General features: G+C 43.5%; 9 protein-coding genes, 3 long non-coding RNA genes and 1 pseudogene across 29 annotated transcripts; 5 read left to right on the top strand and 8 right to left on the bottom strand.

The window, feature by feature from the left end:
- Nucleotides 1-7,608: 7,608 nt before the first annotated feature.
- Nucleotides 7,609-24,735, bottom strand: PDCD6 (programmed cell death 6). 3 transcript variants are annotated; one of them, XM_084783058.1, is made up of 6 exons: nucleotides 24,536-24,735; nucleotides 23,826-23,887; nucleotides 19,166-19,210; nucleotides 15,770-15,922; nucleotides 11,591-11,700; nucleotides 7,609-8,155 (listed from the first exon to the last, which is right to left on the bottom strand). In XM_084783058.1, exons 1-6 carry the CDS (start codon nucleotides 24,634-24,636, stop codon nucleotides 8,057-8,059), a joined length of 570 nt encoding a protein of 189 aa, XP_084639184.1. In that variant the 5' UTR covers nucleotides 24,637-24,735; the 3' UTR covers nucleotides 7,609-8,056. The 3 variants fall into 3 exon arrangements, with proteins under 3 accessions (XP_084639184.1, XP_084639183.1, XP_084639185.1); XM_084783057.1 differs by having other exon boundaries at nucleotides 15,764-15,922; nucleotides 24,536-24,733; XM_084783059.1 differs by lacking the exons at nucleotides 23,826-23,887; nucleotides 24,536-24,735 and adding an exon at nucleotides 23,756-23,816 and having other exon boundaries at nucleotides 15,764-15,922.
- A 98-nt stretch (nucleotides 24,736-24,833) lies between these two features.
- On the top strand, nucleotides 24,834-29,539 carry LOC311598149. Its single transcript, XR_014779494.1, has 2 exons — nucleotides 24,834-27,648; nucleotides 27,741-29,539. It is a non-coding gene; the product is annotated as an uncharacterized lncRNA (long non-coding RNA).
- SDHA (succinate dehydrogenase complex flavoprotein subunit A) lies at nucleotides 29,074-54,296 on the bottom strand. The gene is made up of 15 exons (XM_084783024.1): nucleotides 54,166-54,296; nucleotides 47,434-47,520; nucleotides 45,881-46,042; nucleotides 43,112-43,255; nucleotides 42,431-42,595; nucleotides 40,467-40,615; nucleotides 38,511-38,635; nucleotides 36,831-36,999; nucleotides 35,872-36,067; nucleotides 35,060-35,231; nucleotides 33,732-33,850; nucleotides 32,644-32,755; nucleotides 32,326-32,456; nucleotides 30,646-30,759; nucleotides 29,074-30,005 (listed from the first exon to the last, which is right to left on the bottom strand). Exons 1-15 carry the CDS (start codon nucleotides 54,226-54,228, stop codon nucleotides 29,919-29,921), a joined length of 1,995 nt encoding a protein of 664 aa, XP_084639150.1. The 5' UTR covers nucleotides 54,229-54,296; the 3' UTR covers nucleotides 29,074-29,918.
- A 14-nt stretch (nucleotides 54,297-54,310) lies between these two features.
- On the top strand, nucleotides 54,311-63,479 carry CCDC127 (coiled-coil domain containing 127). The gene is made up of 3 exons (XM_084783055.1): nucleotides 54,311-54,430; nucleotides 59,300-59,430; nucleotides 62,410-63,479. Exons 2-3 carry the CDS (start codon nucleotides 59,310-59,312, stop codon nucleotides 63,069-63,071), a joined length of 783 nt encoding a protein of 260 aa, XP_084639181.1. The 5' UTR covers nucleotides 54,311-54,430; nucleotides 59,300-59,309; the 3' UTR covers nucleotides 63,072-63,479.
- A 347-nt stretch (nucleotides 63,480-63,826) lies between these two features.
- LRRC14B (leucine rich repeat containing 14B) lies at nucleotides 63,827-71,578 on the bottom strand. Its single transcript, XM_084783036.1, has 2 exons — nucleotides 68,260-71,578; nucleotides 63,827-66,927 (listed from the first exon to the last, which is right to left on the bottom strand). Exons 1-2 carry the CDS (start codon nucleotides 69,144-69,146, stop codon nucleotides 66,282-66,284), a joined length of 1,533 nt encoding a protein of 510 aa, XP_084639162.1. The 5' UTR covers nucleotides 69,147-71,578; the 3' UTR covers nucleotides 63,827-66,281.
- A 905-nt stretch (nucleotides 71,579-72,483) lies between these two features.
- LOC311598136 (uncharacterized protein) lies at nucleotides 72,484-206,281 on the bottom strand. Of its 5 annotated transcripts, none has more exons than XM_084783039.1 (5): nucleotides 91,675-91,826; nucleotides 88,088-88,350; nucleotides 82,001-82,127; nucleotides 80,310-80,405; nucleotides 72,484-77,441 (listed from the first exon to the last, which is right to left on the bottom strand). In XM_084783039.1, exons 2-5 carry the CDS (start codon nucleotides 88,100-88,102, stop codon nucleotides 76,261-76,263), a joined length of 1,419 nt encoding a protein of 472 aa, XP_084639165.1. In that variant the 5' UTR covers nucleotides 88,103-88,350; nucleotides 91,675-91,826; the 3' UTR covers nucleotides 72,484-76,260. The 5 variants fall into 5 exon arrangements, 4 of the variants coding, with proteins under 4 accessions (XP_084639165.1, XP_084639166.1, XP_084639164.1 ...); XM_084783040.1 differs by having other exon boundaries at nucleotides 88,088-88,307; nucleotides 91,675-91,822; XM_084783038.1 differs by lacking the exons at nucleotides 88,088-88,350; nucleotides 91,675-91,826 and adding an exon at nucleotides 206,176-206,281 and having other exon boundaries at nucleotides 82,001-82,368.
- Nucleotides 99,194-100,520, bottom strand: LOC311598146 (recombining binding protein suppressor of hairless-like; annotated as a pseudogene). Its single transcript has one exon. The product of its transcript is annotated as a recombining binding protein suppressor of hairless-like (transcript).
- LOC311598134 (uncharacterized protein) lies at nucleotides 101,318-135,361 on the bottom strand. 3 transcript variants are annotated; one of them, XM_084783034.1, is made up of 5 exons: nucleotides 120,909-120,954; nucleotides 120,527-120,770; nucleotides 106,448-106,574; nucleotides 106,188-106,248; nucleotides 101,318-104,129 (listed from the first exon to the last, which is right to left on the bottom strand). In XM_084783034.1, exons 2-5 carry the CDS (start codon nucleotides 120,698-120,700, stop codon nucleotides 102,848-102,850), a joined length of 1,644 nt encoding a protein of 547 aa, XP_084639160.1. In that variant the 5' UTR covers nucleotides 120,701-120,770; nucleotides 120,909-120,954; the 3' UTR covers nucleotides 101,318-102,847. The 3 variants fall into 3 exon arrangements, with proteins under 3 accessions (XP_084639160.1, XP_084639161.1, XP_084639159.1); XM_084783035.1 differs by lacking the exons at nucleotides 120,527-120,770; nucleotides 120,909-120,954 and adding an exon at nucleotides 135,207-135,361; XM_084783033.1 differs by lacking the exon at nucleotides 120,909-120,954 and having other exon boundaries at nucleotides 120,527-120,891.
- On the top strand, nucleotides 120,717-126,020 carry LOC311598150. 2 transcript variants are annotated; one of them, XR_014779495.1, is made up of 3 exons: nucleotides 120,717-120,781; nucleotides 121,593-121,831; nucleotides 124,623-126,020. It is a non-coding gene; the product is annotated as an uncharacterized lncRNA (long non-coding RNA). The 2 variants fall into 2 exon arrangements; XR_014779496.1 differs by having other exon boundaries at nucleotides 123,761-126,020.
- LOC311598137 (zinc finger protein 431-like) lies at nucleotides 123,988-155,370 on the bottom strand. Of its 4 annotated transcripts, XM_084783044.1 has the most exons (6): nucleotides 154,804-155,370; nucleotides 150,980-151,106; nucleotides 131,549-131,609; nucleotides 129,647-129,684; nucleotides 126,009-126,100; nucleotides 123,988-124,146 (listed from the first exon to the last, which is right to left on the bottom strand). In XM_084783044.1, the coding sequence occupies exons 1-6, from the start codon at nucleotides 154,804-154,806 to the stop codon at nucleotides 124,135-124,137; spliced, it is 333 nt and encodes a 110-aa protein (XP_084639170.1). In that variant the 5' UTR covers nucleotides 154,807-155,370; the 3' UTR covers nucleotides 123,988-124,134. The 4 variants fall into 4 exon arrangements, with proteins under 4 accessions (XP_084639170.1, XP_084639168.1, XP_084639169.1 ...); XM_084783042.1 differs by lacking the exons at nucleotides 123,988-124,146; nucleotides 126,009-126,100 and having other exon boundaries at nucleotides 128,216-129,684; nucleotides 154,804-155,353; XM_084783043.1 differs by lacking the exons at nucleotides 123,988-124,146; nucleotides 126,009-126,100; nucleotides 150,980-151,106; nucleotides 154,804-155,370 and adding exons at nucleotides 131,809-131,935; nucleotides 138,575-138,739 and having other exon boundaries at nucleotides 128,216-129,684.
- On the top strand, nucleotides 167,150-178,042 carry LOC311598138 (uncharacterized protein). 4 transcript variants are annotated; one of them, XR_014779490.1, is made up of 4 exons: nucleotides 167,150-167,291; nucleotides 173,848-173,974; nucleotides 174,149-174,209; nucleotides 174,882-175,702. XR_014779490.1 is itself a non-coding variant. In XM_084783046.1 (4 exons), the coding sequence occupies exons 1-4, from the start codon at nucleotides 167,289-167,291 to the stop codon at nucleotides 177,065-177,067; spliced, it is 1,266 nt and encodes a 421-aa protein (XP_084639172.1). In that variant the 5' UTR covers nucleotides 167,150-167,288; the 3' UTR covers nucleotides 177,068-178,042. The 4 variants fall into 4 exon arrangements, 3 of the variants coding, with proteins under 3 accessions (XP_084639172.1, XP_084639171.1, XP_084639173.1); XM_084783046.1 differs by lacking the exon at nucleotides 174,882-175,702 and adding an exon at nucleotides 175,993-178,042; XM_084783045.1 differs by lacking the exon at nucleotides 174,882-175,702 and adding an exon at nucleotides 175,993-178,042 and having other exon boundaries at nucleotides 167,150-167,333.
- On the top strand, nucleotides 181,979-186,695 carry LOC311598151. The gene is made up of 3 exons (XR_014779497.1): nucleotides 181,979-182,241; nucleotides 184,884-185,033; nucleotides 186,593-186,695. It is a non-coding gene; the product is annotated as an uncharacterized lncRNA (long non-coding RNA).
- Nucleotides 199,084-206,179, bottom strand: CDK20 (cyclin dependent kinase 20). 2 transcript variants are annotated; one of them, XM_084783053.1, is made up of 8 exons: nucleotides 206,023-206,179; nucleotides 205,692-205,805; nucleotides 202,591-202,779; nucleotides 202,283-202,404; nucleotides 202,068-202,130; nucleotides 201,440-201,563; nucleotides 200,995-201,150; nucleotides 199,084-200,231 (listed from the first exon to the last, which is right to left on the bottom strand). In XM_084783053.1, the coding sequence occupies exons 1-8, from the start codon at nucleotides 206,095-206,097 to the stop codon at nucleotides 200,034-200,036; spliced, it is 1,041 nt and encodes a 346-aa protein (XP_084639179.1). In that variant the 5' UTR covers nucleotides 206,098-206,179; the 3' UTR covers nucleotides 199,084-200,033. The 2 variants fall into 2 exon arrangements, with proteins under 2 accessions (XP_084639179.1, XP_084639180.1); XM_084783054.1 differs by having other exon boundaries at nucleotides 200,041-200,231; nucleotides 201,018-201,150.
- Nucleotides 206,282-233,053: the final 26,772 nt, after the last annotated feature.

Here is a 233,053-nt window from a genome sequence, read left to right as displayed (position 1 = left end):
TAGAAAACCTTTGTTTGCTAAAACTGAGGTTATTGTAAACTTTTTAAGTTTTATCTCACAATGTGTGGCTCTTGTGTACCTTTATTGACAGGCATGCAGTGCTTTTGGGAATCTGGAGAAAACAGTAGTTTCAGGTCTAATGATGTGGTGGCAGATAAAAGGGGTTCTGTGCACAGCCTGGTGATGGGGGCACTGGCGCTTATGGGTACCCTAAGAATTCGGATCTTGCTGTCCCTTTCGGAACCTTTGGTACTTTCTAGAAAGAGCTTACACACCTCCTTCATGGGAAAACAGCCTCTACATCTCAAGACAAATACAAGTCCCACCACCCTTCCCTTGTCCCTTCAGAACCAGCAGGAAGGGGACACCTGCACTATTGATCCTGGAATGGCAGGGCCATGGAGGATTGCTCTGCCCAGGCACAGCAGGATACCAGCCCTTGACACTTTCAGAGGTCATAAATCTCAGCTGTTCCTCATATTGTTCTCACAGTCTCAAGTCTCTGTAGAGATGACCCTTCCAAAGGAAGCACCACCTTTAAAGCCCAAGGACCAGAAGACAGAGGCCCAAATCTTGGTCTATTTCACACTGAGATGGCTCTGACTTCCTCAGCAGTGTTTCCTGGACACAGGGACTAGTCTGCACTTGGCTGTCCAGGGTCCCTGCATCCTTACAGATATGACCACCTGCCCCTTACTACGATGGATAAAAATTCAAATGAAACCCCCCACCACCTTCGCTATTGATCCAGCATCTTCTTCCCGCCTGGCAGAAGAGACACTATTGGGGGCCTTCTACTCCAGCACTCTGCCCTGCCCTCTCTCCGGCTAAGGCTGCCAATTGGAGTCAGAGATGCCACGCCACTGAGCTATCTCCACTCAAAATTTTACCTATTGTATTCTGGTCCCTTTCATGGACTATTTGCTGGCCTGTGACTCTGCATGTTGGAGGTAGAGTACTGCTGAGAGCCTGGGTACCATAGTCACACCTAGGAATTCTGTTCTGGATGTGGCAGTTCCCTGAGAGTTGCTGCCACTGGAAGGTATCCAAGGCCAGCTCCAGCTCCTAGACCTGACAGAGGCATCTGGAAGTGAGGAAGGGCAAACTGCTTTCTTTATAGCGGAGCTTCACTGGCAGTGACTTCAACAGCCCCCCTAGCCTCTCCCGCTTAACACGCTTCTGAACTGGGCAGACAAGAGTGTGTGGCCTTGCTGGAGAAGGTGTGTCACTTGGGGTGGCCTTTGAGGTTTCAAAAACTCACACCGTTACCAATTCTCTTTCTCTCTCTCTGCCTACACCTTCTGCAAGCTGTAAGCCCTCAGCCACTGCTCCAGTGCTATGCCTTGTCTGCCTGTTGCCATGCTTTCTGCTGTGATGGCCATGGGCTCATTTTCCAAGAACTGTAAGGAAGGCCACGATTAATGTTTTCATTTGTAAGTCATCTTGATTATGGCCATCTCTTCACAGCAACAGAAAAGTAATAAGATACTTTTGAGACCAGTTCAAAACCCTGCATGGGTGTGAGCTACTCTTTTCACAACGGGCACCTGGTGTCAAGCTTCTCCATAATGACTGTCATGACTATCTTCTGCTTTTTTTTTTTTTTTTTTGTCCTGAAGGACAGCAAAGGATCCGAGTATTGCATGAAAAGCCTCTGGGAAGCTCGCATCACAAACTGCATCCACCTAGATGCTCACTGTGGAGGCCTGCATGGCTTCCTGCTCCCTGGACACACTTCTTGCCCTTGCAGATCTCTGGGATTCTGGAGCTGTAGTCAGGGAGGTATAGAAAAAAAGGTTTCCCAGAGAAGGTTGCAGAAAGTATCTGAGGGACAAAGCAGTACAAGAGGTTCCACTGGCTAGGACACTGAGTAAATAAAGTGTAGCTAAACTCCTAAGGCCTTGGCTGTGGCAGCATGGCAGTGCGTACAGCCTAACCTCCATGCGCAGATCCACCTCCTCCCTGAGCCCTTTTCATTTCTCTACCACACACCCAGCTCAGTGGGCACTATCTCCATGACAAGCACAGAAAACAGACTTGTTTTCAATTTCCTATACCTGAGTCCAAGAGGAGCAGAAACTACTAGAAAGCTTGAGGTATGAGATACCCACAGGGACTCAGCAGAGCCCCTCAGTCCATCTTCTGAAAAGGGTCAGGTGAATCATAAACACACCCTGTCCCAACAACTCTGCTCTAAGAGCCCCCAAACCAGATCTGGGGGTGGAGGTGGGCTCTAGCCATGACTGATTGCTCCTCCTTCACAAACGGTTTCTGTGTCCACTGTTCTCAGTGTAAAGGCTTCCCCAGCAGAGGCCTTATTGGACTTACGCTTTACCCCAGGAACAGAACCTTGTGCACTTCAGCCAAAAGCTGAAGACAGAGGGGAAGCCGGAGGCTGAAGGGGCATGTTGAAAGTGCAGAGAAGAGTGCCGGGTTTTCTGTGATTTGTTCCCTTTCGCAGAGGCTGCAGACCGAGCCGTGACTCATTTGCTTATTTTTATGAGTCAGTCTTTATCCTCCCACATCTCAGAGCTCTGCAAGTGCTTCTCAGTGAAGCGCCATGGTTCAGCATCAGATTCCGTCCTAGCCCCACCCAAGACACCCAAGAGCGTTGGAGGGAAAATGCTCACCCCGGTCCCTGGCTACCCAACCTCTCCCGCAGCGGGATTGTCTGAATCACAGTGTGTAGTGATGCTTTGGTGTCTTTAAAAACTCAAGTTATGCTATGTAAACATGTTTTTGTTCGAATCCCAGGTGTGGGCTACGGGGCTGATTCAGACTGTCCACAACAGCAGACATTTGGCCTCGTGTGGGCTCAGAGGGGCTCTTTGCCAGCTGCAGATAGTTTAATTCTGAGGACTCTGGAGAGGGAATAAATATCAGAGCCAGGAGAGAGTGGGGGGGCGGGGTCCAAGAAAGAAGGCTTCTGCTGCCCCTCCTGACGCTCCTGGTTGCTGCTGATGCAGACTGATGAGAAGATGGGGGTATACTGACTACAAAGCTTGGACTTGCCCTAAGGTACCCAATAACCCTCACCAGCAGGAAGCAATCCAACAGAGCTATGCCCCTTCCCCCCACTAAGCTTCTTTATCTCCTACCTGGTATTGGGGTGTTGGAAGGGTTTGGGGTGGAAGAGAGAGAAAGGTATATAAGAAAAAGCAATAAGTTAAAACATTCTTTTAAAGTCTCCTATGATAGAGTTTTCTTTTTTGTTTTTTGTTTGTTTGTTTGTTTTGTTTTGTTTTAAAACCATTTTTCTCCCTTGGTGCATACTCTCCAGAAGTTACCTAGGTAAAGAAGTAACAGAAAAGTTTCTAGAAAGCTCTATGGTTCACTTGACAACATTCTAGTAAAGACAGGGCCATGGTGGAAAATTTCCTTGCATATGCCTTAGACTAGCTCTGATGTCAATGCTGGGAAGATACAGCTGTTCCAGGTCTTGGTCTCCTGTGACCTCTGTTGCCCTTGGAAGCCTTGGGAGTTTCTTCTAGCCTGGAGATCAAAGTGCCCTAGTGCGACTGTTGTCTATAAGCTGTGATGGGCACTCTGCGGGGCCCTCTAAATCAGTCTCTCATTGAGTTCTGAAAAAAAAAATCTCTTTTTCTCAACCCATCCCCCAAAGATGTTCTGCATCTAATTCCTGAGCTCCTTCCTACTGTTACTCTAGAAGCTGATACTGTTTCAAGGATAACCATTTTTGCTCATCTCCCTGAGATAACAATAATAAACCAAATGGGCTTCAAGGTGTCTTCTTGGTTCCCAAATTACCTCTTTTACAAGTATATGTTAAACTTTGCCAACTTGGAACAGGGTGGAGTGTCATCAATGTTTGCACTGTAGTTAAAGGTGTTGAGGCCAAGCAATATGGAGTAGTATCAATTCCCCCACAAGGAGGTCCTCAGAATCCATCCTACTAAGGTGAGTCAAGACTGCAGTGGAAACCGGAGAGGCCAAAAAATGTGCAGCATTCACTAGGGCAGTTGTAGGTAAAGTGTGTGCTACAGGCTACAGATGTAGACACACGGGGCTGTCAAAAGCTGCCAGAATACAAATAATGCCCAACAGAGCTCCGGGCGCTCAACATGGAACTGCAGGACTTGGCATTTGCACTGCTGCGTTTCAGTCTGGATGTTCCTTCCAGCTGTTAGGGACACAGATAGCGGCAGCTCCGTGAGGCTTCTGATAGAGAATCAGACACATCCCTCACGTTCTCTTGCACTTCCCCAAGCAAATCCATAGGCACAAGCAGCATTCAAACTGGGAAGAAGCAGCTTAGTAATTCGGCACTGGGCCCTCAACCTGCACAGTCCAGGCTATGGGAAGGTGAGAAGATTCTAACAGGAAGCCTTACCTCCTAGCTCCCTTTAGGGCGTCAAGCCTATGTTGTTTGGGGTGTCTGAAGATGTGGAACAACCAAAGGGAACCAGGGCAGAAGCATCCTGGGTACTGAGCCCACAACAGGTAGAGCAATCTCATACTTATTAGCATGGAGGCTCCACCCTTCTTTGGGGGAAGTACCCCTCCCCATATTCCCCTATCCTGAACCTACTTGTTTCCCACTGCACCTGCACACAGGCATAGGGGCAGGTGAGTCACTACCTGGCTGACTCTAGGGGCGCTCTTGTTTGTGTGTTACATACAGATGCATACATAAGTGTATGTGTGGGGTGCGCGCCTATGTGTGTGCATGTGGAGGCCAGATGTTGACAAAGGTTCCTCCTCTACTTCACCCCACCTTGTATTTTTCTCTTAATGAACCTCATTGGTTGGCTTGACTGGATGGTCCACGAGCCTCGAGGATCTTTCTGGTTTTTCCTCTCAGCACTGGGAGTCCTGCACCTCCACATACAGACAGCCTTTTACGTGAGCGTTGGCCCTCAGGCTTGCGTGGCAGGCACTTCACTCACCGAGCCATCTCAACATCAAGGTAAAGCTTCATCAGAGTCTTCTCAAGAAAACGGGGACAGCATCGATAGAGGGCGAACAAGCTATCCCTGTCAGAAAAAGGGGGAAGATCTTTTAGTAAATTTCTGGGAGGGGAAAGGGACAAGTAACCTCACAAATGTCGTGGGTATAGCATTTTATAAGAAATTTCTTCTTGTAAGACATGGACCAGGGGACAGTTTGTTCTTGGAGACGTGATAGTGTATCTGACCTTTTCAATAAAGGGGAGGGAAAGACACATTTCCTACTATTAGCAAACATGGTTATAGGTTAAGGCCCAAGATCTGCTTCTTGTCATCACAGTGGCCACTGTCACCTGGAGGGATAGATAACCTCAAGCATTTCTTCATGTAGGATCCTCTCAAGTTTGAGTCTGGATGACTGCTTCAGGGTCACTGCCAGTTTCTTACCACACCGAGTTGTGAAGTGTTTAATCATATGTATCCTGTTCACATGACGAGTCAGCATGGGTGGAGGGTGGGTGTCCTGGCCTCTCTCTTCTATGGCTGCCTCCTCCTTAGCAGGGCTTTGTCCATACGACGGCCTGCTCCTCACTCATACTTTCCTAATCAGCTAGCTGTTCACTGCATCCTAACAACCAGTTCTGAGTGAACAAGAAGAAGGGGATAGCAAAGGACACAAACCTTCAGGAAACTTCCTCCAGACACCCACCCTCCCCCTTAGCCAACCCCTGGGCCTTCCGAAGCTTCTGCAGATGCCCCCACCCACCCCCAAGAAGATGAACAGCGCCTGTCTGTGATGTGACTGCACTGCCCCCATGTGGCCAGACTGAGCACAGCAGGCTTCCTCTGCTAAAGGACAGGAGTCTGGGCTGAGCAGTTAGCTGTAGTAGAGGCACAGAGAGCACTGCTTCTCTTAAGATGGGCACCTACCTGCCCTGCCAATGACTCTCCTACACCCCATGACTCAACTCCTTCCCTGGCCTTTGAGTGAATACCAAAGTCCCCACTCCACAAACAGCCCCCAGCCCACGCTGTCTCGCCCAGTTGGAACCCTTACTCCAGGCTACTTTGAATTTCTGAAAGCAGCCCAGCCAAATCACATCCAGCTCAGGTGGAGAATCCAACTCTATGCCTTCCTAATGACAGCACTGGGCCCTAGGCAGGTATTCCACTGAGGGTCATGACAACAGTCACCCAGAAATGTGGCGCAGGTACCTCATTCTTGGGTGTGGCACACTCCCAGGTGTGTGGTACAAACTCATCCACGTACAACCAAGGCACTTCATGCTCATGTGAGGTGCGGATCCTTGGGCGTGTAGTAAAGATGGTCAGATGTGGGATGTAGAGACTGTGGAGTGCAGTGCAGGTGTGCGGTACAAGTTACCTAGGCACGTGAAACAGATACTTGAGTATGCTGTGTGAATTCTCAGGCAGTGCAAGGACTCAGATGTGTGCAGCAGATGCTCAGGTTGTGAATGGGTGGCTCCTCAGACCTACAGTACAGGTTCGCAGTTAGAGGGATCAGATACTCAGAGGCGCAGAGCAGCTTCTTAGGTGTGTGGTGTGGTACTCAGGACTATGGAGCCACTTCTAAGGTGTTTTGTTGGTGCAGGTACTCTCAAGTGTAATACAGGTTCTCAAGAATGCAGCACAGACACTAAGGTACGCCATCAAAATGCTCGGGTGTGCAATACATGTCCTCAGATATGTGGTAGCCACATCTGGTGCAAGAGCACAGAAGGGACAAACATTGGGGTCCTGCTGGAGGAGCATGGTTGGAGACAGAGCTGGGAGGGAGCAGAAGTGACTGGTGGCTGTAAATGGACGTTGAGCCTTTTACCCAGATGGAGGCATCACATAGACCACTGAACTTCACTGTCCTGGTTGGGCTCACTGAAATAGGGTCATCTGCTAGGGTGGGTCAACATCTGACAGATAGCTGACGTGGATGGCTCTTCAGAGACATACATAGTGGGAACACAAGGTCAATGCCCAAGAGGCAACACAACTCTGCCACCACAGAATATAGCCCCTTCCCCGTGGTCCCATAACCCAGATAGCACGGGAAACAAGAGGACCTTAACGGAGCTGTGTCTCACGCCCGACCCCCAGGCAATCATCTTCACAGGCCTGGCCAGAGCTGGCCAGGGGGGAGCGTGCAAAGGTTCCTATTCCCAGTGCTGTAACACAGTTCACACTCTAGTCAGCTGTACCTCATCTTCCTAGACCTTCTGTCCTGCGTGTCTGACGGACATAATTTTAGGGAGGAGAGTGTACGTGAAACAGTGACTTTAGGGACATGGGGCCAGACACAGTCCAAGAATGGAGTCATATGAGAATTCTGAGTGCTTGTGAAAAGAAAAGGCAAAAGAGCTTTGTGACCTCAGTTTCTTCAAAACAGAATTGCTCTTGGAATGTGTTTTGCGCTCCTCCCAGGTGTGGCAGATAGGGGTGTGTTTACTTCAGCTGTTGTTATTCATGTACCTCTATGGACAACATGTTTTTGCCACATGTGGACTGTCTTTGTGATTGAGCACCTTACCCATGTGATTCTTCTTAACCCTCGAGTATAAACTGCCTGGTGCTTCAAGTTGGCTATTGCATGAGACTTTAGTCCTCCCCACTTTTAGGCCTCACTCTCCCAGATTCACAATGCAACTAGAGCAGTAACAAAAAAAAAAGCCAGAAGTAGGTAACCCAGTCTGTTTCATTACTTTATTGCTTATGTTACATATTCCAATGAATGCATAAACTTTTTTTAAAAAAGTAAGGCACATTAAAAGCCTTGTGTGCAAGTTCCATATTGTTTTAAAATCCTATTGGCTAATAAAAGCATTGCAACTACAGAATTAGAGACATCTAGAAAAGAACATGGTAGTCTGAGAACAGAGTCCCTAATCATTATTAGGTTTCACCTCATGGCACAATTAGACAGCAAACCCAAGGCTTGTATTATAACAGTGTAGCTAGACTGCCATACAAAATCACTGACCAGCTTATTCACATATGTACAGCCAGGTCCCCTAGTATTAATTATACAGCCTACAGGAAGAACAGCATCTAACTGCACCTGTGCCCTGTTTTATCACAGGTTAGGGATTTGGCATTTCAGTCTTTTTGCATGCTGTGCTTGCTGTTCACAGGCGTGGTTATACGATGCTGAAGACCATGGAGAGATACTGTTCATAAGACACCTGAATCCAGCCATCCTGGTCTGTGTCGTAGCGTCTGAATATGTCTGTCAACCTCTGGGAGAAACACAGATATTAAGAATTTACTGGACAGAACAGGTACAGAAAAGACATCTGGGGACCCAGTCTAAGAAACACGTGCAGTCCCCTCATCTCCTAGAAGGGCCCTGCAATGGCATTCACACAGCAAAGCATAGGTTGGGTAGACTTCAGCACCTCTAGTCAGCACCTTTATGAGCAACAAAAGGCCTCTCTGGGTAACTAAGGGTGTGTATGGCAGACCCAGCCAACTATATCCCACACAGGGCCTTCTTCACATTTCATAACAGCTAATGGGCCTGGTCTTCAGGGCAGAGACACTACAGTTTGAACCCTGACTATATGCCAAAAGGGACATGTGTAGAAGGGCCCACTGCATGCAGTGTGTAAGCAGCCAGCAGGGCTCAGCCTCTGTTGCCCATCTCCCTTCTAGCAGACTTTGGACCCAGACAGGTCAGAAGCAGAGAAATAAAACATTGTATTCCATTTATTTTGCTGTTTTATGTTTTTGAGACCGGGTCCAACTATGTGACCCTGGCTGGCCTCAAACTCAGAGATCTACATGTCTCTGCCTCCAGAATGCTGGAATTAAAGGCTACCATGCCCAGATTTTGCTCATATTTTCTAAGACTAGGTTACGTGCATAGACCCTAAAATGTCCTCAGTAATTATTAAGGGGGGGGAAAAACGACACAAGGGAATTCCATGTGTTAACAGAAAACAACAGCAGCCCCAGCATATCAAGTAAGTCTCAAGTCTCAAGTCGGCCACCTACTTCAGACATGAGTGTTTCTTATGAAAAAACGCTAGCATGAAGATTGAGCGTGGTGGCACACACCCAAATCTCAGCACTCAGGAGGATGAGGCAAGACTATTCAAGACCATCGTTGGGTATATAACAAAAGCCTATCCTAATATTCACTGCAAGATGCTGTTAGTGTAAAACAAATCACAGTCACGGCCACAGAACTGTGTCTTAGTCAGTGATGGACTACAAGACACAACAATATGAATCTCAAATACCTACTGAAAAAGGCGCATGTGCTGGGCACTGTAAAACAAAGCACAAAGAACAGCGAGCTGCTGAAATGCTGGCTCAAGCTTGTAATCCTGGAACTTGAGAGGTAGAGGCAAAAAGACCAGAACAAAGTTCAAGGCCACCCTCAGCTACACAGGGAAAAATCAAAGCCAGCCTCGAAAAACTAAAACAATACACACACACTCTCTCTCTCTCTCTCTCTCTCTCTCTCTCTCTCTCTCTCTCTCTCATTCATTTCTGAGGAAACTTTTAACTATCATCTACAGCTTTCTCTTTCCTTTTAGATTCCCCACCTTTCTAGCATTTTCAGTCATTCTCCAAAGGGCAAAGTGATCAGGGAAACTGGCTGTCACTCCATCTCACAGGAGACAATACCAACAGAGTATTAGGTTACTCAGGAGGCTGAAAAACCCCCAAATCTTTGCATACAAAAAAATGTAAGAACCAGAATTTTACTTACAAATGAGAACTCTTAATTTATAATTCAGACATCAGACCTCCTTTTCACGTGTTCAGGGGACACGGTAAGCAGCCCTAGCCTCAGGAGAGCTCCTGAGTAGTGCAGAGATGGTCTCCTTCAGGGACCTGAAGCTTCAACATTAATAGACCAGCTCTCCAACAGCATGAAAAACAGCAGTGACATGACAATTTTTTTTTTTAAAGACAGGGTACTGTTATGAAGCCAGGCTTGCTTAGAACTTATTGCTTCAGGCTTCCAGGAGCTAGGATTATAATCCTATACCATACCAGGCTCAGAATGACTTTCTTTTTCTTTCTTGAAGATTTATTTTTACTTTCAGAATGTGTTTCTATGCACCATGAGCACTCACTGCCCATGGAGGCCAGAAGAGGGCATTGGATCCTTTGGAACTAGAGTTACAGATGGTTGTTAGCTGCCATGTGGGTGCTGGGAACCAAAGCTGGATTCTCTAGAAGAGCAGCCAGTGCTCTTTACCGTTAAAGAGCACTTTGTCCAGCCCCTCAGATAATTTTTAAAGAAATCATATAGCACTGTAATTAGCAGTCAAACAGAGATGTACTTTTATTGACTTTCTTTGAACTAGAACAACACACTGAGACTCGTCCCCCAAAGTCTGCATTGTATCTCAAGATTAAATGCTGTTCACATCTCTCAGTAGTTCTGCAACTAACAACAGTGACCTCAACCTAGATTCAAATTCTAAGAACTTATCTCTTAGAGATGGGTCCTATGAAGTATTAATAGAGAATACATTTGCTCTCTATGAACTGAATCTACTTCAGGGACTGGAACATGAAAGCCTCATGCACAACCCACTTTGAGCTGACAAGTGCTACATCTGATCATTGAACTGATACTTCTGTTGCTGCTTTTGTTTGGAAATTTCCACAGCAAAAATCTTAAGATACGTAGGGCTTACCAACTTACCACATTTCCAAGCTTAACCTAGAGAACCTGGACCTCTACCTAGAAGACTAATGGGGCCCGCATCTTTGACAGGGGCACGCACGGGGCAATGAACGGCTAGCTGCACACCCTAGAGGTTGCTCATCACACTTAGACAGCATAGGTCTTCAGGTGCTCAGCATGGCTGCTTAGCACAATCAAGGGTCACAGTGAGGGTGAGATGCAGGAGGCTGATGCTGGTGTAACAATGTATGTTCTTTCCAGGATGTTGTGGGTTTTTATTTGTTTGGTTTTGGGTTTTTTTTGAGTCAGGGTTTCTCTGTATAGCCCTGGCTGTCCTCGAACTCACTTTGTAAACTAGGCTGGCCTTGAACTGCCTGTTTCTGCCTTCTGAACGCTGGGATCAAAGGTGTGCTCCACTACTGCCTGGCTGGGCTTTTTTGTTGGTTTGTTTTTTAATAAGTAGAAAGTATATTTATTGTAGTGATAAAATGTAAAGCAAATGGTATACAGCTATAACTCCACTATTTTGAAGGGTGAGTTCAAAGCCAGCATAGGCTACATAGTGAATTTAAGGCCAGCCAGAGGTATAGAGACCTTATTTCCCAAAATATGGTATTTCAATTATATAAGTCAATTTATTATTATCAAGGATTATATACTATACATAAACATATTGCTAGACTTACATATGACTGGCATCAAGGTTCACAATACCACCTTTACCATAAAAATGCCATGTCTTATGCTATGAGGTCATAACAGGAGTGACATCAATAGGGGACAGACATTTTCTAGGCCACTATAATCTTATGGAACAACTACTAAAACATCACTATGAGGCACATGATCCTAATTCCAAGGATTAAATAAATAAATAAATAAATAAGGTTTTCCTAGCCCCCAAAACTTAACCAAACAGAAGGGAAAGGGAAGCGCCCGCTCTGATAGCTGATGATTCTCATTCCTGCCCCCACTCCCACCTCTGCAGGTCACACAGCAAACCCACATGAAGCTGCTTGCTCACCTGCAAGACGATGCAGCCCTGGATGAAGTCATCAAATGCAATCTGCCCCCGCCCTTGCCTGTCAAATTTGCGGATGAGGATGTCATGGAACTGATCAGAGAGCCGGTAGCCTTGGAGAGGGAAGATCAGAGTCAGATCAGAGACAGGCTAGGGGAGGAATAAAGTATGAATCACTGTCTAAAATTTCCTTCCTAAGACCCCAGGGTCTCAGATCAACATTGGTTAGGTGGGAGTAAGAGAGAAAAAAGGTACAAATTTATTGAAAGGTACTCTGGAAACTAAGTATGGTACCTAAATACAATATTCTGAAATAAATGTGTTGTCAGGACTGTAAAGTGATTTTAGACACCCATAAAAACTTTCAACTTTGCTTGCTGTCTTGCTTCTCATGAGCTCACTATGTTAACTGACTGTACTCACTCTGCTTGTACCTAAGAAAACGCCCACAAGGCAGTTAGGCTTGGTATTCCTGAACCCAGCAGGGACACCTCACTATGTCAACTTCTCTAGACATGAATGTTCTCAGTGACTTGCTATCCTTGGTCACTCATCATTAGCAGACGCTATGAAAGCGAAAATATCATTAAAGGCTCTAGTTACATGTGTCTCAACATGAAGAAGGTGACTGATGGGAACCCCCACACAAATTAGTCCACCTGGTGTCAGGGTTCTGAAAATACAGCTAATCAGCCTCATAAACATTAGAATCAATCATGTGTCACTAGGATTAAGATTCTAAGTTTCTGAGAGTGCAGTCAATCAGTCTCATGAAGTTCAGGATCAATAACAGATCGCCAGGCATTGCAATTCCATTTCCAAGTTAATGAGTGTATTCGAAAGGTCTTTAGCAGGGGATGACAGGAGATGAAGACGTGTGGACACCCCAGATTGACAGACATCAGCAGAGGCACGATTTAGGAGGACACCTCTCATCCGCTTCCTTCCCTTGTCACCTGTGTGACTGGTGTATACTTATTGATTCAGGGAAAAAAATACAAGTGCCAAAAACTCTTGTACTGGTTCTCAGTCTTGATGGAAGCTTTGTAGGTATATGTGCACCTATTATCTGAACCTCACAATCATTTACCATATGAAACTTAATCATTATATTGAGAAATGTTCAAACACAAAAACATGTTCACGGCACTGTCCAGAGCAGTCGCGGGGAGTGGTGACAACTTTTATATTCAGGAACATATAACAAACATGTGACATCAAAACTGATACAGAGGCCCCTTTCCTTACAGATCAAACAGAAGACAGTACCCCAATTTAAGTCTGAAAGAGACAGCATGTAGGAACAGCTGCCATGCCTCACTTCCTGACCCCTGGCATGTAAGGTAGTGACCCTGGCTAAGCCTTGATCCTCTGAGAAGAGAGCTTCAGGCCCAGGTGTAGAAAGAGCAAGACAAGTACTGGTTGGTCTCCTGACAGGATAAGGAAAGGACAGATGGGATGAGAACAAATATATAAGATTTCCTATGTGTGCATGGAAGCAACCCACTGCTGCTAGAATTACCTTGGAATTTTTCTGACCATTGGCACTTTTGTAGGGAAAGCAAAAACAAAACAAAACAAACAGACTAGCAAAATAAACTACAAGGAAGTAAACCTAGAAGGGACAAAACTTGGCAGCAAAGTGGCCTTCAAAGAGCTCCTTCAGTACAAGGGCACGCAAGAATAGCACTGCCTTAGAGCCAAAGGGCTTTGTGCACAACCTTGTGGCCTGGTTAGGACTGACTAGTGCGAAACACATTAGACCCAGCCTGCTGACTGCAAGGTGACGTCCCAACTTGTATTCATCTAATAGGATAAGGCCACCTGGAGGCTTCCATTCTTGGGCAAGTGGCAAGATCTGATGATAATTCTCAAGCAGGGAGGTGCTCTGGAATCAATCTCGACCATCGGAGAAAGGACAGACCTTACAAGAGGGCTGAGTGAGGTAATAGGAAGATATGTCCACTCCCCACGTCTGCTCTGAGTGCGTCAGGGATGTTTTTCTGTAGCACTTGAGGTGAGAATCTCACTGAATGAAAATGGAAATACTCTGTGTCTACTTCCAATAGGCAACAGCCTTTGGTGACAGGCAAAGTCCTTTTCTACCTAGAAACTAGCAGGAGGAATGATACTAGCAGAAAAATGACTCCATTGACACCACTGGCCCAGACCACTTATCGACGGCCAGGCAGTGAGCACCTAGACAACAAGAAGTTCCACTACCAGAAGCACCACAGCCCCAAGCTTCCAGAACAAACCCAATGCAGTCATGACCTCCAGTGAACACAGGAATGATCTGTATGATATGAACCCATGTTCCTACAACCAGCAGATGGCATAAAAAAAAATTTTTTTTTAAGGCTATGAGTGGGTCCTGCTTGATTCTACCTCAGGCAAAGCATTATTAAAAACCATTAACCTTGTGAAATGAGTCAATGGTAAGCAAGCACATTTTTTACTTGCAGGTCACGGTACAGGCTTCAGATTTGCCTAAGCCTCCACCATTAAGGGAATGAGCACACGTGCCAAAATTGAACATGGCTAAAACTATAGGTAAGTTGAGGTTTGTTATATTTTTGTAAGTTTTTATGATAACAAACAAACAAACAAACCCAAACTACAGAAGCTGACAGAGGCTAGATGGAAAAGAGGATGCTCAAAGGGGTGCAGGCTTTGTGGGTAAGGGATGGTTCATTCCAATCATCACCCACTACAAAAGATGGCTTTACTTCAGATGAAGTAACCACACCTACAGGGAGATATATGTACATCCAGATCTCTGTACCAGGCCACAGGACTTGGTATCAAACAGTTAAGTGAACAGCAGCATCATTAGACTCACCAGGTAACCTATCAGAGCCATAGGTCCCACTGGGTTAGCCTAAAACACACAGGTGCTCTTATTCTCTGCTAAGCTCCTGATTATCCAACAGCAACAACCATTTTTGGAGTCAGAATAGGATTTTTGGTTCTAAAGCCAACTTCCTAATAAATGCCACTGAAAATATTCCAAGTTAGTACTTTCTTGGACAGTTAAGAGAAACGTCCTTAGTACACAGGGGGTTGTTGTGCTGAGAAATGTTTAGAAAGTGAAGGAGATGCTGTTACTGTCCAAGATGGCCCACTGGCCCATAACCGGGCATGCTTTCCACTGTTTTCCTACAGAAGATCCTGAAATGTCATTGGTCTGGATATTAAAAACCAGGACACAGAGGGCACTTATGCTGTCAACTGGTCCTAAGTGAGAAGGGAGAGGACAGAAGGGGTGGATGCTCACTGCCGTACTGGAAGGAGAAATGCCAGAATTATAGAAGCTGTATTAGTAGGAAATAACATACTTTAGAAAGTAAAACTCAAGATAGTCACAATACATTAGATTATAATTCACTTTTAATAAAACTTTTCTAGAAGACATCTATTAGCAACTTTTAAGAACTACAAGACAGATGGGTTTGGTAAGGGCGAAAGAGCAGAGAGTACTACATGGAACTGTTGCAGATTCGAATCTTGGTGTAACCATGACAAGGTAAAGACTGGCTGCAAATGTTTCAGTGATTCCTTTGCAAGTAAAAGATCTCAATTTTCTCTCAGACTCAAGGCTAGTTCTGGAAGCCTCTAATTATGCTCTGGACAGGCACTATGAATATTTGTAAGAAACACAGCACACTTTGCATGCCTAAACCCACACCACGCACACACGTGCTAAATGCCATTTGAGAATGGGCACACACACTTTTCTAATTTCCCACTGAAGCAAAATTTGAATAGGCCGACAACTTTTATTACTTATAGAATCATTTTATCACTGTTACTTTGACAAGCCACTGTGTATAAGCTGCTAACTACCCCACACCACTGTACTTTCATTTTTCTAAGTTAAATTGTTCCAAAAGCCACATTCTCAATTTTGCTCATGGCACCATCTCACTTCACAAAAAGTAGATGATTTGCATAGCCCTTATCTCATTTTGGATGAAACACTGTGAAAGATTCCATGTCACATATACATCTTCATGACAAAAATAGAATCAAAATATGAACCTGCACAACATAAACAGAAATTTCACATGGACTGGGTTAAAAAAAAATCAATAAATTGACCAAAGTAAAGCCAAACTTGAGGGACTCCCATATTCCAAAATGCAACCTGCTGCACAATCAAGACAAGTGAATTACCAAAACCTGAGAGCGCTTGTTTGAGCTCGTTCTTGTCAATCATCCCGGAATTGTCCCTGTCGTAGGTGCGGAAGACGTTCTGCCAGTCTGTGATGTACTTCCACACACCCGTGAATTCACTGAAGTTCACGCCAGCCTTGTTTTCTCGGTCAAACATAGCTGCGATGAAGAGGAACACCAAGCACACATTAAGTTTGCATGTTCAACCGCGAGAGACAACCACAGTGCATACTGACAGTTGCAGGCCACCTCTAGTCCTTCAGGTGCTGATATGGAGCCACAGGCTGGCTCGTAAAGGTTAGTTTGTGAAACAAATGACTGAGTCCTAAAAGTTAGCCCTGCCTAGAGTGGTGGGAGTGTGGACGACGTCACCTAACATCAGCCCGAAGCAAGGACAACCAGAACACACACTCACAGCTGCGTAGGAGGTCGACAGTTATGATAAAACATAATGTTTTACACGTCAGAAAGCTCTAAAGAACAGAACCACTAAGTGTACTCTCACCTCATCAGGAGGAAAATAGGGTGCAAAGATTAAGGCCCTCAGTTTCATAGCTCCAAGTCCTGCGCCACAGTAAGCCCTTTTACTGCCTAGGTATCACAATTCCAGAGGGAAGCTTAGCGTTCTCTTAGGGCAAGAAATAACTTTTAATTGGAAGATGTCCAAATCTATTATGCTATTAACTTTAGATATTTTTAAGACCTGAATGTTTATTTTTTAAAAATCGATTTATTTCTAGATCCAAATTCATAAAGACCAGTAACTACATTTACATATAATCATAAAATGGCTAAAAAAAAAAAAAAAAAAAAAAAACCTGGTCTGAATCATTTCCACAAAGAAATAATGAAACCATGGTCTTTTCAGGCACAGGCACTCCAGCACAGTGCTCATCTGTACTGTGCAAAATGACATTAGCAGCCAGGAGCTGTTTCTTGTGTCGTTACACTGAGACATCAAGTACATAAAAGGCTGGTGTGGACACACGGCAGCACAGGTGAAAACTAAGGAGAATTCTGAGGTGAGGAAAACAGCTTCTTGGCAGTGGCCCCATGTATCAACACATTCTTAGCAGCTGGGATGCAGTTAATTTGTGCCAACATGCTCTGAGTATGCTGTTGCGATCACTTCAAAAGGGCACAGGAGAAGCAAAGGGCAGACACATGCCTTGTCCCCTGTGGTGACGGGACTTGCTTCACATGCAGCCAGGCTGTGGTGGCTTGAATGACAACGATCCCCACAGGCTCATGGACTTGAACCTGGCCTCGCTGGAGGAGTACGTCACTGAGAGTGGTAGGCTTTGAGGTTCAAAGCCTTTCATCATTCTGTAGTGAGAATTTTGTAATTTTGGTTTCTTTAAAAACAACAACAACAATAACAACAACAGAAATGTCATGAGAATATGTTTTCATTTTAATCACAGGTGTGGGGACAAGAGGCTGCCTTGTGTTTCAGCAGGGTCATGGTTTGCCAGCTGCAGATAGTTTCTGTGTGTAACCTTTGGATCTCTGGGAACTTTTCAGAGACTATATAAATGCTAGGGCCCTGAGAGGCAGGACTGCTGTTGTTGGCCAGCTGGATGCTGTCGCTAGGTGTTTGTCAAGCAATCATGTGCAAAGAAACAACAAGAAGAAATTAGATATCCTGATCAAAGATCAAACTTGCCCCAAGGAACCTGATGCCCGTCATCAGCAGGCAGTGGTCTAATGAGAACTCTGCCCCCTTTCCCCTCTATCCCTTCTGCTCTCCTATCTAGTTTTAGGGAGTTAATAAGGGTGCAGATGGGAGGAAGAGAGAAAAAAGAACCCACAAAGTAGCCAAAATGTCAGCTACACATCACTCTCCATTTTGCGCTTGTGATTCAAGGTGTTAGCTTTCGGTTTCCTGTCCATGCTCCAGGCCTGCAGCCATTGCCAGGCTTCCACTACTATGGACTTTAAACCGCCCAAACCTGTAAGTCCACATAAACTCTCCCCTCTATAAGCTGCCTTAGTCAGGGTGTTTTACCAAAGAGTAACTAATACACAGGGAGAAACCAAATTGTTAATCCATTTCTTGGTAAGACAGAAATGATGGAATCCTTCCTGCAGGACCCACCTCCAGCTCCAGCCTGGTACACACATATTAAATTCAACCATAACTCTAGCTCACAGAACAAAGGAAAACGACGAAGACACAAAGGAAATCAGTTACATGTATGAAATTCAGCAGGAAGAATTATTAGATATAGACTGTCTTCTTATAGACTTTGAAATCATTAGTAATGTAAGGTAAAGTAGATATAAGTTAAGATATGTAATTCTGAAAAGCATTTTTTAAAGTTTAGAAGACTTTTTTTGCTGTTTCTACAGTGATAGTTTTATTTTATATTTTTAATTTTATACACACATACTCTCACACACACAATTTTCTAAAATTGTGCTTCTTGGAATGAAAGTGTCAATTGTTTGTTTCTTTCATAAAATAAATATTACTAGGCTAGTAGAGTTTTAATATCAAGGCTATACATTGACTCTCCTCAACAAATAAGCCATAAAGAATTTTTATGCCATAGAAACAATTTTTTTTTTCTGCTGTCTTAAATTTTGTTCCTTTGGACACAGTCAATGCCAAACATCAGCTTTTCCTTATGTGACAGTGACAATTTGAGGTTCCCTCTAGGATATAATCCACAATCCACAATTCTGTTTTTACACAGATAAATGAATTAAAAAAATAATTTATTCAGATTACATCCCAATTGTTATCCCCTCACTTGCATCTTCCCATTCCTCCCTCCCTCCCTCTTTCACCTTACTCCCCTCCCCTACATCTCTGACAGAGGGGAACCTACCCCCCCCCCCAACTATATGATCACAGCCTCTGAGTGCCACCAGGCCTCCCCACCAAGGAGAAGTAGTAAGATAGGGGGCACCAGAGTTCATGTCAGAGTCAGTCCCCACTCTCCACACAACTGTGGAGAATGCGTTGTCCATTGGCTAGATCTGAACAGGGGGTCTAGGTTTACTGCATGCATTGTCCTTGGCTGGTACAGCAGTTTATGCAGAACCCTTGGCTGGGTCCAGATGCACCAGCCTTGATGGTCTTCTTGTAAGTTTTCTGGACCCTCTGGGTACTTCTCCCATACCACTCTCCCATACCACTCTCACCAGGACAGGAGTCCCAATATTTAAATAAAAAAATCATAAAACATGATACTACCAAAATCACAAAATAAGGCTTTAAAAAAAACTGTAATGTGGAAATTTTATACATCTATAACCTTAGAATTAGACTAAGATGTAAATTTAAACTAATGAATAAGTGAAAGCATCTAGACATTAGAGCCCACTCAGTATCTGACTGGGGTTATAGTAGCTCCCACAGAAACAACCACCTCACCTGTCTGCACGGATACTTACAAATGATTGACCTAACAGTCACTGGATTAAATGGAGTCCACGTGCCTGAAAACAAATGACACAATAACAATTAGACAAGAGAAGATCATTCTACAAGAAGCTCTAAGTGCCTAGTCCTACTGTTAGCCCATGGGAATCAGCAGCCTGCGCTAGATCTGAGCAGCAAGCAGGGGCCTGCTCCCCACACTCCAGGGGACAGAACTGCCTTAACCTACAGGAGCCCCGAGTGCTTCTGGTCAGCACCTAGTCTGTACTCCAGGGTTAGCCAAGTTGTAATTACCAGAGGCTGGATGTTGTTTCTCTGTAGAGCTTCACTTGTACAAATTCTTGGGGAGATATGTCAGACCGTGGGGGTGTCCCAAAGACCAACTTCAGGCTTGACGACTTTCTAAGACTGTTAGTGACTAAATAATAATTTTAGAGGGAATCATCTTGTTTATATATAAGTGTGATTTCGCTCAGCTCTTTTTTCTTTTTCTTTTTTATTTTGTATGCATTGGTGTTTTGCCTGCATGTATCTGTGTCAGGGTGTCAGATCCCCTGGAAATGGAGTTACAGACAGTTGTGAGCTGCCATGTGGGTGCTAGGAGTTGAACCCGAGTCCTCTGGAAAAGTAGCCAATGCTCTGAAGCACTGAGCCATCTCTCCAGGCCTCATTAGCTCTTTTTTTTTTTTTTAATCTTAAATTAGAATTCTATTTGATAAAAATGCCTTCAATTTTGTTGTTGTTGTTTTGTTTGTTTTTTTGGGTTTTTTTTTCGAGACAGGCTCTCTGTGTAGCCTTGGCTGTCCTGGACTCGCTTTCTAGACCAGGCTGGCCTCGAACTCACAGCAATCCACCTGCCTCTGCCTCCCGAGTGCTAGGATTAAAGGCGTGCGCCACTACCGCCCAGCCAAAAATTTTTTTAAAGAGAAAATAAGACTATTTTCAAAGTACAACTAAAAACATACATCTTGCTGGGTGTGGTGGCGCATGCCTTTAATCCCAGCACTCAGGGGGCAGAGGCAAGTGGATCGCTGTGAGTTCGAGGCCAGCCTAGTCTACAAACCAAGTCCAGGACAGCCAAGGCTACACAGAGTAACCCTATCTCAAAAAACCAAAAACCAAAGCAAAACAAAACAAAAACCCATGCATCTTAAATCACTAATATGTTCAGTAAAGTCAAATCTACTTCAAAAGCACTAAAAGGAGTGTGGTGACAAGTGGCTATAATCTCAGCACTTGGGAGGCAGAAACAGGAAAATTAGGAGTTCAAAATCATCCCCAGCTAAACAGTAAACTTAAATTAAAGTCAGCCTGAGCTACACTTCACAAAGAGCTCAATAACCAACAAACAAACCAAAATGGAGCTTGAGAAAACTTGATTTTTTAATCTATAATCCCAAAAAAGTTTGTGACACTCTATTTCATAAAAGTTAGAGAAATCCTGTGATAGCTGATCTTCATTGTCAACTTGATTGGATTTAGAAACAATCATCTAGGACATTAACAAATCTCTGTATATAAATTAGTATCTCTCTCTGTTTATGAGGACATTTCCAGATGGATTTAACTTAAGGGAAAGACCTGCCCTGAATGTATGTGGCACTATTTCATGGAGAGGGGCCCAGACAGATAAAGGGGAAGAGAAGAAAGAGGGAGGAACACAGGAACACCAGCGTTCCTTTTCAGGCTCCCTAGCTGCCATGAGGTGAGTAGCCCTGCCCCATCAAATCCTCCCTTTCTAGAGGCACTGAACTCAAATATGATATAACCAAATTTTCTTTCCATAAGTTGCTTCTAGAAGGTACTGTGGTCACAGAGATGAGGAAACAAATCCTATGCTGTGCTTTTTCTGTCTAACATACTTCTTCTACATAAGCAAGTCTCACAGAGGGCCAGTGTGCACATAAACACTCCTAGCATGGTGTCAACTACTCGTAAACAAAGAGGTCTTAGAGACGACTAAACTGAAGTGAGAAACCATGCTATTTTTAACTTCATACTTCCCTTCCAGTAACATAGTAATAAAATTTCCTAAGGCAGTTTAATCTGATTCCAAAATCATAGCAGAAAACCAATCCCACAGGACTGGTTGGAAGTCAAAATAGATTAAATCACACGAACATAGCAATTCTGAAAAGGGTAGTGGGAACTCACATGCAACTTTACAATGATAAATGTCTTGCCCAGTACAGCTGTGAACCTTCTTCATGAACCTTATAATCTAAAATCCAGAGAGAGCTAAAGTTTGAAAGTTATTCTCTCTGGAACTGAAAGTAACATTTATTTGCTTGGTTAGGTCATAATAACTCCAACCTTAGGACCATCACGATGAAGTTGGTGCCCAAGCTAAACGGAAAATTCTTGGCTTATTCTGGGAGTCTAAGAACTGGCCCCATGAGTACAAGGCCTTGCATAGACCCATAAGCTTAGCAATCTGTGTGTCCCAAGAGGCTTTGGTAATTATTTTGTTTTGTTTGTATCTTGGAAGGACCAAGATTATATGTACTGAATACATTTTCCTCTTCAAATTAGCTACTAAAAATTTTAAAGTCAAATGTACGACTTGTTGGTAACCTTTCTTTCCTTTGATCTTTAGTGTCTTAATTTCTACCTCCTAGATGACATAATTAAATTTTACTTTTCCTTTAGTCTATTTGGAGCAGATTATCAATGAGAATAAGCGCTAGTTCTTTCTCAGGGCAGGTGATACCTGTGATGCTGTCACCTCCTTTCACTCTGAAGCACCTGTGTTTCTCTACCTTGTCTGTACCAGCTGTAAGTCACTAAACACACGAGCCAAACCACTACACTCATTTTTCTGCCTCCATGCTGCCATGGACCCTGGGCTCCCCTGCCTCTCTTCATTGGAAGATGTACTTTATACCACATAGGTATGGCTGCTCCTGACTTCAAGCCAGACTTCTTATTTTCCCAAATAACCCCTGTCAAACTCTATGTCCCTAATACTGCAATAATACAATACAGTGGCTAATTTAAAACCCACCAATATACCATTAGGTGATGGAAAACCACCAAGATTTAAAGTGGTCCCTTAAAAGCAGCATCTTGTAGTCCCCATAGGTTAAATAATAAAAATTGTGTCAATTCTAGTCACCTTTGTCTAAGGCAAAGGTCACTGTGAAACCACAAATGACCCAAGAATGCTTAGCATAAGTGGACGGCAGAGCTGGCGAGAGCTTTCCTTTAGTTCTGACTCCAAGGCTATGAGGCACTATCTAGCATCTCGCTTGCCTTCTCCCTGTGTCCAATCAATTAAAGGAAAATGCTCTGCATTAGAAATAAAAATGAGCATTTAAACATTTTATCATGTCTTGAGACTAACCCCTTTCTAGGGTTATATAGCACACCTGAGAAAAAACAATTAGAAAAGACAGCTACACCTGAAGAATGATGAATGACATTTAATAAGAAAAATGTCTCTAGGGTTACGGATGTACTCAGTTGGTGTTTGCCCACTGTGCATGTAGCTCTAGAGTCTATCCTTAGGACAGGATAAACCAGCACTCAGTATGCAGGTGTTGGAGGCAGGAGGATCAGAAGTTTAAGGTCCTCCTTGGCTACATACACAAGTTCAAGGCCAATCTAGGACACATGAGTTTGTCAAAAGAAAGAGAGAAAGATAGATGTGGGGGCTAGAGAGACAGCTCAGCAGTTTAGAGCACTTGCTGCTGTTCTAGAGGACCCAGGTTTGCTTCTCAGCAACTACACGGTGGCTTACAACCATCTATGACTTCAGTCCCAGGGGATCAGACGCCCACTTCCTCCCTCTGTGGGCAGCAGGCACACACTCGATGCACATACATACAATCAGGCCAAACATTAACACAAATAAACTAAATAAGCCTTAAATGAAAAAGTTGTGGTGCCACTAAGGATAACGACAGTGATCCCAGAAGAGCACGTTCCCATGGAGAGCTCTGTACAAAGGCCACAGCCCTCTCAGCTCTGCCGGGACACAGCATGTTCCTCAATTACATAAATACCTCCCCACGATCCTGCTGACGGCACCTCCCATACCTCCATTTCCCAAACTGGCCCCAGAGTTTGAACGGTTCTTTCTTTTCTACTTATTTAATCTTCTTTTATGTTCACTGGTGGGAGGGTGTCAGATCCCTAGGACTGGAGTTACAGACAGTTGTGAGCAGCCATGTGGGTGCTAGGGATCGAATCCAGGTCCTCGAGAAGAGCATCCAGTGCTTTTAACCATTGAGCTGTTTCTCCAACACTGTCCCACACACACACACACTGAGTTTTTAGCAGTACTTTACACAGCAGTATATAAGGACCATAGTGAAGGCTTTCAGCAACTGAGCAATTACTTCTAACCATCACTTGGCAACTTGTGAATGCCTTCAGAGGAGTTGCTAAGATTGATTTAGCCATGTAGGTCAAAGGCCTTGTAGATGACTAAGGGGCCTCTATTGCACAGAGCTGACCTTACCTCCCTCCCAAGGCCGACACTATGGCACCCACTTCTCAGAAAGCATTTTCTCAGGCTTACGTACATTTGTTCTGGAGCCTGGTGAAGCAACAATAATGATAACAAAGAAAATACGGACACAGACGCTTAGAAACACCTTTACCTTATTCCTTACTTGGAAATAACTCCAAGAAAGACACTGCTTACTGCGAATGGGTCAGGCTTCAACTCACCATTGGATAATGCTTGCTGCAGCTCATTGTCTGAAATCACGCCGCTCCTATCTTTATCAACCCTACAAAGTAAAAAAGAGCAGTAAGTTGATGATTAAGGAAAAATAAAACATGATTTCTATCAATCTACACTGGGTCGGGATGTCACTGTGGCCAGACCTTTCTCTTAGCTTAGCTGGAACGTCACATGCCCCCTGGTGTTCCAGATCTTAAGGACCGCCCAGGAGCAGCAGTACGAGAGGTGGAGGTTGAATCCTCTTTCTCCTGTTCCTTCTCAACTTTTCTCTTAATTCTCCAAGTCTGTCTAAATTTACAACTGCATCAGTTCATATTTTTCATAATAGGTAAAGATTCTCTAGAACGAATAAGCCATTCCTTGACCACGAGTCAGTGAAACGACAATTGAGAAGGACGACCAGGGACAGAAGACTTAGCAGGCAGCTTTTCCCCACTCGAGGTCTGTCCTGTTTCTAACGCCGAGTACCGCAGACCTTGTAAGCCTGCTGCTCCGCGCCCTCGGCCCTCGGCAAAGGGAACTGCGAGCATGACCCTGAACCCTGTGCCATTGTAGAGGAGGGAATCGGGGATGGAGGGCAGTAGGAAGGGCCGCGAAGGAAGTCGGAGGGACAGAAGGCCAAGGAGGACGAGAGTAGGCCCTGGAAACCGAAGACCGACCCAAGGGCCGGAGGAGCTGGGCGGCGCCGGCTCACCGCTGGAAGACGTTCCACAGGAAGCTCTGGTCTGGCAGCGCGGCTCCGGCAGCAGGGCCAGGGCCAGCGCCTGGTCCCGGGCGGTACGAGTAGGCGGCCATGGGCTGATGCACAGCGGGAACGCCGCAAAGCTCCAGAAACTGTGCTTCCGCCTCCGTCTGAGGCAGGACCAGGAGCCTACAACTTCCTGGGAACAACGGAAGCGCGTGTCTTTGAGTCACTGGGCAGGCGTGGTCAGTTGCTACGCAACGGCTGGAGGGCAAGTCTGGACCGGCTTCCTGCACAGCTAAAGCCTGAGTGTCCCTTGCCTTTTAGCCCGATCCTGCCCAGCCTGGGTGCCGGTTTTGGCCGGGTGCCCGGGTTGGATGAGCTCAGGAGAGCACAATGCGCAGGGCCAACCCGAGCTTACAAAACGACTCCATCCACCTGGAATGGAAAGTGGTGAAAGCTCCACTTGGGTTGATGACTTCCTGTTATGTCTGCATGGATAGAAGTGACATTTTATGCAGTCTGGAGTTTGTCCTTCTGTCTGTACTCCACCCTCCCGCCTTCCCACTTGCTTATATATCAGTTGAACCTCGGCCTCCCCGGGTTTGCACAAGTAAATGCCCCGGTGAGGTTTGGTCCTGAGGTGAGAGCTTCATTTGTCAGTGACCTCGCCACCCCTTAGTTGGACTTCTGTACTTACCTAACACTTTTGGTTTATTTATAAGTTTAATTAAATATATTTATTAATTAAATAATTAAATATAACTTTAATTATAAGCATTCCTTCCCGCCCTCTGGATACTAATCCTGTTACGCTTGTGTTGTTTCCAATTCCCCTGAATGGGACACTACACAGACTTGGGCTAACTACCAACTGCCATGTTCACATGCTGTCGGGCATCCTTCCACCTAGATCTGTGTGCTGTATGTGGTTCAAGATACTCTTACTCCAGTTCTGCCACAGGCTCACTCCAGCTTTCCTATTCCTCATCCAGCGAAACCCTCATAATCAGAACGGCTACGCTGCCTTTGTGGGGTTTTAGTTTACTTGCTAAGGCTGAACAAATCAAGGGCCAAGAATATGGCCTTGTACACCTGAAACTTCACGTGGACACCCATCCATTATTTAGCACAGCTATAGATATGATCAACTCCCAACTGTATCATTTTCTGTCCCATTTTTATTGTTCTTGTCCACAAGATGTCTACGTAAGGGGTTTTTCAGATTCTTCAAAGAAACACGTCTCCTAGTTTTGACATTTACCTCAAAATCTACAAAATTATTTAAGAAACATAGATTTTCTTCCATGATTTTTGGTGAATTCATTTTCTTACATTTCTCAAAAATTGTTCACCTCACTTTTTGAGATGTCCGGTTCTTTTATTTAGATTCTCAAGGCCATTTTTATTGTCTCGTCTGGTTCCTGTTCTTTTCCAGAAATATGAAAATACTAACAACCATACTTTTGCTTTTTGAGCTCAACACTTTCCAGTAGAGACAATTCAGCTGGAAGCAGTTACTTCAGCAGAGCTGAGTCCCCCTACCAACAGAATCTGGGACTCCACTTGCTGTTTGCCGCCAAGTCTCCAGCTTGGAATGCTACAAAGGCCCAGTGCCAAGGAGACCACCTTCCGCAACAGCCTACAGGCAGCTGTCTTCCAGGCGCCACCACCTATCTGCTTACCCTATCTCAGGTTCAGTTTCCTCCTAACCAGGTCTGTTCTAAGCTTTCCAGGAGTTGAGAAATAAATGAGATAACACTGTCCTCCCTCCTATAATGTTAATCATATCATGTGTCTGCATATTGGGCCAGTCTTTCCTTTAGCCTAATTTCTCTGAGCCACTTTCAAGTTTTTATTTTCCTTTAGAACTTTTCTACACATTGGCTTTCTGGGAGCTGAGATGGGGGAATCGTTGTCCTATCTTTTGCATGAAGACATTTTGTGTATGCACAGATGCTTTCCTACTTTTGGACATATCTAACTTGGCAGTGTACCTCTAAGCCACAGTAGCTCTTTTGCTCACTTTCCCAAATGAGCACAAGGAAGACAAGTCCTTTTACAGTAACCTTTCCTTGAATAACCTGAGACACAGCCAAATATACTCAGCACACCCCTTTCTTTCTCAGATTAATGATGAAACTTTGTCCCTTGGTTCTAATAATATTCTGATTTGAATTTAATATGAAAGAAAATTCCTTATCAGTTTTTATGAGACTCAGGCCTCCTAGTGAGTATTGTGGAGTGTATCAAATATGTGCTAGTTGGTGTGAGGGAAGCAGTAAATGTCCACACACCACCACTGGCCAAGGATGGACTAGTTCTGATCTGCTTGGTCTTAGGCTAGAGCCCTTAGCTGGACCAGTGTAACTGGAGTAGTTTTAAATTTTAAGTCAATTAAAATGTAACTAGCTACATGTGGCTACAATGAAGCACTGCTCAGTGCAAGCTACCTAACACACCTGGTGCAAAACTTTACCTCATTTGTTGCTTCTCTTACAGTGTTTCATTTTCAAGTTGAGACGTGTATTTTGAAAGATGCTGATTCACAGCTCATTAGTGAGGTACAGGAACCTAGCACTCCCACAGAGCTTTGCATACTCATCAAACCTTCTGAATGGAACAAAGTAGCCACAACTTTCCACTTGCTTTCCTGTCTTTTGCTTGGACAATGTCATTCTAGAGTTTTCAAACCTCCTGGTCATTCTATAAGTGCAAATCCTTAGGTGCAGCCAGAACCTTAGGAACTCCAAGTCCTGGTTACAACACTGCAGGGCGAATTTCTGTCTCTCATTTTCCTAGCATTTTCGTTGGTTTGTTTTTCAGAGCCAGCAAACAAGCATATTTTTGTAGTGTATGAAGCATAAAACCATTCACACACACACACACACAGAGAGAGAGAGAGAGAGAGAGAGAGAGAGAGAGAGAGAGACAGAGAGAGACAGAGACAGGGAGACAGAGAAAGAGACACCGACACATTGACTGAGAGACTTCCTATATAGCACAAGCTGGATTTAAACGTGTATGCATTTTCGTTATTATTGTGCATGTAGGTGTAGGTGTGCACCTGAGTGCAGGGACCCAAGGAGAACAGAGGGATTAGATACTCCTGGAAACAGTTAAAGGTAATTAAGAGTTACCCAATGTGGGTGCGGGGGAGTGAAGTCGGGTTCTCTGAAGGAACAGTATGAGTACTTAACCTCCAAACCCTCTCCAGGAAGCACATCTCAAACTTCTGACCCTCATACAGCAGCCTCCAGAGTACTGGGAAGACAGACACGTAACTACCTAAGATGCTGATGCTCCTCCTTCCCTCAGCTATACGGCATCTCTCTGTTAGATGAATGCACCTATGAATGCAATGAACTGTTGTCTTTAATATTAAAAAGACAATGAAGTTTGCAATTTTGTAGTCATTTAAAACAAGGCCTCAAACTAAGATTCTCCTGCATCAGCTTGAGTTCTGAGACTACAGGTGTGAGCCACCATGCCCTGCTTATCCTATCTTAAAGTTCATCCTGACCCTCTAACTGGAGTATGAAAAATAGAAGTTTCACTTGCATTTTCCTGAAGACTCTTATCTTAAGGTAGGTTAGAGTCCTAGAGCTTTTGGGGCAAAGAGCAAATGCCCAGGTAATTTTCTCAGGCACTGCCGAGTTCTCTCCTGCCCGAGCTATAACACTCTGCATTCCCATCTGCCATGCACTTCAGAGTCCTGGCACACCATCAGTTTGTGTGGTATGCAGAACAACAAACTTCAGGATGCTTACCCATTTTATAGGTGGGGAATTTTCTTTTCCTTTTTGTTTTCTGGAAATAAGGTCTTAGTATATAGGCCTGGCTGGCCTCCAACATGTGGCAATCCTTCTGCCTCAGCCTCAGTACCATCTCTAGCTTTGAAAATTCTTAGTACAACCTTTATATTTTTTGGCTTATTTTTTTTTTAAGTTTTAAGGTAGAATTAGCAGAAAATAACATAATACACAAAACTTCCCTCCTAATACTTGGGACCTCCTTCTCCAAGTGTGGATAGAGCCACTTATCATCTGTTGTTACATGTGAGTTTGCAGCTTCTAGACTTGTGGTGGAATAGTGTGCACCTTCTTGACTTTCAGATTTGTCCCTGATGCTGTGTATGCTAACAGCCTATCCTTTTCTACTAGTGGTGAGCACTGTGTGAACATAGTATAGTCATCTTTTTTGTGTGGCTATTCTGTAACGGACTTCTAGTGGCTAGATTTCTATCACCTTTCTTTTATTTCTGGTTCAAGCTCTAGTCTCCACATAAGAATGTATTGCGCGGGCTGGAGAGATGGCTCAGAGGTTAAGAGTGCGGCCTCTTCTTCTAGAGGTCCTGAGTTCAATTCCCAGCAACCACAGGTTGGCTCACAACCATCTATAATGTGATCTGATGCCCTCTTCTGGCCTGCAGGTGTACATACATGCAGACAGAATACTGTACACAATAAATAAATAAATCTTTAAAAAAAAAAAAAGAATGTATTGCGCTAGTTTCATCTTTTGTTATAATAAAACACCCTGGCCAAACATAACTTTGAGAAAGGATTTATTTGGTTTACAATTTCTGATTGAAGTCCTTAATTTCAAGGAGGTCATCACAGTGAAAAGCAGACAATGAATGAATGCATGCAGGATGAGTGCTTAGCTTGCTCTTATACAGTCCAGAATCCCTTGCCTAGGGAATGGTGGTGCCCACAGTGGGCTGTCTTCCCTTATCAATTAATATAATCAAGACAATCCCTCAAAGACATGCCCAACCTAATCGAAGCAATCCTTCACATTGAGACTCTCTTCCTAGGTGATGCTCGAGTGTGTCAGGTTAACAAAAAGTAGCCAGCACATATCCCCTCACACATATATGAGCATATGTATATATCTCTGCCCATCAGGAACCTAAACAAGGCACTGGCTCTATACTTACCACATCCAAACTTTCTTTCCAATTATTGAGGACCAGCCCTACTTTTCAGTTTTATTTTCCACTACATCCTAACAGTCCCCAAAGTCTAGTTTAGTATATACAGCACAACAAATAACAAAGACACTTAGTACTTGAAAAACACAACTGCTGGCGCTAGATAGAGGAAAGAAATTATATTTGCTATTCCAGATATGCCGAAAATCAAATACTATGTGTCTTTATTTGGAAATAAGAGATTGCTCATTTGTATATTTGTAAGAATTATGCTAGTTTTATCACTGCACAAAAATAACATCTGGTACAGCTGTCCTTCATATCAAATATTAGCAAGCTGCTGACCAATAATCTATGAAGTGACTCTTTGTTCGTGAGTAGAATTTTAACAAGACAATAAAACCTATGTAAGCTATGGTATATAATCACATAAGTGGGTCCTGTCGTTGTCAACTTTTATCAGTAGGAACGGATAGCAGGAGGTACGGTGGCACAGTCAGACTCGTTCAAGGTCTTGTCGATAACAGGTCTGTACTCCAAAGAAACCTTGGAGGAAAGAGTCAGGGTGAATCAAGGCGTGAAAATTTATAAACAGTCATTTCTTCTCTAAACTTAAACCATCAAAGTACATTCACAGGCATGAGAACCTTAGAACAAAGGAGTCACAAGTTGGCTATATGAATTATGCTAACTCCTCCTCCCTGTCCCCATCCACAGCCTACGCTGGCCTCCAACTCAAGCTCCTCCTGCCTTAGCCTGCTGCTCACGTGAGCAGCTGTCTCTGTCATCACACTCTGCTTAAGTGTCCAAGCAACCATGGACTTAATTTTCTGAAGCTGGGGGAAATTTTTAAGTCTTTAAGTTATTCATGCCAGATATTTTATCACAATGATGTAATCTTTGCTATAATAACCATCACTTCTTTCCTACCTCAAACCTTGATGTCTGATCATTGCCCAGTGCTCTTTATCTGGTTCAAAAGACGTGAGCTGTCCTATACTAAGGGTCTCCCTGAACCACCCAGGCACGCGACTATTTCCACAAAGAAGCATGACTCACATTATCCCTTGGTGCTATCTCAATCTGTTAACAGCTGGCTTATAACCAGGTTGCTTCTTAAACCAGTCAACCATCAAAAGCCAAATAAGAGTTCAGCACATCCCTGGGTTGATGCATGACCACATACCTTCCCAGTCTTGGTGTCCACATATGACAGGGTGTGCTTCCTCCAGTGCTCCTCAAATGGCCTCTTCTGCTGCCCCTGGATCGGCTTGGAGTAATCATACTCATCAATCCGCACCTGAGGTAAAAAATGCACCTCTATCTCTCATCACAGAACATCAAAAAAACAAAAACAAACTGCACAAAAAATACTAAAAGATGCACAGGAGACCAGCCCAGGAGGTGGGCACCTTGTCAAAGAGCCTTTGGAGCCAGAAGTATAGAACATTGATTTCTTCATTTTATTTTGCAACTCTATGGATAGATATTGGAATTAAATAACATTTATGAAGTTTTTCCTTTGGCTCCTCCATGCACTGAGATTTTTCTCAATTTTTCTCTTTAACATTTTAAATTTAAATGGGTTTTTGTTTTGTTTTGATACAGGGTTTTTCTACATACTCCTGGCTGTCCTGAAATTTACTGTGTAGTCCAGGCTAGCCTCAAACTCAAGAGATCCTCCTGCCTCTGCCTCCCAAGGGCTAAGATTAAAGGAATGTGCCACCACACTCTGCTTAATTTAACTGTTTTTTAAAAATATTTAATATTTATTATTATGTATACATTGCTCTGCCCTCATGCCAGAAGAGGGCATTAGATCACATTATAGATGGTTGTGAGCCACCATGTGGTTGCTGGGAATTGAACTCAGGGCCTCTGGAAGAACAGCCAGTGCCCTTAACATCTGAGCCATCTCTCCAGCCCCCAATTTAACTGTTTTTTAAGTTTAGCATTTATACTGAAGTCAGTACACTTACTGCTAAGGAAGAAAACTGCATATAGGAATACATTAGATGAGCAAGAGCCTCTTCAAATAAAAACCACAATCAGATACCTTGCTGTTGCTACTGAAAGCAAGTACAGGAGGAGTGGCAGGGGGGAAGCTCCTTACCTGAGCCAATGGGCTAAAGCATAGCCTGAGCTGTACATTCCTAATACAGTATAAGCCTGCACAAGAGTAAGCAGAATCTACCTCAACTCTTCAAAGCCTTATCTATCTCAGCTCCTAACGGTTAACTTTGAAGAAGCTTCTAGCCTTGGGTACATACTGGGATATGCTTTCCCATGGCTCTTTTCATCCACTTGATTACTGCAGGTTAAACCAACACAATCATAGCAAATAAAAACTTCTGCTAGCTCACTTTCCCATGTACTCAGTACTCTACACTGTCTGGAACCTGTGTGCCTGTCATGGAAAATCTCTTTATCCATTGCGAACCTGGAGCTACACCCAAGCTTCTTGTGTTTTCTACTATCACATGTAGAGTCCAACACGTGTGCTCTGTACAGACAACAATCTATGTAACAGCCATGGCCAGGACGGATCTCGAATTCCTTTTCCAAGCCTCAGGACATGTCTGAGCTGATGACTCAGAGAGTCTAATTCAGTAAGTCAGCATTCTCTGGTACTGAGCCTGGCTAAGAACCAGGTCTGCTCTGCTTACAGATGCTGCATGGGCTGACTCAAAGCAAGAAAAAGGTACAAGGCTCTGAGAGTGAGAATAAGAATAAAAAATACTAGAGGAAAAGGTATTTTCCTTGATTTACTTTTGGGAAGAATAAGATAAAACAGGGAAAGTAAGTAGAGATGAAAAGAACCAACTGGAAAAATGTCAAGTCAGTGTGGTGCATCTTGAAGACATACTTTATAATCCTCCCTGGCGTGAGCTCCCCGTGACTCCTTCCGTGCCTCTGCACCATATATGGTCTGCAGTGCACATAGCATCAGGTTCTGTAGCTCCAGGGTTTCCACCAGGTCTGTGTTCCATACCATTCCTGGGGACACACAAGAACCCATGAGCAACAGATAGGATCCAGTCGGGCAGGTACTCTGTACTCACTTGCAACAGACAGCTGTGGGAAAGAGACAGCTGGACAGCAAGCATGGAATAGGTAATGGGGAACGGGACGGTCGGCAGCCTGCCCTAAAGAAGGCAGCATCTCTTAAGCACTACTGACTTACCCCTGTCAAATGTCTTTAGATGCTTCAGGTCTCCGTACAGCTGGCTGATTTTTTCACAGCCTTCTTGCAATACACTTCCCACACGGAACACTGCAGCATGACTCTGCATCGACTATCATAAGAACATTACAGACTTTTAATGCACAAGACAGGCAAAAACTCTTACATCTTTAGCTTTTCTACATTTTATATACCAACACAACTTAAATAAACTAGGAAATTCGGACTATGGATCAAATTGAAACTTAACGTAATTTTTTTCCTGGAGATAGGGTCTTATTATGTATGCATGTGATCTTCCTATCATAGTCTCCCAAATAAGCCACTTCACCCTGGTAAAAATTAAATTTTCATTAAACTTAAAAAAAGTTTCTTTGTGTTACATTATGTATATATCTCACAACAAACCCGTATATGTCACTTACAAGTATTTTACTTCTCTGGCAGCACTTCTGGAACACAACCATTCCCGAGTCCAAGGTGGCTAGCAGTGATGTGATGTGTTCGGGCCTGGGAGGGCCTGGGAACCCTTGTGGCCAGCACCGCCCCACTGTCTGAGGGCTGGAGGTTAGCCCCTGCCCACTTTCTGATTTTGTTATGGTACAAGACTCAGAGGACCTGGACTCCTCTTCCGTCCGCTGGCCCCCCGTCTGTCTCTGTCACTGTCTCTGTCTCTGTTTCTCCCTCTCCCTCTCTCTGAGCTGACAGGAGTTAAGTATAGTGACATAACTAATTCTGGGCAATGAAGGCTAAGCAAGGGTGCCATGCTGGGCTCTAAGAGACCTGGGACCCAGTTCCTGACGTCCTTTCCCTTCCTATTGGCTGCAACACACGCGATGGGAAGCAGCGACTTGACGATGGATGACGACGAGCTCACATACAGGAGACGGAGAGAGTCAGGTCCCTGTGCTAAAGCTGCTATTTCTGCCCTAAACTAAGAACTCCAAGGTTACGTGTAGACAGAATCACAGGCCAGCGAGAGGCTCCTGGTCACTTTTATACTCTGACTTGGCGAAGTAAGGACCAGGTCCTCCTGCTGTCAACCCCCGAGCGTCCATGCAGAGCGGCTGCTCTATGTCTACGCCTACCTTCTGCATGCTGAGGCGTAGTTCTGACGTTCTTGTGCTTCCGTCGGCAAATCTCAACTTGTCAAGATTCATAACAGACTCTTCTCCAGCATTTGCCTTAATTGGAGGAACTTTATCTCCTTAAAAGAAAGCCAGAATTTAACTTTCAAAATTACCTGCCGGGGGTACTTTTCAGTAGTACTCAGATTATACCATTGCCTTTCTAGGGGTTTGGAAAGCACTGAAGTAATCTGAGCCAGCAACACGGTCTTGGCACAAACCTAAAGTATGACATACTGACTCAGAGTCTTTTCCTTTGTCTGTCTCTGTTTTTTGAGATAGGGGTTCTCTGTGTCTTGGCTGTCCTAGACTCGCTCTGTCGACCAGGCTGGCCTTGAACTCAGAGATCCACCTGCCCCTGCTGGAGTGCTGGGATTAAAGGCATATGACACCACATCTGGCTAGAGTCAAATTTTAAGAACATACAAAGAAATAAAGATTTTTACCACATACTAGGTAACCATTTTTGAAACTAAGAGATCAAACTTCTTGTTACTCTAGTAAAGAAACTGATTACCCTTGAAATAGTAGTTCTCAACTTGAGGTCAGCCCCATAGGTTTTTTCATGAAGGGATAAACAGGTGGCTATCCTCTGTGTCTTGAAAAGCTGCCTATTGGTTCTGTCCTCTTAACAAGACCTCAAGATCATGACTTGGGGCAGAAGGAACAAGTTAGAAGCCGAGTTCTAACTACCATTGGTGAGGCCTCAGTTTAATCCCCTGTACTACACTGGCCCCCACAAAAGAAAAAACAAAAGAACAAAAGAATAATCCTCTCCACTTTCAAGAAAATAAGTTCTTAAAGAGTTCTTAAGTATTTAAAGAGTTGTTTTAGGAAGCCAGGCGTGGTGGCATACGCCTTCAATCCCAGCACTGGGGAGGCAGAGGCAGGCAGGATGCTGTACGAGTCCAGCCTGGTCTACAAAGTAAGTCCAGGACAGCCAAGGCCATTTCTCCAGCCCCCAAAATACCAGTTTCTTAGGGCATAATGGCTATAAATTTTAAAAAGCAATCAAGCCAGGAAGCAGAGGTGGGTGAATCTCTAAGTTCAAGGTCAGCCTGGCGGATATTATCAAGTTCTGGACCAACCGGAGCTACATAGTGAAACTACGTCTTTAAAAAAGAAAGTGACCCAAATCCCTTACCTTTTTGACTATTAAAATTTCTAAGAGCCTAGTCTCAACATCAATACTGCACAATCTGTTCCTATGGGGAAAAGCAAATTTCTAGCAACAAATAAAGACTATGCCGTCCTATAAAATAGTCTGAGGGCTTGAAGAGAGCACATACCAGGCCTGCAAGATCCTGCAATGCTCAAAGCACAGGCTCGGCCAAAGACTACGAGGTCCAGTAGGGAATTTGCTCCAAGCCGGTTGGCACCATGCACTGAGGCGCAGGCGGCCTCCCCGCAGGCATACAGGCCAGGCACAATCTGATCCTGGCCATTCACGTGCTTCAGCACCTGCAAGAGGATTTCAGACCCATGAAAATACCTATGCTTCCCTGACCTACTTCCCATGCCTGAGGCAGAAGGAGGAAAGACGGCATCTTCTCTATTTTACTCTCCTTAGTACATCCCCAGTTCTCCTTCTGCTCCCAAACTCTTGCTGCCGGTTACAAGCAGGTCAACGGATGGACTAGGTTCCTCAGTGTCGATCACCACCTGACTTGACTAAGGAATGTGGGAGGTGATGGACACCACAGGGATGAGGAAAACTGAGGATTATCTATAAAGGGGAGTAGTGAGCCTACTCTTGTCCTGACCAGGAGGCCAAAGCAGGACAGCTGATAAGTACTTTGTGAACTGCTTGTAACCCAAGTAGCAATTGATATATGTCACAAATTTTTAAGTTTATTATAAAAGTATCAGATTATCTGGGAACTCAATTATAAAATGGGAAAGTTCTATAGTATTGTGTAGGGGAATTAATATTCTATTGGTTATTTCCAAGTAGATGCAAACCCACGAACACAACCTAGTCTCTTACTGCCTGGCAGGTATAGCGTCTTATAATTAACACTAAACTACAAATACACTGCATTTTTGCTTCTGTGCCTCTAAGCCTTAAAGGGATTTTTGTGAGGTGGCTTGTCACCATCACCTGCCCCTTGTAGTTAGTGGGAATCCCACCCATGTTGTAATGCACAGTGGGGAGGACAGGAATGGGCTCCTTAGTGACATCCACACCAGCGAAGATCATGGCAGTCTCTGAAATTCCAGGTAGACGTGTGGCCAGCTGCTCAGGTGGGAGATGGTGCAACTGCAGGTAGACGTGATCCTTCTCAGGGCCACAGCCTCTGCAAATACAACACTGTAACATGAGGCAACGCACAGTAAGACAAGAGCTAACTAAAATCAGTAAAGTATGTGAGCCTGAACAATCTTTCATCTTGAGGTAAATTTCACCTTCCTCTGTGGTCAGTGTCTCATCAATACTCTTTTTTCCTTGAAGTACTTTTTACTTGCAGTGTATCAGGAACAACTCTGTGTAAGGACACAACCAAGAATAGAAACCTGGACTCACCAAACTCACATTCTCATCTTGGGTCTCATGGTTTCATGTTTTCCTTGATAAACGTGTTAAGAAGTTTCCATAACACTCCAGACTCCTCAGTTTTAAATGAAAATGTTAGACCCACATGAGCAGTGAGTAACAGGGCCAAGCACTGGGAGCCTAAAACAATTTCACCGAAGGACCAGTAACACACAAGCCCTGAAGGTCACCTTGCAAGACTCCTATAGGTATTGAATAAAACAACATAACTCCTACAACTCACTAAGACTTAGCTGGGTGTGTGACTCTCACTCTCATACCAAGTATATGAGGATACTCTTGTACACACACTGATGTGAAGACCTCAAAATGTAGGTCTTTAGAAAAAGATCACAAACTAACAGATGTTAGTCAGAAAATAATGGGGAAGCTTTATTCTCTAACCCTGAGATGCAAAGGTAAGGTGCTAAAATACATGGATGTGACCTAATGGGTACCAAAGGGAAAAGAGGACATGTGTTTGTGCGCCTGCCTAACTCACACATCACTGGAAGGGAATCACAGACCTTCCTTCACGGATCTCGATAGTCATGGATCGAGATACAACATCTCTGGATGCCAGGTCCTTGGCAACAGGGGCATATCTCTCCATGAACCTTTCACCTTGACTGTTGATAAGAATACCACCCTCTCCACGACATCCTTCTGTGATGAGACAGCCAGCACCATATATACCTGTAAAAATCCAAGAACTAAATGCTTATAAATGAATGATGACCAAGTAGCTATTTCAAATAGTTAATCCTTTTTCTCTCTTTTTTTCTTTTGTTTTTTGAGACAGAGTTTCTCTGTATAACAGTCCTGGGCTCGCTTTTTTTTTTTTCCCCTTCAGACCAGGCTGGCCTCGAACTCACAGAGATCCACCTGCCTCTGCCTTCCTAGTGCTGGGATTAAAAGCGAGTGCTGGGATTAAAATGTGTGTCACCACGCCCAGCCAGTTAACCCTTTTTAAAAATCAATTTTTGAGGGGGAGAAAAGGAAAGGAGACAAAAGAGCATTAAACTCAAAAAGAAGAAAAGTCAAGCAGGAGGTATGCGTGTGACCTGCAGCAACGACAAATCAGAAAGCACAACAGGTCCAGCTCACAGGTTCTAACGCCTATCCCATACTGTGATTAAAAATCATGTATGCTTAATAGACCTAATTTTTAAATATATCTTTATACCAAGAAATGTGGCAACAAGCTTAGGCAGGAATAAAGCAAGTAGGAGAATTTCTATCTAAAGTGTCAAACAGAAAAAATGACAAATTTTTTTAACAGTTAATATTTGTGTTTGTACCAATTCTAAACATTGACTCATTTAAATCCTATGATGGCCCCAGGTAATAAGAAGTCTATCCTTGGGTGGAAGAGACAGGGAAAGTGGGACCGGGAAGATACAAGTAGGGAATAACATTCAGGATGTAATCTGAATAAATTACAATTAAAACTTAAAAATAAAATAAAATAAATCTATCCTTAGAGACAAAAACGTTAAAGTTTAGTAAGTCATCTAAGTCACAGAGTATTAAAGGGCAGACCCCAAATTCAAGCCTAAGGAGCGTGACGGAGTCTAACATGAGTCCTTTATGTAACTCTGTGTCCCTTAATGCAGGGAAACAAGGGATTTTAGTGGAAGAGGCTAAGTAAGTATTATTTTAAAGCTAAAACTTTCTTTCATATACCAAAAGGGTTACATGCTCTAAAAGCAAGAATATAAGTGCTTATATTTCACCTACTTTTCACTTTTCACCGCTTCAGTAACATCCTCTGGGTAGTTATTTCTTATATATTATAAATAAAGCATAAAAATGGAGCGCTAAACAGAGTATATGACAGGAAATCCAGAGGCTCCGTGACACCGGCAGACTGAAGACGACTAACACATTCATTTTTCATTCCCTATCTCTGATCATCTCTCCTCTGACTCAAGGATCTAACAAGAAGAGCTAATTTCTCCCATAACTAGCTCTTTCCCTCTTCCAAATCCAAGTCCTAACTTTGGTATCAGGTGGACTCTGTTCTAACTTCACATTCTTTTTATCATGAATGCCTAAGCCCCTGAAACCAAAATCTATTATGAACTGCCTTTATGGAACCAGGAGAAAACTCTCCTTGAGGACTCTAGACCGAAGTGCACCACAGACCACTGACTAGGTACTGCATGCCTGTGATACACAGAACAGCAGACAGGCACCCATCCTACCTGTGGGGTGGAACTGAACAAACTCTAAGTCCTGGCAAGGCAAACCAGCCCTGGTGACCATGGCTGTGCCATCCCCTGTGCTGGTATGGGCAGATGTGCAGCTGAAGTAGGTTCGGCCATAGCCCCTGAAAACAGAAAACAGTCACTATAAGCATCAGTCCATACCAAACCATTTCTTATACAGTGCAGTCTCTGGGGTACCAGCCTCTAAGAACCCCTTCCTTATAATGTATATACATGACACACAATACTAGGAGGCCATATTTGTAATACTGCTACCATGTGATAGTGGTTGGGAGACAGAGAAAGAGAATTTTGTATTTTTTGTATTTTGTTTGGTACTCTGTGCTTTATCTTCAAAGAATTTTTCTGATAAAGATATATTATTTTTATGATGTGTCTTAGTTAGGGTTTCTATTGCTGTGACAAGACACAGCAATTTTTATAAAAGAAAATATTTAATTGGGGCTGGCTTACAGTTTGAGAGGTTAGTCCAACATCGTCATGGTGAAAAGCATGATGCATGCAAGCAGACACAGTACTGAAAAGGAGCTGAGAGTTCTACATCTTGATCTACAGACAGCAGGAGACTGCCACACTAGGCCTCGCTGTAGCATATGAGACCTCAAAGCTTGCCTCCACAGTGACACAAACCCTCCAACAAGGCCACACTTACTCCACCGTGGCTATACTTCCTAACAGAGCCACTCCCTATGGGCCAGCATTTACACACATGAGTCTATAGAGGCCACTTCTATTCAAACCACCACATAATGAAGAACTTTAAATAGTTACTAACTTGTTATTTTCTTTTATTATTTGTCCCCCAGTTTTACTGTACATTTACAGGATGTCCACATGATCTAATAAATGTGTACTGGGAACCAATTTTAACAATCAATTTCATTAATATATTTATAACTTTACATAATTATCCTTTGTAGTATGGACACATTTATATGGCAACTGCTTTCACCCACTATGGTGATTTGAATAAAAATGGCCCCCATGGGCTCATATATTTGAATGCTTGGTCTCCAACTGGTGGAGCTGTTTGAGGTGTGTCACTGGGTGGCTTTGATGTTCAAACGACTCTGGACTCTTCTCTGCCTCATGGTAGTGGATCAAGACTAGCTCTCAGCTGCTCCTTCACTCACAGATTTTAGCCCTCTGAAACTGAAAGCCAGATTTAACAGTTTTTATACGTTGCCTTGGTCGTGGTGTTCTTATCTAGCTATAGAAGTAATTAAGACAGTTGGCCCCTTTTTCTTTACATCTTCATCAACACTTATCAATTGCTTCTTTACATTAACCATCCTCACAAGTGTGGATGTTACCTGAACTCCCCAGATTTTTACTCGTGCTGAGCACCTATAACTGCTGACCATGTGCATCCCCTCCACCCTGGGAAAAATGTCTATTCAGCTTTGATACCTACTTAAAACTTTTGTTTATTTAAATTTTATTTTATTTTCTTTCTTTTTTGAGGAAGATGAATCCAGGACAACATACATTCTAGACAAGCTAATTACAACCAAGATATATCCTCAGCTCTTAACTTTGAAAATGGTAAAAATAAAATCATATAAGGTAAAATTTACTTATTTTCATCATGCAGGCAGCTAGTATTCTTTAGTGCATCTTGACTCTAAGATCTATACATAGTAGACAAGAGAGCAGGGACGTTATCTGAAAGTGCCATGTGACTCTCTAGGCTTAGTATTTATATAAGAACAGGAGAGTGAGTTTTATAACCCAAATTTTGCCCTACTATGCTCAGAGAACATTTATATTATGACAAAGGTACCAAGAGTGAAAAAGGTTACCTTCCACATGAGGTGACATAAAGGCCTACATCTGACCCATGGTTCTGAACTATTTTTATTTAATAAAAAAGCAAATGCTGAACTGAACTTTTCTATGAGAAATTAAATACAGTAAAAACTTAGATCCTACCCAGTAGCAATAACAGTGTTCTTTGCTCTTATTCGGTGTATGGATCCATCTTCTATGCACAGTGCAATAACACCACGGCATTCTCCATTTTCCATCAAAAGATCCAAGGCAAAATACTCCACAAAATAGCTGGTATCGTATCGCAGAGACTGTAAGAAAAGGATCCTACATTTCAAACTACATGTAAGATTAAGATTAAACCAACAACAACCAAAATGTGAATGGTTAAACCATGTAAACAGTTTGAAGAACCTGATCCAGCTCTGTTAACAAATAAGGAAGTTAAAGAATTCTAAGGTTTGTAATGAAGTTACAGGAGCTTACATCAGCATCAGTACTGATAGCAGGACAAGACACAGTCACCTTATGTTAGCAGTATGTACACAACAAATAATTATACACCCATGACACTGCAGAGACTAGCATGTAACAGGCTCTGGGTTGATCATATTTTGGTAAAAATCTCTCTTATTTCTGCAAAAGCTTAGGAGGCACGCTAGGTTCTCTGGTAGCTTCCATATAGCACAGAACGCCTCTCAAGAATTTGGAACCCTCAGTGAGGCCCAAAATCATCGGGTCGTGACCCAGAAGAGCTAATGTCATGTGGCCATCTGACTAATAAAAATATAACCCCTAGCTCCTTTGTGATCTTAACCATATCTGAATCTGCAGTGGCCACATGGGGCTAGTAGTAGGCAGTGCAGATAAGCCATTTCCATGCACACAGGGGAGTCATCACTGAACACCACCACCAGGGGTAGATCTGATAGTCCAAGGAGCTAAAAGAGCATAGGCACACTCTCAAAACAACCATACAATAAGCACGCACTGTTACATCTTTTTTTTTTTTAAGTTTACTTAGCCTAAAGTGAGCTCCTAGTGCTGTAATATTTGCATGTTAACCACTTGTCACTACTTTCTGAAAACAGAGTTCAGAGTATTGAGTATCTATCTGACATGGCAAAGAAGCTGACTATCTAGCGCAGCTGCCTATCCTCCTAATGCTGCGACCCTCATGTTGTGGTGACCCCAACCATTAAAGCATTTTTGTTGCTACTTCCTACCTGTAATTGTACTACTGTAATTTAAATGTGTTTTCCAATGGTCTTTTGTGGGTCACAACCTGCAGGTTGAGAACCACTAATCTAGTGACTCCTGACCCTCAAGACTTCATCCAGTTTAACAGTGACGAGTTAAAAACATACTAATCAGTTCAGGACCTCAGAGGTGATAAAAGTGCATTAAAATACTTGGTTTTCTTTAAGGGGCTGGCCACTGGGAGTCTGACCATGCATGCTCTAGTGGATACATGGGCAACACAAATTGAAATTGTTTTTCTTTTTGGGGGGTGTGAGGGAGGGCATGGAGGTGGTGGTGGGGGCAGACCTGGAGTACCAGGACGTATGAATAGGATGCATAATATGAAATTCCCAAATAATCAATACTTCCTCTGTTCTTGGCATGTGATGGATCACAAATTCAAGATGGTAAGCAATGTCTACCAATTCAACTTTCCAAAACAGACTCAAGGAATAACATATGTGTTAAAGATAGCTTTCACAATACCTATTCAATACTTTCAGATTAATAATCATTTCAGACACTTTACTATAGTGTTAGTTTTTTGTCAATTTGACACAGACTAGAATCATAAAAGAGGGAACCTCAACTGAGAAAGTGTTCCAATAAAACTGGACTGTGGGCAAGCCTGTGGAGGCACTTTCTTTACTGATGATACATGAAGGGGCCCAGCCCACTCTGAGTGGTGGCCATCCCTGGGCAGACAGTCAAGGGGTATATAAAAAGTAGGCTGAGCAAGCCATAGGGACAAGCCACAAGCAGTGTTCACCCAAGGTTCCACAACAGCCCCCGCCTTAAGTTCTGACTCTGACTTCCCTTCATGGTGGACTAAAACTAGCAGGTGAAACAAACCTTTCCTCCCTTTACCACCAAGTCAGCCTTACCCTGCCATACAAGGTGTGTAAGAGTGAGTGGCCTGTCCGGTCAGCCACACAGCAGCACCGATGAGCCTGCCCACCTTTCCCAAACTTGAGGCTTTGTCCACCGAACGCACGTTGATAAATCTTCCCATCTTCAGTTCTGCTAAATGGCATACCGTAATTTTCTAGCTGCGAAACACAAAATAGGCAAAAATATACTACCTTAAACAAGTAAGCTGGTGTGGTGGTGCATGCCTTTGATCCCAGCACTCAGGAGGCAGAGGCAAGCAGATCTCTGAGTTCAAGGCCAGCCTGATCTACAAAGTAAGTCCAGGACAGCCAAGGCTACACAGAAAAACCCTGTCTCAAAACCTCCCCACCCACCCCTCAAAAAAGTAAAAATATTCATGGTTAATTTGCACCAAACCTGAAATGTAAGATTTCCATGCTATCATATTCTATGAAAACACTGACAATTCAGGGGTGGGGGTGGGGGATGGGAGGTTTGTTAAACGAACTGAACAGTTAGAGGAAAAACTCTCCTCATTGGATCACCTCATTGCTAGGGATGGAACCCTAGAGCTCAGCTGTGCTCGGCATGAGCTCTCCCAGAGCCACACCCCCAGCCCTCTCTATTTCACAGTGGGTCTTCTGTAACACAGGCAGAACCCATACACAATGACCCAAGAGTTTCCTTTCAGTTACCTCAACCACGGAGGCAGGAGCTTGCTCTGTCATGTAATGGATGGCATCCTGATCCCCCAGCCAGTCAGAGCCTTTCACGGTGTCGTAGAAATGCCATCGCCAGTTGTCCTCTTCCATGTTTCCCAGCGCAGCATTGATGCCTCCCTGGAAACACCACACAATTGCTTACACGCCTTAACCGGGCGCCTGGACTGCCTCTGCAGCCCACCTCCTCCCCTAGATCTGAGTCAGAAAAAACAAACTCCTTATGTGGTGACTCTTCATGAGGGTTAGAGCAGTAAGGCAGGACAGACCCCAAGTCACGAGACTCCCTCACTAGACAGGTGGCTTAATCTGTATCTATGATGGGATAGTGTTTGATTGCCAGGCCTGTAAGACTGGAAAAAGGTCCTTATAACGTGTCTGTTGCTTACCTACCTGTCAGATTACAAGCATTCATCAGTCTACCTGGAAATCTTAGGATGAAATGTTCTCACTGGCACTTGTGTGTGAATTAAGAAGTGCGCCCTGCCATGTCACACACTCTTCATTCAGTTATATGGCCCTGCACTCTGGCTGCTTGAGAAGTCATGGACAGCTGGCTCACCACCAGGGTCATCTTTTGACCAGACATTTCCTAGCTAAGAGATGCTGAAACAACTGAAGGGCCAGCCTGGACTACCAAACTGATGCTATCAGTTAAGTGGCTGTCTGCAGAAGTTTCAACTTACTGGCAGCAGCTCCCCAGTGCTATGTGCAAGAACAAAAATGTTTTTGTTGTTTTGGTTTTCTTTTCCCTTCCAATTTTAATTTATTTAAATCCTTATTTAAATAAAATTGTTTTCAGGAGGAAAAAAAAAGCAAGACTAAAGGCCCCGATTTTCTGGTCTCCTGTCTGGTCACGTGACTTCTTCCTCTCTTAAGACCTCACCATGATGGACTCTACCATGCTACATTGCAGGCAAGGGAACCCTCACTGACGGCCAAATGCATAGAGCTACCCAATTTTTGGACTTTAAAATCTTTTTTCTTTATATGGTCCCAAACATTGAATACTGTTTTCTAACAATGGGAAGTAAATATACATCTTATTTCCTTCTCTTCTTCCACTGTTGTTCAGTAAGCTTTGAGCCAGCTGACCTACGCTGCATTTCTTCTCTTAGCATTCCCAGTTATGGTGTGAGTATTCCCAGTATGGATGAGTCACTAGAGAGAACTAAGAACCTTGTGGTAACTGAATAAATTGCTTTTTTTCTTCTTTATTTAGCCTCTCCAATGTAAAGCCAAGATGACCCTAATAGCTACTTTTGGTTACACATATGTAGCATGATCAACAGCTACTTTGAAATAAAATGTGTAACTCATAGTAACCATCACTTTACTGCTATGGCAACTAGGGCCACAAGGCTCTCAAATCTTTCAGACACTCCTAGAACTACAGTCTTACTCTACCTTACTCTACCTTAATAACCAATAGCCAAACTATTTCTGTCTCCTACTATGTCACTAATGCACTACCTTAACATTAGACTACAACTTTACAACAGTAGTGAGACTGTCTGTTCAGGACTCCTGTTCCTTCTAGGGCATGATTTCTTCCAGTGTGTTTTAATTCTTTAGCTTACGAACAACCTATCCAACTAAGTGCCCAAAGTATGTACCAGAGGATGTTCCAGCAACAACTGAGATGAAGGTGCCTTTCCCCAGCTCCAGGAAGCTATCACACTTTGCTACTGGGTTAGAAAGAAAACATTCCAGATACTGAGAAAGATAGTCAAAGATGATGTTGTTACCCATATAAAGACTAGTGTTACTTACAGTGATCCAAAATAAAAATCATTGTAATTTTTCTCAACTTGAAAGTATCAAAGGCAAACATTTTTTACTCTTTACATCCCTGCCATCAAAGCTCAGTTATCCCCACTTAGCAAGGTACTATCATAGTGTGAACTGTGATGGTCTCCCAAAGGCGCACGTACTAAAGCACACGGTGCTGTTTGTAAATGGAGAACCTTTAGGAGATGGGGCCTAAAACAAAAGGATTTAAGCCGCTGGGGCATGCCCTTGAAGGGAATAGAGCACCTGCCTTCCCACTCTTTTTTACCTCTTGGCTGCCTCTGAGATGAGGAAAGCAGCATCCTCTGTCACCTACCTCTTTAATGCTATCATCTGCTGCCATAGGCCCAAAGAGCACAGTCAAATGATCACGGCTAAAGTCCATGAAGCCACAGATCAAAATAAGTCTGTCTTCCTCCTAAGTTTAGTATCTCAGGTATTTGTCTCAGTGATAAAAGGCTGACTAAACCTAAGAGCTGGCCTGTGCAACCGTTTTTTGTATTTTGTTGGGTTTTGGTTGTTTGTTTGATTTTTGGTGTTTTGAGACAGGATTCTCTGTGTAGCCTTGGCTGTCCTGAACTCACTTTGTAGACCAGGCTGGCCTTGAACTCACAGAGATCCAACTGTCTCTGCCTCCGAGTGCTGCTATTGCAGGCATGGGCTACTGCACTCAGCAATACTTTTTTGAACCAGGGAGTAAATGTAGAGCAAACTGAACCATGATGGGGAGACAGGAGGCAGGACAGGAGGAAAAGACCCACATGTGAGGATAACAATGAGGTACCCACCACACAGTGGCCCCAAGGGAGAGCGTACAAGCAGTGACTTGCAAAGTGAGAGTGAATGAGTGAATGGACGGATGCCACCAACTGTGCTCAGAGCTTGATAAGAAGGCAAGAATCCGTCTGACAGGAGTAGCAGTGTTGTGCAAAACCGACAGGGCCTTTTTCTTACCTGTGCTGCAACAGTATGTGATCGGGTAGGAAACAGCTTTGTAAGGCAGGCAGTATTAAACCCTGCCTCAGAGAGGCCAAACGCAGCTCGCAAGCCTGCTCCTCCAGCACCTACCACGACAGCATCAAATTCATGATCCACAACTGGGTATTGAGTAGAAATCTGAAAAGGAAACTCAGCTATTGATTGCATATTCAACTTCATAAAACATTAAGACTAGTTACGAAATAATCAAAGGAAAGACTAGCTGCAGTGCAGAGAAGGCCTCAGGCCTGTTCTGGCATGAGGATGGACTCTTGGTGTCGACAATGAACCAGCAATTAGAGTTTATGGACAATAGATGGTCCATTACACTTGCGCGAGTGCACACACACACACGCACACACGCACACACACACACACACACACACACACACACACGCACGCACATACACACACACACACACACACACACACGCACACGCGCGCGCGCACACACACACACAGACACACGCACACACTACTTTTATTTATTTTTTGGTTTTGAAACATCATCTTGATCAGGCTGGCTCAAAATTCACCATCTTCCTGCCTCTGTTTCCCAAGTGACAGGGCTACCAGTACATGGTATCATGCCTAGCCTGAAAAATTAAAATAAAATAAAGTGTTTCTGAGACCACTTAAAACTTTTAAGATTCCAATCTTTCTATTCTGTTATCAAAGCAGGGAAGTGTAAAAGCAGAGTAAAATCAACATAATGAGCTCTAATTATGTCTTTTTCTCATCCACGGTTTTACTCCTGTCTGTAACCATATCCAGTTGTTTATAGGAGCTTAACCACGCAGATAATGCTTCTTCACCTGTGATGTACAAGTCTCTCTCAAAAACAACATTGCTTTTGCTTAAGTTGGTACATTTCAGTTTGCCTGGCTACAGACCACATCTATATTTCAAGCTTATATTTAGGGGCGGGTCTATGTGGAAAGATTTATCGCCGAGAAACTGTCAGGCAATCTTCTATGCCCCTGCTTACTTCATATGATAAGAACTTATGAGCAACGTTCAGACTTTTTAATTAGAAAGCAGAACAGGCTAAATACAAAGGAGCCTCAACCCCAGCAGCTATACGTCTAACTGCATGCAGGGATTCCACTGACCCTCACAGAACATACAGCTCTTTTGTATTTCTTATTTTGTTACTTTACTTAAATTTAGAGTTTAGTTTAGATAAAGATTTACCAGCAAAAAAGTATTTATCTATATAAGTATTTTTGTAAGTATTACACTATATACATTTGAGCATACAATCAATACCCAAGGAAACCTTTTCTTTAAATATGTACAACATTCAAATATATTAAAATGATTATAGATTATTATCCTTCAAAGCAAGAAAAGTTGTTTGCAAGCTGGACATAATGGTGCACACCTTTAATCCCAGCAGAGGTAGGTGGACCTCTGAGAGTCTGAAGCCAGCCTGGTTTACATATAGGCAGAGCTACATAGTGAGGCCTTGTCTTGGAAAAAAGAAAAAGAAAAGAAAAAAGTTGCTTACAATTGAACAATAAACTTACCGCATCTGAAACTTTAGCAGATGCCTTCTTGCTCTCACCAACAGTGAAGTGAAAGCCGCAGGTCTGTGTCTGGAACGGTGCAGGCCACTGTAGAGATAGGAACAGTGTTAGGGTCTTGAAGGAATAGAAACAGAGGGGAATGAGGGTTTTTGTTTTTTTTTTAATTTTTTAATTGTTAACCTTCCTATGTATTCCAGTTTACCTGGAACCCTGAAAGGCAGACCTAAGGGGCAAGGACTCAGGTCTCGTCCTCTCTACTACCTTGGCGTTCTAGGAAAAGCCTTTTCTAAAGCAACAGGGTTCTCCTGACACTTGCTTTGCAGTATTTTAATCTGTGTAACTCAGTGAAGAATGGCAAAGAAACTGGTGTTGCTGTATTTTCAAATAATGAAGCATTTTTTTACTGGCTCCATCTTAACCTTTTTCACACTGGCTCTCTGAATGTCCTTCAAGAATTTTGGTTTTAAGAAAATGAGCCAGTAGTGTACTTGGAGACTTATACTCTCCAACCGGCTACTACTTATTGAAATGAGGTAAACATTAAGCTTAGAATGCATCACTTCTCTTTACCATATGCACCAAACGTTAACCACACCCGACTGGTTGTCAATGGCCTTCCTCTAAACTCTCCACATACAAGATTAACATAAACATATATTCAAAAACCCACTGCCAGTGAAATCAGTCCAGTGTGAGTCCAGTCAGCCATTAAGGGAATACATTTTCCATTCTACTTGCTCTATTTAAGAAACCAAAATATAATGCAGAGACTTGGACATACCCTAAGGAACATACCCCTAAGGAACAGTTAGTGCTAGGTAGTTAAGTACACTTAGCAATGAGAAAAGGGGAGCTCACAAATGATCTTAAGAATTCCATGGTTTGGGGTCTTACTGTGTAGCCCTGGCTGTCCTTGAACTTAGAGATCCACCTGCCTCTGCCTCAAGAGTTCGGATAGTAAAGGCATGCATCACTAGGAAAAATACATTTTTAAAAACATTATTTCCTAGTGGTTAAAGAGGTGGGGTGTGTGTATGTGTCACAGCAAACAAGTGGAACTCAAAAGACAATCTATGAGTTGATTCCATGGGTCCCAGAAATCATACTCAAGCTGTCAGGCTTGGTAACACATGCCTTTACCTGCAAGCCAACTCTCTAGCCCCATTTACATTTATTTTTAACATTTCTAATTACAACATTGTTTCTTGAATTTTTAAGTAAATCTCAACTGGTAATGTGTCAGACTTCATCTTTACAATCTACAGCCCATTAACTTGTTTTCATGGACAAAGCAACTTTAAATTTAAAAAAATTTTTTTTCATTAATGTATGTGGGTAGTGTTGGCATGCATATCACAGCAAACCTGTGCAGTCAGAGGACAATTTAGGAACGCAGGAGTTACAGATGCAAAGCACCACATCTGGCTCTTTTCCATGGTAATTCTAAGGACTGAACATCAGGCTTGAGCAATAGACACCTTTACCTACTAAACCATTTTGATAGTCTAACTTTATTTTTCACAGTGCTAAGGACTGAACACATGCTCTGAAGTACTCTGAGACTAAGCTACAATCACAAATCTTGGATTTTTGAGACAGAGCTGGTTCTGCAGTTCAAGCTAGCTTTTCAAACACTTGTGATTTCCCCCTCCCTATACCTCTGGAGTGCTGGTTTTATAGGAGCGCACCACTACACTTGACTAGAAGTAAGAATTTTAATACAAATGTTCTTGAATATTTTTCTTTCTTCTAAGATGTCCATATACACAGAGAATTAACCAAAAATGTGGTACCTACTAATAATATTTCTGACAAACTCTTATATCAGGTCTCTAACTTTTACATCTACAATAGATTAGGGAAGACTGTCTATCTAATTTGCAATGGTGGCATCCGGCCTAGCTGGGCTCTTCCACTGCACTATCCAGCCCAGGGGAGGACTTACAACTTGTAAAGTCTATTTTTTAACCCAATTTCTTTCTTTCAATAAAAATTTATCCAAGTATAAATTTCTTTCATAAGCTACCAAACATTTTTAAAAATGTGTATGTGCGTGTGTTTATGTGCATGTGTGTACATCCATACACAAAGACCAGACAAAGATGCTGTGTCTTTCCTCATCACTCTCCACTATCTGTCTACTGGTTCTGAGGATCAAACTTTAGGTCATCAGATTTGTGTAGCAAGCATCTTTATCCACAGAACCATCTTGCTGGGTTTCCACGGTATTTTTTGAGACAGTCTTTAATTGAACCCAAAGCTCACCATCAGCTAGATGGGCCAGCCAGTGAACTCCCAAGATACACTTGTCTCCATCTCCCAGCACAGGAGTCACAAACACAACTGGCCATGTCTGGCTTTTATGTGGTGCTGGAGATTGGATCTCGGGTCCTCTTGCTTTCACAGCAAGCGTTCTTATTCACTGAGACATCTTCCCAGTCCTTCAAACGTTTTCTAATTTGGAAACATGAACATGAATGAGGAAATGTACCTACAATGTAACAAAAAGGCCACCAATGCCTTGTCCAGTAGGACAAGTATTCTCATTAAGGAAGCTGGGGAGATGATGAGAAGAGCTGTGGCCATTAATTATCCCCAATAAGCAAAGTGCCTCATCAGTATCTCATCAGATACAGAGCTAAGTATCTCACCAGCTGAAGAGGGTACAAAACATCTTCTAGGGGGATCAGTATCTCATCAGATACAGAGCTAAGTATCTCACCAGCTGAAGATGGTACAAAACATCTTCTAGGGGGATCAGTATCTCATCAGATACAGAGCTAAGTATCTCATCAGCTGAAGATGGTACAAAACATCTTCTAGGGGGATCAGTATCTCATCAGATACAGAGCTAAGTATCTCATCAGCTGAAGATGGTACAAAACATCTTCTAGGGGGATCAGTATCTCATCAGATACAGAGCTAAGTATCTCATCAGCTGAAGATGGTACAAAACATCTTCTGGGGGGGGGGGGAAGCCAGGTGGTAGTGGCGCATGCCTTTAATCCCAGCACTTGGAAGGCAGAGGCAGGTGGATTGCTGTGAGTTCTAGGCCAGCCTGGTTTACAAAGCGACAGAAGAGCCAAGGCTACAAAGAGAGACCCTGTCTTGAAAAACAAAAAACAACAACCCGCTATAGAAATGGAGGTAAATACTAGTGCACAATGACATTATTTAAAAATTGTTCCCATTACTGAACATAACAGTTTATTCCTTTTCATTTATAAACTTTTCTTCATCTTAATGACAAAAAAATAACCATGAGAAATTATTTTCATTAAATTTTTTAGCTTTTTGTTTTTGTTTTTGTTTTTATAGTTTTTTGAGACAGGGTTTCTCTGTGTAGCCTTGGCTGTCCTGGACTCATTTTGTAGACCAGGCTGGCCTCGAACTCACAGCGATCCACCTGCCTCTGCCTCCCAAGTGCTGGGATTAAAGGCGTGCGCCACCACACCCAGCTTAAATTTTTTAGCTTTTAAGGCCAGCCAGGTGACTCAGTGGGCCTGAGAACTGAAGCTTGCTTCCCAGGCCCTACACTGCAGGAGAAATGCTATACCTTCAATTTGTCTGCTGACTTCTGTACGGCATGTGAACACACACAAAGAAATGTAGTAAGTTTTTTTTAACTTTCATTATTTTTAAAGTAGAGATGTTTAAAATACAGTTTACAGGGATATCTACCCCTGACTTGGATGACTAAAGTTCAAACTTTCAGAGGTCGTCTCACAAAATTCTCACAATCCACACAGGAAAACTGAAGATCATTGGGACTACAGACCCAAAGCATGTATTTTTTCCACTATCTGAACATCTTTGTGGGGGAGGGGGATACCTGAGAAACTCTAACTTCAGATTAAAATCCTGGTTATGAATAAATACTAAGCCAGAGTCTTCAACTGAGCTAGGAATAGCACCACAAAATACAGAACTGAATGTCACTGGTTTTCTGCTGATCCTGAGAAGCCAAACAAAATGGTGTGACTAAAATAAAATAAAATAAAAATAAAAATGGTGTGACTGTAGAGCTAACGCATGTAATTCTAGACATACCATTAAACACTCAAAACAACTCATCCAAAGATAAGATTTACTCTACCGTAACGTTTCATATATTTTTCCTAAGAAGTGAGCTAGCTGTCTTTGGTCTTAGTTTTCCTACACAATAAACAATTTCAAATGTTTAGAAGTCACATCAGTGTACTAGTCATGAAAAGCAAAACAAAGACAAAATGAGTTTGCCAAGTTGCTAACTTGAAAGCATTTGTCAGTACAGAGTAGCCTGACAGGACTAAACAATTCCCTGTCTTCAGCATTTCTCAGTTGGTGAGTACAAATTTCATCTTCTGCTAACTTGATTGTTATTTTTCTAAACTCAAGTTCTTCATTAAAAAACAAAAGCGAAACCTTCAAATGCCAACGAATATTCAGTTAAAGGGCAGAATTTCTATAGGAACAGCCATCCTCATGAAGAAATCTTTTTTTAAAACCAAAAGCTGTATTCTGGGAGTCCCGTGCCGTCCCACCACCACCAAAAAAAAAAAAAAAAAAAAAAAAAAAAAAAAAAATATATATATATATATATATATATATATATATATATATATATATGTTTTTTCTGTCTTACTATCCTGTTTCTTGGTACTTAATCACGGAACGGCTGTGAAGCTCCACTACAAGAAAGGTAAAATGTTGGCAGGTAACATGACTCAATTAAGGTTTGAAGAGAAAAGAAAAAAAGGCTTCCAATCATGCCCCTAGGAAAAGAAAGAGTTACGCATACTGCTCTCACATGTTTAGAACCTTAGTCTCACACTCAACTGGAATTTTACTCCAGTCTTGAGTAAAAGTCAGTACCTGGGTCTTAGTCTTCAGAGGGATCACTGAGCACTAGCCTCCAGTGACGATATACTGATGCAGAAGAAATGAACTGAATGCATTGATTTTATAAAGGATTTATTAAAGGATTTTCTTTTCTTCTTCATTTCTCTCTCTCTCTCTCTCTCTCTCTCTCTCTCTTTTTTTTTTTTTTTTTTTTTTTTTTTGAGACACGGTTTCTCTGTGTAGCCTTGGCTGGCCTGGACTCGCTTTGTAGACCAGGCTGGCCTCGAACTTACAGCGACCCGCCTGCCTCTGCCTCCCAAGTGCTAGGATTAAAGGCGTGCGCCACCCTGCCTGGCTCAGGATTTTCTTAAGAGACACTAAGTCACACAAATAGAAGCTAAAGATTTGCTGCCTCCAAAATGCCAGGTAACCAGGCCTATTAAAGATAAGTAAAATTAAGGACTCTAGGATGTAAAGGTTCCACCAGGATTGACCAGCAATTAGGCTCCATTTCCATAACAAAGGAGACAACCCAACTCACAACTATCAGTCCCAGGTCTCTATCAAAGAACATTCCTCCCACAGGCAATTCACGGAGGCAGAGAGTGACAACCAAACAGCCCACTTCTCTCAAGAAAAGCCTAATTCTACCAGCTGGACTAGATGGCCGCAGGTAACAAGTGTTTGGAAAAGGACGACAAAGATGTACTTAAAAACAAATTAGGCAGCGTGGAATATCTCTGCTGTGTAAATCTCCCACCTGCCTCAGTGGACAGACTCGCAGTCTCCTGTCTAAACTGGTCAAAGTGTAAACTGGATCTGGGACTGGAAAGGGATTTAAGGATGACAACATATGTGGAATGCATAACGTAAGGTGTATACAAGTTAGTAAAACCTATTCTTGACTGCTCCCTTCTGGGCATGAGCCAGAGCTGGACTCAGACGAACATTAAAAGGCTTTCTCATTTTTTTCCTGAATGTGTGGCACGAACCCTCTGCATGGGGTGGGCATATATATTAATGCTACGATACAATTCTGTTATAATTACAGGTTGCTGATCTGTTATTTCCCATAAAAGGCTTGCTTCAATGACCAGTACTTAAAACCCTCCTTGCAGTGTTTTAAGAGCCCAAGGAATAGAGGTGGAGGTGAAATCATAGAAATTATCAGTGCTTGAAAATGCCTTCTGGTCTTGCAAGAACAGCTGCCAAGTAACCCTTGCACACTTAATTGAACATTAATTTTTAATATCTATTTTAGGAAGGAGACAACTGCTGCCATAATAATCGGCCCAATGCAAGTCGATACCGTCAGTGTCTTGGAACTTTTACTTTGTAATTAAATTGTTAATAGGTAGTTGGGCTAGTTCACTTTAAAGAAACCAATCTGTCAAATTTAGTTTCCGTTAATAGAACCCCAGGAATCTGACGCATAATATGACATGGCCAGAGCACACTGAGACACGATCTGACAATCTGGGAGGCCCACCCTGGCAGCCCCTTCAACGCAAAACAGGGGTCCCAAGGCTGGATGAACACAGTGCAGAAGTCTCACCTGATTTTTAAAAACAGTGAGGCCGCTACACAAAATCAATGAGCTCGTCACTTACACGCCTTAGTGTCGACACCCAGGCTATAACTGTTATACACAGACTTGCCCGCAACCAGAGGGCCACAGGCCGGTCCTGCCCATTAACCTTGGAGAATTTAGCTAGCCCAAGGCGGGGAAGGGCGGACTACACCCCACCCCCACTCGCGCAACCTCAGGGTCGTGACCTTCGGCGGAAAGCAGTCGGCTCCGGCCCACTGCACCTTCCCAGTCCCAGCCAAACTCCGGTGGGACTGTGCGATTAGGAATACGCTCGGCTCTAGAGCACTCCCGGTGCCCTCCATCGTGTGGCACTAACTCACCGCCCCGGCTAACGCCAAGCGCCGCCCGCGAAAAAGCCTCGAAACTGCGCCAACCCCGGCCATGTCTCAGCCGTCCCGCGAGCCTCAGCGACAACTGCGCTTGCGCACCAAGCCACGCCGGGGGGCCAGGGCTTGGAAGATTCTGCGCCTGCGCAGACGCCCCTCCGGCTCCTGTGAGTGGTGATGCGCGTGCGCACTGCAAAGACAAGGGTGGCAGTCCCTGTGAGGTAGGGTGTCCGCTTTGCTGATGGGCTCCGCTCCAGGGGTAAGTGGGGTACAAAAGTCTTTAAAGTGCTTCTCGGGTGGTTCTTCGAGTTTGCCTAGATAGAGAGGGTTGGCGGGTCCGGACTTACGGAGGCAGGATTCTAGGGGCTGCAATAGCAGCCCCATAAGAGCCCATTTTGTTGGGCGCTAAGTCTCAAGGAATGGGCGGGACATACCGCCCTGGACTTCTGGAATGGCTAAGAACGATCTCCTTGGTGGCTGGGCAAGGAGCAGCTGCCCTAGGGTGCGCAGAAGCCAGAATGTGGAACCAGAAACAATATCCAAAGCGTTCGTCGTCATTTCAGCGGCTGGGAAGCTCAGGGCCCGGCCTAGATCATGGCTAGCATCCCTTCTTGCAAGCTCACTCTGATTTGATCAGATTCGGATAGTATTTCTGTTTTTCTAGTGAAATAGCTAAAAATTTCGGTGGAATTAGATGGCATAAAAAGTAAACCGGATGGAGTGGCGCATGCCTGTAATCCCAGCACCCCGGAGGCAGAGGCAGGTGGATCTTTGTGAGTTCGAGGCTAGCCTGGTATACTGAGTCCAGGAGAGCCAGGGCTACACAGAGAAACACTGTCTCGAAAAACCAAACAACAACTGTAATGCCCAAGTCACGAAACTTCACAGACTACCAGGGACCAGTCAGATGTAATGTACACAGGGTCTTTTTTATTGATCTTGCTCCGGAGCAAGGACTGTCGGTTCCCCAGAGACTGAGGAAGGTGGGCGGCCTTGATTCCTTAGAATACAAGGTTTTTAAAGGCAGAAACCGCAAGCGGCACTTTCTCAGCCTTGGCATCACATAAGTGGGTAAAGGGCAGAGGGAAAGTTGGCCTTAATTGATAAGGTACAGGGCAGAGGAACTTTGAGTCATGCTGCAGGGGGACTCTAGTAGACATTTCGTCTGCTGTAGCTGTTACACTGCTGGTCTCCTACACAACTGGATGAGGGGAAGCTGGCTCTAATCTGATAAGGTGAGTTTTTGTTTGGATCTCAGGGAAGTGAGCTCCCAGGGAAGTTGACTTCAAGCTCATTAAGCATAGGGCAGGGAGAAGTCGTCTGCCCAGGGACGCTAGCCCTTGTCCACTTCCCACACAACAACAACAACATAAACCAATAATCGTGTCTCCTGAATTTTCACTGAATATTAGATTAAAGTCTTCTTCTTGGTGCACAATCTTTATTAACATAATTTTGAATTATTTAAAATTACAATGAACCATTCACATTTTATATCTCTTTCTCTTTGATTTTCTACTGATTAATAAGGAAATACATGAAATATATTTATGTGCAACTCTTTATATTTTGAATTATTTCCTTGGGCTTTATAACTCAGAAATGGATGTTATTGGTGTTGGGGGGAATAAATATGACAGCTGGCCCTACAAGGGTTCTGGGTTGGTAAGTTCAACCAAATGTAGATCAAATACATATGGGGGAAAAATGTGTCTGTTCTGAATATGTACAGACTTTTTTAAACAAGGGGAAAATAAAGCGTATCAACTACTTAAGTGTCATTTCCTTATTAGATATTGATGATTTAGAGAGAATCTAAAATATTGAGCGGAGTATATTCAAATACACCATTTTATATGGGAGCCTTGACTGTCTTCAAAGTGTTTGGTATCTGCTGGGGCTTCCCAACAGATAGCTGAGGACTGGCTAGACTTAGTAGGAGGTTTTTGATAGTTACCTGCTTTAAGTTAGTATATATCCTAGTAACTGAAACAAGATTTTTATATATATGTATATAAAAGCTTGATTTAGGCATATTACATAGGCCTTATGTGAGCTTAAGTCATGTGATTAGTATTTGTACCTTTGTTTATTTTTGTTGACATTTGGTATCAAACATAAGGCTGCATCTTTAAATACAAATAAGACAAATTTATTTAAAGAGTGCAGAATCTGAACTTTTAAAATATCTTATTAAAAATAGAATTGCTGTTGAAACAGCTGTATGTACTTTTAAATGTTTTATACTTTCTTTTTTGTTGGTTTGGTTTGGTTGTTTGAGACAAGGTTTCTCTGTGTACCCTTGGCTGTCCTGGACTCGATTTGTAGACCAGGCTGACCTCAAACTCACAGAGATCCACCTACCTCTGCCTCCCAGTGCTAGAATTACAAGTGTGTGCCACCACACCCAGCTGTCTTATACTTTCTAATGCATACTATAATATATGCTATATATAGTTACTTTGTATAACTATAAATAAAATTTTATCTTCTCTTATCCAGATTAAAAGATTTTTTTCAAGATTTGATGTTCATTCTGAGTAATCTTACTTGAAATTTTATTAGTAACAAGACATTTGCAAAGGAATCTGGTTTTTTCTATCTTATAAAAATGATATTTCTTTTACCCCTTTATTTATATTAATCCATAAGAATATATTTAAAATAATAATTTATGAGTGCAAAAGACATTTCAGGGCCGGGCATGGTGGCACACACCTTTAATCTCAGCACTCAGGAGGCAGAGGCAGGCGGATTGCTGTGAGTTCAAAGCCAGCCTAGTCTACAAAGCCAGTCAGGTTAGCCAAGGCTACATAGAGAAACCCTGTCTTGGGAAAAAAAAAGAGAGAGAGAAAGAAAAATAAACATTTCTATGTAAAATATATGCTACTTATAGTCATATTTTTTTAATTCACTAGAGTTCATTAGAATTTGTTAAAATTATGTATTACTGAAATAAAGGAAAATACTCTTATTATGGGTTTTTCTTAAGATTTGTAGCTTTCAAATTAACATTAAGTCAATTATTCTGAGCATGTAATTACAAATATATAATCGAGAGATCATATGTTTAAGACTTTGTATCTGCTCTTTTATATTGTGAACACCTTAGTTTGAACATCTATGCTTTGCAGATGGAAAAAGTAATACTGTGTTGTAATTTATTGTGAATATCTAAATTTACATTAAATTTTGGTATTTAAAAACAAAAAAGTTAGTATGCATCTTTCTAAATTAGGCATCTACCAAGCTTTTAAAATGTTTTTTATTTAATTTTGCTTTATGTGCATTGGAGTTTTGCCTCTGTGTAAGGGGGTTGGATCCCCTGGAACTGGAGTTACAGACAGTTGTGACCTGCCGTGTGGGTTCTGGGAATTGAACTCAGGTCCTCTAGGGAGAGGGCTCTTAACCACTGAGCCATCTTCCCCACCTTCTACCAAACTCTTTGATTCTATGGTTTCCAAACCGTTAAGTTCTGAGCTATATATTATGATCATATATTTATTGCTCATCATTCCTTATTTTTACATGTTAAACACAGTTTGTTAAAAGCATTCTTGATTATTTTGTGATTATTGTATTTGTAAGGGTACATATACGCAAGCTGAATGTTTTCATAACTTTACATTATGAGAACACCCATCTAATATGGTTACTTTTTTAAGTTTATTTTTATTTATTTGAGACAGGGTCTCTCTACACTCACTATGTAGACCAGGCTATCCTCAAATTGAGAACGATCAACCTGCCTCTGTCTTCTGAATTCTTGGATTAAAGTCATGCACCATCAGGCCTAGCTAGTACAAATAGTTTGTAAACTAGTAAATTCATAATAATATTGGTCTCCAGCCTGGTTCAGAAGTTATACTCTAAGGTGAAGCAAGGGATCTCTGTAATCCTGATCACAACCAGCATGTAGGCTGCTTTTCTTCGATTTTTGTCTGTAGAAAGCTTATTCTTCAAAACCTAGCTCATAAAAAGCAAATGTCTATTGGACATTCGCTTGTATTGTTGTCTATGTACAGCTATATTAGGGTCTTACAGAGACAACCAATAAGAAACATATTTAGCCAGGGGCTATAGAGAGGGCTCAGCAGTTAAGAGCACTGTCTGCTCTTCCAGAGACCCTAAGTTCAATTCCTCCAACCACATAGTAGCTCACAACCATCTGTACTGGTATTGATGCCCTCTTCTGGCATGCAGGTATACATGCAGATAGGGTACTCATAATTAATAATAATAATAATAATAATAATAATAATAATAATAATAATAATAATAATAATAATAATTTAACTTGTTTAAAAAAAGAAACGTGCATAGTCATGCATCACTTAATAATGCAGATAGATTGTGAGAAATGTGTTGATAGGGGATTCCGATTTTTTGTAAATCCGAGAGTGAACTGAGCCTCCTGTGACATTACTAGTTTAATTCTGAGGACTCAGGAGAGGGTATAAATATCAGAGCCAGGAGAGAGTTGGGGGAGGAGAGGGGAGGGTCCTCCCTGCTGCTCCTGGTGGCTGTTAACAGTTTGATGAGAAGTTGATCTCCTGAAATGAAGATTGGAATTACCCAAGAACCCAATGACCTTTAACAGCAGAAAGTAGTTTAAGAGAACTCTGCCCCCTCCCCCACTAACCTTCTTTCTCTCCTACCTGGTGCTCAGGTATTGGAAAGGATAGGGGTGGAGAAGGAAGAGAGAGGTGTAAGGAATCCAATAAAATAGATTTATAAATACACACTACACTAAATTTAAACATTACAAACCACCATATAGCTAAATATGAAAAGAGAACGCACCACATTCTACTTGTACTTTACTTGAGACATGCCTCTCTCATGTAATATCCCTGGCTGTTCTGGAACTCTGCCTGGTAGAGCAGGCGGGCCTCGAACTCACAGAGATCTGCCTGCCTCTGCCCCCTACCCCCAATGCTAGGTTAAGGGTGTGCACCACCACACCCAGCATGACTTGTTTCTTGAGGTCACATAGTATATGCGATGTTGTGGAGCACATAAAGCTGAAAAATGTTTTCTTGAATAAAAAATGTATATAGATGATATAATCATAACAGTTATACTCTGTTCCTTTTATATAGTTAGTGTCTTTTTCATTTTCTTCAAGGGATAGCTCCATGAATAACTTAAACGACCCCCCAAATTGGAACATCCGGCCCAATCCCAGGGCTGATGGAGGTGATGGAAGCAAGTGGAATTATGCCCTATTGGTGCCAATGCTGGGATTGGCAGCATTTCGTAAGTATTGATTTTCTTGACATATCTGTTTCCTGGTCCAAATTATTCCAGGAGTAGGTTGCTGCAGAGGCTGGACACCAGAAGATTAGCTTTCGGACTTGACCAATACATTGGAGTTTTATCCTATACAGTGACTTTGACAGAGTAAACTGTTCTGATTGTCAGTTTGCCTGTTCACAGAAGGAAGCTTAGGCCTCAGTACATTGTGAGAATTAAATAAAACAAATGCATTTGGTGTTCGTTAGTTTTAATAAGCTTTAGCTGTCTCTTATGCATCAATGTTCTAAGGGGACTCTTGCCTTAATTGCTTTCCTCAGGACTGACAGAGAAACTGACCTGAAAGAAAACCAGTTAGGATATATGTTCAGTATTTTTTTGTTTGTTTGTTTGTTTGTTTGTTTGTTTTTGGTTTTTTGAGACAAGGTTTCTCTGTGTAGCCTTGGCTGTCCTAGACTCGCTTTGTAGACCAGGCTGGCCTCGAACTCACAGCGATCCGCCTGCCTCTGCCTCCCGAGTGCTGGGATTAAAGGCGTGCGCCACCACGCCCGGCCTATGTTCAGTATTTTTTTAAAGACATATTTATTATGTTTAGTATTTTTTTGAATCGATATTTGGGTGAGTTTGCCCATGAAAACTACTCTGTAGGCTAGAAATCCTCACATTTACCTTAACAGAACACCACTAAGACTCTTACAAGTTATAGACTGCAGTATGTATATGCAGTGAGTGTGGTGAAAGAAAATTTGAGAAAAACCTAGCTTCTAACTGGGTCTCTACCTATGATGGGAACACATCACTGCTGTGCAAGAGCTGGTTTATATTTCTCATGTCTTGTGGTTCTGGTTGTCATCTAAGAATATGACAGACTGATGATTCAATAAATCAAAAGCAAATATATATAGTGATCGTTTTTATACAGTAGCTTTTTATGTACCTGAGTTTCTCAGTTCAGAAGTTTGCCATGGAGGCAGTGGAAAGATCTGGGCATTGCCAGCTGCTAGTCCTGATCCATCCCAGAGGGTGCTGTTTAAAGACTCCTGCCTGTCATCCTCTTCCAGTGCACTGTTGAGCATAAAAGGCATCTAGTGCTGTGCTTCTTTGAGTACCTTGGAAGCCTTACAATCACACTTATTACATTTATTATAAGTAGATTCTTATCCATCAGTGGCGTTACTCACTTTGAGTGAGTGAGTTAGCTTTGAGACTGGAAGAGGCCCTTTCGTTTTCCATGTATTTTTCAGACTTTAATACCAACTCATAACTTCCAAATTCTTGTTTTTCCTTTTTGGATGTTCAAGTTGATGTGTTTTGTCCTGAGAAGAGTTGAGGAATATTTTATGTTTCTGTATTGATTGTCCTGGTTAAATAATGTATTCAAAGATAACTCTGTGGGTTTTTTGTTTGTTACTTTAAGTCAGGCTGTCACTGTGCTGGCCTTAAACCCACAACCCTCATGCCTCAGCTTCTCGGTTGTTGGCGTTATGGGTGTGTGCCAGGACAGTCTGGACTATTGCTAGTTTTTAATGTTGCGTTCTTTAAGAGTTTTCTAAAGTAAGTTACCACATGTTTGGAAGGGGTGTGGCAACCTGCAATACTCACTAGCCTTCATCGTGGTCTTGAAGTAACAGCAGATGAACGAATGCCTTACTTGACTAGCAGTCACTGATGAGTGAGCATCTACTTTTAGTCTGGTGATGTCAGTTTCATGACCGGTCCCCCCTTCTTCCCCTCTTCCCACTCCTCCTTCCCTCTTTCTTCCTTTCTTTGTGCTTCTGATGATCAGACCCAAGGTCTTGTGTACCCTAGGAAAGAAGGCCATCACTGAGCCGCATCCCTAGCCCCGAATTTCATAACTTTTGATACAATTCAGAAAGTAGTAAGTTTGTGCTTCCCTCAAAGAGTGTGTGGTATTTCACCCTTTGGGAGGCTTATATCTCTTTGTCTCTGCTGTGCCTTCTTTCTCATTCCCTATTTCTCTGTTCATTTTCCCCTTCTTCCCTCACCCCTCCCTCCCTCACCTCTTTTCTTCTTTTACATAGAAAAGAAACTGTCTCAGACATAAAAGGTGAAGTATTTGGTATACCAAGCTTAATCCCTTAGCGCAACTCAAAAGCGACAGTTTTAAGACCATTGTAGACCACATACAACTGTGATAGGTAACACAGAGAGGTTGGTATCGCTTACTCAGTTTTCCCAGTGGTTACTTCATACAGACTGAATGCGGGACTCAAGATCTTGAGTTTGGCACAGGCAAGATAACATCACATTATGAAGGCACACCTAGTAACTTCATAGCCACAGTTTCCTCTGAAACCTGGTAACCACTTATCTGGAAACCAGCTGGCCCAGTCCAGAATGTTATCTAACTGGAGGTATTAAGTTACATGGCTGTCTTAAAGTCTTTTTCAGATAACACTAAAATCTCTGTTCTTCCTAGATTCAATTTGCTTTGACACCTGCACAATTTGGATCTCCAGGTTGGCGTTGGGCTTGGAATTCTCCTCTCACTCAGCCTCCCAAGTACTGGGATTTGCTACCAAGTCCAACCTCAGGTTGAACTTCTTCACTTTATTTTTATAGAACCTAACAGCAAACCCACCAGACTTAAGCTGTATGTGGATGGTAATTGGGCTTCCAACAATAGTTGAAGCCTACCCATATTGCTTTTAAGCCAGTGGCAATAAGTCATGGAGCACTGAGGCAGAGCACATAAATGATAGATTCTAGAGCAAAGAAAACAATGCTGAATGTTCTAGCCGTGGGAGTTGGACACCAGAACAGGGACGTGTGCTGCTCTAGGTGCCAGCACTAGTCTGACTTTAGGATAAGAACTTCGCCTCTTTTGTCATCTATAAGGTTTCAGTGTCTTGGCACCTTTGAGCCCTTAGGCTCTTACTGAAATGCTGTCATTACTGTGTGTGCTGTATGTTTTAGTTGTGTCTCTTCTTATGTCTCCCTCATCTCCTTTATTCACGTCAGGTTGGATTTGGTCTAGGGAATCCCAGAAGGAGATACAGAAGGCAAGAGACGCTTATCTTCATAGGACAGCTGCTTTCCAAGAGGATCTTGAGGCGAGGTACCGTGCTGTGATCTCAGAGCACCGGCGTGCCCTGGCTCAGCTGTCTCTGGAACTGGAAAAAGAGCAAAACAGAACAACTAGTTTTCGAGAAGCACTTATCTCTCAAGGGCGTAAGTTGGCAGAAGAAAAGAAGCTTCTTGAACAGGAACGGGCTCAGATAATGCAAGAAAAAAGACAGCTGCAGCCTCTGAGAAGTATCTATCTGAACTGCCTGGAAGAAGAGGGCGCCTGGCAGAGGAGAGCTGAGCTTGTGCTGAAGGAGGTGGGGGAGGCTCTTGAGGAACGCCAGAACATCTACTGCAGCCTGGTTCTGCCCCGTAGCACACGACTGGAGCTGGAGAAGAGCTTGCTGGTGCGCGCGGCTGCTGATCCAGTGGCTGCTGACCTAGAGATGGTATCTGGCTTATCTGACATATTTAGGCATGACAAGCACTGTGGAGATGTCTGGAACACCAACAGACGCCAAAATGGGAAGCTCATGTGGATGTATCTCAAATACTGGGAACTGCTTGTTGAACTTAAAAAGTTTAAGAAAGTTGAGAAGGTCATACTAGAAAAATAAGAGTGAAATGAAACCAAGGCCAGAATGGATCATTTACCATTATAGTCTGTTATTTTGGGATTTCTGATATTTACTCTGTTCCCTTGCCACTAAATATGGCCCTGTGTGAGAACTCAACTCTTTCTACCCTTTGATCAGTGCAGTAGGCCTTAGCAGATAAGTGTTTTTCTATAATGCGCTGCATCTATTAGAGATTCGTGTTCTCTGAAGCGTTTTTGAGCTGCTAATATTTAGCAGAACAAATACAAGTGTACATTTTAGTTCTAGGGGAAATAAAAAATGTAAAGCTCAAGTACAGTACTCTAAGAGATGCTCTGTCAGTTTTTAACCTCTCCTCCAATTATTGGTCTCCCTTCCCTGATTCCATCTAGAAGTTGTTGGATAATACAATACTTAATATTAACTAAACTTGTCTTGTTTGGAACATTTTTCCCCACAAAGAAATGGGGAAATAAAATTTTCTTATGTCCAGTTGGTGCCCCAGTGAATATTTAGAATTTAGCTGTTCCTATATTCAATACGCATGTTATTTATTAGCACTGATATGCAGTCAATAATATTTGTCATTTTAAAAGTAATAGTGTCCCTTTACTTGTGTGACTCTTTATTATTCTTTCAAGATAGAGTCTTGCTGCATAGCCCAGGTAGGCTTCATATATGCAGTCTTCCTACCCCCACTCCCAAGTGCTGGCATTACAAGTATGAATCACAACTCTTGGATTGATCATTTTACATGTATTGTCACAGTTTTTAACATTACTTACACACAGCTTATATGAGTTGACCCTTACTCTGGTTTTATGAGCTATGTACTATTATTTATCTTGTAAATGGTAATTTCTAAAACTACCTAGGTTCTATGACTCGCCATGGTTTTCTAAGACTCTACCTGTGGTTGCCCTTAGCAACTAAGAGCTAATATTTATTAATAGCAAAAGAGATTTAAAAAAAAACCAGCAGTGAACAGCAGTAGAACCAGTCTAGAGGGAACCAGGTGGAGCCTCTGGAATCACAGGGAGCATTCATTAGTTCAGGGGCGTGACTAGGAACATGACAGGTTCACAGAAAAGCTCACCGGAAACTATCAAGATTTTGATGGGATGAGAGCTATTCCTGTGACCTTTCTATCTACCCACAAGAAGGCAAGTGGTAGACATCACTGAAAGCCTGCGAGCAGTTTAGGTGTGGTGAGCCACTTACTAGCATCCAGGTTCCCAGACACCTGTTAGGGATTAGTCTTGTGAGACGATGCAGAATGCAGTCTGTTACATGAGCGTTTCTACAAAGCCTTATTTTCTGGAGCATGGGGATCTGGAGCCATGATTCAGAAAAAGTAATCTGCCTAGGTCATGGGTAGTATTTTGTTGGAGTGGGTCTGAGTTGGGTGTCTGATTCCCAGAACTGGGAACCTGTATGTGGTTATTTGTCAGTGGCCATTGCAGGAAGTGAATAAAGTGGTCAGTTTATGATGTTCAAATCCTGTTTTCCACTCTGCATTTCTTTCTGTGTAAAAATATGACAAATTTCAAAATACTTACCCAGAAATTCAGTTGTTGGATGATTATGAGCACTGGGGCTCATGTTTTATGTTCCACATTCAGTTCTCAGAGCCATCCTGGCAGAGTTGGCAGCAGGCTCTCTCAGCCAAAGCCAGCTCTTGCCAGCTTCATTTATAGCTCTTCTGGTACATCTTAGAAACTGTTTTTTTCTAAATTGTGTTTCCTAACGCCTTTAGATCCTTGAAGGAAACGGCTTAGGATGTAGTTTCTGTTACTCCACTAATCTGCCCATATGACCTTGGACAGACTGTTTCATGGTTTTCTCTAAGACGTATCTTCTGTGGGAATCACATCAACTGTTTGTTGTTTGTGGCATGGCCACCTTCCATCCTAAGTCTGCCTTCTGTGTTTTTTAAACTGAAATTGTTGGTAACGCGTTTTTATTGCTGATCAGGGGTCAAATGGAAGTACCTGGTATGGAAACAGATCTAGGGGAGGAGAGAGTAGGAGGACCTGGGAAGGCTTACCTGTGGAAGAAGGTATCACCGGCGGACTTGGAAGGGAGAAGCACTTATGGAGAGGGCTCACATGGACCACAAACTGGAGTCAAGTGTCAGACCCTTGGCTGGTACATAGATAGTTACAGAGCTAAGTTTGTTACTTCTGTCACAAGAGAATTATTTTCATAATTTAAACTTAAAAATTCAGATAAGTGAAATAAACTATACATACGTTAAGCCACACTCCTGTTTTATTAGCATTTAATTAATTGGCAAATCAATCATTTTCCAAATGGCAAAAGCAGGTACTGGAAATGAAGTCTAAACAGGTCTTCCTCATGCAGCGATTTGTTCTTCAAAGGAAATGCAAAGGGCCAGGCCGCCCCATTCTGAGGAGTAATGATTTGGGTGCATTACAACCATGCTGTCATCCACAAAGCTCATGCTTGAAAACTGTGTAACTGAGTCACAACAAATTTCACAAAATTCTCAATGTCATAAGTTTATAACTGTGTGATAGACTGCGCTCGCTCTTCCTTGTGGCTACATGTATTGTTCAGGTTGGACATACCTGTCTTAGGGGCAGGATATGCCAAGAAACACTGGGCGCATTTCAGCAGCTAGACATCCTCAGTCACCAAAAGATGGTGCAAACCTGCTTTGATTGGAAACATTTTTCCGCCCCCCCCCCGCCCCATCCCACACATCTCTGTGTAGGTAGATATCATCTGATAAAAAAGTATAGCAGATAGAATATAACTAAAAACCGCTAGGCTCTAGGGGAGGAGGGGCTGGTTCACTTTTATTTTCAGTGTCTATTAGTTATTTTATGGGCTGCTGCTTTTATACATTTTCTGTGATGAGTTTTCTCATTCCCTCCCCGTCATGGCGGCATCAAAGCCGTGTTGCCCCTGCTCCCTCTACATCCTGCTCTGGTGTTCACTTTCTCTACCTTCTCTACCTTGGTTCGAGGCAGCCTCCTGTCTGCTTTAGGACCCTGCTGTGCTGATACACAGGAGCGCCTCATATCTCATCTGTATATCTGGGCTCCCTCTTCCAGCATGCAGTGAATATGCCTGCAATTTTCACTAAGGAAGCCTTGTGGCAGTGATGCTGCTGGTGACAAATGGCTGAGCCTGAACATCTGGTCCAGAACTGACCGACCTCAGGGCGCTAAAAATGCACAGCCTCTGATGCCATGATTCCGGGGCCTACTCCATTTGTTCTAGCGCCCTGGAAAAGTTTGCCAAAGCAGTTTTGAAAGCTTGCAGCAAGAAAGTACCAAGTTCATTGCTGGTTTCATGAATGTCTGGGTCAAAACTTCCGAAAAGAGGCGTGGAGGCCTGGATGTCCTCCCGGTTAGCTCGGAGCAGCACTGCTCTCAGATCCTCTGCGATCATGTCGTATTTCTGCTGGTCGAATTTGGACACAGACAGCTCATCCTGGGGGTAAGTGGCTCCCTCAGGGTAGCAGTCCTTTGGCACTGGGAACTCAATGTGGCGCAGCCTCGGGAGTTCGCAGAGGGCAGTAAAAAGTCGCTGGAGAGCGCTGGCTGACAGTGGGTTCCCAAGGAACTTGAACTCCTGGAGTTGGTTGCAAGGGCTGAGGCCCAGAATCATCATGTTAACATGGTTGTCTGTGATGTTACACTCCTCTAGGGTAAGCACTCTCAGCGTTGGGGCAGCCTGGCTCAGTAGCCTGAAGAAGGCAGAAGGGTACAGATGTACCAGGTTGTGTCCACTGAGGTCCAGCACCTCCAAGTGGGCAGTGTGGTTACAGTCTGCTAAGAAGGATATGTCTTCATGGTTAAGGGCACAGTTGGCTAGGTCCAACACTCTTAGTGGTGTCTTCAGGGGGCTGTGAAGAGGCAAAAGCATCACAAATGTTAGAGGGTCCCAGGTGAGCTGGAGTTTGGGTGGAAGTGAACAATCCAACCAACTTTCTATCTTAAAAGACCACAAACTGCAGCCCACGAGGAACTCCAGCTGACACGTCATCTCACGTGGCTTATGAGTTAAGAATGATTGGTATTTTTAAGCAGAATTTAAAAAAAAAATCAAAGTAGTTTGTGACATGTGAAAGTCACATGTTTCTCCTGAAGTCAATGGCTGCTGGGCCTGCTAAGCCGTCAATAACTGAACCTAAAGTGGACCAACACCACCTTTCAAGTTGGGTAGGGAAATGACACGTGTGATCTCAGAGCAGTCTGAACACTGCCTATGGGAACAGCAAAAGGATTAGCTTGAAAGAAGCTACTGTCACTCTGTTGTCGAAAGAGCCAATCTAATTTGAGGGCTGAGAAGGGAAACTGAGCGGCCAGAATTTGGGTTCCATATCCTGAATTCCCTAGGCATCCTGTGTCAGCTGGCGGGGGGGTGGGGGGGAGGTGTGTCTCTGGAATAATGTCCCCACCCAGAGTTCATGAGAATATACATTTTTCTGGGACCCTGGACTTTTTGGGGGGAAGCATCCCCCTTACTGCCCTTGTTAAGCAAGGCAGCACGTATCGAGGTCTTGTTTGCTGCTTGCCCACACATAGTGCCACATGACAGGCTACTGCTGAGACCGTACTCTCCACATGAAACCCCCCTTGCAGTGACCCCATCACTACCTGGCAGCTGCCCTCCTGCCCGTCTTCATAGCAGAGTTGCTGAGAAGGAGACAGCGGTGCCAGGGTTTCGGGTGAGAAAAGTCCAGCGAACAGCTGACACAACCTCACTCTGCTGAGCTATGTTGCCACTTCTGACCTGGGCAAGTGTTTTAAGACACCAGTATCCGGTAATCTGTTATATACTAGTCAGTCGAAGGTGTGATTTCTGTGGTGTTTACTTTTGAGTTAGTTCCCTCTTCTTTCTCTTGCCTCTTCCTTCTTCTCCTCCTCTCTCTTCTGATGCTGAGAACTAAGGCTAGGATCCTGCTAGTGCCTCATCACTGAACTACCCTACCCACCCTTGGCTTTGTTTTTGTTGAGATAAGGCCTCTGTTTGTAGTTGGCCTCACATGCTGCTGCCTGTGCCTCCTGCGTGCTGGGGTTATGGGGAAGCCTCCTTGTCTGACTTTTGTTCATTGAAAGGAGTCTTTCAAGTTGGCTAGGTGCTCTGGTTCTTTCCTGATGGATCTTTCCTGAGGATCCCTATTCCCCAGCCTGCTCTACCCCACCCAACCTGTTCCCAGTCATCTGAGACTTACCTAAGCAATGTTTGGATCTTCCCAGTCAGTGTAGAGAAAGCTACACTTAGCTCCGTGAGCTGGTTCATCCTGCTGAGCTCCCAGGCAATAGAGGTGAGGAGGGGATCCTCCCCCTCTGGAGTTGGGGTACAGGTTGGGGGTGCATCAAATGCCTTGGTGGGCAAGGTGAGTGAGGTCAGCTGAGGGAAGCCCACCTGGGCCAGCAACTGCTGCACGTGGCCAGCATGCAAACGTACATTGTGCACTACCTCCAACTTCCTAAGCTTGCTTGGCCGAGCCAGGCCAAGCACTTGTAGGAGCTGCCCAGGGCTTAGGCTGTCTGCCCGGAGTGAAGGGCAGCAGACCTGCAGAGGGGCTGGGCCTGATGGCTTCAGGGCCCGCACCACCATATCAAAGTTGCCTTCTGTGACAAAAAGGTCAGCAAAAACTTCAATGGGGTGTCCAGCCAGCCAGGGCTGTTCCTGGAGCAGGCAGCAGGTCCTGGCCAGGACCTTGGTACGGCCCCACCTGCCTAGTGCCCTCCCACAAGGACACTGCTGCACCTGTACGTCCTGGATGCCTGTGAAATCAGCTACCCGAAGCCGGTCTCTCCCACCTAGCAGCACATGGTCAGCGAGGCCCTGCAGACAGGCCTCCAGGCAGGCCTTGCAGGCGCGATCACGCAGATCTTCCGGGTGGTCAGTGTTTGGCCCCAGCAGCGCAGCCAGCCGGAACTCCTCAAGTGGCCAGTGACTCAGCACAGCACGGGTTACTTCTGCCTGCTCTAGCAGGTAACTGGCCTTAAACAGAAGTGGGTAGAGGTTGTAGGCTACATTGTCCAGGCTCTCCTGGGCCAGCTGTGGGTGGGACACCAACGCTTCAGCAGAAATGACACGAAGCGACCTCATTGTGCCCCTGGTCAGAATGGTACTGTCCCTGCTATTCCTCCCAAAGCACGTGGGTTTTGTGCCTATTTTTAGCTGCTGCTGCTTCTAGGCTCAGGACAGAAAGTGGTAAACTGGCCCTTGTGGTCATCTGACGGCTATTTTTGGTCCTTGGGTACCAGTTTGGCTGTAACTGTGGAGACCTCTGTCTGTTTCATGGAACCCTGCTGGTGAAAGCACAGATATTTGGCTTTGTTGCCCAATGTGGGGCCAATAAGAGGTTGAGTTCAAGGTACTTACATAAGTAGCCTAAGGCTTACACTACAAATAGATATTCTGCCCAGCTGGGGCCCATCGCAGCCAATAGATCTGAGTGAAGAGAAATCCTGAGCTGTCCTTGGATGGATGAGACAACTGTCTTTGGGTGAAGCCTTTCTTTTCTTTTCTTCTTTCTTTGCTTTTCTTTCTTCTTTCCTTTCTTTCTAACTCTTTTTAGAAATTATTATGTACGCGGTGTTCTGCCTGCATGTACACCTGCACGCCAGAAGAGGGCATCAGATCACATTATAGGTGGCTGTAGCCACCATGTGGTTGCTGAGAACTGAACTGAGGACCTCTGGAAGAGCAGTCGGTGCTCTTACCCTCTGAGCCATCTCTCCAGCAAGGGTAAAGTCTTTCTTTGCCTAATATCTAGGAGTCAGAGGTGCAAGGGCCAGGATTGTTTGGGAAGGTATCTTGGACAACTCTTCAGTTTTTAAGACTACTGGCCCATGAAGCCTCACCATCTCTTACCCCCAAGGTCCTTCTTTGCATAAGAGGGAGAAAACAGTTTGCCTGAAAACCAGGTGAAGCAGGCAATGCTGCAAATAAATGCAGGTACCTATGGGCTGTGGGTTCTCAGCCGTAGCATGGGTAGGTATTGAAGAACAGCTGGATGGTGCGATCCTCTTCTCTCATTCCTGTCACCTGGGATAGGGCAACTCATTCTGGCTCCCAGGTCCCAATGGGGCCAGCTTTATAGGAGGGTCATGGTAGAGAGAGAAAGAGCAAGAGGGATAGACAGTGGCCAATCCAGGCAAATGTGCTGTCCTTGGGTGCCCCCCCCCCAGTTTTTGTGTGACCTTTGACTTCATCCTGATCCAGAGCCCTCTCTCTCCCAGAGGCTCTGCCATGGACAGGGATGGGAACATGCTACCCCAGGCACTGCCTGGTGGGCAGGATTTGTATGGAAGGTAATCCATGACAGGACTCTGCCCTCAGGTCACCACTTGCCCTCTCCCCAGTCTTGGCCTTTGAACTGATACCATGTCTGCTAAATAAGAACCCAAGACTAGTGATACCAAATATCCCTAAGGTACTTTGTCTTGATTTCGCACTTGTTTCATACATACTGCTGCAACCCATATGAATTCGTGTGTCCAACTTCCTTGTTATGTCTTGAAAATACTGTTTTCTTGTGGTCATTTAGCATCTCTGGCTCTTGCAATCTTTCCATCCCATCCCCTGTGATAATCCCCGAGACCAAGAGTGGAGGAGAGGTGATACAGATGTTCCAATTAGTGCTCAACACTCCACAGTGACGTTCTCTCTGGACTCTGACTAGTTGCGCATCTCTGTGTTAATCTCTCATCTTCTGCTAAAGGAAGTTTCTTTGATTAGAATTAACAGATGAGTAGCCGGGCGTGGTGGCAGAGGCAGGCGGATCGCTGTGAGTTCGAGGCCAGCCTGGTCTACAAAGCGAGTCCAGGACAGCCAAGGCTACACAGAGAGACCCTGTCTCGAAAAACCAAAAAAAAAAGAATTAACAGATGAACTCACCTCTGGTTGTAACTGGCACAGCCATATCTAGTGGGAACAGTGGAAGTCATAAAGCCAGCACAGCTGTTTGACAACACTCCAGCAAACCTGAGTCGAGTGATGCAATCATTGTGGTATGGTCCCCCATTTTTTGCCCTTGATCTCTCTGTGTCACACACTTGGGGAGCTTTTACTATTTGTACAACTGGGGATATTGTGTTCATAGAGTTTTTCTTATGAATCATTTACGCCCTCCCTCAGGAGCCTCAGCCTGAGCCTAAAGCCTTTAAGCATTCTCTGGAGTGGTCCTCTCTAGGAGCATCTCGCATGAAGCAATACTACTAAAACAGCTACACTACTAAAATTGATCTACAGATTTAAGGTAATACCTATAAAATTATGATGTCATATTTCACAGGGCTATGAAAACAATAAAAGAATTCTTATGGAACCAGAAAAGACCATGTATAGCTAAAACAGTCCTAAAAGAAACATAACTTACATTGAAACTTTTGCTGGACATCACAACTAGAGTTAAAAAAAGAACTTGAGGCCACTTAAGACAAGACTGATGTCCTAATGTAACACTACAGTTGGAGGAACTACAATACCTGACCTCAAAATACTACAGAGCTATAGTGATAGCCTAATACTGGCATAAAAATATACAGGTAAACAAGTGGAATATAATAAAGAACTCAGAAATTAACTGACAAAGCTATGCCTACTTACTTTAGACAAAGGTAGAAAAGCATACATTGGGGAAAAGATAGCCTAACAAATAGTATTTGCAAAACTGGATATCCACTGACAGAAAATTTAATTCATATTTTTCACTTTTGTGGCAGGCTATTTGATCACATTATGAACCCCAAGATTGTGACCTGGAAAAATCTAGTTGTGGTATGGCTCAGCCCTACCATACATAACTTTAATTCAAGGGCTGTTTATTGTAAACAAGTAATTGTGGTGTGGCTCAGCCTTAACACACACCTTTAACCCAAGAACTTTCTGTAAATAAGGCTAAATAAAGTCAACCATAGGTCAAGAGGCAGAGGAAGCAACCAGTTGACAGCGAGTAAACATAAGAAAAGTGAGTGAGAAGTCAGGAGGACAGATGGACACACCACACAGGAAGTAGAAAGGAGGGACATTGAGTTGGAAGGGTATTTAAGACAGTGTGGAGAAGGAGAAGGGCTTTTTTCTTCTGGGGCATTGGTGGAGTAGGAAGGTCAGCTGGGTGCTTTCTCTGCCTCTCTGACCTAGCAGGTTTTCACCCCAGCATCTGGCTCCTTTGTCTTCATTGGTAAAACTGAATGACTGGGATTTTGTGTTTTCAATAACACACCTTGTACAAAAGTTAACTAAAACTGATCAAAGACCTTAATGCAAAAACTGAAATTTTGTACAAAAACATAGGGAATACTCTTCAAGGTATCTGGATGGACTGACCTTTTTAACAGGACACCAACAGCATAGGAACTAGCCCCAAGTATCAACTGACAGGACTACACAATATTGAAGTTTCTTCACAGCAAAGCAAAGTCAACAGGGCATACAAACAGGCCATATGTGGTAATGTATTAGAAACATAACTTACATGGAAACTTTTGCTGGACATCACAGCTAGAGTTAATAGAAGAACTCGAGGCCACTTAAGACAAGACTGCTGTCCTACTGTGTATTCAGCCTTATAGGTCTTCCCCCAATAGACTCAAGTGTTTGAAGGCTTGACCATAGGGAGTGGCACCATTTAGTAGGTGTAGCCTTGTTGAAGTGTGTCACTGTGCAGGCAAGCTTTGAGATTCCCTATGCTTAGGCTCTTCCCAGTGTGGAGTCAGGGCCTCCTCCTGCCTGTTGACGGCAGTCCCCTTCTGCCTCCTGCTGATCAAGATGGAGAATCCTTGGCTCCTCCAGCACCCAGTCTGTCTGCATGCTGCCATGCTTCCACCATGAACTAAACCTCTGAATCTGTGAGCCAGCCTCAATCAGATTTTTGCCTTTATAAGAGTTGTCATAGTCATAGTGTCTCTGCACAGCAATAAGACAAGCCCGTTTGTTTAATGTGTCTTTAAGAGTACAATGTAGGGCTGGAGATATGGCTCAGAGGTTAAGGGCACTGGCTGCTCTTCCAAAGGTTGTAAATTCAATTCCCAGCAACCACAAGTGACTCACAACCATCTATAATAAGATCTGGTGCCCTCTTCTGGAGGGTAGGCACACATGCAGGCAGACCATTGTATACATAATAAATAAATAAATCTTAAAAAAAAAAAAAAAGAGTACAATGTAACAACCAACCTAATACCTGTCACCTTCAATTAACAGCTTCTATGCCTTTGACCTGAGTAATGCATATTTTTGCAAATAATAATAATTTGAATACAGAAAAATTAGAGGTTGAAAGTAATCTTGCATCATAAATGTTGAACACAACACGCTTGATAAACAATGGTGTTCACAGTATTGCTTATCTGGGTCAGTTGGAGTCAGTGACTTATTCCCCTGGTCAAGTGTGTTAAAGATTTCTATAAATGAGAAGAAGGGACTGGAGAGATGGCTTAGCAGTTAAAGAGCACTGATTGCTCTTCCAGAGGACCCAGGTTCAAATCCTGGCACCCACATGGCAGCTCACACATGTCTGTAACTCTATGATCTGACACCGTCAAATAGATACACATGCAGCCAAAACACCAATGGACATTAATAAATAAATAAAAATATTTCTGTAAAGTATTCTTCAATCCATCTCCCATGTGCTGCCTTCTGTGCTGTTCAATAAATACAGAACAAAGCCCTTTTGTCAGGTACATATAGACACATCCAATAGATTCACATACAGATAGAGATTCACAAGGCAGCATTCAGGTTGGCACAGACTGAGACTCATAGAAGACAGGCAGAGGATAAGAGATAGGGAGTGAAACAGAGAATTCAGATCTGAGCATGTTCTTGGTTAGGTGACACCAACAGGAAGTGTTTTTGTTTCTTTCCTTAGTGTGACACTGACACATAACTGGTGAGTCAGAATTTATTATTAATCTGTCCAAACTAACCATACCCACAGACTGGGAGAAAATCTTCATGAGCTATATTTTAGAAAGGGGCTAATACCCAGAGTTTGCAAAGAATTCCGAAATTAAATACAAAAGAAATAAAACTCTCAACAAATGGGCTAATGAATTGAATAGACAGCTTTCAAAAAAATTACAAATGGCCAATGACTATTTAAGTGTTCAGTATCCTCAGCCATTAGGGAAATGCAAAGTAAAACTGCTTTGGTATGCTACTTCCCCCAAGGCAAAATGACTACCGCCAGGAAAATGGACAGATTTTAGAGATTTGATGAAAGACCTGCCCTTATTTATTGCTGGTTTGTGTACAAATTAATATATCCATGATGGAAATCACTTTGGAGGTTTCTCAAAAGATTAAAAGATACAACTACCATATAACCCAGCTATTTCACTCTTGGATATATATGCAGAGAAATCTTTACCCTATCATAAAGAGAGCTGTGTCCCTATGTTCACTACTGCTTTATTATTTTGGGAAAAAATGGAGCCAGTCTAGTTTTCCATCAACAGAAAACTGGATAATAAAAATCTGGTAAATACAATGGGGTGCTATTCTCATCTGAAGGAAAAAAAATGAAATCACAAAATTTCCAGAAAATGGATGGACTTGTAATACAAGTGAGGTCACTCAGTCTCACAAAGAAAAACACTGACGGTTTCCCGAATATGCCAATCCTAGTTTATAATGTATGTATGTATCTATGTAAGCAAATGTAAGACTTGGTACAGTGCAGAAAGGAGAACAGGCAAGGAGAGCAGGAGATGAGAAAGGACAGAATACATGAATCATACAAGAGGATAGTAAGTAAACTGTTTTTCTAGATTTAACTGTTGCACTTTTCATGTCTGTATGTGGGTGCGCGAGTGTGCACACATGCACATGCACGTGCAATGGACAAGAAATAATGTAATTGATATTGAAAGTGTAAAATCCAAGGCTAACCTCCCTGACTTCAGAAGACCTTGGGTCTAGGCAAATGTTTAAGTGGCTATGTTAATTTATATGCATATTTTTTACTTCTAAAATTCCTTAGAAAATGTGATTTTTAATTTTTAAAATGTCCAAGCTTTATTTTTAAGAGAGATAAAACATGAAATTGGGTAGGTAGGTAGGGAACTATCTCAGAGCTATTGAGGGATGAAAAATAGAAAAAAAGAGAGAACAAAAAATTTCCAATTAAAAACAATCTTAAGCATATTTGACAAATAGAACAGTAACTCCCAAATTACTTGAAGGATATTAATACTGGTCGAATATTTCAGATTATTTCACTAATCTCTAGCAATATATAATTAAAATTTGCTATCTGTATCCTTGAGTAAAGTAGAATAATTTGTATTTGATAGACTTATATGTCATTCAATATACAACAGTGAAAATTCACTAAGAAACACTCACTTTTATTTATTATAAACAACTAAACTTCACAATCTATATTTCTAAATCTAACATATGGTCTCTGGAAAAAAAATAACTCTCAAGAACCAGTTTTGTTCTTTTGATACAATCATTTGAGATCTGTGCTTCATTCAGTTTTAAAAAGTGAGGCTCTATAGTAAATTCGGCTTTATAAAATAATCAATATCCAGTTGGGCAGTGGTGGTGGACGCCTTAATCCCAGCATTTAGGAGGCAGAGGCAAGTGGATCGCTGTGAGTTCAAGGCCAGCCTGGTCTACAAAGTGAGCTGAGAACAGCCAAGGCTACAGAGAAACGCTGTGTCAAAAACCCCCGATATTCTTACAAAGTTATCTGTAAGATTCTGATGTCTGTGATATTTCTTCCCATTATATCAATGACATCCTTAAGTTATAAGTCATCTTTAAAGCTTTTGTGACATTCCACATATTCATTGGATTTATCTCTTATAATAATTTCCTTATATTCAGTAAGATCTGAGGTGTACACAAAGGCTTGGTCATATTCTTTTTGTTTACATGTTTTGTAGTGTCAGTACTTTGCTTTTCGGAGGTATAATTATTAGACTAAATTCCTCCCAGTCATTACATGTATAAAGTTTCTACCTAATATGAAGTCACTGAAGGTTAACGAAGGTCAAGCTTCAGTTAAAGGCCATGTACCATTACTCATGTCTTCAAGGTTTCTCACCAATATAAAATCTCCTACGTTGATTATGGCATGAAGAATAAAGGATTTTACACATAGTTTAACTTGTAGGGTTTCTCTTATGTATAAAACTTTGATGTTGTAGAATTGTAAAACAATTGTTAAGCACTTTGCTTCCCACATTGCAGTTTTAGCTCCCTAGAATGTGTGGATTCTTTGGTATTGAGGAAGGGCTTTACTATTATTAAAGGCTTTGCCATAATCTTCATACTTATAGACTTTTTCTCTAGTGTGAATTCTTTGGTGTTGTTTAAGATTTGACGAACAGTTAAAGCCCTGGCCACATTTCTCACACTTGTAAGGTTTCTCTCCAGTATGAATTCTTTGGTGTTGATTAAGAGCCGAGCAATTACTAAATGCTTTGCCACATTTTTCACACTTGTAGGGTTTCTCTCCAGTATGGATTCTTTGGTGCTGAATAAGGGCTGAAAAACTATTAAAGGCTTTGCCACATTCTTCACATCTATAGGGTTTCTCTCCAGTATGGATTCTTCGATGATAATTAAGGTGTGAAGAAGAGTTAAAGGCTTTGCCACACTCTTTGCATTTGTAGGGTTTCTCTCCAGTGTGAATTCTTTGGTGGTGAGTAAGACTTGAACTATTATTAAAGGCTTTGCCACATTCTTTGCATTTGTAGGGTTTCTCTCCAGTATGAATTCTTTGGTGTTGAATTAGGGCTGAACAGTTACTAAAACCTTTGTCACATTCTTTACATTGATAAGGTTTTTCTCCAGAATGAACTCTCTGGTGTCGAGTAAGGTAAGAGACCATGGTAAAGGCTTTACCACATTCACTGCATTTGTATGGTTTATCTCCAGTATGAAGGATTTGATGACAATTAAGGTACGAAGAACAGTTAAAGGCCTTGCCACATTCTTTGTATTTGTAAAGTTTTTCACCCGTATGAATTCTCTGATGCCTATGCAGGTGAGAGGAGCAGTTAAAAGCCTGACCACACTGTTCACATTTGTAAGGTTTCTCTCCAGTATGAATTCTTTGATGCTGGGCAAGGCTTGAAGACCAGTTAAAAGCTTTGCCACATTCTGTGCATTTATAGGGTTTCTCACCGGAATGAATTCTCTGATGCTTATACAGGTGAGAAGAACAGTTAAAAGCCTGACCACACTGTTCACATGTGTAGGGTTTCTCTCCAGTATGAATTCTTTGGTGTGGGGTAAGGCTTGAAGAACAGCTAAACGCTTTGCCACATTGCTCACATTTGTAAGGTTTCTCTCCAGTATGAATTCTCTGGTGTTGCATAAGGAGTGAGTTCCGAACAAAGGCCTTGTCGCATTCTTTACATTTATAGGGTTTTGTTCCTGTTGAATAAATGAGGAGGTATCAATAAAAATGACAACTTTATATTTATAATGCTTATTGTTAACATGGATATTTTTAATTCAGTTACATTTGTATATAAAATTTACCCTCACATCAACCAGAAAATATACACGTATTTTTATACCCCACATTACTCAGAAAATACCACAGACAGAAATAACCTAAACTTCCATTGTACTGAAATGATGAAGACAATCTGGAATATACAAATATGTACTACTATCCAACCTTTAAAAGGTAATCATATACTATCTGCCATTAGGGCAACTCTTTTTTTTTTATTTTATTAATTTATTCAGATTACAACTCAACTGTTATTCCATCACTTGTATCCTCCTGTTCCTCCCTCTCTCCCACTTTCACCCTATTCCCCTCCCCTAGGTCTAAGACTGAGGGGGACCTCCTCCCCCACTATATGGTCATAGGCTATCAAGTCTCATCTTGGTAGCCTGCTTATTCTTTCTCTGAGTGCCACCAGGCCTCCCCACAAAGGGGAGGTGGTCAAATATGGGGCACCAGAGTTCATGTCAGAGTCAGTCCCTGCTCTCCACACAACTGTGGAGAGTGTCCTGTCCATTGGGTAGGTCAGAGTAGGGGTTCGATGTTTACTACTTGTTTTGTCCTTGGTTAGTGCGATAGTTTGAGCAGAGCCCCCTGGGTAGGGCAACTCTTAAAAGTGCTACGATATGTGAAATAAAACACAAGGACATATTATATAACCTCAATTACTTGAAGATTCTTTAATTTTTTTTTTTTTTTTACTTTTTATTTTTTTGTTTTTTTGAGACAGGGTTTCCCTCTTTACCCTTGGCTGTCCTGGACTCAATTTTAGACCAGGCTGGTCTCGCAGTCACAGAGATCCACCTGCCTCTGCCTCCCCAAGTGCTGAGATTAAAGGAGTGCGCCACCATGCCTGGCTCACTTGAAGGTTCTGGTAAAACTGAAGTAGAATGGTGAATGCAATAGATTGCCTGAAGACAAATGAGCACAATTTCTTTCGTAAGTATACAGCTAGTTTCAAAAGCAAAAACATTTTCTAAAAATATATTGCATAACGGTCTGGATATACTTAACTCTATTGAATATCATACTAAAAATATTTAAGGTGCTTTTATGTTATTTTTATACAATTGAAAATAAAATTGGGCTGCAAGATGGGTCAGAGGTTAGAGCGCTATCTGTTCTTCCAAAGGTGCTGAATTTAATTCTCACAAACCACATGGTGGCTCACAGCCATCTATAATGAGACTTAGTGCCTTCTTATGGCCTACAAGCACACATGCAGGCAGAATAATGTATAAATAATAAATAAGTACATCTTTAAAAGATAATAAAAGAAAATTAAATTACATTTTTAAATCTTTAAATTTGTTTGTTTGTTTATCTATTTATTTATGTGAGCTCTATCTGCATGTACACCTGCTGCCAGAAGAGGGCATCAGATCACATCATAGATGGGTGTGAGCCACCATGTGGTTCCTGGGAATTGAACTCAAGACCTCTGGAAAAGTAGTCAGTACTCTAACCACTGTGCCATCTCTCCAGACCCCAAATTAATAAATTTAAATTTATCATAAATCAACAGACATTTCAGTAAAGGCAATGTGTCTATTCATAAATAGATGATAAAATTAGCATAATTTCTATGAATACTCATTTGCCATACCAACTATCAAATATAGTATGAAGACATGGAAGTAGGTAAATAAAAACTAAATTCTATTTGAAATATAAATGTAGTTAACGGATATTTTATGGTTTTACAATGTCTTAGCTGTCATCTAATCAGAATATATCATATTATCAACTTATTTGTGAGAAAGTAGATTAGAAGAACAAATCCACAGAAAATGGAATTCCAGATAAGACAAGGGGAATCTTGAACCTAAAAATCCTGAAAGAATACTAAACAATTACTAAAACAAAAAATTCTCCCAGATATATATCCTTTTTGGCTGTGACTATAAAAACACATGCATTGTAAATCATTTACATTCAGAGTTTGAAAAAAAAAATCGTAAAAAAATACACTCACAGAGAGCTCTGAGGAGACAATTTTAATCAATGAGCATATAGATAAAATTGGAAAAGCTCTTTAGAAGTTTTTATAAGTTGTCTGAGGACTACACAGCAATGAAACATCTATCATGACGTAGGTCTTCACTGGCAAAAGGAATACTCTGGTAGTCACTATTGATACGTGCAGAGATCCGTGGAGGGGAAGAACAAGACTTAGAGTACTCGGGCTGGAAGGATGGCTCAGAGGTTTAAGAGCACCATCTGCTCTTCCGAAGGTCCCAAGTTCAATTCCCAGCAACCACCTTACAACTACCTGTAATGAGATCTGGTGCCTTCTTGTGGTGGGCAGGCACACGTGTGGGCAGGATACTGTATAAATAAGAAATAAATCTTAAAAAAAAAAAAAGACTTAAGAGTACTTAAAAGTATGATAGATAGCCACATGAGATGTCCTTGTTTGATATTAAGAAAAATAAATGGGAGGAGGGGCTGGAGGGATGGCTCAGGGGTTAAGACCACTGACTGTTCTTCTAGAGAGGTGCTGAGCTCAATTCCCAGCAACCACACGGTGGCTCACAAACATCTATAATGAGATCTGGCGCCCTCTTCTGGCCTGCAGGTGTGCATGCAGATAGAGCAGTCACACAGAAAATAAATAAATAAATGTTTTTAAGAAAGAAAGAAAGAAAGGAAAAGAAAAAAGAAATGGAGACTCCTAGAAATTATTTCCATGAAACAGCTTATCAATCCACATTTTAAAAGCCTGGCATTCTTTTGGGTTTTTGGGCCTCTCACCTGCGCCCTCTCGTTCATACATTTCTACATACCTGGGAATACGGCCACTATCGCTTGTTGTTTCACATTCCAGGGTTGTTTTCTTTGTTCAAGAAATGTGACCAGATGTGGCTTAGAGAAAGCAAGACCTGTTTGTATAAAAATGAAGCATGATACTCTATGTCAGTAGCATTTCTATCCTAGTATTGTGCTTATAAGGAATGAGGACATAATGAAAGCTTGTTTAAAAAAAAATAATAAAAGAATACTTTTCTAAATGTTCCCTGATAAAAGTATTAGAATATGTAGGAAAAGTTAAAGGGTGTGTCGTTTTACTTTAAGATGTGTGTGGTATGTCTCATTCAACTGAATTTCTAAAATTACTACTAGAGTAAAGGATTCATAATTCAAAACAAAACAGGTTAAAATAGAATAATTATAATAAAACTTATCTAAACTATTACCAGCCACTCCTCTATTTTTTCCTTAAAAGCAGAAATATGAAATTCATTGATATAAAGCGTTAGCTCCCATGAGATTGTTATGGCACGATCGATGGTTTCTTTTCTAATGTTAATTATTTTGCTCCCCAGGGTCTGCTTGCTGTCTTTTCCGAGCAGTCCCTCACGTATACCCAAATGTTGCTGTGTAAGCTTGCCTCCAAATAATCTGTTTGACCAATAAAATGCCTACACCTGGGCAGGGCAAAAGAGAGATAGGTGCAGCTAAGAATTGCAGGATTGGAGGACAGACAGATCATGGGAGAGAGAGGGGGAGAGACAGAAGAGAGAGAAGGATCATGGGAAGGGGAGAGACAGGTACTAGAGAGAGGAAGGAAGTAGGTCCACCATGCATTAGCATGGAGACACCTATGGCTGGGAGGAGCCCGCTCTGAGGATAGGCATGGCTGGAGGGAAGCGGCCCAGATGGAAAGCATGTGTAGTTATAGTGTTTTGGATGGAAAGTAGCCCAGACAGGAATGATTAGAGCAAATGGTGTGGGATGTGGGATTGGGAGACAACCAGGTGCTGTAGTGAGGTAATAGCTGCTCGGCCTCAGGTCATGAGGTAATAGCTGCTCGGCCTCAGGTCATGAGGTAATAGCTGCTCGGCCTCAGGTCATGAGGTAATATCTGCTCGGCCTCAGGTCATGAGGTAATATCTGCTCGGCCTCAGGTCATGAGGTAATAGCTGCTCGGCCTCAGGTCATGAGGTAATAGCTGCTCGGCCTCAGGTCATGAGGTAATAGCTGCTCGGCCTCAGGTCATGAGGTAATAGCTGCTCGGCCTCAGGTCATGAGGTAATAGCTGCTCGGCCTCAGGTCATGAGGTAATAGCTGCTCGGCCTCAGGTCATGAGGTAATAGCTGCTCGGCCTCAGGTCATGAGGTAATAGCTGCTCGGCCTCAGGTCATGAGGTAATAGCTGCTCGGCCTCAGGTCATGAGGTAATAGCTGCTCGGCCTCAGGTCATGAGGTAATAGCTGCTCGGCCTCAGGTCATGAGGTAATAGCTGCTCGGCCTCAGGTCATGAGGTAATAGCTGCTCGGCCTCAGGGCAAATGAGGCTTATGAAAAACCTAACAGGTGTCTGCCTCATTTATTGATTTGGTAGTGGTTGAGAAAATAACCGCCATACTAACTATATAGATTAATAGTAAGCCTTAAAACCATTTTATTTTCTACAACATGAGATATTGTATAAATGCTGACAGGGAATTAGACATTCAGGAAGGAAGTGATCCTTACCCAAAGAGACAAGGTGGCTGTAGCTCTCCAGCGTCACTTCGGTGTACAAATCCCACTGAGCAGGGGCCAGGTGCTCACACTCTTCTGGAGAGAAGTCAATGGCCACATCTCTGAAGGACAACTGTCTCTGAAATAGAAATAAATTAATTGCATAAAGTAAGTAGTTACCCATCAATAAACAGCCACTGTGCTGACAGTTGCTAATTTTGCCAAAGATGAAAGGAGAGCCAGAAGTGGCTCAGATATAAAAATATTAATCAACAAGATACTTTGGTACGTAGTAACATTTCATGCATTATCATATTTAGTAAAAAATGATATGACTCACTAAAGTCATGTAAGTATTGTTATGAACTATATAAGGCAAACTGAAGGAATCCACACTATATATTGTGTGTGCTAAATCTGTATTATACTATATAAATTGTATATCTTTCTCACAGAAGACAATTATGGTGAGTTAGGAGACTATAATTTTAAATATATGTATATCTATATACATACATACATACACACACACACACATATATATACACACAATTATGAATAGGAAATGTAATTAAAATGCATACTCCGGAGCCAGGAGGTGGTGGCGCACGCCTTTAATCCCAGCACTCAGGAGGCAGAGGCAGGTGGATCTCTGTGAGTTTGAGGCCAGTCTGGTCTACAAAGTGAGTCCACGACAGTCAAGGCTACACAGAGAAACCCTGTCTCAAAAAAACAAGAAAAAAAAAGAAAAAGGAAAAAACTAACTTTTAAGCCGGGCGTGGTGGTACACGTCTTTAATCCCAGCACTCGGGGATTGCTGTCAGTTAAAGGCCAGCCTGGTCTACAAAGTGAGTTTAGGACAGCCAAGGCTAACACAGAGAAACTCTGTCTTGAAAAAACAAAAAACAAACAAACGAAAAACTCCAAAGCAACAGCTCTTAGGTAAGGTTTCTGAGTATATATGTATCTCAGTAGTGATGTCAATCACTGATCTGAACAGCCATGAAGTAAAACAAAGGAAGAATTCACATATAAAATTGAAATTCAAGAATTTAAATAAGTTACACATTAAAAACACAGAAAGTATAGCAATAATACCTTTTGAATATTAAAATATACTACGTGACATTTACTTATCATTTACTTAGCATTAGTCATTTCTTTATAGTCAAAAATCTAAAACTGTATCTTCTAGCTTTCTGAGATGACTAGTATATAACTGGTACCTGTGGTCACCACTGTGTATAACAGTTCCCTAAGGGTCTCCCTTCCCACCAAAATCAAGTGTCTGTGCTAAAATGTTCAAAACAGACTTCATAGCAAAAAAGATTTTTAAAAACTTAGCCGGGCTCAAAGGGATCCAAATAGGAAAGGAGGAAGTCATATTATCCCTGTTTGCTGATGATATGATAATGCACATAAGTGACTCCCAAAATTCCACAGAACTCCTACAACTGATAAACACCTTCAGCAAATTGGCTGGATACAAAATTACCTCAAAAAAGTCAGTAGCCTTCCTATATACAAATGACAAACATGCAGAGGAAGAAATTAGGAAAACTACACCCTTCACGATAGCCACAAGCAATATAAAATATCTAGGAGTAACTCTAACCAAGCAAGTGAAGGACTTGTTTGAAAAACAAACAAACAAACAAACAAATCTCTGAAGAAAGAGACTGAGAATGACATCAGAAGATGGAAGGATCTCCCTTGTTCGTGGATCGAGAGAATTAACATAGTAAAAACGGCCATCTTACCAAAAGCAATTTACAGATTCAATGCAATCGCTATCAAAATACCTACACATTTTTTAAAGACATTGAAAGATCAATTCTCAACTTCATATGGAAAAACAAAAAACCCAGAATAGCAAAAACAATCCTGTATAATAAAAGATCCTCCAGAGGAATCTCCATACCTGATCTCAAGCTGTACTATAGAGCAATAGTAATTAAAACAGCGTGGTACAGGCACAGCAATAGGCTGGTGGATCAATGGAATCAAATCGAAGAACCAGAAATGAATCCACACACATATGGTCACTTGATTCTTGACAAAGAAGCCAAATCTATTCAATGGAAAAAGGAAAGCATCTTCAACAAATGGTGCTGGTCTAACTGGATGTCTACATGTAGAAAAATGCAATTGGATCCATATTTGTCACCATGCACAAAACTCAACTCCAAGTGGATTAAAGACCTCAACATAAAACCAGAGACACTACCTCGGTTAGAAGAAAAAGTGGGGAAGAGCCTGGAACACATTGGCACAGGAGACAACTTCCTGAACAGAACACCAACAGCCCAGGCCTTAAGGTCAACAATTAATAAATGGGACCTCATGAGGCTGAGAAGCTTCTATAAGGCAGGAGACACTGTCAACAGAACAAAGTGACAGCCTACAGACTGGGAAAAGATCTTCACCAACCCTACATCTGACAAAGGCCTAATATCCAAAATATATAAAGAACTTAAGAAATTAAACATCACCAAACCAAATAATCCAATTGAGAAATGGGGCTCAGAATTAAACAAAGAATTCTCAACAGAGGAATATCAAATGGCTGAGAAACACTTAAAGAAATGCTCAACGTCGTTAGTCATCAGAGAAATGCAAATCAAAACGACTCTGAGATTCCATCTTACACCCATCAGAATGGCTAAGATCAAAAATTCAAGCAACACCACATGCTGGCAAGGATGTGGAGAGAGAGGAACACTCCTTCATTGCTGGTAGGAATGCAAAGTAGTACAACCACTTTGGAAATCTATCTGGAGCTATCTCAGAAAACTGGGAATAGGGCTTCCTCAAGACCCAGCTATTCCACTCCTTGGAATATACACAGAAGATGTTCTAGCACACAACAAGGACATAAGTTCAACCATGTGCCTAGCGGCCTTATTCATAATAGCCAGAACATGGAAACAGCCTAAGTGTCCCTCAGTAGAAGAATGGATAAAGAAACTGTGGTACATTTACACTATGGAATACTACTCAGATATTAAAAACAAGAAAATCCTGAAATTTGTGGACAAATAGATTGAATTAGAAATGATCATAATGAGTGAGTTAACCCAGAAGCAGAAAGACTCAAATGGTATATACTCACTCATAACTGGACACTAGCCCAAGGGGCATGTCCCATGAAAGTCTTCATTTACCAGGAAAGTGGGACAGAGGTGAGGACATCCTATTGGGCCTCTAGGTAAAATAAGTACAGGAGAATGGGGGAAATAGAAGGATCCAGAGGGTCCTAGAAACCTACAAGAAGAACACTATGACGGGCGGATCTGGGCCCAGGGTTCTGCTCAAACAAGGACAATACGTGCAGTGAGCATCAAACCTCTACCCAGATCTAGCCAAGGGACAGGACATTCTCCACATTTAAGTGGAGAGTGGGGATTGACTTTCACACAAACCCTGGTGCCCCATATTTGACCACGTCCCCTTGATGGCGTGGCCCGGTGGCACTCAGAGGAAGGATAGCAGACTACCAAGAAGAGACTGGATACCCTAGGATCATTTACAGGAGATGAAGGCCCACCTCAGTCACAGTCATAGGGGAGGGGAATAGGGTGAAAGTGGGAGGGAGGGAGGAATGGGAGGATACACGGGATGGGATAACAATTAAGATGTAATATGAATGAATTAATAAAAAATATAATGCATAAAAGAACGCTTATATTGCTGATGAATATGCAAATTGCTACAATGTTTGTTTGTAATTGTGAACAGCTGTTAAAGCTGTTGCAATTGCATAGAGCCTTTGTTTCTAAAGTCCCATTTGCTGAATCTCTTCTGTAAAAATAAAACCCTAGGGTTTTTAAAGCTAAAAAAACAAAACAAAACAAAAAAAACTTAGCTGGGCAGTGATGGTGCACACCTTTAATCCCAGCACTCAGGAGGCAGAGGTAGGTAGATTTCTGTGAGTTCGAGGCCAGCCTGGTCCCCAAAGTGAGTCCAGGACAGCCAAGGCTACACAGAGAAACCCTGCTCGAAAAACCAAAAAGCAAACAAACAAACAAAAACTTACTGCAAAGTCAACCAAACACAACTAGTCAAATAATATTTATATTGTATGTAGCATGTGAAAAACAGAGCTGTATATCAGGAAAAAAGTAAATGTTTTCTCGTGTCTTTGAAAATACGAAATATGATAATAAGGGCTCCTGGGATGACTCAATAGCTAAGAGACAGCCTGAGTCCCATCTTTGACACCCACGTGACGGAGAGAGAGAACAGACTCCTGCAAGTTGTCCTTGCATCTCCACATGTACTATGTTCTCTCTCCCCCTCTGCCCCCCCACCCACACACAAAGAAACAAACAAACAAACAAAGGTTAATAAAAAGGAACTATGTCATGAAAGGGGATAGGATCTAGGGGTGGGTGAGTGTGAGGGTATAAGGAAGAGAAGGAGAGAGGAGAATGAATGAAAACACATTGAACTATGGTTAAAATTTACATTGAGCCTAAAAGCTGAAAGGTAATTTTAATTTCACCTTCAGCATACTTCTACGATGTATCTGGAAATTCATTTTAGGCTCTGTCTCATAAGAAGTTCCATCCCTAAGCATTACGTGAGGAATCATTTAGCACACTTACTAGGACGGACAGGAGGGTTTGTCAGGGGCAGCAGCTTTTGCATTTAGGTGTTTTGATATGGGTGGAGGTTTGAAGTTTCATCACACTCGATGTGTCAAAATGCAAATCTTTTTTGAAAACCCTGAGCAGCAAGACCTGGACACAGAACACAGCATGTGAAAGCACATGTTCACATCAAGCATGTGAAATCCAAGACCCACAATAACGAGGACATTTCCCCCCATGACTAGCAGAGGCTCCTTGTAGCCACCAAGCAGTTGGAAGATTGCACACTTTTTTTTTAGTACAACATCCAGAAAGAATCGACCTGATCTCCAGACCTCCATCTGATGGGTGACTAATAATTCTTCAGCATGTTTTCCTGTTGGGCAGTGATGACGTTACTCTGCACTATAGCCATTTTTCCGATTTAAGTTTAGAAATTACAAGTTTCAGTAACGCAAATAAGAATCAAGAAATTAAATCACTCTTAGAAAAAGAATAAAAAAAGTTTTTCAACATGACAAAGAATGTGACTAGTGTAAAGACAAACTGGGATTCTGTCAAAGATAACTATGTTAGTCCATATCAAATCAAAGCGTAATAGACAACAAATACTTAATATTTTTGCTTTTTTTTTTTTTTTTTTTTTTGGTTTTTTGAGACAGGGTTTCTCTGTGTAGCCTTGGCTGTCCTGGACTCGCTTTGTAGACCAGGCTGGCCTCAAACTCACAGTGATCCGCCTGCCTCTGCCTCCCGAGTGCTGGGATTAAAGGCGTGCGCCACCACGCCCGGCAATTTTTTATCTTGACACGCAGAACTCATTACAGTTTCCTGCAGGTCTGAAGTTGTGTCATATGTCACTATCAGCATCTCAATCTTAGAGTTGCTTTGTTTTCTTCTTTGCAGTCTTTATCACCATTCATTATGATAGTTAGGTTCTTTCATGGGTCTTCTGTAGGTCTGGAGCAATGTTTCTGGAGATTGTAATAGTGCAATTCCTTCTTCCTTGGCATTGTGAGGAAGAGACTCTATTCCAAACCTTTCTGGGTTAGTCTGGGGAATGAGGAGTTTTCTCTACAATGTGCTTTTATTGACTCATATGCATCAAGCTAACAGAGCAAAAATGGATTATAAATGAAACACTGGAACTCCCTCAGGAGTATGTAAAGGCCCACATATGCCCAATGGGAATGTAGTGTTCCAATGTATTCCCAGATATAGTTGTCTCAAAAAAAAAAAGGAAAAGAAAGAAATAAAATACTCTCAATTCAATAGCTCATTAATTCAAGGTACAAAGTATTAATGGCTTGGAAGACAAGAGTGAAAGAATCAGAGAAGATTCTGACTGTAGGGAAGATATATTTTACAGAGATAGCCTTGGCTAGAAGAAGGGAAAATAAAGTACTTTAAATGTTTACTAGGTGTATAAAAGGAAAGATTTGCATTTTTCCAATACAATGCACTTTGGGAGGAAAATTACGACTAAGCCCCTGTCTTGGGCCACGTTTACCTTAGAACCAGCCATTTCTTCGTCCTTCTCTGTGTTTCTTTCTGTATTTAACTCAGAAGAAAGCAGAGCATGCAGACTTTCACAGACCTCTTTTTGTAGGTTTAAGGTTGATGTTAGCTTTCACGTAGTTGCTGAGGTAGTTCTGCTCTCCAGTTTACCGATAGGTTTACATGAGCCAGTATTTGGTTTAAATCCAGAAAAACACTCAAGATCAAGGTTTCTACATAAGGAGGGAAAAATTATGAGGCATTGATATTTCATACCTAAAAAAGAAAAGAACGATTAAAAAGTCAGAAAATGAATTATTTTACTTGTTTTTCCCATGATAAACTATTAAGTGAATAATAAATCACACATGAACACTTCTGGGATTGCTAATTCCCTCCCATATGATTTACAAATAAACTTCAATGGCGAGCTAACAAGATAGAGAGGATCTCCCATCAGAAGCCTTCAAACGAGGAACTATTTATTGTATTTTTGAATCACTGGAATGGATTTCAATCATAAATTATCTACTATATTTTCCTGAAAAAAAATTTCCACATTTTGCAGTCACATGAAATAGAGACTCTCCCTATTTATTTTCTCTGGTGTTGTTACCAGTAAACCCATGCAATTCTATTCAAAGTTATCTGCCAAGAAGAGTAAACTGAGAAATCCATTCATACTTACTAATAGAATATAAAGCCAATGTCCTAGTTTGCTTTTTGCAGTTGTGATAAACACCATGACCCACACCAACTTTGGAGAAGAAAGGTTTATTTGGTTTATAGTTTACATTCCATCACTGAGGAAAGTCATGGCAAGAACCCAAGGGGCAACAACCGATCCCAAAATGTTGGAGAGGCCAGAGCTGTGGGATGTCTGGCACAGGAAGCAGAACTAGCTCAAGACAGAGAGGGGCATGGTGCAGGCAGCAAACCTGGTGCAGAGCCACCTAATCCCTCTTACACCTGGCATGGAGCTACAGAATTTGAAGTGTACTCTGCTGGGTTCCAGTCTTGTTTTAGTCTATTTTCTCCCTATGGCCCCATTCCTTTCCATTGGAATGGTAATCTATTAAATGGTGTAAGTACATAATTTGCATTTTGATTTTACAGACGATTACAGTTAAGAAATTACCTAGAGCCTCAAAAGAGACTTTGGACTGTTAAGCCATATTGACATTGTACAAGACTATGGGGAAGAGATGCCAGGGAGTTGAGTGTGGTGGTTTGAACGAAAAGTGTCCCCCACAGACGTGGGCATCTGAACACTTGGTTCCCAGTTGGTGATGCTATTTGTGGAGGTGGTACAACCTTACTGGATGAACTGCATCACTAGGGGCTGGCTTTGAGATTATACCTGCTTCATGCTTGTGGTAAAAGATGTGATCTCTCAGCTTCTTACTGCTGCTGCCATGCTTCCCCTCCACAGTAGACTGTTAGTTTTCTTGCACTATAACTTAAAATAATATTTCTAGCTGGGCAGTGGTGGTGCATGCCTTTAATCCCAGTACTCGGGAGGCAGAGGCAGGCGGATCACTGTGAGTTTGAGGCCAGCCTGGTCTACAGAGCGAGTCCAGGACAGCTAAGGCTACACAGAGAAACCCTGTCTCAAAAGACCAAAAAAAAAAAAAAATTTCTTCTGTAGGTTGCTATTGGCCATGTTTTATCACAGCAACAGAAAATTACCAATTCAATTTTTTTTTTGACGCACACCTTAACTTTGGAAGTGTTTCCTCATCTCTTACTATCTACTGGTTAAAAACAAAACAAAACAATTTATTTACAGGGAGTGAAAAATAGAAGCAGAAATTAACAAAAATATATATTCAAGACGATAAGTGACCTGGAGGCCCCAAATTTACAGTAATCTTCAGCTTTCCAAGTGCTTGAATCACAGATATGAAAGTGTAGCGGCCCAAGAATGTGTGGGTTTGTATCAGTTTTTAATGAAACATTTTTAAGTTTTTGGAACAAAAATATGGTACAGAAAACAGCAATAAAAGCCGGGCATGGTGGCTCACACCTTTAATCCCAGCACTCAGGAGGCAGAGGCAGGCAGATTGCTGTGAGTTCGAGGCCAGCCTGGTCTACAAAGCGAGTCCAGGACAGCCAAGGCTACACAGAGAAACCCTGTCTCGAAAAACCAAAAAAGAAGAAGAAGAAGAAGAAGAAGAAGAAGAAGAAGAAGAAGAAGAAGAAGAAGAAGAAGAAGAAAAGAAAACAGCAATAAAATGATTCCGAAGAAGAAGAAGAAGAAGAAGAAGAAGAAGAAGAAGAAGAAGAAGAAGAAGAAGAAGAAGAAAACAAAACAGCAATAAAATGATTCCTAATAGTATTGTCTGGCTCAACCACCTCAGAGAAGCTTCCTCTTACAGCAGGTAAAAACTACCACAAAGACTCAGAACCAGACACTCTGTAGAGAATGAGACATGAGAAACCCATCCACTCAGGGCTCACAGAGTTACACATAACAGGAGGCAGAAAGGCTGTACCATCTAGAGGGCATGACTGACTCCAACTGACACCTGCTTACAGACGAAAAACTAGCTTTGTCCTATGTTGTTGTACTGGATCTATTTACCGTACTCCATGGTAGGCCTCATGCCCACCACGACATGGCCACCACGACATGCCCACCATGACATGGCCACCACGAGATGGCCACCACAACATGGCCACCACGACATGGCCACCACGACATGGTCCATGGCATTTCTGTAGACTTTTTGCTCATATTGCTGTATTTGGACGTTATCTTGTCTTTTGCTTATATATTATGGTTTTTTTTTTAATTTTGTATCTTTGTGGTTTTGTGTGTATGCATGTGCAAGTTTGTGTTTCTTTCATTGTTAATTTCTTTTCTGTTTGCCTTGTTCTCTAAAGATAGGAGTGGTGTGGAGACGGATGGGGGAGGATCTAGAATTAGTCATGTGAGGGAAAACCATGATCAGAATATATTGGCTGAAAAATATTTTTCCAATAGAAATGAACTCAAAAATAAAGAAAATAAAAGATTAAAGTATACAAAGCGGGGTTTGTTGCATAAACCAACAACCTGAGTTCTAAGCCTGGAAGCCACAGTATTAACTCCCCTGACAGAACTCTGCCCCAGAAACTGTTTTATAAATGGTTTAAGAGTACTAGGCAGGCTAGAGACCCTACTTGGTTAAATATGCCAAGAATCTCACAAGTACAACAGACACACACACACACACACACACACACACACACACACACACACACACACACACACTGGAGTGGGGCAATCTCGATCTTGGCTACCCGACTGGCAGCACACTACACACACACACACACACACACACACACACACACACACACTGGAGTGGGGCAATCTCGATCTTGGCTACCCGACTGGCAGCACACTACATTCTAACACAGCGATCACTGAAAGCACTGTTCCAACCATCCTCTCTCCAGTCATGACCTGTATCCTTACCCGGTAACCTAGCCTAGGTCACTGCAAAAACCTCCAGAACAGGTTCTTATCCACCTTAGATCCACCCACCTCTCCGCTCCCTGTCTGACCTGTAGTGTGCTTCCGCATTGTAGGACTCCTCTCTCCCCGCTGGCACCTACCTTCAAGGTCAAATAATCCAAACCCAAGTTTGTAAATCAGCGAACGGTACACCCACAGGACCAAACTCTAGAGAAGATTCTCGAGACGGGCACACAACAGATGCCAAAGCCGCATTTCTGTGGCCCTTGCTTGTGACGTCACACCAAGCGAGACTACATTTCCCACAAGGCCGTGAGGGGGAAATTTCAGAAATCTGTGAAAGGATTTGAATATTTCCTGTTTTATTTTTACCTCTGCTTCCTGGGATTAAAGGTGTCATAGAAGCAACCAGTCTCCACACACCGAATAACTTCAGATAAATATCATGTTTCTTTTTAATTCTCAAAATGACAAAATGAGTTACTTGAGATGTTTAAATGTGATTAAAGCCTTTGACAATTATTTTATTCGTTTTACTTGCTATTTCTATTATTGTGATATAAAAACCACACGGCTACTTGTAGATGCTTACTGTAATATGGAAAACTGACATCAACTCAATTCTCTTGGAAATATTTAAACAATAAGCAAATATAGGAACTAACTCCTAACCCTTCAAAATGAGTTTAGAAGCCAGCCCTGATGGTGCTGAGCTGTAAACTCACTACTCAAGAGTCTGCAGCAGGACTGGGAGCCTAGCTGGGCAATTTAGTGAGACTTTGTCCCTTAGTGAAAAGTGCAGAAAGTGATGGGTATGTAGTCTAGTCATAGGACACTTGCCTACAATGGGGGGGAGGAGTGTGTACTTTTAATACCCAGTACAAAAAAATATATCAATAGAGATGACGCAACCCTTTGGAGTATTTGTTGCTCTTGTAGAGGGCCAGCACACTGTGCCTCACACCGCCCTTAACCCCACTTTCAGGGCATTACATGTTCTCTTCTTTTCCTCTGCAAGCCTCAGGCACACACATGGGTGCACATACATACCTGCAGGCAAAACATTTGCACAGGCAAAATAAGTAAATGTAAACAGATTAAAATAAATAAAATTAAATGAAAATTTTTTTTTAAAAAAGCTTGATATCATCTAGTAAAATGTGTGGTCCATAAATGCATCAGATTTCACAGTTAGAAAAGTTTTGGGGCTGGGAACTGGTTCAGTGGTTAACAGGAGTGGCTGGTTTTCCCAAGGACCCGGGTTCCATTCCCAGCACCCTCACCTCAGCTCACTCCAGCTCCAGCGTTTCTGTCTCTCTCTTCCTTCCTCGGGTATCTCATGAAAGTGGCACACAGATAAGCATGCAAATAAAACACGCCCACCCAGTTTTAGTGTGTACACTGGAACACAACAGGTGGGTTAGGGTTTGGGTAACAAGTGTTCTTAACCTCTGAGCCCTCTCTGTAGCCCCAAAGTAGAGTCATTTTTTGACGTGTGAGGTTCAGAGGCCAGGTGTAAAGTGAAGGGCATGACAGTCTTGGGATTTAAGGTTCTAATGTCTCCAGAGAATTGTTAGCACTTTGTAATCTCAGTTTCCCTCATGACAGAAGCAGCTTGAACAAGAAGTGTTTCTAACTCCTGTCCTGGCACGGACATTCTGATATAAAGAATTTGAAATTGGGATTCAGGTTGGAACCTGAAGTCACAGGTTTGGGAGACTGGGTGAGGCAGGAGGATTGTTTGAGGCTAGAAATTTAGGGTCAACCTTGGCAATGTAGTAAGACTCTCTCTTTCTTTCTCTCTCTCTCTCTCTCTCTCTCTCTCTCTCTCTCTCTCTCTCTCTCCTCTCCTCTCCTCTCTCCTCTCTCTTCCTGCCTTTCCTTCCCTCCGTCTCTGCCTCCCACATTCTGCAGGCCCCTTCCCAGGGGATGGCACTACCAGAATGTGATCTTTATAAACAGCTAATGTGAACTGAGCTCATGTGCAGGGTCTAGTGCACTTAGGAGCTATTCAGAGCAGGTACAGCAATAGGGTTACAAGGGACAGCTCCAGACTGGCCCTTATAAGCCACAGGAAGGAGAACAAAGCACAACCCTAGGGCTTCTGCGAGCCTTCACTAAGTGTCCACTTCTTGCAACTCTGGGCACAGTCCAGGAGCTGGTGAGAAGCTGGGCTGGGCCTTTGCTTCCATATTCTTCTCCCCATCACCAGGCCCCTCGCTGTACTATCAGCAATGTGCTGAGTTATGCATCAAGCCCCAAAGTTTACTTATGATGATAGTTGTAACTGGTGTGTGTGTGTGTGTGTGTGTGTGTGTGTGTGTGTGTGTGTGATATGCTTGTGTAACTATGCATAAACATGCATACATGTGCAGAGGCCATAGCAAGACACCATCAGTGTCTTCCTTTGTCAACCTTTGAGTTGTTGCCTTGAGACTTCAGTCACCGAGACTGAAGCGTGCTACTGTTTGGTACACTGGCTGGCCTGCGACTTTCAGGACCAATCTCTCTCTGCTTGCCTAGCATAGCTGGGCTTCTATGACTATATCACCTTCCATCCTCTCCAAATGTTGGGCTTATAGGCACCCAAGCCACGGCAGCTTTTATGTGGGTGCTGCTGGTTCTAACTCAGGCCCTGCTACTTGGAGGGCAAAGCCATCTTAACCACCTAACCCCAGCCCTTCTTGTTTGGTTTCAGTAGCTTGCTCTCCAGCCTACTATTCTCAAACTTACGATCCTCTGGCCTCTGTCTCTCAAGGGCTAGGATTTGAGGTATAAGCTGCCATATCCCAAAAATGAAACGTTTGTTCTAGGGTTTTCTGTAAGAATGTAATAGATCGGGGTCTTGCATTTGGTCTTTAGTCCACTTTGAACTAATATTTGGAAATGATATGAGTCCACCTTTATTCCTCTGCACAGGGACATCCCAGCACCATTTGTCAAAAGAACTTTCCCTTGGGGGCAGGAGGAGAAATGCTTTGAAAAATATTTATTTTCTTTTTCATTACCTATTTGTAGTTATGTGCATATATATAGTGCAAGGGCCCACAGAGGTCAGAGGAGGACATCAGATCACCTAGCTCTGGAGCTACCTGTCCTGACCTTCCAGGTGTAGGTGCTGGGGACCAAAGTCCAGTCCTCTGTGAGCATGGCAAGCAGTCTTACACACTGAGCCACCTCTTCAAGCCCTGAAGGATGCTTTGAAACATAGGAGTTATCAGGATGTGTAGGCTTTGATTTTTTTAAAAACCTACTTTATTTGGGGTTTCTTTTTTTTTTACAGAAGTTTTAAAAAAGAGTTATTTTATATATATACATACATATATATGTATATATGCACACACACACACACACTGCTTTGCCTACATATGCACCTGCACACCAGAAGAAGGCACACAGATCTTATTTAGACATGGTTGTGAGCCACCACGTGGTTGCTGGGAATTGAACTCAGGACCTTTGGAAGAACAGTCAGTGCTCTTAACCTCTGAGCCATCTCTGCAGCCTCCTCTTTGGGGTTTCTTAATGCCTCTATCTCACTTCCAACCCACCGACCCTAAGTAGGAGAAAAAGGTTAGTAGGGACAGGGGATGTAAACCTTTTAAAACTCAGTTCCTTGGGACGACTTTACTCATCTTCAGGATTTCAGCAATTCAGTAAAGCGACAGTAAACAGCAAACAGAAACAGCAACAATGGGAGCAGCAACAGCAGCCTCATTAAAGTTTTCTAGGAGTGTCTCAAAAAGGAGAGATGTCTCTACACCAGGATGTTTTCCAACTGGCAAAGACCATGCCCCACACACACACCCTTCAAGCCAGCACAGGGCAGATCCCAGCTGACAAAGATCCCAGCCCACATGTTTACATCCATTACAAAGGTGCTGGGCGCTGATGTGATGGTGTAGGGATGGAGCTGGGACTACAGAACCAAGGCAAGGGCTTCCGGAGGAGCTGGCCTTTAAGGTAGCAGGATGGGCTTGGTGCAGAAGCCTGAGTAGGTTTTCAAAGCAGGCCAGGGTACCCAGTGCAGTGGGGGAAGAAGAGAGTGAGCAAATGAGAGACTGACTGCAGCCTGAGAGAGTGTGTGCTCTCCATGCCACTAAGAGGAAGAGATGGAGGGAGGACAAGCCATCCGAGAGCACGAAGATTCGTCATCTGTGCTCAGGGCCAGACAATATCCCATATATTGGAGTTTAAAATCAGTGCTGATGCCCCAGTTTGTTCTACTACGACCGGCACCCTTGTCCCCTTGTAAGCCACTGACAACATGCTGGAGCTGTCGCCCTCACTTCTGCAGCAGACGCTAGAACCCTGTCCCCAGCTGCCTCTCTGATCAGCTTCACCTCTCGCCCTTGGACCAGGACAAATAACTGTGGGGCTGCCCATGCTTCTTTGAGAGAACTACTTTGTTTCTTGGAGGGGGAAATTCTGTAGGGGCCTCCGAAGTTAGAAATGACTGTAGCTTGGTAGCAGATTTTTTTTTTTTTTTTTTTGCCTTTTCTCACTGGATTGTTGATAGAGTGACAGGTAGAGTCTTCACCGAAGACTTAGGTCTCAGCAGCTAGTGAGGAGATGGGCTGGCGCCTGCCACCTCTCTTGGTGTGAAGGATCACTTATTTCCCCAGAGGCTGACCACCCAGGGTCCCTGTGATCAGATGAGGCGTCAGCTTTCCTTCCGTGCCCTTCCTAGGATGGTGAGTGCTCTAGCCTGAGCCAAGGTTGTGTGTACTGGAGAGGTGCACCCAGGACTAAAGCAGAAGGCCTTTTATCTAACTGCAGGGAACTCACGCTTGACAGGGGCTCAGGATAGCAGCACTTTTTTTGGTGGGGGGGGAAAAGGGGGTTAGTTTGTAGCATTAAGTTTGTTTAGAGGATGTAGCTGGCTGTACCAGGTAACTCCTGACTGGCTCGCATTTGAAGTTTGTACATTGTGCTAATATGTGCTGGTGCCTATTTGTGGACATTTGTATTTATTTATTTATTTATTTTAGCAAGTCCACAAAAAGGACTTTTAATAAAAGCAGCTGACACAAGAACTAGCAATAACGTGGTGAAACAGACCTATCAGTTGACTCTATTCTGTGGTAGGAGTCTGACGTAGAACCATGGAAATACGCCTTTATTGTTACATTCTTGGACTTGCTAGAAAAAAAAAAGGAAAGAAAGAAAGAAAGAAAAGAAATTAAACAGGAAATGACTTATATTCTAATTGCTTCAATTCTTATTAAAATAAACAAAAGAACCAAAACAACATATAAACACTTTAAAAAGTCAAAGTTCGTTTTAATAAAGCCATGAACTTGAAAACTTAGTTTAAGCTACAAAGCTGGGTAAGAAAATAGCTTGTTCTTCAAAAGCATCTCATCTGCTCTCAGTTAACTTAATGAATTTGTAACTAAATCCCAAATCTAGGACCTTGGAAAGCACAGGGCACTGGGAACTGCTCAGGCTCTGAACAGATGGCAGCGTCCTGCTTCCACCGCTGCTGAGGAGTGGTGCTCAGACAGAAGGGGCTCTGAAGGAAAGCGGAGAACAGTTACTACAAAGAGAGGTAAGGCCACAGTGAGCTCTGCCCTGACCACTGAGGCAGACGGGAGGTGTGGGGGTGGGGAAGGAGACTGCCTGCAGCTGATCAAGAGGACGGGCTAAAATAGCCTGGGGCTGATTAAGAAGGCTGGCACTGCCACACCTTTTACAGATGGCCTTCCTCTTGACAAACCCAGCAGGAGGCTGTTTAAAGATGTTCGGCATGGCATTTACAGTGGCACAGCCTATGAAAAATGGTGAAAGAAAGCAGCAAGGCTGGAAAGCGACGCTCCTGACAAAGGATTCTTAAGAGCGAAAACTTTCAGAAGGCCAGGGAGCCAAAAAGACACTAAAAATGCCGTAAAGGTTACAGTTTGCATCCATCAGGTACTAGTGGCTCCTGGCTTAGGCGACAGTAAAAGCTTACCACGATCTAGAGGGGGTTTTTACTACAGAAAGAACGATGGCTGCCATCACTAGACTGTCCTTTAACATCACACATATGGTTTTGTACTAAATGTAGCCACATACGTCTGCTGCAATTCCCAAGAAACTAAACAACGCCTCACCAAAGTGCAGGGATAGAAGCAAAATAAAACTGGCAATATTAGCACACAAGGCTGACACAAAAGCCTGAATGCAATCGAAACTAAACTGAAAAGAGAAGGAAATTGGACAGAACATTTCTACTGGGGAAAAACAAAGGGCAAAGAGGAAGATGGAAATATAAAGTTACATTTGTAGTTTTATAAACTTACAACCATCTGTTTCTAAGATACTGTCTTCTGGCTATTTTTAGTTCCCTTTACTTAGTTATCATCTAATAAAAGCCATTTTATGGTCTTATGTTTAAAATTATAATGATGTTCTGGCCTAGGCACAAAAAAAAGGGGTGGGGGGGAGAAGTACAATAAATCACCCTGCAGAGACTTTCCTCATTTCACCGTAAGGGCACTATCGTGGGAGCAAATAAATCTCATGCTATGTTTTACCATTTGCCAACAAGGCGGGAAACACCCTGTTGAATGTAATCACTGGGAACATTCCAAGTTGAAGATAAAATGTTTACCTTACACATAATACAAGTTATGTACAAGATTTGGGGGAGAAGGGAAACCTGAACAAACCCTGGAACACGACCGACTGATGAGCAGGCAGAGGGGCACCCTTCGAATGGTGATGCCCACGGTGCCATCGACCTCAGAAACAACTAGATAGCCGTGTACACGTTAGAATCTCTTAGATTACCATTATAAATACATTTTTTTTTAAAAAAAAGGAAAACATAGAAATAACTATCAACAGTATCTGAGAGTAGACTAAGTTAACATACACTGCATGTATTGCAGACAAGACAGAGGCATCTTTAAAAGCCTTTTGCAGACTTCATATAATCTTAAAAGAAATATGCAGGCCTTTACAAAATTCGCTTTGCTGAAATCAAAATAATTCCAATGTATGAGAAAGTCATAAGACTTTAGCTTTAAAAAGTTCCAGCCTTAGATCAAAAGAACCCGGAAATGTTCGGTACTCGGAACTGAACAAGCTCGGGTCAGCCTCGAACCCAAACGTACTTCAGAGCCAACGCTCGAAAGTTGGGAGCACAGCCTATTTGGTAGCAAGGTGTACTACACTGTGATATAAAAGAGGCATAGTAACGTGTACCCCTCACTAAAGCTGATGCAAGTCCCTTGGTCCATAACAACCACGGTGGACGTGTGTCTTCTAGCCTAACCTGTACTCCAGCCAACTATTTCTTGCCCATTTAATCAAAGCCAAACAAAAACCAACCAAAAAGGGGTGTGTGAGAGAGACAGCTGAAAACCTTAATTTCCAACAGCTTGTACATTCTGATGTTTTTCATTTTGTGTGGCTTCCACATTTCACATCCGTCCTTGCAGATAACGGGCTTTTAAATAGATCACCTGGTATGAAAAGATTTCCCAAGAAACCAAAAAAAAAAAAAAAAAAAAGTTCATTTTATCCTTGCCTTTCCTTTTTCCTTTCTTTCTTTTTGTCAACTTTTTGCCACGTTCAAGTCAGCTTAAATCCCAGCAAAAAGACAGTACTTAGGACACCACAGTTGCTGTGGACAACGTGACACTGGTAGAATTTGTGCTGGCTTTTGTGTAACTTCCCTCGCTGTTTGTGTTTGATTGGCTGGTGGGCACTTGGCTTGAGTTGGCTCTGAGAACTGCTCCTGCTGTGCTGCAGTGTGGCCTCAGCCCTGGTTCTGGTGTGTAGGTAAAGGCAAGGCTGGTGGAATAAATGATTCCATCCTTACGGAACCTGGACTGACCGCCAGACCCATCTCCACCCTTCTCGGAATGCAGAAACGTCTGGGACCACACAGAGCGTGCTCCCTCCACATCTGTGCATTGCTTCGGCTTCCACACGCCCAACCGCACTCTTACATTTGGAATAAAGTTCTGTCCTGTAAGTTCAAGCATTGCTGCGTCCCGCCGTCATTCAAGTGAAGACTCTACCACAGACACGGGAGTGACTGGGGCAAGGACAGGGCCCATCCCCTCACAGAATGTCTACTCTGCCTTCTCTGTGCTAATGACTGTCCAGGAAGCTCCATCATATATCATTTCTTTATTTGGTTCTTTCGGACATGGAGGGGCCTGAAATTGGGTTATTCCTTCCTGAGAAAGGTACAAGTACATTCTTTCTGTATCCTTAAGGTAAAATGCACATTTATGGACTTGTGATGCAGGGTCATCTGCACCCAGTAATGCTGTTTCTCAACTTTCCTAATTATCAGTCTTGGGATGCCGTGCCACGAAGTGAGCACGCAAGCTTGACAGTCTGCCCATAATGGATGTCACCATCTCTGACTGTGAACTCCTCTCCTTCTGATTCGTCATCATCCAAGAGATGAATATCAAGTGCTCCCCACTGTTGTGAACTGGCATGAAAATTCCCTCCTTCTACATGCCAGTATCTGGTACGAACTGTCTGGGACTGAAGTCGATTAAACAAAGCCACCTTTGTTCCTGAGGCAATACACAAGTCAGCATTTTTTTCAGTGACTGCTTCTTTTTGGAAGGTTTGGAGATGACTTTTATCTGTTTGCTGAGGAACACACCAGTGTCATCACCGTTGCCGTAGAACATCTTTACAGGCGAGGTGAAGTGTTTTCTTTTGTCTGAATCATCTGATTCAGTGATATGTACAGTGTTTTGGCTGTGCAGTAGTTCTTCCCTTCCAAAGGGGCAAACTTTAGCTGTTGTGTTTCTTGGTCACTATTTCCTATTCCAATATGCACAGGGTTGAGACTCTTGTTCAGAACAACCGTCTCGTTCCATTTGTTTTTTTTTTTTTTTTCCTCTTCCAACCACTGCCCATAAGATACACAGGAGGAAAAAAAAAATCGTTTTTCATTTCCGTAAGACTTCTGTGCAACTTTTGCATGGAGAAGGAGTACTGTTTGATCTCCTCGTTCTTTTAAATAATCTCACACCTGAGTTTGCCTAGTGTGTCGTTTGGGTGGAGGTTGCTACCAAACTTCCTTTTAATCCACGCCACGGTACTTCAAGAACATGCTAAGGTAAGTCACAGCTTGGAACACTTCCAAGTACCTCCAAACACCTCAGCTGGTGTGTCGGTATCACTCTCCTTTGCTTTTGAGATCATAATGGTTCCGAAGACTATAATGCATCCATTTGAATTGATAGTCTCAATGCCGCTCCTCCCCGGGCGAGTCCTTTGTGAAGTCCATGGGGAGCACTCTGGTTATCTGGGTTTTGGGATGCGCCCTCGTGGACTTAGATGGACACTGAGGAAAACCAGAGGGGATTACTACAGGGACAAGGACTTGAGTGGTCAGGAGACGGAGCCCAGCAACCGGGAGGAGGGGTGCTGGGAAAATGTGAGCATTTCACAGGCCTATGTGAGACACCTCCTCAAGTGGGTGTTTTCCAAGTGGCTTCCCCGATATTTTTATTTTTTATCCTAAGCTCAATTTCCTTTTCCCCAACCACAGCGGACACTGAACCTTCTTCGCCCCTCTTCCTGCCTCCTCCCTTTCCTCTGCCTTCTCTCTTGCCTTCTCACTCCCTTACCCAGGCTCCTCTCCTCTCTCAGGCCTCTTGTCCACCTCTCGGCTAGTCCTGTACTCAAGTGAACTTTATCACGGTGCACAGAGCCGCACATGTGCTCTCTCCTCAGAGACGCATGCTCTAGTGCCACAGCAGTGGTGCACACTGCTGCCTTGGCTCTCCCACTTCTGACTGTGCAGATCACTCTTGCTCGTTATCGTTGTTTACGTCATTTTATTTTTCTTCATAGACAAAATGTTGCTAGGTAGTGGAGGAGGACAATGTCTAATGTAGGTGTGACAGGAAAACCAAAGCCCGGTGCCCCCCAAAATTCCACTACAGACAGCTCTCTGACGAACTAAGCCCAGATAGGGAGCAGTGCAGCCAAGAGATTAAGAAGCAAGTGTAATTTTGAAGTTCAGAACCATAAGCCCCTAAAAAGCAGGTATAATCAGGCAGAAGCCAGATTAAGAAACCGGGTCAGGGTGGCGGGTTATGGTTTAGACACATTAACGTTAGGGTCAAGGTCAGGGTAAGAAAAGTGATTAAGGTTAGGGTTGGAGTGAGGGTTAGGGCCATGGCTGCTCCTAATCACAAAAGAATAAATAGATATGGTTACACTGGAAAACCTACAACTGTATCAATTGACATAAATCAACCACATAAGGAAAGCCTCTAACCCTAAAATCTGATCTGTGGAAAAAAGTAGCTATAACTCAGCACAAATTTTGGTGGTTTTCAAGCTTAAAAGCTATATAACATTCTGGCATTTGGGGGGGGGGGTTTGTACAGTTTCTGAGTATGTTCTGTGGTCCAGATTGATCAGACCCAGCCTAAATACACTAAATTCTTGGCCAAGCACGGTGACACATGCCTTTAATCCCAGCACTCCATAGGCAGAGGAAGGTGGATCATTGTGAGTTTAAGGCCAGCGTGGTCTACAAAGTGAGTCACGGACTGCCAAGGCAACAAAAAACAAAAACAAACAAACAAAAACCTATAAATTCTTGTCATTTGCATTGATCAGTAGTTGAGTCGTGGGGAGTCTCTGCGGCCCCCATAACATAAAAGGTTATATACCACATTGCTTTCATACATAAAATTTCTCTCCGGTATAAATTCTTCATGAAGAAGATTATAGAGATGTGCAAAGGACTGACCATATTAAACACACGCACAGGGATTCTCCACAGTATTTCTTCCATGCCTTTGAAGATGACTGTGACATGGTTTACCACATTACTTACAGCTGCTTTTTAACAAAGTCCCAACATTCAATTTTGCTAATGAAGACTCAGGAGCCAGATGCTGTGGTGAAAGCTTACTAGCTCAAAGAGGCAGAGAAAGCACCCAGGTGACATTAAAGAGTCCCTTCTTCATGCTGTCTAAATACCCTTCAAACTCAATGTCCCTCCTTTCTACTTCCTGTGCACCTCTCTATCCATACCCCTTACTCTCACTCTATGGTTTTTTTACTTTCACTCTCTGTCACTTCGTTGCTTGCTCCACCTCTTGACCTATGGTTGACTTTATTTAATCCTGTTTACAATAAACGGAAAGCTCTTGGATTAGAGGTGTGTGCTAGGGCCAAGCCACACCACAACAATCTATTTACAATAAGCAGAAAGTTCTTAGATTAAAGGATGAGCCACACCACAACTAGGAACAAGCTTTTCCAGTACATAATCTGGGGTTCACAGTGTGATCAAATACCCTGCAACAGCATACAATCGTAGGCTTGCCCTCACGTATGTTTCCTTTTATGTATTTGGAGATAACTGCGGCGTACAAAGGCTTTACCACATTGGTTACATTCATAAGGTTTCTCTCCGATATGTGTTCTCTTATGTGTTAGGAGACCACTGTGCTGTGAAAAGGCCTTACCACATTGATTACACTCATAGGGTTTCTCTCCAGTGTGTGTTCTTTTATGTACTTGGAGACTACTAGTTTGTGCAAAGGCTTTACCACATTGCTTACACACATAAGGTTTCTCTCCAGTGTGTGTTCTTTTGTGTATCTGAAGATTGCTGTGATTTGTAAAGCCTTTGCCACATTGGTTACATTCATAGGGTTTCTCTCCAGTGTGTGTTCTCTTATGTATTTTTAGATAACTGGGTTCTGAGAAGGCTTTACCACATTGATTACATTTGTAGAGTTTCTCACCAGTATGTGTTCTTTTATGTTTTCGGAGATGACTTTGACATACAAAGGCTTTACCGCACTGGTTGCACTTATAGGGTTTCTCTCCAGTGTGTGTTCTTTTATGTACTCGGAGACTACCATTACGTGAAAAGCCTTTACCACATTGGTTACATTTATAAGGTTTCTCTCCAATATGTATTCTTTTATGTATTCGGAAACTACTGGGACATGTAAAACCTTTACCACATTGCTTACATTCATAAGGTTTCTCTCCAGTATGTGTTCTTTTATGTAGTTGGAGATTATCATGACGAGCAAAGGCTTTGCCACACTGGTTGCATTCATAAGGTTTCTCTCCAGTATGTGCTCTTTTATGCATTTTAAGATGATAGTGATATGCAAAGGTTTTACCACACTGGTTACATTCATAGGGTTTCTCTCCAGTGTGTGTTCTTTTATGGATTTTTAGGTAACCGTGTTGTGAAAAAGCCTTACCACATTCATTACATTCATAAGGTTTCTCTCCAGTATGTGTTCTAATATGCATTTGGAGTTGACAGTGTTGTAAAAAGGCTTTCCCACATTGATTACATTCATAGGGTTTCTCTTCAGTGTGTGTTCTTCTATGCTTACGGAGACTACTGCGACATGCAAAGGCATGACCACACTGATTACATTCATAGGGTCTCTCTCCTGTATGAATTCCTTCATGCTTTTGAAGAAAAATGCGACGTGCAAAGGCTCTACCACACTCATTACATTCATAGGGTTTCTCTCCAGTGTGTGTCCTTTTATGCTTTCTGGGATGACTGTGAGGTGCAAAGGCTTCACCATACTGAATGCCTTCATAGGGTTTCTCTCCTGGATGACGTCTTTCATGCCTGCAAAGATAATTGGTACATGTGAGAGCTTTACCACATTCATTACACTGATGAATCCTTTTATCTCTATGAATTCATTAGACAGGCTAGTCTAATGGTAAAGAGAAATCAGATTTTTTTTTTTTTTTGGTTTTTCGAGACAGGGTTTCTCTGTGTAGTAGTCCAGGCTAGCCTCAAACTCACAGCGATCCGCCTGCCTCTGTCTCCCGAGTGCTGGGATTAAAGGCGTGTGCCACCACACCCGGCTTGAGAAATCAGATCTTAATGTCTTATCACTTTGTTTACACTTGTGGTGTCCCCTTCATTATGTGTTCTTTTGCTTCTCTGACTATACCTGTGATGGCGAGAGAACTTATCATGGCTCATATTTATAACATCCTTTTTCTTTCCTTTTTTTTTTTTTTAAAGAATTTATGTATTATGCTTATAATGTTCTGCCTGCATGTACAACTGCCCACCAGAAGAGGGCACCAGATTTCATTGTAGATGGTTGTGAGCCACCATGTGGTTGCCGGAATTGAACTCAGGACCTTTGGAAGAAAAGACAGTGCTCCTAAACTCTGAGCCACCTCTCCAGCCCATCGCATCCTTTTTCTTTCTTTGTTTCTTTCTTTGTTTCTTTCTTTGTTTTGTTCTTTCTTTTTTTTTCCCAAGACAGGGTGTCTCTGTATAGCCTTGGCTGTGCTGGACTCGCTTTGTAGACCAGGCTGGCCTCAAACTCACAGCGATCCGCCTGCCTCTGCCTCCCGAGTGCTGGGATTAAAGGCATGCGCCACCACGCCCGGCTGCATCCTTTTTCTATATGAGGTTTTTCACGTATTTGAAGAGAACTGGAAGAACTCAGTGCTTTATCACATGATTGCATTCATAAATTTTTCTATAGTGTGAGTCATACAACATTTGCTAAGTCAGCCAGGATAAACAGAAGAATTTCCACATTCATAGTACTCACAGGGATTTTCTGCTGTGTGAGTTTTTGGATGTTCCCAATAAAGTTGGGGAACCAATTAATTTTAAACTTGTATCCCATTCAGGAAACCTACTCTAAGTGGCAAATACTACATATCTTCTAATTGTTCTGGGAAAGAGAGAGAGGGCAAGGGGGGGGGGTTTGCTACTGTCAATATCCCTATGCCAAATGTATCCATTGAGACATATGACATTCCTGTTAAAAAAATAACAAATGAAAGGTTTCCACATTGCATTCACACAGGTTGGCTTTTTGTTCCTCATACACATGTGGTTTGGGGTTAAGGGTTTTCCACAAAAACATTCTTGACTCTCATAAACTGCCCCTCTCACTAAATTTAGCAGTATTACAAGTATATGCATAATACCAGCTCTACTATGGGCTATTTGCTTATTAGAAGATTTTAGACATATACTTATACATATACACTATTCAATGTGTACACCTTTTGAAATATCCAAGTAGTATGAGACAAAATGGCATAGCTCTAATGGGGAAATATTTCAAATGGTGACATATGTTAAGGCATTATTTGTTCTTTCTTAGAAGAATGTCGTTAAAAAACAAATCAGACACCTAACACTGAGGGACATGGTTCTGTGAGAATTGAATAATCAATGATGCACTTAAAGCAGTGCTTTTTTACACTGTTAGTTTTTCTTTTCCTTTTTTCGAGACTGTGTTTCTCTGTGTACACCAGGCTGTCCTGAAACTTCCTCTGTATACCAGGCTGGCCTCAAATTCACAGAGATCTTCCTGCTTCTCCTCCCTAGGGCTGGGATTAAAGGCCTATGCCAACACCACCTCCTGGCACTGTTGCTTCTCTTTAAAACTTCCTGGACAAAAGGCCTGGCAAGGTGGCCCACACTTTGAACCCCAGTACTCAGGAGGCAGAGGCAGGCAGATCTTTGTGAGTTCGAAGCCAGCCTGGTCTACAAAGTGAGTCAAGGACAGCCAAGGCTGCACAGAGAAACCCTCACAAAAATCAAACCAAACAAAACAAAAAACTAAGAAAAAACAACAAAAAAATCCAGAAAAAAAATTTTTCTTCAGAAGTATATTTGTACCAGTTTTAAGATGAAAATTACCTTCCATGTCTTCTAGGATGCGGAAGGTGTTCCTCAATATTGTGGACTTCCAAATGGTAGCCTAAAATACAGTACCAGAAAACAAATGTATATTATCGGAAATTAAGCAAAATTTAAGTTACTATCTTCAGTGAATCTTACAATTATGCCTCGTTTATTCATCCCCTTCTTCCTCATTCTCAAGTGAAATTACAGAAGAGTATCATTAACACACAGTTGTCCCCTTATTGTAAGAAGCAAAAGAAAATCCACAGTCTTACCTATAGCCGTGAGGTTCCTGTAGGTCTCCAGCATCACATCTTTGTAGAGATTCTTCTGGGAAGGATCCAGCAAAGCCCACTCTTCCCGAGTGAAGCTCACATGCACATCATCATAGGTCACTGCCCCCTAAAATATTCAATATATGTGTTCAACAGAAAGTATGATACTGACAACACTGTAAATATATGCTTCACTCACAATGTATTCATATAATTCTGGTGCCTCCTCCCCTTATTCCCTGACAAAGGAGTCCTAATGAAATCACCAAGTCATTTTGTTTTGTTTTGTTTTGTTTTTTGTTTTTCGAGACAGGGTCTCTCTGTGTTAGCCTTGGCTGTCCTGGACTCACTTTGTAGACAGGCTGGCCTCGAACTCACAGCGATCCACCTGCCTCTGCCTCCCGAGTGCTGGGATTATAGGCGTGCGCCACCACGCCCAGCTTCACCAAGTCATTTTTGAAGGAAACTGAATAATGAAGTTCACCTCTGTCCTTTCTTTACCCTTTGAATAGGATGTAGCCTTGCAAGAGAAATGACAATTGACACAGGGGCAAGCCAACAGATCCTCAGTACTGAGCACACATCAGGGAAACGGTGTGAACAATTACTACCTACAAAATGATGGGCAAGCTGCGTGTATTTGCTCATGCCTTTAACACCGCAGCTCAGGAGGCAGACGCAGGTGTGTGTCATTGAACTGGATGCCAGCTAGGTCAACCCAACGAGTTCCAGGACAGCAAGAAGTACATGTTAAGACCCTGACTCCCCTGCAAAAATCACTCAAACAAAAAGATAGAAAGAACTCATAGGTCTTTACTGAACATCCTACAAAGAATTAGACATTCACTCCAGTTCTGTATTCATCTTGCAGAACCTGAAGTGCCTCAGTTTAAACTGTAACATTAATAAGATTGTACTAAAAGGGAATGCATGTTTAAGCAGTTATGAATGGACACATGAAAATATTAGCAACATAGATGTTGATCATGCATAAGCAACATATGGCAGGAGAGAGGGCACAGCACTTAAGAGCTCTTACTGGTCTTGCAAACAATGGGGATCTATTTCTAGTCTTTCCATGGGGGCTCGCAACTGTCCAAATGTCAAGTTCAAGAGTTCTAAGGCCATCTTCTGACTACTGTGAGTCAGATCACCATCCATCATTTTGAGAGCTTAGTCCAGAAATTCATCTTAGAAAATGAAGGCAAACACCATGGACACACATTGCTTCTGGCTTGCTCTCTTGCTTGGTCCCTGTCTCATGCTCAGCCAGCTTTCTTATCCAGCCCAGGCCCACTTGCTTAGGGACACTGCCATCCTCTGTGGAAGAGCCTTCCCACCTCAACCCTGAGCCAACACAGTCTCTCCCAGACACAGCAATCAGCCCTTCTTGTGGGGGCATGACCTCAACTGAGGCTCCCTCAGATGACTCTAGGCTCTGAAATGTTGAGAGCTGAGGCCAATTAGGACACAGGGACAATAATATATGAGAAAATTAAAAAACCCAAACCAATGTGATAGCCTTATCAATCACTTAAGTCGCAAAATCCCAAACATTGGTGATTGCAACAACAGCCAAGAAATGAGGAGAGGTAAGTCATTGGAATCAAAAAGAGAATTTTTTTTTCTCCAAAGAAAAGTCCCTGCCAGGCGTGCTAGTGCACCCCTTGAATCCCAGCACACGGGAGGCAGAGGTAGGCAGATTGCTGTGAATTTGAGGCCAGCCTGGTGCAAAAAGTAAGTCTAGGACAGCCAAGGCTACACAGTGAAACCCTGTCCCCAAAAAACAAAAACAAAAACAAACCCTCCCACAAAAAAAAAAAAAAAAGAAAGAAAAAAAGAAAAAAAGTACCCAAACCAACAAAAACTCAAGAACTTATAACATAATATATTAAATTTTCCGAAGATAAAAACTGGTGAAGGTCTATCATTTTCCTGAGAAACAATAGCATTAGATTATAACTAATAAAATCACACAACATAGATGGCAACACTGATAAAACCAGACACAAAGACAGACCTATAAATATAACACAGCCCTTTCAACAAGAACCACAGGGTCATAGTTAATATCAGTAGCCAGCACTCACACCATGGACTCTGGTTCTCTCCTTTGCCTATAACAGAAAATGGATTGGGGGTGGTAGGTACTCGGATTGAACAGATTTCCCTAAACATACAAATGGTTCAACACTGGAGAAAATAATTTTGACTACTAAAAGTATCTCTTTCTCTCATGATAAAGTAAAGGATATCTATTAGGATCACTTAGAAATCAATTTGTTTCCTGACTCTACCCCTGATCGTTGATTGGAAACAAGTCTGCACCAGCATGAAGAAATGGAAATTTTTAAACACCAAATGCAAGAAAGTAGTTTTTAAAGAAACAATGCATGATTTCTATTATACACCTAAATAACTTGTTTTGCACTAACTACTTTATACATCATTAGCACTCTTGAAAACCAGTCTGTCCCCATTTTTATGTGTATCTCTGTGTGTGAGAGAGAGAATGTCTTCCATGAGTGTACAGGTGACACAGGAGAGAGGAGGGTGTCAGATGCCCTGAATCTGAGTAGCAGGTGCTTTTAGGCCTCCCAACTTGACTTGGGTATTGATATCTGCTGAGTGACCTGCTGGCCCAGCCATATCCCCTAGAAATAATGAGTCATGAAACCAGCACAGCTGTTTGACAGAGTTCCAGCAAAGCTGAGCAGATTAGGTTTTGGTCTCTTGCTTTTTGCATCTTGGGGACTTTATGCATGATGATTCATTTTATGTCTTTTCCTAAGAAAAATTATGTTGAGTACTTTTAGGAAACTCCTAAAATTAACTTATCTGGCCACTATTTGAAGTCTTCTTTATTCCCTAGAGACCATTAAGCACAGATAAGTACATCTTCTTAGAGTGTCTGCCTTGAGCAAACTGAAATGGTGTAATTGGTGCAGGGTAAGCGGAGACAATTGACAGACTCTGACTAGACAGGACAATAGGTTACAGATTCAAGGCCTCTCTGTATTGTAGTATAAAGATGTGGGGCCACACAAGGTTCACCCCTGGAGTTAAAGGAACTCAGTGAATAAGACAGATGACAAAACAAACAAACATTTCCTACCTTATAGAGTAAATGATGAAACATAGTAAAAGAAATTAGGTATTCATATTTGCTATTCATAAAAAGATCAGTTCTGATATTGTGTTTATCTGGAGTGCTTTCAAACAGCAAACACTGCCAGCCTAAAAACAGGCTGTCATAGAGTAAATGTGTTTGCTTCTGGAGGAGACATTCTTTGGATTCTTTAAATTGGAGTTATAGGGCTAATAATAAAAACTCTGTTTGTTTTCTATTTTGTAATTGTGAAAATAAGTGACTCCCAGGACCCTGATGTCTCAGTATTAAGATGTTGGGTATGGGAGGCTGGAGAGATGGCTCAGAGAGTAAGAGCACTGGCTGTTCTTCCAAAGGTCCTGAGTTCAATTCCCAGCAACCACATGGTGGCTCAAAACCATCTATAATGAGATCTGGTGTCCTCTGTACATGCAGACAGGACACTATATACATAATAAATAAATAAATCTTAAAATAAAAAAGATGTTGGGTATGTCTACTGTAGAGACAGTTCCTTTCCCCCTTTCCATGCCTCCTGGAAATACCACAGACCATCCCCGACTGCCCTTCTTTTCCTGCCTCACCTCCGTGTCACAGACCCTGCTCAGGAAGACACCCATGCTCAACCACATGCCACATCTACCAGAAGACCAGGTAGGCTGTCCACAGATCCACCGCACTGTCTATTAACCCGACCCAGTTGTCACAGTTGCCCCTAGCACTAGACTAAAACAGCAGGGGCAGCTTCAGCTTTCTTCTGTCTATGCTGCTGTGGATTGCTACGGTCATCTTTCTCTGCCCTCCTCCTTCTCCAGCCTCCAACACCAGCAAGCACTCACTCTTGAACACACCAGCCAAGCAGTCAGTAAGAGAGCCAACACACTCTCTGAAAATCCACAGAGCAAACAGAAACCCAGGAACAAAACACCCACCCAAACAAGACAATCCCAGAAATCAGCACCTAGACCACTAATCACCACATAGCTGAAACCACAAGAAAAAGACCTTAAAACCAACTAAGTGAAGATGATAGAGGTCCCTAAACAGGAAATGAATAAATAATTTTTTTTTAATTCCAGGAAAATGCAATCAAGCAATGTGAAGAAACCAATAAATCCCTTAAATAAAGCCAAGAAAAAAAACAAATGAACATTTTTAAGAAAGCACACAAAAATGCTTAAGACCTAAAAATAGAAATAGAAACAATAAAAGAACCTACAAACTTCGGGAGGCAGAGACAGGTGGATCTCTCAGTTCAAGGCCAGCCTGGTCCACAAAGCAAGTCCAGGACAGCCAAGGCTACACAGAGAAACTCTGTCTTAAAAAAAAAAATAAAAATAAATAAAAAATAAAAAAACCAGAAACAAAAGAAAATTAAAAAGAAAAAGAAAACACAAACAGGGAATCCTACAAATGAAAATCTTTAGGGTCTTAGGAGAGAGATGGAAGAGAGAATCTCAGGCACTGAAGATGCAACAGAAGAAATGGACTCACTGGACAAAGCTAATGTTATATCTAAACATTCCTGACACAAAATATCTGGGAAACTGGGGACACTTTGAAAAGACAAAGCATAAGAATAAAAGGAATTGAGAAAGGAGAAAAAAATGGCAAGCAAAGTCTCAAAAAATATTTTCTTTTCTTTTTGGGGGGAGAGGGTTTCAAGACAGGGTTTCTCTGTGTATCCTTGGCTACCCTAGACTCACCTTGTAGACCAGGCTGGCCTCTGCCTCCCAAGGGCTGGGATAAAGGTGTGCACCACCACCGTCCAGCTCAGGAAAATATTTTCAACAAAATTCTATAAAAGGAAACTTTCCTAACCTAAACAAGATGCCTATCAAGGTAGAAGAAGCATAGAAAATACCAAACAGACTGGACCAGAAAAGAAAGTTCCCCCTGCCACATAATAATCAAAACACTAAGCATACAGAACAAAGAAAGAATATGAAAAGCTGCCACACAAAACAAAAATAAGTAACATATAAAGGCAGACCTATTACAATTACACCTGTATTCTCAATTCAGACTCTAAAAGCCAGAAGGGCTTAGACACATGTACTACAGACTCTAAGAAACTCCAGGTGCCAGCCAGCATCTCTAGACCCAGAAAAATATCAATCACCATAAATGGAGAAAATAAGACATTGCATGGAAAGTCAACTTTAAACTATATCTATCTATAAATACAATCCGACACAAGATTCTAGAAGGAAAAATCTAACCAAAAGAGGTTGACTAAATATATGGAAATATAGAAAATAAGTAATCTCACATTATCGGCAAAACCAAAAGGAAGCAGAACACGTGCACCCGCGCGTACTTGTACACACACACCCACACCCACACCCACCCACACCCACACCCACACCCACACACACACCCACCCACACCCACACCCACACACACCACCACCACCACCACAGCTACAAACAACAACAAAACTCCAGTGGAATTGATCTCTCTCAATATCCCGTGCATGGTGGCGCACGCCTTTAATTCCAGCACTCGGAGGCAGAGGCAGCTGGATCACTGAGTTGGAGGCCAGCTTGGTCTACACAGGGAGTCTAGAAAAGCCAGGGCTACATAGAGAAACCCTGTCTCAAAAAAAAAAAAAAAAAAAAAAAAAAGACTCAGTTCCCCAATAAGAAGACACAGGCTTACAGAATGGCTGCTAAAACAGAACCCATCCTCCTACTACATCCAGGAAACACAGCTCAGCACCAAAGATAAACACTACCCTATGGGAAAGGGTTGGAAAAGATGTTCCAAGCAAATGGACCTAAAAATCAAGATGCTGTTGTCATTTTAATATCTAACAAAATAGACTTCAAACAAATATTAATCAAAAGGGTTTGAGGAGAACATTACACATTCATTTTTTAAAAGTTCACAAAGATAACAGTTTAATTCTTACAAACAGGAGGCTAGCATAACAGTCATCTGAGGGACCTCATCCAGCAGCTGATGAAAACCAATGCAGAGAGCCACAGCCAAACATTAGGCGAAGCCTAGGTAATCTTACAGAAGAGGGCGAGGAAGGACTGAGAGCATCAGAGGTCAAGGACACAACAAGAAAACCTAAAAATCAACTAACCTGGACGCATGGAGCCTTACATTGATCGAACCACTAACCAGAGGGCATCCATGGAATGGATCTAGGACCTCCCAGGCAAATAGAACAGCTGTACAGCTTGGTCCTCATGTGAGATTCCTAACAGCAGGGAGCAGGGGCTGTCTGACTCTGTTGCCTGCCTTTGGATCCTTTATCCCTAACTGGGACGCCTCAATAGAAGAAGATGCACCCCGCACTAGTTGATAGGACAAGTTGTTATACCCATGGGAGGTCTCCTCTTCTCTGAGAGGAAAGGGAGGAGACTAAGGGGAGAAGAGAGTTGAGGTGAAAGGGAGGGACTGGGAAGAGAGGAGGAGGAAGTCCCCACTGGGATGTAAAGTAAGTAAATGAATGAATGAATGAAAAAAGTGATGGGAGGATGCTACAATTCATTAAAAAAAAAAGTCAGAGCCGGGCGTGGTGACGCACGCCTTTAATCCCAGCACTCAGGAGGCAGAGGCAGGTGGATCGCTGTGAGTTCGAGGCCAGCCTGGTCTACAAAATGAGTCCAGGATGGACAACCTGGGCTACACAGAGAAACCCTGTCTCGAAAAATGGAAAAAAAAAAAGTCCACCAGATAACATCTCACTCCATAACATCTTTGCCTCAACATAAGAGCACAGGCCATTGTAAAAGAAACACTTCTGCAACTTGAGTGACACACTGACCCTCACGCAGGGATCGTGGGAGACTTCTGATCTCACTCTCATCAGACAGGTCCTCAGACAGAAACTAAACAGACAAATACTCCAGCTGACTGACATTAAAAATCAAGTGAACCCAACTGATAGTTATACAACATCCCACACAAATAGAAAATAATGTATCTGTTCCTCAGAAACTCAAGGCGCTTCCTCCGAATTATGACATGCTCCAACACAGTGTAAGGCTCAACACAGACAAGAAAACTGAAGCAACCCCCTGCATCTGTTCAGACCACCATGGGTTAAAGCTGGACATCATCAACCATAGAAACAGAAAGCTTGAAAACTCATGGAAACCGAATAACTTCCAACTGAATAAAAACTTGGGTCAAGAGAGAAATAAGTTAAAGACTATAGAATTCAATGGAAATAAATACACAGTATATTCAAACTTATGGGACGCAATAAAATTGGTGGTAAGAGGACAGTTGATAGCTTTAGCTGAATACATAAAAAATGGAGATGTCTCTTACAAGCAACTTAACAGCACACCTGAAAGCTCTAGAGCAAAAAGAAGTAAGCACACTTTGAAGAAGACGGCAAGGCAGCAAGGTTAGATAAACAATTTAAGTAGATCTGTAACCTCTAGAAAAATAGAAGAATTCGTTATAAGACTCTGAACAAAAAAATTCCCAGATCTGGATGGTTTTAGTGCAGAACTCAAACAGATTTTCAGAGAATAATTAAGTCCAATACTGCTCAAAATATCCTACAGGAGGATTATACAATTCAGAAGGAACATTATACAATTCATTTTATGAGGCCACAGTTACCATGGTACCCAGCAAATATATACTCCACAAAGAAAGAGTATTACAGAAATACATATGTAATGTTATATACTACTGCTATAGTAATTATATAATACATGAAACATATACAAACTGATATAAAAATGCGGGGCTGGAGAGATGGCTCAGAGGTTAAGAGTACTGACTGCTCTTTCAGAGGTCCTGAGTCCAATTCCCAGCAACCACATGGTTGCTCACAACTACCTATAATGTGATCTGATGTGCACTGTATACATAATAAATAAATAAAATCTTTAAATAATAAATAAATAAGTAAAAATGCTAAATGTTTAAATACATTGTAGAAAGCAAAAATAAAACTGTTACTATCTAAGGCGGGTTATTTGATCAGAAGAAACCAAAGAGATGTGTCTCTTGGTTCAGACTATTACATTTTTATTCAAGAATAATTTGTTGTCACTATTTAATTCAAACAAGTCCATCTGTTTCATGACCTCATATTTACTTTTTCTTCCAGTATGACTCATTAGCAGAAAGCTCGCATACCATACATAAAAGACTTTCTGCATTTTTATAGTATACTATAATACCATATTTGCTTACCATCTCTATAACAACTCTTGCTACAAAAGCTTGATATTTACTTTTTCTTCTCCACATAACTCTAAAGCACTAGAAAAACCCTTTGAAGGTGATGGCTTCAACCACATTCTATGATCTTTCTGCCCTTCACTTTCTACTGCTACTCCAGGGTAGACAAGATGGCCGAGGCTCTCACGTCCATCTGACAAACGAGAGGGCATTAAAGAGTAAAACCAGACGGGAGAAACAAGGTGGCTTGACACTGCTTCAACTGTAATTGCTTGCTGTCTCGTGACCAATGCAGCACTGACTGGGAGAGTCCTTTATACGTGTATAATGTTTAACCATTTGCTACTGTCTTCATTCATTTAGCACAATGTAAGTATGATGTACCCAGCTTGTCCTAAACAAGTGGGCGTGGGGGTTATTTTAAAACTTAGGTCGTCACGAGTATAACTCCAGTGAGCTAAGAATCCTGATGCTTCTTAAAACTAATTTCAAGGGGATGGAAAATGTACTGAGAAAACTGCTGGGATTCATAACAATTCTGCCATTTTTAAAAATTAATTTCACTTTATGAGAACTCTGCGTACTGTAGACACACATAGACATGGACAGAATGAGACTTTGTGGAGAGCAGGGTTTGCTGTGTTGTCTGTGGTACTGAGGTTGCGTGGGTGTAGGCAATATGTCCAAAGGCATCAGAATACATACACTAAGCACATGTGATTTCCTACCAACTATCACGGTGCAGCATGGTTTTTACTAATTTTAGCTGGTATCTGTGAAAAACCCCAGCCTACTGTTATCAGAGTTTCACATTCAGATTCACTGTTCAATTCTGGACCACGTTTTGTTTTCACTTCTTGTCTTCTCAAATGAATCATACTTAGCAGGGTAGCTTTTATGTGACCATAACAATGTATTCTGTGCCAATAAACTCTATTCTTAAGTTCTCTTTCTATATTTCACGTCAGCTTCAGTTTCACATACTTACTGTAGTATGCTTACTTTGTAGCATAAATTCAATATAATCCTAAGAAAATTCCTAATAATCTTAACAATGAAATTGATTGCAAAGCTATATGCCACATGAGGAAAACTCAGAATTATCAATAGGAGTATGAAGAAACAGCACACACATTGGCACAATGTGATTTCTGTACTTACCACAAAGCTACAACAATCAAGAATATGTACAGTATTTGTGAAAGAATGAGGGGAATGAGAGAAAAAAACCAAAAACATAAGCCTAAAAATACAGTCAAAATTTCATCAAAATACCTAAGTCAGCCGGGAGAAATGTGTACTTGAGCAATGTTACCTTTGACAGTATGTGTATACAAATTAAATAGACATGGACTTCACAGCTCCTAAGAAATAACTCAAATTGACCCCTAAACTGTTATAATTCTGACCTTCCAGCTACTACTGATCTCACTACCAAACAAAGAGGCCCCATGCTCTAGAGCTCACTCATTGGTGTCTTTTCCTTCCCACTGACCAACCAGGGTGCAGCCTGAGTGGACTTGTAGGGTGTCTTCTCAGCAATGAGCTGCGGAAGCAGGATTGGGCATTCAAAGCAAGGCTTAACTACACGGCACGAGGAAAGGCTGAGCTACAGGAGGCATTGCTATAAATAGAAACAAATATGAAAGCACTTGAGAAAAAGGAATGGAATTCTCTATGATTGGGAAACTAGATAACAGACACAAGAAAAAGAGACTAGAGCAGTGATTCATAAAGAAAAATACATTTAAAAAATAACACCAACAACTGACTTTTTAGAAGATATATTGATAAAACACACAGGTGCCCTGACTTTGAAAAAGAACAGGCCCTTCCTAGTAGAGCGAATGGCATCATAAGACAGGATTTGGCCTTGCCCCTATGCACAACGTTAGCTGCACATAGCTAACCTGTGTCTGTACAGCCAAAGGCCTGGGTTTCAAATCTCTGAGCTGAGTGTCAACAAGGATTGCTGGCTCTGTTTATTAACAATTAAACTTTATTATACAACCCAACTAGCATATACAAGAAGGAAAAAAAGGTTAAAGGGACAGAAGAGTAAACCTTCTGGAATCCGTTTGGCAGGACGGGTCCTTAGGTGTCTCTGTCCCACGAGCTGGTCCGGTCCCTTCCTCTCTCCGCGCCTTCTCCTTTCTCCCTCTCTACCTCTTGTTTTTCTCCTCACCACCTTGTCAGTCACAGGCAAAGGGCGGTCTCCTTCTCCCTTCGAGGGTCAATTAGGAAAACAATAGCCACGGTGGGGTTCCCAGGTAGGCTTCCTGAATTCCAAGCCCAGGAAGGCTCCAAACAGTCTCTCACAAGGTATTCATGGTGTGCCCCAAGGGTAAAGCCCGCCAAGACTGCTTCCACCTGTGACAAAGCTTAATCTTTCCCACAAAGGATTGCACATATTCACATAGGAAAGTCCCTTATTTGGAAATACAATGTTCACTTGCTTAAGCTATCCTACCCTAATTGTACACCCTCCAATGTGGCTTGATTCTATTCACATGCACGAATTAATAAATGCTGAGAAAGTACAAAATCACTCACCCTGCCTCAATCACGTTCTTCTTCATAATGGTGACCCCTGCAGCCGACTCTCTTAAACCTGGGCAACCTACTTATGGCCTAACTGGTTTGACCTTGCACTGTACACAGTGAACTGTTCCTCCTGTTCTGGTCTGAAGGCAGAAGCCATGCTCTGCATGCAGATCCTTTTCCTAATCCCGAAATGGAGAGCTCATTACATGACTCTATGAGTAATTTTAAAACACTGTTGTGCTCCAGAGCCCTTTACTTTAAAATTTTAAGGATTTTTATCAAAAGGAAATCAAGGCCATTGTCCTGAAGGGAAACACGTTGGGTTCAAGGTGACCTGATGAACATAGCTTGTCTCAGGAACATCTTTCTCAGCCGGGTGGTGATGGCACGGGCCTTTAAACCCAGCACTTGGGAGGCAGAGGCAGGCGGGTCTGCATGAGTTCCAGGACAGCTAAAGCTATTACAGAGAAACCCTGTCTTGAAAACCCAAAACAAACAAACAAACATCTTTTTTTTTTTTTTTTTTTTTTTTTTTGCTTTCTCAAGACAGGGTTTCTCAGTGTAGCCTTGGCTGTCCTGGACTCGCTCTGTAGACCAGGCTGGCCTCGAACTCACAGTGATCCGCCTGCCTCTGCCTCCCAAGTGCTGGGATTACAGGTGTGTGCCACCACGCCCGGCACAAACATCTTTCTAAAAGGCTGAAGTTGCAGCTGTTCTGGAATTAATATGCCTTCCCTAGGAGATTTCGCTCCACACACAAAAGATTAGTTAAGAAAAATCACTTTAATGACAGCATAAATTCGGCTCTGGCTAACGCTCAAAGAAGGAACAGGAGAGAAAAAAGTTTGCATTCTGCCTATGCTGTCACCTTAAGTCTCTTTTAGGCTCAGGCCCCAAGTTATGGTTTGAACAATTTAAACATGGACTGGAGACTGACTGTCTGTCCACTTACACAGATGGGAGAGTTGCACAGCCAAGACAGTCCCAGACTAATTTCTTAAGTACACCAGTGCCCTGAACCAGCAGGTCACTGTTCAATGACAGGATCCTGAGTTGAAGGTGCCAGAAGATGAGAAGACAGGAAAAGAAGAAGGTAGAAAGTACACAAGCTAGGGTGGGGAGGTCTTGCACACGCTCTGTCTTGTACCAAGTAAGAGTCTTAAGAATAGCATCGTGGCAGCCTGGTCTACAAAGTGAGTGCAGGACAGCCAAGGCTGACAGAGAGACCCTGTCTTGGGGTAGGGGGATATTGGAGGTGGAAGAATAGCATCTTGTATACTACCTACAGTAGAAAAATGGAAAGAAATGGCAGACTTCTAGGAAGTCAGCAGAAACTATCATACAATGGGACAAACTCAGGAATTGCAAAACAATACTGCACAAGGGGAATGCAGGGTATCACAGAAACATTACTGACTAAGCCTACAGTGGCTATGGGACTGATAACCAGTGGGAAGAGCTGGGTTCTCAGGGTCTGAAGTAACCCCTCTCCACAGGCTCTTGGATGCAGACCGTTACCAGCTCTCCCAGGCATATTCCTGGCTTTACAGAAAGAGCTCTGTTTTATTCTTCTTACATTGGGGTCTTGGGGAATGCTCCCAGGCTGTTACTGGCGCTGCCAAGCATGTCCTGGGTGTGAGAAGGAGCTATGTCATTCTTCACACATGAGGGCCTCATAGAAAGCCTTGCTTGATCAGGCTAGCCCTCAACACGACAGTGTTTTTCCTTCTCAAAGAGCTGCTGCCTGGTGTAGTCTTGCCCATGGGGCAGAACTATGCTTTTCTCTTTAAGAAAGCTGGACCTTTATGGCACACCAGACCTTAATGTTGGTTGTGACCCTGTAATGCCCCCTTGAGCAGCTTGTTAGAGGCCTTGCTCTTTGATATGAGGACGGGCCTAGCAGCTGATTATAAGTCAGAGCTGTCTCCTTTGTTATGGTTTGGAGCCAAAGGTCTGGACAATCCTGATGAACAAACATGCATATCCTAGCATCCTAATCTCTAGCAGGCACGGCTAGCATACTACTCCTCTGTGGGGTGTTGTAGAGGCTGCCCTCCCTCAGCTAAACTCTACTTGGTGTCCCTTATTTCCTAAGCATTGGTGAATCCTCCACATCATCATCTCTACTCTTCTACGTCACAGCTGAGTGCTACCCAACACCTGAGGTGCCTTTAACAACCTCCACAGATTATCTCCAAATGGATCTTATACCCTGTAGAGGAATGTTGATTCAGAACCAGGCTGTTCTAGCAAGAGATCACATCCAAAGATCTTCTAGGTCTGTGTGCTCTGGCTAGAATACAAACACGCATTTAATCCTGGAGACAGAGGCAAGCAGATCTCAGTCCACAGCCAGCCCGGTACAGAGCAAAGATCAGGTCAAGAAAAGCTTAGCTCCAGGCATGGTAAATCATGCCTTTAATCCCAAACAAAGGAAAAGTTAAGTTTGTAGAAGGAAGCACCCATGTTTGAAAGTGTTGTCTAATTGAGTGGTAGGAAAGGTGACAAATCAGAGACCATTTGACAAAATAGGACATGCAGTTTTTCAGAGAGAGGAGACAGTTTTACCCAGACAGTAGTAGAGAGATGGGTTGCAGAGAGAGAATTCAGGTGAAGACCGAATGAGCCAGAAAATGAGAAGGAGCCAAAAGTTTAGAAAAGATTGTTGGAGTTAGTTTGAGACTAAGCAGAGCAATTCTGGGCCGAGAGAGAAGCCACATTAAATAAGTCAGGTGGGAGAAGAGTTTGAGCCACAACAGCTGAGCTGAGCCAGCATCCCAGAGCTCAAGAAGAACAAGGAAGGGTGAGCTCATTAAGCAGTAAGTCTCAGAGGCTGAGAACATTCTAGGCCTAGGTGAGACTGTAGAGAGGCTAGAAGCTTCCAGGACTCTGCCTAGGCCAGCAGGAGGCAGTAGGCCTCCCCGACAACGTTTGAGACAGGAGAATAAAATAACTTTTACAACACACAAATGTTAAAGGCTAACGGCAGAACTTCAGAAGATACTAGAGAAACTAAGGCTCTCCGAGTTCGGCATCCTACCCAGGACGAGTCTACACACAAGCCTTTGTTCCCAAAGCTTAGCGCAGACTCATCGTGAAGTCATTCAAAGGCCACAGTGGAGTCCAGGGAGACTAGGACAAGGGACCTCACAGGTGGCCGCCTCTGGGTGCTGCTCACCGCCCAGCCCCAGGGACAACGCACCCCCATGAGCTCTCTCTGCTCAAGCATCTCTCCTCCCCTATGTGGGCAGTGACCCTGTGCTCACCATATCGCGACTTCCAGGCTTGCCTGAGCTCCCTTGATGCACCCAGCGGCGCTCCGCAACGGAGCGGAATCTGTAGCAAAGCTCCCGGAAGAACCCGCCTCCTCTTCTGGCTGGCAGGTCCGCCTGAAGGTCCTGATTGGCCAGTGACTCTTGAGTGACGTGAGCACCTCCCATAGGGTTGGAGTGTGCGGAAGGCCCACAGCATACTGGTTCCTGGCCCGGGAGGGCCAGACCTTTTCCAGATCTGCAAGTTCAGTTCGGTATCACTTATGCCTATCCTCCAATAGCCTGCCCGCCAGCCTTCCCAAACAACCCTGGGGAGTATCCACCACTCTGCTCGGCCTTCTGCTCCTCCCTTTGTGGGCAGTGACCCTGTGCTCACCAGCTCCAGACATCGGAGTTTTCTTTTTAAAAGTATCATCCTTATGTCTGTCTGTCTATCTTCTATCAATCTATTATCTATCATCTATCTACCTGTCTTGTCTTTCTCTCATCTATATCTATCTATCTATCTATCTATCTATCTATCTATCTATCTATCTATCTATCTATCTATCTATCTATCATCTATCTAATCACTTTGCAGCCCCCTCCCTCCTCTCCTCCTAGTGTCACCCCCAGTCCCTACTGTTGGGAAATGGTCTGATGTATTTTGATGCTAATTACTGCTTGCTGACTCTGTGACCCACCTTTTGCTTAATAAAAGACCATCCCGCCTGGGCTGGGCAGAAGAGATAGAGAGTGGCTAAGATTCCAGAAGGAGAGAGAGGAATCCTGGGAAGGAGAGGAAGAAGGACCAAGAGGAGGAAGGAGGGTCCTGAGAGGAGACGGGGAGAAGCACATGGCAGCCCTGCATGGAGTTTTGGCCCAAATGAAAAACATTAACACATAGTTGAGATTATAGATAGGAGGTAGTTTGACAGAAGTTATTAGAACCAGATGACATGGGATTGAAGCAGGGATCCCTTGCCTGCCCCACTATGGGAAGTAGTTTAGAAGATTAATGTCTGCCCTGCCCCATGAAACCTTCAGAATTGTCAAGCACCTCTGGCCCCTGGCATTTCAGATAAGAGACACGGGATCTCATACTTTGAAAGGTGAATCAAGATTTGACTGCCCTGGATGCTCGGGTCAGCATGAGGACACATCCATGCCACATCTTACAAGCTGGAGAAGCGGCACCCAGCCATTTATAATTCATCCCACTCCTGCTTCCTGAGAGTGTTTGATATGTGCATTATTGTAGAAAAATATGTACATAAATTTGAAATTTTGAAACAATTTAAATGAACAGACACATGCCAGGTAAGTGATTATATCAAAAACTCTAAAATAAAAAATTAATAGACTATAAAAATTTACCTGGGAATGAGATTTTTTGCTGTGTTTTAATTTTTTTGTGTTTGTTGCTGCTATCAAAAACAGCAATAAAAACTTCAGGGATTATTTTCTTGTATATAAAATCTACCGAAAGCTCATTGCGCAGCTCCCGTGGTTCATGGAAGCTGACCTCTTCTGAGTGACCTCACAGTAAATCAGCTTCCCCTTCACGTATTTCACTCGCAGCACATTTCTTTCCCTAACCTTTGAACATGTACAGTGAGGTGAAATGTCTGTTTGTTGCTGCTGCTTGTGTCTTTGCTTGTGAACACCTAGTAGAACACACTCACATGTAAACATCCCAGGATTCCCTGTGCAGTCCCGAGGGTTTATGTGCTAACAAGTTCTGGTCCATGTTGTGTACCTGTTTTCTTTTAATCCGATGTTGTGTTTTTTCTCTTCTTTCTCTTTGTTGTTGCTTGTTTCTTAGAGACTTTCAGTTTGGCCATATGGACAGAAATGGCTATGTAAGCATGATGGAGTAAGAAAAGTCCTGATGGTTTTGTTGGTAGTTTTCTACTTTGATATTTCTAATTTGGAGAGATGGGGAGTGACTTAATTAGCTGCAAAAAACATACCGAAAAGCACTTGTCATTTTCTGATGCTGACATTCTCCCATTAAATGTCTTATTTTATTTTATAAATCCTGTATTTTGAATTTATTGATATTTACTTTTATTCTTTACTATAGAATATTATTTACCACCTCAACATTATAACGCATAGTGTTCTCAAATAATGTTACAATATGTATATTTGTAGTTTTATAATACATACTTTAATAATTTCAATAGGTAATTGTGGGATGATATGGTTGTTCACTAGTTAGAGGCACTTGCTCACAGGCTTGACAAGTTGAGTTTGAACTCAGGAGAGGCCCAATTCCTGAGAGTTGGCTGACTTCCACATGCAATTATTGAAGATACTTAAAGTAACTGACACTAGTACTTTTTCAGTTTTAAAAATTCATTAACATATCCATGAGTGTAGAATAAATTTTAGGTTTTTGTTTTTTTTTTTTAAACCAACATTCGCTTCCTTTTCCCCCCCTCATCTCCCTCTGAAACACTTCTGCCCAATCAGTCTAAATGAGGCAGGTCCTCAGGGCAATAGAATGTGTGGCTGATGCGCCTCACCATAGGTGACTAAGAAGTGAAAGACCCCCAAAGGGAGACCCTCACTCAAGCCTCAGGATGGTGCGCACCCAAAGACACACAAACGACTGCCTTGCTGTAAACACATGAGGCAGTTTATTGGCGGAGCTCCGGGTCGACACGTATCTCACGCAGGAGACAGAGGGGTCGACCCAGAAGCCCAGGGGTTAGGGGTTTATATGGTCAAGGGTCGGGGGGAGTGGGAAGTTTTGGCGCGGCCACACACGATTGGTTGTTTTAAACATTTGAACATCAGCAAATTGTGTAGGCAGATCTGGGGTAAGCTCAGACTTAATCACATGGGAACAGTCCTTGGTTCCCTTTTTTCTTGAAACCCAAGGGTAGATGTTTATCTGAGCTAACGACACATCTGGTTAAACTCAAACCTGAAACACTGTGTGCAGGCCTCAAGGGGGGATTAAGCAGACACCATAAGATCAGATGAGGGGTCTTGGCTCATTACTCACTCGACCATGTCCGGTACCTGTTTCTCTCAGGAATTTGTCCTTGTGTATTCTCCCTATCTTTTATGGCCAGCCAGTCCCTAGAACACTCAATAGGCCTTTGTCTCCTATCTCCGCATTCTTTGTGACTTATCATCTGGGACCTTGGGCTAGCATACCTGTAGACCTGCACTTATGAGTTAGAGAGCTCTGCTGTTCTGGTTGCTTTAATGCTAATTAAAATTTTTCCCTTTCAGAAGCAAACAGAGAGGGAGAGAAAAGGAAACAAGAGAAACCTTCAAGGCCATGTTCCCAGTGACTTGGTACATCTAGCTAGCTTAACTGATGAAGTGGAGTGGGTCCGTTTCCTCTTCACCACCACAGGCTTGGCAGGATGACACTGGCACCACACATGGTGGCCAGAGACAGAAAGGCTAAATCAACAGTCTTAACCATAGTTGTGCTGAATACTTCAAAGCAACAGTACTTTTTGCTAGACAGACATATTAAGGATGTCAGTGGCATGGTCCAGTTCATTAACAGCATTCTGGACAGTGCAGCACCAGTAAGTAGCCTCAGATCCATTGCAGAGGTATGAAGGGAAGGAGGCAGAAGAGGAACCAGCTCTTCTTTACCTTTGATCCTGGAAAGAACAGGTAATCATTGTCTGGAGGGAAGAAGGAATCAGCTTCCTCCCACTGCTTTCTCCTGTCTCATTCAGTCAGCCTATTAGAGGATCACAGAGGCAGAGGTCCCTCGAGTTCTTTGGGACACTTTTGCTTGTCACAGTGATGGGGAAAGTATTCTTGGCCTCTAGTGTTAGTGGAGATATTAGTAGGTTTATGACCTGGAATAATGCTTTTTAGAGAATTTTCCTGGCACTTAATACCCTGGAGAGGTGGCTCAGAGGTTAAGAGCACTGCCTATTCTTACAAAGGTCCTGAATTCACTTCCCAGCAAGCACATGGTGGCTCACAACCATCTACAGTGAAATCTGGTGCCCTCTTCTGGCCCGCATGCATACATGGAGGCAGAACACTGTATACATAATAAATAAATGTTAAAAAAAAAAGTGACAGTAATTCTCTAACAGTGTCTTCCTTCCTGTGTTGATCCCAGATGTCTTGCAGCTGCTCCATGCCACTTTTCACTTGCTGAGGCCAAGGCCACATGACAAGGCATCTAGCCATTTCCATTGGTGAGGAGTACATTTCGGTAATCTGGATGACCCATACATAGCATCCTTCTGTTTATCACTTTCCTGTTTCCACCAAAATGGTTTGGCCCCTTTGTATTCTGTCGGCCAGCTGCCCTTACTTTCACCCAGGTCCACACTTCCTCTCAACAGTCTTCTGTCCATCCTGCATACCACTACACATGGGCACAACAGCATCAGTTCTGAGCACTAAGGAAGTGCTTTAGCCAGTGCTACTCACCAGAAGATCCCATCCTTCTGAAGTACTTTCCTTACTGGATTTTTAAGTGTTACTGAGGCTTTCTAGGGTTAGGGTTGGTAGTCATACATTATCTTGTTTTGCCTCTTTCTCACTCAAATTCAAATTTCTACCTCTTATTCTGTCAATCAATCCAAAGTGATCTTTTCATCTCTGGAGTCTTGCAGAGTAACAAGACCCAACCCATGAAATACATCTTAGTGGTAAAAACCAACTCAGTAAAATGATTTTTCTGAGAACTGAGGAAATAGCACAGAACATAAAAGGAACTAGTAAATTAATGTAGCTTTACAAACAACCAGACGACTCAGATGTTCAAATGTCATGTGAAGAGACTATGTCTTGGGATAGAAACAGATGGCTCTGGAGTCCAAAGCTGGTGCCTTTTACAGAGGACCCAGGGTCAGTTACCAGCTACAACCCTTATAACTCAGGTACAAGAGATATATATAACTTTGGTCTCCTGGTACACAAACACACAGGGGCGGGCACGCACAAGCACGCACGCACGCATGCACACACATACCCTAAATGAATAAATAAAATCTAAAGCAAAAACAAAATTAAAAAATTAAGACCATGTACATAAACCCTTTATTGGAAAGACCCACAAGCAACATCGTAGAGCTCAACACAGAGACAGTAGTCTTGTAGGAGATACTTATGTATGGGTAGTTAAGAAAAAGAAGGGTCGGTATTAAGTACTCAGGGTGTTTCATTCCATTTCCTATTGCCCATCTGCACACATGAATACTCACATGTGCATGTATGGATGTCCAGAGCCAACCCAAGGTCACTCAAGGCTAAAAGAATCTACTGGCTATGGAAAAATGGACTGATGGTCCATTCTAAAGCTAACTTCCTCTTTTCACCCCCTGCAGATGTTGTTTAGCAGGATAGCTCGGGACTTTCCGAGAGATAGTGTTCTGAGATAAACCACAGGATGTTCCCCTGATGGCATCATCTGGAGGCATTCTCAGGCCTCCACCCCTGCTGCTTAGCCCCTGCCTCCACCCCATATAAGCTTTTGCTTTTGATTCAATAAACAGACCTTGATAGGAACGCTACTTGGTCTCGACTCTTTCTTTCTCATCCCATCCCTCAGGTATGGCTCCCCTCGAGACCCCGTAATTACTGGTCCTGCTGGACAGGACAAGCATAAATTATTTTATTTTTTTCATTTTTTGAGACAGGGTTTCTCTGTGTAGCCTTGGATGTCATGGACTCGCTTTGTAGACCAAGCTGGCCTCGAACTCACAGCGATCCGCCTGCCTCTGCCTCCCGAGTGCTGGGATTAAAGGCGTGCGCCACCGCCGCCCGGCTGAACATAAATTTATTTAGTCTTTAACATGATAGCTATTCTCATTTATTCATTGACAGAGTTCAATAGCAGCAAGAGAAAATCTGTTGTGGCCTTAAATTTGCACCGTGCTTTTTGTGTCAGAGTTCCATTCAAGTGCAACGGAATTCTCTCCCCGCAGTCCGTATTCAAGAGCTCTCCCGCTTATGGGCTGCTTTCTCTTCGGCCTGCCGCTGGGTATCATCAGTATTTATGGACTACGGAATCTTTACAGCTGACACAGATGGAGGGTACATAGAAGAGCTATATGAAGGGTCCCAAAGCGATATGGGAAACCAAGAACAGACAGGAGAGAGCAAAGAGCAGGAGGCCAGCAGTGCAGGGCGTCTAGTCCCTACTGTGCAAGAGCCCAAGGATGGATTAGAAAAGAAGAAAGACATCACAGATAAAAAAAAAACCTTTGATAAGATTTCAAATTGTTGAAGTCTATCTGATTTGCTTGTTGGTGTTTATAGCACACAGATACAGTATTTGTTTATGGGACTATTAAAAGTACCTGACCAGAAATCATATAACTACTTAGAGTGAAAATGGGCCAATGTCTTAGTGAGAAATAATGAGGGTAGGAGTTGAATGTGAGAATGATAAAGGAAAGATCCTATTGCTCTGGGCTAAAGAGGGGGAAACAGGGATGGTTTGGGAAACTAAATACTTGGTTCAGGAAGGCCATCACCACACACCCATAGACACCACCCAGCAACAACTTTACACAGCTGGTGATTTCCGGTGAAATAAGTGAGAGAGGCAGAGGGCAGGGAACCCTTCGATGACACCTACTCAGGTCACTCTGGGGACAGAGGGTCAAGGAATCTAGAAGAGAAAGAATACATCCAGCATGCAAAACTTCACAGAATATCCCTTTATAATGGTTTGTATTGGGTTGGAAATACAGCTCTGGGATTCAGTTCTTAACTAGCATGTATTAATCTCTGGGTTAAACTTCCAATGCTGTAAAAAATAATTCCTAAAATCATAAAGTGTTTTGTATTGATTTTTAAATCTCTTGGTCATATCTGACCCTCTCCTGACTCCCATAACCTAACACCTTCCATTTTGGTGTACGAGTGTGGGGTTTTTGTCAAATGCAGATAGTTGTGTAACCACGACCTCTTTCAAGCTTGTAGAAGTTAGTTGGGCATAACACTGAAGACCTGTTATACCTGCACTTTGAAGACAGATGCAGGAGCTCAAAACCACCCTAGGCTACATGAGAAACAGACAAAAACCAAAACCATACAGAACAGACTCAAAACCTCCAAAACAGTGATATGCTACCCAGCACTCCCTTCTCTCAGGGTCAGGGTTAGGGTCATGACTGTTCCTAACCACAACTTCTGTTACTCTTCTTTGGTTCCCTAAAACATAATGTCTGTTCCTAACCACAAAAACAACAAATAGATGACTGCTTAGATGGGAAAACCTATATTCTGTATCAGGTGACATAAATCAACTACATAAGGAAAGCTCCTATCCCTAAACCCTGATTGGTGGAAAATTTTATCTGTAATTTGGCACAAATATTGGTGGTTTTCAAGCTTAAAAGCTGTGTGTGTGTCTCAGTTCAGTTTCTAAGTATGTTCTGTGGTCAACAGCTCAATTTCAATAAATTCTTGTCATTTGAATTGACTTGGTGTTTGAGATGCTGGATCTTAGGATAACTCAGAGGCTTTGCCACATTGCTTTCATTCATAAAATTGCTCTCCAGTATGAATACTTTCATGATGATAACTATAGAAATGTGCAAAGGTCTCACCATATTGAACACTTTCATAGGGTTTCTAACAGTATGATTTCTTCCATGCCTTTCAAGATGACTGTGACATACACTTTGCTTACTGTTGCTTTTTAACAAAGTCCCAACATTCAATTTTACTAATGAAGATTCAGGAGCCAGATGCTGTGGTGAAAGCTTACTAGCTCAAAGAGGCAGAGAAAGCACCCAGGTGACATTAAAGAGTCCCTTCTTCTCCATGCTGTCTAAATACCCTTCAAACTCAATGTCTCTCCTTTCTACTTCCTGTGCATCTCTCTATCCATACCCCTTACTCTCACTCTATGGTTTTTTTTACATTCACTGTCTGTCAGTTGGTTGCTTGCTCCACCTCTTGACCTATGGTTGACTTTATTTAATCCTGTGTACAATAAACAGAAAACACTTGGATTGAAGGTGTGTGTTAGGGCCAAGCCACACCTCAACAATCTGTTTACAATAACCAGTAAGCTCTAGGATTAAATGTTGAGCCACACCACAACTAGGAACAAGCTTTTCCAGTACATAATCTGGGGTTCACAGCGTGATCAAATACCCTGCAACAGCTTACATTCACAGACTTGCCCTCATGTATGTTTCCTTTTATGTATTTGGAGATGATTGCGCTGTGTAAAGGCTTTACCACATTGGTTACATTCATAAGGTTTCTCTCCGATATGTGTTCTCTTATGTGTTAGGAGACCACTGTGCTGTGAAAAGGCCTTACCACATTGATTACATTCATAGGGTTTCTCTCCAGTGTGTGTTCTTTTATGTACTCGGAGACCACTATTTTGTGCAAAGGCTTTACCACATTGCTTACACACATAAGGTTTCTCTCCAGTGTGTGTTCTTTTGTGTACATGAAGATTGCTGTGACGTGTAAAGCCTTTGCCACATTGGTTACATTCATAGGGTTTTTCTCCAGTGTGTGTTCTTTTATGTATTCGGAGATGACTGTGACATGCAAAGGCTTTACCACACTGGTTACACTGAAAGGGTTTCTCTCCAGTGTGTGTTCTTTTATGTACTCGGAGATTAGGCTTACGTAAAAAGCCTTTTCCACATTGGTTACATTTATAAGGTTTCTCTCCAATGTGTGTTTTTTTATGTATTTGGAAACTACTGGGACATGCAAATGCTTTCCCACATAGATTACATTTATAGGGCTTCTCTCCAGTATGTGTTCTTTTATGTACTTGGAGATTACCAATACGTGCAAAGGCTTTGCCACACTGATGACATTCATAAGGTTTCTCTCCAGTATGTGTTCTAATATGTAGTTGGAGATTACCAATACGTGCAAAGGCTTTGCCACACTGATGACATTCATAAGGTTTCTCTCCAGTGTGTGTTCTAATATGCATTTGGAGATGACCGTGTTGTAAAAAGGCTTTCCCACATTGATTACATTCATAGGGTCTCTTTCCTGTATGAATTCCTTCATGCCTTTGAAGAGAAATGTGACGTGCAAAGGCTCTACCACACTCATTACATTCATAGGGTTTCACTCCAGTGTGTGTCCTTTTATGCTTTCTGGGATGACTGTGAGGTGCAAAGGCTTCACCATACTGAATGCCTTCATAGGGTTTCTCTCCTGGATGACGTCTTTCATGCCTGCAAAGATAATTGGTACATGTGAGAGCTTTACCACATTCATTACACTGATGAATCCTTTTATCTCTATGAATTCATTAGACAAGTTGGTCTAATGGTAAAGAGAAATCAGATCTTAAGGTCTTTTTTTAAAAATATTTTATTTAATTTTTTTTTAAATATATGTGCATTGGTGTGAGAGTGTCAGATCTTAGAATTACTGACAGTTGTGAGCTGCCATGTGGGTGCTGGGAATTGAACCCAGGTCGTTTGGAAGAGCAGGCAGTGCTCTTAACCACTGAGCCATCGCTCCAGCCCCTTAAGGTGTTATCACTTTGTTTACACTCATGGTTTTCCCTTTGTTATGTGTTCTTTTGAATCTTTTTTATACCTGTGATAACAAGAGAATTCATTTTTTGTTGTTTTCTTTCTTTTTTGGGGGGCGGGGGGAGGGTTTCAAGACAGGGCTTCTCTGTGTAGCCTTGGCTGTCCTGGACTCACTTTGTAGACCAGGGTGGTTTCAAAGTAACAGTGATCAACCAGCCTCTGCCACCCAAGTGCTGGGAATAAAGGTGGCATGAGAATTCATTATGGCTGACATTTATAGCATCATTTTTCTACATGAGGTTTTTCATATATTTGAAGAGAACTGGAAGAACTCAGAGCTTTACCACACTGATTGCATTCATAAGTTTTCCTATAGTATGAGACATACTACATTTGCTAAGTGAGCCAGGATAAACAGAAGAATTTCCACATTCATAGTACTCACAGGGATTTTCTGCAGTGTGAGTTTTTGGCTGTTCCTAATAAAGTTGGGAAACCAATTAATTTTAAACTTGTATCACATTCAAGAAACCTACTCTAAGTGGGGGACTACTACTACATATATTCTAAATGTTCTGGGGGAGAGAAAAAGGGCGCAGGCAGGCAGAGAGACAGGGAGGGTTGTTACTGTCAATATCACAATGCTCACATGTATCCATTGGTACATATGATATACCTATTAAAAGAATAACAAATGAAAGGTTTCCACATTGCACTTACACAGGTTGGCTTTTTGTTCCTCATAGACATGTGATATTGGGATTAAGGTTCTTCCACAACAACATTCTTGACTCTCATCAACTGTCCCTTCACTAAATGTAGCAGCATTACTACAAGTATAGGAATAATACCCCCTTTACTATGGACTATTTGCTTATTAGAAGGTTTGGGACATATGCTTATACATATGTGTATATACATTTACACTATTCAACGTGTATAACTTTTGAAATACCTAAGTGGTATGACACAAAATGGCAAAGCTCTAATGTGGCTATGATTCAAATGGTCATATAGGTTAAGGAATTGTTTGTCTTCTTTTCTAGAAAAAAAAGTCTTACAAACATAAGTCAGATACCTGACATTGAGGGACAGGGTTCTGTGAGAACTGATACTCTTAAAGCGGTGCTTTTTTACAGTTGCTTTTTTTCTTTTCCTTTTTTCAAAACTGTGTTTCCCTATGTAGCCTTGGCTGTCCTGGAACTCACTCTGTAAATCAGGCTGGCCTCAAAATCGCAGACATCCACCTACTTTTCTCCACATAATGCAGGGATTAAAGGCCTATGCTGCCACCACCTGCCACTGTTGCTTTAGATTAAAACTTCCAGGACACAAGGCCAGGCATGGTACTCCATGCCTTTAATACCAGCACTCAGAAGGAAGAATCAGGCAGATCTTTATGACTCCAGACCAACCTGGTCTACAAAGTGAGTTCAGGACAGCCAAGGCTACACAAAGAAAACCTGTCTCACAAACAAAACAAAACAAAACTAAAACTTCGGGAAAAATATTAAAATTTCCTTAGAGACATTTGTATCAATTTGAAGATGAAAATTACCTTCCATGTCTTCTAGGACGCGGAAAATGTTTCTCAATATTGTGGGCTTCCCAATGGTAGCCTAAAATACAGTACCAGAAAACATATGATATATTAGTGGAAAGTCGGCAAAATTTAAGGTACTATCTTCAGTGAATCTTACAATCATGCCTGGTTTATTCATCCCCTTCTTCCTCATTCTCAAGTGAAATTATGAAGAGTATCACTAACAAACAGTTGTCCCCTTATTGTAGAAAGCAAAAGAAAATTCACAGTCTTACCTATAGCTGTGAGGTTCCTGTAGGTCTCCAGCATCACATCTTTGTAGAGAGTCTTCTGGGAAGGATCCAGCAAAGCCCACTCTTCCCGAGTGAAGTTCACGTGCACATCATCATAGGTCACTGCCCCCTAAAATATCCCATATATGTGTTCAACAGAAAGTATGATACTGACAACACTGTAAATGTCTGCTTCACTCACAATGTATTCATATAATTCTGGTGCCTCCTCCCCTTATTCCCTGACACAGGAGTCCTAATGAAATCACCAAGTCATTTTTGAAGGAAACTGAATAATGAAGTTCACCTCTGTCCTTTCTTTGCCCTTTGAATAGGATGTAGCCTTGCAAGAGAAATGACAATTGACACAGGGGCAAGCCAACAGATCCTCAGTACTGAGCACACATCAGGGAAACGGTATGAACAATTACTACCTACAAAATGATGGGCAAGCTGGGTGTTATTTGCTCATGCCTTTAACACCGCAGCTCAGGAGGCAGAGGCAGGTGTGTGCCATTGAATTGGATGCCAGCTAGGTCAACCCAACGAGTTCCAGGACAGCAAGAGGTACATGTTAAGACCCTGACTCCCCTGCAAAAAGCAATCAAACAAAAAGGTAGAAAGAACTCAGGGGTCTTTACCGAAGTTCCTACAAAGAATTAGACATTCACTCCAGTTCTGTATTCATCTTGCAGAACCTGAAGTGCTTCAGTTTAAACTGTAACATCAGTAAGATTGGACTAAAAGGGAATGAATGTCTAAGCAGTTATGAATGGACACATGAAAATATTAGCAATATAGATGTTGATCACATAGGGCAGGAGAGAAGGCACAGTAATTAAGAGCTCTTATTGGTCTTGTAAATAATTGGGATCTATTGCCAGTCTTTACATGGGGGCTCACAAGTGTCCAAATGTCAAGTTCAAGAGTTCTCAGGGGCTGGAGAGATGGCTCAGTGGTTAAGAGCACTGCCTGCTCTTCCAAAGGACCGGGGTTCAATTCCCAGCACCCACATGGCAGCTCACAACTGTCTGTAACTCCAAGATCTGACACCCTCACACCAACACACATAAAATTAAAAATTTAAATAAATAAATAATATGAAAAAAAAGAAAAAAGAAAAAAAACACCCATAGACTGCAGAAAAGCATCTTAAAAAAAAAAAAAAAAAAAAGAGTTCTAAGGCCATCCTCTGACTACTGTCAGTACCAGGCACATGATATACATAGTCACGCACACAAGCAAAATACTCATCTTCACTCCAATTCATGATATCTTGAGAAACAGAATATACTCTATGCCAAATTACAAAATTCAAGGTGTGGATGAAGCTCAGCACAACAACATATGCTTGACATGTACAAAAACGGATATTCAAAAAACAAAGAACAAAAACAAAACAAACAAACAAAAAAAACCCCATGGATATTCCAGGCCCATCAGCCAATCATATAAACACAAAACAAGCACCAGCATATTACAGGTGATCCTGTCAAGTTTGGCTTCTAAATTGAGATGGACCCAGCCACGCTAGGACCACAGATGCAATGGGTTTTATATGAAGTTTCTTCCTGGAACAGGTAATCACTTTGCCTCATCCTTCCATTAATGTAAGGCTCAGCAGGAGGGAGTGTTGGGCTTCCAATCCAGAGCAAGGGCCCTCTCTTTAATGACAATAATCTCCTTAAAGTTTCCTGCCTGTTTCAGCATTTGACTGCCATCTGAAACCACCCAGTGCCGTTGTTCTCAACACACCACAGTTTGGCCTTTATTTCTGCTCCACCTTGTTGCTCTTCTTCACTGTAGTCCTGAATGCATCACTAGTGAAAACATCCAACAGACTCATTATTCCATCTAAGGAATCAGCCCATTATTTTTTTTTAATTCCGCCTTACTCAGTTCCTCAAGGGCATGGGCAGAATAACAAAGATTTGGGGCCAAAATATGACACAAATGACCTCCAGCTAAATTTTTCATGCAGTGCCTTTTCCACTGATACCCTCTGATCTAGACTTCCTCTGTCTGCATTCCTCTCAACACTCTGATCTTCCAGGTCCCACAAGAACAACTGATTAAGCTCTGTGGTCAGCTTTCTATGACTTTTGGCACCTCAAGTCCTTATGTTTTCCACGTTCCTCCAAAAGAGAACATTCCCAGGTTCTGTCCAGCAGAAAAACCACTTTTTTTGTGCCATGTATATTTCTAACTTGCTAGTTTGCTGCTGTGATTCCATTCTCTAAACAAAAGCATCTCAGGGAATGAACTGATTTTTTGATGGTTCTGTCAGATTCACAGTCCATCATTTTGAGAGCTTAGTCCAGAAATTCATCTTAGAAAATGAAGGCAAACACCATGGACACACATTGCTTCTGGCTTGCTCTCTTGCTTGGTCCCTGTCTCATGCTCAGCCAGCTTTCTTATCCAGCCCAGGCCCACTTGGCTTAGGGACACTGGCATCCTCTGTGGAAGAGCCTTCCCACCTCAACCATGAGCCAACACAATCTCTCACAGACACAGCAACCAGCCATTCTTGTGGGGGCATGACCTCAACTGAGGCTCCCTCAGATGACTCTAGGCTCTGAAATGTTGAGATCTGAGGCCAATTAGGACGCAGAGACAATAATATATGAGAAAGTTTAAAAAACCCCAAACCAATGTGATAGCCTTATCAATCACTTAAGTCGCAAAATCCCAAACATTGGTGATTGCAACAACAGCCAAGAAATGAGGAGAGGCCGGGTGTGGTGGTGCACGCCTTTAATCCCAGCACTTGAGAGGCGGAGGCAGGCAGATCTCTGTGAGATCAAGGCCAGCCTTGTCTACAAAACAAGTCCAGGACAGCCAAGGCTAACACAGAGAGACCTTGTCTCAAAAAAAAAAAAAAAAAAGAAAGAAAGAAAGAAAGAAAGAAATGAGGAGGCAAGTCACTAGGATCAAAAAGAGAAAACTTTTTCTCCAAAGAAAGTCCCTGCTAGGTATTGGGGGTGGGGGGGGCGCACATCTTTACTCTAGAGGTAGAGGCAGGTGGATCACTGTGAATTCGAGTCTAGCCTGGTCTACAAAGCATGTCTAGGAAAGCCAAGGCTACACAGTGAAACCCTGTCTCGGAAAAAAAAAAAAAAAAGAAAGAAAGAAAGAAAAAAAAAAGAAAAAGAAAGTCCCCAAACCAGCAAAAACTCAAAGAACTCATAACATAATATATTAAATTTTCCGAAGATAAAAACTGGAGAAGTTCTATCATTTTCCTGAGAAACAACAGCATTAGATTATAACTAATAAAATCACACAACATAGATGGCAACACTGATAAAATCAAGACACAAAGACAGACCTATAAATATAACACAGCCCTTTCAACAAGAACCACAGGGTCATAGTTAATATCAGTAGCCAGCACTCACACCGTGGACTCGGGTTCTCTCCTTTGCCTATAACAGAAAATGGATTGGGGGTGGAAGGGAGAGATTTGCATAAAGCATACAAATGGTTCAACACTGGAGAAAATAATTTTGACTACGAAAATATCTCATTTTCTCATAATAAAGAAAAGGATGTAGCAGGGCGTGGTGGCGCACGCCTTTAATCCCAGCACTCGGGAGGCAGAGGCAGGCAGATCGCTGTGAGTTTGAGGCCAGCCTGGTCTACAAAGTGAATCCAGGACAGCCAAGGCTACACAGAGAAACCCTGTCTTTAAAAAAGAAATAAATAAAGTAAAGAAAACAAAGAAAAGGATGTCTGTCAGGATCACTTAGAAATCATTGTTTCTTGACTCTACCCCTGATCCATGATTGGAAACAAGTCTGCACCAGCGTGAAGAAATAGACATTTTAAAAAACCAAATGCAAGAAAGCAGATTTTTAAAGAAATAGTGCATGATTTCTATTATACACCTAAGTAGCTTCTTTTGCACTAACTACTTTATACATCATTCACACTCTTGAAACACAGTCTATTCCCATTTTTATGTGTATTTGTGTGTGTGTGAGAGAGAATGTCTTCCATGAGTATACAGGTGACACAGGAGAGAGGAGGGTGTCAGATGCCCTGAATCTGGAGTAGCAGGTGCTTTTAGGCCTCCCAACTTGACTTGGGTGTTGGTATCTGCTGAGTGACCTGCTGGCCCAGCCATATACCCTAGAAATAATGAGTCATGAAACCAGCACAGCTGTTTGACAGAGTTCCAGCAAAGCTGAGCAGACTGGGTTTTGGTCTCTTGCTTTTTGCATCTTGGGGACTTTCTGCATGATGATTCATTTTATGTCTTTTCCTAAGAAAAATTATGTTGAGTACTTTTAGGAAACTCCTAAAATTAACTTATCTGGCCACTATTTGAAATCTTCTTTATTCCCTGGAGACCATTAAGCACAGATAAGTACATCTTCTTAGAGTGTCTGCCCTGAGCAAACTGAAACAGTGTAATTGGTGCAGGGTAAGCGGAGACAATTGACAGACTCTGACTAAACAGGACAATAGGTTACAGATTCAAGCCCTCTTTTTACTGTATAGGTTTAGAGCTCTCTGAAAATGTAGTGTAAAGATATGGGGCCCACAATGTTCACCCCTGGAGGAAAAGAACTCAGTAAATAAGATAGATTGACAAAAATAAACATTTCCTACTTTATAGAGTAAATGATGAAACATAGTAAAAGATATTAGGTATTCATATTTGCTATTCATAAAAAGATCAGTTCAGATATTGTGTTTATCTGGAGTGCTTTCAAACAGCAAACACTGCCAGCCTAAAAACAGGCTGTCATAGAGTAAATATGTTTGCTTTTGGAGACATTCTTTAGATTCTTTACATTGAAGTTATGAGGCTAATAATAAAAACTCTGTTCGTTTTCTATTTTGTAATTATGAAAATAAGTGACTCCCGGGACCCTGATGTCTCAGTATTAAGATGTTAGGTATGGGAGGCTGGAGAGATGGCTTAGAGAGTAAGAGCACTGGCTGCACTTCCAAAGGTCCTGAGTTCAATTCCCAGCAACCACATGGTGGCTCAAAACCATCTATAATGAAATCTGGTGTCCTCTGTAAGTGTAGACAGAACACTATATGCATAATAAATAAATCTTAAAAAAAAAAAAAGATGTTGGGTATGTCTAATGTAGAGACAGTTCCTTTCCCCCTTTCCATGCCTCCTGGAAATACCACAGACCATCCCCGACTGCCCTTCTTTCCTGCCTCACCTCTGTGTCACAGACCCTGCTCAGGAAGACATCCATGCTCAACCACGTGCCACATCTACCAGAAGACCAGGTAGGCTGTCCACAGATCCACCGCACTATCTATTAACCTGAACCAATTGTCACAGTTGCCCCTAGCACTGGACTAAAACAGCAGGGGCAGCTTCAGCTTTCTTCTGTCTATGCCTGCTGTGGATTGCTACGGTCATCTTTCTCTGCCCTCCTCCTTCTCCAGCCTCCAACACCAGCAAGCACTCACTCTTGAACACACCAGCCAAGCAGTCAGTAAAAGAGCCAACACTCAACCAACACACTCTCTGAAAATCCACAGAGTAAACAGAAACCCAGGAACAAAACACCACCCGGATCTAAGATTACTTTTACAACACACAAATGTTACGTGTTAACGGCAGAACTTCAGAAGATACTAGAGAAACTGAGAGAGAGAATTTTTAATTAGCATTAAAGCAACCAGAACAGCAAAGCGCTCTGTCTTTTGTTTTGTTTTGTTTGTTTTTTGTTTTTTAAGACAGGGTTTCTCTGTGTAGCCTTAGCTGTCCTAGACTCACTTTGTAGACCAGGCTGACCTCGAACTCACACCCATCCGCCTGCCTCTGCCTCCCGAGTGCCGGGATTAAAGGCATGTGCCACCACGCCCAGCCAGCAGAGCTCTCTGATTTATAAGCCCAAATAGTTAAGAATGCAGGTCAGCAGGTTTGCTAGCCCAAGGCCCCAGATGATAAGTCACAAAGAATGCAGAACTAGGAAACAAAGGCCTATTGAGTGTTTCAGGAACCGGCTGACCATTAAAGATAGGGAGGATACACAAGGACAAATTCCTGAGAGAAACATGTACCGGACATGATTGAGTGAGTAATGAGCCAAGACCCCTCACCAGATCTTATGGTGTTTGCTTAATCCCCCCTTGAGGCCCGCACACAATATTCCAGGTTTGAGTTTAACCAGATGTTTCATTAGCTCAGATAAACATCCGCCCTCGGGTTCCGAGAAAACCAGGAACCAAGGACTGTTGCCCTGTGATTAAGTCTGACCTTACTCCAGATCTGCTTACACAATTTGCTGATGTTCAAATGTGTGTGGCCGTGCCAAAACTTCCCGCTTGCCTCGACCCTTGCCCATATAAACCCTAAGCTCCTGGGCTTCTGGGTCCACTCCTCTGTCTCCTTCGTGAGATATGTGTCGACCCGGAGCTCCGCCAATAAACTGCCTCTTGCGTTTACAGCAAGACGGTCGTTTGTGTGTCTTTGGGTGCATGACGTCCAGAACTTGAGTGAGGGTCTCTCTTCGGGGGGTCTTTCAAAACTAAGGCTCTCCGAGTTCGGCATCCTACCCAGGACGTTTCTACACACAAGCCTCTGTTCTCAAAGCTTAGAGCAGATGCAGCTCCCATAGTGAAGTCATTCAAAGGCCACAGTGGAGTCCAGGGAGACTAGGACAAGGGACCTCACAGGTGGCCGCCTCTGGCTGCTGCTCACCACCCAGCCCCAGGGACAACGCACCCAATGAGCTCCCTCTGCTCAAGCACCTCTCCTCCCATATGTAGGCAGTGACCCTGTGCTCACCATATCGTAACTTCCAAGCTTGCCTGAGCTCCCTTGACAGCACCCAGCAGCGCTCACAGACAATCACACTGAACAATTTTAGCGGGTTCAGCAACGGAGTAGAACGGGCAGCAAAGCTCCCGGGACATCCCGCCTCCTCTTCTGACTGGCAGGTCCGCCTGAAGGTCCTGATTGGCCAGTGACGTGAGCACCTCCCATAGGGTCGGAGTGTGCGGAAGGCACACAGCACACTGGTTCCTGGCCCGGGAGGGCCAGAGGTTTTGCAGTTCTGCAAGGATTTGCAGTTCAGTATCACTTATGCCTGTCCCTCAATAGCCTGCCCGCCAGCCTTCCCAAACAACTCCGGGGAGTATCCACCACTCTGCTTGTCCTTCTGCTCCTCCCTTTGTGGGCAGTGACCCTATGCTCATCAGGTCCCAACATCAGAGCTTTCCTTTTAAAAATATCATCTATCGTTTTATCTACCTTTCTGTCTGTCTGTAATCTCGCTGTCTATCAAGTATCATCTATCTTTCTATCATTGTATCTAATCATTTCATAGCCTGACTGCAGCACCCTCCCTCCTCTCCTCCTAGGACACCCTCACTCCCCACTTTCCTCATTCCTCCTTTCATTTCTCCTCAGTATGGTGGTGCATGCCTTTAATCCCAGCACTTGGGAGGCAGAGACAGGCAGATCTGTGTGAGCTCAAGGCCAGCCTGGAGTACAAAGTGAGTCCAGGACAGGCAGGGCTTTTAAACAGAGAAACACTATCTCTAAAAACCAAAAAGAAAAAGGGAATCACACCACCTCTCCAACACACCGTGGCACATCAAGTCCAGGCAGGACCAAGGAAATCCAGTCCCACTGAGGCCAGACAAGGCAGCCCAACTAGGGGAAAGGGATCCAAAGGCAGGCAACAGAGTCAGAAACAGCCCCTACTTCCATTGTTAGGGGACTCACACCATGACCAAGCTGCACATCTGCTACAAATGTGTAGGGGGCCTAAGTCCAGCCCCAAGTTTCTTTGTAGGCCTTCTTGTGGGGCCTCTGGTCTCTTTGGCTCCGTCAATCCTTTTTCCTGCTCTTCCACAAGACAACCCCAGCTCGGTCTCTTGTTTGGCTGTGGGTCTCTGTATCTGTTTCCATCCGCTGCTGGATGGAGCCTCTCAGAAGATACTTATACTAGGCTCCTGTCTGCAAGCATAGCAGAGGATCATGAATAGTGTCAGGGGTTGGCTCTCTCCCGTATGGTGGATCTCATGTCGGGCCAGTCATCAGTTGGCCATTCCCTCAATCTCTGCTCCATCTTTATCCCTTTGACAACCTCCACAGAATCTCTACAGAAAAGCACCAGAAATTTAAGTTTTAACAATACTGCAGGTCTCTGGCAAGTCCCAGAGATGCCTCCCCCCCTCCTTCTGATTTTTCTTACTCTCACCAGACCCTCTCTTCCCAGCTCTCCCTATTCCTAATCCTCACCCCCTTTCCCGTCCTCATCCCCCTCTCCTACCCAGTTCTCTTCCTCCTCCTCTTCCTCCTCCTCCTACTTGGGGGCAGGACAAATTTTAGGTGAAGGTTTTATGGGTGGGTTGATGTCACCCCCACACCCCCACTGGAAGTCCTGCCTGACTATGGGAGGGGGCTCCTTCAGGCTCTATATCTCCCACTGGTAGTTTCAGCTAGGGTCACCCCAATAAACTCTGGAAGCTTTCCCTGTCCTAGAGATGCTCCCCACACTGAAGCCAGTTCTCTCGCTCCCAGCCTCCCCATCCCCGTCCTGATCCAGACCCTTGTTGCCCTCCCAAGCCCTCTGCTACTCAGCTCCCCTTCTAAGTGGAAGTGCAAAAATCCTCCCCCTGGGCCCTCCTCCTCGTTACCTGGTGTCTTTGGGTCTCTGGATTGTAGCATGGTTATCCTGTGCTTCGTGGTTAATATCCACGTAATAGTGAGGACATGGCAAGCGTGTCTTTCTGGGTCTGGGTTACCTAACTCAGGATGCTATTTTCTAGCCCCATCCATTTGCCATCAAATTTCCTGACAGCCTTGCTTTGCATAGCTGTAAAAGCCCAAGGGAGGATGCTTGAATCTCAGTCAGGAGGGGAAATAAAACAGGCATTGGGAGGTGGGTGGAGGGAGGGAAGTGGGTAGCAGAGGGGGTGAGGATGGGAACAGGGTGGGGCATTAGGAATAGGGAGAGCTGGGGAGAGACAGGATCAATGAGAGAAAGAAAACTGGAAGTGCGGGGGGGGGGGGGGGGGGCATCCCCGGGACTTGCCAGAGCCCTGGGATAGAGCTAACCCTAACTCTCTGACGTTTTTCTGCAGCGTGTGACACTGAAAGAGGTTCCCGTTGTGCTTGTTTTCACAGATGACACTTATTTTGTTTATGACGGTGAGTCGGCGGGTTTCATCGCTTTCGCTCATATAAAGCCTTTCATAACTAAAACATTGCTATAAGGAGGCGTCTATAAAAGATTTTTAAGTGCTTCCACTTAGAAGGTGTCACATTTCATAGGATGGTCTTTTAACCCTTCAGTCGTTTTCCTATCAGTGTATTTTGTCCTTAGTGTCTTTTAATGATGTGTGTGTATGTGTGTGCACATGTGTACGCATGTGTGTGAAAGTATTTTCCACTTTAGGAAATAAGCCGTATCAGGTTTCTATGCATTAAGATGTTCAGACGTAATTTTAGGAGGATAGTTAACTTTTATCACAAGCAGATAAAATAAAACCTCCTCGGCAGAAAGTAATTCTTCTACGTTCTTAAGGTATTTCTCTCTTTCTGTCAGAAAACCCTTCCTAGACGTGAAGGTGTTAGGGCTGGAGAGATGGCTCAGAGGTTAAGAGCACCATCTGCTCTTCCAAAGGTCCTGAGTTCAATTCACAGCAACCACACCGTGGCTCTCAACCATCTTTAATGAGATCTGGTACCCTCTTCTGTCCTGCAGGTGTATATGCGGGCAGAACGCCGTATAAATAATAAATATTTTAAGTGAATATGTCATTTCATTTAAATTTTATTTTGATCTCCATACACCCACCATAAAAAGGGTAACATAATAAAACCCTAATACACGCTGTAATATTAAATGGTTAACAGGACCTTACTGCAGTTGCTTCAGTTTTATTATTTCTCTTTTGAAGCATTTCAAAGCAAATCCTAATGTTATTTTGCACTGTTTAATAACACTTCTTTTTTTTTTTTTTTTTTTTTTTTGGTTTTTCGAGACAGGGTTTCTCTGTGTAGCCTTGGCTGTCCTGGACCCGCTTTGTAGACCAGGCTGGCCTCGAACTCACAGCGATCCACCTGCCTCTGCCTCCTGAGTGCTGGGATTATAAGAGTGCACCACCACGCCCGGCTAACACTTCTTCTTTAAAATGGTGATGTGAGCCAGGCGTGGTGGCGCACGCCTTTAATCCTAGCACTCAGAGGGCAGAGGCAGGCAGATCGCTGTGAGTTCGAGGCCAGCCTGGACTACAAAGTGAGTCCAGGACAGTCAAGGCTACACAGAGAAACCCTGTCTCGAAAAAAAAAGTGGTGATGTGTCCCAGCCCACAGGACAAATCAAAGCAGAGTTCAACTGAAAGAGGGAGTAGGTATTGAAAGTGGAGTACAGACAGTGATGCGAGATTGAGGATATACCGAGTAAGGATATTTATATTTAACAAGGTCAATAGGATCTATTCTAATCCCTCTCTCCCTAGCCCCCAGGCAAGAATACACTGGCCTGAACGGCTCCCTGTAAGAACGTCCTATTTCTCTGAGTAGCTCCCTGTAAGAACTTCCTTGATCCTCTGGGTGGTTCCCAGTTGGGACTTCCCTACTTCTTTCAAAGATAAATAGTCCAAGGATAGCCTAGAACACAAGACCTCCTCTGGCAAAGGTCAGCAACTCAAAGGTCACACAACATGCAGCCTAAACATGGGGTTTTTAACAAGGCAGAATTTAGCACAGCTCCTCACAAAATGGGGGCTATATTTTTTTTTTTTTAGGTAACCACTTAGTTGTTGGGCCACTGAAGAAAAAATGTAGTTCCATTATTTTAGCAAAGGGACATGGTATTTTGATGACTGTGCTGAGAATACGAGGCATCTCTACTTACTGTGTTTGGTTGAACCACCCTTAAGTTCATGGTATATAATTATCACTACTACAGCGGTTACTGTAAGTTAGGTGCACTGTGTCACCCACTTAATGTTGCCATTGACATTTTCTCCCTCAGTGATTTATGCACTGGATAGCATGGCAGACGCATGAATGTCCTACATCACTACCTCAGCAGATGAGTTCTATGCAATGAAACAGAGGTCTGCTCATAGGCTCACTCGCTCAGGAGATAGTTGTTGAACGTTTACCATCATCACAAACAGTCACATGAACTTGAGAGGAACCTGTGCACATAAAAATAGGAGAAAGAACAGGGCGTGGTATTGCATACCTTTAATCCCAGCACTGGGGGGGGGTGGGGGGGTGGGGGGGGGCAGGGGCAGATGGATCTCTGTGAGTTCCAGCCTGGTCTACAGAGTGACTTCCAGGACAGCCAGGGCTACACAGAGAAACCCTGTCTCAAAAATCCCTCCAAAAAAAAGAAGTACTCAGTATATATTTAACTGTTGTTACTATTTTGTGAATTTTTACAGTGGAGTGTTTTCTTTTTTTTCTCCCAACTTAAAATTCCTAGCAATATCTAGACTCGGCCTTCAATATCTTATTCTAAGCCTGACAAGGTTTCTCTGTGTAACCTTAAATCCCGGACTTTTTGTAGGCCAGGCTTGTCCCGTCCAGCAGGACCAGTAATTACAGGGTCGCGAGGGGAGCCATACCTGAGAGATGGGACGAGAAAGAAAGAGTCGAGACCAAGTAGCGTTCCTATCAAGGTCTGTTTATTGAATCAAAAGCCAAAGCTTATATGGGGCGGAGGCAGGAGCTAAGCAGTTGGGGGGGGGGGGGGAGCGAGAATGCCTCCAGATGATACCATCAGGGGAACATCCAGTGGTTCATCTCGGAACACTATCTCTCGGAAAGTCCCGAGCTATCCTGCTAAACAACATCTGCAGGGGGTGAAAGGAGGAAGTTATGCAGAGGCTGAAAGGGGGAAGTTAGCTTTGGAACGGGGCATCAGTATCTTTCCATAGCCAGTAGAATCTTTTAGCCTTGAATGACCCTGGGTTGGCTCCGAACACAGGCTGGCCTTGCAATCAAAGCAATCTGTCTACCTCAGCCTCCTGAGTGCTGGGATTAAAGGCATGTGACACTGCGCCTGGCTCCCAACTCTATTTTTCATCAGGATGTAATATTTCCTCTTAGTACCATATTTCCTCTCTGCTTAAAACAGAAAATATTTGATGTTGCAATACAGCTAATGTATCGTGGTCTTATGTGTGTGTTTAAGTTGTGGATATGAGAAAGAATTGTAAATTAAGATAAATCTAATTAAATAGGAGCAAAGAAATTACAATACAAATTTCCTGTGATGACAGGAACCAGGTAACACCTTCACCAGCCTGTCACTGTAGGAGTATGCTTTTATTTGACCATTTTGTCACTATCTTTTCAATATCATTTTTCAAATGAATGTTCAAGCCACAGTAACTGTTTGCAATATACTTTATATATTATAAGTTCTTTTTTAATTTATAAATGGACTTTCTCAACATGTTGCAAAAAGTCTTCAGCTTGGATTTAGGGAGTTTAAATTATATCTTTTTTTTTTTTTTTGGTTTTTCAAGACAGGGTTTCTCTGTGTAGCCCTGGCTGTCCTGGACTAACTTTGTAGACAAGGCTGGCTAAATTATATCTTATATTTGATTTTTTTTCTACTTTTTGGTTTTTTGTTTTTGTTTTTTGCTAAATTTGGTGATGCTATAAGTGATTCCTTTGTTTATTATTCCTTTTTTTACATCTGATTGAGTAGAATAAACTACCTAAGAACCAGCTTAAGATTTTATAATACTGTGTTAGATACTTTACTCACTTTGCTGGCCTGATACATTACAGCTGTTTTTTTACTCTGATGTATTTCCTTTGCTTTGTTAAAGAGTATGAAGATGGCGGTCTGTCCTCACGATCAGTAGGGAGAGGTTTCAGACCTAACTTCCTGTGAATGGCTTCCTTTTGTATGAACTTGGAGACACCAGTAACAAGCATATGGCCATTCCTGTTTCATTATAGAATTTTTCTTTAATTGAATGCTTATTTCCTGGTTTTTTTAAACCTGTATTTCCTAATTAAAATACACTTATGTTTGCTAGTTCTGCTTTCTAGAAACTGAGACTTTATAATACCACTGACATATACTTTCATATGAGGATCAGTGTAGCCAAAGAGGTTTACTAACAGCTGATGGTGTTGAGGAAGACAAGGAGCCCGGATGCCTCAAGAATGAGGAAAAAAACCCAAAACCAACCAACCAACCAACAACCCATGAAGCTACAAGTTAACGTGAGGCCTTCTCGCTGTCTCCTAAGATCTGCTGTTACTTGTGAGCAGGAATCAGTCATACTGTTCATTTCTTAAGGTCATATGGTAGAAAATGAGAAAGAAAATAGAGGAGCTGGAGAGATGGCTCAGGGGTTAAGAGCACCAACTGCTCTTCCAAAGGTCGTGAGTTCAATTCCCAGCAACCACATGTTGGCTCACAACCATCTATAACAAGATTTGTATCCATAATAAATAAATAAATAAAATTTTTTTAAAAAAAAAAGAAAATAAGCCGGGCGTGGTGGCACATGCCTTTAATCCCAGCACTCGGGAGGCAGAGGCAGGCGGATTGCTGTGAGTTCGAGGCCAGCCTGGTCTACAAAGTGAGTCCAGGATGGCCAAGGCTACACAGAGAAACCCTGTCTCGAAAAACCAAAAAAAAAAAAAGAAAGAAAGAAAGCAAGCAAGAAAGAAAACAGAGAGAAATATAAAAGTTAGCCACATATGATGGAAAGTTTAAAGTTCTAAGAAGCTTACTTTCTTAGGAGAGTATTATGTAGACTTAGACCTCACTAGAGACAGGACATCTACGTGTTGTTATCGCATGTGTTTCCTCTCACAGTTTCGTGATCATGGGATAGAAATGCAGCTAGAGGGAAAAGGCATTTGAAATTTAAATAAAAATTAGGCACTGAATAGTACATGAAATATTTTGAGACATAAAGTAATACTTGTGAACCGATATTTTGAACTAACAGCGAGTCGCAATTATATGGGTGGCACTAGAGATGACTTAGCAAGGCAAGGTTAGGAAAACCATCAAAATAATGTACGCGATACCTTTTTTTCTTAACTTAATCCTACATTTGCGTTCCTGCCCCGAGTGAATACTCTTCCTGTGTGTTTAGGTATATAAATTCACTTAACTTTCCTCGTAAGTCTGAAAAACTTGCTTTCCTAAACTAAATGGGAGCTTCCTGAAGTTCAGTTACTCCCAATACTGTAAAAATCATTCCTAAAATAATAAAGTGTTTTGTATTGATTTTTAAATGTCTTGGTCATATCTGACCCTGATCCTGACTCCCATAACCTGACACCTTCCATTTTGGTGTATGAGTCTGTGATTTTTGTCAAATGCAAACAGTTGTGTAACCACCACCACCACCACCTTCAAGCTTGACGAACTAGTTGAGCACGACAGTGAAGACCTATCACACGTGCACTTGGAAGATAGAGACAGGAGCTCAAAGCCAGCCTGGGTTACATGTGACTTTGTATTAAACAAACAAAAACTAAAACCTTACAGAACAGACTGAAAACCCCCCAAAACAGTGATGTGCTAGCCAGTGCTTCCTTTTCTCAGGGTCAGGGTTATAACTGTTCCTAACCACAACTTCTGTTCTTCTTCTTTGGTTCTCCAAAACATAATGCCTGTTCCTAACCAGAAAAACAACAAATAGATATAATTGCTTAGATGGGAAAACCTATATTCTATATTAGTTGACATAAATCAACTACATAAGGAAAGCTCCTATGCCTAAAGCCTGATTGGTGGAAATATGTAGCTGTAATTTGGCACAAATACTGGTGGTCTTCTTTCTCTCTCTCTCTCTCTCTCTCTCTCTCTTGTTTGTCTGTTTGTTTTTGAGACAGGGTTTCTCTGTGTAGCCTTGATTGTCCTGGACCAGCTTTGTAGACCAGGCCATACTGGAACTTACAGCAATTCCCCTGCCTCTGCCTCCCAAGTGCTGGGATTAAAAGTGTGTGCCATCACACCCGGCATTTTGGTGGTTTTCAAGTATAAAAACTGTGTGTGGGGGTGAAGGGGAGGGTCTCAGTTCAGTGTCTGAGTATGATCTGTGGTCAACAGCCTCATTTCAATAAATTCTTGTCATCTGAATTGACTTGATGTTGAGTTCTTGGATCTTGGCAGCATCCTTTACTCAGAGGCTTTACCACATTGCTTTTATTCATAAAATTTCTTTCCAGTATGAATACTTTCATGATGATGAAGACTATAGAAATGTGCAAAGGACTCACCATATTAAACACACGCACATGGTTTCTCTACAATATGATTTTTTCCATGCCTTTGAAGATGCCTGTAACATGCAAAGGCTTTACCACATTGCTTACAGTTGCTTTTTATTTATCTACTTATTTTCCCAAGACAGGGTTTCTCTGTGTAGCCTTGGCAGTCCCGAACTCACTTTATAGACCAGGCTAGGCTCAAACTCACAGTGATCAGCCTGGGATTAAACCTGTGTGCCACCACACCCGGCTACTGTTGCTTTTTAACAAAGTCCCATCATTCAATTATACTAATGAAGACTCAGGAGCCAGATGCTGTGGTGAAAGCTTACTAGCTCAAAGAGGCAGAGAAAGCACCCAGGTGACATTAAAGAGTCCCTTCTTCTCCATGTTGTCTTAAAGACCTTCAATCTCAATGTCCCTCCTTTCTACTTCCTGTCCATCTCTCTATCCATACCCCTAACTTACTCTTGTTTTTTTTTTAAATGTTCACTCTGTCAATTGGTTGCTTGCTCCACCTCTTGATCTATGGTTGATTTTATTTAATCCTGTGTACAATAAACAGAAAACACTTGGATTGAAGGTATATGCTAGGGCCAAGCCACACCACAACAATCTGTTTACAATAAGCAGAAAGCTCTTGGATTAAAGGGTGAGTCACACTACAACAAGAAACAAGCTTTTCCAGTACATAATCTAGGGTTCACAGTGTGATCAAATACCCTGTAACAGCTTACATTCACAGGCTTGCCCTCACGTATGTTTCCTTTTATGTATTTGGAGATGGCTGCGGTGTGCATAGGCTTTACCACATTGGTTACATTCATAAGGTTTCTCTCCAATATGTGTTCTCTTATGTGTTAGGAGACCACTGTGCTGTGAAAAGGCCTTACCACACTGATTACACTCATAGGGTTTCTCTCCAGTGTGTGTTCTTTTATGGATTGGGAGATGACTGTGACTTGCAAAGGCTTTACCACATTGATTACACACATAAGGTTTCTCTCCAGTGTGTGCTCTTTTGTGTATCTGAAGATTGCTGTGACGTGTAAAGGCTTTACCACATTCGTTACATTCATAGGGTTTCTCTCCAGTGTGTGTTCTCTTATGTATTTTGAGATAACTGTGTTGTGCAAAGGCTTTACCACATTGATTACACTCATAGGGTTTCTCACCAGTGTGTATTCTCTTATGTATTCGGAGATGACTGTGACATGCAAAGGCTTTCCCACACTGATTACATTTATAGGGTTTCTCTCCAGTGTGTGTTCTTTTATGTATTTGGAGATTACCATTGTGTGCAAAGCCTTTACCACACTGGTTACATTTATAAAGTTTCTCTCCAATATGTATTCTTTTATGTATTTGGAGACTACTGTGACATGTAAAAGCTTTACCACACTGGTTGCATTCATAAGGTTTCTCTCCAGTATGTGCTCTTTTATGTATTTGGAGATTACCATTATATGCAAAAGCTTTACCACACTGGTTGCATTCATAAGGTTTCTCTCTTGTATGTGTTCTTTTATGTATTTGAAGATGATTGTGATATGCGAAGGCTTTATTACACTGGTTACATTCATAGGGTTTCTCTCCAGTGTGTGTTCTTTTATGGATTTTTAGGTAGCCGTGTTGTGAAAAAGCCTTACCGCATTCATTACATTCATAAGGTTTCTCTCTAGTATGTGTTCTAATATGTATTTGGAGATGATAGTGTTGTAAAAAGGCTTTCCCACATTGATTACATTCATAGGGTTTCTCTCCTGTATGAATTCCTTCATGCCTTTGAAGAAAAATGTGACGTGCAAAGGCTCTACCACACTCATTACATTCATAGGGTTTCACTCCAGTGTGTGTCCTTTTATGCTTTCTGGGATGACTGTGAGGTGCAAAGGCTTCACCATACTGAATGCCTTCATAGGGTTTCTCTCCTGGATGACGTCTTTCATGCCTGCAAAGATAATTGGTACATGTGAGAGCTTTACCACATTCATTACACTGATGAATCCTTTTATCTCTATGAATTCATTAGACAAGCTGGTCTAATGGTAAAGAGAAATCAGATCTTAAGGTCTTATCACTTTGTTTACACTCGTGGTGTCCCCTTCATTATGTGTTCTTTTGCATCTGACTACACCTGTGATGGTAAGAGAACTTATCATGGCTCATATTTATAGCATCCTTCGTCTATATCAGGTTTTTCCATATGTTTGAAGAGAACTGGAAGAACTCAGAGCTTTACCACACTGATTGCATTCATAAATTTTCCTATAGTATGTATCATGCTACATTTGCTAAGTGAGCAAGGATAAACAGAAGAATTTCCACATTCCTAGTACTCACAGGGATTTTCTGTAGTGTGAGTTTGTGTATGTTCCCAATAAAGTTGGGAAACCAATTAATAGTAAACTTGTATCCCATTCAGGAAACCTACTCAAATTGGGAACTACTACTACATATCCTCTAATTGTTCTGGTGGAGAGAGCGAGCGTGCGAGAGAGACAGAGACAGACAGAGAGAGAGGGAGAGAGAGGTTGCTACTTTCAATATCCCTGTGCTCACATGCATCCATTGGTACATATGATATAACTACTAAAAGAATAACAAATGAAAGGTTTCCACATTGCACTCACACAGGTAGGCTTTTTGTTCCTCATAGACATGTGGTATGGCATTAAGGGTCTTCCACAACAACATTCTTAACTCTCATCAACTGTCTCCTCATTAAATTTAGCAGTATTACTACAAGTATATGAGTAATACCAGCTTTACTATGGACTATTTGCTTATTAGAAGGTTTTGGACATGTACACATGTGTATATACAAATACACTATTCAATGTGTATACCTTTTGAAATATCTAAGAGGTATGGGCATAGCTCTACTGGAGCTATGATTCAAGTGGTGATGTATGTTACGGCACTGTTTGTTCCTTCTTAGAAGAATGTCTTACACAGGCCAGGCTTGGCGGCGCACGCCTTTAAGCCCAGCACTTGGGAGGCAGAGGTAGGTGGATTGCTGTGGGTTCAAGGGCAGGCCGATGTACAAGTGAGTCTAGGATAGCCAAGGATACACAGAGAAACCGTGTCTCAAAAACCAAAAGAAGGAGGAGGAGGAGGAGGAGGAGGAAGAAGAGGAGGAGGAGGAGGAGAGGGAGGAGGAGGTCTTACAAACACAAATCAGATATCTGACATTGAGGGACATGGTTCTCTGAAAATTGAATAATCATTGATATAATCATTGATACACTTAAAGCTGTGCTTTTTTACAGTGTTGCTTTTCTTTTCTTTTGTTTTGTTTTTCAAGGCTGTGCTTCTTTCTGTAGCCCTGTCTGTTCTGGAACTCACTCTGTAAACCAGGCTGGCCTCAAACTCACAGGGGTCTTCCTGCCTCTCCCCCCTAATGCTGGGCTTAAAGGCATGCACCACCACCTGGTACTGTTGCTTTTCGTTCAAACTTCCAGGACACAAGGCCTGGCGTAGTGGCTGATGCCTTTAATTCCAGCACTAAGGAGGCAGAAGCAGGCAGATCTTTGTGAGTTTTAAGGCCAGCCTGGTCTACAAAGTGAGTTCAGGACAGCCAAGGCTACACAGAGAAACCCTGTCTCACAAAAAAACAAATCAAACCAATCCAAACAAACAAACAAAAAACCTTTCCAGAACAATTTAAGATTTCTTCAGAAACATATTTGTATCAGTCTGTAGATGAAAAATACCTTCCATGTCTTCTACGATGCTGAAAATGTTTCTCAGTATTGTGGGTTTCCCAACGGTAGCCTAAAATAACATACCAGAAAACATATATTAGTGGAAATTAGGCAAAATTTAAGTTACTATCTTCAGTGAACCTTACAACAATGCCTGGTTTATTCATCCCCTTCTTCCTCATTCTCAAGTGAAATTACATAGGAGTATCATTAACACACAGTTGTCCCCTTATTGTAGAAAGCAAAAGAAAATCCACAGTCTTACCTATAGCCGTGAGGTTCCTGTAGGTCTCCAGCATCACATCTTTGTAGAGAGTCTTCTGGGAAGGATCCAGCAAAGCCCACTCTTCCCGAGTGAAGCTCACATGCACATCATCATAGGTCACTGCACCCTAAAATATCCCATATATGTGTTCAACAGAAAGTATGATACTGACAACACTGTAAATGTCTGCTTCACTCACAATGTATTCATATAATTCTGGTGCCTCCTCCCCTTATTCCCTGACACAGGAGTCCTAATGAAATCACCAAGTCATTTTTGAAGGAAACTGAATAATGAAGTTCACCTCTGTCTTTTCTTTACCCTTTGAATAGGATGTAGCCTTGCAAGAGAAATGACAATTGACACAGGGGCAAGCCAACAGATCCTCAGTACTGAGCGCACATCAGGGAAACGGTATGAACAATTACTACCTACAAAATGATGGGCAAGCTGGGTGTTATTTGCTCATGCCTTTAACACCGCAGCTCAGGAGGCAGAGGCAGGTGTGTGCCATTGAATTGGATGCCAGCTAGGTCAACCCAACGAGTTCCAGGACAGCAAGAGGTACATGTTAAAACCCTGACTCCCTTGCAAAAAGCAATCAAACAAAAAGATAGAAAGAACTCAGAGGTCTTTACCGAAATTCCTACAAAGAATTAGACATTCACTCCAGTTCTGTATTCATCTTGCAGAACCTGAAGTGCCTCAGTTTAAACTGTAACATTAATAAGATTGGACTAAAAGGGAATGTATGTTTAAGCAGTTGAAAATATTAGCAACATAGATGTTGATCATGCATAAGCAATATATGGCAGGAGAGAGGGCACAGCACTTAAGAGCTCTTTCTCGTCTTGCAAATAATTGGGATCAATTGCTAGTCTTTCCATGGGGGCTCACAAGTGTCCAAGTTTCAATTTCAAGAGTCTAAGGCCATCTTCTGACTACTGTGAGTATCAGGCACATGATATACATATTCATTGTCCTGGGGAGCGACAGACTGGCATCAAAGTGGCCTGACAATATAGTTTTTCTCATAAACATCTTTATAAAAGGTTGAAGATGCAGCTGTCCTGGAATTAATATGCCTTCCCTAGAAGAAATTGCTCCACACACAAAAGATTTAGAAAAATCTCTTTAATCACAGCATACATTCAGCTCTGGCTAACGCTCAAAGGAGGGACAGCAGAGGAAAAAGTTTGCATTCTGCCTATGCTGTCACCTTAAGTCTCTTTTATGCTCAGGCCCCAAGTTATGGTTTGAACAATTTAAACATGGACTGGAGACTGACAGTCTGTCCACTTACACAGATGGGAGATTTGCACAGCCAAGACAGTCCCAGACTAATTTCTTAAGTACACCAGTGTCCTGAACCAGCAGGTCACTGTTCAATGACAGGATCCTGAGTTGAAGGTGCCAGAAGATGAGAAGACAGGAAAAGAAGAAGGTAGAAGGTACACAAGCTAGGGTGGGGAGGTCTTGCACACGCTCTGTCTTGTGCCAGTAAGATTCTTAAGAATAGCATCGTGGCAGCCTGGTCTACAAAGTGAGTGCAGGACAGCCAAGGCTGACAGAGAGACCCTGTCTTGGGGTAGGGGGATATTGGAGGTGGAAGAATAGCATCTTGTATACTACCTACAGTAGAAAAATGGAAAGAAATGGCAGACTTCTAGGAAGTCAGCAGAAACTATCATACAATGGGACAAACTCAGGAATTGCAAAACAATACTGCACAAGGGGAACGCAGGGTATCACAAAAACATTACTGACTAAGCCTACAGTGGCTATGGGACTGATAACCAGTGGGAAGAGCTGGGTTCTCAGGGTCTGAAGTAACCCCTCTCCACAGGCTCTTGGATGCAGACCGTTACCAGCTCTCCCAGGCATATTCCTGGCTTTACAGAAAGAGCTCTGTTTTATTCTTCTTACATTGGGGTCTTGGGGAATGCTCCCAGGCTGTTACTGGCGCTGCCAAGCATGTCCTGGGTGTGAGAAGGAGCTATGTCATTCTTCACACATGAGGGCCTCATAGAAAGCCTTGCTTGATCAGGCTAGCCCTCAACACGACAGTGTTTTTCCTCCTCAAAGAGCTGCTGCATGGTGCAGTCTTGCCCATGGGGCAGAACTATGCTTTTCTCTTTAAGAAAGCTGGACCTTTATGGCACATCAGACCTTAATGTTGGTTGTGACCCTGTAATGCCCCCTTGAGCAGCTTGTTAGAGGCCTGCTCTTTGATATGAGGACGGGCCTAGCAGCTGATTATAAGTCAGAGCTGTCTCCTTTGTTATGGTTTGGAGCCAAAAGTCTGGACAATCCTGATGAACAAACATGCATATCCTGGCATCCTAATCTCTAGCAGGCACGGATAGCATACTACTCCTCTGTGGGGTGTTGTAGAGGCAGCCGTCCCTCAGCTAAACTCTACTTCATGTCCCTTATTTCCTAAGCACTGGTGAATCCTCCACATCATCATCTCTACTCTTCTACGTCACAGCTGAGTGCTACCCAACACCTGAGGTGCCTTTAACAACCTCCACAGATTATTCCAAATGGGTCTTATACCCTGTAGAGGAATGTTGATTCAGAACCAGGCTGTTCTAGCAAGAGATCACATCCAAAGATCTTCTAGGTCTGTGTGCTCTGGCTGGAATACAAACACGCATTTAATCCTGGAGACAGAGGCAAGCAGATCTCAGTCCACAGCCAGCCCGGTACAGAGCAAAGATCAAGTCAAGAAAAGCTTAGCTCCAAGCATGGTGATAAATCCCAAACAAAGGAAAAGCTAGTTTGTAGAAGGAAGTTACCCATGTTTTAAAGTGAGAGTTCGGTGTCAGCCTGGTCTACAAAGCGAGTCCAGGTTTGCCAAGGCTACAAGAGAAACCCTGTCTCAAAAAAACAAAAACAAAACACAACAAACCCGATAGTGATATCTAATTCAGCTGAGTGGCAGGAAAGGTGACAAATCAGAGACCATTTGACAGAATAGGACACGCAGTTTTTCAGAGAGAGGAGGCAGTTTTACCCAGACAGTAGTAGAGAGATGGGTTGCAGAGAGAGAATTCAGGTAAAGACAGAATGAGCCAGAAAATGAGAAGGAGCCAGAAGGTTAGAAAAGACTGTTGGAGTTAGAGACTAAGCAGAACAATTCCGGGCTGAGAGAGAAGCCACATTAAATAAGTCAGCTGGGAAAAGAGTTTGAGCCACAACAGCTGAGCTGAGCCAGCCAGCCCAGAGCTCAAGAAGAACAAGGAAGGGTGAGCTCATTAAGCAGCAAGTCTCAGAGGCTGAAAACATTCCAGTCTAGGTGAGATTGCACAGAGGCTAGAGCTTCCAGGACTCGACCTAGGCCAGCAGAAGAAGGTAGTAAAATTACTTTTACAACACACAAATGTTAAATGCTAAAGGCAGAGCTTAGAAGAGCCCTACACGCGGGACGGGGGTGGATCGCTGTGAGTTCGAGGCCAGCCTGGTCTACAGAGTGAGTCCAGGACAGCCAAGGCTACACAGAGAAACCTTGTCTCGAAAAACCAAAAAAAAAAAAAAAAAAGGGGGGGGGGGCTAGAGAAACTAGGGCTCTCCGAGTTCGGCATCCTACCAAGGAAGTTTCCAAACACAAGCCTTTGTTCCCAAAGCTTAGCGCAGACTCAGCTCCCATAGTGAAGTCATTCAAAGGCCACAGTGGAGTCCAGGAAGACTAGGACAATGGACCCTACAAGTGGCCGCCTCTGGTTGCTGCTCACCGCCCAGCCCCAGGGACAACGCACGCCATGAGCTCCCTCTGCTCAAGCATCTCTCCTCCCCTATGTGGGCAGTGACCCTGTGCTCACCATATCGTTACTTCCAAGCTTGCCTGAGCTCCCTTGACAGCACCCAGCGGCGCCCAGAGACCATCACACTGAACAATTTTTAGCGGGTTCAGCAACGGAACGGAACCTGCAGCAAAGCTCCCGGAAGAACCCGCCTCCTCTTCTGACTGGCAGGTCCGCCTGAAGGTCCTGATTGGAGGCCGCAGCAGGAGGGGTGCACCTCTGCATCTGCCCAACCCCTGGAAAACGGATCAAGAAAGGCAGATTCTCAGAGCGTGTCTGCCGGGAGTATTCTGCCTCAAGGCCGAAGGTGGCAGAACCCTGAACAGCTGCAGCCGCTTGTTGTGGGGAAAAAAAAAATCTGTCGGTTTTAAAAGACAGTCTGTCTTTAATGGGAACTTGTTGTGATTGCCCAAGGCTCTGGAATCCTGGGTTAGGTTTTAGCCTGCAGGGAGCCAGGATTAGCGTTTGTTTGTTTTTGGCTAGGAGGAGGGAGCCAAGAGGTTATACGGTGCCTCCTCTGGTTTCTTGGCATATTCTTGGATAGTGTATGTGGCTCAGAGGAAAGAGAAACAGGAAGCAGTATCTCAACTTTGGAGGTTGAAGGCATGGGGGTGGGGAAAGAAATGCGAGTTGCCATGGTGATCTGTCCCGCCCCCCCAATGGTGGCGGCATCTTGTGGAGGGCAGGCTAGGTGGACAAAGGGGGAAGGAGGCAGGGGTAGGGGGCCAAGACCTAACGTGGGGGTTCATCCACCTTTATAGTTGAGCCCTCCAGAGCACAGAGCAGTTGTGCAAAGTGGGGAATTGAGGGCCCAAGGGATTTTTTTGAGAAAGTTTCTTTATAGGAGAAGTAAATGGGGCCTGTTTTTTTTTTTATTTGAGGCTTTTTTTTTTAATGTGATGAGTTTCCCATGATAGAAAAAGGAAGGAAGTGCTGCTGGTGATGGTAAACGTTCCAGAGGCAGTTTTATGAACTTCCAAAACCTTACAATAACCTCATTTATTACCAATTTGACTAGAAACTCTTTAAATTCCAAGTAAATAGTATTTGAAAGTATCAAGTTCTCTAAATCTTTACATTAGATATTATTTAGGCAAAAGCCCATTCTTTTTTGAGGGGTGGCATTTCAAGTATATTAAAAAACAAAACAACAGTGGTTTGATCTTCTCTCCCATCTCTCCTCTCTCTCTCCCCCTTTCTTTCTCTCCCCCGCCCCTCCCCCCACCCCCGACAAAAGCATATTTTGCCAGGCATGATGGAACAGGTCTTTAATCCCAGCACTCGGGAGGCAAAGGCACGCAGATAGATCACTGTGAAACAGAGAGAAACCTAGTCTCAAAAAATAAAATAAAATAAAAAACAAAAGATAACTATAAAAATAAAAAATTTTAAATCAAGTTATAAATTCTTTCTATTTTATTGAGGGGCAGTAGACATCTAATTTGATACACAGTTGAAGATAATTCTGAGCCATGTGCCACCGTATCCAGCTGCAAACTATTTGAACAGATGTTTTTAAAAATACTATTTCCCTTACAAAGGAGCCATCATATAGAAATGTAAGGAAATATTGTGTGTGTGCATGGGAGCACCCATGTAGTGTATAAGTATATATGTGTGTCCACATATGTATGCACAAATGTGATATGTGTTCATACATGTGAACTTGTAAGTACAGAAGCCAGAGGTCAATATTGGGTGTCTTCATCTATTTTGTAATGCACATAATTGAAAATAAAATAGCATTACTAACAGCTGAATATAATTAACACAATCATAATGTTACTTAAAAGTTAACCAGAATTTAGCTGAGAAAAAGATTTGAGAGATGTATGCAGCACAGAAGACCACATAAACTACTACTTTTATGAACGTTCATTGCTTCATTTCTTCCTTGCTTATTTTTTCATGTTCCCATAAAGCACTGAGGTGCTGTACCCACTCCCAGGTGGGTACCAGCTCTTTGTCTGGTTAACAGTGCTCCCTTTTCCAGTACCAGCCTATTTGTTTGCTTCTTTCTTTTGCAATGCTGGGAATCAAGCCCAGGGCCTTGAACCTGCATAGCAGATATGCTGACAATGACTTATATCCCCCGTCCCTTTTTTCTAGCATCAATAGCAACATCTTATACAATAATGGGTTTGCATTTCTGTGACGATTTCTGAACTGTGCCTTCTTAACGCCAAGAGCCGCAGCATAGGAGCAGTGTAGATCAGCATGGAAAGGAAACTGTCATCAGATTGAAGGAAACACTGGATTCATGAGTCAGCAATTGTCAAGAACATCCATGGGTCATAGAATTCAGTCAAAACTGGCTCCAGGAGCCATATTTTCTTCAATGTTTGTGGAGCAAACTCACTCTTGGCATGGTTACACATCTAGGCCAGCAGCAGGGTCATATAGGGTGGACCACGCCTCCGCCCTCATATCTCAAAATTCAGTCTGGGCTGTGATGTCCCTTTGTAGCCCTGCTGAAACAATAGGTACATGTAAACAGAGAAACTTCTACAGGCTACTACTGTTGTCCCACTCCCAGTGAGCTTCCTACTTGGTGCTAGTTCAATACTCTCCACATAGTCACACACTGGAGTGAAACTTTCTTGTGTAAAGTGAGGCAAGAAAAACAGTAAATGCACTAGGCGGTGGTGGCACATGCTTTTAATCCCAGTACTCGGGAGGCAGAGGCAGGAGGATTGCTGTGAGTTTGAGGCCAGCCTGCTCTACAAAGCGAGTCTAAGACAACCAAGGCTACACACAGAGAAACCCTGTCTTGAAAAACCAAAAAAAAAAAAAAAAGGGCCACGCATGGTGGCGCACGCCTTTAATCCTAGCACTCGGGAGGCAGAGGCAGATGGATCACTGTGAGTTCGAGGTCAGCCTGGTCTACAAATCGAGTCTAGGACAGCCAAGGCTACACAGAGAAACCCTGTCTCAAAAAAACCAAAAAAACAAATAAACAAAGGCAGGGCAGTGGTGGCACACGCCTTTAATCCCAGCACTCAGGAGGCAGAGGCAGGCGGATCGCTGTAAGTTCGAGGCCAGCCTGGTCTACAAAGTTAGTCCAGGACAGCCAAGGCTACACAGAGAAACCTTGTGTCGAAAAACAAACAAACAAACAAAAAAACCAAACCAAAACAAAAAAAACCCCAAATAAACAAAATTCAAATGACACTGGACATGGTGGCACATGCCTTTAATCCCAGCACTTGGGAGGCAGAGGCAGGCAGACTACTGTGAGTTCGAGGCCAGCCTGGTCTACAAAGCTACTACAGGACAGCTAAGGCTCCACAGAGTAACCCTGTCTTGAAAAACAAAACAAACAAGCAAAAATTCAAATGACAGCACATGCTGGCGAGGATGTGGAGAAAGGGAAACACTACTCCATTGCGGGTGGCAGTGCAAACTTGTATGACCACTTTGGAAATTAATCTGGCACTTGCTCAAATGTAGTTTTTGATGCCAAAGTAGGATGCTGAATTCTGAGATATACTGAGTGGTCAAGCCTGAGAAAAGTCTCGAGATATTATTTAAAGGTAAACTAGATAAGAATTCCCATCTGCCACGCAGCATCAAGTTAATTTGGTTTGGTTTTTTTTTGGGGGGGGGGGGTTTCGAGACAGTGTCTCTCTGTGTTAGCCTTGGCTGTCCTGGACTCACTTTGTAGACCAGGCTGGCCTCAAACTCACAGCGATCCGCCTGCCTCTGCCTCCCGAGTGCTGGGATTAAAGGCGTGCGCCACCACGTCCAACTCAAGTTAATTTGTAAAACTCACATTTATCTTACATTTCTGTATGCTTGTGTGTGTTTTGCCTGCATATATGTCTATGTACCACATGCATGCGTGTTGCCCACTGAAGTCAGAAGAGTGTTGCCCACTGAAGTCAGAAGAATGTTTGGGATTCCCTGAAGCTGGAGGTTCAGATGCTGTGAGCCCCTTCATGGCTGCTGGGAACTAAGCCCAGCTGCTTTCAACTACTGAGCCGTCTCTCCAAGCACTAAATTCACACTTCTTAAATTCCGCGGATGGAATGGTTGTTCTGAGAGTCCTATGTGAGTCAGCCTTATGGAATTTCATCAACGGTTTTGTGGTATAAACCAGTGGATAACACCATTTCAGAGCTTTGAAGAACCCTTCGGACTTTGTTCACAGTATTCCTACGGTAAGTAGGTGATGATGCTGGAGCAGGCCGTGAGTGGACATCACTCAAGTGGAACTGTCACTTACTGCATTTTTGGGGATATCTTGCCGGGCTGGTCATTGCTATGGTTCTAGGCCTTATATCCGGGGAGGACTACTGACGTCTCTTCTCCTTTGGCCATGCTCATATCACCTTCTGATACTATGTGAGCTAGTCTCCAGGGAAGAGGCTGCCACATCACTTCTTCTAGCTTGAGTTTGATTTCTCCAGTTTCTATGTCTGCAGCGTGTGGTATCTTCAGACAATAGGGTCTTACATTCAATTTCTTTTAGGCCACCGAGGGAAACAGAAATAGGCTGTGTTGTTTTGAGAATACATCCCCTGAACATCCCCTCATCTGAGATGAAAACTCAAAGGGCAATTTCCCATGCCTGGTACTATGTGTGAGTTTTGTTAGACAGTGTATGCCTACTGCAAGAGCATTAGTTCTTTCTTTCTTTCTTTTTTTTAAAGGTTTATTTATTTTATGTGTATGAGTGCTCTATCTACAGTACACCTGCACACCAAAAGAGGGCATCAGATCACATTATAGATGGTTGTGAGCCACCATGTGGTTTCTGGAAATTGAACTCAGGACCTCTGGAAGAGCAGACAATGCTCTTAACCACTGAGCCATCTCTCCAGCAAACGAGCATTAGCTCTTATTGATCACCACATTGCCTATTTCCTCTTCCCCCTAGAAACGCTGCTCTGATTTATTATTATTTTTTTGGTTGGGGAGGAATCTTAATTTATACATAAATTATGGAGAGAGTTCAGAGATGGTGAATGCAAATTCATAACAAACAATTTCAAGGGATGATCTTCTTTATTCCCAAACTGGTGCACTATCTACAAAGATTCCTGACCCTTTTCTAATCTGTGTTAATTGTATACAATTAAGAAGCACAGCATAATATATTGGTACTTTCACATATAGGGAACTCACTATTGTTGCCAAGCAAATTAACATAATCACAATTTCACATATTTTACTCTTCGCAATGCAAGTATTTTGCCATCCTCTTGAGGTATCTTATAAGGAGAGCCTTCCAGGAGGCAACAATGCCACCTGTGAAGTTGTGATTCACTGATAACAAGTTCTCCCTCTCTGGCTAGAGAGATGGCTCAGGGGTTAAAAGCACTGACTGCTCCTCTGGAGGTCCTGAGTTCAAGTTCCAGCAACCACATGGTAGCTCACACCCATCAGTGATCTGATGCCCTCTTCTGGCCTACACGTGTAATGCAGGCAGAGCCCTGTATACATAATAAATAAATCTTTGGAAAAGAAAAAAAAGTTCTCCCTCTCAGACTTCTATTGTTTTACTCAGCAGAAATTCCTCTGGGAGTAGATGTAGTGTTCTTACAACAATTTTAAACTTGTAATTGTGTACAGTAGGTATGCTTTAATACATTTGTAGCTCCAAGACTATTTGATGGTACACTCTGATTACTCTTATAACATTTAATCTCAAAGCAAAACAAGTCATTTAAGAGTTACTTAAGAGGGGCCGGGCGTGGTGGCGCACGCCTTTAATCCCAGCACTTGGGAGGCAGAGGCAGGCGGATCACTGTGAGTTCGAGGCCAGCCTGGTCTACAAAGCGACTCCAGGACAGCCAAGGCTACACAGAGAGACTCTGTCTCGAAAAACCAAAAAAAAAAAAAAAAAAAAAAAGAGTTACTTAAGAGAAAAACAAGATACTAAAGACATCCTTGTTTCCATCTTTACAAGACAATGGAAAAGCTAGAGGTGTCCAAAACAAAGCTTATGCTGATCAACCTGAAAATGACCATTGAAACTATGCTCAGTTCCCTGGCAGTCCAACAGTGCCCTCACATTGCCAAGGTTAATTCTGCTGTGGGACACAGCCCCAGGTTTCCTCCAAAAGATGCTTACATTTTTGTTTTTGTTGTTTTTCTAGACAGGGTTTCTCTGTGTAGCCCTGGCTGTCTTGGATTTATTTTTTTTTTATTATATTTTTTTTTTTGGTTTTTCGAGACAAGGTTTCTCTGTGTAGCCTTAGCCATCCTGGACTCACTTTGTAGACCAGGCTGGCCTCGAACTCACAGCGATCCGCCTGCCTCTGCCTCCCGAGTGCTGGGATTAAAGGCGTGAGCCACCATGCCCGGCTTGGATTTATTTTGTAGAACAGGCTTGTCTCAAACTCACAGTGATCCTCCTGCCTCTGCCTCCCCAGTGCTGGGATTAAAGGCATGTGCCACCATACCTGGCCGGATATTTTGTAGTTTTTAAATGAGTCACTAGAGTTTGTCTTTTCAAGAAATAATGTTTCTAGAATAATCAGCTGCCTTTTCCAGATGTTTTTTAAGGCTGGTTTCTGGCAGTGAGCTACAAGGTAACAGCAGGAACAGTATCAGGTCCTCTGTAGAGAGATTGTGTTTTCCTTGTTATCTAGCTCAGCCTAATGATGCCTAAGTATGGACACATTCTTTTCCATACTGTGTCTGAGACTAAAAAAAAAAAAAAAAAGGTCTTTTTGAGTTAATAGCCATCCATATGAATTTTTCATTTATTTTTCTTTGATGAGATAAGCCTCTTTAATGGATGAAAATATAGCTTTACACTGATATGAGCCAGAAATGAACAATAAATATGGTCTCACATATTTTAGTCCTTATACGATATACATTGCAAATTACATTTTCTTTCTTTCTTTTTATTTATTTATTTATTAAAATTTTATTTATTATTTACACAGTGGTCTACATGTTATACCTGCACGCCAGAAGAGGGCATCAGGTTACATTATAGATGGCTGTGAGCCACCATGTGGTTGCTGGGAATTGAACTCAGGACCTCTGGAAGAGCAGTCAGTGCTTTTAACCTCTGAGTCATCTCTCAAGCCTGCAAATTACATTTTCAGAAGCAAGATAAGCATTGCAGAAGCATAACACTGAATATTTGTCATGCCCCCTTTCCACCCTGCACTGTGCTTTCCTAACATTATTCTTATTAAAGCCATGCAATATTTGCTCTTTTCAACCCTTCCTCTTATCTTTTGAAAAGTGATCTTAATTGGAAAAAAATTTTGGGGGGGTTGTTTTTTTGGGGGGGGGTTTCAAGACAGGGTTTTTCTATGTAGCCTTGGCTGTCCTGGACTCGATTTGTAGACCAGGCTGGCCTCGAACTCACAGCTATCCGCCTGCCTCTGCCTCCTGAGTGCTGGGATTAAAGGCGTGTGCCACCACACCCGGCTCTTTTTTTTTTTTTTCAAGACATGGTTTCTCTGTGTAGCCTTGGCTCTCATGGACTTGCTTTGTAGACCATGCTGGCCTCGAACTCACAGAGATCCACCTGCTTCTGCCTCCTAAGTGCTGAGATTAAAAATGTGTGCCACCATGCCGGCCTTAATTGGAAAGTTAAGGAAAACAATAAAATGAGTCTTCTCTAGGTACCCCTGCTGACCAGTAGCACAGACTGTCCCTGCCAGTCTGATCACTCTTAGTGTTTGTAGGCTTAGATTTTGCAAAGACTACTTTACTTACAGTTCTTAAATGCTTCTACTTCCCTTCTAACCTACCAACCAGAGGAAGGGGAGAAGGCTAATAGGAAAAGGATGTTGTGCACCAGTTTGGAAGTAGTTCGTTCCTCGGGGCGATTTCACTTTTCGTTGTCAGGATATCAGCAGTCCAGTCCAATAGTTTGCTATTAACATCAAACAGCAACCTGAATCAGCCATGGGGGCACAATCCAGCAGAAACAGCAAGGCTTCCCCAAATTGGCAGAAGGCAGCAGAAGTGGCCTGAATCATCCTGAATACCATGAGAAGCAGTCTGATGTGTTTCTCTCTACGAAGTGAAGATTAGCGAAGCCCAGGAAAGCATTGCACGGCATATCAATGCAGAAGCGTCCCCTCACTGTCTGTGGGGTCCTATTTATATTCTTGCTACACGTCATTCGCCCTCTCATGTGTCTGTTTTCAGCAAAACATCACATGCCATCCCACAAGACAGTTTCCAGCAAAACACCACGTGAAACAACTGAGTTTTTTGTTGTTGTTGTTGTTGGTTTTGTTTTTTTAATTAATTAATTAACTAATTAATTATTATGAATACAGTGCTCTGGCTGCATGTACACCTGCATGCCAGAAGAGGGCACCAGATCTCATTATAGATGGTTGTGAGTCACCATGTGGTTGCTAGGAATTGAACTCAGGACCTTTAGAAGAGCAGTCAGTGCTCTTAACCTCTGAGCCATCTCTCCAGCCTGACAACTGAGTTTTTAAAGAAACCAGAAGCTTCCACTTCATATTCCCCTTTCTGTTTGAAGAAATTGTCTTTTTTTCTGTAACATTAACAATCCACACAATATAAAAATCATTATGAGAACCATAAACCTAGAACTTTATACCACAGTTTAAATAAGCTGCTTCTGTACAATATATTAAACAATAGTCAGACAAAACAACCTTAAATTTCTATTAAGTTAGAATAATTAAAAACCTAAAATTTCTATGAAGATACAATAATTAAACAAACAACTTAGCTGGGCATGGTGGCACAGGCATTTAATCCCAGCACTGAGGAGGCAGAGGCAGGAGGATCACTGTGAGTTCGAGGCCAGCCTGGTCTACAAAGCAAGTCCAGGACAGCCAAGGCTAAACAGAGAAACCCAATCTCAGAAAAAAACAAAACAAATCAACTTTAAATTTCTATCAAGATACAATAGTCTAGCCAGGTCGTGGTGGCGCACACCTTTAATCCCAGCATTTGGGAGGCAGAGGCAGGTGGATCTCTATGAGTTCAAGGCCAGCCTGGTCTATAAAGCGAGTCCAGGATAGTCAAGGCTACACAGAGAAACCTTGTCTCAAAAACAAAAACAAAACAAAAATAAAAACAAAACAATAATCTATATCAAAGTAAAATATTTAAGACTAGTACATTCTTCTTAAGATTTTAAAAATTTATTATTATCTATTTTTATTATTCTTCTTCTTCCTTATTCCTCCTTTCCTTCTTTCCCCCATCATTAGATAAAAGAGAAAGATAAGAGAAAAAGAAAAATAGAGTAGAGAGATCCCTGATTTAAATTTTATTTTAACAGGCCAGTGGTGGTACACGCCTTTAATTCCAGCACTCGGGAGGCAGAGGCAGATGGATCATTGTGAGTTTGAGGCCAGCCTCGTCTACAAAGTAAGTCTAAGACACCCAAGGCTACACAGAGAAATCTTGTCTTGAAAAACCAAACCAGCCAGGCGTGGTGGCACATGCCTTTAATCCTAGCACTGGGGAGGCAGAGGCAGGCGGATCGCTGTGAGTTCGAGGCCAGCCTGGTCTACAAAGTGAGTCCAGGACAGCCAAGACTATGCAGAGAGACTCTGTCTCGAAAAACCAAAAAAAAAAAAAAAAAAAAAAAAAAAAAAAAAAAAAAGAAAAGAAAAACCAAACCAAATCAAAATCCTAAACTGTTAATGTTATGAACATTGTCCTTTATTTCTAACCAGACCAATATCAAATTACTTCTCAGCTCCCTCTTCTATAGAAGACTATTATTCTAGGAATGATGGCCCAAAGAGCAGGATTAAATGTATACTGCTATTTATTACAGATGCACTGTGTACTATACATTACAGTGTACACAGTGAGTCAAGGTCCACTGGGCTTCTAAATGAGACTCTGTCTCAAACCAAGAAAATAAATTTAAATTATAGTTGTGACAGGCCAGCTGACTCCATTTTTCCTTCCTTTTACTAATTAATCATATATTAAAATTTGATTCTCAGTTAAAAATCAGTTTGTTTGTTTGTTTACTTGTTCTTCCTCTATGCTACTGTGATTTCTGCACCACAAACCATTTCCATTGTTGATGGTAGGTTCTGAACTGAGTGATAGTTAAGTAAATTACTAACTGAAAAAAATCCTGCTTTGGTAAGCACCTGATATGTACCTCAGCCTGGAGCTTGACTATACCAAGGCCCCCCTGCTTTTAGTTAGGACCACTTCCCTCTCTTACTTTATAGGAGACTGCAAGTTTTGTCCTGCTGTAAAATAAAATTTTATTTACAACATTTCAGTGGTTGCTCATGGTTTGATTTTTTGTTTTGTTTTGTTTTGTTTTTTGAGACAGGGTTTCTCTGTGTAGCCTTGACTGGCTCATGGTTTTTGACACCACAAAAAAATTTAAAATGTTTAGGATCATTTGAGATGGGTTATGTTGTGTCAGTGACTAGGTAGAGCAGCATGGCCTCAAATTCATGGATATGAATTTACCTCAAAAGTGCTGGGACTACGGGCATGTGCTACCGTGCTTGGCAATTGAAAATGACGGTGTGGGGCACTGGTGACAACCACCTGAAATGACTTTAAGAGGTATTGCATTGCCCCAGTTTTCCAGTGCTCCTTTTAATCTATCTTATTCAGTTTTATTGTTATTATTATTACTTTCGTATGGTGTGTGTGTGTGTGCACATGTGTGTGTGTGTGTGTGTGTGTGTGTGTGTAACAGAGTGGCACAGGCTTTCCTACAACTCACAGTAGTCTTTCTGCCTCTGTATACTGAGTGCTGGGATTGAAGGAATGCACTGCTACGCCCAGCCTGAACCGGAAGTCCTATGGTGCACGTTCTCTCTCCTCCTTCTGCCCGTTCTCTAGGTACGCTATGTGTACGAGTGCTTTGCCTGCACGCGCATCCTTGTGCCCTGTTCATGGCTGGTGGCCAGGCAGGAAGGAGTTACCGACTGTAGTGAGCTGCCTTACGGACTGGGAATGAACCCTGGCGGCTCTGGAAGAAACTTTGGTGCTCTTTGCTCTGAAGTATTTTCCACACCAAGATTTCTTTTTTCTTTTTTAAAGATTTACTTATTATGTACACAGTGTTCTGCCTGCATGTATGCCTGCAGGCCAAAAGAGGACATCAGATCACATTCTAGATGGTTATGAGCCACCGTGTGGTTGCTGGGAATTGAACTCGCGACCTTTGGAAGAGCAAATGGTGCTCTTGACCTCTGAGCCATCTCTCCAGCCCCTCCAAGTTGCCTATTATTGATAATGTTTCCTGTCCAAGGCATTTTAGGTCACTTGGGGATCATGCTTATGTTGATGGGGTCCCTGACGGTACGAAATGAGATGGAAACCTCAATGCAGATTTTCTTTGTCAAGGAGGCTAATGCCAGGTGAGTCATTGCCAGCATATTTAAACACAGTACGATTTGGGAAAAGGTTTCTAGGTAACCATCAGTCCAACCAGTACAGTTTCAGGTGGGCAGTAAAACCTAAGGTGTGACCCTATAAAAACCCCCTTTACGGGGTTTTTAGAGCTGAGGTTTCTCTGTGTAGCCTTGGCTAACCTAGACTCGCTTTGTAGGCCTCGAACTCACAGTTATCCTCCTGCCTCTGCCTCCCGAGTGCTGGGATTAAAAGCATGCGCACCACGCCCGGCCCATCCTTCTCGTTTGTTTGTTTTTTTGTTTTGTTTTTCGAGACAGGGTTTCTCTGTGTAGCCTTGGCTGTCCTGGATTCGCTTTGTAAACCAGGCTGGCCTCGAACTCACAGCGATCCGCCTGCCTCTGCCTCCCGAGTGCTGGGATTAAAGACGTGTGCCACCACACCCGGCCCGTTCTTATATATTCATAGAGATTTATTCTATCAGTTCTGTTTATCTAAAGAACCTTTACTAATACAGCTGCGTTTTTTGTTTGTTTGTTTGTTTTCGTTCTTTTCACCCCAGTGAGGAAGATGTGCTGGCTAACAATAGTGTGTTTGTCATCTGTTTTTTTGCTTTTTCTCAGCATTATCTGAAGTCTCATAGCTGCAGTTTACCTGACCCCAGCATGAAGTCACAGAGGAAAAAAAATTTTTTTTTAAAATTTTGTTTTCTAAAATCTCTCTTTAATTGTTTATATCCTTGGAACCTTTCCACCTGTGGGCCAGATTGTTCACTCTGCTGCAAGTTAAATAATCACCTTGATTCCAGGAGGAGGAAGAGGAAGCACCTACTGAGTGCTGGAAAACAGAAGGGTAGGCTATTGGAGGACAGGCACAAGCGCTGCTGACATGCAAATCTCTGCAGATCTGGAAAAGGTCTGGCTCTGGACTGGAAGCCTGGGCGTGGAAACACAGTACTGTGTCCCTTCAGCACACTAACCCTAACTCTTAGGGGAGGTGCTCATGTCACTCAAGACTCACTGGCCAATCACGACCTCAGGGTGGACCGTGAGTCAGGAAAGGAGGCGGGTTCTTCCGGGAGCCGTGCTGCAGGTTCTGCTACGCTGCTGAGCGCGGGCTTAGATTGTCCGGCTTGACGTTCTGTGGCTGCTGCTGCTGCTGGGCGCTGTGAGGGGAGCTCAGGCAAGCTAAGTCGCAACATGGTGAGCGTGTGGCCGCTGTCCACAACGGGGAGGAGCTGCTGGGTGAGCAGCTAGAGCTGGGGTCTTCCCCCGGGCTGGGTGGGAAGCCGGTGGCCTCCTGTGAGGTCCGCTGTGCTAACTCCCTGGACGCCGTGGTGACATCTGAGTAATTTCACTATGGGGGCTACATCAGCTCCGAGCCTCTGGAGCAGAGACTTGGGTGTAGAAACATCCTTGGCAGGATGCCGAACTGAGAGAGGCCTAGATTCCCTATATCTAATAGAAGTTCTGCCTTTGGCATTTAGCATTTAGTTGTAAGGAGTTTATCTCGTGTTGGGTAGCATTTTAATTATTAAGCTGTGATGCAAAAGAGTAGAATTCATGATGTAAAGGATTTACCAATGCTTAGGAAATAGTCACACCAAATAGAATTCGGCTGTGGTAGGACCCACGCCTTTAATCCCAGTACTCAGGAGGCAGAGGCAAGTGGATCCCTATGAGTTCGAGGCCAGCCTCGTCTACAAAGCGAGTCCAGGACAGCCAAGGCTACACAGAGAAACCCTGTCTCGAAATAAATAAATAAATAAAATAAATAAATAAAATAAATTTTAAAAAATAAAAAATTTTGAGATTATAGTTAAATTATTTTAACTTTCTCATTCTTTGCTACAGGGTTTGTTAAGTTGCAAACCCTGGGACAAATGGCTGAGGTGCCTATTTAACAAATCAAAGCAGACCTGGCTGTCAGGTTCTCCCAGCATCCCTCCATCCCTGTCTGTTACAGGAGATGGCTGGCAGGAACTATTGAGGACTTGCTTACACTGTCTTGGCAGAGTTTGGCTGTTGACTCAGTCTGTATCCAAGCTTGCCCTTTTTCAGGCAGAATTCTGTTTGTGGTAGAAAGGAGGGCATTTTTTCCAGTGACTTGTTTGCCATGTTTGAAGCCATCTCCATGAGGAGGTTCTTTGATGCTCATGACTGTCTTTGAGGTAGGCTGGGTGTTGGCCAGGAGCTAACCTGTCTTATTGTCAGTGAATCTTTAAAATAATAAAAACTTTTTAAAATGACATATTCTGTATGTCTCTGAGGTTTTTGAAGACCTTATCTATTTTATCTTATCTTTCTATAGAATCATATCTATCTGTTGTAAGTAAGATGTATATTCTTATAATAAAAATAGACTAGTAATTGATATGACCATGATTTGATCAACTAACAATTAACTTGTATATCTTATTTATCCCAAACAGAATGCAATAGCACTTTCATAGTATTGGAAGTAAACCTTGTGTTATAATTGAGCTATACGGGTACAATACCTCATGTTAGAGTAGGAATATATATAATATGTGTAAAGAATAATTTTACATTTGAATTATATACCACTGTATCTAAAATTAAACTTATTATGCATGTATACACAAAATTCTGTACCAGTTAATTAAAATTAACTTTGTGAGTGACAATTAAGGCATTAAGTTGAGGAGTAGATTCACTAATATACTTTTTGTTCTATCTTCCCTATATATTTCTATATTCCCCCTAACCCTCTATAGCCCAAGAAAGCAACAAAAAACCTACCTGACCCCCTTAAAGGAAATGGGGAGTCATTTTCTTAAGGTTTCTTCTGGCTGATTTGGGATGAATAATACCTTTGTTGGAGCCCACATAAAATTGGAAAAATGGTTAAACAAGCTAGAAATAGCATTTGTGGTCCAGTTTCTAAATGTTGAGAAATTCCAGGCTCAATTAGAGTCCTCTGTGGGACAGTCTGAAATGCTGGACCAATTGGGATTGGAAGCTTTCTTCAAAGCTGTCCTGGGAGCTGTCCTATTCTAATGAGGAACAGCAATCGAAGCATTTGGTTCTGGACCATGAAGGATGCAGGTTGTCAGTGTCCAGCATGCTGAGAGTAATTAATCCTGTCAGGTCTTATCCAATGTCAGTGTCTGATTCTTTTGTTCTGAAAACACATCATTTCTCACAAGCATTATACAATCCTAAAATTATAAATGTATAAGGTGTGCGTGATGCACAGAACAATTAAGTCTGGTTCTCTGCTCTTTGTATGAGCAGAAAAAAGACATCTGTAAATCTTAATTCATCCTATACAAAGATTTGCATCTAATAATAATTTGTAGGGATTCTTTGCCAACAAGAAGCATTGTCTATGCCTAGACATTCATGTCTCAGCCAGTCTCAGAGCTGTTCCCATATAGAGGGACTAGCAATATACGTTACCTGCTTGTTCTGCAGTTTAAATTCTTCACATCCTGATTGTATCCCCCTCCCTCATGCCCTCCTGATCCCCCCTCCTTCCTTCATCCCCTTTCCCTCCCTCCCCTAGTCCTCAGAAAGAGGAGCCCTCCTCCCCTAACATCTGACCTCAGCCTATCAAGTCTCATCTGTACTACTTGTAACCTCTTCCTCTGTAGCCTAGCAAGGCCACCCTGCCAGGGGGAAATGATCAAAGTTCAGTGGCCAGAGTCCATATCTGAAGTAGTCCCTACTCTCCACATTGTGGGACCCACAAGGAGATTGTGCTACTACTACATCTGAGCAGAGGGTCTAGGTCCACATCAGATCTCAACATTTCAGAGCCTAGAGTCTTCTGAAGGAGCCTCAGTTGAGGCCATGCCCCCACAAGAATGGCTGGTTGCTGTGTCTGTGAGAGATTGTGTTAGCTCATGGTTGAGGTGGGAAGGCTCTTCCACAGAGGACAGCAGTATCCCTAAGCAAGTGGGCCTGGGCTGCATAAGAAAGCTGAGCATGAGACAGGGACCAAGCAAGAGAGCAAGCCAGAAGCAATGTGTGTCCATGGTGTTTGCCTTCACTTTCTAAGATGAATTTCTGGACTAAGCTCCCAAATTAATGGACTGTGAATCTGACAGAACCATCAAAAAACCAGTTTATTCCCTGAGATGCTTTTGCTTAGAGGATTTAATTATAGCAACAGAGAAGCAAGTTAGAACAACAACAACAAACTGGTATGCAAAAAGTGATTTTGCTGCCTGACAGAACCTGGGAATGTTCTCTTTTGGAGGAACATGGAAAACATAAGGACTTGAGGTGCCAAAAGGCATAGAAAGCTGAACACAGAGCTTAATCAGTTGTTCTTGTGGGACCTGGAAGATCAGAGTGTTGAGAGGAATGCAAACAGAGGAAGTTGAGGTCAAAGGATTTCAATGGAAAATAAAATCTGTGAAAAATTTAGCTATAGGTCATTTATGTGACATTTTGGCCCCAAATCTTTGTTATTCTCCTTATGCCCTTGAGGAACTGAGTAAGGCAGAATTAAAAATAATGGGCTGATTTCTTAGATGGAAAATGAATCTGTTGTATAGTTACTACTCGTGACTCATTCAGGATTATGATAAAAACAAACAAACAAGGGCTGGAGAGATGGCTCAGCGGTTAAGAGCACTGTCTGCTCTTCCAAAGGTCCTGAGTTCAATTCCCAGCAACCACATGGTGGCTCACAACCATCTACAATGAGATTTAGTGCCCTCTTCTAGTGTGCAAGTGTACATGCAGGCAGGGTACTGTATACATAATAAATAAATCTTAAAACAAACAAACAAAAAACCAAAACAAAACAGCAAATGGGGTAAAAAGAAATACCAAGTCTGTGGTTCACAGAGGAAATCTGCAGTGGGTAGTTTCAGATGGCAGTCAAGTGCTGAAACAGGGCATGACTTCAACTTCAAGGAGATTGTTGTCATTAAAGAAAGGGCCCTTGCTCTGGATTGGAAGCCCAACACTCCCTCCTGCTGAGCCCTCAGTTAAAGGAAGGAGTAGGCAAAGTGACTCCTAGTCCCAGCAAGCAACTGCACACAAAACCTGCTGCAACTGTGGTCCAAGCATGGTGTCGTCCATCACAATTTAGAATCTTGGCAGGATCACCCATGTCCTGCTGGTTCTGGAATCAAGAAAGATGCATGAGAAGTTGCAGGGACAGGACCAGTTAAGCCTTTTGAAACAGAAGTTTCATGTGTCTGACATAGAGCTACAGGATTTGGTGTTTCCCCTGATGGGTTCCTTGCCTTGTTCCAATCTTCCCGTTCCTCTCTATTGGAATGCTAAGGGGTAATTTGTGCCATTGTATGTTGGACAGCTATAACTTGTTTTTTAATTTTACAAGTTGTGGGAGACAAGAGACTGCCCTGAGTGTCAAAAAAGACGTGGAGGATCACTGATGTTAGACTAGATGCATTTTCTTTCTTTCTTTCTTTCTTTCTTTCTTTCTTTCTTTCTTTCTTTCTTTCTTTTTTTTCTTGAGACAGGGTTTCTCTGTGTAGCCTTAGCTGTCCTGGACTCACTTTGTAGACCAGGCTGGCCTCGAACTCACAGAGATCTGCCTGCCTCTGCCTCCCAAGTGCTGGGATTAAAAGTTTATGTCACCACGGCCGGCAACTAGTCTAATGGTTTTTTGTTTTGTTTTTTGATTTTTGATTTTTTGAAGACAGAGTTTCCCTGTACCCCTGGCTGTCCCCACAGTAGGTATGCAGACCAGGTAGGCCTCAAACTTAGAGATTCACCTGACTCTGGCTTTTGAGTGCTGAGATTAAGTGTGGGTCAGCATGGCCTTTTTGTTTTTATATGATTGGCTGATGGGCCTGGAATGTAGGTTTTGTATATGTCAAACATATGCTATTTGTGCTGAGCTTCATACACATTGTGACTTTTGAAATTTGGCAGAGGATGGCATATATTCAGGATATTAATATCTTCTGAGTTATTAGATTGTGGGTGCATAACATTCTTTCTATCTGTTGTGTGTGTTTTGAATTTATGTTGAAATGAATATGAGTGCTGTATTTCCCAGTGTATAAGATGACTTTTGGCCCCTCCCCCGAAAAATCCGTGCCAAAGTGGGGGTTGTCTTTTATGCCAGGTACCTACCTGCAGTTTGCTTCCCCTTCCTTCATATGTCTGGTGCATAGAGTGGGGGATGCTGCAGCTGATTCCCTGCTCTGTGCAGGGAGTAGGAAGCAGGGAGGAACAAGCTGCACACATCTTCCTGTACCTCAAGGAGGAGAACGGGAGCGCTGATTGGCTTTCCATTTGACTCGGAGGGCTGAGCATCTTCAGGTTGAGTGTGGAGCATGCCTTAAAGGGACAGTGTAGGCTGGCATTGGCTGTCTGCTGGCATTTAATAAATGCCTGGCTGTGCCCTGCTCACAAATAGACACACGCCCAGTCTGCTGCACAGGGTGTGCATTGGAAGATGGCTAGTCTTATACAGTGAGTATATTCCAAACTATATATTAACTGGGAAAGTTGGGGGTTGTCTTGTATGCCCATCTTATATGCCAGAAAATACGGTATTTTGCCTATATGCGTGAATATGCACCTCATGTGTGCCTGGTCCTCACAATAGTCAGAAGATGGACTCAGAACTCCTGAACATCAAATAATAGATACTTGTGACACCCTCGTCTAACTATTGGAAGTTGAGCCCACTTATTTCCAGGACTAGCGTGCCTTTAATCCCAGCACTCAGGAGACAGAGGCAGGTGGATCACTATGAGTTCAAGGCCAACCTGGTCTACAAATTGAGTCTGGGACACCAAGTTGACACAGAGAAACCCTGTCTCAAAAAACCAATAAATAAATAAAAAACAAATCTACCCCAATGTTTGTGTGTATGTTTATATGTGTGAGAGAGAATGTCTTCTATGTGGTTACAGGTGACACACCAGAATCTGGAGCAGCAGGTGGTGATGAGCCTCCCAACTTGGCTTGGGTGTTGGTATCTGAACTCAAGTCAACCCCAAGAATACTTCCTGAGTGACCTGCCCAGCCCATATAATACTTTTTATGCAATGAAGGAAAAGTCTTTTAAAAAATTAATAAGAAAATCCTAAATAAAGAAAGAAGTAAATAAAGTATTCCTGGGAACCTGATGCATCTGAATTAAGATGGGTATGAACCAGGCGGGGTGGCACACACCTGTAATCACAGGACTCAGGAGGCAGTTACAAATGTACATTGTTAATATTTTCATCTGTACATTTGTAACTGATTAAACACGTATTCCCTTTTAGTAAGATCTTAATTAACGTTACAGTTTAAACTGAGGCACCTCAGATTTCTGGAAGAGGAAGTGAACTGGAGTGAATGTATGATTCTTTTTAGGAACTCCCATCTTTGTGGATTGTTTGGTTGAATTTTGAAGGGAAGATAGGATTTTAATATGCACCTCTGGGTGTCCTAGAACTCACTGCATAGACCAGGCTGTCTTCCAACTCAATGAGATACTTCTGCTCTGTTTCCTAAGTGCTTATATTAAAGGCGTGAGCCTTTCAGTTTCTCTGAGGTGTACTCAGTACTGTTAATCTGTTTCTCTCTCTCTCTCTCTCTCTCTCTCTCTCTCTCTCGATTGGCATTTTCCTTGCAAGACTATATTCTATTTAGAGGGTACAGAAATTTCCTGCTAAAATGACGCTAGAATGTCTGTGTCAGGAAATAAGTAGGGGGAGCACCGGAATTATATGAATATATTGTCAGTGAAGCGTGCATTTACAGTGGTGTCAGTATCATACTTTCCGTTGAACACATGTATGTGATATTTTAGGATGCAGTGACCTATGATGATGTGCATGTGAACTTCACTCGGGAAGAGTGGGCTTTGCTGGCTCCTTCCCAGAAGACTCTCTACGAAGATGTGATGCTGGAGACCTACAGGAACCTCATTGTTGTAGGTAAGACAGTGAATTTTCTTTCCCTTTTTAAAATAAGATTGATACTCTTCTGTAATTTCAATTGAGAAGGGGGTAAATAAATCAGGAATGGCTGTAAGGTTCACTGAAGGTAGTAACTTAAATTCTGCCTAATTTCCAATAATATATCATACAATTTCTGGTACTGTATTTTAGGCTATAATTGGGAAGACCACAGTATTGAAGATCAATGCCAAAGTTCTAGACGACAAGAAAGGTAACTGTCATGTACAAGCTGACACAAATATGTCTCTGAAGAAATTCTGATGTGCCCTGGAAATTTTAAGGAAAAACAACTTTAAGTGTATTGATGGTATTAAATTCTCACAAACCATGTACCTCAATATCAGGAATCTGATTTGTGTTTGCAAGGCATTCATTAAAGAAGGAAGACATGGAAACAATGCCTTAGCAGTTACCACCATTTGAATCAAGCCTCCTTAGAGCCACACTGTAGAGCTACCAGGCTGTTTAGTCTTATAACACTCAGATACTGCAAAAGGTACAAACATTGACTAAGTGATAAGTACATCTCCAAAACCTTCTAAGAAGCAAATAGTACATAGTAAAGCTGGTGTTACTCATATAGTTGTAGTACTGTTGCTAAGCTTAGTGAGTTTATGAGAGCTAAAAAGATTATATCGTGGCAGTGCTGGAATTTTGGTTTCTTAAAAAAAAAAAAGAAATATTACAGGAATATGTTCTTGTTTTAATCTCAGGTGCGGGATATGGGGTTGCTTCAGATTGTCCATGCCACCTGACTATGATTTGCCTCGTGCTCTGCAATTATGTGATGTTTAGAATTCTGGGGAGTTCTAGAATTCCAGGGTGGGTTGTTGTTGATTGTTGGTTGTTTGCTGTTGTTTGCTGTTGGTTATGGTATGTTAAGTCGTCATGTACAAAGAAGAAGCAACAACAACAAGAAATTAGATATCCTGATTGTGAAGATCAAGCATGCATCAAGGACCTGGATGCCCCTAATCATCAGGAAACACTCCAACAATAATATTGCACCTTTCTTTATTAAAGATTTGTTTGTTTGTTTGTTTGTTTATTAGGTATACAGTGTTTTGCCTGCATGTGCACCTGCACCCCAGAAGAGTGTACCAGATCTCATTATAGATGTTTGCTATTTGAACTCAGGACCTTTGGAAGAGCAGGCAGTGCTCGTAACCTCTGAGTCATCTCTCCCCCCTTCTTTTCTATCCCCTTTTCCTCTCCTGTCTAGTGTTAGGGAGTTATAACGGTAGAGAAGGTAGAAGAAAGAAGGACCCACAAAACAGCAAACACCAGCTCCAAGGTTGTTGTGGAGAATCCTTACTCCATATACCACATGTCTATAAGGGACAAAAAGTCAAGCTGTGTGAATACAATGTGGAAACCTTTCATTTGTTATTCTTCCTTTCATACATATACCACATGCCAAAATAGATGCAAGCCATCTATGCCTAAGGGGTACTGGAAGAAGCAAAGTACCCCCCTCTGTCACAGGACAATTAGAAGCTATGTCTCCAGTTAGAGTAGATTTGCTGGATGTGGTGCAAGTTTATAATTAGTTGGTTTTCCTACTTCACTGGGAATGCGTCAACAAACTCACACTGCAGAAAATAACTATGATTAATAGGAATGTGGAAATTCTTCTGTTTGTCCTGGCTCATTTTGCAAATGTAGCATGACTCACACTATAGGAAAATATATGAATGGAATCAATGTGGTAAATGTCTGAGTTCTTCTAGTGCTCTTCAAAAATTTGAAAAACCTCATAGAGGAAAAGCATGTTATAAATGTGAGCCATGTAATAAATGCTCACAGGTGTTTTCAAAGATGAAAAACAACCTGTAATTTAGGGGAGCACTATGAATATAAATGAGGTGATAAAACCTTAAGATCTGATTTCTTTTTACAATTAGATCAAATTGTGAAATTAATTCAAACAGATAAAAAGATTCATTAGTGTAATGAGTGTGGGAAAGCTCTCACATGTGCAATTATCTTCACAGGCATGAAAGAAGGCATACTGGAGAGAAACCCTCTGAATATCATCAATGTGTTCAAGCCCTTGCACATCCCAGTCATCTTCAAAAGCATGAAATAATTAATATCTTAGAGAAAACTTACAAATGTAATCAATGTGGTAAAGCCTTTTCACAACACAGTAGTCTCCGAATACATAAAAGAACACATACTAGAGAGAAACTCTATGAATGTGATCAGTGCGGGAAAGCCTTTGCACATCACAGTTATCTTCAAATACATAGAAGAACACATACTGGAGAGAAACCCTACAAATGTAACCAATGTGGTAAAGCCTTTTCACAACACAGTCATCTCCGAAGGCATAAAAGAACACATACTGGAGAGAAACCTTATGAATGTGATCAATGTGGGAAAGCCTTCACACGTCACAGTCATCTTCAAATGCATGAAAGAAATCATACCAAAGAGAAACCCTATGAATGTAAGCAATGTGGTAAGGCCTTTTCACAACACAGTAGTCTCCTAATACATAAAAGAACACATAGTAGAGACAAACCCTATGAATGTAAGCAATGTGGGAAAGCCTTTGCTCTTTACAGTAATCTTCAAAGACATGAAAGAATTCATACTGGAGAGAAACCCTATGAATGTAATCAGTGTGGGAAAGCCTTTGCAGGTCATAGTAATCTTCAAAGACATGAAAGAATTCATACTGGAGATAAACCCTACGAATGTGATCAATGTGGGAAAGCCTTTGCATGTCACAGTCATCTTCAAATACATAAAAGAACACACACTGGAGAGAAACCCTATGAGTGTAAGCAATGTGGTAAGGCCTTTTCACAACACAGTAGTCTCCTAATACATAAAAGAACACATACTGGAGAGAAACCCTATGAATGTAAGCAATGTGGGAAAGCCTTTGCACTTTATGGTAATCTTCAAAGACATGAAAGAATTCATACTGGAGAGAAACCCTATGAATGTAAGCAATGTGGGAAAGCCTTTGCAGGTCACAGTAATCTTCGAAGACATGAAAGAATTCATACTGGAGAGAAACGCTACGAATGTGATCAATGTGGGAAAGCCTTTTCATAATACAGTAGTCTCCAAATACATAAAAGAATGCATATTGGAGAGAAACCCTGTGAATGTTGTTGAAATTATTTTTATAAAGAAGTGTTTGTTTCTCTTAGTTTCTCTCTTAACCTGGCCATCACACAAATAATTGAGACTCTTTTATAATACAAGGCTTCACAACACAACCTTGAGCAGTTTAAATCTGTTCTTAACCCTCTATGTTATTTTGCCTTACTCCCAGCAAACATCCCAGGGATACTTTGCACTTTGTAGCTTTCCTCGGCTCCAGCTCCTTCCTCCTGATGCTTCTTGGACCTCTACCCGTGGCTGAATCCCCTGCTTCATCTCCTAGTTCCCCCGCCCCCTGGCTGGCAGGAAGTTCAGACCTATCCTCTCTCCTGCTCGTCGATTGGCTGTAAGCTGATTTATTGACGTATCAGGGGGACAAGTGGGGAGCAGAGTTTATATAACATTTAGACAGTAAATTCTCAGAACAAAGCTTGTAACCCAACATAGTGGGGTGTGTGTGTGTACAGAAATCAGCATTAAAACTACCCAATAACCTTAGGCCTACAGATTGTAAGCAATGTGGTAAAGCTTTTACATGTCACAGTAGTTTCCTAATACGTAAAAGAACACATTCTGCAGAGGAACCCCTACAAATGTAATCAACATAATGAAGCCTTTTTACAACAGTTAGTTTAGAATACATAAAAGAGCAAACAACTAGAGAGAGACCCTATGAATGTGACCAATATGGTGAAGACTTTGCATGTCACAATAATCTCCTAATATGTAAAAGAAAACAATGAATGGATGTAAGCAAGTGGTAAAGCCTGTGCGTGTAGCATTCTAAATCATGGGGAAAGTTATACTGAAGAGAAACCCTATAAATGTAGTCAGGGTGATAAAGTTTTGCATTTCATGATGTCTTTATAGAAGAGTGAAATCTTTAGTGTGTAATTAATCTATTAAAGCCTTTGCATATCAGCGTAGTCCTTGAGGAACTGAAAGAACTAAACCAATCTAAAGGATTTGGTAAGATCTTTACCCAGCACACATTAAGTTACACAAGATTATTTATTCTGGAGAGAAAAAAAAATCTGACCGATGTCAGCAATCGGCCCAAGGGTAACGATGTCCCTCTTCATTTTGTTCACACTGCAAACCCATGTTGACAAATGAACTATGAATTTATGAGCATATAAAGGGGGAGGAGGTCCCCCTCAGGCACAGTCATAGGGGAGGGGAGTAAGGAGAAAATGGGAGGATACCAGGGATGGGATAACCATTGAGATGTAACAAGAATAAATTAATTAAAATAAAGAAAGAAAAAAGAAAAAAAATTGAATATCATAACAAAAGAACTATGAATTTAAGTGAAGTAATCCTTCTAGATCCCATCGTTTCCTTCAATTACATAAAATAACTCATCCAGGTGTACATTTCTGTGGGTGTGTTATCAGTGCATTTTCTGTTGCTGTAAAACAGTGTCTAAGGACACTTGTAACTGTATGGTTTGGGTTGTGGCTGCAGAGGGATTTGGGGTCACTAGGAAAGTGTCATGGTGCATGAGGAAGCTCAGAGCTCACATCCTCAACCTGCAATGTTAATTAGGGTAGAAGGAAGAAATCCACATATGAAACTTCTCAATCCTACTCCCCAGCAGGACAGCATTTCCTACATCTTCACAAATGGAAGCACCTGTGAAGGATTGGCTTCTCTGACTTCAAGACTACATGGTTGCTTTCTGTTACAAGCCTCAACACTTGGGTTACAAGATTGAATGCTTACACGAAAAATCATTTGTGAGTAAAAATTTAATTCTTTAACACTTTTTTTCCTTTTTAACTATGTGATATCTGTGTATCTTTGTGACACTATATGCATGTGAATGCAGGTTTCCAATGCTGGTTAGAGTTAGGGTTCTGGGATAGGGTAAGAATTTGGGTTAGGAGTTAGGATTAGGGTTAAGGTTAGGAGTTACTGGTCAGGGTTCAGGTTAGGATTTAGGGTGAAGAGTTAAGGTTAGAGGTTAAGGTTAGGGTTACAGTTTTAGAGTTAGGATTTAGGGTCAGGGTCAGGACTCCAGTCTGGGTTAAGGGTTAGGGTTGGGGTTTAGGATTAGGGTTGGCGTTCGGATTAGGGTTAATTTAGGGTTAGGTGTTAGGGTTGGGTTAGGGTTTGGGTTATGATTAGGGTTTAGGGTTATGATTTGGAGTTAGGGTTAGAGAGTTTTAGGGTTAGGGGGTTAGAGGGCTAGGGTTGGGCTAGGATTAATGTTTAGGGTTAGGGTTAGAAGGCTAGGGTTAGGGGTTAGAGGGCTAGGGCTTTAGAGTTAGGTTTAGGGGGTTAGGGTTAGAGGTTAGGCGTAAGTGGTTAGGGTTAGGGGGTTAGGGTTTAGGGTTAAAGGACTAGGGTAAGGTTTAGGGGTTAAGGGGTTAGGGCTAGAGGGTTAGGGTTAGGGGTTAAGGGTTAGGGGGTTAGGGTTGGGGTTACAGTTAGGGGTTAAGGGTTAGAGGTTAGGGTTTAAGGTTGGTGTTGGTATTAGGGTTTAGGGATTGGGTGTTGGGGTTATCGTTGGGGTTAGGGGTTAGGGTTCCTTCGCACCCTAGCAGGATATCTATGATTCAGGATACCTGCAATTCATCTTTAGGGTTAGGGGTTACGGTTAGGAGTTAGGGTTAGTGTCAGGATTAGGTGTTAGGGGTTAGGGTCAGGGTTAGGTGTTAGGGGTCAGGGTTAGTTGTTAGAAGTCCTTTGTACCCTAGTAGGACATCAATTTACCTGCAATTCATCTTTAGAGTACGATGCGTTGAGTTTGTGTTGTCAGGCTATGGGAACAGCCTACTTTAGCCTGTTGAAATGTCTCCAGTGAGTTGAGTTTTGGTTTTTTGTTTTTGCTTTTTCCATCTCTGGTTTTTTTCCCCCTAAATGTCAGTGATGCATGAACTTCAAGTTCAAGAATGTGAATAAGCCAAGAATTGGTGTCAATCTCACAGAGTAAGGCTCTGTGAAGAGTAACCAAAATAGGAATCTATCTCATGTTGATTGATGCATACATTTAGTCCCAAGAAACATTTTTTAGAGGTGCCAGACCACAGAAGTGCCTCAGGAAGCCAATGAACAGGAGGAGTAAAAATTATTTGAGGTTTTTTCTTGACTGAGTAATCTGGGACTTGGAAAGTTAAGCTGTAGAACTTTGTTTCTGTTTTTACAATTGGCTGTATTGTATTCCTTCATTAGAGAGATGCATCAGTCCAACCAAGTCAATTTCCAACAATGTTACCTGACTAAGTGGCTGTATAGTATAAAGTTATTCCGGGGCCTGTTTGGTGGTGGCGCAGGCCTTTAATGCCAGCACTCGGGAGGCAGAGGCAGGTGGATCCCTGTGAGTTCGAGGCCAGCCTAGTCTACAAAGCAAGTCCAGGACAGCCAAGGCTACACAGAGAAACCCTGTCTCGAAAAACCTTAAAAAAAAAAAAAAGTTATTCAGGAAGTCAGTTGTAGGACTCTTAAGAAGTTAATCAGCAAAGTAAATTTGAGAACCAACAGTTAAAACCTAACAAAGGGGCTCATACCTGTGATCCCAGCACTAGGGAAGATCATGAGTCAGGCTCACCCTCGTCTATATAATGAGTCTGAAACCAAGTAGACTACATCAGACCTAGTTTTAAAAAAAAAGAATCAAAGTGGAAAAAAAAATCCAACCAAATTAGTAATGATTTTCTGAAAACAGAAATAACTTCCTTGATATATTCAAAGGCTGGTAAGAACAACTTTTGCAGGGGACAGGTGTAAAGAAATAGAGCCGCTTTCTCACACAAGAGGCCATCTCTTTTGCTAAAGGTCGATACACTTCTGTTTGCCCTTCTAATGTATAGTACAAGGCAGCCAGATAGCCTCACTCAGAAGTGAAGCAACTGGGACTCAAAGTCCATACAATTTTGACAATGCAGTCTATTCCCTAGAACTTAATGCTGGCACTTTCCCTAATTATTCAAGTCAGAGGGACCCCAAGGAACACACACTGAGAGAGAGTGGGGAATGAGCTCAGTTCATAAATTCATGAAGAGACTGAAGCATCTTTACCAATTTTTTTTAAAGGCATCTTTTCTTTTACATTGCTGGTCAATAAACCCTATAAAAAGGGCCAGGCGTGGTGGCGCGCACCTTTAATCCCAGCACTCAGGGGATCAGATCACGTTACAGGTGGTTGTGAGCTACCATGTGGTTGCTGGGAATTGAACTCAGGACCTTTGGAAGCGCAGGCGGAGCTCTTAACCATTGAGCCATCTCTCCAGCCCTCTTCTTTTTCTTTTTTAATATGAGATCTCAGATACCCCATGCGGGCTTCAAGCATGCTCTGTAGAGAAGGATGACCTTAAACTTCTGATCCCTCAGCATCTACTTCACAAGTGCTAGAATTCCAGGTGGCTCACTTGGAACTGGGGATTGAATGTTGGGGTTGATGTACGCTAGGCAAGCACTCTGCCAGGGTAGCTGTATTCCCAATCTACAATTCCGTTTCCTGTGGACCCAAGCTGCCAGTGCCAGCCACTATTGTGCTGCTCCCAATCAGCACAGGAAATGGAAGCAATAAGCATAAAACAGATAAAAAGAGAAACTAGAGAGAGGATCCTAGTGTGGTTATTCAGTCTGACCATAGAGAGGGCACACACGTAACATCCTAAATGGTGTCAGAAGCTTTGCTAAAGGCATCTGTCCAGGCTCCAGCACTGGGCCTTGGACAAAAGGGAAGCCTCTTAGCCTATCATCTCAAGTTTTCTAATCCTAACAGCCCAGCAACAGAAATAAATAAACCTTAAGTGTGGGCTGAGTCAGTGTGAAGCAAAGCAGTTGGTATCATGTATAAACCAAAGTTGATGAGAGTGAATGTAAGTGGTAGTTCAAGGTGATTAACTTTTTTTGATGTTTGTCATGGATGAGCAATAGCCTGTGAGCGTCCTGCAAGCCTGCATGGCGTGTTTGAAGAATGAAGAAGCAGCCCATGCATGAAGTACTGTGAGCGGAGTCACAACAATTAATCTCTGTCTCATGGGCAATGAAACTGGGACTCTTGAGAACAGAAAGCTCCTCTGGCTCAACGTCATGGTGGTAACCAAGCCAATGCCCTCCTCGTTCTTGGCTCTCTCATCTGTCTGGCTGATAGAACCCAGCCTGTAGAGCTGGTAAGTGAGTGAGGGGGCAAGTGCAGGGAGGGGCAGCCATTCCTCCTATGAGTACAAACGTAAAACTGATTTTTGTTAATAATTTCTCTTCAATGTCCAGTGACTGGAAATGTATTAGAATTCTTCACACTGAATCCATTGGCCTGGAAACAAAAGTAAGTGGGGATTATGTGTGGTGTGGTCAGGCTGCAAGAGAGCCCAGGGCTGCACACACTCAGAGCACTGACCCTGCCTGGAGAGATCTCCACAAGTCACCAGAACTGGATGCTGCTCTTACCCAGAAAGGACAAAAGCAGTCCTCTCTAAATGTCTAGGCCCTAGGATATCATAAGAGACAATTTTTGTTTTCCAACAAGTTCTTTTTATAAAAACAGCCATTTGGGAACAAGGCACTAAACTAATTTAGAAAAACTGAACACTTATTAAATGTTTCAAGTCACCGAAAATAACAAGACCAAGTTCTTCGCTTTAGGAAACTAGACCCCACTACATCACAAACATCCAAACACCGAGGGGCCTGTCAGCCGAGGCAGAGCTCTGAGATGCTCAACAGGAAGAGGATGCAGCAACTCTGAAGCTGTGTAGCCACAACAAAATCCACTAATGACTCTGAGTGCAAGCTTTCTCCTGTACACAATGGGAAATTAATTAGCTCAAGGTAGCCATCCTTAATGTACAGAGTCCTCTATGAAAGTGAGAAGACCTAGGCTTCAACTCAGCTCTGTTTTAGTCACTAGGAAGGCTAGTCCTATTCCTCACATCTTCATCTGAACAATGAGTGTAGAACCATCCACCCATCTCACAGAGCAGCACTGAGGTGCAACAGTGCAGTGAGTAGAACACCTGTCTCACAGAGGAGCACTGAGAGCAACAGTGCAGTGAGTAGAGCACCCATCTCACAGAGGAGCACTGAGAGCAACAGTGCAGTGAGTAGAGCACCCATCTCACAGAGCCGCACTGAGAGCAACCATGCAGTGAGTAGGGCACCCATCTCAGAGAGGATCACTGAGAGCAACAGTGCAGTGAGTAGAGCACCCGTCTCACAGAGGAGCACTGAGAGCAACAGTGCAGTGAGTAGAGCACCCGTCTCACAGAGGAGCACTGAGGAGCAACAGTGCAGTGAGTAGAGCACCCGTCTCACAGAGGAGCACTGAGAGCAACAGTGCAGTGAGTAGAGCACCCATCTCACAGAGGATCACTGAGAGCAACAGTGCAGTGAGTAGAGCACCTGTCTCACAGAGGAGCACTGAGAGCAACAGTGCAGTGAGTAGAGCACCCGTCTCACAGAGGAGCACTGAGAGCAACCATGCAGTGAGTAGAGCACCCGTCTCACAGAGGAGCACTGAGAGCAACAGTGCAGTGAGTAGGGCACCCGTCTCACAGAGGAGCACTGAGAGCAACAGTGCAGTGAGTAGGGCACCCGTCTCACAGAGGAGCACTGAGAGCAACAGTGCAGTGAGTAGGGCACCCGTCTCACAGAGGAGCACTGAGAGCAACAGTGCAGTGAGTAGGGCACCCGTCTCAGAGAGGAGCATTGAGCGCAACAGTGCAGTGAGTAGAGCACCCATCTCAGAGAGGAGCACTGAGAGCAACAGTGCAGTGAGTAGAGCACCCGTCTCACAGAGGAGCACTGAGAGCAACAGTGCAGTGAGTAGGGCACCCATCTCAGAGAGGAGCATTGAGCGCAACAGTGCAGTGAGTAGAGCACCCATCTCAGAGAGGAGCACTGAGAGCAACAGTGCAGTGAGTAGAGCACCCGTCTCACAGAGGAGCACTGAGAGCAACAGTGCAGTGAGTAGGGCACCCGTCTCAGAGAGGAGCACTGAGGAGCAACAGTGCAGTGTTAGAACGTGCCTCTCACAGGTCTCAGAGATGAGCAGAAGTCATTGTCACTCTGTGAGGAGAGACAGGGAAGTATGACCTCTGCTAAGCACCTTTGGCTCTGCACTAAGTTCAGAGGTTTTCTTTGTCTACTCATTTTATACCTATACACGCAAACTAAATGTCAGAGGGCCTTTAAGTAAAATTAAAATTACTTTCAAACATAGAAAATCAAAATGTGGCAAAGGATTTATTTTACATATAATGGAAACTAGAAAAAGACTTCAAGTGAGGAGCTGGGAGTGTGGGCGGGAGGTCAGATGGCTTGGAGAGAGAAGGCAAGCCCCGACTCTTACACTACTCACTTTTATTTAGAGTTGAGGCTGAAAGCCAATGTCTTGGTGCTATTCTCCCACGTGTTTCCCTCTTGTGTGCGCCTTTCCACTTTCAGACCATGGCTATTAACATGCTGCGGAACAAGCACTGCCAAACACAAGGCTAGCCCTTCAGAGTCTTCCCAGGTTCCCTGGGCCAGCAATTGAGAGGAGTGTTACACATAAAGCTTGAGACAGCTAGAGAGCTCAGCAGCCAAAAGCACCTTACCTCTCAAGCCCGCGGACCTGAGCCCCGAGCCAACTTCCACATGTGTGTGTGCACACACACACACACACCCCCCCCAACAATAAAAGTATTAATAATTGTAAAAATAATTTTTAGTTTAAATTTAAAAAGAAGTTGAAGTTGCCTAGAGCCAATTTGATGCCTAGAGCCCTCATAATATTTTTTATTGAGTTCATTAAATGTAACATTTCTCCTTTGAGAATTTCTCTGGAGGGGCTGGAGAGATGGCTCAGAGGTTAAGAACACTGACTGCTCATCCAGAGGTCCTGAGTTCAAGTCCCAGCAACCGCATGGTGGCTCCACAACCATCCATAATGTGATCTAATGCCCTCTTCTGGCCTGGCCTGCAGGTATGTATGCAGAGAGAACACTGTATACTAAATAAATAAATCCTGAGAGAGGTGGGGGAGGGAGGGGGAGAATTTTTCTGGAGAACAGAGTAGATGAGGTTATGGCAAGAATGAAAAAATACATTCATTTTGAGAGTATTCATAAGAGAAAAATTAATGTGAATACATTTTTCTTTCTTACTTAAATATTTTCATTTTGCTCTACATATTACCTTACCTCCGGCACCTCGGTTCTTTTGCTTAGAGATTTATTTTCATTTTATGTGTTGAGCGTTAGCCTCCATGAGTGTGCATATGCCACCTGTGTGCCTGGCATCTGACGACCAGCAGAGGGAATGGAGTGTCCTGTAAGTGGAGTCCCAGCTGGCTTTGAGCTGTCTGATGCAAGTTCTGGGACCCAAGCCAGGGCCTCTGCAAGAGCAGCAAGTGCTCTTAACTGCTGAGCCATCTCTCTTCCAATCCTTTAATTGATCAGAGATCACAAATCAGTTTTCTGTCAATGCTGCTGACTCTGTATCATAAAGACTTAAAATCAGGTCCTCTAAGTCCTTCAGCTTCATCCTTCGCAATTCTTTTGGCTAATCTACTTATTTTCTCGCTTTTCCACATAAATTTGATTCTTTTTAATGAAGTCTTGATGTGTCACCCAGGCTGGCTTCAATCTCTTAGTCTCAAGTAGTCCTCTTGCCTCACAGTCTTCCAAAGCAGCTGAGACTATGGACGCCAACTCCTGCACAGTGAGCTTGTTGATGACTATTAAAAAACGTTTTACTAGCCGGGCGTGGTGGCGCACGCCTTTAATCCCAGCACTCGGGAGGCAGAGGCAGGCGGCTCGCTGAGTTCGAGGCCAGCCTGGTCTACAAAGTGAGTCCAGGACAGCCAAGGCTACACAGAGAAACCCTGTCTCAAAAAAACCAAAAACCAAAACAAAAACATTTTTTTTGTTGTTTTTTGTTTTTTGTTTTTTTGTTTTTTTGAGACAAGGTTTCTCTGTGTAGCCTTGGCTGTCCTAGACTCGCTTTGTAGACCAGGCTGGCCTCGAACTCACAGTGATCCGCCTGCCTCTGCCTCCCGAGTGCTGGGATTAAAGGTGTGCGCCACCACCCCCGGCCTAACAAAAACGTTTTACTGGGGCTGGAGAGATGGCTCAGAGGTTGAGAGCACTGTCTGGTCTTCCAGAGGTCCTGAGTTCAATTCCCCAGCAACCACATGGTGGCTCACAACCATCTATAATGAGATCTGGTGCCCTCTTCTGGCCTGCAGGCATACATGCACACAGAATACTGTATAAATAATAAATAAATGTTTTTAAAAAAATAAGCCAGTTTTACTGGGACTCTGACTGGAATTTCATCGAATCTAATATTAATTCAGAAAGGCTAAATTAAATTTGTAGTTTTCACTTATTTTTCTAGTTTTTCTATTCTATTTCTGTTCTTTACTAATTTGCAAAAGTCATGGGCTTCTTTGTACACTATTTATGAGAAGCAAAGGAAATGCGTAAATGGACCAGGAGACAAATGCACTAACCCACTGCATGTCTGCTGTCTCCTCCTCAGGCTCAAAGAATGGAAGCTGAGGCAGGAGCAGAGGCTAAGAACGGTGGACACCCCTGATGACAAGGCAAAGCCAGCAAACCCCGAGAACTGGGTGCTTCTAGGAAAGCATCAAGGTCATCTTTTTTCTAAGAGGAAAGGACTCCCAGCGAGTTATACTCACAAGCAGAACTCTATTTGCTCTTGCATATGAGAAAGGACTTACCTCACCCTGTGCTAATGGCGACAGTTATCCAGCTCAGTCCTCTTCACACAGAGGACAGGGTGACTGCAAGGGTGGGATGCTTGGATTGCTTAATATTAAAAGCTCTTTGAGTTAGCCCCCTCCCCAGGGTTCAGAGATCCATGTAGTATAAGCTGGTTGTGCCTCCTTTCCTCATCTTGAGATCTAAATGCCTTCTCTGATCTTGCTTGAGGCAATGACCTTGATGAAATCTGGCTCCTACATTTTTTTTTTGTGCATACAGAGATGCTACAACCTGCCAAACTGAAACTAATATGAATTTTGAAAATTTAACCATATGATCTGAAAATAAACCGAATTAGTTGATCCACAGACACATGCCAGGACTTTGAGTCGCCCTCGGCTAGCCTCCTGCCTGGTCCTGAACAAGCCTGCTAGACAAATGGCACTGACAGCAGCGTGGATGTGGGTTCCTTCCCCTTCTGTTCCTTGAGGCAGGACAGAAGCAAAGGGAAACAGGATGTGGGACTCTGAGCAGCCAAGGCGCATAGGTGGCCAGAGGCAAGAAAAGGCTGAGTCCACGACACTTTGAGACAATCCTGGAGGAGACATGTCGCCTAGCCTGCGTCCTCCTGATGCTTCTGGAAAACTAACAACCCTTATTATGGCCAAGAGAGCTGTGCATGGCAAGTGGGGCGAGAGGGACTTCCTCCATCTCCCACACTGAGATTCAGCGTGAGTGTGCGCGTGTGTGAGCGCGCGCGTGTGCATACAAGCATGCGCTTGAAAACAGGGTCTTGTACAGCAGCTGACCTCAAACTCTATTCTTAGGCACTGATGACCTTAAACTTCTGACCCCTCCTCATACCTCCCAAGTCCCTAGATTAAATGTGTGCACCACCATACCTAGCTGAACTTTTCCAGAGTCTTTTTTATAACAAACACATACATAATGTTACGTAAATAAATGAAGATAATTATATAGTATATGTTTCTTAGCTTTCCATAACTGTAAAAACAACAACAAAAAAACCCAAAAAGCTCTATGGAGTATTCCGGCCAAGCAATGTACTGTTTATGCATATTTGTTCATTCGTTTGTTAGTTTGTTTTGAGTTCTAGGACCTGAACTCAGATCCTGTATAGAAAACACTTACTAACCATTCTATCTCCCCGAAATTTCAGGTGTAATTTTGATGTTTAGAAGTGAGTATACAGAAGCCAGGCGTGGTGGCGCACGCCTTTAATCCCAGCACTCAGGAGGCAGAGGCAGGTGGATCGCTATGAGTTCGACACCAGCCTGGTCTACAAAGTGAGTTGAGGACAGCCAAGATAACACAGAGAAACCCTGTCTTGAAAAATGAAAATAAAAACAAAACAAAAAAAAGTAAGTCTTTATGCAAAAGGTGTATTAATACTGGCAGGCAAAAGGCAACATGGTATACAGGAGCCTAAAGTAAAAGGCTTCTGCCAAAGTGAGGTGTCGTCCCTTAAATATATCTAAGGGAAGGGCAGGGAGGTCCTGTACCATAAAGAAGCTGACTTCATTAATGTATGACCTATGCTGCATCACAGAGGTAAGCAATAGGGGCCCACGTGGCTTAGGCTGTGTGATGAGGTAACCCTTTCTTTCAGTAAGGGAACAGTTCTTGGCTAATGTGTTACCTTGGCGACATTACAGTTGTCAGTCTCCCGCCTTACCCATGTCCTGGCATGAGGCAGGGTGGGATGGGTATAGTTTTGCTGGACTGATAAACCTCTTCTGCTTAAGCCTTCAAAGGACCTGAACACTCTAACAAGGAAAAGCCAGGGCCTGGCCTTGGCCTGGAACCACAGAAAAGGAAAAAAAAAAAAAAAAAAAAAAGACCTTCTGGATGTGCCCACAGTAAAGATGGAGGTGCCGTCAATATTACCTGCGCCTATGGGGGTGCAGGAAGCTCTGGGTAGGATCCTCAGCACCACAGAAACCAGGCATGGAAGCTCATGTCAGTAATCCCAGCACTCAGGAATTGGAGGCAGGAGATCACAAGTTCAAGGTCTTCCTTGGACAAAGAGAACTTGAGAGCACCTGATCAACATGTGACTCTTGCAATAGTAGTAATAAAAACAGAAAAGATTCGTAAGAGCTCATTTCATATAAAGTGTGGCCAAATCAGGTTTTTTCACCCAAGAATATTTAGAAAATTAAGTTTACATTATTTTATTTTATTTTTTAAAGATTCCTTTATTTATTATGTATACAATACCCTGCCTGCAAGCCAGAAGAGGACACCAGATCTCATTATAGATGGTTGTGAGCCACCATGTGGTTGCTGGGAATTGAACTCATGACCTTTGGAAGAGCAGTCAGTGCTCTTAACCTCTGAGCCATCTCTCCAGCCCCAAGTTTACATTATTTTAAAGTAAATATTTAGCGATCAACAGCCAACAGGTAATGTGTATCTCAGGGTAGAGTAACAAGCTGGGAGAGTACTTAGCAAATGAAGAGAAACCTACACATCCGACTCTAAGTGCTGCTTGCTGGGCTGTGACCTAGACTCCAGAGCAAATAACCAGTTATTTGTAGAGCCTGGGGATTAAATACCACGGCTTTGGAATCAGGCAACTCTGGGAGCTAATCTCAGTGCTGCCCCAGAACAGGCAAGTTAGTTAACCTCAGTCAGTATCAGTTTCCTCATTGCTCTGGCTTGCATAATGAATGCCGCCCCCAAAAGAAACAGGTGTTAAACGCCTGCCCCTAGCCTGCTGCAATGTGGTGGTGGTGCAAGCCTTAAGAGGTGACGCTTAGTGGGAGGTCCTGAGGTCATTAAGGCTGTGCCCCAGAAGATCTGTGAGACCCTGCCTTTTCCTTTTCCTCTTCCTCTCGTTGCTCCCTGGAGTTTTATTACTTATTTATTTAATCAGTGGGGAGGGTCACAGCAGGTTTGAGGCCAGAGGACAACTCTGCTGAGCCAGTTCTGTCCTTCCACCTTTACCCATGGGCTCTGAGAATCAAACTCAGGCTCTCCAGGTTCACAAGAGCCTAGCACCCCAGCCCCGCCCACCCCCAGCCCCACCCACCCCTGCTTTTGATGTATATTTTATTAATTTATTTATATTACATCTCAATTGTTATCCCATCCCCTGTATCCTTCCATTCCTCCCTCCCTCCCATGTTCCCCCTACTCCCCTCCCCTATGACTGGATGTCCATGACTTTACTCTGTCATGCGCTCTTGCCATAATGAGTTCCTCACCAGATACTAAACAAGGAAGCAAAGTGATCAGGAATACAACTCCCCCAAACTGAGAGCCAGATGACACCTTTTTTTTTTTTTTAAATACTTATCTCAGATATTTTGTTCTAATGGCAGAAAGCTGGCTAACACAGAAACCTTAAAGATGAGGTAATAAAATATTATATAAAATTCACAGAAATTCTAGAAGGACTATTTGAAAACAAACTTTCCATGTTCTACTTTAAAACTGAAGTCCTGGGCTGGAGATACGCTCACCAGCAAAGAGCGCTGGCTGCTGTTGCTGAAGACAGGGGGTCCAGTTCTCAGCACCCACTTAGTGACAATGTCTGTAACTCCAGTTCCAGGGGATGTGATGCCCTCACCAGGCCCCCATGAGCACTGCATGCCTGTGGTGCAGACAGACATGCAGGTAAACACTCACATACATAAAATAAAATCTTTCATTTATTTTAAACATATTTTATTAAATAAAAAAATTTTATATAAATACATTGAGGTTGCTCTCCTCTGAGGAGCCTACACCTTCATCTTCCAGTGGGACTTTTTTCTTCTTTCTTTTTTGGTTTTCTGAGACAGGGTTTCTCTGTGTAGCCTTGGCTGTCCTAGACTCATTTTGTAGACCAGGCTGGCCTCGAACTCACAGCAATCCACCTGCCTCTGCCTCCCGAGTGCTGGGATTAAAGGCATTCACCACTACTGCCCGGCAACTTTTTCCTTCTTGCACCTGTCTCTTTATCATAGCACTTAAAATCACCTAATAAATTCCAACTCTGCTTCAAAACAATAAATATTTTAATACAACTTATATTTAATCTCTTTTGTTTTTATTCTGCCTTTTATTTTTTGAGACAGTGTCTCTCTATCCTGGCTATCTGGAACTCACTCATGTAGACCAGGCTGGTCTCTCACAGAGTCCCTCCTGCCTCAGCTGGGGTAAAAGATATGCCCCACCACACCCATCTATCTATATTTCATCACTTAAATTTGTGTATGTGTTGTATTCTTTGAACAGTGAAACTTCAAAACTACCAAAAGTTATATATAATGTGAGACATATATATCCAGGCACATGCATGGCATAGCACGTGGAGGTCAGAGGACGACACACTTAGGCTTTCATCTTCACTTTACACTTGTATAAAGCAGTGTCTCTGCTGGTTGTTGCTGTGCATGCCAAGTGAGCTGACCTGAAACCTGCCAGGGATTCTCCTGTCTCTACTTTCCATCTCCACTTGGAATGCTAGGATTACAGATGTCCAAAGTGTTTGTTTTTTACCTAGGTCGTGGGGACTTGAACTCAGGTCCTCATGCTTACAGGATAAGCTTTTTTACACATTGAGCCATCTCCAGCCCGTATGCTGTTATTAAGACTTTTATTTTTATTTATTTATTTTTGGTTTTTCAAGACAAGGCTTTGCTGTTAGCTGGCTGTCCTAGACTTCCTTTATAGAGCAGGCTGGCCTCGAACTCACAGCAATCCACCTGCCTCTGCCTCTCAAGTGCTGGGATTAAAGGCTTGCACCAACACCGCCGCCACCACCTGGCTTTGTTATTAAGACTTAAGTGCAACTCCGTCTTGAAAAGCCCCACACTACCTTTGGCTATATACTAGTGTAGTACACTTAGAAACTGGGTTTGCATCAGAACTGGTTTTTCACTTGGTCCTACAAGGCAACTACACATGAAATAAATTCAGGCATTTCTGCCTCCATTTTGTATCTATTTCCTTTAAGCATCTTGTTTTCTGTGTTTGCAATGTCCTCTTCCCCAACAGTGAATTGGTACTTAAAGATCTTGTGATTGTCCCAACTTGTAGTCAGCCATTTTGGATTCAAGGAACAGTAAGACTGATAAGTTTATTCACATTAAGAGTTCAACTGGACCACTTACCCCACCCCTGAAAAAAAAAAATGAGGTCAGCTCATTTTAACAACAAAACTAGTTCTGCAGTACACAAAAGGTATACTCACCATGAGGAAGGAGGCACCCCAGGTGTGCTCTGCACCACATGGAAGACAGCAAGTTCACCGGCTATGAAGCAGAACTTTTAAACAGATCCAAGCTCAGATTTAAAACGGTTTGTGTCAACTAAGACACTATTTCTTGGTATGTCTAAAGACTGTTGCTTCCCCATAGACTGGGGGCTCCTGAGAAAAGGCCAAGCAATTCAGAGACTTGCAAACTGACTAGCACTAACATGAGCAAGTTCACATGGATCTGGATTGCACTGTAGCCACCTGCAATAAGGAATATTTGAACTGAGTGGCTCAGAGTCGACACGCACGCAGGCTGTTAGGCACCTTCTTCCACTCACAGCAAAGGCACGTGCAGCGCCAGGCGGCTTAGGAGCAGATAGTGCTTGGTGAGTATGAAATCCGCACAGCACACGTCACACATCTCCCTCTGGGCCTTTCTGCCAGGCTCCCGGTGTCCTGCCACCGCCCACTATCAGAACAGAATGCTTTCCTCACACATGCTTATCACACTTCCCTGTCGGGAGCCTCCTCCACATCCTGTTGCCTTCCTGTAGACACGCCAAGGTTACAGTGGTTGACCTCTGTGGATGAACACATCCTCCTCAGCACACAGTCACCACAGACCTGAGGGCGAGTCACTGCTGTTAACGCCGTCTCATCCACTCTTGTCCACTTTTACACCGAGTGTGACCAGCCACCTCCACAGAATTGGATGTTTACATTTTCCCTGAATGTAGTCTCCTTTGTTTTGGTTTGGTTTTTTGTTTGTTTGTTTGTTTGTTTTTCGAGACAGGGTCTCTTTGTGTTAGCCACGGCTGTCCCTGGACTCACTTTGTAGACCAGGCTGGCCTCGAACTCACAGCAATCCACCCGACTCTGCCTCCCAAGTGCTGGGATTAAAGGTGTGCACCACCACACCCGGCTTAGTCTCCTTTGTAAAACCATGAGAAAATTCCATCCATGCTCATAATTAACAGGCTGTCATTCAATCCAGCAAATGTTTACTTCTTAAGGCATATGTGACTAATGGCAGGTATTTATGGCATGCTTAGGTGCCTATGTGGTGTGTCCTGGGCGCTGTCCTCTTGGCATCTGACTGTTTGGTGGGAGCCTTTACTCATCTTTCATCAGAGGGGACTGGATAGAGTAGGCTTAGATCAGAGAAGGGTTAGGATGGTCCCAGGACCCACGGGGGCTCACAGAGAATGAACCACCAACCAAAGAGCATGCATGGACTGGACCTAGTCCCTACACAGATGTAGCTGATGGACAGCTTGGCCTTCATGAGGGTCTCCTAGCAATTAGAGCAGGGGCTATCTCTGACATGGACTCTGTTGCCTCTTTTGGATCACTTTCCTCTAGCTGGGCTGCCTTGTGGGACATCAGTAGAAGAGGATGCACTTAAGGGCCAGGGCGGGTTGGTGGGGGGAGGGGATGAGAAGAAGGGGAGGAGAGAAAGAGGGAAGACGGGTGGGACCCAGAGGAGGGAAGGGAGCTGGCTTCAATAGGCTTACGTAACGTGAATAAGTAAATAAATAACAAAAATGGTCCTGGGAGTTACAGGTGAGTTAGAGGAAGCGGGGGTTGGCTACCCACAAACACAGTGCTGTTGTGCCTTGAGTGGATCTGTCATGTAGGCTGTGATTTTCCAAGATCGTTAAATGAAAAGGCAGCAATCCCAGAGACTCAAGCTTTGTCATGTGAGCCTCCATCATTCAGGACCCCGTGTCTGCCAAATACGCTGACACTTCAGAGGCTTTCTTTAAAAAGTCGCCACCCTTGAATCTAAAGGACCAGCTTTAAACATACGGGTGGCTGTGCACATCTAAGCCCACTGGGGATGGGGGTGAGAGGCTGAGGGCGTTTTTTTCCTTTTGTGGTATTTGTGTGTGTATATATATGTGTCTGTGTGTACATGTGTGTCTGTCTATCTCTGTGTGAGTCTGTGTGGGTGGGCACGTGTCTCTGTGTGTATGCGCGCCTTCGTGTCTCTCTGTCTCTATGTGTCTCTGTGTCTGTGTGTGTGTCTCTCTCTCTGTTTCTGTGTGTGTGTGCACGCATGTGTCGACATGTTCACTCATGTATGTGTATGAACATGTGTGGAGGAGCCCAGAGACTGATGTCTGGTATCTCTCCCAATGCCCCTGCGCCTTACTTACTGCCTCAGAGTTTCACTGGGCCTAGAGCTCACTGACTCAGCTAGACTAGCTGGCCAGCAGGTTTCTGGCATCCTCCTGTCTCTGTCTTCCCAGCACCAGGACTACAGGTGTGCACCTCTCTGCCTAGATTTTTTTTTTTAATGTGGGTTCTGTGGATCTAAATTCAGGCCTCATGAGTACAGCACTCACCCCTGCAGCTTCAGGGGCAACCTCCATTATGATGGCACCACTGCCACACTATAAACAAAGACCTTCTCTGGCCCTTTTGGGCCATGTACAAAGCCGTAAGAAGTGGGAAGACTTACAGCCTGTAGTACAAGCCTTTTGATCACCCAGGCTGTATGTTAACTCGTAGCTACCTGAGAAGTGACCTCCCATGAAGACCAAGGCAGCCCTGGTAGCACAAAACGAGGCACTGTGAGCCATGCCGTGAGCAGAGCCAAGGGTCTGATGCAGGTCCCATCTCCAAATGCTAGCCCTGGCCTTCTGTGGAATGTCTCCTGATCGGATGGGGAAAGGCTATGGTTGTATGACCACTGCCTCTAAGTATGGCCTCTGATAGATCTCCCAGGGCAGTTCCAAATCCTGTCTCACGGAGAACGTGAGGAAGAACGGCACTACTCTTCTGAGGGATTGTTGAGCAAATGCAGAGAAATTTGAGAATCATGTTGTCTTTAAATAAATACATAATATGATCTGACTAATATATAAATAAAAATACTAAAGTAATTTAAATTGAACTATCAAAAAATTAAAGTAAAATGCTAATAAAAATAATATTCTCTAGGCCTAAGAGAAGGAATAATTCCACCCTTTGGCAGAGACCATCTCTCTGTGGTTTCCATCATCACATAAGAGTTTCCACTCCACATATATTTAATATCAAAAAACATCCCAATGGCTGCCTACTCATTGCTCCTGAGTGCAGTTGTGCTGGCCTCCAATGCTTTCATTTCTTTTTTGTGAAGTCTCATTGCAGCCCAGGCGGGCCTCAAACTCACTGTGTAGCCAAGAACGACCTTGGTCCTGCCTCTGTTCCTCCCCCCTGCCCCACCCCCACCCCCACCCCCCATCTGTGAAGGGAGAATAAACTCAGGCCTCCTGTGTGCCCGCTAGGCAAGCACTCTACCACCAGACCTACTCTCAGCCCTTCCTCCTTCTTGCTTTCAAATGGTAAATGCACACTAGGACACCGCGGATGCAGCCATTAGGAGTGTCAGACTGACTTTTACTGAGGCAGGCAGCCTGCAGGGTATATGGTTCTGGTGACCACTGCCAGAAAGCCCCGCTGACCATAGGGTACTTAAAAGAGCAACAGGGTCTCACTGTGTATCCCTGACTGACCACTAAGTAGAGCAGGCTGGCAACTCCCCCACTTCCTCTCCCCTTGTACTAGGGTAACATTCACACCACCACGCTTGCTGAAGAAGAATCTTTAAGCCATAAACGTGCTGCAGTGTTTTAAGTTTGTCATCTTAAGTCTCCTACAATGACGAAAAGATTAGTGTTTTTTAAGTATACGTTGGGAAGGAACTAGGTTAAATGAAGGGATCAAAATGAGCAACTGAAGAAAAAAGACACGTTCAAAAGTCCCAACTGAAAGGGCATTTAAAATGACCACTCCAATTGGTCCTGAGCATTCCTACAGAAAAAGAAAAGTTAAAGTCGATCTGCATGTATCTCATAAAGGTCCATGCCCCTTTTTAGATGAAAACCCAGGAAACAGGTTTATATCTGTGTATGTCACTACTGCCTCCCCAGCACTCAGTACATCAAAACTCCCCGTCTGCCGCATTCCTAAATGCCAGCCCTGGAGAGGCTGACACAGCAGGGTCACAGGTTTGAGGCCAGTGTGGACTACATAGTGAGGTCCTGTCCCAAAACTGGGGGTGGGGGCTGCAGAGATAGCTGGGGGGTAAAAGTAGTTGCTGCTCTTGCAGAAGACTGAGTTTCAGTTCCCAGCTCCTAGTTCCAGATGATCTGACACCCTCACCTCACACTCATACATATAAAATAAAATAAATCTTTTTAAGAAATAAAGACAGACTTCCTAGTAAGTTTCTGGTAAGAGGGGGTGAAGCTGTTTTGCCCCTCAAGAAATCTCACCTCCGATGTCCTGTCCAGGCACCCACATGTAGGCTCAATTTTCGTAACCAATATATTTTATAAATAACTTAGTGACTGACCATACGTCACTTATAACCCGACTAACCAAAACAATAGGAAATGAGGATTAATGGACACAATAACAAAACCTTAAGGATATCAATTCCGAGGAACGATTCTCTGGGCATGAGCCGCAGGACTTCTTCTGCTGGAACCTGGGGTAACCAGAATGCAGAACCTCAGCAGGAGCCAGAGCCCCAAAGCCTTCCCTTGAGCGCTTCTCTCTAGGAGCGTCTTGAAGTGCAGTGATGAACAGCCAAATCTATCCCAAGTCTCCAAAAAGCCCCCTCCTCTAGTTCTGGGCTCATTTATATATCTCCTCCTAGAGTCTGTTCACGGGATCTTTTCAGCTGTCAACAATTAAGCTCCTGCACGAGGTGGTTGCTCGTCTAGTGAATTAACTTCACCTGTTCTTTCACGAGACCATTCTGATCCCGCACTTGGGATCCTAAAAAACAGGTTTATCTCTCCTTCACCCACACTTTTCTACAGCCACTCCTGTGGACAATGGTGAAATTGAAGGGCCCAAGCCCAGTCACAGAAAGCTGTGTGAGCCATAGCAAAGGCTCTGTACTCTATTCCACACACTGGGCTCCCTCCCTGTGCAGACTGCACTGGCTATGGGAAGACACAGAGAGCTGGCTTGTGGTACTGTGTGTCTCTGGAAGCCCAGAACTGAGAGGCAGAGGCAACAGGAGGCCCTGAGCTTGCTCTCCAGTCAGTTTAGCTGGGGGCTCAGGGAAAGAGCCTGTCTCCAAAGCAATACGGTGCGAAGTGATAGAGGAACACATTCAGTGTTGATTTCTGCCCTCTTATGATCATCATGGGTGCACACACCTACACACATTTTTGCACATGAACACACAAACCACAAAACAAACTAAAGGGCACCCATCAAGACAGGCTCTTGCATTTTTCACCTCTCACTTTATTCTCTTTATTTCTCCTACACATTCACTATCCACAGGTGCTGTGAACAACTAACCCATGAGCAAGAAACATTTTCTTCTACACATTCCTCTAGATTTGGTGGGGTTTTTGTTTGTTTGTTTGTTTGTTTTTATACAGATTCTCACGTAGCTCAGACTAGCCCTGAACTTTCTTTGTAGCCAAGGATTAGTCCTGAACTTTTGATCCTCCTGCCTCTACCTCCCAGGTGTCAGGATTACAAGTACTCACTAGCAGGTTCACTTTATGTACCAACTGAACCTCAGTTTGTTTTTTTTTAAATTATAAATGGAAAAGTAGAAGAATAAGGAAAGATCTTCTCCTAGAAGGCACACACATATGACGCCATAACCCTGGTAAGTATGCATGTATGAGAAATGATCCTGGAAGGTCCATACATGTTAAGATGTAATTCTGGGAAGTATGCATGTATGAAGAATGATACTAAAAGGGACAAACGTATGAAGCCATGCTCTTACAAGAGAAGGGCCATGGAGCTGCTCTTTGGTAAGTGACTGTTACATTGGCCCAGGTCATAGTTTCCCCAAGACCTAAACAAAGATGAGCAGAAACAAATGACCCTGGCACTGCCAACTTCTAGGGAAGTTCTAAGGACCAGCCCAGGCAGGTGATGATTATCCACTCAGGGTTAGGGCCCACGTGGCTGCTCATAACCATCTGCAACTCCAGTTCCGGAGGGAGTGATGCCCCTTTCTGACTTCTGCTGGCACCAGACAACACACACACACGCTGTGCACAGACATGCATGCAGGCAAAATGCTCATACACATAAGATGGGAAAGGTACTGACTTGAGACAAACTCAGAGGGAACCAAGATGTTTCTGAGTGGCAAGCAGCCCAGGAGTGACCCACCAACCATGGGGGTGGCTCCTATGGTCTTGTCAAAGTCCCTATCTTGGGGATAAGCCACAGTGACTATTTGTCTCTATTTTCACCTTAAGGTGACAAAAGGAGCACAAATGCCAGCACTGAAGCCAGCTTTCCACAAGCCCTCCCGCTCTCCCCCCTCCCCACTTCTCACTCTCCCCCCTCCCCCTCCCACTCTCCTGCCCCCCACCCCTCTTCTGCCCGGATTTCCCTGACCCCCAACCCTTGCAGTGCTCCACTGCTTTGGGCTGACCAGGTTCCCACAAGGCCATCACAAGGCCAGCACTCTAACCTATCCTGGAGGTGGTGCCCTCATCATGGTTCGAGGTCCCTGGCTCTGAGGAGGTGACGGCCTAAGGTGGAAACTGCCCTGCTCAGGCTGAGCTTATCTGAGTCACGTGGTTTACAGCACTAGCAATGACTGCTTGTCCTCTGGGCCTTTTGGGGTTCAGAGAGTTTAAGAAACTCGTGTTTTCCTTTGCTCCTTTCCCTCCTCTCAATGTGTATCTCCACTCTCTAGCACGTGCATGCTATATGGAGCGTATCACAAAGGCCTATAGCGCCATCTACTGCCTGCATTTTCTAACTTCAGCCCATGTTATCCGGCTGGGCTCAGCTAACCTTAGAGTATGCAAAGATGTAACCAGAACAATAGAGGTCGGATTATGACCAAGTCAGGCTTCTGAAAGCAACATCTGTGCTCTTCCTTGTAAGTATTTAGGCCAGCAGCCAACCACCACGCCCAGCTATGATTCTTAACAGTAGCAAAATTACAGTTATGCAGTAGCAACAAAAGTAGTTTTGTGGTTGTGATCACCACAACATTTGGAACTGTATTAAAGGGTTGCAGCATTAGGAAGTTGAGAACACCACTGTTTTTTTTTTTAAGACTCATCTTACTATATTCCTTTGAAATAAAAATGGACAAGCTGGCATGGGGGTGCACGCCTTTAATCCCAGCACTTGGGAGGCAGAGGCAGGTGGATCACAGTGAGTTCGAGGCCAGCCTAGTCTACAAAGCAAGTTCAGGATAGCCAAGACAGCACAGAGAAACCCTGTCTCAAAAAACTAAAAAAATAAAAAATAAATAAAAATTTAAAAACCACAAGCTGGCTGAGTTACACTGGAGTTTTATTTACTGAGTAAATTCCAGGAATGCCTGCTTCACATCTGCACGGCACCTCAGGCTCCCTCTCATCCTGTAGGAAAACTGATCAGTCCCCCGAGATGTGGAAAGTGTGCTTTGGAAGCTGGAATGTGCATCCCTGGGTCTCAACTTCTGGACCCCCCCCCCCCCAACTCCCAAATACACATCCAAGTCACTGGATGGCACAGGAAGCCTCAGCACCAAAACGGCCCTTACTGGGGCACCTTGTGTGTGACTGACCCTGTGAATTAAGGACCACCTTTATCAATCTCCTCAACAGAAACAGACAAGGTGCAGACACAGCCACACACACCCAGGGCTTATATATCAATCTCAAATCCTGACCCAGAGAGCTCTGAAAACCCAACCAGAGCAAGCCTGCCTTCCCAGCGGTGTACCCGGTATGACACCAGCGTACTCCCTGGGCCTCCCCAGGAGCTGCTCTAATAGCCGTGTCCTTGAGCAGGAGGTAGACCCTGAGGAATCACGCCAAGGGTAGGTGGCCCCGCTGAGATGTGGTGAGGCCCTGGAGAAGGGCACAGATAGCCATTTCTGGAAGCTGTGCTGGTAGGCTATGAGTCTCTCTCTGCTGGCCTGCACATCTTCACGGTTCTGCCTCCTGGAGCACAGCCCTCAAGCAGGCTAAGGAGTTAGACAGGAGGCCATGGAGGCAAATCAGGAAGAGGCAATGGCTGGCTAGGTGCTCCCGGGGCCAGCAGGCAGGACTGCGCCAGCACCTCACCCCTCTGGGATGAAGGGACGAATCAGCTCTGGGTTCAGCAGTGACTCCTCTAGAGGCCGGTCCACGTGGAAGTCATGGACATGGGGGGGCCCTGGGTGAGCCTTCGGGGCAGGTCCCCCTGGGCGCTGAGGGATGGGTAGCTCAGACGGATGGGCAGGCAGGGGAGCTGTGAAGAAATACTGGTGCAGAAGGGCCTGAGGGCAGCAAATAAGGGGCAGAAGAAGAAACCCAGTCACTGTCTGTCCCCAGAATCATTCGTCTGACTCAGCAAACCTTGCCTGGGTACCTACACCCACAGCACTGTTCCAGCAGGCGGGGACATGGCAGAGAGCTGAAAAGCCTTGCACCAGAGGAAAGACAAAAACCAGAGAAAAGGGCAAAATGCACACTATGTCCCAGCAAAAAAGGAGAGCTCATTGTGGAGCTATTTCCTCCCAACTGAAACATTCCTTAAAAACTCAGGAAGTAACGAAAACTCACAAGTCTCAGGAAGCACCCGGAACTATAGCCAGGCTCAGGGCACGTTTGTTATCTGGCATGAACACTCGAGCATGTCTCCCAAGATAAGTCATACAACAGAGCTGGGGAGAAAGGCTGAAGAAGACTAGAGCGATGCTGCGGGCTTTGAAGAGCTAAGACGCAGCAGCACAAGCCCAAAGGAAAGCCTGAGGACTCGACAGAAGCAAACACAGGAGGGACGGGGACATGACAGGAGCAATCAGGATGAGGAGGACACAACACTCACACCTTCAAAACCTATGACTGTTGGGGAAGAGCCAGTGACAAGGAAGACGCAGTGGACAGAGGGCAACTCAAGCCCCCTGGAGAACACCCCATCAGAGCCCCATCTCCTGGGGTTCAACCCCACACAAGTTCTGAGAGCCGCTAACTAGGTAGGGTCCCATAGCTACTAAATACGGAGTATCGGGAACAGTGACCATAACCTCTTAACCCTACCTGGGAGGCCGCGATCCGCTGACCTGGGGGGTAGAGGAGGAACTGACTCAGCAGGTCCAGGGCCTGGGGAGAGGCATCGGGCAGCGCCTCCTCCAGGGGTACTGGTGCCTGCTCCTTGAAGGAGATCTTGTTGTAGTCAGGCAGCTCTGTGATCTCCTGAGGCCAGAAGAGAAAAGGGGGAGTGAGAGCAGCCCCACCTCACCACTGCTGATGCAGCCTTTCAGTTGTTCATCCAGCCCAGAGCTCACCATCACCCACGCCTGCCCTCCTTTGCTGTGATGCTACCCAGATAAGCCCTGCCCCCCATCCCCACCTGCAGGGTCAAGACATTGGTCTCCATTGGTCAAGGGAGACTGGGTCCCAGGACACCTACATAGGGAGAAGTCACTTGCCCCTGGGGAATGGAGCAAACCCGGGCCCCTCCCCAGCAATGGATGCTACTAACCGGCCAGATTCGAGGACTGGGGGTGCCCAGGATGTGAAGCACACAGCAAAGTTGTTCGATGTCATTTTCTCCCGGGAACAGGGGGGACCCATTCAACAGTTCTCCCATAATGCAGCCCACAGCCCTGTGGAGACAGACCTAAGCAGCTGGCGATGTCATGTGTGGGTGATCAAGCTACCCTCAGCAGCTCTAACGCCTCACACAGCCATGCACGCAGCATCCCTCCACCGACGTCTAGAACAGAACAGCCCCCACAGCTCCAAGACACTTATACCCTCATGTCTGGGACACCCAGCTCCTCCTCCATTTGGGGGAGCAGAAATGCAAAACAACCCAAATCGCAGACCTCTGGACATCCCCCCAAAAGCTGAACCTTCACACCTAGGGACCCAAACGTCACTCAGCTCACAGTCGCCTCAAGTCAGATGCCTTAACATACTACGCGCCTTGTACCTCGGGCCACTTTACTCCCCACTCCCAGAAGCCTCCCACCTGAGGCTACGACTCCCCTAAGAGTCGCCCAACCAAGTGAAAAACAGGTGAAGAACACCGGTCCCAAGCTGCTCACATCACTGACCAGAGAGGACAACCCACAGCCTACATCGCCCGCATGTGCCCAGTGTCTCACCATAGGTCAACGCCTTGGTCATACTGCCGAGCACCGTACAGGAGCTCAGGAGCTCGGTACCACCTAGGGGGAAAAGGGTTTGAGTTCACAGCTGGGTTGTTGGTCTGAGAAGCTACAGGAGTTCATCCCAGCCTTACAGCCCGTGCCTGGACAGAGGCGCAGAAGCATCTCTTCCCCGGTGAGAGGCCTGGCGGGGAGGGGTACAGCCCCACTACCTGGTGGCCACCTGATGTGTGTAGAGACGATTACCATCTGAAGAGAAGACCCGGGCCAGGCCAAAGTCAGCTATCTTGAGCTGGCCTGAGGCACTGATGAGCAGGTTAGCAGGCTTCAGGTCCTGGGCATACAAAAATAAGCCATCAGTCCCCGTGTACCTAGTCAGGGTTTGGGGACAAGGTACAGGCAGCCAAGCCCCCATCTCCTTTAGAGCCACAGCCCTGGCTGATTACCTCAAGACCTTTTGACTGAACCCTCATCGAGGACTAGCTCGCCCCAGCCCACCAGAGGCCGCACTGGTACTAACCCGATGCACAATGTTGTTGGCATGACAAAATGCAACTCCTTTGAGCAGCATCTGCAGGTAGCTCTTGACTTGCGCTGGGGCCAGTGGCCTCTGGGCATGGCGTACCACTTCTGCCAGGTCGGACAGCATAAACTCGAAAGCCAGCACAAAGCCTGCACCATGTGGGAACACGGCCTTCAGCTGCACCACCTGAGGGCAGACGTCCCATCAGCCTCTAGCGTCTAGACTCACCTCCAGACCTCCTCTGCTCCTGCCCCACTACCAGCAGCACCATTAGCCCAGGCACAGAAGCCTAGGCAGGCAGAAATAGCCAGGGAGCTCAGGGCTCAAGGTGCTCTGCTATCCAAGGATGTGTTAACTCTCCACTAGTAATCAAGAAAAAGGTCAGAATGTCACTTAGTGGGCAGTAGCACCCCACTGCTCAACCCAGCCCACCCACATGCAGATCACCAGGAGAGGCATGCTCGAGTCCCAGATGCCACCCATTTCCTGTGGACAGAACCAGAAGTCACACCTTCCCCGGTGGGTTTGGGGACAATGAAAACACATCACACACAGCAGCTACCAAGGTCTTAAGGCTGTCCCTGCACAGAGCAGTGCCCTAGGACGCAGGGACTCTGGGGAGCTGACAGAACAGAGAATAAATGGCCAACAAATAATAAAGGGAATATGTTTATGTTCTGGAAGGTTCGGGGCTAGAAGGCAGTGTGATTGTGAGAGGGCAAAGGGAGGACGCATGCTTTATTTAGAAGGCCGGTTTGGCCAAGGGAGGCTGCGCAGATGTCAGGGAAGCAGGTCTGAGCAAGGAAAGCGGACAGCACAGGGCCCAGAGGCTGGCAGAGATGACTAGAGGGACAAGAAAAGGAGTGTCCTTTCGGAAGCGGTACAGAGGAAAGGACTTGAAGCCACTGTGGAGCAGAAGACGACCTACTACTCTGGATCCCCCTGCCTCCACTACCTAAGTGCTGGGATTACAGGCGTAAACCACACTGTTCAGCTGAACAGTGCATCCTCTAGGAACGAACGCGTCTCTTCTGTCCCGCGCTCCTGAAAACTATATGGACGCTAGTCCTGGAGGGACACCTAAGAAGTGAAGATGGTGATACAGGCTGGGAAAACCCACACTATCTGTACCTTCTTACATATGTCTGTGTCTCTGGATGTATGTTCCCACGTGTGTATTGGTATGTGTGCATGAGCATGTGGAGACCTGTGGCTGAGGTTGGGAGTCTTCTTTAATTATCTCCACATTATTGGTTGAGACAATGCCTCTCTATTGAACTCAGAGCTTAACCAATACGCAGGTATGACTAGCCAGCTGGCTCCAGGGGTCCCCTGCCCAATACCTTGCAAACACTGGACTCACAGGTGGAGTACGACACCCACCTGCCATTCACCTGCTTAACACTGCCCACTCCCTCTGTATTTTTTTTTTTCTAGACAGGGTCTCTCTGTGTAGCCTTGGCTGTCCTGGACTCACTTTGTAGACCAAGCTGGCCTCGAACTCACAGCAATCCGCCTGCCTCTGCCTCCCCAGTGCTGGGATTAAAGGCGTGCGCCACCACGCCCAGCTTCCCTCTGTATTTTTAAAATGAAAACCTGGGTCTGAGGCGACAGTACAGAGGTTAAGAGTACGTGTTGCTCTTGCAGAGGACCCAGGTTTGGTTCCCAGCATCCACACCGTGCCTCACACCCACCTGTAACTCCAGTTCCAGGAAACCTGACACCCTCTGCTGGCCTCCATGAGCACGAGGCACACACATGGCACACACACACACACACATACATGAAAGCAAAGTGTTCGTGCATATAAAATTAAATATAAATTAATTAGTTAGTTAAAATGGCTGGCAACCACCAGGCGTGACGGTACATGCCTTTAATCCCAACACTCGGGAGGCAGAGGCAAGCAGATCTCTGTGAGTTCAAGGCCAGCTTGGTCTACAAAGCGAGTCCAGGACAGCCAAGGCTACACAGAGAAACCTTGTCTCGAAAAACAAACAAATAAAACAAAAACAAAAACTGGCTGGCAACCTTCAACATCCTTATGGATCCTGTAGCAACTGTCCCACACACAAGCCGTCTGGGAAGCCCTTTTATTTTTAAAAACTACAACAAAAGGAGAACCATCTCATTGTTTTGTAGTAAATAATCATCGGACAAATCAAAACACGCACCTACATTCAGTTAGTACACATGTTATAAAAGATTTAAAAAGTAAAATTTATCTCATCTACAGTCAGTCCTGAAACATACCACCAGCCTTCACAACAGACCAGCACACAGATACACACCCGGTGTGTGGCCTCGTTGCCTCCTACTGATTCCAGTACACACACACACACACACACACACACACACACACACACACACACACACGTTTTTTGGAGCAAGGCTGGGACCAATCCCTCAGTGTCACTGCCACTATGCAGAGGCCGGAACTTTCAGGAGGCCCCAGGAGCTGACTGCCAGTGACATCCAGCTGTAGAGGACCCATGAACTCATGAAGAAAAGCAAACACTCCCTTTCCTGAAAAAAGACCCGAAATCTGCTTTTAAAAGCAGGGTGTGGGGTCACTCCAGGATCCTGAATAAAAACTGCTGCAAGAAGAAAAAAAAAAAAAAGCAGGGTGAACTCAGTGACCACGCATACATAAAGCCTTTAATACATCCTGCAAAATAAAGTAGGCGCTCCACAGGTACAAGTTGCTTGCTGAGGAATCAGTATGGTTGGGCATAATTTAGTGGCCAGCACCTGCCTCGCCTTAGGAAGGAAGAGGAACAGGCAGGCGGAAGAGGTGGAGACAAAAAGGAAAGGAAAGAGAGATGAAAAAAAGATCACAAAATATTTAAATGAGAAAAATGAGTGAGTCTATACGCAATGAGCGAGTAAATGAGAGAGACTGGGAGGGTGAGGTACTCAGGCGAACAGTGAGGGGATCTGGTAGCATAAATAAGGGGTTAAGAAGGCAGGAACGGAGGGTTAGAAGGGACTCCTGTAAAATTCTGTGGCTGGGTAGCGGCGAATGGAAATGAGCGAAAGTGGACGAGAAGCCGCTGTCTTGGATCCTGAGACCCGCCCCTAAACCCAGCCCCACTCACATACTGACTGTCCTCGATCTCCTGCAGAGCCTTGATTTCCCTTAGGGCCTGGTTAGGAATGCCATCCTCCAGCCGCCTCAGGGCCACCTTCTTTAGGGCAACGATCTCCCCAGTCTGTGCAGGAAAGAGAGCAGACACTGCCAAAAGACCTTGGGCAAGGTAGGGGCAGGGAGGAGACACCCACAGAGATCCGCCCCTAAGATGGGAAACACTGAGCTGTCCCCTGGGGGTACGAGCTCCAGCAATCGCGCGCACTAGCAGCCTCAGCTCGCCATGGGGCAGAGGACGCGCAGGGGACACCCCTCGGGCAGCGCGGGCGGCGTGGCCTCACCTCTACGTGCTTGGCTTTGAACACGATGCCGTGGGCTCCCTCCCCGATGCGACCGAGGATGCAGTACTGGTCCATGTTGGCCCGGGGCGCCCAGATCTTCCACTCCTAGGATCCAGTTTAGGGATGAGCTTATGGGCATTGCCTAGCAACCACGCGTCTAGCAGAGGCTCCGCAAAGCACGTGACCGGAAAAACCGGTGCGGAGCTCCGTCAGGAATCTGTATTCCCCCACCCCTACCCCCTCTAAGCCACACCTCTCCTCAGCCTATGGCAGTCACGTGACCATGACCTACCTCTATAAAACCACCATGGAGCCACGTGAGGAGAAACGCTAATGCGTGTGGTTGAGAATGGCAGGGCCACGAATGTAAAGGGTGTGTCCACGCACAGGGGCGGGGCCTCCGCTCCGGGGCTGCCACTCAGGGCTAGTGCTCCTTTTGGTAACTGACTTAAGCCACTGTGGAGACCAAGTCTAGAGCTGAGTCCTGGAGAGAGAGTCTTTTGGGCCTCTGGTCTCTCCACTGGGCATCATGAAGACAAGCTTCCTAGCCCTGGGAAAGGTGAAGTGCTTGCCTAGAGTGCACAAAGCCCTTGGTTCGATTCCCAATACCACACCAACTGGTCGTAAAAAGCAAATCTGCAGCCCAAAAACTTGGCAAGGTCATTCTCACCTAAACAGTCAGTTCAAGGCAGCCTGCACTAGGAGACCTTTGTCTCAAAATATGTAAAGAGAAATGCACAAGAAGTATATGAAATGACAACCAACGTCTAATTAGAAGAAATTAAATCAAACCACAGTAAGATATCCCACACGCTTTAGCATGACAACCGTCAGAAGAATAGATGACAAACCAAGTATGGTTGTCCTGCCTGTCGTTCAGTACCCAGCAAAGAGGGTCTCAAGTATGAAGCTAGTTTGGACATGGTTAAGTGGACATAGTATAATTGGAGAGAAACCAAGAAAGGCAGAAAAGGAAGCAGGGTGGGGCGGGGCAGGGCGTTGCATGCCTTTAATCCCAGCACTCAGGTTGGGCAGGCAGAAGCAGGCAAATCTCTCTGAATTTAAGGGCAGCTTTGTCTACAAAGTGAATCTAGGACAGCCAGGGCTGTTATACAGAGAAACCCTGTCTCTAAAAACCAGAGGGAGGGAGGGAGGGAGGGAGGGAGGGAAGGAGGAAGGAAGGAAGGGAAGGGAGAGTTCCTTTTACAGTGGTCACACCTGTACATATAAGCAACACTAAATAAACTTAGTAGCATACATACTTACATACATACATATATGTATAACAATAACCACAGAAGAGGTCATGAATGTAATTTAAGAGGAAATAACGGGAGATACAGAAGTTGGGGTGAAATGAGGTAAATACAGTACTTGTATGAAATCCTAAAAAAAAACCAAAAAATTACATTTAATAACTTTTTTTGAGAGAGAGAGAGAGAGAGAGAGGGAACTGTCCTGACTAACAGTAAAGATCAGAGAAAGGCAAGGACACTGCTGACACCTGGTGTCTGAAGCGTGGCAGGCCTGAGCAGACAGAGCTAAGAAAGACATTTATCACCTGTCTGACCCTGAGCCATTCGGCTGTTTCTTTATATGCTCCAGATCTCAAGCAAGCAAACAAGGAAGGAAGGAAGGAAGAGAGAGAGAAAGGAAGAAAGGAAGAAAGAAAGAAAGAAAGAAAGATGGATGGACCGAGCAAGTGAGACAGCTCAGCAGGTAAAGATGTCTGCCACCAAGCCTGACAATCTGAGTTCCATCCCCAGGGCCCACATGATAGAAGGAACGACCAAATCCTGTTGGTTGGTCTCTGACCTCCACACGTGTTATGGCATGAACCCAACACACATACATATACAAATTAAAGTAAAACAACAACAACAAAAATACCTTAAAGAACAATTTGTGGTCAGTCTTTATTGTTTTTGAAAGTAGGTGAAATTATCCTCCAGGAGACGCAGAAGCAAGCTGGCTTCTGTGGGCTCAACGCCAGCCTGATGCTACAAGGACAGTATCAGGGCTACACAATGTCTTGAAAAATAAATAAAGTTGTGCACAGTTGCTTCATCCCTAATAATCACAGGCTCGTGACAGCTACTTCTGACCCAGATGCGGGCATACAGTTACCTTGTGAGGAGCTGAGGGATTCCCCAGTGAATGAACGCATAGGAGGTGAATAAGGTCCCGAGTTAGTGTGCACTGTTGACATGGGCACAGCCAAGTCAAGGACTCAGGGTCTCAGACCTGTGGGAATGGCAAAACCTTCCCCGTTTGCGTCAGACTCCGATGGATGCAAAGCCTTCCTCTGGTCTGAGTTTAAATGTGCAAACACTAGCAATTCCAGCTTCCCTGTCCTGAATGTTTCCAGCCCGAGGCTGCAGCCCTACCGGGACCTCCTCCCAAGACTGTACAGAACAAACCCCGTGAGGTCCTGGGTTGTCTCATAAGTATGTGCACTCCCTCAAAGCAGCATAGCCCGCCCCACATCAGCTTTTCAGTATGTGTGTCTGTGTGTCTGTCCGTTTTTCATTCCCTTGCCCCCCTCCCCCCCCCCCACCAAGTCATCCCAGCCATTCAGGATGTAGCATTACCTACTGAATATGTTAATTATAAATTAACTTGAAATTTTAAACAAGGGGCTGGAGAGAACAAGTGGTTAAGAAGAGAACCAATGCACTCGGAAGGCAGAGGCAGGCAGATCGCTGTGAGTTCGAGGCCAGCCTGGTCTACAAAGCCAGTCTAGGACAGGCAAGGCTACACAGGGAAACCATGTCTTGAAAAACCAAAAAAAAAAAAAAGAAGAGGACCAAAGTTCAGTTCCCAGCACCCACATTGTGGCTCATGTAGTAGTTCCAGTGCCAGGGGATCTGGTGCCTCTTCTGACCTCTGTGAACACCGGGTATGCACACAGTTGCTTGTACACACGTGCAGGCAAAAAAATTTTACACACCAAATAATTATTTTTAATTCAATCATGTTTATATGAATATAATTTTTAAAGAAGTAAACCTCTTGTCTAGACCATGGATTGTTAGAAGCATGAAAACTTAAATAGAACTGTCCACCAAGCCAAAGAAAGGGTAGAACAAAGCTCAAACAAGAAACATCATACCATTGTTGTACATATGTGTGCATGTGGTGTATGTGAGAAGGATGCCTGTATGCATGTGTGTGATGTGTGTGTGATACGTATGTGTGTGTGGTGTATGTAGTGTGTGTAGTGTGTGTGTGTGTGAGTGTGTATGTGTGTGGGGGTGGGGTGTGTGAGAAGGGTGCATCTATGTGTGTATGGTATGTGTGAGTGTGAATGTATATGTTGATGGTGGGGGGGTGGTATATTTAGTATATGTATGTACACATGTGTGTGTGAGTTTATTTTCTTTTTCTTTTTTTTTCATTTTTTTTCTTCTTTATTAATTTATTCTTGTTACATCTCAATGGTTATCCCATCCCTTGTATCCTCCCATTCTTCCCTCCCTCCCATTTCCCCCTTATTCCCCTCCCCTATGACTTTTCCTGAGGGGGATTACCTCCCCCTGTATATGTTCATAGGGTATCAAGTCTCTTCTTGGTAACCTGCTGTCCTTCCTCTGAGTGCCACCAGGTCTCCCCCTCCAGGGGACATGGTCAAAGGTGAGGCACCAGAGTATGTGAGAAAGTCATATCCCACTCTCCACTCAACTGTGGAGAATGTCCTGTCCATTGGCTAGATCTGGGTAGGGGTTTAAGGTTTACCGCCTGTATTGTCCTTGGCTGGTGCCTTAGTTTGAACAGGACCCCTGTGCCCAAATCTGCCTATCATAATGTTCTACTTGTAGGCTTCTAGGACCCTCTGGATCCTTCTACTTTGCCATTCTCCCATGCTTCTCTCATCTAGAGTCCCACTAGAATGTCCTCCCCTCTGTCTCAGTTTCCTGGTAAGTGAAGGCTTTCGTGGGACATGCCCCTTGGGCTAATATGCAGATATAAGTGAGTATATACCATTTGAGTCTTTCTGCTTCTGGGTTAACTCACTCATTATGATCATTTCTAGCTCAATCCATTTATCCACAAATTTCGGGAATTCCTTGTTTTTAATAGCTGAATAGTATTCCATAGTGTATATGTACCACAGTTTCTTTATCCATTCTTCTATTGAGGGACACTTAGGCTGTTTCCATGTTCTGGCTATTATGAATAAGGCTGCTATGAACATGGTTGAGCAAATTTTCTTGTTGTGTGCTGGAGCATCTTCTGGGTATATTCCAAGGAGTGGAATAGCTGGGTCTTGAGGAAGCCCTATTCCCATTTTTGTGAGATAGCACCAGATAGATTTCCAAAGTGGTTGTACTAGTTTGCATTCCCACCAGCAATGAAGAAGTGTTCCTCTCTCCCCACATCCTTGCCAGCATGTGGTGTTGCTTGAATTTTTGATCTTAGCCATTCTGATGGGTGTAAGATGGAATCTCAGAGTTGTTTTGATTTGCATTTCCCTGATGATTAAGGAGGTTGAGCATTTCTTTAAGTGTTTCTCAGCCATTTGATATTCCTCTGTTGAGAATTCTCTGTTTAGTTCCATGCCCCATTTCTCAATTGGGTTATTTGGTTTGGTGGTGTTTAATTTCTTGAGTTCTTTATATATTTTGGATATTAGACCTTTGTCAGATGTAGGGTTGGTGAAGATCTTTTCCAAGTCTGTAGGCTGTCGCTTTGTTCTCTTAACAGTGTCTCCTGCCTTACAGTGTGTGTGAGTTTATATGTGTGTGGGGGTTATGTGTTTATGTGATATGGAGCAGTTGATATTTTGTTTTTTGAAACAGGTCTCACTCAGAACTCAACTCTTTTCTATTTTTTGGTTTTTCAAGATAGGGTTTCTCTGTGTAGCCCTGGCTGCCCTGGACTTGCTTTGTAGACCAGGCTGGCCTCGAACTCACAGAGAACCACCTGCCTCTGCTTCCCAAGTGCTGGGATTAAAGGCATGTGCCACCACTGCCTTTTTCTTTACTGCCAGGAATTACTGATTAAAATCTGTTTTGACTGCCTGCTGTCCGGCTGTTTTTATCTTTGACAAAGACAGATAAATCACGGTAGTGCCACAGGATGTAATTTATTGATTAAAAAAAAAACCTACCCTCTTTGACTCTGAAGATTACCATCAAAAGCCCAGGGTAAATGTCCACAGCACATTTGAGAGAGCCTGGAAAGATGCTAGCTACAGGCATGTAGCCTGCCTCCAAGGGGTCTGCCTTCCCTGTGATAACAAGTCTGAAACATTATGTCATAGACAAATGGAAATTAGCTAAAAGTCCCACGTTTGTTTTTATAGATGACAGGAGGATGGATTTGTAGCATAAGAACAATACATTGATAAGGGACACAGGACCATTTGTCATGGAAACCAGCGATCACGCCGATTGGTGCCAGGGCAAAACCACATACTGGCAGAATAGTGGGTAAAAGCAGCCAGGTGGTCAGGACATAAATTAAGGAAATCCATATGTCTGTGAAACTGAGGGTGTATCTCTATTGGGGCAACTGGTGAAACAGATTTAGCAGAGGCTCTAAAACAAGAAAGTTTCTGCGGGATTGGAGAAACCTCAGTCCTGACTAAGTCACATTCATGAAGAATGAAGAGAGGAAAAGACAGTGCTGATGTGCAGATAGGTTGAACTTTGAACATAATCCCTAAATTGCATAGGCCAATGAGCAGAGGGTAGAAGCCTTGTGTAGTCAACCTTTTCCCAAGTCATTGGCCAGCCGCCAAGTTAGAATGTTGCCTGGCCAATTGCAAAGAAGCTATGCTAAAAACTAAAATTGAGAATTGAAAAACAAAATTCCAGCACTGGAGAAGGAGAGGCCAGGAAATCCTTGAGCTTAAGGCCAGCCTGGTCTACAGAGTGAGTTCTAGGACAGCCAAGACTACACAAAAATAAAAAATACAAGTTGGTGCAGTGGTGCACTCATTTAATCACAGGCCAGCTTGGCCTACATGGTGAGTTCCAGAACTACATAGAAAAGCCCATCTTGAGATGTGTGAGAGAGAGAGAGAGAGAGAGAGAGAGAGAGAGAGAGAGAGAGAGAGAGAGAGGGAAGAATTTGGGGCTGGTGAGATAGGCCAGCAGGCACAGGCACTTATCATACAAGCCCAGTGAACTGAGTTCAATCCTCAGACTCTATAGAAAGGTGGAAAGAGAGAGGGTTGTTCTCTGACTTCCACTTGTACACCATTGCACACATCACCTCATTTCCAATATTTGCACGCATGCGCACGCACACACACACACACACACACACATACATTTTTAAAATGAGAGTTTGAGGTCAGCCTGAACTACATAGTGAGTTCAGGTCAGCTTAGGTTACAAGTTTATATTCCCCACTTCAATAAAAAAAAAATTAAATTAAAGACAAACAAATGAATAATGTGTAAGTGCTAGGAACCGGATATCCCCATAGCAATAGATTATGCAGTGTAGGTCTGAGCTACAATATATGGCCTAAAATGTAGTTGTTAGCAACAACAACAACAAAAAGACAAGATATGCAAAGCAAAGTGTGGTCCAAAGTCAGCAAACCATGTACAACGTCCCCAAACAAACAAAAACTTGAACCAAATCCCCACCCAACTACTTACTCAACCAAGCAAACAATGATGCTAAGTTGATCTAGATATTCATCTTAGCAAACAATCTTTAAAATACCTATTGTCATTTATCCCAAAGATTGAAAGGACAGGGCTGGAGAGATGGCTTAGTGGTTAAGAGCACCGTCTGCTCTTCCAGAGATCCTGAGTTCAATTCCCAGCAACCACATGGTGGCTCACAACCATCTGTAATGAGATCTGGTGCCCTCTTCTGGCCTGCAGGTGTACATGCAGACAGAACGCTGTATAAATAATAAATAAATCTTTAAAAAAAAAAGATTGAAAGGACATTAATAAAACTGGTAGATTAGGTTATTTTTGAAGGCTGTGCCTACACAAACCAAATGAGAAAAAGAATGTCAGAATCAACTTTATGAGCTCAAAAAAAAAAAAAAAGATTTTTCAGCAACAAAATAGGTGCTAATCCAAGGAAAAGGCAACTTTAAAACAGGCACGGGCTTGGGGATATCTCAGTCACTAATGTGCTTCTTTGCAAGCATGAGAACTTGGGTTTAATTCTTAGAACCCATGTAAAATCTCAGGTGTGGCTGGTTAGTGACGGCCCACTCCTTTAATCCTAGCACTTGGGAGACAGACACAGGTAGATCTCTGTAAGTTTGAGGCTAGCCTGGTCTGCAGAGTCCAGGACAGCCATGGCTACACAGGGAAACCCTGTCCCAAAAAACAAAAGAGAAAAAAAAAAAGCCAGATGAGGAGGCACTGAGCTTGTACACTCAGTGTTGTGGAGGAGGAAGAAGGCAGTTTCCTGGTGCTTGCTAGCCAGCCAGTCTAGCCTAGTGAGAGAGAACCTGTCTCAAAAACACAGTAGATGCCTCCTGAGGAATGACACCCATATTGTCCTCTGGCCCCCATATGCATGTGCCCCTTCCATACATAATGTACACAAACACGCACACCACACATATACACACATATACACATCACATACCACACACACATATCACACACACACACACACACACACACACACACACACACACACAGAAACTGGTATATCTGTATACATATGATTATACAAAAATATAACTCAGCTGACAACACCTACTACAAGGTATTAAAGGTTGTGGCTGCCTGGGGACAGATGCCAAGGTTAGACCACAGGGGCAATTGCAGCACACATGAGGAAGAGCTCACTTACAAAGCATTTGACACATCATAGACAATGATACAAACCTAGCCTAAGCTGGGTGTGGTGCCTCACACCTGCCTTCCCAGCACTGAGGAGGCTGAAGCAAAAGAACTGAAGTAAGTCCACGGCCAGACAGCTCTGCATAAATGGTTAATTTTCAAGCCAGCCAAGGCTACACACACACACACACACACACACACACACACACACACACACACACACACACATGCACACGCACACAAATATAAACAGGAAAATCTGTCACCTATTGTGGTTTGAATATGTATGAATTGCCCTCTAAAGGCTCATGTTTGGACACTTGGTCCCCAGAAGGTGGCACTGTTTAGGAAAGTTAGAAAACCTTTAGCAAGCAGAGCCTTGGTAGAGAAAGTAGGTCACTGGGAGTGGGCTTAGAAGCCTTATAGCCCAGCCACTATTTCCTGCTCACTCTCTGCTCCGGATTGTGGGAGCCAGTGAGCAGCTGTCTCGTGGTGTTGCCTTCCCCACCATAATGGGCTGGATCCCTCAAACTGAATGCCAGAACAAACCCTCCCTGCTTTAAGTTGTTTCTTGGTGCGTATTCTGTCACAACATGGGGAAAAGTAAGCAATGCCTGTGTTAAAGGGACAATGAGGGTTATTTAGCAGCCTTGCTTAACAGAGGAATGACTCATAGTCTGACTACACATGTATGAAGCATATCCTGTTTGTGTTGAGCAAACTCATGTGGCTTGGTCCACAGGTTATCACACGGTCACTACAGTCCCATTTGGCTTTCTCATTACAGGCTTCAGGATTTTTACACAAAATTTAACATTTAATCAAAAGGAAGTATTGCAAACCTTAGCTTCAGCTTATTTGATTTTGCATACTTGATTGCTTTGTTTGTTTGTTTTTTGAGACAGGGTCTCTCTGTGTTAGCCTTGGCTGCCCTGAACTCACTTTGTAGACCAGGCTGGCCTCGAACTCACAGCTATCCACCTACCCTCTGCCTCCCAAGTGCTGGAATTAAAGACGTGTGCCACCCGGCCTGGCTACTTGATTGCTTCTTATGTTTCCCAGGGGAAGTAAGTCCAAAATATTAAGTAGGGTTTATTTTCGAAAAGAAGGAAAACTCAGTCCTAATTAAGAGTACATATCCATGACCCACCAGTACTGACCAGTGTAGACGTTAGACACATTCGAGGACCGGCTGGTCTACAAAGTGAGTCCAGTACAGCCAAGACTGCCCAGAGAAACCCTGTCTCAAAAAACCATAAAAGATAGCTCAGCGGTTAAGAGCACTGACTGTTCTTCCAGCGGTCATGAGTTCAATTCCCAGCAACCACATGGTGGCTCACAACCATCTATAATGTGATCTGATGTGCATTGTATACATAATAAATAAATAAATCTTAAAAAAAAAACCATAAAAAAGAAGAGGAGAAGAAGGAGGAGGAGGAGAAAGAAGGGAAGAGGAGGAGGAGGACACAGCTACCTCCCCGGCCCCTAAAAAGCAGTTTTGAAACCACTTTATTGATCTTTGATTGACATGTGAAAAGCTGTGGATATTTACTATATGCTTTTCTGTCAATCTGGAGATAGATATGCATGCACAAAACAATTATCACTACCAAGCACATAAACGTTATTTCCCAAAATTTCCTCTACCTCCAAGATAATAAAAATAATATTATTACTGTGTGGTTTTAATGTTTTTAAATATTTACTTTTATGGGCCAATATGTAAACTAACCTGGGAAACCTTTTACATGTACTTAAGAGAATGCATATCCTGGCGTGGAGAGGTGACTCAGCAGCAACGAACACCTACTGCTCTTGTAGAAGACTCCAGTACCCAAGTGGGCAGTCTGCAACTCCCAGTAACTCCAGGTCAAAGGGGTCCGGTGCTGTCTTCTGGATTCCTTAGGCACCTGCTCATACCTGCATGTGCATATACACATATATACATAACTAAAAATAAAATAAACCTTTAAAAGAAAAGAAAAGAATGTATATCCTGCCAGGCATGGTAATCCGCTCCTGCAATTCCCATACTTGGGAGGCTAGACCAGGATCTCTTCAAGTTGGAGGCCGATTTGGGCTGAGTGAGTTCAGGCAGAGCTACAAAGTAAGACTGTATCTAACATCTTATAAATACCAGCTAAGTCACCCTAAGTAGATCTAATAAGTTCTCGCTGGTTTTTTATTTCACTCGTTACTGAGAAAATGGTGTTGAAATAACCAACATAGTCATTGCTGAACTTGCCCATTCTCATAAATTTTGCTTGATGTACTTTGAAGTATTCACAGACGATTTGAATATTCATTTACAGTACTTACTTTTTTTTGTTTTGGTTTGTTTTTTCAAGACACGGTTTCTCTGTGTAGCCTTGGCTGTCTTGGACTCACTGTGTAGACCAGGCTGGCCTCAAACTCACAGCAATCTGCGTGCCTCTGCCTCCTGAGTGCTGGGATTAAAGGCATGCACCACCACTGTCTGGCCAGTACTTACTTTTTAATGAATTGGCAGTTTTATCACCATGAATGTCTATCTCTTTTGTAGTATCCATTTTCTTGAAGCTTTTGTAATTTGGAACTAACAAACAGTCTTCGTAGGCTTGGTTTGCATGACCTGTCTTCTGTATTGTTGTTGGCTACCGTATCTGTGTCTTTACACTTAAACTATGTACGGTTTATGTTGGTGTGGTGGTGCACACCTTTAACCTCAGCACTCAGAGGCAGAGGCAGCCAGAGCTCTTTGAGTTTGAAGCCAGCCTTGTCTACATAGTAAGTTCTAGGCCAGGAGGGGCTATGCAGTGAGACCCTGTCTCTAATATAAAATAATATAATTGCTAATGCACAGTGTCCAGGAAAGCAGCCTGCCATTGGGGTATTTAAACCCTGTGGTCTCCAGACCTCTTGGCTCATGAATCTTGTCTTACACAGTTCCAGGACCCTTCCGTCAGGCGTAACTGCATGCCATGTGCCAACCTTCCTGCCATGTGCCAACCTTCCTTTCATCCTGTACTCGCTTTGCCATGGATGCATTTTAACCCTGAAAAAAAAAAATATGTGTTAACGAGTTGTGTACAAGTGAAAGTAAACCAGAACAACAGGAATTGGGTTCCTGTTCGTCTTGTGCCACTAACACTGTGGTGTGTGTCTGAGGCCTTTAAGGTTGTGCTTTACACTTGGGGACCACGGAGAAGTTCACTTCATGAGCCAGGGCTGGTGGCTCGAGCCGGTGCTTCTAGGACTCAGAAGACAGAAGCAGAAGGGTTAGACGTGCAAGGTCATTCTCAGCTTCTTGGCAAATCCAAGGTTAGCCTGGGCTATGTGACACCTTCAGATTAAAGAAGAAAGGAGGGACAGCCTGGGAGCACTTTTCAAACTTCAGTACAAAGAGATTGAGCAGAGGGGTTGCCGAGTGAAGGGAGCACTCTAGCGCCTTTTCACATATGTGGGTGTTGTGAGGCAAGGAAGTGGAGAGAGGAGCAGGGCAGATGCAGGAGGTTGTCTGCTGGTCACAGCTTGGTGGGATGCCAGGCTTGCCTGGCTTGTGTTGTTAGGCAGAGCCTGGCCTGTGTTAGGCAGAGCCTGGACTGAGTTAGGCAGAGCCTGGCCAGAGTTAGGCAGAGCCTGGCCTGAGTTAGGCAGAGCCTGGCCTGTGTTAGGCAGAGCCTGGCCTGTGTTAGGCAGAGCCTGTCCAGAGTTAGGCAGAGCCTGGCCTGAGTTAGGCAGAGCCTGGCCTGAGTTAGGCAGAGCCTGGCCTGTGTTAGGCAGAGCCTGCCCTGTGTTAGGCAGAGCCTGCCCTGTGTTAGGCAGAGCCTGGCCTGTGTTAGGCAGAGCCTGCCCTGTGTTAGGCAGAGCCTGGCCTGTGTTAGGCAGAGCCTGCCCTGTGTTAGGCAGAGCCTGCCCTGTGTTAGGCAGAGCCTGCCCTGTGTTAGGCAGAGCCTGGCCTGAGTTAGGCAGAGCCTGGCCATTTTGGTTACACTTTAGCAGTTCCTGGAGCTAAAGTAATTTGTTTCCCAGGTTCTTGCCCTCCCCATCCTATGGAGCCCCGAAATCCATCCAGGAAAGATGCTAATCCACCACCCAGCATTAATTAACTTCCTACTTCCTGGTACACCTAGAAATAAGTAACTGAGCCAAAAAAGGACAACTTCACTCCATCCCCACCCCCCCATCCCCCCACCCCCGTGCTCCTCAGCATCGTGTCATGTGCCCTTCCTGCTGAGCTGTCTCACTGGCCCTGTTTTCTATTTTCACTGTACAAACTAAGTAGTATAGTTTGATGTGTGTTAAAGTTTAACTCCTGCCTAATCTTTCTTCAGTGTTTAAGAGCCTTGGCTTTGTTTTCCAAATAATCTTTAGTATCAACTTGTCTACAACCGGAAAAACAACTATAAGACCTATTCTTGCCTTGAGAGAACATTAACTAAACAAGAAAACTATTCAGTTGAGGTGTGCTTCAGAGAGCTGCCCTACAGGCAGACGGTGCTGATGTGCCCTATCCAGGCGGCTCTCCCTTTGATCTAGACTTCTGTTACATTTTTCAGGAGTGTTTTCAGGTTTACTTTAGATAGACCTTACCTATTTCTTATAAAGCATGTTCTGGTATATGTCCCTGGCCTTATGCTTCTGATTGTAATATATATGCATGTATAGATTTGTTTTTGTTTTTTTGTTTTTCTTTTTGTTTTTTGAGACAGCTGTCTCACTTAGCTCAGGCTGGTCCCAAACTCCTTATGTAGCTGAAGCTAGCCTTGAACTCTGGATCTTTCTGCCTCCATTTCCCAAGTGCTATGATTTTATACGGTGTCTGAATACTTCCTTAAAATGATACTTTGTCATCAGTATCCTCTATACGGTCCTGCAGAATCACACTCAGGGCCAAACCATAGCCTGCTCTGCCACTGACCCTAGGCTCACTGTGTAGCCTTGGTTAGCCTAGGATTCAGTAGACAGACCAGGCCTCAAATTCACAGAAAGCATCTGCCTCTGCCTCCCAAGTGATGGGTTTAAAAGAGATGTGTATGGACACTGTTGAAGACAGTTGAGTCCAAACACTTATCCAAAGTATGACTACAAGTTCCTGTGACACTGCCAGTTGGGCCAGTCAGTGTTCTTCAAAGTAAAACATAAAAGCAATCTACACATGAAAATGTGTTTTTCTCTCTCTGAGTGTAAAAATGTTTGTTCCTAACAGTCTAAGAGTTAATCTAAACTGAAAATCATTGCCATTATTATCATCATAATCATCAAGGCCTACAGTCAAACACTGTCCACTGAGTTTAGTTACAGTTTCTCAAATGAACATAGGTGAGGGATGTTTAATGGCATGTGGACAACTTATCAATAGCTATATCACACACACACACACACACACACACACACACACACACACACGAGCTTTTTTTTTCTTTCTTTTACGTTTTTCGAGACAGGGTTTCTCTGTGTAACAGTCCTGGCTGACCTGGACATGCTTTTGTAGACCAGGTTGGCCTCAGACTCACACAGATCCACCTGCCTCTGCTTCTCGAGTGCTGGGATTAAAGGCGTGCATCACCACTACCCGCTATACACATGAACTATTTTTTTTTTAAACACATGAACTATTAACAGCCCATCATCTCTCAGGGAGTGAGGAGTGGGGTCTCATGAGCCCCACCCCCACCTATAATAGAATATTGGCTATTGGGCCCAGTCTTGTGCAGGTCTTGTATAGACAATCATAGCTATAGGAAGTTTGTAACAACCATGTCTTGTCCAGAAGACACTGTTTCTCAACACTCCTCCCCCATCTCCTGGCTCTTATGTCTGCCTTCTCTTCTGACCATTCCCGAGACTTGGAGGAGGTGATACAGACATTGTGTGTAGGGAAAAGCACTCACAGTCACATATGTTTAACACTTTAGTCACTTATGAGCATCTGCATTGACTGTGTCCCACTGTGGGTGTGGCTTCTTTAGCCAAGGATAAAAGCTATGTAAATGTAAATAATTAGGAGGCAGTTTGAAAACCATGTCTGTTTATCAAAATAAATAAATAAATAAATAAATAAAGTAGTAGGTTTCTCCTAAGGCCTGTGGCTCCTCCCTAGCTGCAGACTCTTGGCCAGGTTACAGTGCCATGCATGGATCTCCTCCCACAGAAAGGGACCCATATCAGAAAATGGTTATTCCCACAACAACCATTTCATTGTTGCAAGAATGGACATGTCTTGTCAGGTACGTGGTTATGTAGCTCATGGGTTCCACAGTTGGCTGGAACTACTGATGGCTTCTTCCCCAGAAGCCTGCATGGCCCTGTGAAAGCTAGCCAGAAATAAGAACACTTCTCTGTGTCCTGCAACGAAAGTACATGGTATCTTCATCAGGAACATCTTCCCAGATGGCTCTGGTGGCCAACCAGGAGTAATGGCAATTGTCTATATTGTTTGGGGGTGGGGTCTCCGGGGCCTCTCTAGCCAACACTCATAGAAAGGAATCCAACACCCACCACTCGTATTTTCATTTAATTACTTATGCTTCTGAAGGGAGCATTATCCACCCACATAGTATGTCTCCATTTATACATTTTTTAAAATTATGCCTTTTAATAGCCTTACGAAATACTAGGCAACCATAGGATTTTTTTCATACCTCCTAGGTTTGAGTTAACCCTTCCCTGCCTCTTTTTCCCCACCCCTGATCCTATCTCTACTTAAACCTTTCCACCGCCAGTATGCCCCTACTCTACCTCCATTTTACATGTGTCCACTTCTCCCCCTGCCTTAAGGCCTCTTTCCCCTTCACCTTCTCATGGCTCCTTCCTAGGTTCCTAGCCTCTGCAGGGACTTCAAGTTAAACACACTTATCTTAGTTAGCTTCCTATTGCCAATGAAGAGACAACAAAGCAACTTATAGGAGAAAGGATTAATTGGGGCTGAGGTTTCCAGAGGGCTAGAGTCCATGGCCATCACAGCAGGGAGCATGGCAGCAGGCAGGCGGCGGGTGTGGTGCTGGAGCAGCAGCCGAGAGCTTCCATCTGATCCACAAGCATGAGACAGATAGAGCAAACTGCGACTGGCTTGGGTTTTTGAGACCTCCAAGCCCCCCCAGAGTGACACACCACCTCCAACAAGGCCATGCCCACTCCAACAAAGCCATACCTCCTTGTCTTTCTCAAACAGTTCCAACCAACCAGGAACCAAGTATTCAAATATGAGCCTATAAGAGCCATTTTCTTCAAGCCACCACAATACTAACCTAAAACTGGGGAGCTAGGGTCTACATATGAAGGAGAACATTCAGCATTTGTCTATCTGGGCCTGGATTACCTCGTTTAATAAGTTTTCCAGCTTTCCTCAGTATTTCATAATTTCATTTTTAAATAAATGAATAAAATCCTATTTGGCAGATACACCACAGTTTCATTCTCCACTCACCACCTGATGGGCATCTGGACTGGCTACTGCGAATAGACCATGGACAAATATGGGTGTGTGTAGAGTGTCAGTGGCACATAGGGATGCTGTTTGAAGCTCCTGGCAGCCCCTACGAGTGAACTGTAGTGGAGGTCTTAGGCATTATCAGTAAACCTTCTACAGGTCTCTCTCTCTCCTTTTAAGAGCTTGCTTTTGGTTGCTGTGGAGGCTATAGATGCTGAATGCTTCATCATACATATGATGGTTAATCTTGATTATCAACTTGATTAGCTCTGGAATCAACTAATATACACACATCTGGGCTGGACTATGAGGCTGCTCATTTCCAGGAAGGAGTAACTGAAGGGAGAAGGCAAGATTGGGACTGCTGAGGCATCCAGGCTCATGAACTGAGCAGCCACGGTGTTCTCAGCCCCTCTGGGAATTCAGACAGACAGTTTTTTGACCTAGCCCTTATAAGCCAGTCTCATAAATCCCCTACTGCAACATATAGTCACTCTATTGGTTCTGTTCTCTGAAGAACCTGCTAATACAATGAGCCAGTTAGTTACCTTGTAACTAGGGGTTTTCATCATGAACCTGATGTTGTTTGACTCTCCTTTTTTTTTTTTTTCAAGACAGGGTTTCTCTGTGTAGCCTTGGCTGTCCTGGAGTCGCTTTGTAGACCAGGCTGGCCTCGAACTCACAGAGACCTGCCTGCCTCTGCCTCCTGAGTGCTGGGATTAAAAGCATGTGCCACCACACCTGGCTGTTGTTTGACTTTTTTTTTTTCCGAGACAAGGTTTCTCTGTGTAGCTTTGGCTGTCCTTGACTCACTTTGTAGACTAGGCTGGCCTTGAACTCACAGTGGTCTGCCTGCCTCTGCCTCCTGAGTGCTGGGATTAAAAGCATGTGCCACCACACCCGGCTCTGTTGTTTGACTCTTTAAACCATAAAACCTTGCTAGTTTGTAACACTCCATTCTCAGAGTCTTGCCCAGGCCTTGAAGGCACAGGTATGTGACAGAAGGAAGCGCCCCAGAGGCCTGAGGTTTCACCCCTGTTGTATATCTTTCATTCACCCCCAACTATAGACCAGTGAAGTCAGGGGTTCTCCAAAATGAATAAGAAGGAGAAACTTAGGGGCTGGTTTACAAAAGGTTCTGAAACTGTGCAGCCGCAGCCGTAGTCTCTTTAGCGACCTCTCTTGTTTCTCTTGCTGGGGAGGGGGGGTGGGGAAACAACACTGACCAAAAGCAACTTTGGGGAGGAAAGAGTTAACCTCAGCTTTCATTACTGGGTAGTCCCTCACTGAGAGAAAGTCAGGGTAGAAACTTGACGCGGAAACCATGAAGGAACACTGCTTGCCGGCTCACTCTCAGGTTTATGCCGGTCCAGTTTTCTTATTCATCCTGGGACTTACCTGCCCAGGGAATGGTGCCGCCTACAGTGGGCTAGAGCTTCCTCACAGGGCAATCCGACCTGGGGAATTCTTCAGCGAGACTCATCGCTCAGATGACTCCAGGCTGTGTCAAGTTAGCAACTAATGCTGACACCCCTGAAATGGAGTAATGGAGGGCAATGCCCCCGGTAAGCGGGACTTAGAGCAGTGTGACTAGCAAGTCATTTTGCTTACATGGGGAAATGGGCAGACATGTGACTGTGGACAGACTCATGGGCTGTGGCTGATGAGGGACTTAGAAACACCAAGACTGATGACAAAGAGAAAGACAAGATTTGTGGACAGACCTCTTGAAGGAAAAAGGAAAAAGAAAAAAGAAAAAGAAAAAGAAAAAGAAAGATTTTTGAGTCTTATGTGAATTCCTAAAGAAAGACTTCATGGAAGCACTTTTTTTATTACATTTATTTATTTATATTTGTGTGTGTGTGTGTGTGTGTGTGTGTGTGTGTGCACACGTGCGTGCGCACACACCTGTCTAACCAACCCCTTCCACTACAGGTGGGCAAAAAAGCTGACCAGAATCTACACACTGGACGATTTAATCCTCCTGATTATTAAATATTTGATGGTTCAGGGGGAAAAGGTGTTTGTTACCAAGCCTGACCACCTGGGTTTAATCCTTAGGACCCACATGGTACAAGGAGAAAACTGATTCTTGAAAGTTGTCCTCTGACTTTTACAAAAGTACCGTGGCACATGTATGTGTGCACATGCAGGGGTGGGGGGCTGGGGGAGCGGGGTGGGTGGGGGGATGGGGGGCTGTGGGAAGTCCCCTCATCGCAGGTCTGACTGTTTGTCGAACTGACAGAGTCAGGAAGGCCCTGCTGATAAAGTCAAAACTGCTTACAGAGACAACACAAAGTTTTCTAAAAGCATCTTGTCAAGGCAGTGAATAAATTGCGCTTAGTTAGGCCAAAACTATATACAATCTTGAGTTTCTGGCACTCTCTTCTAGTTCCTAGGTCTAAACAATAACCCCATAAGTCTCAACCTGTGGGTTGCAACCCCTTTTGGGGGGGCAAATGACCCTTTCACAGGGGTCACCTAAGTCCATCGGAAAATACATGTTTACATTACAGTTCATAACAGTAGAAAATTACTGTTATGAAGTACTGATAAAAATAATTTTGTGGTTGGGGGGTCGCCACAACATGAGGACCTGTACTAAAGGGCCACGGCCTTAGGAAGGCTGAGAAGCACTGATACAAAGAATGTCTTCTAGGGCCTGTGAGATGGCTTGGTGGGTAGAGGAGGCGCTTGCCGCTAAAGGTCCTGGACTTGATCCCTGGGACTCAGACGATGAAAAGAGTCATTTCCTGGAAGATCTGGTCTCTACAGAGGCATCACGGACTTACACACACACACACACACACACACACACACACACACACACACAGAGAGAGAGAGACAGAGACAGAGACAGAGACAGAGACAGAGACAGAGATAATAATAAAAATGAGGGGGGTGCGGCTGGAGAGATGGCTCAGAGGGTAAGAGCCCTGGTTGCTCTTCCAGAGGTCCTGAGTTCAATTCCCAGCAACCACATGGTGGCTCACAGCCATCTATAATGAGATCTGGTGCCCTCTTCTGGTGTGCGAGCAGAACACTCTATACATAATAAATAATTTTTAAAAAATAATAATAATAAAATGATGACCTTTACTAAGTCACAAGGGCTCACTCTGAAATTCCTTTCTCCTTATAACCTTGAGTCCTGGCTTTGCCTGAGTGAGGACCTCTAAGGGAAAGGAGCCCTTCTTGCTGCTGTGAGGATGGAAAGGGGCCGCGCCTCTTACCAACACCGACACACTCACTGTCACGGCACTCCATACAGACTGCTGATCACGTAATATCAGGTAACAGTAGCATGGGTCATTGCTCTTGAAACTCACTGTTCTTACCATGTTTTATTCTGATGCAGCTTGATGATACAGATCTTTAATGATCTGTGAAAATCATAGAATTCTATCCATTTTTCCAAAAAGATAGCTCAATGCTTACCTAGCACCTATACCTGCATCCAGCAGCCACAGCTACCTGTAACTTCACCTCTAGGGCATCTGATGCTCTCTTCTGCCCTCCATGAGCAGTCATACAAGTGTGAGACACACTCATAAGTGAATAAACAAGTAAGTAAATGTTAATTTTAAAAAAGAAAGAGCAGAACATATCTTAGGGGGGAAAAAAAAAAGACTGTGTCCAAATCCCCAGAATTATGATCTCGTTCAGTTAGTCATGGGAAAGACTCACTAGCAGTTGTTATTTTCACAGTCCTTTATTGCTCCTGTGAAAGAATGTAAAGTCAAGTCAGCAGAGGGAAAAGGCACACTGGGGGAAGTCCATGGAAACGAGGCTTCTGGCAGCTTCTCCACAGCAGAGCCACACAGGATGTGTTGTCAACCTTGGCAGCCACGGTCAGAGTGCTCCCAGCAGCACACAATGTCTCCCGGACACCAATGTCCAGCCTTTCAGGGGCAGCCAGAAATAAGCTGTTCCTATCAGGTCTGCTTGGTGAGAGTGACGGCAAAATCTCCCAGGTCCCAGCCAAGAGCTGGCTCGACAGCGGGAAGACTGGGAAAGCATCTCCGAGCTGCTGCGGCAGCCCCTTCAGAATCATGTGCTGACAGTGAGTCCTTTGCAGCCCGGGGAAACCAACCTTCACAACTGATCTCAGTTGTGTCCCTTGGGAATTAAAACAGATCTCATTGATTATATAGCTTTATATTAGAAATCTGACATGAAGCTTCTCTTAGGAAGACATGAGGACACCCCCCCACCCCCAGATCAGGCACAGACAGCAAACCTAAGAAATGCTTACATTCAAGTCTATTTTAGTGGGTATATTGGGATGACTTACAGGAGCATGAGTGACTCAAAGGCAGCTGCATCACAGAATACCCAACCTCAGCATGGTGACAACTCATACACTGCACCCTGCAGCTGTCTCATCCCACTTGCATATAGCCCAGACAGAAGAAGAATTTCCTCCACCCAGCAGACTTGCTCTCTGCTTTTACAGCCTTGAGTAAGAGTCCTGTGAATCTTGTAACTTTCTTTTTTTCCTTTTTACTAAAAATAAGGGGGAAGCGGAGTTCTCATATAATATATACCGACTATCAGCTGGGCACGGTGATGCACACCTGTAATCCCAGCACTCAGAGAGGTAGAGGCAGGTGGATCGATGTGAGTTCAAGTCCAGTCTGGTCTAAAAAGTGAGCCCAGGACAGCCAAGACTACACAGAGAATCCCTGTCTCAGGAAAAAAAAAAACCAAAACCCAAAAAACTATATATATAATGAGATAAAACAAAAACTAATACATCATAATAGGACAAAACAAGCAGAAGGAAACAAGCCCAAGAAAAAGGCACAAGAAACAAATATAGATGCAAAGACCCACCCATTGGCACAAAAAAGCTTTCAGTGTAAGGACTGGGGTTACATCTAATGGACGTGTTGACCAAAGGAGTCTCATGAGAACCCAAGTAAAAGGACTAGCAAACTAGCCTCCATCTTAGGCCTGCCCTCCGTTTGACACACACAGGCCTTCAGTTCTGGGAGAACAAAGGGACGTCTATTAACCAAGGACAGACAGATGTTCCCAGTCCCAATGTAGATTGCTGTTGCTGACTCTGCACACTGCTGACTTTCTGGTCCTTATCACATCCTACCAACTCGGCGGCGCACACCTGCAATCCCAGCACTTGGGAGGCAGAGGCATGTGGATCTCTGTGAGTTCGAGGCCAGGCAGGTCTAATTACACACAGAAGCCCTGTCTTGAAAAAAAAAAAAAGACAAAACAGACAGACCATAACAAGCTTGCTCTTGGTTGAGGTTTAACTCCCAAGCTTGAAAATTGAATCCCCAGCTGCTGGCAACTGTTGCCTGGAAAATAAACGTTTGCGAGCTGGAGAGATGGCCCAGAGGCTAAGAACACTGACTGCTCTTGCAGGGGTCCTGAGTTCAATTCCCAGCATCCACATGGTGACTCACAACCATCTATAATGTGATCTAATGCCCTCTTCTACATGCAGGCAGAGCACTGTATACATAATAAAAAATAAATCTTAAAAAAAAAAAAAAGAAGAGCCGGGTGTGGTGGCCCACGCCTTTAATCCCAGCACTCGGGAGGCAGAGGCACGTGGATCTCTGTGACTTCAAGGCCAGCCTGGTCTACAGAGCGAGTCCAGGACAGCCAAGGCTACACAGAGAAACCCTGTCTCGAAAAACCAAAAAGAAAATATACATTTGCTCTACCATAGGGGGTCCTTGGTGTTCCATTTGTGCGACTCCAGACACAACATAAGGAACCTAAGCTGTTGCCAAGATGATAATTTGCTCTTTAGAAACTGACAGCATGGTCCTACTGTTGACAACAACACCAGCACAACTCATTGAACATGAAGAAGTGAAGCTGGTGCCTACACAGAGCCTTCTCCCTTATGGGCTAACATCTTTGGTTCAGGAAGGTACTCTGCATGCTACCAAGGAAAAATGGAAACACCAACCCAGTGACAAACCCTTTGATCTACAATCCTGCCTATACCCAACCAATATCTGATTTGACTTAGGGCTCACTCCATGAGATGGAACCCATACCCAATGCATCTTTGGTGATCAAGAATATGAAACTAAATAGTTAGCCCAGGAACCTAGTAAAACCAATTATTACTGTTCTACTAACACACACACACACACACACACACACACACACACACACACACACACACACACAGTGCCTTACTCAGCCATCATCAGAGAAGGAGCAGATAGGAAGAAATACAGAGGCCCACCACCAGTATGCTGAGTGAGGGACATTCTAACACTGAGCATTAAATAGGACATGTCCATCAGATCTCTCCCCTCAGGGATCAGGGGACCCTGTGGAAGGAGAAGCAGACAGAGTATAAGAGCCAGAGGGGACTCTCCATACTAACAGAATCATCCCACATAAGAACTCACAGAGGGTTGGGCGGTGGTGACGCACACCTTTAATCCCAGCACTCGGGAAGCAGAGGCAGGCAGATCCCTGTAAGTTCGAGGCTAACCTGGTCTCCAAAGCAAATCCAGGACAGCCAAGGCTACACAGAGAAACCCTGTCTCGAAAAGCAAAAAATAAATAAATAAATAAAAATAAAAATAAAAAAATAAAATAAGAAAGAAAGAAAGAAAGAAAGAAAGAAAAGAACTCACAGAGACTGAGGCGGCATGCACAGGTAGAAAAAAAGACTCTCAACTGGCTATAAACTGTGTCTGAGTAGTCATCTCTTGTAGGCGACCTCTAACATTTTGTGACAGGGCAAGACAGTGCAAAAGTTCTCCATCTTGTGTTCTTTTTGTTTTTGTTTTTGAAGACAGGATTTTTTTGTGTGTAGCCTTGGCTGTCCTGGTCTTGCTTTGTAGATCAGGCTGGCCTTGAACTCAAAGAGATCTGCCTGCCTCTGCCTCCACGAGTACTGAGATTACAGGTGTGGGCCACTGAGCCTGAGTAGGCCTTTTTTTCTTTAACTTGTAACTTCCTGGGCTTTTTTTTTTTTTAAGATTTTATTTATTTATACAGTGTTTTGCCATCATGGCAGAAAAGGGCACCAGATCCCATTATAGATGGTTGTGAGCCACCATGTGATTGCTGGGAATTGAACTCAGGACCTTCGGAAGAACAGACAGTGCTCTTAACCTCTGAGCCATCTCCCCAGCCCCAGCTTCCTGAGCTTTTTCAACCGTGTGAGTTTCATTGGCTTCCTGCAGGGGAGCCTTTTGCCCTAGGATCTCCAGTTCACTATGAGATTCTCACTTGGGTTGTTGGCCTTACAGGACCTGCAGGCAGCCAGTTTGTTTTTCTGGACAGTTCACCGGTATCAGGATTGTGAGTGTGATGCCCATCTACAATCCCAATACTCAGGAGGCAGAAGCAAGTGGACCCATGTGAGTCCAAGGGCAGCCTGGTTTACACAGTGAGTCCAAGATCTCCCAGGACTACATAGTTAAACTCTGACTTAAAAAAAGAAAAAAGCTGGGCGTAGTGGAGCACGCCTGTAATCCCAGCACTCGGGAGGCAGAGGCGGGTGGATCGCTGTGAGTTCGAGGCCAGCCTGGTCTACAGAGTGAGTCTAGGACAGCCAACACTACACAGAGAAACCCTGTCTCGAAAAACAAAAACAAAAAACAACAACAACAACAAAAAAACAACAAAAAAAAAAAAAGAAAGAAAAAAAGAAAAAAGAAAGCTCTGCAGCCAATCCCCAGGGCTAGGGTTAGGAAGACACACTGTCGTTGCTCTGGCTCTATTGAGACTCTTTTTTTGTTTGTTTTTTGTTTTTCGAGACAGGGTTTCTTTGTGTAGCCTTGGATGTCCTGGAGTCACTCTGCAGATCAGGCTGGCCCTGAACTCATAGCAATCCACCTGCCTCTGTCTCCTAAGTGCTGGAATTAAAGGCGTGTACCACCACCACCCAGCTAACTCTGTAAATTCTTAAAGCCCCAACACTGGACTCTGTCCTTGGACCTTGGCCTGCTGATTCAATACTGCAAAGTCAATTTGCTCAGAATCTTCCATCCTCTGACCCCTCCCCGTCCTGACCACAAATCCTAACTTGCACTGGTGTCTGGAAAGGAGCTCTTTCTACAGAATCCTGTTTCCCTTGTTGCAACAGTTCCTGAACAGAATTTGCCTTCCAGGCTTTTAACCTCTGATCTACCAGGCTTCTCTGAGTAAAGCCAGCACTGTGGGGTGTGGTCCAGTGTCAGGGGTCAGACTGAATTCCCAGCATCCTCCCAGCTGGAAGAAGCTATCAAGAGGCTCTTTTCTTCAAGAGGAGGGAAGAACCTTCAGGAATAGTTTTGAAAATCTGACTTTGATTATCACTACTCTCTGCCACTTTTCAGAGTAGGGCGTTTTGTTTTCTTCTGCGATTGCAAAACCACTGTGTGTCTTTCACCAACTGTAGTTCTACATTTCAAAATCATCCCCAATATCCCTTTCAGATGTCTCATCAGGAACAGACTTTTTTTTTTCCAGAAAATATTTCTCTGTGTAGCCCTGGCTGTCCCAGAACTCTCACTCTTGTAGACCAGGCTGGCCTCAAACTCAGATACATGCCTGCCTCTGCCTCCTGAGTGCAGGGTTTAAAGGTGCTGCCGCCTCCACCCACCACCCCACTAGAAAGAGATTTTATAAGAGTATGGTCCATCACCAGAAAATATTTTATACAACTTCGCTAAGACACATCATGTTCCAGAATAGACAGAATAAATAGCCTGATTTATGAAAAATCCCCCAGTTTTCCTTCTTAATGTCTCATGCAGACAGCACCCTAGAAAAGGTTCTTTTTCAGGGTTGCTGTGTTGTAAAGAATAACTTGGTTTACCAAAGTGCTCAGTGTCCCAGAAGGAAAGTAAAGTCCATCTAAGTCTGTTGTTGCAAACTGCGACCAATCTGGATAACAGCCAACAGACCTCACGGAACCATCCCAAAATGAGGTCAGGAGTCCAGTCTGCCAGGAATGAGCAGTGTGTGTGTGTGTGTGTGTGTGTGTGTGTGTGTGTGTGTGTGTGTGTTCATGGTCCCGTGATGCACCAGCCTGAACTTGTGAGTTTTGGCAGACATCACAAGGAAGGAATGCAATTAGTTTTTGTATTTGAGGATGAAAAGCCTAAAGCAGAAGACTCCAGTACAGAACAAGCCCTCTCTTGTGGGCGTCTGTGTGTAACCCACAAAGTCCCCTCCAGCATCTGTGCTAGCTAAGACTCCCCCAGGCTTCTTCTCAGTCTTCAAGATCAAAGTTGGAGCGTTGTTTATGGAGATTGGCTGCTTTGAGCGGAGTACAGTTTGTGCTGAACCTTGAAATAGCCAGCAAGCAAACAGTATCCGGTTCCAGGGGAGGGGAATAGCTGAGCAGTCCCAAGGCCAGAATCAGGAGGAGTTCCCCTCACAGACAACACTCTCTGCTCTCCTACAGCCAAGCTGCAGTCAAGCATAACACAGAGCTGTACTCCCAGCTTAGGTGACAAGCAAAGCTTTCCCAAGCCCAGTGAGCTTGTTATTTTTGGAGTCCAGATAAAGCCACTGAAAATTATGCTGATAGACGACAAAATTATCAGCCTTTTCTTTTTTTCCCCCAACTGCGAGGTGAGCGGGGTCAAAGTCAGGGTCTTACGCCTACCAGGCACGTGCTAGACTGCTGAGCAACAACTGTCAGTCCTAATTTGTCAGCCTCTGGGAGTCTCACGCTCAATAGCGACGAGTTGTACAATTCTAGAAGTAGCTACAGATGCCCTCTCTTTTCGTCTTGCCTGCCCTTTTTCAGAGGTCCTAAAAAGCAGAAGTTATTAAAAAAAAAAAAGCATCCTTTTTTTTCTTCTTTTCACTGTGTAGAGGACAGAAGCTGATGTCATGTGTTCTCCCTCACTGTCCATCTTGTTTTCTGAGACTGTGCCTCTCACTGATCCTGGGCCTGAAGCCCCCAGAACTCCTCCTGTCTCTGCTCCCCCAGCACTATGGCCATGCCCCTGTGGGAAAGATTAAGCTTTGTCACAGGTGGAAGCAGTCTTGGCGGGCTTTACCCTTGGGGCACCCCATGAATACCTTGTGATAGACTTAGTGGAGCCATCCTGGACCTGGAATTCAGGAAGCAGACCTGGGAACCCCACCTGGGCTATTGTTTTCCTAATTGACTCTCAACGTGAGAAGGAGACACCCTTTCCATGTGACTGAGGGGATGGGGAGGAGAGAACAAGTTCAGGCCAGGGGAGAGCGTGTGGAGAGCAGCGACCAGGCCGGACCAGCACGGACCAGCACGTGGGCCAGACAGACACCTAAGGACCCGTCCTGTGGAACGGATACCGGAAGGTTCACTCTTTTGTCCCTTTAACCTTTTTTCCTTCTTGTGTAAGCTAGTTGGGTTGTATAATAAAGTTTAATTGTTAAGAAACAGAGCCAATGTGCCCCAGACATGGCTTTTCACATGGGTGCTTTGGATTAACCCGGGTCCTCGTGCTTGTGCAGGGACACTTTACCTGCTGAGCCACCTCTCAGTTTGATTTTGTTTTCAATACTCAGAGTTTTGTTTTGTTTTGTTTTGTTTTTGAGACAAGGTCTCTCTGTGTTAGCCTTGGCTATCCTGGAGTCACTTTGTAGACCAGGCTGGCCTCGAACTCACAGCGATCCGCCTGCCTCTGCCTCCAGAGTGCTCGGATTACAGGCGTGCGCCACCACGCCCGGCTAATACTCAAGAGTATTTACTTTGTTATTTTTTTTTTGTTGTTTGAGGTAGGGTCTCCTGTAGCTTAAGTGACTTGACTTTTAGAGTCAAAGCCTAAGGTGACCCCAACAGGTTAGGCTTGGCCACTCTCCCCCAATATACCATTAATCGGGTAAGTTCTAGCAGAGAAAGATGTGTTCAACACAGTCCCAGTGGAAAGACATAGCAGATGATGGTTAGACTTAAACAGACCAAGAGAAGATGCGTAAGTCAGCCATCCTAGTCAAGCAGCCTTGCCCATCACTGACTCATCAGTATCTTAGCTCCAGGATCTCCTAACAGGTGGTCTGATAAGTGTGCAAACTCCCTTCCTGGGAAGCACGTTCCTTTCCGGCTGACACCTTGACTTTAGCCATTCATTAATCCTATGGGGTCCACTGCATCATTAGCCTGGTACCTCAAGTGTCTTTCTTTAAACTTTGTTCTCTCCTGATGGCAGTATGGCCACAGGCTGATCCTGTGTTACCAGAAGAGGATATTTAACTCTTGATCCCCCTGGCCTGGAATTCACTATGTAGATCTCAAACTAACAGAAATCCTCCTGCCTCCGCCTCCTGAAGATCTTCACTCTGTTAATTAACCTATTTCAACCTAGAGCTAGGGTAGAGCGCAGGCCTTGTCCAAATAAGGCAAATGCTCAGATGTGCTACCATACAGCTATGTGCCAGCCCCTCTGTGTTTTAACCACATATTTATGGTTATATTATAGGCAGGTATAACATAAAGGTTGCCATTGTCAGTTTTTGTTTTGTTTTTGAGACAAGTTCTTGTTGTATGATCCAAGTTGTCCTTGAATTTCTGATCTTCCTGTCTTGGTCAGGTCCTGTTATTACAGACATGTACTTGGTCATGTAAAAGTAACTTTTATTCTCCTGACTCAGTTGTTGTCTGGGAGGCTCACTGCTTCCTTCTGCTACCCTAGGCCCTAGCCTTGGAAGCTTCTAGCCTCCATACAGTCTAACCTAGGCCTAAAATGTTTTTCAGCCCCTGAGACTAACTGCTTAAAGATCTCACCTTTACTTGTTCTTTCCGAGCTCTGGGCTGGCTGGTTCAGCTCAGCTGTTCTGGCTTAGCCTCTTCTCCCAGCTGACTTATTTCATCTGGTCTTCTCTCTCGGCCTGGAATTGCTCTGTTTTACCTCAAGCTAACC

Source organism: Acomys minous (assembly GCF_964271855.1).
Source record: "Acomys minous genome assembly, chromosome: 5".
NCBI classification, from domain to species: Eukaryota; Metazoa; Chordata; class Mammalia; order Rodentia; family Muridae; genus Acomys; species Acomys minous.
This window is presented reverse-complemented; position numbering and strand designations above follow the sequence as displayed.

What these genes read in the sequence shown, in the direction of transcription:
- PDCD6 (XM_084783057.1), bottom strand. Translation starts at nt 24,636, where the DNA reads ATGGCCGCCTACTCGTACCGCCCGGGACCAGGCGCTGGCCCTGGCCCT. An exon ending in GACTGTTAGGTCAATCATTT is followed by an intron (nt 15,923 to 19,165) that starts GTAAGTATCCGT and finishes TCTTCATCGCAG; the next exon opens with CTATGTTTGACCGAGAAAAC. An exon ending in ACAAGCGCTCTCAGGTTTTG is followed by an intron (nt 11,701 to 15,763) that starts GTAATTCACTTG and finishes TCCCTCTCCAAG; the next exon opens with GCTACCGGCTCTCTGATCAG.
- SDHA (XM_084783024.1), bottom strand. Translation starts at nt 54,228, where the DNA reads ATGGCCGGGGTTGGCGCAGTTTCGAGGCTTTTTCGCGGGCGGCGCTTG. An exon ending in TACGCCTCAGCATGCAGAAG is followed by an intron (nt 32,756 to 33,731) that starts GTAGGCGTAGAC and finishes TTCTTATGATAG; the next exon opens with TCGATGCAGAGTCATGCTGC. An exon ending in TGGACACCAAGACTGGGAAG is followed by an intron (nt 30,006 to 30,645) that starts GTATGTGGTCAT and finishes CTTTCCTCCAAG; the next exon opens with GTTTCTTTGGAGTACAGACC.
- CCDC127 (XM_084783055.1), top strand. Translation starts at nt 59,310, where the DNA reads ATGAATAACTTAAACGACCCCCCAAATTGGAACATCCGGCCCAATCCC. An exon ending in GCTGGGATTGGCAGCATTTC is followed by an intron (nt 59,431 to 62,409) that starts GTAAGTATTGAT and finishes TATTCACGTCAG; the next exon opens with GTTGGATTTGGTCTAGGGAA.
- LRRC14B (XM_084783036.1), bottom strand. Translation starts at nt 69,146, where the DNA reads ATGAGGTCGCTTCGTGTCATTTCTGCTGAAGCGTTGGTGTCCCACCCA. An exon ending in AAGATCCAAACATTGCTTAG is followed by an intron (nt 66,928 to 68,259) that starts GTAAGTCTCAGA and finishes GCCTCTTCACAG; the next exon opens with CCCCCTGAAGACACCACTAA.
- LOC311598136 (XM_084783037.1), bottom strand. Translation starts at nt 86,921, where the DNA reads ATGGAGGTCTGGAGATCAGGTCGATTCTTTCTGGATGTTGTACTAAAA. An exon ending in CAGCCACCTTGTCTCTTTGG is followed by an intron (nt 80,406 to 82,000) that starts GTAAGGATCACT and finishes TTATACAAACAG; the next exon opens with GTCTTGCTTTCTCTAAGCCA. An exon ending in GATAGTGGCCGTATTCCCAG is followed by an intron (nt 77,442 to 80,309) that starts GTATGTAGAAAT and finishes TTTATTCAACAG; the next exon opens with GAACAAAACCCTATAAATGT.
- LOC311598134 (XM_084783034.1), bottom strand. Translation starts at nt 120,700, where the DNA reads ATGGGAGGTGCTCACGTCACTCAAGAGTCACTGGCCAATCAGGACCTT. An exon ending in CAGGAACCTCACGGCTATAG is followed by an intron (nt 106,249 to 106,447) that starts GTAAGACTGTGG and finishes ACTGTATTTTAG; the next exon opens with GCTACCATTTGGAAGTCCAC. An exon ending in CATCCTAGAAGACATGGAAG is followed by an intron (nt 104,130 to 106,187) that starts GTAATTTTCATC and finishes TTATCTTTGCAG; the next exon opens with GCATGAAAGACGTCATCCAG.
- LOC311598137 (XM_084783041.1), bottom strand. An exon ending in CAGGAACCTCACGGCTATAG is followed by an intron (nt 150,785 to 150,979) that starts GTAAGACTGTGG and finishes ATGTTATTTTAG; the next exon opens with GCTACCGTTGGGAAACCCAC. An exon ending in CATCGTAGAAGACATGGAAG is followed by an intron (nt 148,959 to 150,723) that starts GTATTTTTCATC and finishes TTATCTTTGCAG; the next exon opens with GCATGAAAGACGTCATCCAG.
- LOC311598138 (XM_084783045.1), top strand. Translation starts at nt 167,289, where the DNA reads ATGGTGAGCGTGTGGCCGCTGTCCACAACGGGGAGGAGCTGCTGG. An exon ending in CAACGGGGAGGAGCTGCTGG is followed by an intron (nt 167,334 to 173,847) that starts GTGAGCAGCTAG and finishes GTGATATTTTAG; the next exon opens with GATGCAGTGACCTATGATGA. An exon ending in CAGGAACCTCATTGTTGTAG is followed by an intron (nt 173,975 to 174,148) that starts GTAAGACAGTGA and finishes ACTGTATTTTAG; the next exon opens with GCTATAATTGGGAAGACCAC.
- CDK20 (XM_084783053.1), bottom strand. Translation starts at nt 206,097, where the DNA reads ATGGACCAGTACTGCATCCTCGGTCGCATCGGGGAGGGAGCCCACGGC. An exon ending in AGATCGAGGACAGTCAGTAT is followed by an intron (nt 202,780 to 205,691) that starts GTGAGTGGGGCT and finishes GTCTGCCCTCAG; the next exon opens with GTGGTGCAGCTGAAGGCCGT. An exon ending in AGCGGATCGCGGCCTCCCAG is followed by an intron (nt 200,232 to 200,994) that starts GTAGGGTTAAGA and finishes TGCTGCCCTCAG; the next exon opens with GCCCTTCTGCACCAGTATTT.